Genomic DNA, 288,358 nt, shown 5'->3' on the forward strand with positions numbered 1-288,358 from the left:
GACGGCTCCTCCAACCACAATGAAGGTTCCCGCCATTGTGGCTCTGGTGAATTGCCTTAGCTACTTTCTTCAGGAGGGCTGGTGGATTTAGTGGACTTTGGGAACAACAGGGGGGCTGGCAGATGTCTGTTGTTCCTGAAGTCCGATAAATTGGGGTCTGTAAAAATCGAAGGGTTACTGTACAACTAACTAGCTATGTACAGATATAAGAGAAAGGCCATTGGGAGGCCTGACCCCTGCTGCCATCCTGTGCCAGGCACTCTCAGTAATTCCCCAGGCTGCATCCCTCCAGGAGAGGAGGTGCACTGGGAGGGAAAGGAAGGGCAGTGGCTGGAGGGGATGGAGCTTGGGGAGATGGGGATGGACATGTACATCCCAGGCCACAGGGACTTCTGGGCTGGATTGCGGAAATGCCTGGGCCATAGATGTCTGTCAGGTGGAGAGTCTGATACCCCTGCACGAAAAAAAAAGCTTCTTTTCCCAGTGGCTGCCATTTTGTTCAGAGATGGGAGCAGGGCTTGTTTTTAATAAGATTATACAAGTCAAAACTGAAAGACATTGTCAACTAATCCATCTCTATGCATGTGCAGGAGATAATCCCTTCATAGGGGCATATCAGATGTTAAAAGGGTATGTTTTGTTCTTGCCAAAAATATGCCCTTTTCATTATTATTAAAAGACCGACCCTCTGGACTGACTCTAAACTAGGCAGGAAGCTTCTGAAAACAGCAACAGGACAGGCCATAGACTACAGAAAATAGTGCCCAGTGTACCAAACACTGTGATAAAACAGCAGTTGTAACATCACCCAGGCATTACATTCCCAGCATTCTTTTCAAGGGCACATGCCACTGGTGTGTAAAAGCCGGGTTGGAAAGCCAAGGTTCAGCAAGTTATAAATGTCTCAAGGGATTTTCAGCAGTGCTATATTTCAAGGATCATTTTAATCCCCCAAAGCCTCTAGTCTGTCTTACTCATTAATCTCCAGTGTGTTTCCGTGACCAAACATGAAGAGCGTACTCCTGGATATATGAAGGGCATGTTCCCCTTCAAAGATCTGGTACACTTTGAGACAACAGGCGGTAGCTGAAAGGAACAGAGCCCAGAGAATATTAGATGCGTGATGTATGCATGTGTATCATTATGATTCATTACTTTCAGCCAGATTCTGATACTCTGGCTCACGTCAAGTGGTATCCTATTCTGCACAGAGCTGATTCTCATTCTAATCCCATTGAAATCAAGTCAGGTGGCATGTGATGGGAGTGAGGGGATCAGCATTTCCCCACTCAATATTTTCATAAACTATTCTATTTGCAACTGCTCTGTTTTTCATATTTCTCCTGATTTGCTGTGGGTTTTCTGAACACCTGCACATACACTTCCTTTTAAATGAATTTCTAATTTACAGCCCGGTTTCCTCTGGAATTCTGTGGTCCACCTACTGCTTATCTCATGCTTTAGCAGGGAGGGTAATTAGCCAAGGGGACCATTTGCTCGGGATTGAGGCAGATTCTCTATCACTGGCAATTTTTACACCAAGATTGGATGTTTTCCTAAAAGATCTTCTAGTTCAAACAGAAATTATTTTGGGGGGGAGGCGTGAAATTCTGTAGTCTGTGCTGCACAGGAGGTGGCCTTGGAATCTACAGCTTGTCTAACCTGCCACTCAGAGCCATCCCTAGGCATACGCAGAGCATGCGGCTGTGTAAGGCAGCACTTTGCCCCCTATGCTGCACCTATGTATGCCTACAACAGCCAGAGGACAATGCTGCCTCAAGCAGGCCCAGTCCCCTGGCCCCCACTCCACCCTGCGTCCTGGCCCAATCCCAATCCCTGCTCTGCCTCCTGGCCTGCAGCTCTGTCTTGAGACTCTGCTCCCCCACCAGCCTCCCTGTCCTGCTCCTGCTACCAAATGCCTGAGCACAGCTCCCCCGCTGCAGAGTTGCTGCCCTGCTCCCCGGTGGCAGATGGGGAGTGCAGGTACTCAGGCTGCGTGAGGCATCTGAAAACATAAGGGCAGTCCTGCTGCCACTTTACTATCAGTGAATGCATTCTCTGCACAAGGCTTGCAATGCTCATCTCTGGTCAGTTTGTCGTCTTACTTAAATAGCACCCTGCTCTTTGAACTTTGCATGACTCCCTTGGGGATGAATTGTGAGGTTCCTGTCATCAGTTCCCATCCCACTCTTGCAAAATTCCATTTTTTAAGGGATGGGCCAATAAAACAGCTGATTAGCTGAGAGGATGATGATACACTTTTGTGCAAGGGACCAAAACACCATTCAGTTCATACTGATCTATTCAATGTGAACAAGAGCAGGTTAATAAAATGAATAATGGTGAAGAAATCTTGGAGGGGAATGAGGTAACAAAATCCATATATGACAAGCCAATACATTATTATAAGGACAAGACACCAGCGTTGTAAATCCAGGGCAGATTTTTACACGCATATAAACCCCTGTGTCAACGGGACTGAATAGGGTTGGTATTCAAAACTTCCCTAGCTGCCCCTGTGCCTAGGAGCCACAGGGGTGTGAGGGCTGCTTCCTCAGAACCATAGTAAATGCCACCAGGATCCTGAGCTCCAACCCCCTCTCCCAGCCTGATGTCCTCTCCTGAACCCCAAACCCCTCATCTGCGGCTCAACAATACAGCCAGCTCGCCCAGCTGAAACACCCCCACCACACACACACTCCAAACTCCACAGGCCCAGCCTGAAATCACCTCCTGCTCCCCAAGCCTCTCATTCCTCACCCCACCCCAGAGCCCACACCCCCAATTCAAGCCCTCACCTCTTCTGCCCCACTACTCCCTGCTTCAGCCTGGAGCCCCCTCTCACACCCTGAACACTTCTTTTCTGTTACCCGCCTCCCGAGCCTGCATTGTCAGTCCACAACCTTCATCTCACCCCCACCCCAGCCTCCTGTCCCAGCCCAGTGAAAGTGAGCAAATGCGGGGAAGAGCAAGTGACAGAGGGAGGGGGAATGGAGTGAGCAGGGGGAGGCGCTTTAGAGTAGGGGTGTGGCATGGGTGAGGTCTCAGGGAAGGGTTGGAACAGGAGTGATTGGTTTTGTGTGATCAGACACCTAGGGGTCCTAGTTTCTGCACCAGGGTGAACTTCAGAGATCTCCAGGAGTGATACAACAGATGTTATGGTCATCTGAGGTGTTTGAGCTGTTCGTCCCTGGTATAACTGGGATAGGCAGGGCCCTCTCAGTGAAGCGGCCTTGATCCAGAATTCACTTCTGCCTTTGGTCTGCCAGAGACTAGATTCTGGGACCTCCAGGGCTCATCTTTTTCCCCAGTTAGAGTGGGAATTTGAATAAAGGTGTCTGGAATGGAAGAAGAAGTTTGCTGTTGGGAATCTGAACTCTTTTTGGTCTCATTCAAGGCTCCAAACTGGGAGTCAGGAATTCTGTCCTCTCTGATCTGTTACAAATTTCCTGTATAACTGTAGACAGGCCACTTAGCCTCCCTCTGCCTCAGCTGCCACACTCATCACAGGGGAATAAGAATAGTTGACACCCCTTTGGAAAGGCATTAGAGACCACTGAATGAAAAGGACTGTGTGTGAATGCCAATTATTTAGGGCAAGGCAAATCACCTATGAGCAGACATTTACTTAGGGCCAAATACCCAGAACAGACATTCATAAACAGTTGCCTGAGGTACATCCTTCACATCAAATCGCAAGATTTTGTCACAAATGAGGGGCTTTGGAACAAGCCAAGAACCCCTTGATGTTCAAATCAAGAGAAGAAAGTGGGGATGGCTGGGCCACACTCTCAGAAAACCATCATCCAGCATAGCCCATCAAACTCTCCAGTGGAACCCACAAGGAAGATGCAAAAGAGGAAGACCTCAGACGACACGGAGAAGATCTACTGAGACTGAAGGACAACAACTGGGGTACTCCTGAAGTCAGCTAGAAGTTTTGTCCTGAGACAGAGTGAAGTTGGGGAAACTTGTAGATGACCTACATGCTCCAGTCGGAGTACAAAGATTTAAGTCAAGTTAAGTCAAGACATCCAGAGGAGTTCAGCATATTGCTGAATGCTGAGCACTTTGGAGAAACAGCACCACTGGGCGGATTTTCAAAGGCATGTAGGTGCTTCAGATAGGCATGGGATTTTCAAAAAGCACCCTATGCAGGTTAGGTACCTGATTTCCTAACTCTGTGAAACCCAAGCCCACTCCTATGTGACAATAAAAGTCGTAAGCAATCCAACTAATATTAAATAATAGTAAAACCTATTCACCTTCTTCTTATTTAATTACATATGTTTCTCTCTGGAGAAATACCTTATCTCTGCTATATTTTTTGGTAACTCTGTGCTGTATGCCATTACTGGAAGGATATACTGGTTGTCAACCTTCCTGTATAGGCTAAGGGAGAGATTGCTTTACACAATGTCTTTCATCTTCCTTAATATGCTCCACACTTCCCTAGCTCTCCTCTTGATTTCTTCCATCTGGCCAAAACTTTTATGTACCTCACCTGAAATTTAAAACCTTTCACAATACACTCTTCCATCTCCTTTTAGCCTCTACTCATGGTGGATGTGACTGAAAGGTCAGAAGTCTGAGGTCAGTGGTGACCTTGCTCCCAACTGGCAGTAGGTTAGAGACTTTGAACTTGGCATCCTAACAAATTGTTATTACTACATGCCAAAAAAAGTTATTCACAAGTCTGTGGGAGGGTAAGGGGTGAAAGAAGTAGGGGTGAGTTCTTTCAAAGAGTGGAATTATTCCACACAGTGTGACACAGAGACAGAAAAGTTTAACCCGGGAACCCCAGGGTAAAACCTTGACAGTTACTAATGTCTAGAATGAAACAAGAAATACTTTTAATTGAACCCTAACTGGCCCCGATGATGTGGATGGTGAATACCACTCTTACTTCGAAAGGCAAAGCAGCCAAGCTTAAGTGAAAACCAAGCTGGGCCTGGGTTTTCAGTCTGAAAGACTCACATTTTATGAATCCGAGGATAAATAAAGCCTGGCTGTGTGGAGCATCCACCATAAAAATCAGTTTTAATATAATTAAATGATTAGTCATAAGAACAGCCACACTGGGTCAGAACAAAGGTCCATCTAGCCCAGCAGTTCCCAACCTTTTCCAGATGGGAACCCATTCTGACAATTCAGGAAGACCGGGTGACCCAAGGAAATTAAAAAATGGTGGGGGGAGGGGACAGCGCCATAACTAGCTAATTTTGAGCCTGAGGCAAGAATTTAAAATTGCACCCCCTTGTGTTTATATAGTCATAGTAGTTATTTTATAGAAGAAGGGAAAATACAGTAATAATAATAAAATAATACTCCCTTTATTATAGTTAATTATTATTTTATTATGATAGTTGATCTAAGTTGCGGTGGTGGAAACACTGTCATCCCCAAACTGCTCCCCCGCAGCTCCCCCACCTTAAGCCCTTACACTCAGAGGCTAGAGGGACCTGAGGGAGAAACAAAGAAAAAAATTAAAATTGATGAATCAGCTCCATAGAACAGAAGGGGGGGGCAAAAGAAGGGAAGGCAGGTGCAGGGGGCTGAAAATTGCTGCCTGCCCTGAGCGAAGGCCAGGGTGGCTGACCTCTGCTCGGCTTGCCCACAGGCCAGGACTCTTGTTGCCTGCCCTGAGCAAGGGCCAGGACTGCTGGACTTGGTGCTCGGTTTGACTACAGGCCTGGGCCACAAGAAGCTGTTGTTGATGATCCCCTAGAGTACAACCTCACGGCGGTATAGTGAGGTAGAGTAGCACCTCACTGACCCAGAGGGTGAGAACCCCTCCCCGAACCCTGATGGGCTACAGTAATCATCGAGCGATCCCTCTCTTGTCACCCATTCCCAGCTTCTGACAAACAGCAGCTTGGGACACCATTCCTACCCATCCTGGCTAACAGCCATTGACGGACCTGTCCTCCATGAATTTATCGAGCTCTTTTTTGAACCCTGATCAAGTTCTGATCTTTACCACATCTTCAGGCAGGGAGTGTCACAGGTTGACTGTGCTTTAGTCGTTATCACTCTTTATTTTCCATGGATATTTAGGGCCAGAAGGGATCATTAGCTCCTCCACTCTGACCTCATGCATCGCACAAGCCATAGAATTTTGTGGTTCCTCCTGCACCAAGCCCATAACAGGTCTCTGACTAAAGCATATCCACCAGAAAAGCATCCAGTCTAGATAGGCAGACACCAAGAGACAGCGAATCCCCCACTTCCCTTGCTAGTCTGTTCCAATCTTTAATCACTGTTCCAATTTGCCTTATTTCTAATATGAATTCCTCGGGCTTTAGCTTCCGCTCATTGGTTCTTGATGTGCCCTCCTCTGTGAGATTAAAGGGGCCTTTGCACCCGGTGAAAGACCTTAGACACTGTAATCAAGTTACTTCCTAATCTTACTTTTGGTAAGCTAAACTGATTGAGCTCCACTGTAAGGCCTTTTTCCCCAGCTCTTGGATCATTTTTGGGCACTTCTCTTCACTTTCTGCCCTGAGTAACAGTCCAAAGCATGCTAGACATTCTATCAACAACCAGGCCCGTCATCTCCCCAACCTGCTGGCAGCCTCATTTTATATATGACGCAGCAGCTGCGTCTACACGTGCACGCTACTTCGAAGTAGCGGCACTAACTTCGAAATAGCGCCCGTCACGTCTACACGCGTCGGGCGCTATTTCGAAGTTGAAATCGACGTTAGGCGGCGAGACGTCGAAGTCGCTAACCCCATGAGGGGATGGGAATAGCGCCCTACTTCGACGTTCAACATCGAAGTAGGGACGTGTAGACGATCCACGTCCCGCAACATCGAAATAGCGGGGTCCTCCATGGCGGCCATCAGCTGGGGGGTTGAGAGATACTCTCTCTCCAGCCCTTGCGGGGCTCTGTGGTCACCGTGGGCAGCAGCCCTTAGCCCAGGGCTTCTGGCTGCTGCTGCTGCAGCTGGGGGTCCGTGCTGCATATACAGGGTCTGCAACTAGTTGTTGGCTCTGTGTATCTTGCACTGTTTAATGAAAGTGTGTCTGGGAGGGGCCCTTTAAGGGAGCGACTTGCTGTTGAGTCCGCCCCGTGACCCTGTCTGCAGCTGTGCCTGGCTCCCTTATTTCGATGTGTGCTACTTTAGCATGTAGACGTTCCCTCGCTGTGCCTATTTCGATGTTGGGCTGAGCAATGTCGAAGTTGAACATCGACGTTGCCAGCCCTGGAGGACGTGTAGACGTTATTCATCGAAATAGCCTATTTCGATGTCGCAACATCGAAATAAGCTATTTCGAAGTTGGGTGCACGTGTAGACGTAGCCAGCAAGTGCAAAGAATAGATGCTGGGGAGGGGGGAAGGGTAAGAGTTAGAACAATAAAAACATGCAGTTATTCAGTTCAGGCCTGTGCAGAGTTTGGTGGTTCAGTTAAATGCTTAAATACCAAGCCTGCTGATGAGGGGGGTGATGGTGGTAAAGGGGGCAGTTGTCCCTGGGCCCGGCCTTTCAAAAGGGCCTGGAGCTCTAGCTGCCACTGCTGCTACTTTGGCAGTGGTGGCTAGAGTCTGGGTCCCTTTGAAGTGCCACGGCAATTCTGCTGTGCCACTCTGCGCATCTTGGCTGGGGAGGGGAGTCGCAGCTGTAGGACCTGAGCAGGGCTAAGGGCTAACTGCCATAGGCCCCGCCTTTTCTGCCATTGGCCGCTCCCCTTCTGTGGGTGCCTGCAATGGTTGCCAGCCCTGCTGTTCAACGCCTTTGGTGCATTAGCTGATATCACGATGGACAATGTGACAGGTGTGAGTTTTAAGGGGGGCTTGGAATGAAATGGAGGAGCTTGACCAGTCTCAGTAGGAAAGGTGCATTCCACACAGGGGACAGAGTGGAAGAAAACAGGGCTTTTGTTCTGGCACCGTTTTTCCCCCTGCTGGGGTTCCTGCAGCTGGGACTGTGGGCCAGGGCTCCACACCCCAGCCAGCTCCCAGCTGCAGGGCTGCAGGTTCCCCCACCCCACCCCAGTCTGCCGCCAGGGATCCCGGGGCTGAGGCTGCTGGCAGGATTTGAGTTCTGGCGCCACATTTTTTTTAGAAGAAAAGTACTGGAAGAAAATATGGTGATGGGCGAGTGAAATTCTCATAGGCCTCTGACCATATCCTGGAAATGCCTCATTCTACAACATGAGGGATGCCACAGGGGCAGTGAGGCTCCTGCTCTGTGCAGTGACACAGATGGAAGGAATGCTTTCTGTTGTACTAGCGTGATGTAGCACTACACTGTGAATTAATGGGGGCAAGAGAAAGCAGCCCCGCTAGTCTGTATTCTCTCTTTTGAGCAGGTGAGCAGGGAGGGGGACTAGACAGAATATTTCCTCCAAATCCATTATCTGGGAGGCAATAATATATTACCAGAGGCAACTAGGGCCACTGTCCGCGTTCCTTCCCAGTTCCTGCCCTGTCCTGCCTACCCCCTCCTCCTCTTTTCCATGCCCTGCCCTCTCCCTGCCTCTGCTCCACCCCTCCTCTGCTTCACCCCACCCACCTCGTCCTGCAGAAGCACTGCACTGCTTCCGTGGAGTGCGGGGGCAGTTCCCCACTCCCAGAGTGGTGTGGCCCAAAAGCATTGGGAACTAGGAAGCTCGCACAGTTCTCAGCATGTACCATTCTGGTGAAAGGGTGGGACTGTCCCACACTTCCCAGAAGCAGTTTGGCAATGGGGGTGACTGCAGGGGGAGCACGCAATGCTGCGGGAGGGGGATGTGACCCCCTGTGTAGCCCTATTTGTCACCTCTGTTTATTACTGCCTACAATAGGTTATTGCCACTTGGGAGCAAGGAGGACACTGAGGCTGCCTGAGTTTTAGTGGCTTCTCTGGGCACCACCTCTTCTGTGGGATACGCCCTTGGGACAAAATCCAAACATAACAAATACTAATGTAACAATGGAGATGCATTGCAGGGTACCTGCGATGAGTCTGGTGGCTCCTCTAGAGAGAGAGAGCAGAATGTCAGTATTAGTCCAGATTTATTCCTCTTGTAAGGCCCCCACCGCCTGGTCCAGGGATTATTCAGCCACTAAATCTCCGCTTACCTCAGCTTTCATTGTACTTTTGAAGTTCCTCTTTAAAACAGGAAAATCGGCATCTGGTGGAAATATAAGCCAAGTACAACAATGGCTCAGGGTCTGATCCAAAGCCCACTGAAGACTGTGGGAATCTTTCAATTGACTTCAATGGGCTTTAGCTCAGGCCTCTCCTATGCAACTATTCTGGAGCCGCACCAAGAAGTAAAGTTACGACTAAACTCCAAGAAAACTCACTTTTGTGAAAAGGAAAGAGAGGGTCAGAAAAGAGAACTGCACAGAATCAACCTCTGTGTGCACAATGCTCAGACAGGACTCTTTTTTTTTCAGTAGATTATTATTTCTATTACATCAGCCCCCAGGAGCTCCAGGCACAGACCCTGACTCCATTATGCTAGGCACTGTACAAACACAGAATCAAAAAAAAGATCCCCACCCCCAATGAACTTACAATCTAAATATCAAGCAAGAGCTGTCAGATGCACAGAGACAGACAGGAGAGTACAAGGAACCAGTGAGGAACTCTTGGTGATAGATAGTGGTTACCTGAGTGGAGGTAACATATGCAAAGTTGTTGACCTGCCTGTGCTGTCTGGTTAACTTCCATCTGTGGCCCTAATAGCAAGTAACCCATAGAAAGAGTTCTGTGCTTTGTGAGCCCTGGTGAGCTTATTTTATGACTTTCTCTCATGCAAACCCCAGTTGATCTGAGTTGAACTGGACTAGGAGAAACAATGGTGGTGGAAGCAGCAAGTTCCCAGAGCTTCAGAGGGGTGCTAGAGCTTTTCTCCTGTCCAGAAAGACAAAAGGGTCTCCTTCAGCTCCAGTGCAAAGGAGTAAGGTGACACAACCCATGCTGGTTTGTTGGTGTGAGGGCACATTTCATCGCTGGTGTGAGGAGGGGAGAGCATCTTCAGCAGGGCTGCTGTTCCCCCTCCCATGCAAGATGGGGGGAGAATGCGTGGGCATGAATGGGGAGGGGGTGGCACCTTAACTCCTTGGACCAGCACATATGTTGACATTTTCTACACCAGGTATGGGTTGGTGCATATCACTTTCCCCCCTGGAGCAGGTGGGGAACCAAACTGTGACTCCAAGAAGCAGGGCCAAGCTCCCATTGAGGACTTGTGTATATCTCTTGCCTTTAACAAGACCCTATGGACTGGATTGGAGCTTCATCCATTTACGCCAGCTGAGAATACAGCCTACAGTATGGTTCCAAGTCAGTTTCCAGGGCAATGCTAATATGCACTATCCCTGTTCAGGGCTTGTGGTAAAACCACTCTCTGGGCCTACATGAGAAAGAGTTACTGCAACACTAGAAGGCTCTGGTTGGGCTGCATAGAGCAGCAGTAGTTAAGGGCAGTGCTCATGAGGTAGAGAGCTTGGATTCACTGGGGACACTGATGCAAAGCTTACATGCAGAGGTGGAAAAAGTACCCAAAAAGTTACTTGAGTAAAAGTGCAGCTGCTGTGGGGAAGAGATGTAAGTAAGTACAAATCACTGGTGTCCCTCTGGAAAACTACTTGAGTAAAACTGTACACCCACACATGCGCACACACATCACATCTTTATTGTAGTCAGGTACCCAGAAGTGAACACAGCTGCACTTTTACTCAAGTAACTTTTTGGGTACTTACCCCACCTCTGCTTATATGGACCATTCAGCCCTTGAAGTGTCTGGAAAATCATGGAGGATAATTTTGCAGAACTGGGCTTCCTAGGGAAATTTGAGTTCTTTAGTTATCTGCCCCTGAAAGTGCAATAATGAAAAGCATAAAGACAACAAAGAAGCCACCCAAATGTTGAAGGAGCAGCACCTGCTTGTGTTTGCAGTAGGAGAGCTCCTTCTTTTTGAAGAACAATGCAGGCCTATCCTAACCAAATGACATGGCAGTTTATCGGCATTGGCATAAGTCATACAAGTCAGCCTAGATGATGTAATGGTCCCTTTGGGCCTTAAAATCTATGAATCCATTTTTCACCATGCGTGGCATTTGTGGAGGGAACTTATATGCAAAGGTGAGGCCAAAAGGGATACATTACCCATGGCTCAATACCACCTTGTACACACAGATGTGGCAGTAGGGATGCTAACACAGCACCCAAAACTCTCACACCAGTACTTACAGCCCTGCCTCAGTAGGGGTGTTAGCTGGTAGTTAAGGGGCATGGCCAGTTGACTAATGCTCATGGTGTGGTCTGCAATCTTCATCAACAGGTTGCCCAGCGCCCCTCCACCAGCTATGAACACCTGCCTCTTCTGTGATAAGATCTGCAGCTCCAGAATTGGGCTGATCAGCCATCAACAGACTCACAAATAGAAGGGTGACATGAAGACGTCTTGCTCGTCATCAAGTGACTGCCCAGAGAGCGAGATCAACGGGGGTGATGCTGTCCCCTCTCAAAGGAGCAGCTAGATCCATCCTGTACTCTGCTGCAGAGATGCCACTTGAAAGTACACTCATCCCTCATTATAGGAGCACAACTGGTTCCCAACTTTCTGCTTGTAGGCAAAAAGGACACAAGATGCCCATTAAAATACAGGTAAAAGTCCCTGATTGGTTCCTAGTGCTCCTACCTCAGGGAACGAGTGGCAGCAAGTGGCACTGCTTTTGAAAGCTAAGTGAACCTTGGGTTTGTGGGGTGGGGATTGAGGAGGTGTCATGGCTCCTTCCCCACTCTAGCAAGATAAATGCAGAAGTGGGGGCCAGCAAAAGTACCTCCAAAACCTTATGTACCAGGTTTTGGTATAAACTTCCCCCCCAAAATCCTAAAAACCTTAGATTTTGGGGATAAAATTCGCTGCCACCACCCAAGTAATAATAAGGAAACCAGGGAGAGACTACTTGGGAAATCTCAGCCCCAAAAGTAAAATCCAGGCCACAAACATTAACCGATACCAGGTTAATAAAAAGAAAAAGAGAGAACTTTTATTATTGCAACAAGATTCGTGTTGCAAGCCTCATGACGAGATGGAAGAGTCACAAAGGCTGTGTCTACACGTGCCCCAAACTTCGAAATGGCCATGCAAATGGCCATTTCGAAGTTTACTAATGAAGTGCTGAAATGCATATTCAGCGCTTTATTAGCATGTGGGCGGCAGCGGCGCTTCGAAATTGACGAGCCTTGCAGCCGCGCGGCGCGTCCAGACGGGGCTCCTTTTCGAAAGGACGCCACCTTCTTCGAAGTCCCCTTATTCCCATGAGCTCATGGGAATAAGGGGACTTCGAAGTAGGCGGGGCCCTTTCGAAAAGGAGCCCAGTCTGGACGCGCTGCGCGGCGGCAAGGCTCGTCAATTTCGAAGCGCCGCTGCCGCCCGCGTGCTAATGAAGCGCTGAATATGCATTTCAGCACTTCATTAGTAAACTTCGAAATGGCCATTTGCATGGCCATTTCAAAGTTTGGGGCACGTGTAGACACAGCCAAAGTAAAGCACATGGGAAATCTCCACCATAGGCCTAGAACTTAGTTACAAGAAGAGTAAAAGAGCATTTCTAAAAAGTGCACAGACATCAGATCCCACTTCCCAAACCGTAAAACAACAAAGCCTAACGGATCTATCTAAACTTTACCCTACTTACAGAAGATTGGAGGGCCTGTTCTTGGGGGGAGATATTCTGTGTCTCTCTCCCTCATGGCTGGAAAGAAGAAAAAAGAACAGAGCACAGAAGCAGGAGGAGCCAAAATTCAATTCTTACCTACATTCCTATAGGCCAACCCCACCTGGCTAAGGAGGTTAACCCTTTTATTCCCAGTCTGCTGGCCAACCCTCATGATCAAGACAGGAGGGTTAAAGGCTGGGGGCAGTTTGGGGTCATGAGCAGGAGGGAGGGTTAAAACCTGGTGGTGGGTTGGGTCTGTGGGGCAGGCAGAGGGGTTAAGGCTGCTGCAGGTTGGGCCTGTGAGGCCAGCAGGGTTTCAGGCAGCAGCAGGTTGGAGCCACAGGGCAGGCGGGGGGGTTAAAACTGCAGCAGGTTTGGTCTGCTGGGCTGGTGGAGGGTTTAGGCTGCGGCAGGTGGGATCTGTGGAGTGTGGGGTAAGGCTCGTATTAGCTGGGCGGGGGGAAGTTCACTTGTCTAGTGAACAAAGGTAAGTATATGTGTCCCTTGGTTTAGCGAGTACTCTTAAGTGAAGTTCTCATTTAATAAGGGATGAGTGTAACTTACAGCCTTCCTGAGCCCATTCTGCTCCCATGCTATAATGCAACTTCCCCCAAAAACATCGTGTGGGGGATAAAGAGAATTAGTAAAGCAATTGCCTTTTTAGTCCTGGAATTTCAGACACTTACATAGCTGCATTGTGCAAACCTCAGATATAGACACAATTTACGCCACTGCAGCACTTTTGTGCCAGTGCAGCACTTTGACAGTAATGTAAACAATAGTCCCAGCAGGGATTTGCACCAGAACAAAACCCCTGTGCCTGCACTCCTAGTATAGACAAAGCCTCATCATATTCCTGTTCGCTCACAAACATGTATTTAATTAGGACCATGTTATATTGGCAAACATTTGCACAAAACTGCTCAGGAAATTTCATGATTTTATTAATTTGCAGAAAAGGGCACAGGAATAAATACTTTTTTGAACTCTTGGTCCTCCTCTATGTTTTCTCCCAAAGAGTGATTCCTTGGGTTTGCACCTTGGGATCCATTGGTCTCCATTCAGGCTATGTCTTTGACCAAAACAATATGCTGACATCAACTCTGTCAAATTACAGCTCAAATTTTACCAAAGGAAAATTGCTTTCAAAGTCATAGTAAATTCATTTAATTGGGTCCTATTATCGCTTCTCTGGAGCCGGCAAGTGTAATCCAGCGCTGAAGTAATTAATTGGGTGTGAAGTCGCTACTGTGCCAAAACTGACTTGTATAGAAAGAAACTCTCAGACTTCTTGGCTTGAGTGTTACCTGCTGTGTCTCAGCTTGGTTACTTGGCAGAGCAAAGCAAATCACCAGGCGTAGCTTTGCAGCCAAACGCTTACTTAAATGCCACACTTTTTTTAAAATGCGGGGGTTGCTTATTATAGGCTTATTGGCTCCCCCCCATTCCCCTGTGTTACAGTCTATTCTGCTTTTCAAGGGGGAAGCCCCTAAAGAGACCTAGCACTGCTGTAATTGACGACACTCGTTTTGTGGCTTTTCACTGTTTAATACTATTTTAGTTTAGGGGCACATTTTTCTCCCGGCCTTGCCTTTTAATAAAGCAATATTGCCCAAGGGTTGGAACAGGAGCCTGGGGGTGGCAGTGGATAGTCGTGAGGAAAGGGAGGGAGAAGGCTTTTAGTGGGAGCAAGTAGTGAAGTGGGGAAGGCAGGGGACCCCCGGGGGAGTAGAAGGGAGAACAGGCATGGAGACATGCCTTGGGATCGGCATGGAGACATCCCTTGGGATCAGCAGGGAGGGGAGGGGGCTAGCAGGAAGCAATGAATAGAGAATGGGGTGACTGATACTTTGCAGCAACAGTCAGAGCAAATGGGGAAACACCCCTACTGGTGATGCAGTGACTGGGGACAATGAGGTATAGCCAGCTAGCTTATAGGCTCCTATTAGTTTGATTAAAACATGCTTTTATATGTACTCATCCCAATATTAATAGCTCGTGCAGCAATGTTGTTTAGTTTATTTTAATTTTAATTAATCATTTGGTTGCTATCTGTTGTGTCTGTTTATTGTTTAAATACCATCATGCTGCTGAAATAAATAGATCATAAGTGCTGCTGAACAGTGTTGCGTGCGTAATCGCTGGGAATCCTGAAAACCATCTTGAGCCCAGGGCCGATCTCGCCCTGAATGAAAAGTTGACCAAGGGATGTCTTTAATCATTAAGGTAGACCAGCAGGCCTTCCAACCTGATAATTCCCTGTGGTTAACAGAAGAGACATATCTGGGGGTTGTAAAGTTCCTGGATTCTGGTCTCAGCTATGCTGTGTGATCTTTGCATGTTATCTGGGTTCCAGTTTGGCTTCTGCCAACATCCTGACGAAAGGGAACATGGCCTTAACAACCTTGCAGTGCTGTTTGCACATCTGCAAAGCCAGGAAAAGAGTTGCCTCCCTCCCAAGGGCATTGGGAGGTTTAATTAACATAAAGCGCTTTGAGAGGCTCTGAGAAACAGTGCTCTCTGGTGCAAAGCACTTATTAATATTCTCCTATCCTTTTTCCTGAGCTCTGTAAAACGTTAGCCTGCTTTGTTTTCTGTTCCTGCTCAGCAAGGCTTCCCCACTCCATCTGCTCCTTTATTATAAACTGTAGCCTTGGGATAAGAGAATTCGTGAAGGGCACCGAACCCCATTAGACGGGTGTCCTGGGAGGCCTAACGTTTGATGGAGCTGCACAGCTGAGCAAGGGCACACTCACTGATATGCAGAACACAGAGGGCAAGCACCACACAGCGCAAAGGAAGGTAAAGGACTGAATCCCAAAGCTATGCCTCAGTTCTTACTCTGTCCTTGCACCATTGTCGTAGAACCAGTGGTGACGGGTGAGGAGTGCTCCCTGGTGGTGCTGGCCACCTGCCCCCCAGCATCTGCCCTCTGCCCCAAGCCTCTTCCCTGGAAGCACCACACCACTTCCTCTGAGGGCAGGGTAGTCCTGCCCCTCCCCTGGAGTGGTGCAGCCCAAGAGCAACATGAGCTGTTCCACCTTGCACTGCTCGTGGGAGGCACCACTGCGGGGAAGGGACAGGACCGGCCCTGCACTCGCCGGCAGCAGTGTGGCACTGAGAGATTGCAGGGGCAGGTGCTGGGAGTGCATGTGACCCCTGTTGGACCCCCCTGCATAGAGCCATAGAAACAGGGCTGGACTGAACCTCGAGCAGTCACCAAGTCCAACCCCCTCCATTAACACAGAACCAACGATAACTAGACCATCCTGGACATGTGTTTGTCCAACCTGTTCTTAAAAACTCCCATTGATGGGGATTCCATAGCCCCTCTTGGAATCCTATTCCAGATCTTAACGACCCATAGGATTAGAAAGCTTTTTCTAATATCTAACTTAAATCTCCTGTACTGCAGATTACTCCCATTACTTCCTGCCCTATCTTAAAGAAATGTATATGGAGATACACATCTCATAGAACTGGAAGGGACCTTGGGAGGTCATCAAGTCCAGTCCCCTGCCCTCTTGGCAGGACCAAACAGCATCCCTGTCAGATTTTTTTTAATCTATTTGCCACAGACCCTTAAATGGCCTTATAAAGAATCAAACTCACAACACTGAGTTTAGCTGGGTGTGTCGCTACCTGTATGGGTGCTTGTAAAAGGGCAGTATTGAGTAAAGGGAACCCAGGCTGGTCGGTCTGGCAGGTTCAGTGGTACACCAGCACCAAATGACACCATAGGGAGAATCCATCACAGTGGGTCATTTTTAATTGGGGGAGCAAAAGATATAAAGTAGACTCTCCCCTCTGCTCAAGCTGGTTATAGCAGGGGCCAGGGGTCAGTGCTTGGGCTGTCTGGCAGCTCACGCCACAGGAAAGGGAGAAAAGTACTCCTTACCACCTTATGCATTCCTGAGGCTTGTCTCTCCTCTTTTTGCTTTTCTTTATCCCTCTGCTCCAGCTCCAGCTCCCCTCCCTTTACTGTTCCCCCCAAGCTTTCAGTCTCACCTCCCACCTTGCTCTCTCTCTGCTGCATCTGCTCTCCACCACATCCTTTCCCAGCCCCTTGGCTCCCCCTTGCTCCCCTCAAGTATGCACAGAGCCCAGTGATCACCTGTGGTAGCGGGAAGGTGAGCAGCCACCTGGACCTGGCTGTGTTAACAGAAGTGCTGATGGTGGGAGTGTACCTGAGCCTGCCCGAAGCCTCACTGCTAACAGAACTGCCCAGCCTTTCTGGGTCCCCGTTGCACTATTGTCCTTCTACGCCCAGAGTTGCATTTGCATTTCTTCAGCATGTGTCTGCTTTATGGCAACCTCCCTTGCCCTGCCTAGAGAATGCCTGCTGAGGTAACAGCCAGCTGGGTGGTGCTGAGAAGGGATGGGGGCCCTGCAGAGCTATCAGCTCTCCAGATACACAGGTCTGGACAGCAGCCAGTCCACAAGTTCCATGAACCTCGCAGGGCATCCAGGGAGGGCAAAAGTCCCTTGTGGCCTAATGCAATGATCTGGTGGAAGTGGTGCGGAAAACTTCACGGATTTTTCCTTCCCTTTTGGCCCCTGGTCAAGATTTTAACCTCAGGGATGGAGAGGCCAGTCCACTCACTGACCTCCCCACAATGAACGGCCACGGGAAGGGCTGCCTGGGAAAGATCCCAGCCCACAAGCCAGCCCAGAACTGGAAAACCTCATAAATCATTCAGAAGTGAAGAGTTATGAGTTTCCTAAGACAAACACCACTAATTGCACTGTGTTCTGATGGCAAGTGTGAGGCCATATAACTCATTGACACATGGGAGAGCTGCAAGGAGGCCTCCGTGAAGTGTGAGTGGGGACTAGCTCCTGCTGCTACAGTTAGGAAATGGGGGTATAGTAAAGTGTAGATCAGCATAACTCCCAGACAGCTGCAACACAGGGCTTGAGTCAGCAACTCCCTGCACTGGTGAGTAACATTTCTCACAGGAGAGGTCTCCATTGGCCTGATTTCCTCTCCCTTAGACCAGAAGTAAGGGAAGTGTAAGACGAGATTCTGTGAGTAGGTCCTGCCCTTTGCTCGTAGTTTGTCTGTGCTTTGGCTACTACTTAAGCCCAGGCCTCAGGCCTCATACTAGGCCTCTGACACAAGGGCTTATGTATCAAGCTCTATTCCTGCCATGGGGGGTTGTGAAGATGGAGGTTGCGCACTGCGTCGGAGGCTATATATGCCCCTAGAGAGGGGGTCAGCAACCTTTCCCAGGTGAAGGCCAAAATTTGACCTTTTGACCTCTATGTACAGTCTGAGTGCCAGAGATACTTGAAGTGGGTCTGTCCCACGAAAGCTCACCTAATAAACTATTTTGCTAGTCTTTAAAGTGCTACTTGACTGCTTTTTGTTTTTAAAGTCACTAATAGTTCTATTTATACCAGCTTCATTCACAAATAAATGAAGATGCAGAGCTTTAGTGCTTAGGTGGTGGTTGGTAGCATTGACTGGTCTTTTGTTTATCCACAGATGTCATGGCTTTGAGCAAGCATCTGGCTGCGTAGGTGGGGAGGGGCAGGGCTGAGCTCCCACCTCGCGTGCCAATGAAAATCTACTCATGTGCCATTCTTGGCACCCATGCGGGGGGTTGCTGACCCCCTCCTTTAGTTTGGTGCATGAAGATAAGCAAAGGCAGGTTTTAATGATGTTGCGAGGGCTCTCAACCCTCTGACTTCTGGACATAAACCATGTGCTACTTGTTGGGGTTAGGAAGAAGTGTTCCTTGTGTGCCAGGTATTCACTGAACGCCTGATAGAGGGTTTCTTGCACCTTCCCCTCTGAGGCACTTGGTATTGATCACTGTCAGAGGCAGGAATTAGATGGACCACTGGGCTGGGCTGATATGGCAATTCCTATGTAAAAAAGACTCAGAAAAGGGATTTGTGTGTGTCACAAGGGAATGGCATCCGTGCTCTGCAATCAGCACAGGCCACCAGTTGGTATGTAGTCAAGTTTAACATGTTGGTTCTAACCTATAACACTCAAAAGCTGTGTCTACACTTGCATTCCTCTTTTGAAAGAGGCATGCAAATGAAGGAAACTGAAATGCAAATGAGGCATTGATTTACATATTGGGTGCCTCATTTGCATATTCTTCTTTGGAAAGAGCTTCTTTCGAAAGAAAAGAAAGCAGTGTAGATGGGACTCTTTCAAAAGTAAACCCTGTCTTCAAAAGAACCCTTCTTCCTATTTTGTTTCAGGAAGAAGGGTTCTTCTGAAGATGGGGGTTATTTTGGAAAGAGACTCATCTACACTGTTTTTTTTTCTTTCAAAAGGAGTATATGCAAATGAGGCACCAGATATGTAAATCTTTGCCTCATTTGCATTTTCAAGTTCTTTCATTTCCATGCCTCTTTCAAAAGAGGAATGCAAGTATAGCCACAGCTTAAGGCTACATCTATACTACAGCAATCTTTCGAAAGAAGTTCTTCTGGAAGAGATTTTCCAGAAAAGTTCTTTTGAAAGAGCACGCCCACACACACAAAAAAAACAAATTGAAAGATTGATCTGCTCTTTCAATAGAGAGTATTCACACAGCCCCTGCTCTTTCAAAAGAACCAGCTGGGGAATCGCAAAATCCAGCACCACGAGGACTGCTCTTTCAAAAAAGGGTCGCCGGGGCATCTACACACATTTTTTTTTTCCAAAAGAATTTTTCAGAAAAAAGGCACTCTGCCTCATCTGGGAACGAAAGTGCGCCACTGGAAAAAGTGCTGCATTCTCTCAATTTCAGATCAAAAGAGCACGATTGTGTGTGGACGCTCTGTGGGTTCTTCTGCAAAAGGCACATATTTTTTGAAAGAACTTGCTAGTGTAGACACATCTTTCCCCTTATGGGATAGGATAACTGTTGCGATCAGCTATTTTTGCACTAGCATCTGCCTCCTCTAAACAGGAGTGTGTTGTGTTTTTCAGTCAGGGTGATTTCGACTCTCGAATTCACTCCTCTTCTTGATTTGTCAGAGCTCCGGTAACCGTCACAATGCACTGAGAGCCTTGTCTGTTTTCTGTGCCTGTTTGTAGGGTGGGATGTGGAGACTGTGATTTTTAGGGGCAACACAGAATGAGAGCCGTTTGCGTTGGTATATGCGGAAGTCTTTTTAAGGCCATTTTGATGTCTCAAGTGGTTTATTTGATCAGGTTTGTATGGTGCCCCCAGCTTTTGGCTCAGCTCTTTTATACAAAAAAATAAAGCAAATATTTAACTGTGGAGGTGATTTATTGTATTGTTAGAAATCATTTTCATTACAGTTTGAACCAATCTAATCCGGAACTCTCGTTCCACAACATTCGTAAACCAGCATGATTTTACTTAGCCAGACGCTTATTACAGGTGCAGCCAAATTGCCCATGGTCCCATAAAGCATCTTTATAGCCACCTGTCCTGGCTGTAATTTACCCTTAACTGTCTTCTAAGAGTCCAGTAAGCAGTGGAAGAGTTGGCAATGCCACTAGACTATATTGACCTCCTGTAGTCCAACAAATTCTCTTGTCTGGCACCTGTCAGATCACAAGGGTGCTGGACTGGAGAGGTTCAACCTGTAATTTGTTATGAAATGAATACAAAAACCTCATAATAGTGCCTATATCTCAAGCATGCATGTGCATACACATGTGATGAATATATCCTGGGCTAGCCTCCCTGCTCAGGGGTAAATTTCATACTTTACGAGTTCTACGCAGCACGTTCAGGAATTCCATCACCTACCATAGAAATAGCAACCACCTCTAGTTCAAAATGTGACAGCTGTTTAAGGGTACATGGCTTGAGCACACAATGCTCGAGAAGCAGGAGTGATGATCACTGTAAGGGAACTTGAGGGAGGCAGAATGGAGTTACTCAAATTGTAATTTACCCAGGGCTCTGAATTTAGTGCCCATCTCTGGCAAGTGCAACCGAACACTATCTGAAAGCAGGAGATAGCTCTTAGACCTTTTATTCCCACTCCTGGAAATGGGATGTGAGGAGCAGAGGCAGGAACAGAATACATGGCCCAACTTTGAAATTTCTCTTTCCGGTATTTGGAGTCTGCTATCTTCGATTCTGCTGCCACTCCTATTAAAACAAACAGCATCCTTGCTTTGCATTCCATGGGAAAACATAAAAGGCATTTTCCATCCCTGTATTGTTGAGAGTCATCTTTAAAAGAGAGAGAGAGACAGAGAGAGAGAGAGAGAATCTTTTCAAGGGGGATTTTCATATGTAACTGAGCTCTCTGTCCTTTTGTTTTTTTTTCTTATTCCTTTCCCCCACAAAATCCTGCTTATTTCCCTAGCCAAAAAAAATTTTAGGTCATATAGATGGCATACAGTATATAATGCAGCAGTTGCTCAACACATGGCAAAAGTTATCCAGATGGAGGACTGATACACATTCTAATCAGGAAGCAAATGAAAGGGTACCTGGAGATCAGCTGTGTTTTGATAGGGCTATTGCGCCACCTAATGGTCCCCAGGGTAAAAGAAAAGTTTTTAGTATGAGTTTATTCTAAATTTGTAACTATCTGATTTAATGCCCCTTGAAATCAATAGGAGGAAATCTTTAATACATAAACCACACTGAAAGTATTATTTTATAACTCACATGGCTAACAAAGAACTCCTTCCCTTCTATGCTGAGCTTTTAAAAGAACAATTTGTATAAGCAAGCAATTGGAAGCTCTGTTTAAAAATTCATGACATCATACTGCCCTGTGATTCTCGATCTCACTTAGTTCCAGAATAAACCCTTATGTATATAATATATCATGGATGAGACAAGACTTCTAGCATCTTTTATTAATGCAGTTAGAAGGCCAGATTCAGCTAAATGTACACTTATCCCTCGCTATACGAGCACAGTTGGTTCCCAGCTTTCTGCTTGTAGGCAAAAAGTCGTAAGAGGGGCACTAAATTACTATTAAAATACATGTAAAAGTCTCTGATTGGTTCCTAGTGCTCCTATCTCAGCAAAGGAGTGGCAGCATGTGGCGCTGCTTTTGAAAAGCAAGTGACCCTTGGGTTGGGGGGGAGTTGAGGAGGGTTAAAGGCTGGGGGCAGTTTGGGGCCATGAGCAGGAGGGAGGGTTAATACCTCGTAGCGGGTTGGGTCCATGGGGTGGACAGATGGGCGGGGAGCTTCAGGCTGCTGCAGGTTGGGTGGACAGGCCGGCGGAGGGGTCAGGCTGCGGCAGGTTGGGTCTGCAAGGCTGGCAGGGGTTCAGACTATGATGGTTTAGGTATGCAGGGCTGGCAGGGGGGTCAGGATGTGGCAGTTTGGGTGTGCTGGGCCAGTAGGGGCGGTGTCAGACTACTGTGGGTTGAGGCTGCGGGGAGCAGGGTTAGGCTCATATTAGCGGAGGGGGATTTCACTCCTGTAGTGAACAAAGGTAAGTAAGTATATGTGTCCCTCGTTTAAGTGAGTACTCGTAAGTAAATTACTTGTTTGACAAGGAATGAGTGTACTCATGTTGGACCTGACCCTACACTATTGCAAATTGACTTCAGTGAAGTCATTGACTTTAGTGAAGCTCATTTACACCAGCTGAACAGTTCCTTACTTTACAACTTGCCCCACTGTAACTGCTGAGAGTGAAGTACTACTCAGTGTGAGTAAAGGGAGCAGAATCTTCCCCCAAAATTTAGAGATATTGTAAATCACCCTGTGCAGCTGAAGATTGATCCCTCCAGCATATGCACCCGTTCTTTCTCCAGTCTAGTTTTAAATGCCCCAAGAACTGGGGCTTCCACCACATCCCTTTGGATTCTATGACACAGCCTTGGATAGCTCACCATTGGGAAGAATTTTCCTGATAATCAGCCTGTTTTCCCTTGCTTATTATCACCCACTTTTTCCTTTGCACAATCCTGGGTAATCCTATCCTTCCACAGGTTCACACTTATCTCCTGCCTGAAGAGCATTATTACTACAAATCCACCCTTGAGTTTGTTGAGCATACTATACATATTTGATTCTTTCTATCTTTCCTCTCAAGTCAGTGCTTTCAACCCTCTCATGCCACCTATTGATCTTCTTTGAATCTCTTGCTATTTGTCTACAGCCTTCAGATACGTAGGTGAACAAAACAGAATGCAGTGTTCTTAGGTGTAGATGCACCAAATTTTACAGGGAGAGACTGTCACTGATTTGTCTTTTGAAACACAACTAGCTACACCTGGATATAACAAGGCAAGAAGAGGAAGTTCATTAAATACAGAAGGAGCAAGAGGAAGACAAAGAAAACTGTAGGTCCTCTACTTAGCAGGGAACCAGAACAAATGGCTGAAACATCAAGAAGGGTGAGATGTTTAGTGCCTCTTTTGCGTCAGTCTTCACTAAAAAGGTTAATGATGACCAGATGCTCCACGCAGTTAATATAGCCAGACAGGGAGAAAGAAAGCCAGCCAAAACAGGGAAAGAACAGTTTAAAGTATGTGTAGATATGTTAGATGTATTCAGTCAGTGGGACCTGATGAAAATCATCCTAGTGTACTTAAAGAACTAACTGAAGCAATCTTGGAGCCATTCACAATTATGTTTGAGAATTCCTGAAGGGTGAGAGAGGGCTCAAGGGGCTGGAGAAGGGCAAACGTATATTTAACTATATTTTTAAAAGGGAGCAAGGAGGATCTAGGGAAATATAGGCCAGTTGGCGAAACTTCAATCCAGGGAAAAAGTACTGAAGCAAACGATTAAACAATCAATTTGTAAGTCCATCGAGGATAATGGGCTAATACAGACCAATCAGCGTGGCTTTGTTGAGAACAAAATCATGCCAAACCAATCAAATTTTCTCCTTTGATGGGTTTACTAACTTGATGAAGAAGGAGAAGGAGTAGACATGATAGAGTTTGATTTTTAGTAGGGCTTTTGACATAGTTCCCCATGAAGTTCTCATAAGCAAACTAGGGCAATGTGGTCTAGATTAATTTATTTGAAGTGGGTACACAACTGGTTGACAGGCCATACTCAAAGAGCAGTTATAGGAGGGCATAGCTAGTGGGGACCTGCAGGGTTCAGTCCTGGGTCCACTACAATTCAATATTCTCTTTCATGACTTCAGTAATGGAGTAGAGCAGGGATGGACACCCCCAGCCCGGGGTCTGGATCTGGACCCTGAGGCTCGGGGGCGCTCTCTACAGCACCTGTCATGTGGCAGGGTTGGGGACGCAGAGCCTTGAACCTTGCAGGCTGGATCAGGAAAGGTGGGGCCAGATCCAGCCCATGGGCTCTGCTGTGGGTGGGCAGGAAGCGGCACCACTGTCGCTTGCTGCTGTTCCCACAACCAAGAGAAGTGGAGGTAGCGGCAGTGGCTTTTGCAGCACTGCCTGGAGGTTTTGTCCCACGGCTCTGATTGGTCAGAGCAGTGGAGGGTGGTGCCTGGAAGCGGGGCTGGAGGGGGTACAGAGCCATGTGCATCCGGGGCTGCCGCCCAAGTGAGCTGTATCTCCAGAGCCCCTTGGCCACTCCTGTGCCCCCCCTCCTGGCTCCCATCCCACCCTCCTCATACACCCTCCCTGCCAGCCCAACTCTCTACCTCATCCTGCCCCCTCCTTCCCAAACCCCCACCCTGACCCCTCCCCGGCAGACCCTGCACCCCAAACCCTCCTGCACCCCTCCTGCCCAGACCCCCCGTCCTCAGCTCGCGCCTGTACCACACTGCTGCCAAGATCATCCACCCCGAGTCCACTTCTGCACCCTCCTCCCACCCAGACCCCACACACCATGCACATGGTGAGAGGCATATTGCCTCACGCCACCCGAGAAAGCCATTAAGAAAGTGCATTTTATTTTCTAAGAGCCGGCGTTCCTTCGCTGTCTGCTGGCAGCAGCTACTGGGATGTGATCAGACTACTGTATGGAAACCCAAGCTCAAGGACTGTAAACCAAATTTCATTGTGCTTTAAAAGGGGTTGGACCCCAGGATAAGAACTTTATTCACATGCTGTAATATTTAATGTCTTTAAAATGTGTAAATCCCATTGGTGTGGAATCATTCACACATGATCCAGTCCTGTGGCAATTCTTGTTTAGGTGTCACTCGAAAAGTGCTAAGTAAATGGTCAAAAAAATAAGGGGATAAGTTGATATTCCTAAATGGACTACAAACTGATGAGGGAGGGAGCAGGATGCAACAGAGCACTGTATGGATTGAAATGAGTAGTTTTAATCTCTCAAAAAACTGATTGTAAACTTTCTTGAATCAGGCAAGAGCTAATTAACTAACTAACCCTCACAGCCACTTTCCTCCTCAGCTCCCACTTTGGAAAACGCCTTCTGCGGCACATGCAAAGGTCACATGACCTTACATTGGAAGGACTGAGACCCAGCCACTAAAGCGTGGGTGAATCACAGATTGCGTGATCACGGCCAGCACAGCTGAGGTCATGCAAACTGCAAAGCGAGTGAAAGGCAGCAGGTTCTCGAAAAGCCAGAGACACCTGCTAAACCAAGAAAAAGAAAATCTCCTTTACCAGGTATGCTGGGAGAGCAGGGTCATTTTCTGTACTCAGTAGGTATTTTTCCACTTCCAGCGGTAATCTCACTATACGTACCATGTCCAGCAAGGAGTGTAATTGAATAAAGCTGTACAGTACAAAAGCCTTTGGGTTACTGCAGCTAATTATTTTTATGGGCACTTTTCCTGGAACAGGAGCTTCTGCACCTAATGGTTCGATTTCTCTTGGCAGATGTCCCTAGAGCTACAGAGCCAAGGGCTATCTCAGGAGAACCTCAGCCTAGCAGAGTCCAGCAGTGGAGGTGACAAATCCATTTGATGTTATATCACAGGCCAGGATGAAGTAGTTGAGTTCAGAGCAAGAGCAGAATCAGCTCTTCATGCAGATGGGACCGAGGAGGGACAAAGCAAGTGACTGAAGGCAAGAGATTCATGATAAAGCACAAATCTCATCCAATGGCTGAGATGGAGACGTGACAGGCAATTCTGCATCCTCTGATACCACCTCTTCCTCCTCTGCATTCTCCATCTCTAGGTGCCTATTCAAAATGATCTGCTATGATCAGTCAGCCATAACCTGAACTTCTGTGCAAAGCCCACCTAGTCAATGGAAAGGATGAATGAAGAAGATGACCTTTCTCAGTAATAGACAAAGGACTAACAATTAACCATAATTACTCTGGGCATCTCTTGCTCCTAGCTTCTCTCGCTGCCGCTGCCACCTACACGCCCCCTAAACTCCCACTAGAGCACCGCCTTTTGTTTTCTTCTGGCATCCTCACACTTTCTCAGTTCTGCTTTCTAAGCTTAACTGAACCCTCCTCTCCCCATTGGCCACATCCCTACTCCTGTTGAATCTCTAACGTCTTCCAGGATCCCTTTCGCTGATGCCATTTCCATCAAGTGCTAAGCACAGGGGTTGGCAACCAAAATAGCAAGAAGAGCCATTTTTTCAAATGTGGCAAGAACTCAACAATTCAAGAGCTGTGATGAATGGGAATACGAGACGGTCCTTAATAAATAAGGTCAAACCGTACCTTTTGTAGCCCCTGTTTTAAGAACAGGGCACACACACAATGATTTGCAGTTTGATACATGTTTACTGCAGGATATTCACAAGCATTTTTACACATTCTATTTCCCCACACTTTACATGTGTGTGTTTGTACCACTGTCTTCCTGACTTTCACTCCCGAACCCACTTAATTATGTCAATTGTACTTCACGTTTAATTCAGTTTTCTTTCTTAAAATGCGTGTGGCCCTTCACAGCAGGAATGCGCAAGCTTCCTTTTCCTTTTCAAAGTCAAAACTTTATTAGCAACACCATCAAAAGAGATCAAAACAATATCATATCCTGCAATGCTCTGCACATATTAAAGGAGGAGTTATCCAACATTTCAAGATCCCATGTTGTTTGCTATTCAGATAGGAGTTGTTCACTGATGGGCTTTTAGACATTCACCATTTTTTGAAAATAATTTTTTTTCTTTGCATTTATAGTGTCAGAAGCCATGAAGAAGTCCTTAAAGAGCTGCATGTGGCTACAGAGCCACAGGTTGCAGACCCCTGGCTAAGCACATCAAGATAATGGTCATGAAAAAATGCATGTCCTTCCTTCCTTTCACCTCTCACTGATAAGCCACAAACAGGCCTAAATCCTGAACACTCAGCATCACACAGATTGCTTCTACTAACAGAAATTACATGCATGCAGCACAAGTCTAACGAATGTCTCCTTAAAAGTCTTGCTACAATTCACCTGCAATTTACTGAGCATATTGTAGGATTCTCTGAGTGAAATACAGCAGCTTGCATAATGCAGCTGGTCAGATGACATGACCACAAATGTTTCTTCTGGTCATACATATTGTGAAGAAAGCTTTGAATAGCTCCTGTCGGACCACAGATGTTGCTGGACCAGAGAGCCCTAGGAGGCTGGTGGCTGGGAAAGAAGCCAGGAGGCCAGTCTGGCTATGAAGCCAGGAACCCAGCAGCTGGGAACAGCAGCGACCAGCAGCCTGGAGCTGTCCACAGAGCCCAGCAGCTGGAGGCAGCAGAGCCCCGGTGGGCCTAGGGCTGGCTGCAGAGCCCATCAGCCAGGACCAGGGAGCACAGTGGCCAGCGGCAGACCCGCATGGAGTCTGGTAACTGAGGGCTGGCTACAGATCCCTGCTGCTGGGGACAGTGGCGCACCATGAGCAGCAAAGCCCAGCAGGGTCTGCAAATGGACTCCAGAGAGCTTGAAGTCCAGCAGCAGAAGTGCTAGAACTGACTTCCCCTGGTCTGCCAAATTCCCTTCTTTGGACCTATCAGGCCCTGAGAATGCTGGACTAGGGAGATCCAACCTGGAGTATGGCTGACAGCAGAATTTGACTATGAGGTTGTTGGAAATAGTTCCCTTGCTGGAGACAGATCAATGCAAAGTATATAGCTAAGCTTAGGAGGATTCAATTTTTATCTGTAAATATTGGTAAATAACAATTTCACCACACACACACAAACCAACAGACAGAGATTTCTACTGATGATGATAAAAATTTACAGTTCAGCAAAGTAAGAAAAATGCTTCTTGGGAACTGATTAGAGTTTGGTTTAAGGATATTTCCTTTGTCTACTTTGACACTGACTTTCACAACTTGTGTTTTAATGGTTTTGAATCAAATCACCCATCATTGAATAAGCATGGCCTGACACCCTCACCTTAATAATTTCGCAGAACTGGAACAATTTAAATACATAAAAATAAAAAAATGCATAAAAATAAACATTGATGTTGTCCATTGATATTATAAAAATAAAAATCCAAATTTTGCCAAGCCTAGATGTAATTTTCCCACTGTGGTAAATGATCTGTTCCATGGTCCAGGCCCTCCCCTTTTCAAGAGATATCGCAAATACTCATGTAACTGGCAAATTCCACCCCCTCCCCACAACTTCAAGTATAGGAACTGAAAATGCTATGCACTTCTATAGCACCTTCTGATCCCAGTCCATCAGTGTTCTGCAGGAAGTCAGTGTCAGAGCTGAAAAAGAGCCCATGAATCCACAGGTAACACCTCCTCCCTTTTTCCCTGCCTAGCCATCCTGAGCAAGCTGTGTCCTTATGCAAATATTCTTACCATGTATTATCCCATCCAGTCTCTGTGATACCAACTCTGTCATAGTTATGTTTACTTACTAGCATTTCAAATTCTTCCAGCTTATTCCCTATACTTCTTGCATTTGTACACCAACTAAGATACTGATTTGATTTTGCCCCCCATCCCCTGTTCTGCCTTGTCCTACCTTTATCTCTTCTATTATAGCCCATGTCCCTCCTTTTTCTGACCCATCTCTCAGGTCTCCATGTTTTTCACTTACCTGTGGGATTTGGTCAGAGTGGATAGCATACCGATCCATGGGACATGATTCCTCCACATCTTTCTGGAAGTGTGATGCCCAGAACTGGACACAATATTCCAACTGAGGTCTAATAAGCACTGAGAAGAATGGAAGAATGACTTCTCCTGTCTTGCTCACAACATTCCTGATAATGCATCCCAGAATCACGTTTGCTTTTTTTGCAACAGCATCACACTGGTGCCTCGTATGTACCTTGTGGTCCTATGACCCCTAGATCCCTTTCCGCACTACTCCTTCCTAGACAGTCACTTCCCTTTCTGTATGTATGAAGCTGATTTGTTCCTTCCTAAGTGGAGTAGTTTGCATTTGTCCTTTTTAAACTTCATCATGTTTACCTCAGACCATTTCTCCAGTTTGTCCAGATCATTTTGAATTCTGACCCTATCCTCCAAGGCAGTTGCAACCCCTCCCAGCTTGGTATCAGCTGCAGACTTAATAAAGGTACTCTCTGTGCCAATGTCTAAGTTGTTGATGCAGATATTGAATAGAACTGGCCTAAAACAGATCACTGCAGAACCCCACTTGTTATGCCCTTCCAGCATCATGGTGAACTATTAATAACTCTCTGAGAATGCTTTTCCAGCCAGTTCCCACCCACCTTATAGCAGCCTCATCTAAGTTGTATTTGCCTAGTTTATTGATAAGAAGATCATGTGAAACTGTGTTGAATGCCTTAATAAAGTCTGTGTATACCATGTCCACCACTTCTCCCTTATCCATAAGGCTCGTTATTCTATCAAATAAAGCTATCAGATTGGTTTGGCATGATTTGTTCTTTGCAAATCCATGCTGGCTGTGACCTATCACCTTATTTTCTTGCAGATAAATTCTTTAATTACTTGCTACATTATCTTTCCTGTCACAGAAGTTAAACTGACTGGTCTGTAGTTTCCTGGGTTGTTCTTATTTCCCTTTTTATAGATGGGCACTATGTTTGCCCCTTTCCAGTCTCCTGGAATCTCTCCTGACTTCCAGAACTTTTCAAAGATGATAGCTAAAGGCTAACAAGATACCCCCTCTATCAGCTCCTGGAGTATTCTAGGATGCATTTCATCAGGCCCTGGTGACTCACAGCCATCTAACTTTTCTAACAAATTTTTAACTTTTTTTTTAAAATTTATCTTTTAAACTTACCGCCACCCCCATCCCACTAGCATTCACTGTGGTGGGCATGCCTTGATCAGACTTCTTGGTGAAGACTGAAACAGAGAATTCATTAAGCATCTCTTCCATTTTCAAGTTTCCTGATACTGTTTCTCCCTCTTCACTGAGCAGTGGGCCTACCCTGTCCTTGGTCTCCCTCTTGCTTCTAATACATTTATAGAATGTCTTCTGGTTACCCTTTATGTCACTAGCTAGTTTGAGCTTGTTTTGTGTGTTTGCCTTTCTAATCTTGCCCCTGCGTACCTGTGTTGTTTGCTTATATTCCTCCTTTGTAATTTGTCGTAATTTCCACTTTTTATGGGACTCGTTTTTTGATTTTCAGATTATGCGAGATCTCCCAGCTAAGCTGAGGCATTACATTTTCTGTCTTTCCTATCTAACAGTATAGCTTGCTTTGGGGCTCTTAATGATGTCCCTTTGAAAAACCGCCAACTCTTTTCAGTTGTTTTTTCCTCTTAGTCTTGTTTCCCATGGGACCGTACCTTCCAGCTCTCTGAGTTTACCAAAATCTGCCTTCCCGAAATCCATAGTTTCTCTTTTGCTGTTCTCCGTTTCACCATTCCTTAGAATCATGAACTCTACGATTTCATCAAAACAAAGCAGCAGAAATGTAACACTTTAAAGACTAACAAAATGATTTATTCTGTGATGAGCTTTTGTGGGACAGACCCACTTCTGTCCCACAAAAGCTCATCACCAAATAAATCATTTCATTACTCTTTAAAGAGCTACATTTCTGCTGCTTTGTTTTATCGGAGTACAGAGTAACACAGCTACCTCTCTGTTTCTGAGTTCAAGGTCACTTTCTCCCAGGCTGCCTTCCACTTTCAAATTTTTAACCAGTTTCTCCCTATTTGTTAAAATCAAATCTAGAACTCCTTCCCCCAGGAGCTTTTTCCACCTTCTGATATTAGAAAAAAAAATGTTTTCTATGCAGCCCAAAAACTTACTGCAGAATCTCTGACTCACTGTATTAGTTTCACAACAAATGTCTGGAGGGTTCCAAAATCCATCAGTCAGATATTGTGTGTTTCCAGTTGGGACAGAACACTACAAGGCAACATCCAAAGGGATGCAAGAGGTTGGAAAGTGGCAGCTGTTGTTCAAGGGAGTGGGCTCTCAAGGTCTCAACCTCAAGGTGTTAAAATCAACGTTTTGGAGATGGAAGATTGTGCGCTACTCCCCATTCCTCCCCAGTGCAGCAAATTACAGCCCTGTAAACAGGCTCCAATGCTGCGAGCTGCTCCCCTTGGAGAGGAGGTTTGCAGTGCTGGAAGAGCTAAGAACACAATTCTAAAGAAGTGACTGATCAGTGGGCAGAGAGCTAATTGCTCTGTCTCTAGCCAGATGCAGCTAAGAAGGAGCTGAGGGTATTTCACTTGTGCAGCAGTGCTTAGCTTTCAGGCGCACCACGACGGGAAAAGTGCAGGCACAGGACAAATAGTCACTGGGACTACACATCTCTGACCAGAAGCAGGGGGTTGCACATATACCTAGAGTAGAGCACCCATAAAAGTACTCAAGCTTTTGGTAACAGCAACACGTTAGTTACAACAGCTAATGTCAGTAGCAAGAATAAATGCATTGCAATTGCACATTCACATTGCTTTGTGTCATACCACAACCTTTGTGCAACACCCTTGAGAATTTGGCATTTGGGGGCTAAAAGTACTCAAAGAAGCAAGGTCCCTTGCAATTCAGGTGTTAGCCGGTGGCCAGGTAATGTACGGTGAGGTACCAACTATGCCCTTGTTATCATCCAAGTTTAAAACTACAAGAGCAGAGAGCTCGTCGCTGCAAGCAGCCAAGACAGGCTGACGGACTCCCCTGGGTCCTAAGCAACCCAGTTTTTTACTGTTAGAGCAGGCAGCTCCTAGCACTCTTACCTATGGCCAGGCTGTTGTAACCAAATGGTTAAAGTTCTTTTGTTGTGCCGGCTGTGTTGCAGTGACAAAAGGGTTAACAAAATAGTTAGGCTTGAATCTTAACTAGTTACAAGTTTATTAAGCTACAGTTATAAGCGTGTGGTTACAAAAGGTTATTGTTTACTTCTTATATGCTAGCAAAGTACAGGTGTTAACAAGTTACGTTACAATCCAATACAAAGATATCTGTTACCATCTAACACAATGATATCTTGATACTAGTTACAGAGCTCTAATTCTTTAGCTGTGCACAAAAAAAAGTCAGAGACCTAGCATGGGTGTATCTTACCCTCTCTGCGTCTCCTCGATACCAGCGTAGCCAAGCCGGATCGGTCACTCAATTCCGACGGAAAGACGAATACGAGGTTGGGCGTCCCCAGCTGTGGACCTCGGGAGGCAATCACCTGACCCGACCAGCAGGTAGTTGGTCGAATGCACTCAAAGTTAGAGTTCTGCTGGACCCATCTTTTATACCCCCTTTTGGGTTACATATTCTCTTTCTTATCTATGGTGCCACATCATACTGGTCTGTCTTTGTGACTCCAGTTTGTTACAAGGGCATTTCTACTTAGTTTGCACTTGTAAGACAAGAGATAAACAATTTAGGAGTACAGGACATTCTTTTGTGCGGGCGGGGCACGTCCCCTTCTGGGTGATTGTGTGTGCATCATATTGATCAATGCCAGCTGGGGTGATTTCTTGAGGGTTCACCCCCCTCTCTCATGTTGACAGTCTGGCCTGTTAGCCTTCTAGCTGTACTTTCTGCTTCTCAGGGTCACGATAAGCTAGCATATCTGGGCCTCAATGAGGGCATCAAAGACTGTGCTGTCAGCAGCCATTTCCGTGCCCTGTGTGCTCCTCAGTGGGGGGGGGCAACGAGCAAGCTGGCTTGTAAGGGGGAGACTCTGTCTGGCTACATTCCACCCCCTGATGCACCACACTACATCCCAGAACGCAAGGTGGCGGTGATGCCAGCACCTTTTGCCCTCCTTGGGGGAAGTCTAAAAGTGCCCAATGATCCGATCAGTATGTGGGGAATCGCGGAATTGGCTAGGATCACGTGTCAGCTCCATGTATCGGATTTGCATAGAGGAGATAGCTATATTAATTAGTCTCCTGACGATGCACAGTGTTATACAAAACACAACTACTATGATAAGAACAATCAAAATAGTGGTTACAATAGAATGCAGGAATGGAGAGAGAGAAAATCCTAACTGTTGGACTAACCACTCCAGCCATGAGGTTTTTCCAGTCTCAGCTGTAGCATGCAGGACTTGAACTGCATCTTTGATAGCAGAGACATCTTGCTCGATTTGTCCTGAGTGATTAACATAAAAGCAGCAGGACTGATTTATTACAGCACAGACACCTCCTTGTTGGGCTAGAATGGCATCTAGAGCAATTCTATTTTGTAGAGCAAAGCGAGCTACGGATTGGAGTTGGTTATTTAAAAGATTTAAGGCATCTGCAGTATGATTAAGAGCTATTTCTAGTTGGCCTGAGATGTTAACTAAGGCTCGCTCAAGTTCAGCAACTCCCAACCAGGGAAAAAGTGCACGGGTAAATCTGTGGAAGCCTGTGGGTCGCTCAATGAGGGGGTTACGAGTGAACTTTCTTTTGGATCGATGCAAGAAGCTTCCCAGGTTGGTTATGCCGGGAGCGGTGATGTGAGGGTATACAGTTAATCCCCCGGGTACTATGTGCCCAAGTGAGCATCGTCCAGTCCAGTTTGTTGGTAAGTATTTATAAGCTTTTTCCCCACAGATGAAAAACAATCCAGGCTCTTTACTGAGGATGGGAGAAAAGGGTCCCTTATACCATCCTTCGTTTGGATCGAGCCTGGGGGCATGGTATGGGACACAATAGTGATCACTGGTAATAGAACAGTATAGAGTAACCAGTAGGTCTTGCAAAATTTGGTCTGGCTTGAAAAGGTTATCTTTAGCACACTGATTTGATAACAGAGTGTTGGAATTTACAAGGGTGGGGTCATATATGTATCCTGTGTGAGGGAGGATAAAAAGGGATTTGTTATACCAAGCTTGGCTTTCAGGGTATTCATTAAACTTTAGAGGGACAATTGCAGCATCCTTAACACCAAACAAAACTTTGTGACCTAGGGAGGCATTAATGACATTTCCCCAACAGTTTAACTGCAGTCCCTTTTCTTGTTGTGAGTGAACATCCCAGATCCCTAACTTCCTGTTGAATGAGACCAGGTGGGTGCACTGGTGGTCACCCAGGCTTCCCATCTGAGCCTCAGCATTTCCCCTGCTTTCAAAACAAATGGGATACATTGCTTTAGATGACCCCATTACATATTCCAGTGGTTGCCCCCACATAGTACGCTGCCATTGTTTTGGCTCCCCCCCAGAGTTAGTGTGAGGCTTGCCTCCGGACCATTCCGGTCCCCACCGGAAGATGTCGCTCTTATTCCACCAGTCATTTAGGCCAAGGGGCACAAACTCAATTCCAGGTCCAGTGGGGGAGTTGAGTAGTGTGCACATCCAGCAGTCGGTTGCTTTGGCGATGGAGGCGATAGCTTGAACGGCACCCCGGAGTGGGTGGTCGGGTATGGCGATGGCAGCTGGAGCTAGGAGGATGATGATGAGTTGAAGGAGCGCATCCCTTGTCAGTCGGGGCTTTCCTAGATAGCTCATTTTAAAACTGAATACAATAATCAAAGAAGCTATAACAGCAAGCAGTAAATATATACAGAGTTCATAGTGCAGCTTGGCGTCTGGGCCAATCTCGGGAGGCGTCCATTCCACTGAGGAGTTGTTTGGAGCCATGGGGCTGTTTCTGGAACAAATCACAAGGTCAGCCGGTCTTGGATACAATCCAAGCCTCAGTGATAGTTAGTGGTGCCTGGTCAGGGCCAGCAGTAATCCAAACTCCCTTCCCTTTGTATGAGTGCAGTACATGAGTCTGTGTTCCCAGGCTAGGGTGTCTAATTACAACAGTATCTCCAGGATTATATTTGGAGTCCTTGAGCGGTGCAGCTGAAGCTGAGAAATTTCTCCCAGTAGGGAAAAATCCTCTGCTGATTGGACTGCCCGTAGGGGTCTGTCGGTTGTTCAGTCTCTGTACAACCTCATCCAGCCTGTTTCCCCAAGTGCCATCCGTGGGCTTCAGGTGGTTTTTTAACAGCCCATTCCAGCGCTCGACTATGCCGTTGGACTGGGGTCGATAAGGGAGGTGGTAAGTCCACTGAATTCCATGCTTAACAGCCCACTCTTGTACTGCTTTGTTTTTAAAGTGTGAGCCATTGTCAGATTGGATCTCTTGGGGTGTAGGGACTATTGCTATTACACGATTCAGTCCCGTGATGGTGGAAAGTCCTGTTGCCCCCTTGGTGGGGTATGCAAACCCTATTCCTGAGACAACCTCCACTCCAGTTAAAATATATTTCCACCGTTGTCTGGTAGTAGGGAGTGGGCCAATGTAATCAACCTGCCAGGTTGCCCATAGTGTTTTTCCATCTTTTAGTCTGGCAAATCGCTGCCCTTCTGCTACATGTTTTCGGGTTTCTGCACAGATAGTACAGGCTTGCACCAGGTCTCTAGCCTGTCGGTGGGTGATGGGCCACCCCCTGATATGTGCTTGCCGCGTTAACTCCTCACTTCCAGTGTGCCCTAAAGTATCATGCAGCCATAGGTACAAACGTTCCCAATCTACTTGGGCAGCAGAGATCTGGGCTGCTGCATCTGCCAGGTTATTTAGCTGTGCAGCTGGAGTATTACTCTTTTGATGGGCTGACACATGGCCTATGCTTAAGGCATTTTGGGTTGCATGATGGTATATCCATTTCCAGTATTTTAATCCCCATACAGGCTTTCCTCCAATTTCCCAGTTGTTATTTTTCCAGTTAGTTATCCACTGAGTAGCCCCTGCCCATATTGCGTAGGAATCGGTGTATACAACATTGGCTCCTGCCTTACAGGCTAGTACAATAGCAGCTAGTTCAGCTAGTTGGGCTGATCCCTCTATGTCTGCAGTTAGGGGTGCAGCTGATGCATCCGCTGGGACCGCTGCAGCTTTTCCCTTCCATTTCCCTTTTACCAGCTTTGCACTGCCATCTGTAAACCATACTCCCTCAGATTGAGATGGGTTAAACGGAGGAGCATCCTTAATAGGAGATGGTTGTGGGGGTAGATGGTATTCGGTAGGCATTCCCACTTTCCACAGGGACTCCTTAACCATAGTGGGATTCTGCGCAGTGTCTGCCCCACTGACCCTGTGATGTATGTAGAGTGCCCACCTTTGTACAGTCATCTTTTGGGCTACCCCAGGTGGTAACTCTTTTCCCTCCAATATAGGCTTAATGATCGGGAGAGGAGTGTGGAGTGTTACAGATTGGCCTTGGGTTAACTCCTCTGTCTCCCTTAGAGCTGTGAAAGCTGACAGGAGTACCTTTTCGTAAGGGGTATAATTGGTCTGTGACCCTTGCCATGACTTTGAGCCAAATTGAATAGGACGGCGAGGTACAGTTTCACTCTCCTGCCATAGGGCATAGGAGGACCCAGTATTCCCCACGGTGAGGTACAAGTGGAAGGGGGCATTGGGGTGGATTGGACCCAGAGCTTGATAGGTATGAATCTCACCTATTAGCTGTCTGAGGGCCTCCTCATGCACAGGGGTCCATTCCCATGTGGCACTCTTTTTAAGCAGGTTGTAAAGGGGTCGGGCTATGATAGCAAAACCCGGTACATGCTTTCTCCAGAATCCCAAAACCCCTAACATTTGTCTCAGTTGGGCTTTATCTTCTGGGGACGATGCCTGACTTAATTCATTTACAGTTTCATCAGGTATCGACCTTCGTCCTCCCATCCAGATGGTACCCAGGAATTTTACCTCATGAGAGGGACCTTGGCATTTATCAGGTGGTAGATCTAAGCCAAGACCTTCCAGGGCTGCCTTTACCTCAGTTACGGCTTCCTGTACCTCCTCAGAGGTATCCCCTCCTATTAAGATGTCATCAATGTACTGTAGGATCTGGGTGTTAGAAGGCAGGTTTAGGCCGTCTAAAACCTTTGCTAGTGCGGCATGGCAGATGGTGGGTGAGTGCGTATAGCCTTGGGGCATGCGAGTGAATGTATATTGGACCCCTTTCCAGGTAAAAGCGAACTTTTCCTGATCCTGAGGTTGCAAGGGAACCATGAAAAACATATCCTTTATATCCAATACAGCTAACCACTCCTTATTCCAAGTCTGTATGGTGTTTACAATGTCAATAATGTTGGGGACTGCTGCTGTAAGGGGCCCTGTGTTGCTATTAAGCTTTCGGTAATCTATGGTGAGCCTCCATTTTCCATTGGGCTTTTTCACAGGCCGGACAGGTGAGTTATATGGAGAATTGGTACGGATTAGAATACCCCGTTTCTCCAGGTCCTTTACAAGTTCAGAAATCGGGCCTATAGCTTCTGCTGGGACATTGTACTGTTTCACGTTGGTTAAGGTCGAGGGTGGGAGAGCAGGAGCACTACTGAGCAGGTTGATTGTATATCTGGAGGCATCTTCTTCTTCCAGAACAGTGGTATGGGGCTTAAAGCCTGCTCCAAAAGCCCATTTCTCCCCATTTATTATTCCCTCTTTTCCTTTCAGAATGTCCATGCCCAGTATGTTAGCATTACCGAGGATTATCTCGTGCTTTCGGGGCTGTCTGTAAGGTTGAAAAGGGATGTCTAATTTAACTTTGACCAGAGGGTATGTAATAATTGTGCCATTAACTCCTGTGACCAGTACTTGTTTTCGGCCAGTAGGTGGTGGACCGGGAAAGCTTTCTCGCTTAATCATGGATACTTGGGCTCCAGTGTCCACTAGAAAGGATGTTACATGCCTGTCATTTACTAGTACTTGAATCCGGGGGTCATTTGCTGACTCATTCTCCCCTTTTAACTGATTTACTTGGAGGGGAGACTGACCCCCGCCACCTAGTTTCCCTGATCGAGATCGACTGGGGACGGCAGCTCGCGTAGTTGCTGCCGTAGTGGTGTGTAAAGGGTGTCTGGGAGAGGAGGAGCATCAGGAGTTACTGCTGTTTCCTCCTCTCTGGCCTTTCCAAAGGCAGCTAGGAGTTTTAGCTTTTCAGTCGGCAGCCCATGAATTACATCTTTGGGATAGCCTAAGGCCAGGCACTGTTTCCATAGCTTTGCTCGGAGCTCTTTCTCCTCTGGAGTTGTTTCACGTTTGGGCTTGAAGCCCCCCCGTTTCTTGGATTGGGAGCTTTCTTGTCTACCCTTTTGCTCCTCTTTTAACTGTCGCACTTTAGCTTTGTTTAGTGGGGTTTTACTTTCCCCAAACTCTCTGAAATATTGTATTAGGCGACGAAGCAAATCTTGAAAGGTGAGGTCAGTATTACTTTGTACCTCCATTCGGAGGGACAATGCCATTGCCTTATGGGCACTGGCAGCTCCCTTTAACAAAGGTCTCAGATCATTTACTCGGGCCAACTGTTCCCACGGGCTTCTTTCGTCCCTATTTTCACTCTGGTGCAAGTGGCTGAGCAAACTAATGGTGGCTATAGTTTGCAGGGCTTCCTTAGCTTCCTCTGCATTAGCCCATGGTATAACTGTGGGTTCATCTCGGTCTGCTGGATGTATTTCTGCAGCCCACCTAGTGACTAGGGTCCATAGTGTTCTGGGGCTTTCCTGTTCAGGGCAGCTGAGGGATATTTCTGCCCCCAAATTAAGCTGGTCACATTCACGGGCGACAAGGCGTATATGCCCCGCTCCGGAATTCCATAGGCGTACTAGCCATTCTATTATCCCCTCTCCTGGCTTTTTAGAAAAATCTTGCTGGATTTCTTTTAATTCAGAGGGCTTGTACATTCGGGAGGTGATTTTTCGTGACACTGGGGTTTTCTTTCTACCTTTCCCTGATTTCTTGTCCCTTTTCTTGCCCGAGGACCTACCATTTACATCACCTGCATCACTAGATTCTTCTTCCTCCTCCTCTTCTGACTTTTGGTAGGTGATAAGTGGCCGCATCCGGACTGGGGGTACCTCCTCGTCGGAGGAGAGGGAGGACCCATCAGGAGAGGAGTCCCAAATATCCCCGTCCCATTCCTCAGGGTCTAACCACAGAGCGGTCTCTACCTTAGCTTGATTAATGCTCCGTGGCTTGGCTTCTAGCTTCTTCCTTCGCTCCACACCTTCCTTTTCAATCAGGGGCAGCAGCCTTCGTTGAAGGTGCTCTATATCTGTATTTAGTGTACGCACTCGAGTGTCTAAATTCTGGCATTCTTTGTGCAACGTGTCCCTTTCTGCTTGTACTTTAAGGAGCTCAGCTTCTAAGTTCTGGTAGCTCTTACTGGCTGCCTGCCATATGTTAGTTAAAAGCCAGATGTAAGCACCTTTGCCTTTCCCTCTTTTCATTTTACAGGCAGTTCTCCAGTTACAATAGTGTTGCCAAATGTCCTTCGGGTTTCCCCAATCCTTTTCTATCACATCTTTACTCCACTGTGGGTTACCCCATCCTTCCTGAGCTAGATTCTTTTCTATGTCAAGGAAATCTGAGTTGTTTATCATGACTGGTTTCATTTTGTCACTGTGGTACAGCCTATGTCACAATCCTGCCGACTACGCCAATTCTGTTAGCCGGTGGCCAGGTAATGTACGGTGAGGTACCAACTATGCCCTTGTTATCATCCAAGTTTAAAACTACAAGAGCAGAGAGCTCGTCGCTGCAAGCAGCCAAGACAGGCTGACGGACTCCCCTGGGTCCTAAGCAACCCAGTTTTTTACTGTTAGAGCAGGCAGCTCCTAGCACTCTTACCTATGGCCAGGCTGTTGTAACCAAATGGTTAAAGTTCTTTTGTTGTGCCGGCTGTGTTGCAGTGACAAAAGGGTTAACAAAATAGTTAGGCTTGAATCTTAACTAGTTACAAGTTTATTAAGCTACAGTTATAAGCGTGTGGTTACAAAAGGTTATTGTTTACTTCTTATATGCTAGCAAAGTACAGGTGTTAACAAGTTACGTTACAGTCCAATACAAAGATATCTGTTACCATCTAACACAATGATATCTTGATACTAGTTACAGAGCTCTAATTCTTTAGCTGTGCACAAAAAAAAGTCAGAGACCTAGCATGGGTGTATCTTACCCTCTCTGCGTCTCCTCGATACCAGCGTAGCCAAGCCGGATCGGTCACTCAATTCCGACGGAAAGACGAATATGAGGTTGGGCGTCCCCAGCTGTGGACCTCGGGAGGCAATCACCTGACCCGACCAGCAGGTAGTTGGTCGAATGCACTCAAAGTTAGAGTTCTGCTGGACCCATCTTTTATACCCCCTTTTGGGTTACATATTCTCTTTCTTATCTATGGTGCCACATCATACTGGTCTGTCTTTGTGACTCCAGTTTGTTACAAGGGCATTTCTACTTAGTTTGCACTTGTAAGACAAGAGATAAACAATTTAGGAGTACAGGACATTCTTTTGTGCGGGCGGGGCACGTCCCCTTCTGGGTGATTGTGTGTGCATCATATTGATCAATGCCAGCTGGGGTGATTTCTTGAGGGTTCACCCCCCTCTCTCATGTTGACAGTCTGGCCTGTTAGCCTTCTAGCTGTACTTTCTGCTTCTCAGGGTCACGATAAGCTAGCATATCTGGGCCTCAATGAGGGCATCAAAGACTGTGCTGTCAGCAGCCATTTCCGTGCCCTGTGTGCTCCTCAGTGGGGGGGGGCAACGAGCAAGCTGGCTTGTAAGGGGGAGACTCTGTCTGGCTACATCAGGACAGCACAAATGCTTGCCTAGTTTTAAGCATGCGCTTAAAGCATGTGTTTAAGTGCTGACCTGAACTTGTCTGACCTTTAGTTCCTGAATCAGGGCCTATGAAGACAAGTAGCACACCTGGGGGAGGGATGAAGGACAGAGTCAAGTATACACCACTTTCAAATGTATGTGGCCATTTGCAGTTCTTTTTTATGCCCCTAAGTAGGTAAAGAGATAAGAATTCCAAGGGACAAGTTGTTTTCATAAACAAGTCTTAGAAATATGAGCAATAAGGACTGTGGAAGTCCTGGACTCCAATACAGTTTGTCCTAGTTAGGTCCCTGACTCTAACCATTGTCAGTTTGGGTTTTAGCAGATCTAGCAAGAACATTTTTCAGTCACAGGATTCAAGCCTTATTGCTGTTTACTGAGGCCCCACCTACCTTTTGCAGGACTTCCTTTCTGATAGTGGCCAGCAAGATACTGAGCTATCTAATGGAAAGCGGACAAGACTTTCAATCTCTCACTGTTATCAGAGAATGGCCTGTTAAAATACAGACTCTCTAGTACTTGGTTCAATGCTCTGGCTCTGAGATATGCCCCAGAATGTTTTTGGAATATCCTTACGGATTGACAGCTGCCTCTGACTGTGGTGGGAACACAAAGAAGGGGCATGGCAAGTCATTATCAGCACCCTTTTGGAAGCAGCCAAATTATGCTCTGCATGGTTTGACTTTTGTAGGCAGTAAGGACAAATGTGTCATCCCCAGGCTTATTGTGAGGAAGAAATAAAAGGAATCACTGAAAGGTGAGCTTGTGAAGTTTCTCTCTTAGGCCAGTGGTGTCCAAAACAAAATTTAGCAACCGCCATATGCCTTCCCTTATGCCCCCCTGCAGCTGGGCATCACACCTCAGTCAGGCACACTTGCCCCAGCCAGGCACCCTCCCCGCAACATGACATGCACACCCCTCCCTCCTCAGGCAAACTGCCTATGTCTCACTGGAGCTATGCTGTGCAAGTTGCCCTGCGTCCCTGGCCCAAGCCGCTGTAAGCTACCCCAGTCCCACTGCCGCAAGCCGCACCCTGCTGAGCCCCGTGTCAAACCCTGCTGCCCCAAACTGCATGAGCTGCCCTCAGCCCAGCTGCCCCAAGCTGACCCCACCACCCCAAGCCGCAGGAGGAGCCGCCTCCACCAGCACATGCTTGTCCCACCAAGTGGTGGGGTGTATGTGTGGTGGGGCAAAGGCCGCTCCACATGTGCGACTCTAGTGAGCCGCTTTGCCACACCACGCTGTCCAGTTCGCCACGTGTGGCGAATGGACAGTGTATTGGACACCGCGGTTTTAGGCTATGTCTAGACTGTGGTTGCTATTTCAGGACACAAATGTATCCCAAAATAGCAACCCCCTCATCTAAACACTGTGCTTGAAAGAGCAGGGAGTGCAGTATTTCGTTCCTGCTACCTTTCATCGTGAGAGGGGTAGTGGGAAGTTCGAAACAGGCACTTATTTCAAAACAGCACCAACCTTGAAATAATTAACGGCAGAATAACTTCTGCAATTTGCAGTGTGAAAATTGTGTATGTTATTTCACATTACAGCTACAGTGTAGCTGTAGCCTTAGTTGTAGTGGCATCTATCTCAAACACCAATTAGCTCACCCTCATTAACATTACTGTAGGGTCTAACCCTGCATTCCACACCTAAATTCCCTTTGGGGTCACTAGGAGCTGTGGGATCATCCCCTTCAAAAAAATGGGTGCTTATCGGTAACTGCCTCTATAAAATCCTCCAGATCCACTGACCATACAACAATGAACAGTTTCCACAGGTCTGTGGAAACTGACTCACCAACTTCCTGCTGTAGAAGAAACAAGGAAGAGAAGATGGCAATGGTTGGACACACCCTCAGAAAAACCAACCACCCGCATTGCAAGGCAAGCTTTAAGTTGGAACCCACAAGGAAGAAGGACAAGAAGGCACCCAAGAAACACCTGGGGTGGAGACCTGAAGGCAGACACTAAAAAGATGGGATGCACCTGGTCAGAACTGGAAAAGATCGCCCAGGACAGGGGACACTGGCAAATGGTTGTCAATGGCCTAGGCTCCCAGATGTAGGAGTGGAAAAGGCTTACTACTACTACTACTCAGTCTCCACTTCCTGTGCCATGAAACAAAGACACTATTTAGCGTTAATGGAGGTAGCGGCTAAAAGTTACTTTTGTTTCTTTGAGATCCAGGGAGTTTAATAGCTTGAAACATAATGTACTACCACGGCACTTCAGGAAAACATTCCTGGGTATGCTATAATCTGTATTACCATTCAGGTGAAGCAAAACTGAGCTGCATGACTTCCAGTGCTTACAGCTGTGAAGTCAGCACACAACAGTAAAAACTCTGTCTCCTGTCCCCCAGAATGAATGAGCTCATTAAGTGGGAGTTAGCTGTCTACTTTAGAGAATTCTTGTCATGAAAATTCCAACAGCATCACGTATCAGTTACTTGGAACAAATGGTGCTGTTTGCACAGGGCAATGAATTGGCCGAAGACCTGCTATATTGCTGACATTGATAAAGATGAGATTTGGGTTCCTCCCATCATTAGCTTATTCACTGTGGCCTCCCTCCTACCCAATATGTTTTGTGTGTCATTGCTTCCCCCCAGAATGGTGCTAGTTTCCCTCTAGATGCTCAGACTGGGCACCTTTAGCTACCCAAGATGTCCCAGAATATGCTGAAGCTCCTGAACTGCTGATTTAAAGGAACCCCTACAATAGTGCAAAGTAAGCTGGGGTGCATCTTGTACATAAATAGGTCTACTGCCCCAAAACAAGTAGAGACACACCCTTTTGGAGTGGGGAACTGGCTGATCTAAAACTACACAGCTGGTGATAAGTGATTTGGGACTGCAGTTTTGATGAATGACCAAAAGGATGCATAGGAAAAACAATCTATTGTGGTATGTTGAATCACAGTCATTCTTACATAGTAGGAATGTATCACTGAAGAAAACTACTACAAGCCACAAGCACAAGCAGGCTTCCTCACAGCTTGCCTTCCAGCTTTGTCTCTCTTGTTCACCGGGGAACACTACTTAGCAAATAGAGACATCCAGCAGCAAAATGATTTACTGCCAATAAGCACATTAAATAACATTTAATCTCAATGGACAGTTCTGCTATCACAAGCTTTTCAGTATATACTAAAAATACTATATGGAAACCCCGAGTGATATTTTAACTGAATTGTTGCAAAATGTAATATTAGAATGGTACATTTTTGTTCTCACATACCCTGATGATGGAGATAAAAAACACCACCTAGATCTTCTTTCCAAGATCTCATTCTGTGGCGTATGTAGCTGTCTGTGTTATGCCTGGTTCTGGTTATGCTTTTGGATATGCATGATGGTTCATAAATGCAACTCTTGTTGGGTTGATTGATTGTACAGCCGAGAAGAGCATTTTTTCCATCTGTTTCTCACAAATATGTTTTCTATTACAAGCTTTTCACAATTGGCATTGATGGCACTGAATTTTTGTCAGCAAGACTCAAGTTACCCATTATGCTGAATTATCTGTATGCAGCTAGCTCTGTTCATTTCTGTGCTTTACTGGGTACAAACCATTTACTATTTGGCTTTGGCAGCTATTAAAAAAGAATCTTAAGAACTCAATGAAACAACTACAAAATGTAACTTCATAGGGAGCCAAGTTCTATTGTCAATTACACTGGGGTAAATCCTGTAAGGGTGCCGTGGAGTTACACTAATGCTAGTGACAGCGAAATCTGGCCCAAGATGTTTAAAACTGCAAAACTCTTCCTTCCAAGTCTGCCCTAGGTAGGGCTTTCCTATTACTACTATGACTAGAAAATAGAAAAGAAAAGCTGTGTTTGTGTCTTGTGAACTAAGGGCCAGATCCTCAGCTGGTGTAAACTGGCATGACTCCCTTGAAGTCAGTGGAGCTATGCCAGTTCATGGCAACTGAGGATTTGGCCCACAGTGGCACAGTTGCTACATCAGTGCAAAAGTGGCTTAGGCAAGAAAAAAATTAGAGTCAGTTAATAAGTCCTGACTAGTAAACATGGAAATACACATCTCATAGAGCTGGAAGGGACCTTGAGAGGTCATTGAGCCCAGTCCCCTGTTCTTGGCAGGACCAAGCACCCTACCTGACAGATTTTTTTTTAAACCTATTGGCCCCAGATAAAGGGACTGAGCTCAGAACCTGGAATTTTAACAGGCCAACACTCAAACCACTGAGCTATCCCTCCCTGAGCAGCTATAACTGCTGTAAAATATTAGAAAGAAAAAGGATATGATCCAGAATTGAGACAAAATTGGTTTTAAAATCCTTTTTATAGTTCTTAAAGATATCCCGTGTATTTTAGTAGCATTTTGCCTCGCTCCAACTGATATTAAGTGGCAAGAAAAATAAAATTTCTTTACAGGTGACATCTATGGCACTAAACCAATTTGTTTAGCTAATAATGGGGGGGAAAACAACTTAATGATTTGACACCATTAAGCTGCGCACCTACGGAGCACTGAGTTCCTCTTCCTGTTATCCTCATCCTCCTTCCCTTCCTTTTGTTATATATCTGTGGATGAGAATCATTAAGCGTATGGAAAAACTCTCAGATGACTGAAAATGTTGAGACATTTTACTTTAACAAGAAGATGCATGAGAGAACGAGAATAGCATACAAAACCATGACTGAATCTGGAGAGGGTAGATTGGGCCCTGAACAATTTAAAATTAGCACTTTAATTAGGCCAAAAAGTCGATTGAAGATCTGCAATTCCAGCTACAACTGTGGGAATTGACGTATCATAGATTGATTTTTTCTGGCCATCCCCACAGTGGGAGGCTGATTGGAGAAACTCTCCCTTTCTGCTCACTGCTGGAATTAACTAGCCTTTTAATACTCCTTGCATGGATGAGGCAATAATCAGCATTTAAACATATTTATAGATTTCAGAGAAGGAAAGTCAGGAAGATGTCCTGCTGTGATATGGTGATGCAAAACCACCATCACCTATTCACACATCAAAGGGGTCACAGTCAGAGCACACCTTAATGTTGTCTCCACACTGCAGCATTCTGTCCTTTGTACAGCAACAGCAAAAGGGTTTGGATGGATGCCCCAGCAATATACTTGTCCTTGGCTGGGCTACTCCAGAGAATCTGAAATAGAGAAATCCTGCAGTCTTACTCAAACAAAACAAGTATGAGCTAGGAAGCCTTTGTTCAGGTGATCTAGGTCTATGTCCATACTAGACATAGAAGTTGACCACCAATATGCAATTTTAGCTATGCCAACTGCATAGCTAAAAATTGATTTATCCACAGTCAACTTCTGTCTATATGGTGGAAGTTCAATGGAGCGTTTCTCCTATTGACCTTCCTTATTCCTTGCCTCTCGTGAGGAGTGCAGGGGTTGATGTCGACTCCTGGGAGCATCATTTCCTGTATGTGCAAAATGAAACCCTGGAAAATCGACCCTCAGCAGGTCAATCTTCCACTGTAGCGTGGCCCTAGCTTACGAGTGGCTTTGTGTATTCTGAATGCAGCCTCTGTCGAGCAAAATACTGCCCTCCCACCTGATAATATTTCAGCTTGAAGACACTGGAGGAAGAATTTTCTGCTAAGAAAGTCACAAGAAAGGTTTCCCTCTCTTCCACCTGATGAGTGGTGGAGAGGTAGCATGGCAGATGGAGAGGAGGAGGGAACAGCAGAAAGCCAGGAAGAAGCAAACCAACTAAAGCCTGGAAATAGCGATGGACCTGAGTTACAAAGTGTGGAAATGAGCTTGAAAATCAGGATGCCCACAGAGAGGGGCTTGTTTGAGTTTATCATAGGGAGGAAGAACAGCCACCAAGTTAAGCTCTTGATCCAAGCTCCCTCAGAGTATGATGTGCTCAGATCTGAGCCTTTGGTTGAGGTCTATTTCTAACCAGGCAAATTAATAGTGAAGTGACAGACTAACCTGGCTACCCCTCTGAGATTATTTCTAACTGTAACCATCAGTCTGGAGAGAAGAGTACTGTACATTTTATACTTTTTCAGATCTATCTTTGGATAATAATGTGTTTTAAGGACTTGATTTAATGAGTTACTGAGCATCATTGGCCCACCTCATGCAGTGCTTGTCACTAAAATCTTTACTTCAGTTGGACTTCAGGCATTTCAATGCCTCACAGGATCAGGCCCTAAACACAGATGTCTTATGGCCACCTCAGTCAGTGTTCCAACATATTATCCCTTCTCCCACAGGTTACTGCCTGTGTTCCTGTCGGATGGACACGTGAGATGTCCAGAAACTCTTGGCCAAAGTGTGGGAGACTCCCAGGTTTACAAGGTTGGATTTGAATCTATTATTTCAATGTATTAGCATTGTTTTTATAATCAAGTATTGTCATTATGAAAACTCAATAAAGAAGCTAGACAGGTGGACTCTTTCTGAGGCTCACAGTGTTTGAGTGCCATCTGGAATGCTGTTCTATAAGCAACCCCTGAATCCAGGCAGACCCCTCTTTCTAACTAAAGGGTAAAACCTGAGGGCTGAAGCATGAGCCCACCTACCCACAATGACTGATTCTTATTACACCAAAAATCATCATCTTGCTGTTACCCTCTGTTGCCTCCATTTGGTGCTTCTCTTCATGTACTTAGACTGTAAGCTGTTTGGGCACAGGGATCATCTCTTTGCTGTGGTTGCATGCAGAACTTTGCAGAACAGATCCGTGCTCCCTGATGGAAACCGCTACCAAAGACACAAAACAGTAAATTACAACATCGAGCTAAAACAAGGAGATATTTGCCAATGTTTCTTTAAACTCAGCAAACATACAAGTTTAAGGAAAAGAGTCCCATTAAGCCACTCATAATGTACTGAGTCTCAAAAGTTTTCAAGTGGTTTTCAAGGACTTTAAAGAGGGTTACAAGGAGGAGACAGAAAAATTGTTTTCCTTGGCCTCTGAGGATAGGACAAGGAGCGATGGGCTTCAACTGCAGCAACGGAGGTTTAGGTTGGACATTAGGAAAAACTTCCTAACTGTCAGGGTGGTTAAACACTGGAATAAATTATCTAGGGAAGTTGTAGAATCTCCATCACTGGAGATTTTTAAGAGCAAGTTAGATAGACATGTATTGGGGATGGTCTAGATGGTGCTTGGACCTGCTGAGAGGGCAGGAGACTGGACTCGGTGACCTCTGGAGGTCCTTCGAGTTCTTTTGTTCTATGATTCTATGATTTTAAGTGTAGCCATTTTAGTCTGTAACTTCACAAACCACAAGCAGTCCTGTGGCATTTGAGAGACTAACAAATTTTATCCATGAAAGCTCATGACCTAATAAATTTGGTAATCTCTAAAGTGCCACAGGACTGCTTGTTATAATTTATTGATTTAGGCCTGGACTATCAGATCTGAGTGCCTGAAGTTATGCAGCCTAACCCATACATCCCTAATGTTCTGAGTATCTCCAAAAACAAGGCCTCTTAGGTGTGTAAATATGAATTCAAATGCATAACATTTGGCACCTAAATGTGAAGCAGGGGCATTAATTTATTATTATTATTGTTATTATTATTATTATTATTATTATTATTATTATGCTTCTTTTTAATTGATCAAAGGCACCTCATTATAAAAGCATCCAGGCATACTTGGCTAAACATTTTGTCACTTTAGTGATATTTTCAAAATGATTGGGGGACCAATGTTCAGGAGCTGCTGAGCAGTCAACTGCTGAAAATCAGATTCCTTTCAGGCATCGAATTTAGCAGCTTAAAATGGATGACCCATAATCACTAGTCACTTTTGAAAATCTTGATGTTTAAATTGAGGCAAATTAATCTGTGACCAAAGCTTGGCTTCTTGACTTATTTAAGAGAGAAGCAACTTAACTTCTGTTGTGTTTGAAAATAATATAAAGGAAAGGAAGGGATCATTCAAGAAAGGGTAACAACTTTATGAATCTTATTGACAGAGCATTCTTTTTTGTCACATCTGAAGCTGCCAAATATGAAGTAACCATTAACTGTTTTCTATAGAAGCCGCGTCGGTGACTTGGAAAGCACAGGATAAGGAAATATTTTCTCCGTGACATACTGTAGGCTAGCCACATTCAACGTTCTTGCTAAGCAGATGGGATTGATAAGTGATGTCGGCATTCTGTGACTCTTTCTGGAACATTGTTGTCAAAGATGAATTGGAAACAGTCACAGAGAGACAAACACCAATATGCCAGAATAATTGTAATGATGCTGAAGAGAATCCTGCACAACTTGATTGGAAGTCTGAGTCCTTTAGAATAGAGATACTAATTCAGTTTGAGAAGCCTGCTGGGAATAATCAATTTTATGTCTAGCTCCTACTGGCTTTTCCAATTCCAACATGGATAATGCATATAAAAATAAAAAGAGTATTTGTATACCTTCTATACACAGTTCTATGCAACAAAATATTGTTACCAAAATAACCCAGGGTTGTTACCACCAAACCAGGATGCAATCCAGAAACGTTAGATACTTTGTATACGCATCAAAATGGTTGTCTATATTCAGATGCAAATATTTCAATTGTCCTCTTTGATGGAGTTTGGCCCCACAATGGGTTCTGTTCTTGGATTTAACAAGGATGAGTGTTACGCCATATTCTCAAATAGCTCCATTCTATATATTTTCTTTTTTCAATTTAAAATGCTCCTGTAGGATTGTGTTTTGAAGCCTACATTCCTGCTATGCCAAGACTTTTGGTGTAAATGTTCCCATTAGCTCTCCTTTCAATATCCCTGAACCCAAGCATTTCAAAATGGTAGTTAAGAGGTACCCCAGGAAAGCTCTTGCAAGATTTCCCCAAAAATGTGCAAAGACTCAGGTGAGGGAACATGTCCCCCCTCTCCTTTCACACCAAGGCTTTAACAAGTCCAGTTGGTTAGCAGCAGTATTCCATCTAATCTTTTCCACCCATGAGTGGATTTTCCCCATCCACATGCAGAATAACATATATCTAGAGAGAGATACACAGCTCACAGAGCTGGAAGGGACCTTAGGAGACTGATGTGTGCAGCCCCCTGCCTCAGGACCAAGCACTATCTCTTTAAAAAAAGATAGAATCTATTTGCTCTAGATGGCTCCCTCAAGGAGTGAGCTCACAACCCTGGATTTAAGGAGGCTGCTGCTGCTCAAACCACCAAGATATCCCTCTGCTAATGCATTTTTGTGTCTGACTGTACACCAGCAAGAGAAACAAAAACCTAGCTGTGACTGCTCTGCTAACCAGCTGAGCAACATCTGAAACTCTCCTAAGTGGCCACACAAGCGCACAACTTACAGGGAACACTAGCCAGCAGGCGAGGTGTAAATAAGCTCAAACTCAATAAATATGGCAACCTATAAAGTGGTTTACTAATTCTTTCACTGTAGAGGACATACTCTTTCTTACTAAACCAAGCTGGGTTTGATGACCTCTCCAGGTCCCTTCTAGTTCTAGTATTTTGCGGTTCTATTCCATGCTGCAGCTAGTTGCAATTTGGAAAAAGGTTTTGATGGTGAAATTATTCCAGGTGACATAGGTAGATTTAGGTGTAGCTTCACCACAACAACTTTTTCACAACTACGCTAATTCTGCACTGCTTGCGTGTATAAATTGTGATATATAGGAGAGGAGTTTAACAATCAGGAGCCAGACCCTCAGTCAGTGTAAGTAGCAGCGGCTCCACTGAAGTCGATGGCCCTGCACATATTTACATCTAGGCCTGTATGTCTTCCCCAGCATTTTGTACAGAAAGCATAATAGACAAACATGTAGGGAGAAAAAAGGTCCTAATGCTTCATCTTTCCTCTTCTCCCTTCCTGAATCCTGACACAACTACAGCATTGGAACACCAGAGGGCTACGTCTACACCAGCCCCCTCCTTTTGGAAGGGGCATGGCAATGAGCGAGTTGGGAGGATGCTAAGGAGGTGCGTCCATGAATATACAGCACCTCATTAGCATAATGGCAGCTGCACACAATTCAAAAGTGCCGCTTTCGAATTGTGCGCCACCTGTGTAGACGGGAGCCTTTCAGAAGTTGGTTTTAGGAAGAAGGGGCTTTCGAAGTCCAGGGAGTCCTTTCAAAAGGCCCCCATCTACACAGGCGGCGTGCGATTCGAAAGCAGCACTTTTCAATTATGCACGGCTGCCATTATGCTAATGAGGCACTGCATATTCATGGCAGTGCCTCATTAGCATCTTCCCAACTCACTCTTTACCATGCCCCTTTTGAAAGGAGGGGGCTGGTGTAGACACAGCCTGGGAGTTTTCAGGGTAAACTTGGTGGAGATTGGCACTAGCTACTGTATTCAGCAATGTCTCCCTCCACACTAGAAAAGTTTACGCTGGAATTTCCCATGGCTGTTCCCATTGTCATGAGCCATTTTAAATGGCTGCATTTACTAGTTCCTTGCCTGCCATTATATTTGAGAAGGAAAAGGGGTAAGAATGGTACAAGAGAAGTGGAGGTCTACGGATCATGCTACTAGGACTAAGGGGACTCAGAGCACTAGTGGGTCTTCTATGGCAGTCCGTAGTAAATAATGAACTGTTTCTGGGTCAAGCCCCATGCCTCCAGTGAGGGAGAATCTGTGCCTCTTTCTGAATAACTCTTAATTCTAACACCTCCCAACCTATTCTAGTGCTTAGCTATGTAAATTACTCCTAATAGCTAACCTAAATCTCCTTTGCTGTCAAGTAAACCTTTTATTTGTTGTCCTCCTTCACTGAACACACAAACAGTAATCACTAGCCTCTCTGCAAGAGCTTTAACCCATCTGAAGACTTATCAGGATAGTACCAATCTTCTTTTCTATGGAATACGCATGTCCAGATTTTCTTAGCATTGTTCACAAGTCAGGTTTTGTAAAGCTTTTATTACTTTTATTGCTCTAGTCTGGGCTTTCTCCGGTCTGTCATCATTCTTAAAGCCTGACTCCCAAAACTGGACGCAGTGCTTCAGCTGAGGACTCACCAGCGCTGAGGGAGCACAACAATTACCTCCTATACCTACCTTTGTCATTCCTACTATTGCACCCCAGAATATTAGCCTGTTTTTTTCTTTTTTGCAAATGCTATCATAGAGTTGGCCCACATTCAATTTTCAGCCGTTCTATTGCCGAGCCAATTGTTCACCATTTTGTAGTTATGCATTTGATTTTTTTCCATCCTAAGTGTAGCTTACACTTCATTGAATTTCAACTCGTTGATTTCAGACCAGTTAGCTCCTTTATCAAGAAATAATTGTTCCCTTTGAAGCTCAAGTGTTGTGCCAAGTGCCGGACAGGGAGGAGGCTGTCTTGAGAACAACATGAAACACTTGACAACCTTCTGCTGGCCCAGGTAATGAGAACCAATCTCTTCAGAGACACATCCCAGAAAGGGCTTGTCTGCACTGCTAGAAAAGCTCCGTTTTTACCTCAGGGTAAGTGAAGACGAGGCATTTTTGTTTTAGTGAGGTGAACTCACCAAGGATATTTCTAGTCCTCCACCTGGAGTTGATCTTGGCAAGCGTACCTCATAAAACTAAAATGCTTTGTCTTCTCTGTGTTTTTATCTCATGATAGCTCACACATGTTAGCTATGATTAGGTTCAGGAGCATTATCTCATACATAATTGGAGATAGTTTATACGGAAAAGAAACAAAACCACAAGAAAAATCATCAAAAACCAAAATGGAACAGAAAAGTTGTACGCCTAATATAACACCAGCCACTTTGCTTTAATGTTGCCAAATGTTTGTATAATGTATGGTACAGTTTGGGCACTGTTACAAAATAAGGGTAAGACCCTTCAAGCACAGTTAGTGATGTACAATTCTTGGTCATTAGAGTTTCTAAAACACTGAGGCTTTCATTTAAATAGCTGACCAACATAACATTAATCTACATATTCAGACCTCTAAACGAGCCAAAAAAGCATAAATGAATTGAATTAGTAAATGATAATAAAGTAATACAACAAATTAGCATCAAATATACATATTATGTACAATGACAGTTAGCTTCTTTTTAACATATGTTTGATGGAAGCTTGGAAAACAAATTACTGGTGGGTTTATAGAAGACTGAAGTTCCCTAATTAAGTGTGCTGTGTTGCAGTCTCTTGTTCAGAATCTTAAACAGAGGATAACCTTATATAGTTCCTCAGGGTTCAGCTATAGCATCTGGAAAGTCCTTTGCAGAATTAAGCAAGCTCAGGAATGCCAGGACATTTGCACACACAGATCATTAGAAAGTAATCCTCAAATGTATTTTATATCTTGCAAGACAAAGCTTCACCTGTGCTGGAAAAAGAACTATCCACCTGCATTACATTACTGGTGAGCAGAATGCTGCTGTCACGTTCATTTCTACAGAATTGATGCAGCTCCTTCTTCTTCTCTTTAAAAGAGAAAGGAAGAAAAGAAGGAAAGACAAAGAAATTGGTAAGTCCATGATGACCCTTGCCTGCTCTACCACAAAGTTCTCTCTCACAGAGTTAAAAGAAACAGTAAACATTTCCTTCCACCAGAGCAAGGCACATTGTTGTAAACATTGTGTCAAGCAAATAAAAATTCAGAACCCAACAAACTTTATTACAGACAAAAGAACACTTTAATAAGATTAAAAAGGCTGAAGTGTTTTTGCATGCTAAGAAAACAGGCTAGATTTTGTTAGAGTTAAGCAGCTGAACAATTCCCATGTTCTCTGCCAGAAAGCCATAGGAATAGCTACTCACTGTTACTATATCATTACTCGGGTTATAATCAAGTATCTCTAAACAATGTAGTAAGCTGCTTTTTAGTGCACTTCCTCAAGACATTGGCATATTTAGTGTATCTGCAGTGGGACAGCTCTGAGTGTAGCTAGAAAAATCTCAGACCCATTTTATTTGAGCTAGGACAATCCTTAAAAGCAATAAGATATTCTTAAAAACAAACTGGTAATGTCTGTAAATTAAAATGCTAGCAGAGTTATGCTTAGCTCAGGGAAAATGTCACGATCCTGGGATAGGGCAACAATGCAGTGTGCTGTGGATGAAGAATAGGTTTGTCCGAAGAGAACCATGGCGTGACCCTTTTTGTCTTCGTGCTGTTTCTTTCACTTCAGCCCCTGGCTACACAGCAGCAGTGACTGTGGGAGCCATGCTCCTGTTGCAGGAGTCTGTTCCCTGCATAGCCAGCCCTGCTCACCTTAGTCTTGTGTGTGAAGAAGAAGGCTGGAAAATCACCCAGTGGCTTGCCACTGACCCTCACTAGTGAGGCTGAATATGCAAATTCGATGCCCTCAGCTCTGGCTTAAACAAAGACTGTGAATGGCTGGCTAAATACAGAAGCAGCTTCTCCTCCCTTGGTGTTCACACTTCCAGATCAACTGCTGATAGTAAGCCTCACCCTTGCTGACTGAGCTAACCTTGTTATCCCCACCCTTGCTCTGGCTTATTTATACCTTGGCTCTGCAGATTTCCAAAACCAGCATCTGAAGAAGTGAGTCTGCTATTTCGAAGTTGAAATCAACGTAAGGCAGCAAGACGTCGAAGTCGCTATCCCCAACAGGAGTTGGGAATAGCGCCCTACTTTGACGTTGAACATCGAAGTAGGGCACATGTAGACGATCCGCGTGCCGCAACATCGAAATAGCGGGGTCCGCCATGGCGGCCATCAGCTGAGGGGTTGAGAGACGTTCTCTCCAGCCCCTGAGCTCTATGGTTGCCGTGTGCAGCAGCCCCTTAAAGCTCCCCGCCCCCTGAGTTCCTGTGCAGGAAGCTGAGAGCGCGTGCAGGCAGCAGCACTGCCACATGCTCAGCCTGCACGACCGCAGTAGTCGCAGCCCAACACCCTGCGGTGATGGCAGCCAGCCAGCCCCCCAAGCACCCCCAGGGCACCCCCCCCCAAGGGGACCCAGGGCTCCCAGGCTGGTAGCCAGTTGGGGAAGAGGCAGTGGGGCCCCTCCTGGATGGAGGCCGAGATCCGGGACCTGCTGGGGCTCTGGGGCGAGGGGGAGGTGCTACAGGTAATGGGGAGCAAGAGGCGGAACGCGGATGCATTCGCTCGGCTGGCCGAGGGCCTGGCTGCCCGAGGTCACCCTGCCCACACTCCTGACCACGTCAGGTCAAGGAGCTGCGGCAGGGTTACGCCCGGGCCCAGGATGCAGCCAGCCAATCTGGTGCCGCCCCCGCCACTTGCCCCTTTCACAGGGAGCTCAGGGCCATCCTGGGCCCCTGGTTCACCTCCTCCCCCCCGGCCACTCTTGACACCTCAGCCGACGAGCCCCAGCAGGCCCCGGAGATGGAGTCCACCCCGGAGGCAAGCCCTGCACCCCAGGGGCCCCCCCAGGAGCCCACCCCTGGGACGCCGGAGGAGGAGGAGGGGGACTCCTCCAGCGATGGGGGGCTCTGCATTGCCCTCCCATCCCACAGCTCCAGCAGGGCATCCGTCCAATGGGTGTCCCCCGACCGTGGGAGTGGACCGTCAGGTATGTACCCCCCCGGTGCACACCCCCGGGGTTAAGGGGCAGGGACAACAGACATGACCAGGGCCCTCCACATGCCCAGATGACCATGGCCCCAAGGACAGCAGTGGCATGTCCCTCAGAAGAGTGCATCAGCCCCTGCCCCCCAACAGGACAGTGCCATGCCCCATCCCTGGGGATGGCGGGAGCGGAACCTAGGGTCCCCCGGTGGGGGGAGACACCTATCATCATCATCAGCATCTCCGGGGGACGGGGATGGGGAACCAGCAGCAGAGGGGTTGGGGGACAAGGGCCACGGGTCAGGGCCCACACTAACGGCTGTCTCCACTCTTCTTCCTCCCTCTGTTCTGCAGCTGTACCATCGGAGGGCCCGGAGAGCGCAGGCGAGGTGTCCGTGGTCCCAGACAGCCCACCGGGGCCATCCCAGCAGGCCAGCCCCTCGGCGGAGCACTGACCAGCCCCAGGACGAGCCTGACAGCGGCAGAGCCATATGCGGGCATCCACAGACCCCCAGCTGCTCGCCACCCTCCGGCGTCAGCTGGAGGTGTCGGAGCGGCACCTGCGGGTGGAGGAGCAGTGGCTAGAGCTCCAGGAGCGAGCGCTGGCCTGGCGCCAGCAGGCTTGGGGGGCCTTCATGAGCACCTTCGATCGCATTGTGCAACACCTGGCCCCTCCTGACGCGCCGCCCGCCACGCCACCCACCGCTCCACCTGCCGTCCCTCCACCGTCTGCCACCCTGGGGCCTGCCGCCGAGGGGGACCATGGGCCTGCGGACACCGGCCAGCCGTATTTGCCGGTTCTTCTGGCCCCCACCCAGACTCGACCAGGGCTCTGGCTGAGACAAGGGTCATGCCCCCCAACACCGGGCGCTGGACATTAGGGTGCGGGGCCGAGGACATGCCCCCCCTTTGTACATATTCCCCCACTTGTAAATGGTTTTTGTTGGACCCCTGTTTTAGTAGCTGCCCCCCCATGTAAATAGTTCTCCCCTTTTCTTCTGTGTTAATAATAAGAGGTTGCACTGTTTTGTTTGAAACAACATTTCCATTTATTTCAAAGAACAGTGTGGGGGTGTGTGCTCTCGGGTGCTCTGTGGTGTGGGCGTGGGGGCAGGGAGTGTTGTGGAGGATGGGGGGGTGCAGTGGGTGGCTCGCCCGCAGCTGGCCCTGCCAGCGTTCACCCCGCAGCCTGGTCAAAATGGGCCCGCAGGGCCTCCCGGACCCGGATCCCCTCAGGGTCGACCTGGCGACTGGGGTCAGTGGGTGGCTGCACGTCGGCCCTGCCAGCCTCCACAGCCCAGCCCTGGAAGAAGGCCTCTCCCTTGCTCTCCACCAGGTTGTGGAGTGCGCTGCACGCGCCCACAACCTGGGGGATGTTGGTGAGGCCTGCATCCAGGTGGGTGAGGAGACACCTCCAGTGCCCTTTGAGGCGGCCGAAAATGCGCTCGACCACCTAGCGCGCATGGTTCAAGCGCATGTTGAACTGCTTCTGGCTGGCTGTGACATGGCCCGTGTAGGGGTGCATGAGCCAGGGCCGGAGGGGGTACACCGCGTTTGCGACGATGCAGAGGGGCATGGTGGTGTCCCCCACAGGGATCTCCCGCTGGGGGATGTAGGTCCCTGCCTCCAGCCAGCGGCACAAGCCCGAATTTCTGAACACCCAGGCGTCATGGGTGCTGCCAGGCCAGCCAACATAAATGTCCAGGAAGCGGCCCCGGCTGTCCACCAAGGCCTGGAGGACCATGGAATGGTAGCCCTTCCTATTGAGGAAGCGTCCTCTGCTGTGCTCGGGGGCACGGATAGGGATATGGGTCCCATCCAGAGCCCCAAAGCAATTTGGGAAGCCCAGGCTGGCAAACCCCGCAATGGCAGCATCCGGGTCCCCAAGCCGCACGAGCCTGTGGAGGAGCAGAGCATTGATTGCGTGGACGACCTGCAGGGGAAGGACATGAGAGATCACCGGTGAGGGGTGTGCAGGGTGTGTCTGGCCTTCCACCCCCGGGCTCCCGCCCCCCCCCCGGGTCCTCTTACCTCCATGAGGACAGCCCCAACGGTGGCCTTGCCCACGCCGAACTGCTGCCCTACGGATCGGTAGCTGTCTGGAGTGGCCAGCTTCCAGAGAGCGATGCCGACCCGTTTCTCAACGGTGAGGGCACGTCGCATGGAGGTGTCCTGGTGCCGTAAGGCAGGGGTGAGCCACTGGCAGAGCTCCAGGAATGTCTGCCAGCTCATCCGGAAATTCTGGAGCCAGCGGTCATTGTCCCACTCGCCGAGCACCAGCCACTCCCACCAGTCCGTGCTCATGGGGTATCTCCACAGCCGGCGGCGTGTGCGGCGGGGGTGGGGGGCGGAGCTGGGAGGGCAGCAAGGTCTGGGGCAGCTCCTCTTCCACAAATAAAAGATGGTCAGCTGCCTCCTGCATGGCACTAAGCAGAGCAAGCACTGCTCCTCCAGGGGCGGGTGTGTGGACCTCTGGCTGCTGCTGCTGCTGCTGCTGAGGGTCCATGCTGCTTCCACAGGGTGTGCGTGCTTGTGGCTCTGCAGACCGTATGCTGTGCAGGCTGAGTGTGTCTGGGAGGGGCCTTTTAAGGGAGCGGCTAGCTGTTGCCCTGGAAGTGCTAGTCCACCCTGTGACCCTGTCTGCAGCTGTTCCTGGCACCCTTATTTCGATGTGGGCCGCTCTGGTGTGTAGACGCTCCCCTGCAGTGCCTACTTCGATGTAGTGCTGCCCAACATCGACGTTAAACATCGACGGCACCAGCCCCGGAGGACGTGTAGATGCTATTCATCGAAATAGCTTATTTCGATTTCGCTACATCAAAATAAGCTATTTTGATGTAGTATCCCCGTGTAGACGTAGCTAGTGTGTGACTGCAAAAAGCAAAAGTATGCCACAGGATGGGGAATAGAGGACAAAGAACATGGATTGCAGAATGTGATTGTGCAGTTACTCAGCTTTAGGCATGTGAACCTCTTGAATGTAGAGGTACAGTTACCATGTGAAGAGCAGAACATTTTTTCATGGCATCTCTCTGGATTCCAAATATTAAAGAACACATATTAAAGGATTACTGGGGCAAGGGGAACTACAAAGTCATGATTGTTACAGCCACTCTATTATTACAATAATAAGAAAGGTCCAGTCATTAGGGTGCTCACCTGGGATGAGAATTCAGTTCTCTGCCCCATCATAGAGTTCTTGTGGGTCTGGACAAGTCACTTGAAGGCTCAGGTCTTCAAAAATTACTCAGGCTCCTCACATCTACTGAAAGAGCTAAGGGCAAGTCTACACCAGGGAAATAAGTTGATTTCAGATAGGCAATGCTGACTCTGGCAATTGCGTAGCTAGAGTTGACGTATTGGAAATTGACTTACTTGATTATCATAAGGAAGGTCGATGGCAGCGTTTCTCCCATCAACTTCCCTTACTCCACACAATAGTCAACTGCTGACCCTAGAGAAATCAATTCTGTGCATCTTTACTGGATGTGCAAAATCGGCTCCAGAAGATTGACGCTGACCGGGTCAATCTTCCTGGAAGTATAGACCTGCCCTTAGACACCTTGGGCCTTAGTCTCTTTGGCTAAGTCTAAACAGCAGCATTGTTAGGTTTTCTGGAATAGCTTACTTCAAAATAGTGCATCTACACACAAAAGAGGTATCAAAATAGTGCTCAGCTCTTTTGAAATAACACTGCTGTGTGGACATAGCCCCAGGCCCCCTATTTCGAAACAGGAGGCCCCTATTTTGAAATAGCCCCTAGTCCCTAGGGGCCACGTCTACATGGGCCCCTCCCTTTTGGAAGAGGCATGTTAATGAGGCACTTCAGAAAAGGTTAATGAGGCGCTTACATGCATATTCAGTACCTCATTAGCACAATGGTGGCCAGTTGCCCTTCAAAAGTGCTGCTTTCGAAATGCAGACTGGCTGTACTGATGTGGGCGCTTGGAAATAAGAGCCATACTTCGAAATTCCCTTATTCCCAAAACAATTGAGAATAAGGGAATTTTGAAGTGTGGGGTTTATTTCAAAGTGCCTGCATCTACATAGCCAGTCTGCGTTTTGAAAGCAGCACTTTTTAAGTACAACTGGTCATTATGCTAATGAGTTGCTGAATATGCACTGTTCCAAGTGCCTCATTAACATGCCCCTTCCGAAAGCAAGGGGCATGTGTAGACACAGCCCATGCGTATACAGCCTGTATTCCGAAATATCTATTTCAGAATAGGCACTATTCCTCATACAATGAGGTTCACCAAATTCAAAATAAGCCATCTGCTACTTCAAAATTACTTTGAAATAGTGGTTGCCTTGTGTAGATGCTAGCAGTTTTGTTGGAATAGCATCCATTATTCTGAAATAACTTTGCTGTGTAGACACACCCTTTGTGCCCCACTTTGCCATTTCTACATTGGAGAGATCATCACTATCGTATGCCAGAGGGGTGTTTAGAGAATAAATACATCAAAGATTGGGAGGTACTCAGATACTACAGTGATGCTGGCTATAGACAAAGTGTAGAAATGTATGCAGGGCTAGTGGCCTTAATTTCTGAGGTCCTGCTTACTGAGGTGATTGTTACCAGGAAGGTGACTGGTTAAGAGAGAAACAGTAGAGTGCAAAATGCCAGTGCCTCAAAGGGAGGACTGTGAATCTCAGGATAAAAATCTTTTCATGACTTTAAGAAAGCAGACTGTAATTTCATCAGAGAACACTGGCCTGCCAGCTGCTAATGGGAGAATAGCTGAACCTGCTACTAAATACACCTTGATTGATGTGAGGACCAGACTTTTCTGCCTAAGGTGGAACAAATAATCCATAGACTGAAGGGAAGAGAGTCAGAGAGGTCTCACTGGGATGCCTATACAGTAAAATGTTCTCCTGCACTTGTACAACTGGCAAGTTATGTGTCTGGCACTATGGCCTGGCTGGGGCTGGCTGCCCTGCTGGAGCCAGCATCCCTGCCAGCAGGAGCAGGTCCAGTGCTCAAATAACCAGATTTGATTTTCTGGCACTCCCTGTTCCCTGGGGATGCTGGATAATCAAGCTTGTACTCTGTGCGTGCGTGCGTGCACATAAATACTGTATACATGTGAATATATATAAAATACTGTGAGTGAATATATAAAATATTTCCATTTGGTGAGGTAGAAACCATCTACTAGGGCTACATAGTATCTAGCAAGATCTGTCAAAATTGACCTGAACAGGCTCGCCCCTCTGACTTTGGACATGCAATGTCCATGCAGTTAGGTGAAGGGAGCTGAGGCTTGCCTGGAGTAACAAACTGAGGTCTTGAGATTTCAGATCTGGACCAAGTAAGAGCAGAAGTGGGATTACTACTCATAGATACAGAATGTACTGAACCATGGTTGCCAAGGGCAACTCAGGGCTATAAGAATAACAGACCTTATCCCATTTCATCTTCAGTACTTTGAGAACCAGAGGAAACGATGGGGAAAAACAGAGTAGGAGTACTGTCCAAGGGATCAGGACGTTATCGTAGAGGAAGCCTGGGCTACGCCTTCTCAGTGAGCAAAACTGATAGGATTTCCTGTTCTGTAAACAGCTCCATCTGGAGAGACAACTAGAGTGTGGGTTGCTCATGGCCATAGGCTACAGGAGGCACAAGTAACGAAGCCCAGGGACTGAGATATACTCAGTCCCAGAGCTAAAAGGAGCCCCTTAATGACAAAGGAAAAGGGTACTAATAATCTACACAAAAAGTATTTACAGTATAAACATGAAAACAGGGATCTCAAACTCACCCACACTGTGCTCTTGCAACCTACCTCCCACACCCAGCCTGTTCCTGCATCCTTCCAACCTCCCCACCCATTCCTGCACCCTCTCTCCCTCCCATAAACACTACCCCTCACTTCTGACCCCATCCCAGAGGCTAGGGAGTACCCCCTAGCCTCTGGGGCTGGTGTGTGAAGGGAACGAGGGGAGTATCTCTTTTGGTTCTCAGTCTGGATGCACAACAGAGGGTTTTGTTTTTTGGCTTCTCACTTGTGTGGCCTGACTGATTTTTCTGTGGGTCAGTGGCCCCAACCCAAAAAAAATTCCCCATTCCTACTTAAAAGTTTATTATAGAATCATAGAAGAGTAGGACTGGAAGGGACCTTGAGAGGCCATCGAGTCCAGCCCCCTACCCTCATGGCAGGACCAAGCACTTTCTAGACCATCCCTGAAAGCCATCTATCTAACCTCCTAATCCATCATCTCCAGTGATGAGATATTATGCAGCAAGAGAAATAAGTGAAGCTATAAAACCTCTTTCCCTCAAATTTTCTTGCTTTCCATTAGTTTTATCATAAAACTTTTCTCCCCCTTTCTGGTGGATATCTTTATTATATTCAACTCAGACAACAGTATCATCAGCTTGTATTTCCTCAAGGGAAAAAATATAGGTACAGGCCAGTCTTTAATACTCTTGCTTACCCCAGAGTACCTTAGGATATGTCTACACTGCAATTAAAAATCTATGAGTGCCCTGTCCATCTGATTCAAACTAACAGGCTGTTGAATTGCTGTGCAAACATTCAGGCTCTGACAGCAGCCTAGACCCAAACATCGAAACCTCTGTTAAACAGCTCTTTGCCCGAGCTCTGCAAGCCCAAGTCAGCCGGCACAAACCAGCCACAAGCAACTAACTGTGGTGTAGACTTTTCTGGTGTTCTAAGGCTATCTCAGTGAAGTCAGTGGGACTCGTTGGATAAAGTATTTATAACTGTTTGATTATGGATATCACAACCCAATCCGCAGAATTCTACTGTGTATAGATCTCTTGCATCTCTCAAACCCTTCTTAAGTGAAAAATTAAGACCTGAATCCAATAAGCCAATTCTGTGTATGCAGACACATGAGCTTACACTTCTGTGGGTTCTGTGTGGCTGTAAAGATCTGCTCATGATAATCAGTTTGCAAGAACTTACCCTATGCTGTTGAGTCCCCCGCTGGGCCGCAGGAAGATAATCTTCAGGATAGTGGGGGTGAAATAGTCCTGACCCTCTACTAAAAAGGAATGCCCTTCACTGTTCTGAAATTAACTGGCTTGAATCTGTGCAAAGTATTTTCTGTCCAATCTCATACTAAGTAGAATTCTCCATAGCTCAAGAAGTATGTCTCAAAATCACATACACCTGCACAGCAAGTCCTAAGAGAGTGAGACCTGTGGTCCAGCACTCCCCTCCCCCATGGCTGCTACTAATACTAAAGGACAGAAGAAATAGGAATCACTAGGGTTTTCCTCCTCAGTCTTCCTAGATGAGTTTTACAATTACTGGCCTCATCCGTGGAATTGCATTTTAAAACAAATCTGCTGCAGGCTGAAGAAAAAAGGGAGATGTGACACCAAACTCATGGAATTTACCACAAAAAGTCTAATTCAAAAGCTATATGAGACCCTTATAGTGATACAATTAATACAAGTATAAAACCAAAAATATTTAATTAGGATACATGTGTATGCATGAGTGTATTATACTTTTTTCAACTTTATATTATAATCATGTAATTAAAAAGATTGTATATATGACAGAAAAAACATTCAGGTTTCGTTTATTGTAGTTTGGGATCACAGTTTTTTTTTTAAGTTAGTAATTGCTTCTTGAAACAGATCCAATAAACATATATATTTTCATGTTTATTAAAGTCAAAGCTACATTAAGTGGTTCTGGGCTTCTGTTCCTTTGCAGCCATGCTCTGGCAGCCAAACAAGAAAGGAAAGGTTTTCTATAGTCATTGACAAAAGATAAGTTCCAGGACTTAAAATCTCCATGTTATTTTTTGAAGAACCAAAAAGTGAATTGTAATGGATTTCTTTGTTATGGTGAATTTTTGATACAGGCATAGAAAAAGGAAATAAAAGCAGGATATTCCAGAGAACTGTCGTCATTAACAGAAGTCAACCAGCTAGGATTAGCTAAATTAGAATCAACTAGTCAGTTATGAAATTCATCCTCTCTTGCAGTGAAAGCAATCAAAGCAACTGTATTTAAATTGGTTTCAATGGGAAGGTCATTTGACTACTCAGAAAAAAATATCAGATTTACTGTGGAAAGGTACATTTTCTTGAAGCAGGAGGAGTCTGCAGAATTGCACAACTCCACAGATCCCAAGGTCCATGGAAAAAGGAGGGCACAACCCTTGTCCATTACTTTCCCCCTCTGATACTTCAAGCCAGAAAGTGCTAGCATCCTTTATGTTGACTTGCTGCACTGACACAGTCAGAAAGGTTCCTGGATTTGAGATGCTAGAGTGGCAGTGAATTGAGGTCTTGGTGTAGCAGCAGGTCCAGAGAAGCCAAGCTGGTCTTTTACTCCCAGATCAGAGCAGTGTCTCCACCTGACATTGGCAAGTGCAATGCCCTTCAAAACGGAGAGCAAGGGCATTGGCATTGATTTGATGAATTAAAGTTTCCTATTACAATGACTAAAATGTGAAAATGCTACTTGCATATTTCTTCACTCTGAATGTTTTACAAACTCAATGTAGACTGTATTATACTTTCTCCTGTACAGTTAGTTTTCCCTGTTTGTGGGCATCTTTTCTACTGCAATTTGGGTGAGAGTTTTTTTATTTCTTTAAAAAATAAAGTGTAAACATAAGAGAACTGAGGTGTATTAACTAAAGTTACATTAATAATTTTAAAAGACTACATATCCCATTCAAATAATATATTTTTATACTGAAGAATGTTGTATTTAAAACTATGCTACAAGAAGTGTTTTTAAAAAACCTTTTACACCATATAGTTTACCATATAAATGAAAGGTTATATTACATGTATCATTACAAAATCAGATATGGAAATATTCTCCCATCTAACATTTTAACGTAATGCCACTGGCTGGAATTATATAAACAGTGTAATACACACTCTCCACAGGAAGCATTGCTTCATTAATAAATATCAATACTTAAAAAAAAAAGCAAATTCACATTTTATTTTAGACTGAAATAAAACTATACAAAATTGTTTTCTTTATGCCAAAAATAAACAGCAATATATTCCATGTCTCTTCCCCACAAACAACAAACATTTTTATTTTTTCTAGCTTATGTTTCAAAATGAAGATGGCGGCAATATACTATTTTGTGTAACTGTGATGACAAAACCAAACAGGTTTAGATGCTTATGGAATAATTTCTACAGTCAGTATATTTCAGGATTTAAGATTTAATATTCAATTAATGCCTGTTAAAAGCTTAACAGGAAAAAAATTGTGTGGCTTACACAAAGGAATGTAAACAATACAACCAGGTGATTAAGAAAGGCTAGATCTTCCATTGAAAACTTAAAAGTACCTTCGCACTCACACATTCACTTTATGTGGTAAGCACAGTCCACAGTGCAATGGCTGTGACACAAGAATTCACTCTCCACTAAATTATTCAAATATACCATATATTATAACAATATATGATATACCATATAATATACCAATTATTCAAATATCTCCCTATTTTTAAAAACAAACTGTTTCCAAGTAAACCAAAACCCCAGTAACTGTTAAGCAACGCACTTCGTTCTACCTTATTTTCCTGCACTTTGTGTATAAGTATAAAACAACCCCATAGGATCCACAGTGAACATAAATTACTTTTCCAAAATGACACAACAAAATAAATGAGCACCTTAGTCATGTCAATCAGACGAAGAGTTTGAGTACTGTTCATTTTCAATTGTGTTTCTGTTCACATAATAGTACTTTATTGTGGATCAGGAGACTGTTCAAATTGAGACCTAAAATGGAAATACAATTGCAATGATTATGTTACATACATTTTATAGTTTTTCCACTTGATGTTATAGCCTGACGAGAAAAACTGTTTCAACAAACTGATTAGAGATTATTTTCTAAGCATCTTCTGTTACTTCTGAATTGTTTGAGGGAAGAAAGTCTTCTTGAAATTCTACTTTGTCTGGATAGAGTTTGATGTAAGTGTCCACCATTAAATCCAAATCATGTTTTATATCAAAGTTTATATTAAGCAAAGCTAAGTTGCTTGACCTCTGTTCTGTCGAGGTGTTCTTCAAGTATGCCTTCAAGCGCTTCCGTCCTACTTCATATTTCTCATTCTCCACTTTCATCACCGGAAGGATGCACAAAACTTTAAGCAATGCATACACATTAGGGAAGAACTTTATGTCAGGCAAATGAAGTGCCTCATAAATAGTAGCTGGAAGCTCAATATCTTTTCCTCTATGCTTCCATTTGATTCTCCAACAATGAAGTTCTGCACTGAGCGTATCTGGATTAGGTAGGTCATTTTTGTACATATCAGCATGATTTTCCTCAGATGTATTAAATTTGAGTTGCCCCATGACTGAGGGCACTAAAGATAAACATTTAAGGGCTCTCAGATGTTGTTCTGAGAATATATCTTTTAATTCCTGAATAATGTGCTCTACAGTTGGAACACTAAGTGCCTCTTTGTAGTAATTTTCTGATGTTATATCGGAGTCCAGGTTACCTTGCTGTGCCCTGCGAAATTTCCCAGGGAGTTTAATTTGTACATCCAGCTTCGTGGCCAAATTTGTTGCCTCTTCAAACCAAAATTCATGATAAACTTCAATATTCTCCATTACTTCATTCAGTGAATGCAACACGGCTGTTAAGCTGCTGGCTGCAAAGAACACATCTGATGTCTGGCCTTGGAGATTTTTTCCAAAGGCTCTTGTAAAAGACAAAATGTTTTTCAGAACTACAATAGTGACGATGAAGTCAAAATCTGTTAGTGCACTTGAAAGTACAAATGCTCGACCAACAACAAAGTTACTCCATCTGAGAGACACATCACTGCTTATGCCATCCAAGCACAGTACCAGCGCTTGCATTAGGTCCACTAAAATCTCAAAAGTATCGTGTCTACCTGTCCATTGAGAACGGCAGATCCCCTTCAGTTCATTACTCTTTTCCTCATTGTTCTGAAAAAGAACAGAGATTATATTGTCCAGTTCTATTAGCAATTGTGGTGACTGATTAAAAAATGAACAAACTTCCTCTATTGTCCCTAGAGCAATAGAAACACCAACAACAGGGACAGATTTTGCCAACCATACATTTAGAGCACAAGAGGAACAGAGTGTATAAACAGCTTGTGGATACTTTTCCAAGAGTCTTGTAGCTACAATTTTCATTTTTGAAGCAAATCCACTGGAAACAATATACGCTTGACCTCGACAGTACTCCATATTTAGACCCCATTTTTCAGTAATTGTTGTATGGAACTTAACAGCTAAAATTTCAGCATCTGCCTCATAAGGCAAAAATCCTACAAATTCTTCTCTCAGATTGTGGGACTCATCAACAAACCTCACCAACACTGGTAAGTGTTCCTCACCTGCTATATCTACTACTTCATCAGTGACAATGGAAAAGAAGTGGGAGTCTCTTACTTCTCTGAGTGTCTCTTCTCTTACACAGCTCTCACAGATCTCAAGCATCTGTTTCTGTTGAGTTTTAGAACAATACTCCAAATTTACTGCAGCCATCTCAAATCGTTTTCTTAGAATCTCATCTCCAGCATTTATTCTGCATTCTAAAAGTGCTTGAAAGTTATCTGGAGTGAAGATGCCTTCTGGAAGTTCGTCACCATTATGGCCATCCAAAGGAATATTTTGTTTGCCCATGAGGATCAAAATTTCAAATAAAGATTTAAGGTAATCTTTGTTTTCTCTTTCTTCTAGTGTTAAAGGAACAGCTTCCTCTTCTTGCTCTTCTCCTCCTTCCTCTGAAAGAGTATTCTGAGCACTGCTCTCATTCAACTCTTGATTTGCTTGTTCCTGTTCAAAGGCTTCATCAACTACAAAATAAAAGACGTTACACACCTAAGACTTCTTCACATTGGAACGTCTGATGCATTTCCTTTCTCCATTACAACTATATTTACATAATCGCTGAATGGAAAATCCATAGTGTTTACAATTTAATTAACAGTGTCTGTGAGAGGCACTATTTATAATACTTTAGTTTTGTCCAACAACATTTTAACTATCCTTACTATGCAAAATTAACAATAAATTATTTCATACTACCTTATTTGCCTAAAGTGCAATACCTAGACCTCTATATCAGATTCCCAAACTGTGGTTCACAAGCTCCATACTGGTGATCTGTGGACAGCTTCCTGTAAAGATATGCACATGGGCAGCTGCGTGCACACACACAAAAATGAAGGGCCACCAACCTAATTAGTTGAGTTGTACGGCCCAGATCTACTGCTCAGGTGCCTGGAGAAGATGTACATGTAAGGTGAGTCTGTGGCCTGAGAGTGAACAGCGGGTAGGCTGGGCGGGTAGTGAGGTAAGAAGGGAGTGTGGAGGACTTTGGGATGTGGCGGGCTGTAGCAGGGAGAGAAAGAGGTATCCTTCCACAGTTCCAGGGTTTTGGCTGCTGTGAAGAGATGGCCCTCCTACCTAGCCTCACCTCTCTGGTGGGAGAGAGATCCTTACTGGTGTTAAAGTATGAATTGTGTGCTTATATTTGTAGAAATAATAAAGTGTTAATTAGGAAGAGGTTTTTTTATATAATGCTTTACCCAAACACTTTACAACAGTTAGCTAATGCTAAAAACAGCATTTGGAAAAAAATCACTCAGGCTGCGTCTACACTACAGCTCTCTTTTGAAAGGACGGCTTTCAAAATGGAATGTCGAAAGCCATCCTTTTCAAAGGGAGCATCCACACAGGCAAATGGGCACTGAAGGTTCAATCTCCTCTTTCAAAAGTCCCTGAGGGTAATTTTTTGAAAGAGAGCGTCCACATGACCCAGGGCACTCTTTTGAAAGTACAGCAGCAGGAAGTGCCACAGGTGGGGTCACCGCCCACTAGCCCTTTAAAGGGGCCCCCCACCCCAAGCCTTGGACTGCACACATCAAGGGCCAGCAACCTGTCCCCAGGCATGCAAGGAAAGCAAGCTGAGGAGGCAACCCGGGCCCCCATGGACCCTGAGCAGCCCCCTCCCCCCATTGAGGCTGCGGCCGATGCACTAGCCACAGTCCTGGCTGCCGTGCACCAGTGGCTCCGGGTGGCCACCCAGGTAGCCACCCTCCTGAAGGCTGCCCTCAGGGTGCAATGTCCCCAACCGGTCACCTGGGTCATCTGCTGCTTGTGGAGCTTCCCCACAAGCAGCGACTGGTAGGACCGGCTGGTGCTGGAGGACTGGGATGATGACTGGTGGCTACAGAACGTCAAGATGACCAAGGGAATATTCATGGAGCTGTGCAACTGGCTCGTCCCAGTCCCCCCAGCACTGCAACACCCGCAGGAGGCCAGCGCTCCCCTGCAGAAAAGGGTGGCCATCGCCCTGTGGAAACTGGCCACCCTGCACAGTCACCAGTTTGGGGTGGGCAGGGCCACTGTTGGGGCTGTCCTCAATGAGGTAAGCAATGGCCAGGTCACACCCACATGGCATGCGGGGAGCAGGGGCCTGGGGGTGCCCCAGCAAGGAGCACCATTTGGGACCGGTGGGGCATCCCCCGCTGGGGACAGGGGTGGGGACTGGTGGGGTATCCCCCGGTGGGGACGGGTGTGCACATTGTACCCCAGGCCACATTCATGAGCGCCCCCCCCTCTTCACTGCCCTGCAGGTCGTCTGGGCCATCAACAAGGTGCTCCTGAGGCAGCTAATCCATGTCAGAGACCTGGATGACACCATGAGGGGCCTCCAGGAGCTGGGCTTCCTGAACTGCTTCAGGGCCATGGACAGTATGCACATTGCCATCAGGATCCTGGAGCACAGTCGCAGGGCCTATATAAACTGCACGGACTATCACTTCATGGTCCTGCAGGTGCTTGTTGATGCCAACAGCTGGTTCCAGGACATCTGTGTGGGCTGGTACAACCATGCCTATGATGCCAGTGTGTTCCAGACTTTGGGGCTAGGACACAGCATGGCCGAGGGGACTGTCATCCCCCAGTGGGAGCTACCCGTCAGGGACACCACAATGCCACCCTGTATGCCCAGATGTGACCCACCCCCTGCAGGCCTGGTTCATGAGGTCAGACACAGGGCACACCCAGCCAAGTCAGGACCTTTTTAACAAGTGGTTGAACCAGGCCTGCAATACTGTTCATGGGAGTTCTGCCACCTCAAGGGGCACTTTAGTGTCTCCATGTGAGGCTGGAGGTGGGCCTGGCCAATGTCCCACCAGTGGTCGGGGCCTGCTGTACCCTGCACAACCTTGTCAAGGACAAGCACTAGCCATCTGTGCTGGGGTGGGCCGCCACAGTGGGACACGAGTACGAGCAGCCCCATTCCACCAGGCCTAGCAGGACAGGTGCGAATCCGGGAAGCCCTGTGCCAGGCCTTCGAACGGGGGCCACAGTGACCCACCCCCACCCTGTACACATGCCACCACCCAGCGCGCACACACATAGGGTCATAATTCAAAATGATCTGGATAAATTGGAGAAATGTTCTGAGGTAAACAGGATGAAGTTTAATAAGGACAAATGCAAAGTGCTCCACTTCGGAAGGATGTTTCACACATACAGAATGGGGAGAGACTGTCTACGAATGACTACAGCAGAAAGGGATCAAGGGGTTATAGTGGACCACAAGCTAAATATCAGTCAACAGTGTGATGCTGTTGCAAAAAAAGCAAACGTGATTCTGGGATGCATTAACAGGTGTGTTGTGAACAAGACACGAGAAGTCATTCTTCCTTTCTACTCTGAGCTGGTTAGACCTCAGCTGGAGTATTGTGTCCAGTTCAAGCAAGATGTGGAGCAATTAGAGAGGGTCCAGAAAAGAGTGACAAGAATGATTAAAGGTCTAGAGAATGTGACCTATGAAGAAAGGCTGAAAGAACTGAGCTTGTTTAGTTTGGAAAAGAGAAGATTGAGGGGAGACATGATAGCAGTTTTCAGGTATCTAAAAGGGTGTCATAAGGAGGAGGCAGAAAACTTGTTTGTTTTGGCCTCTGAGGATAGAGCAAGAGGCAATGGACTTAAACTGCGGCAAGGGAGGTTTAGGTTGGACATTAGGAAAAAGTTCCTAACTGTCAGGGTGGTCAAACAGTGGAATAAATTGCCAAGGGAGGTTGTGGAATCTCCATTGCTGGAAATATTTAAGAACAGGTTAGATAGATGTCTATCAGGGATGGTTTAGACAGTACTTGGTCCTGCCATTGGGGCAGGGGGCTGGACTCGATGGCCTCTCGAGGTGCCTTCCAGTCCTAGTATTCTATGATTCTATGATACACAAACACCACCACCACCCTGCATACACCCTCCACCCCCCGCCCCACATGCACAGGGGACATGGTGTACAACACAAAAATAAACTCTTTACTGAATGTAACTATCCACCGTGTTTGAGTCAAGTATTCACAGGGCTTGGGGGGGAGAGACTATTTACAGGGGCAGAGTGGCCCCAGGTGCGCTTCCTGGGAGCCCCAGGGGGCCTCCGTGGTGGGGGGTGGCGTTAGCCCTGCAGGGGGCTCAACAGGCAGGATCCCCATTGCCCACATCCTCCCCTTCCTCTCCATGTCCAGGGGGCCCCATTGAGGCCAGGCAGGGGCTTGCAGCATGGGTGGGTAGCGGTGTGGCTGGGGCAAGGCCCCTGTGGGCTCTCCGGGGTTGGAACAGGGGGAGTGGGGGCCACAGCCTCCTCCTGGCTGGCCCTGGCCAGCAACATGCAGGCCAGCTGAATGAGGTCGGCCAGGGGCAGGTGGGTTGGGACCAGGGCAGCAAGGTCGGGCATTTGTGGGGGTGTTCACTGCAGTGGGTGAGTGAGGTTGGAGTGGACCAAGGGGCGGGGGAGGCTGACTGGGGGACTAGAGGGGTCGGAGCGGGGAGGAGGTGGGAGAGCAGGTGTGTAATGGGCGGATGAGGGACAGTGGGGTGGGAGTAGGTGGCGATGGGGCGCCAGTTGGGGCCAGGTGGCCGACCACGGCCAGGGTCAGGATGTTGAGGTTGGCTGCCACTTAGTCCCAGGCCTGCTGCTCCAAGGCCAGCCACTCCCGCAGCACACCAGTTAAGATAATGCAGTGCTGCAGTGTGGGCAGCGTCCCCTGCCTCCTCTTCCCCTCCCTGGCAGTGCAGGCGGATGGCCCGGCAGCGGGCCCATGCAGGGACAGCACAGGGTCCAGGCCACTCCCCCTTGCCCTCAGTGGTTGGGCTGGTCTGGCTGCTGGAAATGTAGAGACAGAAAGGGAGAAGGGAGGAGGCCATTCATCCCAGGCACATAGTTTTGTGCCCCCTGCCCAGGAGCCCCATGATGGTCCTGTCCTGGGATTCCCTGCATGGGTGCCCAGGGCATGGGCTCCCCTCCCCACTGCCCTCCTGGTCTATCCACGGCTGGATGCATCGGCCATCTGTCTGTGTCTGTGTCCCCACCGCTGCCCCCAATCCCCCCGGGCTAGGGAATGCAGCCATCTGGGATCCACAGGCCCCGGCCATGTGGGAGGGATGCGGCCACCCCAAGCAGGACAGGATGCCCCATCCCCAGTCCCTGGGGTGGCTGGTGTGCCCGCCACCTACCTGTGGATCCCTCTGGGAAGTCAGGTGAGGCATGGGCAGATGAGGCCTGGTTGGACAGCCTGGACGGGATGTCGATGACGAGGACCCCTTGTTTGAGCCCTCGTCATCGCTGATGGTGTCCAGACTCCGTGAGTGGCTGGTGCCGGTCACAGGTCTGTGACAGTCCTCCCTCTCAGTCCCCATCTCGGGCTCCTGCTGTCCCAGGTCCGCAGTGTCCAGCAGCATGGCTGGGGGTATGGCCTCCTTGGGCCCAAGGGGGTGGTCTAGGTCCTTGTAGTAGGGGCAGCTGGTGGGCGCTGCCCCTGACTGCCCAGCCGTGTCCCAGGCCCCCCAGTAGCCCTGGTGCAGTTCCTTCACCTTGGACTTCACCTGGTCTGGGGTCTATGTGGGGTGACCCCAGCCGGTGAGGCCCTTGGCGGGGCACTGAAACGCTGCTGAGTTCCTGCACCAGACCCCTGTCTGGCGCAGGACCTCCTCGTCTGCCCAGAAGGCAAGGAAGTCCTGCAGCTCGGCGTCCATCCAGGAGGGGGCTGGCTCCCCTCCTGGGATGGCTCCCTGGTGTCCTTGGGGGGTCCCTGAGGTGGGCAGGGGTCGGAGGCGCTGGCCATGGTGCCGGGGAGGACGATGCTGGGCTGGCTGCAGAGTCGTCGCTGGGAGTGTACTGTGCAGATTCCTGCCTGAGGGTTTCTGGGAGCCTGCTTCCTTAAACGCTGCCGAATGCTGTAGCCATAGAGCTCTGCTAGTGCTGTGAGTGGCACCGCTGCCTGCCAGCTGATCACTGCCATGGAGGACTCCCTCCTTCGGAAGAGTGGGCTGCGGAGCATCTATACTTGCTCTCTTTCGAAATAATCTTTCAAAGGAGGGAGCTCTTCCCACCTCAGGCATGGAGGACCAACTTTAAAGGAACTCCTCTGTTCTTTTGAAATTACTTTTGAAAGAGCGTGGTGTGTGTGTGCAGACGTTCTGCGGGTTCTTTCGAAAGACCACGGTCTTCCAACCTGGATTTCGAATGCACGTGCTAGTGTAGATGCACCCTAAGTGGTCTGCCAAGACTCTCAGCAATTTTCAAAAGGTCAACAAAAAAAATTTAAGAACTATTGGTCTATATATCACTAAGAAATCAAATATAAATATATGTGCACTTACTCTTTTGCTGCTTCAATGTCCTAATTTCATCTTCACTCTTGGGGAACAAAAACAAAAAAGTTATAATACTGTCTAGTATATTGTCACACATTGCTGAACAACTTCAAGACCAACTACAGTGAAGTCTTTCAAATCCAGCATTCTATCATCTGAAACTCTCAAATAACCTGTATTTTAACTATCAGTAATTTGTAGTTAAGTTTTACCTTGCGTACAGTATAGTGAGAGTAAATACAAATAAATACAGCAAATACAGTATAAGTTTACAGTGTACAGTACTACTGTTATTGGTAAATAAAGTACTCTGCATACATTCTTGTTTTATTTTTCTTACCATCTTGTTTTTCTTTAGTGTTACATATTGCTAGGTATACCTCTCTATTATCCAGAATGCTTGAACATCTGGCAATCTCTCAGTCCAAAGGCTGCCAGAAAAGAGCTTACTGTATTAAAACTGTATATGAAGGTGTTTTCAGAACCCTAATACTTATTAGATAGTTGCAGTGCATTAAGAAGAATCTGAACATTTTCAGATATTTCTCAGCAAGGTGACAGAAATAATGTCAAGTCTATATGAAAATAATGAAACAGCACCCCAAAGTAACTGGGACAGAGACCCATCCTTACGAACACTGTACAGTTTTAATTGTGAAAGAAATGGATAATTTTATGAAAGAATTCTATTCTGGCAGGAGAAGTACTAAGTAAATTAACATAATTTTATCAGTTCTAATTGCTAGGATTTGATTATTCATTATGTGAGTTTATTAAAACAAAGGGTTTTTTTTTAAAGAAATCAGCTGCAATGCTTGCATATATTGCTACAATTAAGAAATGTTGTAGATCTTAATGTCCATTATACAAAAATGTAGACCATACATAAATGGTCAACAAGATGGCTGTGAAATATACAACAGAGCCACTGGCAATCTGTTATTTCAACAGAAGCTGGTTAGTTCTGGTTTCAAATACTTAGGAAGATGGTTATCATCGTTCAATATTAAACTTAAAAATTCCACCAGGTTCAAAACATTAGACACTACAACAGTGATCATGCAAATCCACCTACAGCAAGATTTTCAGTGTAAAAATCTATGAAGTGTACTCATGATCTGTAGCAAGTCTCTTTTATACCAGTGCTGAGCTTCACTTTGTTCGACAAATTTAGTTTCCTTAGATTTTCCTCATTTCTATAGCAGGTTATAGAAGCATAATATTTAAATTTTCCAATCAGACCTACTATGACAGGTTTCGGTAACAACACCTCAGAAGGATAACCAAGTGCAGGGTGTTACTCTTACTTGGGCTGCTCTACACAAATTTTATTTGCACTTGCTTGCTTTTATTATTCTAGTACATGAATGTTATATTTAAACATACCAACTCTTTTATTCTCTTTCTGTGCCTGCTGTGTGGATTATTCAAGTGACTTGTAAGATCAAATATAGTTGGCACAGCATTATCTCGTAAAACTGTTCTATAAGGGCTCTGTAAAGAGAAAAACATCTAGATTAGAAATTTCCTTGAAAAACATTCTGTTTCGGTACAAAAGTAATTGAAAATAATTTCAAAGATGAGTCTTACTTTTTACCATTTATATTTGGAAGTCTACTATTCTGACTGTTACTTGGGCATTAAACTATGCTGACCTGTTTCCAGATATTTTCACTTTGATTGTTCATGATGCTGTAGCAGAACAAAGAAAGTGGTACTCATAAGTACCACTTATTATACAAGGATCTCTTAAATCTATTTTATCTTTAGATCAAACCATTCTTCCCCATACAATGTTTTTAACTATTGCACATTTAAAAGCATTTATTCTGACTGAAAGCCCTCCCCCAACTCCCAATTATTAGGAAACCATTTTATGTTTCTATCTGCTTCAATCATGTTTGTTCCTTCATTATTTTTTTCATGAGAACAATGAAAGAGAAATTCTCTCTTTGTGTAAAATTTCATCTACTCCTGAATTTCAAATTAGCACGTTCACTTGGGTCATACCTGCTTTAAAATATCAAAACAAAAAAGGAGTCATGGAGCACTTTAAAGACTAACAAAATAATTATTTTTTAAATTAGTTACTATTTTGTTAGTCTTTAAAGTGCTCCATGACTGTTTTTTTGTTTTGATAGAATACAGAAAAACATGGTTCTCTCTCTGTTACTGCTTTAAAATATGAGATGAATAACTGTGATTTTAATTGAAGAATAAACAATAGCAGAAGTCCACCACACAAATGTCTGAGAACCTCTGCTCACATATCCTATATAGAATATTATTTCTTAGCTTTGCATAAGGCATCAGATATTCTTTAAGTAGAGTATTCTATATAGTGAAAATGACAAGTTATCAAAGCCATACGTTCTCAAGCATGTATTACAGCTCTAAAAAAAAAAATCACCTCAATCCAAACTAAACTTCATAAAATTCCATTTTTGACTACAAATTAGTCTCTACAAAAGTTTTTTTTTTTTTTTTGGGGGGGGGGCATGTCACCGGCCACTTTGACTCCCAGATTTCAAACACTGTTATGCATATTTTTATATTAAGTAATATTATGTGACTGAAAGCCATTTAAAACACAAGACTTGTGCACAACAAATATCAAGAAATATAATTCTGCCCACAAATTTAAATTTACTGCAAAACCCAGGATTGTGTTTCCTTTGTCACGAGAACAGTTAAGATGTCACTCCATTAGCTGAAAATACTACATAAAATTAGGAGAGAAACTCAATTTTATTTTAAACAATTATCTTTAATAAGACATGAGTCTCTATTAAAAAGTAGAAAAGGGTGTCTTAATACTAACGTTAATGTTTTGAAGCAGGAAAATGAACTTAGTTACATTTTACACACATGAAAAAAATGTTTAGTTGTCTTTACTTACGCTTCTACATATCATAGAGGTCTCAAAGTGTTTGGCACATAATCTGTAATGTTTGTTCAACTGGTCTGGAGTTTTATCTTCTAAATCTGCCCTCCGACAGTTCTCCACCCACCTCTGACATCTGCATGTAAAACAAAACATCAGCCATTTTAGTAGTATAAAATTGAACAAAAAAGACTCCTATAATTCCAAAGACTTAATCGCCATAAACATCTTTTTTTTTTTAACATTAAAGTTTGAAATTAGCTTTTAAATTCATTTTCAGATTGGGTTTGGGGGGGTATCAGTCTAATTACAAGGGGGAGGGGACAGACAGATTGTTTTCCTGTTTGAATCATTTAAAATTTTACTTGTCCTCCTTTTACTCACTGTTAAATGCCACATCAGAAGCATATATCAATCTTTTCCTCTTAGCAATATTTTTCTAACTATGCCTCAGAAAGCACAATGGCCTGTTGTTGTTCCTGGATGCTGCTGACAGACTGATTCCAGAAGAAAAACATACCTTCCTCCTTTAGCATATCGGACAAGTTTTAAAAGTAGTTTGTTTGTTTTACACAAAACATAATTTTGAATATTTTTCTTGTTAGTGATCTCCTTGGTCAAAGCTATATAATTTACAACAGATCTTTGCATTTTAAAATAAAAAAAAGTTAGTTTTCTAAAATAGAACATAGAGAATCCAGAGAGCCAGCTCAGTTTGAAATAAATCTTCAATAGACATACATTATATGCACTATAAAAGGTTTGGCTTTGTGCCATCTCAAGAACGCTTGCTTAATTTTCTGTCACATATCAGAACTTGGAAGAAGTCATGCTCTTAATAAGATCCCTTTTAAACCTAGAAGACAGTATGTTCTTGTCCATAAAACATGTTAAGGAACAAATTATATGAATTTATGGAAACAAAAAGCAGTTCAAATTCGGCACATTAACACATGGTTTAAATCGTGATGGGAACTTTCTGAGTCACTACAGGGGCTTGTCTGCATACTTGGCTCAATCTAATTCTTGACCTACCCCTCCACTCTCCGATTTGCTCACGTTGATTATCTTTTTCTGATTTGTCCTCCTTGCTTACGGTTTTTCATTCTCTGTGCCTTAAATATTGAGTCTGTTCTGGTCTGGCTATGGTCTGAAGAAGTGGGTCTGTCCCACGAAAGCTCACCTAATAAACTGTTTTGCTAGTCTTTAAAGTGCTACTTGACTGCTTTTTGTTTTGATAGTGTATAGACTAGCACGGCTTCCTCTCTGTTACTATGAATTTATTAGTTGGCTTTCCATTTATCCCAATGGAAATATTTAATCAAGTCTTTGCCAAGGATTTTTTGAGCCAGCACATGCACAATACAGACTGCACAATTACTATAATGAAGCTCAACTGCTATTTCACTTGTGCATGTCCCTCACAAAAATGTCATTGATCAACAAGTTTCTGGCAAATATTATATCGTATTATTTAAAAAAAAAAGTCCAACAAATAGAATTCTCTGGAATGAATGAATATTATCTATCAATAAATATTTATTGGTATTATAACATTTTCACCACATGACACCACAAAACCTGATCATCAATACCAGGCAACTTGACTGAAACTACAGTAAAGAACAGAATTTCCAGACACAATTTGTGGGAGAGGCGTTAATGCAGCTTTTCGTTCAGAGAAATCATGCCTTAGTAATCTAGTAGAATTCTCTGAGGGTGTCTATGATACCCTGGTCTATGTGATTATAGTTGTGGTCAAGTTTCCCATGGTCATTTTTCCCTAAATGTCTTCTAAGAGTATGCAGTAGAAGTGCTGGCAATGCTGTTAGACAATGTTGACCTCCCATGATCTGGCAAATTCGCTTGTTTGGCACCTGTGAGGTCCTGAGGGTGCTAGATGAGAGAGCTTCAACCTGTACTCAAGACAATTAAGTCCAAAGCAGACTATGAAGAGTTACAAAGGGACCTCACAAAACTGTATAAGTAACAAAATGGCAAATAAAATTCGATGTTAATAAATACAAAGTAATGCACATTGGAAAACATAATCCCAAATATATATATAAAAAGATGGGGTCTAAATCAGGTATTACCAGTCAAGAAAGAACTTTAAATTCATGGGGACAATTCTCTGAAAACATCCACTTAACATAAAGCAGCAATCACAAAAGCTAAATGTTGGGCATCAAGAAAATAAAATATAATAAGACAAGGTACATGCACATCCAGTGGTGTCAAGGGCCTGGGAGCGACAGGGAGAGGCAGCTCTCTGCCCCCAGAAAAGGCATTGCCAAGGGCAGAAGAGGCAGAGCTTGGGACATTCACCTGGACTGCACGACACACTCCCTTTGAGTTGCCCAGAGATTGGCACACAGTGCTCAGCCGCATTTCAAAGCGGCCCAGAGCTTCAGCTGCAGTAGTAGCTGGAGCTCCAGGCCCCTTTGAAATGCCAGGCCCATGAGCAGCGGACCCCTATATGCCCCTTTGTTGGTAGGCCTGCCCACACCTCGAACAGTGTGCTGGTCTTTTTTGCTTCATCTCAAAACGATGTTTGGATGTATTGTAACAGTACAGAGAAGGGCAACAAAAATGATGAGGGGTATGGAACAGTTTCCATGTCAGTAGAGATTGGCAAGACTGGGACTCTTAGCTCAGAAAAAGATATTATGGTGTTGTTTGCTCCTTCTTGTAACACAAGAAATAGCGGCAACCAAATAAAAAATAGTAGGCAGCAGATTTAACACAAACAAAAAGAAGTATTTTGTACACTGTCAACCTGTGGAACTCTTTATGAGAGGATGCTGTGAAAGCATGAAGCTGGGAATGGATCACTTGACGATTACTTGTTCTATTCATTCCCACTGAAACACCTAGCACTGACCACTGTCAGAAAAAAGAATACTGGGTTAAACGGACCAATGGTCTGACCCAGCATAGCCATTTTTATGTTTAGTCTTTGAGATATAGTATGATGCTTGAAAACTCACACAACACTAACACAATAGTAATGTCTAGGTTATTATCATAATCAAGTAATTGGCTGCTCTACATTCACAGAATCACAGGGCTGGAAGGGACCTCAGGAGGTCATCTAGTCCAGCCCCCTGCTTCAAGCAGGATCAACCCCCACTAAGTCATCCCAGCCAGGACCTTGTCCAGCTGGGACTTAAAAACCTCAAGGGATGGAGACTCCACCACCTCTCTAGGCAACGCATTCCAATGCTTCACCACCCGCCTAGTGAAGTAGTTTTTCCTAATATCTAACCTACACCTTTCCCTCTTCAACCTCTGACCACTACTCCTTGTTCTGCCATCTGACACCACTGAGAACAGTTTCTCACCCTCCTTTTTAGAGCTCCCCTTCAGGAAGCTGAAGGCTGCTATTAAATCACCTCTAAGTCTTCTGTTCTGAAAACTAAACAAGCTCAAATCCCTCAGCCTATCCTCATAGGTCTTGTGCTCCAGACCCTTAATCATTTTTGTTGCCCTTTGCTGAACCTGCTCCAGCAAATCCACATCCTTTTCATACTGGAGGGCCCAAAACTGGACACAATATTCCAGATGTGGCCTCACCAGTGCCGAATAAAGAGGAATAACTACTTCTCTAGATCTGCTCGAAATGTTCCTCCTAAGGCACCCTAGTATGCCATTAGCCTTCTTGGCTACAAGGGCACACTGTTTACTCATATCCAGCCTTTCATCCACCATAACCCCTAGGTCCCTTTCCATCGTACTGCTGCTGAGCCAGTCGGTCCCCAGCCTGTAACAATGTTTGGGATTCTTCCGCCCCAGGGGCAGGACTCGACACTTCTCCTTATTGAACCGCATCAGATTTCTTTTGGCCCAGTCCTCCAATTTATCCAAGTCCCTCTGGATTCTCTCTGTACCCTCCAACGTATCTACCTCTCCCCCTAGTTTTGCGTCATCTGCAAACTAGCTGAGGGTGCAACCCAGTCCCTCATCCAGGTCATTAATAAAGATGTTGAATAGCACTGGCCTCAGAACCGAGCCTTGCGGCACTCTGCTTGAAACAGACCGCCATCCAGATATTGAGCCACTGACCACTACCCGTTGGGCCTGACCATCAAGTCAGCTTTCTATCCATCGTATAGTCCAAGGATCCAATCCATATTTCCTTAACTTATGGACAAGAATGTTGTGGAAGACCGTATCAAAAGCCTTGCTGAAGTCAAGGTATATCACATCCACTGACTTCCCCATGTCCACAGAGCTTGTTACCACGTCATAGAAGCTAATCAGACTGGTCAGGCAGGACTTGCCCCTGGTGAATCCATGTTGGCTACTTTTGATCACTTTCCCCTCTTCCAAGTGCTCCAAAATGGACTCCTTGAGGATTTCGTCCATTATTTTCCCAGGGACTGAGGTAAGGCTGACCGGTCTATAGTTCCCTGGACTGTTCTTCTTTCCTTTTTTAAAGATGGGCACTATGTTTGCCTTCTTCCAGTCATCTGGTATCTCCCCCAGTCTCCAAGAGTCTTCAAGGATAACGGCCAAAGGTTCAGCAATGACCTCTCCCAATTCCCTCAGTACCCTGGCGTGCATTAAATCCAGACCCATGGACTTGTGCACATCTAGTTTGTCTAGATAGCTCAGAAGTTGTTCCTTCCCCACAGATGGCTGCCCTCCACCTTCCCATACTGCATCGTCTAGGACTGTCATGGGGAAGTTGACTTTGTTCGTGAAGACTGAGGCAAAAAAAGCATTGAGTACTTCAGCTTTTCCTGCATCATCTGTCACTAGGTTACTTCCCTCATCCAGTAATGGCCCCACACCTTCTCTGATAACCTGTTTATTGTTCACATGCCTGTAGAAACCGTTCTTGTTACTCTTCACATCCCTTGCCAGCTGCAGTTCCAATTGCGCTTTCGCTTTCCTGATTACCACCCGGCATTCTCCAGCCTTATGTTTATACTCCTCCTTAGTCAACTGTCCACCTTTCCATTTCTTGTATGCATCCTTTTTGAATTTAAGATGACTAAGGATTTCCCTGTTAAGCCAAGCTGGTTGCCTACCATGTTTGCATTGCTTACTATGCAGTGGGATTGTTTGTTCCTGTGCCTTCAGTAAGACTTCTTTAAAATACTTCTAGTTCTCTTCAACTCTTTTCCCTTTCATCTTCGTTTCCCCAGGGATCCTGCTCATCCGGTCTCTTAGGGTGTCAAAGCCTGCTCTTCTGAAATCAAGGGTCTGTATGTTACTGCTCACCTTTCTTACTTTTGTCTGGATCATTAAATCTATGATCTCATGGTCGCTGCAGCCCAGGTTCCCTCCCACTTCTATTTCTTATACTAGTTCTTCCCTGTTTGTGAGCAGCAGGTCAAGTTGCGCATGGCCCCTGGTCGGTTCCTTCAGCACTTGTACCAAGAAGTTATCCCCAACATTCTCCAAAAACCTCCTGGATTGTCTGTGTGCTAATGTATTTGTCTCCCAACAAACGTCCAGATGATTAAAGTCTCCCATGAGAACCAGGGCCTGTGATTTGGAAGCTTCACTAAGCTGCCTGAAGAAAGCCTCATCTATCTCCTCTCCCTGATCTGGCGGTCTGTAACAGACACGAACTACAACATCACCTCTGTTACTGCCACCTCTAAGCTTAACCCAAAGACACTCAACTGGATTTTCTCCTTCCTCGTACTGGAGCTCTGAGCAATCATGCTGCTCCCTCACATAGAGCGCAACTGCTCCTCCTTTTCTCCCATCTGTCCTTCCTAAACAATTTATAACCTTCCATGACCGTGCTCCAGTTATGCGAATCGTCCCATCAAGTCTCCGTTATTCCAAGCACCTCATGCTCATGTGACTGTGGCAGGGCCTCTAATTCTTCCTGTTTGTTCCCCAGGCTTCACCAGCTCCTCCTTAATGTATGTCCCACTATAAACAAAATCAAAGAGGATCAGAGAGGACTAGTACGTAATTACAGCATTATGACTAGCATCAGAGGGGTGGCCAAGTTAGGCTGTATCTTCAAAAACAACAAGAAGTCCAGTGGCACCTTATACATTCTGTCCTGTATTCAGTCAGAAGAATAATATACGTATAGTGCAGTACTTTTAGTTCAAATCCAAGAGAGTATTTATGCTTTAAACCTATGCCATGCACAGAAAACTCCTTAGTCTCAAGCAAAACAGGCTAGTTCTAACCAACCAACACAGTAAAACTGCAGCAGCAGGAGCCTGGGACTCACACCAAATAAATTCACACCATATCTGTGACAGTATACCTCCCAAACAGTAAAGTACTTATTTTAGAAGACCAGAAAAATGTTGTATAAATAAGCTGCTTACTGAAAGTATTAATACACCATAGTGTAAACATGGCAAAACCAAACATTTTAGGTGATGCCAGAAAATGCAAAGCTTTCAAAGAAAGTAATGCGTAACTTAGTACAGAACTCCTTAAGTCAAATGGAACCAGACAATTCATGAAGCAAACAAACATAGATGGTTACTGGTACAACTGCAATCATGTAGCATTTGTTTTGTAATTAATTCTTTGGCAAAGAACAAGACCACACTTCTCACAAAAGTCTGCACAGCTGTTTTGATTACCACTCTTTTTCAGCGCTATGATTTGAAAACCTTGTTTTCAGTCATGCATATTTTAAAGCAGGCGTGTTCAACCCGTGGCCCTGGACAGCTAGTAATGCAGCCCCACAAGATCGTTAACTTTTATTATGTGATTTATATACATTAACTATATTATATATTTTATATGCGGCCCAAGACAATTCCTCTTCACTCAATGTGGCCCAGGCAAGCCAAAAGGTAGGACACCCATGTTTTAAAGGACTGTTTTTAAATAACAGATGACATTTCACAGAACAGTAAAAGACCATTTTATTTAGGAAATGTGCTACTGACAAACAAAGTATAAATTACTTCTCTACAGGGTGGAGAAAAATCAATGTTAAAAATCAGATTTAAAACCATTTTAAAAAAATGCTTTAATATTAAATTTGAAAATGTATCCAACTAATGACAACCTATAGTACTCTATTAAAACTGTTTAAATTAAACAAAAATAATGTTAAGTTATGCACGTTCACTGCCAAAGTTTTTAAGAAAGGCAAACCACTAGCTGAGTATGTGATACCAAAGTTCGTTGAAGAACTAAATCAGGTTTTCAGAACAGTCTCTTCCACTGATACAGAAATATATTTTCTTCATTTCAGTTCAGACAACTAATTAAATTCAATAATTAGGTCAAAGTTAAGAAAGTGATAAGGAAATTAAAGATCAGGAAAACCTGGTTTCCCCATTCGTCCAAATGAGAACTGGTTGTGAAAGAATGAAAGCTACTAGTTCAAAAATATTAAAGGATATGACCAGAAACAATCCATTAATTTTATTGCCTACTTTCTTTTGTAAGCAGATAATCCTAAACACGTTTTGAAAAAATGGAATAAAAAATATCCAGCACATCTCAGGTAGTTTTCCATTAACCAAACACAGTTTTCAAATACTTTTTTGTGCATTTGCAACTGAATTCTAATTTCAACCAAATGGAGTTTGACACAAATTGTGAATAAAAAGAATCTAGCAAATATTCTCCCCTATCACCACCCACTTCACCCCCGCACCCTACACTGGACCTCTGACTGCCTCACCTCCCACCCAGCTCTCTCCCACACACACCTGAATTCCCATCTCTGCCTGCCTCACTCCTGGCCCTGCCCTGGTTCCAAGCTCTTACCCACATCTTTCTGCCACATGGCCTCATTTCTGCCCACCTTACACCCACCCCTGCCCTGTGTGCCCCGCTCTGCTCACCTCACCCATAACCTTCCTGCTCCATAGCCACATCTCTGTCCACCTCACACCCCAACCCTGCCCTGGTTCTGAGCTCTGTCAAACTCACCCATATCTCCTACCCTTCCCCATAGCCCCATCTCTGCCTGCTTCACTGCACAGCCCTGCCCACCTCACCTACATCTTCCCTGCCCCCCCCAGTCCCATCTCTGCCCAGCTTACACCTGCCCTCACCCTGTATCCCCCCCACTGCATAGTTCCAGCTCTACCTGTCTCACCCCCGCAAGCCCTGCCAACCTTACCCACTTCTCCCCCCAGCCTCATAGCCCCATCTCCATCTGCCTCAGCCCCCTGCTCTGTATCCCCTAGCTCTGCCCATGTCACCCACAGTCCCATCTCTGTCCACCTCACCCCACCCAGTCCTGCCCTGGTTCCCAGCTCTGTCAACCTTACCCACATCTCCCCTGGTCCCATAGCCCCACCTCTCCCCCAGCACTGTACCCGCTCTCTGCCCACCTCACCCACATCCTCCCTGCCCCATAGCCCCATCTCTGCCTGCCTCACCCTGTATCTCCAGCTCTGCCTGCCTCATCCTCATCCTCTCTGCCCTCACCCCACCTCACTTCCATTCCTGCCCTATACCCCAGCTCTGCCCACCTTACCCATACCTTGCCCACCACAACTGTCTGCCTCAACTCCCCAAATCTGCCCTGATTCCCAGCTCTGCCCACCTTACCCACATCTCATCCCCTGCCCCACAGCACCATCTCTGCATGCCTCACCCCCCAGCCCTGTATCCCCAGCTCTGCCCGCCTCATCCACATCTTCCCTGCCCCACAGTCCCATCTCTACACACCTTACATCTGCCCCGCCCTGTATCCCCAGCTCTGCCAATCTTACCCACATCTTCTTCATCCCTGCCTCATAGCCCCAGCTCTGCCTGCCTCACCCACATCTTCTCTGCCCCTGCCCCATAGCCCCATCTCTGCCCCCCTCACCCTTGAGTCCTGTACCCCCATCTCTGCCCACCTCAGCCCCCGGCCCTGCCGTGGTTCGCACTTCTGCCAACCTTACCCACATCTTCTCCGCCCCTGCCCCATAGCCCCAGCCCTGCCCACCTCACCCGCTGGCCCTGCCCTGGTTCCCAGCTCTGGCTGCATCACCCACATCTTCTCTGCCCCTGCCCCACAGCCCCATCTCTACCCACCTTACACCTGTCCCGCACTGTATCCCCAACTTTGCCAGCCTCACCCATATCTTCCATACCCACAGCCCCATCTCTGCCTGCCTGACCCATATCTTCCCCATTCCATAGCCTCATCTCGGCCCGCCTCACCCGCATCTTCTCCGCCCCTGCCCCATAGCCCCACCTCTGCCCGCCTCACCCCCCAGTCCTGCCAACTTACCCACATCTCCCCACCCCAGCCCCAGCCGTGCCCGCCTCAGTCCCTAGCCCTGCCCTGGTTCCCAGCTGTGCCCGCCTCACCCCGCCCCCGCCTTATGCTGTAGCCCCAGCTCTGCCCCCGCGCCGGCCCCACGCAGGCTGCCCTAGCCCGCGCGCTGTCAGATCCGCACTCCGGCCCGCCCCCCACCCGGGCCGTTTCTGCGCAGCCGCCAAGCCACAAGCCAGACGCTCGCCCAGAGCCCCGCCCCCCGGGAGCGGCGCGCGCGGCCTCCTCAGGCTCACTGAGGCGAGGGGTCCGACTCCGGCGCCAGCCAGTCCTGGCCGCGCAGCCTTTGGCGGCAGGGCTCGGCCACCCCCAGGCGAGGAGCGCCCCGGGACGGGAGAGAGGGAGGCGGGCAGGCAGCTGAGCCGGGCGCGCTCCGGGGGTCTCGTCCCGGCCGCGGGGGCTGCTGCGCGGCTCTCACCTGACCGGGTCCCGGGGGAAGCGGAAGAAGGCCAGGTCGGACTGGGTGCTCTTGCGGGTGCAGTTGGGGGCCGCACAGAAGTTCGGCATGGTCCCCGGGGCGGGGTCTCTGTCCCTTTAAATCCGCGCTCCCTCCGGGCCGGAGGGCGGGGGGAGGGGAAGCGGCTCTACACTGCTGTGAGCGGCCGGGAGGATTCACCGCCACCCTCCTCCGGGACAGAGCCGCCTCCTTCCCACAAGGCACCGCGCCCGACCGCGGCGTGGCACGCACGCGCCGCAAGCCGCACGAGGGACCTGGAGGCGATGCGAAGTGCGCATGCGCTTCCCTCAGAGACTTTGAGTTGGGAGCGGGCTCGTGTTCCAGTCGGTAGCACGCTGGGCTTTGGTGAGCTGAGCACAATTGCTGGCGCATGCGTATTAGACACTGGTGCCACTAAAACGCTGACTTGGGTAACGGAGAAAAGAGAGGCTGCTAAAGCGGCGCAGGCTCTGGGGAGCGGCTGACTGGCACAGTCAGGGGTCGATGGGCGGAGACTGCAGAATGAAGGCAAGCCTATGGGGGGCCGAGGACCATACTGGAGGCAGAGGAACTGTAACTGCAGCTGCCACAGATGGTCGCCTTTGGTACCCTGGGGCACTAACCCTCAGTTCTCTTTTGCACCCACCAGCTCCTGTTGTAAGCGCCACTTGTGTGTTTTACTACCTTGACTTGGACAGGTAACGCACTCAGTTTAAACTTGGAGCATTCCCTAGAGGCAGGTAGGAAGTAACCCCAGGCGTTATATGTTTATCATTATAATGTGTAAAATGCCTTGCTTTTTTCTGTTAAAATCGCCCCCCCCAAAAAAAAAATCGAGATAAATTATTCCCATGCTATGTCTTAAGTGTGATGTCTCATTTTGGTGGCTTGTTCAAGGGAGGAAATTCCAAAGCAGTGAAAAAACAGCTGCTGTTCCTGGAAAGATGCACTGTTGGGCTATTTGCAAGAGTGAGTGGAGATGATCAGGTGAGAGAGATCACCCTCAGCTAATAGAATCTCAGGCTATTAAAGATAATTACCATTCCCTTGAACTGCAAAATATCTCTCTACTCAGGACTTGTGGATTTCTAAAATTCTTACAAATGTCATTTAATATAGTAATGTAAGTTTTAGTATTATACTGTGTTAAGTGACAATATTAATTAAACCTTTTAATCTCTGAATTTAGGTCATTCTATACTTCCACCCTGGTACAATACCAAAAAGAAGGCTTATGCATATGTGGAACTAAAATTTGCACCTCTGTCATAACATTGATAGACATTTATTTTATTTCATAGTCTCAAAGTTGTATTGTAAATCCACCTTGTAATGAAAATATATTGTGGGCATATTTTGTCAGCAATTATTTATTTACAACTTAATATTAGTTTTACAAATTGGCTTAAATGTCAGAGGCCATACCTTCATAGCTTTGTCTCTGCTCCAGCCAATTCACACTGCACTGATGGCACGAAGTAGCCAGAAATCTTGTGTACAGCCAAATTCATATTACCCGCACAAGACAGTTTTAATGATATGTTTCCAGCTGTTATAATACTTCTTGTGCCAGTCTTCGTCGACAGTGCATGACTGTCATTCTAAAACTCAACACAGGCAAAAGCAGACAGAGGCCCAGACTTGTGAGCAGAAGCCACCCTTGTTTCCTATTTCATGTTTTGAGCTACAAAGCTCAGCTCAGCCACAGCCCAGGAAATATTTTTAAGTTTTAGTGAGGAGCAGCTATCCTAAAGCTTTAATCTTATGAAGTCCTAGAATTTTTATTTACTAGACCTAGAGTAAAAAATGGCTCTTCATTTTCAGTTAACTCAACTTGAGTAGATATATTTTTGCTGAAAAGTAAGATACCTCCAACAAAGGATGTCATTCGGAAAGAATTTTTCAGAGGGCAGGGATGTGGGAAAACAGGTTTATATGGAATTTTCAAAGGGCTAGATCTAAAAGGACTTAAGTAACAGAGAGGAAGCAGTGCTAGTCTATACACTATTAAAACAAAAAGCAGTCAAGTAGCACTTTAAAGACTAGCAAAATAGTTAATTAGGTGAACTTTCATGGGACAGACCCACTTCTTCAGACCATAAGCAGACCAGAACAGACTCAATATTTAAGGCACAGAGAATGAAAAAGTTTCCTGGACACTACAGTACTCATCAAGGATGGCCTGATCTGTACCACACTGTACCGCAAACCTACTGATCGCTATACTTATCTACACCCTTCTAGTTTCCATCCTGCACAAGTGACTAGATCCATTGTTTACAGTCAAGCTCTTAGGTACAATCGCATTTGCTCTGATCCAACTGACAGAAACCAAAAACTACAAGAACTTTACCAAATATTCATAAACCTGAATTACCCACCAGGAGAAGTAAGAAAACAAATCGACAGGGCCAGACGAATACCCAGAGACCAGCTACTCCAAGATCGGCCCAAAAAAGCCAAGAACAGAACACCACTGGTCATCACCTACAGCCCCCAACTCAGACCACTGCAACGAATTACTAAAGACCTACAACCTATCCTTAATCAGGGTGCCACACTTCAGAAGGCCCTGGGTGACATGCCTGTTCTCTCCTACAGACAACCTCCCAACCTCATGAGGATCCTCACGAACAGCCACAGTCTATACCCCAGGAACACCAGTCCTGGAACCTTTCCCTGCAACAAAGCCCCCTGCCAGCTTTGTCCACATATCTTCTCTGGAAATACCATCACTGGACCTAACCAGGTTACTCACAGAATCACAGGCACTTTCTCATGCTCCTCTACTAACATGATATATGCCACCATGTGCCAACAATGCACAGATGCTTTGTATATTGGACAGACTTCTAACTCCCTTAGACAAAGGGTCAATGGGCACAAAACAGACATCAAAACACTCCAGATCCATGAACCAGTTAGTCAGCATTTTAATGGAATGGGGCATTCTGTCAATGACCTAAAGGTATGTGAGTTACTGAAGAAGAATTATTGCAATGTTCTGGAAAGGGAAGCAGCCGAGCTGGCTTCTATATTCAAATTCGGCACATTAACACATGGTTTAAATTGTGATGGGAACTTTGAGTCACTAGAGGGGCTCGTCTGCATACTTGGCTCAATCTAATTCTTGACCTTCCCCCACCCCACTCTCTGATTTGCTCACCTTGATTATCTTTTTCTGATTTGTCCTCCTTGCTTACTGTTTTTCGTTCTCTGTGTCTTAAATATTGAGTCTGTTCTGGTCTGGCTATGGTCTGAAGAAGTGGGTCTGTCCCACAAAAGCTCACCTAATAAACTATTTTGCTAGTCTTTAAAGTGCTACTTGACTGCTTTTTGTTTTAAAAGGACTTAAGTGCTTCAATACTTAGTGTCCTGCAGTGAATTTTTAGGCAGTTAGAAAGTCATAGGAGGAAAACTTTAACCCACATAATCTGAGTTAGGTGACTAGGTTCACAGTGAGGAAAGGCAGGCACAAACCATGCAAGCCAAATTCCTGACTCCTGGTCAACATACCTCTCAGGCCTGATGTTAGTCCTTCCCCTGCTCCTGTTCCATTATAGCTAAGGGGGAGAGGCCATGTACCCCTCCTGGTGCCACTTGGGGCCTGGCACACAATGAGGACTCTTGGCTTCACACCGGCTCTGGAGAAGGTCAGTGAGGTATGCTTCAGAAAGGGTTCACGAGGGATGCTCAGCAGGGCTGTGTGAAAATCAAGGAGCTCAGACTGGTGTACCAAAAGACCAAAGAAGCCAATGGTTAGTCTAGGTCATCTTTCCAAGTATGCACTTTTATGAGCACCTGGATCTTATTCTGGGGAGAGACCCAGCCACCTTCTCCCCAAAATGTCTGGACTCCTCAATAAATGGTGCTCAGCAGACCTCTGGCAAGGAGGATGAAGCAGAGTCTGAGGTGGTGTATGAGGAAGAGGTGGATGACAGCAGACTGCAGTCCAGCAGAGAAAAGCAGCACAAAAATTCCCTTGGCCATTTTTATTCAGTGGGAAGCAGGAAGTGAGGGAAATGCACTCTGGGATGATGACATCAGATACCCATAACCACTTTTTTTCCCCACAAGACACTGGCACAGAAACCCAAAATGCAATGGGGCTGCAGAAACTGTGGGATAGATGGCCACAATATACTGCTGCCCCAGTCAAACTTAGGCAATTTGATGGGGACACACTAAGTCAACTTTGTGGACAAGGGTGGATATTCAGCTTTATAAAATAGAGCATTAAAACATTGACTTTAATAAATTTGACTTTATTGCCAAGTATAGACATATCCAGAGTCCCACTGTTAACTCATATTTAGTTTGTGGTCCACTAAAACCCTTACATCCCTTTCTGCAGCCCTCTTTTCTGTGTGCATTTCAGCAGTGCATGTATAGCCAAACTTCATAACATCAGCTACAATGATAGCACATACGATCCAACAGAGTATTAATATTTTACAGAACAAGATGTGTAAAATGATTCCTCACAAGTCATTCTTTGTACACAACACAAAATTACGTGACAGTGGTGAATATGGGGGTGCCAGCATGTCACAGAGGGAAGCAGTAGATGGCTTTGGTAAGGCTTTTGATACACTCACAAAATAAAGTCTCATAAAGTAGGGAAATACATAGATGAAGCCATTATAAGGTTGGTACATAAACGGTTTGAAAACTATTCCCAGAGAATAGTTATCAGTGGTTCAGAGTCAAGCTGGAAGGGCACAGCAAGTGATGTTTCGATTGGGATGAATTATGAGTTCAGTTGTTTTCAATATCTTAAAGAATTTGGATAATGACAGAGTAGATCTACAAAATCTGAAGGTGATACCAAGTTAGGAAGGGATGCAAGTGCTTTGCAGGATATGATTAAAATTCAAAGTGATCTGGACAAACTGAAGAAATGGTGTGAAGTGAATAGCATGAAATTCAGTAAAGACAAATTCAAAGTACTCCACTTAGGAAGGAACAATCAGTTGCACACATAAAATGGGAAATGACTGGCTAGGAAGGTCTACTGCAGAGAGAGATCTACAGGTAATAGTCAATCATTAGCTAAATGTGAGTCAACAGTACAACATTTTTGCAAAAAATCCACCATAAACCTCTTTTGGGGATGTATTAACAGGAGTGTTTATAAGAAGGACATGAAAAGTAATCTCTGATCTACTCTATGCTGATTAGGTCTCAACTGGTGTATCGTGTTCATTTCTGCCAGCAGCACTGTATGCTGTACATAATACTATTCACCCATTTTCTATTCATCTTAATCTCTTCTGTTTCTTTGACACATTTAATCCAATCAAAAGTGGCCTAACAGCTACAAATGGGCTGCAGTCCACATGTTAGAGGTGGTATTTGGTAAACACTGATCAGAGAAATCTCTTAGAGCTGGGTTCAATAAGCAAGAATCAGCATCAGTCTGAATACAGGAGGCAAAAGTCTGGTTGGAAACAGGGACTAGAAATCATGAGGCGAGTTCTCATCTAGCACCAAGCCACAGACCTAAAGTCTGAATGGTTACCCAGACAACTTCCTGAGGAAGCTCTCCAAGCTTCAATAGGGCGCTTGGCCAATCAAGACGGCTGTAGGGCACTGTCACTCTGGCTCTCATGACTGAGACTTCCTGTGGTGATGTCTCTCCACAGGACTTCCTGGGCAGGACTCCGCATTGCTTTCCAGGGCACTGTGGGAACATTAGCTGTCATGGGCTCTACAGACATGAGCTGTACTATGTAGCTCTTTTACAGTGCACAGTTCTGGCCTCTGAGTCAGAAAAAGGCAGTGAACATGATTAGGGGTATGGAATAATTTCCATATGAGGTGAGACTAAAAAGATGGACTACACGATTGAGAAAAGTGACAATTTATGGGGGACATAATAGAGGTTTATAGAATCATGAATAGTCTGGAGAAAGTTAATAGGGATGTGTTATTTACCCTTTCACAAAACACAGGTGGTATTAGGGTCACCTGAGGAAATTAACAGACAGCAGTTTAAAAACAATCATGAGGAAGTACTTCACACAATGCACAGTCAACCTGTCGAACTTGTTGCCTGGGAACACTGCGAAGGACAGAAGTATAAATAAAAAGAATTAGATAAGTTCATATCTATTATTAGCTAAAATGATCAGGGACACAACCTATGCTCTTGGTGTACCAAAACCTTCAAATGACAGATACTGGGACTGGATTACAGGAAGAATGGATTACTCAAAATTTCTTTATTCTTTTCCTTCCTCAGAAGTATTTGGCACCATCTACTGTTGGAAGCAGTGGTGTCAGGGTAACCATGGGTGGACTAGACTTCACTGCCCTTCTCTAGGGCCTTTAAAAAAAACAAACAAACCCACAGCCATACAGTACTGGAGACCCAGAGTTCCATCTGTAAGGAATTTCAGCAAGGACTGCCCAGTGTCAGCCTCCCTATATTGAAGTTCCAGAAGAATCTAAAGAAATGAATTTAACAAAATAACTTTATAAAATCTTATGAAGAAACAATCTAATTCTTACAACAGAACACAGCTATTTTATAATGTAGAGATAGTGTCCATAGTTACAGTCAACATAATTGAAAAAAAAAAAAACAACCTAAAAGTAAAATTGAATAGTTCAGTCCACACAAATTCAGTAAAAAAAGACAGAGATCCCAAAAGCTTATATTTAGTTCACCAAAGCCTCAGTTTGTACCTCTGATCATCAAATCTGCACCATATGCTGAGTCTGAACCATCTCTCCACTTGCTTGTAGGGCATCCTCAGCAGACGTCCAGGCAGCCTCTTCCTCTGCTGTGGATTGCTGCTAGGCAGCCAGCTCACTGACTATAAGGGTGTGTCGACACGGGCACAAATCTTCGAAATAGCCATGCTAATGGCCATTTTGAAGATTACTAATGAGGCGCTGAATTGAATATTCAGTGTCTCATTAGCATTAGGACACTTCTGGCCACGGTGCTTCGAAAGTGCTGCTTTCGAAAGCGCGTGGCTCGGCGCAACTACACGGGGGTCCTTTTTGAAAGGACCCCACACCTTTCAAAATCCCCTTATTCTGATCACTGATTGGAATAAGGGGATTTCGAAAGGTGCAGGGTCCTTAAAAAAGGAGCCTGTGTAGCTGCGCCGAGCCATGCGCTTTTGAAGCGCCGTGGCCGGAAGCGTCCTAATGCTAATGAGGCGCTGACTATTCAGTTCAGTGCCTCATTAGTAATCTTCGAAATATGGCCATTTTGAAGATTTGTGCCTGTGTAGACACAGCCTAAGAGTCAGTTAACTTACATGAGTGAACATCAAAACAAAAAAGCATTGAAGTAGCACTTTAAAGACTAACAAAATATGAGTGAACAGGCGTAAATAAACCCTATTACAAAAAAATAAAGCAGACTAAAAGTAGAAGGGATTCTTTCCCCATTGCTATATTTACAGAGAAGCTGAAGAATCATACCGAGAAAAATAACTAAAACAGTTTGACTAAAATCAAAACAACATTCAGACAATCAACACGAAAAAGGTATTTTCCCTTCCAGGTTCCCCTTGCTCCCAAGTAGCATTGCCCATGATCCCTGTCAGAGGGTTAACAACAGGCTGCAGAGTGAAGAACAGTCTGATCCCTACTTTGGCTCATTTTCCCACCTCACACAGGCCTTAGACAAGCTTCTACCCTGCCTGCTTTCTTTTGAAATCTGCCCCAAACTATTGGCGCGAACTCCAGAAACTTCTGGGTGGACTGGTAAATCTGCCCAGCAACAGCAACCCTTACCTCCCTGCACAGGGGTCTCTTAAAGAGATAGTTCCCTACTAGGCGCCTGGGTTACATCAGCAGCTGTCATGGGCCCCAGGGCAAGGTGGGAGAGGGGGGCAACTCTGCACCCCTGGAAAGGGAAGGCCAAAAGCAGTCAACTGTCAGTGCTGCCCAGAGCATGGTGCCTTACTCCCTGCCCCCTGTTCCCTCACAGATATGTGCAGTGGCATTTCAAAGGGGACTGGAGCTCCAGCTGTCACTGCTCCAGACCCCTTTGAAATGCTGACTCCCAGGGCTCTCCCCACCACTCCATGGGTGGGCCTGGCTGGAAGACAGGATACTGGCTAGACAGACTACTGATTTTGCGATAGCCTCAGACTTTCTCTGTAGCAGGGAAGAAGTGCAGCAGCAGGAGGCTGGCAAAGCCTTTCTCAGCTGCTAAAGCCATGGAGCGTCCTGCTGTCTCGCAGGTGATGGAACCTTTTGCTGAAGCAGAGAACGGCTACATCAGGTGGCAGACAGCAGGACAAGTCACAGTTAAAAACAACACTATATAATGGAAGGTATGGCTTGGATGAGTAGGATATAGGCTTGCATCTATGTCCACACCTATCAGGCATCTCGGTACTAAACTACACCTCATCTTGGATACTGCTACTTAAACCTGTGCTCTGGCACTACCCAAGTACACACCACACCAAAGACATGCAATGTAGACGTACGATAAGGCTCTGGTCCTACCACCATTCAAGTCAAGGCAAAGCTCCTAATAATTTTAATAATGCAGGAGGACCTTAAATGAGGACTAAGGCTCTCATCATGCATGAAGTTAAATATACACATATATTCAGGACTGAGAAGCTCATCAAGATGTAGTTGTTTTCAATGCATCTCCTTCTATTCAGTGGAAAGGTAGATCAATTTTTAAAGTCTTGATTGTTTTCAAAACCTGTCAAGGTGATCAGAAACATTTCATTTCACCCCGCTTGGAAAAAAATATGAAAATATCTTTTGTAACAGGCCTGGGCCAAATTGTTCTCCTATGTATTACTGTGATGGCTTTCAGATGTGAATTTCTTGAACAGATGGAGCGTTCAGGATGTACAGAGCCCATTAAAGAAATTGGTTTCCAGTAATGAGGTTTTATCGTATATGCATGCTGTATACTAAATGAGGAAAGAAAGTTTATAAACCCTCTAAGTACCTCTAGTACAATTGTTCTTGTATTTTAACAATTAACATTTTGAGACTTACTCAAAGTATAGTGTTGTTCAAAAATGCTTTTCCAGATGTGTTCACATTCCATTTATGTTTAGCAGGGACCATTTCAGTCTTGTTGCTGTATGTATAATACTATCTCTTTATCCTTTTAAATACCTCTTGTTAATGAAATGGTATGTGTGCAGTTCTTAATTATGGTACAATTTTGAGTTTTGTAACATGTTTAAGGTCAGCATTATTTTGCTTTCCGGGTCTCTCTTCCACTGAATAATGGTTGCAAGATAATACTTTAAATCAGTGTTTCCCAAACTGTGTTCCGTGGAACAGTGGTGTTCTGCACAATGTGAATAGGCATTCCATGAAAAATTTTTGATGCTAGCGATATTTTTCCTTCTAAAATATTAAATATGAAATTATACTTGTATCAAAAATACTAAAGTATTTAACTAGTATTTAGATTGAGGGTATATTAATATTAATAACACATTCATAATAGTATAGTTGTTATTGTATGACTCATGCCAAAACAATCAGAGTCGATCTGGATTGTTTTGGCATGCATTGTGTGCAAAGAAATCACATGTATGATACAAGGACCCAACTCTCTAGCATCGTTGCTAATATTAAGCAGATTTTTGATCAAAAGATGCAAAAAGACTCTTCTCACTAAAAAAAAACCTATCAAATGTTTATTTTTATTTTTTCTGTAGTTTTCTGTAAAAATAAATTTATAAAAACACAAAATTTAAAATTTTTTTCATACTTAATCTGTTGTCTATACTTTTTCATAAAAAGTGTTTTTTTAAGCTTTAAGGAAGGACATTACTTTTTCTGAACAATGTTGTCCTTTCTATTTTTATACAAAAGAACAACATGAACCATCCTTCTTTTGGCTGTTATATTATGTTTTGTTTTACATTTGTTTTTAGTTTTTATACTTAATTATACAGTCGCTAACTGTATTCCTATCAGCAGGACATTATAGTTGTTCATTCAGATGACTTTCTCATTATTTTTTGTCCTTTGCAATATAAAAAACATAAAGCCCCCCCAACTCCCTGAAATCAACTTTTGAGCATTACATGTTGCAATTTTTCAGTATGAAAGCCTGCATCCGTCACCCCCGACCAGCATGTGTGTGTTCTTTCAATGTATGCCAAACCCAGAAGTGTTCCATGGCCAAATTAGTTTGGGAAATGCTGCTTTAAATGCATTTTATGGGGAATGATCTGACTGACCTTATCTTTCAGTGAAATCTAACCTTTTTAAATTATACTGTTTAAGTACAATAAATTATGCAGGATTGCTGCTACTAAAATGGAAAGAGTATTTGCAAGAGGAAACGAAATCATAAAGCTTTTAGTGGCTTTATTGCTAAGCATTATCTATCTCCCAACACATACAGGGAGAAATTGTCATCAGTGTGCTAGGAGAAAAAGGGGAGCAACATAACGTGTAAAGGACTTTGCGTCCAGAACTGTAGCCGTTTTGAAATGTGCTGAAATGTATGGTGGCAGACAAAAATCAACAGATCATGATGACTGTTGGTTGCCTGTTATTCTGGTGACACCATGAAAGCAAAAGCAACATATATAAATGTGTGAGAGTTAAACTTCCAGTCCTGTTGCACAGATAAACTCATAAAGTTAGAGCTGGAAGAGACCTTAAGAGGTCATCAAGTCTTGCCTCTGCCATGAGATAGGACCAACTCAACCGAGAGCATCCCTGACAAACGTTTCTCCAGCCTGTACTTAAAAACGTGCAGTGATAGGTATTCCACAGCCTCTCTCGGATGTCTCTTCCAGATCTTAACCCTTATAGTTAGAATTTTTTTCATAATATCTAACCAAGATCTTCCATGTGCAGACTACATCCATTACTTCTTGTTCTGCTGTCCATGGCCATAGAGAACAATTGATCACCATCTTCTTTATAGTGGCGCTTAACATATTTGTAAGACTTAACAGGTCTTCTCTTTAGTCTCTTTTTCTTAAGATTAAACATTAAACAAGATTTTATAGCCTTTCCTTTGTTATTTTCTGTTGCTGTCATCTGGACTCTCTTCAGTTGGTTTAAATCTTTCGTGAAGTATGGGGCCCAGAACTGGATGTAGCTCCAGTGGAGGCCTCACTAGTGCTCAGCAGAGTGGGAGAATTACTTCCTGTGTTATATACACAGCACTCCTATAATGCACCACATGATTTTATCCTTTTTTTGTAACTGCATATTTTTATGTATTATCTTACATCATCAGCAGAAGGTAGCAGCAGCAGCTTCAGAGCGATCATATTTCAGTATCTCTCATTTTATAAAACAAATTTTGGGGAGAAAATGCCAAATGCATTTTTTTTAAAAAAGTATCATGGAAAAACCCCACCAGCATTCAATGAACTACAAAAAGGTTGTCTTCCACCAGATATTGCAAAGGAAGTTTTGCCCATTTTTTCCAAATTGTTCTACTGACATCACAAATGAGGGTTGGCAGTATCTGGCCCAGAGTTTGCCAGCAAAAGGTAGTGTTGGCAAAAGGAAGTGCAGTTTATTCTTTCTTGCACTATCTTTGCTGAATCTAACTGAATTTGTGCTGACAAATTCTTCTTTCAGATAATGTGCAGAAGTGGCTCTTCTTGCTTTGGCTCTTGAAAAGAGATCCTTAACATGAAACAGAAAGTCAAAGTCTTTTGTTAGACCTTGTTGTTGTCCAACATACCTATCTAGATAGATAGATATGTTAAGAATCCAAGAAGTTCATAAATTTTCAGAGAACAATGTGAAATAGCAAGTTAGGAAATGGTAATCAATAATCATAGGGCTGTAAGAATCATGAAAAACTCTCTATTACAGTTCCCTGCACACAAGGCAGGACAAAGTATTATCTAAGCCAAAGGGGGCAAACTATGGCCCACTAGCCACATCCAGCCTGTCAGACCCTTTTGGCTGCCCCCCCCCCAACTCTGTCAGGGGAGTGGGGTCAGGACAGCTGTGATGCAAGGAGCCAGCAAACTCCCAGGTAGCATGGTGAGCAGAGGCAGCTGGTGATCTAGCCACCCAGGGAGGCTAGCCCAAGTCCCTTCACATTCCTTGCAATCTCAGCTCCCCCACTTCCTGCATATGTTGGTTGCCACGCTGCCAGCCCTGATACTCCAAGCAATATGGCTCCAACACCGGACGGGTAGAGTGGCTGCAGTGCTCTGGGTAGTGTAGTCAGGGCATGGGGAGTTAGAAAGGTTGGATGGGGCAAGGGTCCCAGGAGAGTAGTCAAGGGCCAAGCAGTCAAAGGGATTGGATAGGAGACAGAGAGTCACAGAGGGGCAGTCAGGGTGGTGACAGGGACTGGGCCACACCTGGTTGTTTGGGGAGCCACAGCTTCGGACAGCCTTCTGTAACCAGACCTCCACACAAACTCTGTACCTGATCTGGCACTCAGGACAAAAAGTTTACCTACTTCTGATCTAGACTGTCTCTGAGGGAGTTAGTCTAACCTGCTCTTCAGTATCTCCAATGGTGTAGATTCCACAACATCCCTCGGAAATTTACTCCAGTGCTTACCTACCCCAATAATTGGGAATTTTTTTTTCCTAAAGTTCAACCTAAATCACCTTTGCTACAATTTAAGGCCCTTGCTTTTGTTCTGTCCTCAGAGGTTGAAGAAAACAATGTTTCCTCCTCCTTGTTACAAGCTTTTGTGCATTTGAACACTGTTATCATGTTCCCTCCCCTTAGTCTTCTCCAGACTAAACAAACATATTTTTCAATCTTCCCTTTAGATCACGTTTTCTAAACCTTTAATACTTTTCCTTCCTCTTCTCCATTTTGTGCACATCTTTCCTGAAATGTTGCACCCAAAATGGACACAATAATCCAGTTGAGGGCTAATCACCATAGTGGAAGAATTACTTCTTTGTCTTACTCATAACACTTCTGCTAATACATCCCATAATAATTTTTGCAACAGCATTACACTGTTTACTCATATCTATCTTTTGATATACTATGAAATAATGGCCTCTGTAGGGAAGATCCAAGCACCTGTGCTACCTGAGAAAATAACTACGGACTGAACTAGAAATTGAAAAAACAAAACAAAGCACATTCTCACTTTGTCTTTACCTTGAAAAATTTCCAATTGTTTCTTACATTCTGAAAGCCAAATATGAAATCAGCCTTATTTATTTTCTTGCTGTAAAATGCAAGCACAACTCAGTTACAGTCACGCTTTCTGCAGACTTTTTCTTTTCTACTTATTTTTTCGGTGGGTCTGCAACATATTTTTCTATAAACAATGCACATCTTTTGGCCTTACCAGCTGAAAATCTTTCCTTGCAATACTGTGAAGTATGTCAAGTGACCCTGTAGCTGCTTCTCCAGGTGGTCAGCCCATAGAAGTTACAAAACCAAGAAACAGTTATTCTTAAAATATGTGTAGTTAACTCTTGGCATTTGCACCTGCTGCAGCTATGGTACAGCGGCATAGAATGCTGTTTTGAGGAAAAGAAATAGCCAAGGAGACGAGTTTGGAATCTGCCCCAAGGGCGTATTTGAAAACTGGTTAAAGAAAAAGTGAAAAGAGAGTGCACTAGGGTGAAAAGCCTCTGCGTAATCCTCAGTTATATGCAGAATATATAGTAGCATAAAGCACCTGAAAATTTGAGACACCACTGGGTCTTAATGTCCATCCACTTACTTTTTCCTACCCCTGTTCTGTGACGTCGTTTCCTCTGGAGAGGAGCTAGTGAGCTGAAAACTGAAAAAGTATGCCAGAGCTATTAACAGAGCATTGAACGTGTGAAAAGAGCATGTAACAGGCATTTGCAAACCACAGGTAGATGTTGCGGTTCTCAATTTACAACAACAGTAGCTTAGTTAATATTTGCTTTAAGACTATTTCATTAGTGCATTGCTGACGATTATAAAAACACACCTCTAAGCAATCATAACCCTCTCCCGGCGCTGCCCTCGGGCATTGGGGCCACAGTTGAATAGTATTGTGTAGGGCCTCATAAAGTCCTGAGAAGAGCACTGGGCAGCTGTCTCCTGCAAATGAAACCCCCTTAACCCCACCGTACAGCCAATCTTCCCGGCCGGAGCTCCCCCCACGTCCCAGCCTGGGGAAAGTGAAAGAGAAGGGCAGGGCTTGGGGAGAGGAATGGGGAGGGGGTGTTGTTAGCTACTCTACTATTAGAGACTTGGTAAAGCCAGTCCCAGCACACTGCCAGGCCACGCCCGCCCCAAACAGCCACCGGGGCCAAGCACACAGTCTCTCCTCCCCATCATGCACAGGTGTTTGCCTAGCTCTGGAGTACGTTGCACCGCGGGACCAAGTCTGTCCTCTTTAGCTCACCATTCTATGTCGCACCAAATGACTACAACTCCCAGGAGAACCCCGAGCGACGCCCACCCACAACTACGTTGGAAGCGGGTTCGCTTGATGCTCTGAACCGCTCCTTCTCTCGCGCACCAGCCGGCTGTACGTCGTGACGTCTGAAGGGAAGAACTACATTTCCCAGAGTGCCCCACGCGCTCGCGCATGCGAGCTGATGTTTTACCGCCATCTTGGTTGGCTGGATTGCTGCCTGCCGCCGCCGCTGCTAAACAAACCCGAAGCTGCCCGGGCTTTGCCGCTGAGGAGCTTTTAGATGTTCCTAGAACGGCCGGGCAGGTGGGTCCTTACGCGGGAGCCTGGGCGGGACCGGGACCGGGACTCCCCCTGCGTGGGCTTGCCTAGCGCCGTATCCACGTCAGTGAGCGGCGCAGGAGCGGACTGCTCCCGCTTCCCGTTGTCCGGCAGGCGGAGCGTCCTCTGCCTGGGATGAGCCAGCACGGAGCTACCTCGCCGGAGCGGTAGGCTTCCGCCTGGCTCAGGGAGCGGGGAGCCGCGTCCCGCCCTACACACGACGCCCCGGCTTAGGGAAGACGGAGCTCTGCCCTCCTCCTCACAACGCCCCTCCCCCGAGCGACAGAAGAGGGAGCTGCGCGCCCCCCACCCCCCCGAGCACCCCTTCCCCGGCCGAGGGAGGAGCTGCGCGCCCCCCACCCGAGCACCCCTTCCCCGGCCGAGGGAGGCGCTGTGTCTCCCTCCTCCTCTCCCCAGACCTAGGAGGGAGCTTGCCCACCCCCCCAGCACCTCTCCCTCAGCTGAAGGAGGAGGAAGGAGCTGTGCCCCACACACGCACGCAGAGCGCCCCTGCCCGGACCGAGGGAGGAGGGACCTGTGACTCCTCCTCCCCCCCCCCCCCCCCCCGTGCACACACGCACAGCGCCCCTGCCCAGACCGAGGGGAGGATTATGTGAGGACTTCCTCCCCACACACACAGCGCCCCTGCCCGGACCGAGGGGAGGATTATGTGAGGACTTCCTCCCCACACACACAGCGCCCCTGCCCGGGCCGAGGGGAGGATTATGTAAAGACTTCCCCCACACATACACAGCGCCCCTGCCCAGACCGAGGGCGGAGGGACTTGTGACTCCCCTCCCCTCCCCCTACTCCGCACTCACTCACTCACAGCGTTCTTGCCCAGCCGGAGGGAGGAGGGAGCTGTGCCCTCCCCTACTTCTCCCCCAGCGGAGGGCAGTGGGAGCTGTCCCCTATGCCACACACAACAGCTTCCGCTGAGGGAGGAGAGAGCAGCAGTACGCCCCACACAAAGAGCCACCCCCAGCCTGGCTGAGATAAGAGGGGACGAAAGCACATATCCCCCCACCCTGCCTGAGGGAGCTGTGTGCTGCACTTCTCCTCAGGGAGCTGCTCTTCCCCTCTCAGGCTGCCCTCCTCATGGGCTGAGGAAAGAGGGAGCAGCTCTATCAGACTGGGGGTAGGAGAAGCCTTTTCCTGGCCCTTCCCCCAGTATAGGGAGGTCAGCGGAGGTTTTTCACTTCTACCTTGGGGTGGGGTGTGGTGGGTGTAACAAAGGCCCCATGTTTTCCTGGCCCATCATGTCTTGTTTGGGATGTGAGCTCACAAAGCCCTTTCTGTTACAAGACATTGATAATAGGCACAATGAATTTGGTAGTGGGTAGGCGTATTCTGGTTCTGCTGTCAGAGCTTCCTGTGGTGCTCTGGGATACCCGTTCAATGTTTATATAGTGCTGTATGATGCTATGAATGCTTTGTTTGCTAAACACAACACTTCTCATTGCTCTGTGGTGATTCAGTCTAACGGCCCGCGTGTGGAACAAGTGGTGTCACTGTCTTGCACAAGTCTATTAATCTGTCTGCCTCTGGCTAGTAATTTTTTTAGAGAGTGAACAAAATCATTCTGATGTGTGGTTTTTATCACTGTCAATAAATGGCTGGCCATGTTAGATACGGTGCCTATAGTGTGCCTGAATAAGTAAATATTTTCTGGTCTGAAACATAACAGATGAATGCTAGGGCAGTTGCTTGGGTTGTATAGTCATTGTAGCTAGAACAAACACATCCTATGTGCTTTGTGTATAAGGAGAGAGAGGGGACAGCTCTGTATGTAAGAGAGAGCGTGGCATGGCAGAAGTTCTGAGAAAGATATAGGCAGATTACAGGCTAGGGTAAATCCTCAGGTGTGTCTATACTACAGAGACCATACTAACATAGCTACTTCATGCTGTCATAGCCCCACAGAGTAAATGCAGTCTGCACTGACTGACAATGTTTTTCTGTCAGTGTAGGAACATTACTACCCTGAACATTAGATACCTTAGTGGAAGCACTTTGACATCAGCATGGTTGGTATTACGTTGGCATTGGTACAGTGTTTAGCGAAGTGGTTTATTCACACCTCTGACTGATTCAGCTATTCCAGTGTAACTTCAAAGTATAGACCAGTGTTTCCCAATTTTATTTGACCACAGAACCCTTTTAAACTTGAAAGAGTTTTGCAAAACTCCATTTCCAGGCTTCATGCCCCTCAGTCCCCAAACCAACCCCACATCTCCAGGCTTTACCCACCTCAGCCCCCAGATCTGCCCCTTATCACCAAGCTTTACCCCCCATCCCTCAAACCCACCTCCTGTCCACAGACTTAACCCACCTCAGCCCCAAACCAACCCCTGGGACTAATCCATCCATGGTGTTGGCTGGGGAGCCTGCACTGGGTGGCTATATGCACCCAGTGGAAAGAAAGCTGGTGGAGGTGTCCCACTAAGGCGAGTGGCTGCTCAGGTAGCATGATGCGTGAGGGGCTCCCTGCCCTGCTGCTGCTGAAATAATGGAACTAAATTCAGTTGGTTAAATGTCTGGGTCCCTCCCGCTGCCCTGTCAGCTATTGTAACAGAATTTTCTCATGGAACCCTTACTTTCACTTCACAGAACCTGTCATGGCTTCTTTCCCATTCTAGCAAGATAAATGCAGAAGTGAGGGCCAGCAAAAGTACCTCCAAAACCTTATGTACCAGGTTTTGGTATAAACTTCCCCCCAAAAATTCTAAAAACCTTAGCTTTTGGGGATAAAATTCTCTGCCACCACCCAAGTAATAATAAGGAAACCAGGGAGAGACATGCCCTTCCCTGAGGCAGCACAGAAACAAAAGAAAAAAAAAACAAAGGGAAAAGAGAAAAAATTCAAAGCTAAAATTTAATTTTTACCTACATTCCTATAGGCCAACCTCACCTGGCTAAAAATGTTAACCCTTTTACTCCCAGGCTGCTGGCTAACCCTCATAATTATAACAGAACCCCATCTGGGAAACACTGGTGTTGACCATGCTAGTGGCAGAATTCCATTATAATGAAATGTGAAGCCTTTTGCAGGAGTTCAGGTAGAAGATGGCTCATGGAAATGAAAATGATCTTGATTAGTGCAAAACCTCCTCAGAGCATCACCAGGTTGCCAGATGTAGAGCATGGATTTGAATTTAAAGTATTTATATTTTTTCAGGCAGGCTGAGCTCTGTGGGAGCACAAAGAGAGGGAGAGAATGCCTGTTGTGTGGCCAACTCTTCTGGATCTCAGCAGGGATGAATGCAAGAGGATTCTTCGCAAACTGGGTACAGTAAGAAGCAACTTCGTATGTCTGCCCCACTGGCTGTTGGGTCCTTCATAGATTGCTAGAACAGGAAGGGTCCTTGAGGGGCCATCAAGTCCAGCCCTCTGCACTTACGGCAGTACCAAGCACTACCTAGATCATTCCTGGGAAATGTGTGTCTAACCTGCTCTTAAAAATCTCCAGTGATGGAGATTCCACAACCACTCCAGGCAATTTATTCCGGTGCTTAAACTCCCTGACAGGATGTTTTTCCTAATGTCCAAACTAACCCACCCTTACTGCAATTTAAGTCTATTGCTTCTTGTCCTATCACCAGAGGTTAAGGAGAATAATTTTTCTCCCTCCTCAAAACATCCTTTTATGTACTTGAAAGCTGTTATGCGTCCTCTGTCTTTTCTTTTCCAAACCAAACAACCCCAATTCTTTCAGTCTTCTCTCATAGGTCATGTATTCTAGACCTTTGATCATTTTTCTTGGACTTTGGACCTTCTCCAACTTCTCCATCTTCCCTGAGACATGCTCAGAACTGTGCATAGTGTTCCAGTTGATGCTTAATTTGCACAGAGTACAGTGGAAGAATTACTTCTGGTGTTGTTTTTGCAACAATGTTAATACATCCCAAAATGATGGGTTTTTTGTTTGCAACAGTATTGCACAGTTGACTCATATTTAGCTTGTGGTGCACTGTGACACCTAGATACCTTTGTGCAGTTCTCCTTACCTTTTCCAGTTTCGTATGTGTAAAACTGATCCTTCCCAAATGGAATGTGTTTAATTTGCTCTTACTGAATTTAATCCTGTTTTCTTTAGACCATTTCTCCAGTTTGTCTGGGTAATTTTGAATTATAATTCTGTCCTTTGTGTATCGATGTTCAGTGTCTTCATTAAATGCTTTGATATGTTTGCTGTCAACTTACAATATAGAGAAAGTGGTGAATAAGTGTCAGTGTTTTCACAGGTCTTTGATAGTTGGGGATGCTCATTATGGATTCAAAGAATAGAGCTGGCTGTAAATCTAATTTTACAGCATCTTTTTGGCTGAAGGAAACTTCCATTGGATACAGTAGTCAGTCTTTTTCCTTACTTACCTACACTGCAGATTGTTTTCAGTCACATTAATGTGTAATAGGATACTTTTAAATCAAAAGTGAATGCAGACTTACCAGTTACTATCTCCGCGTGATAAATCCAAAAATGCAGGTAGGATGTAGAGCAAACATGAAAGTAAAACATGTCTTTCCATACTACACGTTTAGTTGTCACAGTGCCTTGAATTTCATCTGCAAACCTACTGAAATGCAGATACTTAATAAAATAAATTTCCACAATACAATGTCGTTTCCAGTCTTCAATTACAGGAAGACAGGAACTGGCTGGGAGATGTGAAAACAATCTCCTCCATTGATTTAATGGTCATAGCAATAGGATCTTACTGAATTGCTGTAGCCAAGAGAGCTCTGGATGCTTTGCCCAAATGAAAATTTGTAATTGTAAGAGTGTTTCTGGGTGCTTCCTCCATAACATGCATATTTAATAAGGCAATACTTTATTATTGAACGAAGAAAAATCTTGAGTTTTCTTTTCAGACTTTCATTCAAGTAACAAAGTTTAGTGCTTGAACAAAGTCGAAAAGTCAAGGGATTCCATATTTGAGACTTGGCTTCTGTCTTTGTGACCTTGAGCAAATCACCTAACTTCTCTGGTCTTTTTTTAACCCATCTATTTGAAAAAAAAAAAAATGCAATACTGTATTATTTTGTGCAGAGGCATGAAGGTTGGTGTTTGTACAGTGCTTGTGGTCCTCAGATGATCATGATAAAGCTATTACCTGAGAGAAATGGGTTAACACTATTTTCTCTCATCTTGCTTAATTATCTTGGGGGGGGAGTTATTTTTTAAAGAGGCAACATGTTTAAGTATAGAATCTCAACCATTATTTTTATTTAAAAATTTATTGCTTGTACTATTGTCATACCCAGAGGCCCTATGTGAGTTTGCAATCTAGCATACAGGCAGACACAGAGACTTATGCTATGACTTATGCTATCTGAAAGAACTTTTTCCAAATAGAGAAGATAGATAAGGAAGGGGAATTGGAGGCAGAGAGAGGTGAAGTGACTTTCCCTGTAGCAAGGTCACAAAACAGGTCATTGGTAGAACAAGCCTCAGATACTGTAAATTAAATTAAATACAATAGCAGACTTTAGAAAAATGTGCCACTAATTAAATCATATCTTAGTGTGACATCTAACTCTGTTCTAAAGAATTTAGGTAAAGAAGCATGAAGTCCAGGATGCATTGGCAGCCTTAAATATGTCCATTTAACTGGGATTTCCTGTATGCTGAACAGAGACTGCATCAGTTACAATTTGCATTACTTAGGGATAGGAGTGAAGAAGATAGTTCCATCTGTCCTGTGAGCTTCACTGTCTGCCAAGATGTAAAACATACATTTCAAGGTCTTAGTATAGTGGCTTTTTATAAAAAAACAAAATAAAGTCAATCTTTACCCAGTGATGTCAGTTAAATAACTTCACAGATCTAAGCACAGAAATATCTCTCATATTACTGCAGGTACCTTAACAAATATTGATTTAAGAATCAGCCATTGAATTGTTATATAAAACGCTTCATCATCTAAGCCTTAAATATGTACGCAGTTACCTGCCCAGTAACCTGGATTGGGAGTGGTGGCTTGTTTGACAGCTATTATCTGAGCTTGTTTATGCTCTTGTCAGTCTTTTTTGTTGCTTTTGCCTCTATTAGTACTTATATTTCATGTTAACTAGGATTTTATTTTTGTAGATCAGTATAGCTATATGTCATGTGGAAAGACAGGCAATGATGTAGGTGCTTTTTAAAAAATCAAAGGATTTGGATTGCTTATTTAAAATAAGTCAGTCACACTTCTTTGTGAAATTTTCAGTAACTAGAACAATAGGCATTTATAAATTGGACCGACAGTTTATATGGCAAGTTCCAGATCAGTTCATATTAAAGTAGCAGATGTAAGAATTCATGAGGTAAAACCAGGATTTTTTAATATGAATGATAAGCTTTCATAATATTTTGAATTTAATGATGCAACACCAGTTATGAAAGATGTGCCTCATGATGTTAGGCTTATATATTTTGACTGAGTTGTGTTTCCATGTTCTGTTCTTCAGAGCTTTTGGTAAGCTTCTATAAGGTAAAGAATACTTTTCCATTGTTAAATCAGTTTATTTTCTTTGATGTACTGCACATTAGAGAGCTGAGTGCTTCTTGTTGCTTCAGGTTGTTAGCATTCTTTTCTGCTTTAAACAGTTATGGAAATTAGGCAAGATACATTGATTATAAAATTTATATGATAGGCTAAAAATCTGTCATCACCTCATTTAAAAAGTGGTGTTAGAAAGAAAATCAGTTTTTCTTTTCATGGAAGTAATTATGGCATTTTTATTTAAAGCTAATTATTAAAGATCTTATACATATTTTATTTACTCCTGAAAAACTCACAGTACTTTTTAAAAATAGTGACTGTGTGTGGAACTCCTTCTGGTGTCAGGAGTTCTGTTGTGCTTATGGCTTTCAAAGCTGAGCTTTTGTGGCAGCTGATCAGTCTTATATCTTGCAGTCTAGACAATATGCTGTGAAATCACAAGAAGATATGTTGTGAATAACAACTGTACACAGGAGAGTAACTTACTGAAATCGTTCTACATCATCGGCCTCATGGAGAACACTGAATTTTTGAAGGAGTAACAAAACGCTTTTTAAAAAGAAAATCCACTGTATTTAAAACAATTTTGTTTTTCCTTTTAGCTGTTAATTGTGAAGAGTTAATTATAATTCTGTCTTTTCTTAGAACTGGAAGCATATGCTGGAGTTATCAGTGCCTTGCGTGCACAGGGGGACCTTACCAAGGAAAAGAAAGACCTTCTTGGAGAACTCTCCAAAGTGCTTAGGTAAACCTCATACTGTTTATGACATCTGTGGTGAGTGTATAAATCAGAAAATTGACTTCATACTCAATATAGTGAGAATTCCATATGAATTTTTTTCATCATTCCTGGTCAAATTTGCTTATCATGCAAATGAATTTTTTTCTCACTTCCATCTTTCCAAGATTGCAACCCAGAATTGGAAGTCTGGCCACGCAGCCACTAATGTACTCTCTAGTAACTGGTGAAATCCTTTCTAATCTTTAGGTCAGAATTATTTCTTTTACCTTGTGAATAACAAAACGCTTTATTTTCATTGTTACGGGGAAGCAAAGCAAGTGGCAATCTCTGAAATGTAAATAAGATCTCTTCCTCCACCAGAATGGAGCTATTTGTAACATTTTCATTTTAGCTAGAAGGAGCAGATAAATTTTCTCTGCGTATCTAAAATACATTGGCTGCTTTCTTTTTTTGACAGCATTTCAACTGAGCGCCATCGTGCTGAAGTTCGGAGAGCTGTAAATGATGAACGGCTAACAACTATCGCACATAAGTAAGCTAGTAGTCATGCAGCACGTGACCTCTATAAAGTAGCAAATAGTCTTTCCATTGGGCAGTGCGTCATCTTTTAAACCTAATACTAATAAGTAAGACCAAGTGGGGTGGCCTCTGTTAAGACAAATGCGTGGGCTGGGTCATTTATGTTGCAGTCTTATTTGGGCTGTTGTGATGGGGCTTAGAATGTTTTTAATTAAGTAGAATATCTGCCTTAGAAACAGTAGTTTCTATAGCACACCTAGTTTTATGGTGGTTTCATTAAATTATAATGCTTCTGGTATTTTTAGTTAGTTCAAGGAATATAATATGCACTAATTTGTAAGACTGCTTTTTTAGTTGTGATGTCCTGTACATATTCTAGCCTGTCACTTGAAGATAAATCTTGTCATCTGGTAGCTGTTCTCTGTTGAAAAAGCGTGTTTAGTCAATGTGCTGGATAAGAGAACACTTTCACATAATGTGCATTTCTGTTTAGTATGTCTGGACCAAACAGCTCTTCAGAGTGGTCTATAGAAGGTCGTCGACTTGTGCCGCTGATGCCACGTCTGGTTCCCCAAACAGCCTTTACTGTAACAGCTAATGCTGTTGCCAATGCAGCCATTCAGCACAATGCATCTCTTCCAGTTCCTGCAGAAACTGGGAACAAAGAAGGTGAGGGAATCCTAGTATCTTACTGCAAATGGTGAAGATGTGAGAGGAATAATTTCACATTTTGAAGGGACGTCCAAAGCTCTAAAGAGCAAAGGCTTTATTTTAAAAAACAAAAACACAAGCAAAAAACTATCTGTTCCTTAACTTTCCTACAAATATTAATAGAAATATTTTAAATAAAATCTCATTGGCTTTGAAGCCTATTTTGCAATTAAATGTAATATTATGCTAGTGCATTAGAATGTAGACTATGACATTGACTGAAAGCACAAAGGAACTTGACTGGTTTACTGTCTGTGCCAAGGAGAAGGCAAAAAATGTAAGTTGCATACATTCTAAGTGTTCAAAGATGTAAAATGTGGCAGTTGCACAAATTTAATTACAAAACATGAAATAATTTTTAAAAGGTTATCACAGGTCTCTTTAAGGCACAGGGATATACAGGAAGGTGACTTTGTAAAAATGACATGGATATCCATTCTTCTTTTTCACTCCAGATCAAATGTACTGAATTGACAGATCAAAAATTCCCCCCTCACATCCCCTACAAATGACATCTAGCCTGCAGAGTTTTATTTTACTGTGTTTAGGAGTTTGGTTGCAATATATTTACACAGTTACAGAAAACCTAACACTACTCAAGTAATTTTTTTCTGATAGATTTGCAAAATGTTATACTACCTGTTTTCTCTTACTACTAATTGTAAACATCAATGTTACAACAGTTAAAAAAGGAGAACCATTTTAAAAGACATTAATATGTCTTAATTTAAAATGTGGTTTCAGATTGATTCTGGGATTGACATGCCACTGAACGCAGTCCAGTAACCATTTTATATGTATATCCCTGATCTATACTAGAGACCTAAGTATATCAAAACAAAGTTTTAATTAAAATCCGGAACATGTACCAGATAAACTGTAATATAAAACATACAGTCAGTAGAGAACAAAATAGCACCCATGATGTTTGGAAGATCTGATTAAAATGTTTTAAAATCTGCTTTGAAAGCAGATAATTTAGCAGTTCTTCCTGCAGGACTGCAGAAGCAAACATGTGGATAGTGAGCCAATAAGCAATAGACATTAATTTCTCTTTAAAGCTGTCAGGATAGTGTTAGGATAATGGAATTCTTTAGTTATGTGGAAGGTGTCTTTTCTCCTCTTTAGTGGTGGTTTGCTATTCCTACACAAGTACCACTTCAACCCCAACATCTACCCCTGTTCCAAGTGGCAGTGTAGCAACAGTGAAGTCCCCCAGACCTGCCAGTCCAGCCTCCAATGTAGTCGTCTTGCCAAGTGGAAGTACTGTTTACGTCAAAAGTAAGTGATTCTAGTAACTTTGATCAACAAAACAGAAAGGAATGGGGTAATCGTGTGGTTAAAGTAAAGGACTCTATATCTGGGTTCCAGACCCAGCTCTGCTAAAACTTGCTGTGACTTTGGATAAGTCGCTTTAGCATCTTCGTTCCTTAATGTACTTATCAGTAAAGAGGAACTAATGCTTTTCTTCCTCATAAAGGTATGTTGAGGCCAAATTCATTGACTGAAAAATACTCTTCAGATATTTTGGTATTGGGGATTACAGCAGCTCAAAGTCTGGAAAATAAAACCAACAAATTACCATGACGTAGTGGATCATTTGTCCATCCAGTTTTGCCTCTGATGTGGTAACACCTAGTGCGTGGGAGGAAAGTTTCCTTCTACCTCTTTCCCAAAATATACATCTAGCCAACAGTGTGGTCATTTATCATTTGTGGGAATGGGAGGAAAGAGAAATCCTTTTTCCCCTTCTCAGATGAGCAGGAAAATTTCTGTGAATATCGTTTTCCTACAGTCATTCAAGCACCCTAAAGTAGCTAATGGTACATGCCTTAAGATAAAGGGCCAGATCCTGGCTAAGGATTTGCTGTATGGATGTTACCAAAAAGATATAAATTTAAAAATAATGTATTTTTTCCTGTTTTCTGTGCAGAAGTTGAACTTTTAAACTATTCAAGGGCTTGTTTACACTACCACCTTCCTTTGAAGAAAGGATGGTAATTAGGGTGTTGGGAGTTTACTAATGAAGTGCTGCCGTGCATAGGCAGCACTTCATTAAGCAAATCCCCTCCCCCCACCGCAGCAACTCTGAAGTTTTAAACTTCGAAGTACTGGCATGCGTCTAGCCACAGCGCATCTACCGATACTTGGAAGTGCTGGGGCAACTTCGAAGTCCTCTTATTCCTGAAGGAAGGTGGTAATGTAGACACAGCCCAAATAACCTCACCCAGGAATTCTGTTGTAACTTATTTGCACAGGCTTGCATAGTACTATTTAATATTTAGTTTACTATTCCTATTATTGGGGTGTATAGAAATTGATGCCTTTAAATAATTAGAAATAAGTTTAGATTTACTTTTAGAGAAAAATGTATATATCTAAAATTAGATTTGAAATTGATAATCTGTGTTAAATGTGTTATAAGCTAGTGAAATTTAAATAAAAATAAGGTGAATCACTGAGCATTCCTCAGATTTTTATGCAGCTTTTTTTTAAGTACATACAGAATCAGAGAGATCAACTTTTGAGGTCAACTCAGCTTTATAAATGTCAATGTCATATCCTGAATTATCTGTTGTTTTCAGCTTTTGTAGTAGAGTGTAGAGTATCAGTTTACATTTTCTAGCTGTGCTTTTGCCTTAACTAAACTGAAACCAGAAATAATTAACAGGTGCAGAGAGAATATTTTCTTCATTTTGACTAATTCATTCAAAATTGAGAAACTGATTTGGAGATGAAAAAGGAGGAAAGCTCGTCTAAGAATAAAAGCCATGGGGAGATAATGAGATCAACTAATTCTAAATACTGGAAGGATATGAGGTCAGATTTTCACCTGAAGGTGCAGAAATAGCTGCTGATATTTTTCTGAAATCACCTTAGAAAGGCATCTACATATCTTTGCAGTATTTGGCTTACGGTAACCAGAAAAAGCCCATCAAGTCACTAAATACAGTTAATGCTTCCTTGGCTTAATAAATCAGACCTAAATGCCAAACGTGTTTTGGTAAACTGTTTTCTTATGTATCCAGATCATTTAAGGTATTTTATTTAAGAAACAATTTAAAAATTATGCTTGTATACAGTTTTATTTGAATTTGAAATTCCATCCAACTGCAGCTTGACACAAACGCCAGGTAAAAATTACTGCCTAATAAATAAGTGCATCAATTCACCATTTTTTTTTTTTTTTTAACATTTGAAAAATAAGGATTTGAATAACTGTTGATATCCGAGTGCTCAAATAAATGTACCATTATGGTGTATCCTCCTGGTCAGCAAAAGGGAAAGACCAAATTTAAGCTAAAGGTATTTATTTGGTGGAAAATCAACATGTTTTAATGGTTATCAACCCATGAGAATAAACCTTTTTAAAGGAAAATAATTAAAATACAAATGCAAATTTATTTCTTAAATCAAAGTTTCCTATTTTTAGTGTAAATCACTGGAATTTAAATCATTGTCCTACCTACTGTAGAACGTTACGTTGTTTTAAGTGTAAGATTTAGAAAAATGATGTTCTGATAGCATTTTTTGAAGCTTTAGATTTCAGTTGTTTGAACTATCATATAGTAATGACTATGACTGGCCAAAAAAACCCCCTCCATACCCTAAATCACCCAGTCTCTCATTTTTTTGCAATTTTATTTTATACACTTAGGATATGTCTAAACTACGAGAATAATTCGCATTTAAGGCTGTTAGCTCAATATTACCATGTGACTGTCTTCACTGTAAATACCATTAGCTTGATTTAGGGAGCACTAATATTGATATGATATAATGTCGATACCTGCTGGGTGTAGCATCGAGTTTGAATTGAAAGTTCAAGTAAAGGCCAGTGTGGAAGCGCCACATCTTAAAATCCAACTTAGCCTTCAGAGGCGCCACGTGTGTAACCTGCCATGCCCCAGAGTGCTCTGCTTTAGCTGCTGCTCTCCGGTTGCACAGGAATTGCATAACAGGAAGACTGTGAATTTCAAATCAGGACCAGGAAGTCTGTGGCTGTTGGGTCATGTTTGTATGAGAGCCTGAGAAATGTCTTTCTATCTTTGCTATTAGGAGTGTAAACACATCTACCCATTACAAATAGGCCCAGCATAGAGTTTGTGGTTCTGTCTCTACACTTGGTATTTTTTTCTGTACTGCCTGGCATCAGCCACTGCCCCACCACACCACATGGCATCAAGGCTGTTGGGGAGGTTGTGCTTGCATAAGAGGCCAAGAAACTTCTTCTCAGCGGTTTGCATTTGTGCGTGGCCCATCTTCCCTCCCTCACAGGTGCCACACAGTCAGGGTCTTTCCCTGACCCAAATAAAAGGACATGCCTGCTGTTCGATGCTTACCATGCTGCCAGGCAGTACCATGTCTTGGCTTGCACGCAATTAGGGCTGCAAGGGTGGAAAAGAATTTCGGGAGCTTGCTGCTGCCAGGGGGAAGTCTCCCTCCAGTGGCTAAGATTTTCAGGGCCTTTCTGCTGCACGGGAGGGACTACTTCAAATGGCTCCCCACTGAAACCCCCCACACACTCCAACAAGGACCTGGGGGGCCAGCTGCCACTGGGGGGAAGTCTCCCCCTGGTGGCGAAGATTTTTGGGGCGTTGCTGCCGTTCCCAACATTGGCAATTACTGTGTAGTGACGAGGGAAGACAAAAATCTTTTTTTCCTCACCTTTTCTATCCTCTTTCTTCTAACTTTACACCACTTCACGCAGGAAAGAATGGGTGGAGGGCCAGTTGAGAATACAGACTGTGCACAGAAGCTGTATAATGAACTGGGAAGCCAAATGCCCTCCCCTCAGCAACTCTTTTGTTCAAAAACTTTGCCATCAACTCTTTCTTCATGCTTTTCTTTGCCCTGTATCATTTTCTAGGATCAGATGCCATAAAGGGGAGGGGGAACAGTCAGTGGATGGCCAGTTGAGAAGACACACACTTGCTGATTTTTATAAAATCCTTGATAATTCACTTACAGAAGAAAGAGATTTCTGTTAACTTTGCTGTCTTTTTAGATGCTCTACTTTTCCTTCTTTATGACTGGAAAACTGGACATTTGCTTACCATGGGAGGGGAATGAGGATAATACAATGTGGGCAGATAATATCAAATGCCAGCAAACATACCCAGATTGTTATGGGGATGAGGGTGATGTGGGATATGTTCCCACAGTGCACCGCGGCAACAGTTGATGTTTGCCATTTGAGAGTGGCAGCAATAAGTCGACTTTGTGAGGAGCACATGGGGAGGGGAGAATAGTTAAATTCTATGTTGTAAAATCCAGCGTTACAAAATCGATATTAATAAATTTGAATTTACTGCATAGTGCAGATGTGACCTAAACCTTTACTTGATATGTAATTATTTATTACATTATTTTATTTTCCAAGAGCAGTAGCTGTGACACACAGCATTCAAGTACACTCATCTCTCGTTTAACGAGTACTTTACTTACAAGTACTCATTAAAATGAGGGAGACAAATATCTAACAGTGTTCACTGATGAGTGAACTTCCCCTGCTAATACAAGCCAGCCACTGGTGGGGCTGTGAGACCAGCAACCCCACGGCTGGATCTGCTGCAGCCGGTGGGGAGGGTGGGATGGGGTGGCGAGTCTGGCAGCCCGGCGGGGAGGCGGAGAGTCCTGCAGTGGGGGCAGCTAGTCTGGCAGGCCCACAACTGCCTTCGCTCCAGCCGCGGGGTCCCTGGCAGGGAGACCTGTGCCTGGAGCCGAGTGGGCCGTGGGGTCCCTGGCCAGGCGTGGGGAGACCCGCAGCCCCACACCTGGAGCTGAGCCGGTTGTGGAGTCCCTGGCCAGAGGGCAGGGAGACCCACAGCCCCGCAGCTGGGTCAGCTTCAGTTACGGGGTCCCTGGCTGGGGCGCAGGGAGACCTGCAGCTGCACAGGGCCCACTCCCAACACTCCCCCATGGCAACTCCCAGCGCAGCCCCTCTGCCCAGTCCCAATATTCGCCCCAGCCCACAGCTCCCCTTGCAACCCCTCAGCCCACTCCAAACACCCACCCATCCTGTTCCAAAACCGCCGGCCCCCCTCACTCTTCCAGGTACCCCTGCTGCAGCCAGGAGGAACAAGCCGCTACCTCCTCCACCTGAGCCACCTGCAGGTTTTAACCCTCCCTCCAGCTAATGGCCCCAAACTGCCCCAAACCTTTAACCCCCTCCCAACCCCAGGTTCACTTACTTTTCAAAAGCACCACCACCTGCTGCCACTCTGAGCACCTGGAACCCATCAGAGACTTTTACACGTATTTTAATGGGAATTTAGTGTCCCTTTTATGAATTTTCACTTATGAGCAAAAAGTTAGGAACCAATTGTGCTCATACAGCAAGGGATGAATGTAAAACTGATTTACACATAGGCAATGTTACCTTCAGGTCAAAGCCAACAGTCTGGATATTTGGCACTACCGCTAACTTCGTGCATGACCTGGGGCTAGTCACAGTCTGATTGGGCCATTGACTTTTATGTAACATCACTTCCTTGTTTTAAAATATAGGTTAGTGCTTTGAGAGTTGAACCTAACAATAATGATTTTTTATTTTTATTTGAAAAGCTTTGTTGGAGTGCAAATTATTACAGAATCAAAGACAGCAAGAATATGGTTCTCATAGAACCTGTAATAAAGCAGAGCAAAAATATTGCATACACCCACCCTTATTTTCGACACATCTGTTACTTCATAGTAAATTTTCTTGTGTGGTGTGGAAGTGGAAAATATAAAAGTAATTTTGGGCAATCCTCTAAAAAAGTTATGGCTGCCACCAAAATAATACTGTTTACTTTAACTCCTAAGCTTAAGCTATGTACAATCTTAAGTTTTGGGGAATCCCGTATCCTCAAATGAGCAGTATAATTTATATACTTATTCGTTACCATCCTCATGGATATGAGGATACTTAATTCATTACAGTCATACCCCGACATACACCCATGCGTGTTATGAGAATTCAAGTTTATGAGGAGTTTGTTTTAAAACCCCTACCTTGTCTTAGGAGGCATTTCCTCGAATTTACGAGGAACAATTTCAATTTCGTGTGCCTCAGCGGGATGCGGGTGCCCTGCAGCGGGAGAGAGGCTGCGGCTCCAGGCAACGGCTGCCCACAGCAGCATCCTGCCCGGCGCGTCTCTCTGCAGTGCCCAGCGGCAGTTTCCTGGAGCCCCTGGCCCAGCGTTTACCTGTGGCTGGTCTGGGTCTCCGCCTCAGCTCTGCAGGAGCGGTGCGCCTGGCCCAGCCGGTGGCCGTGTGCTCCCAGGTGCTCCTGTGAGACATGGCTGTTGGGCGCGCAGCCCATCCTGGCCCTGCCGCTCGCTCCCTGGGCGGCTAGGGGGCCACTGCTGCCTACCCTGCGCAGCTGGGCCTTGGGTGCTGCTTGCTGCCTGTGGCGTTCCTTTGCATTTAGCGCCTCAGCTGCTACTGGCGGGGCCTCTCCGCTGCGCAGCCCTGCACGAGCGAGGCATCTCCCCTTGCCAACTGGGGGGCTCCTGTGCCTGCCTAGCTCCCTGCGTGGCCAGCCCCTGACACTGCCCCCTCCCCACTTAACTTAAGCTGCACTTAGGCCGGGCTGCCTCCCCGTGCCCTGCTCTGCCCTGCCCGCCCCCTTCCACCAGCCCCGCTTCTGCAGCCACAAGCAGCTACCCAGCTTTGCACCCTCCTCCCAGGCGCTCTTTGATTTCCATTCTCCTGTCTCTGCAGGTAAACAGACATATTGTAGAGTAATTAATGAAGGGAAAATGCCTTGTTAGGTTGTGTTATGATAACTAATGTTAACTATTGAAGTAATTGTGTTCATTTTAATGGGATTTGGTGGTGTTTTAGCATAAATGGGTGTAAATTTTGGGGCTCAGGACTGCATAAACCTTTTTCTCATTGAAATTAATGGTAATTACATTTTCGACTTAAAAGAATTTGCCCTAAGAGGAGTTTTTCAGGAACAAATTGCCCTTGTAAGGTGGGGGAACACTGCATATATTTCCACAGAGCCACATAAACACACTTTCCATTTTATGAGTGGGGAAACAGACAGGGAGATTGACTTGCTTGAGGACACAACGTGAATTGTTGGCAGATCAATATTAAAATTCAGGTCTAATTTGTAAGCACACACACAGTCCACTCACATGCAGTGTGACTGAATCCATAATTTGTATATCACTAATTCTATCCACAGATTTAGGTATAATATAAATTAAAGTTTGTGGGTTTTTTTATAGTCATTGAAATTTCCATAAGAAAATAATATTTTAGCCCACTAGCAGCCTTTGCTGCCACTGCAAATTCATTTTCACAAGCAGCTTTCTCTCTTTCCCTGTATGTACTTTCCTGCCTTTTGTGGCCCGAAACATACCTACAGATGGTCTGGATACATAGATGGAGCAAATACCATCTTCTGACATGTAAATAGCATCTTTCCTTGTAAAGATTATGCTTCATAATCCATGTAAAGTCCTATTTCTTTGCCTTTGGAACACCTACATTCAGTTTCTGAATATTGTCTTCTATTAGAGAGTCATAGTTTGTTCTGGCTTGCCTGAAAGCTTGTATTTTACCACATGAGATTTTTGTTGTCTATTTAATTTTTCTTTAGCAAGATGAGGGCTTAAGAATGAGCATCTGCAGCTATCTCGTACAAAGATGAACTGCAAGCATTTTTAGCATGCTTTTCAACTTATCACCTTTGACTAACGTAATTGCCCATAACCATGGTATCATCCCTGTTTGAAGCACCGAAGCATAGTCAAAGATGGCTACAATAAACATGCATCTATATAATGTCTGACATTCTGTGACTTTTTGGGCCAGTTGAAGTAAGAGAAACTTGGGCAAGGTCTAGTGTTTTATGAAACTAATGTCATACTGCCAGTGTGTACCAGGACCAACAGGCCATCTTCTAGAAAGCCGGTGTGGTTCAGTAGAGTTCCTTACAGCCACTATGTTTGCTGCAGCTGAGGTGGGTGATTGGGGAGGTGAAGGAACTTTTTTTGAGGCAAAAAGTGTCATTTTCAGGATTGCATGTTGGAAAAAATTTTTCACTTTTTGATGTATACTGAGTAAATGTGCCAAAAGAGCCACTACAGGTTGAACCTCTCTAATCTGGTAGAACCTGACTGGTGCTGGACAAGAAAATTTACCAGACCACAGGAGGTCCGTATTGTCTAGCAGCATTGTCAACACTTTCACTTTACTGGGCTGTTAGAAGACATTAGAAGTAAGTTACAGCTAAAAACAGCACAGAATATTGAGAGCCAGGACTGGTGGCTGGAAACAAACTTTATGGGACTACGGGAAACTTGGTCATACCCATAATAAGTGGTCATTCAGTTAACTAAAACCATACCAACTACGAATGTTGCTGGATGAGAGTGTTCAGGTTTAGAGAGGTTCAACCTGCATTTCAAACTGCTTAAAGCACAAGCAGCAGCAATGTATTGTAAGATAAATAGATTTCAGAAGCTGTTTGAAGGAGGAAGGGATGCTGCTGCATGCCTACTGGCTTTCATGAAAGAAGGCACAAAGTGTAAGGGGGGCATGGAAACTTTAGTTACATGCATATAGTTACCATGGATAAAAACTGCTAGAAAAGCTGAATGTGGAGTTCTAAATGGGGATGCATTTGAAAAATGTATTCCCATTCCTGTCACGTATGTGTGGTCTCATTAGTGTAACTTCTGCCATTTTTACAGAGATGATCAAAACCCCACACTGGCAGATGCATTCTTTTAATTTCTTAACCAAGATTAAACTGCGAGGTGACTCAATACCTTTGGGCTGTGGCCACACTAGCAGCAGCTCATTTTGAAACAATTTTCAAAATGAGGGGCAATTTCAAAACGAGCAGGAGAGCGACTACACAGCAATTGCTCATTTCAAGAGTAATTTTGAAATTAAAAGGCATTCATTTTGTAATGGTTATTCCACTCCCGTTTTGGGAATAACGCCTCCTTTGGATTTTAATTTCGAAATTAAATGTGTGTAGCTGCTCCCTTGCTGCCCCTCCCACCAGCAGCCAGAGCTCTATGGCTGTCAGCTGCAAGTGTCTTAAAGCTGCAGGGACACACAAACCCGGTGCAGGAAGCTGTGTGTGTGCTGGGCAGCCATAGGAGCACAAAGTGGCCAGACTACACTCCCTTGCACCCCCAGAAAGCGACACCCCACTGTGGTTGGACCGATGGCCAGCAGCCAAGACCCCCCAGGATCCCCGTGGAGCCAAGGGCTCCAGGCGGCGGGGCTCCCGGGGCTCTGGGCAGCCCTCAAAGAGGAGGGGGACCCTCTGGCTGGAAGCTGAAGTTCGGGACCTGCTGTCTGTCTGAGGGGAGGAGGACATCCTTCTCAGGATGGAGGGGTGGAAGAGAAATGCAGACACCTTCACCCACCTCGCCAGCAACCTCGCTGCAAGGGGCCACCCCCTCCAAACCCCTGACCAGATCCGCTCCAAAGTGAAGAAGCTGCGGCAGGGCTATGCCCGAGCGAGGGACTCAGCGAGGCAGTCAGGGGCAGCGCCTGCCACTACTTCAGGGATCTCCACCAGCTGCTGGGACCCAGGGAGGCTACACCACTTGAGGAGACCCTGGACACGGCAGAGCGAGAGGGCCATCGTAAGGAGCCCCAGCCAGGATCCTCAATATCTGCCCCCCGTGAGCAGGACCCAAAGTACCTGCTGGCACCAGGGACAGTGACAGCAAGGGACCACTGTGCATGGCCGAGGCTTCTGAGGGCCCTAGCCCGGCTGTTTCCACCCGGGCCTCCCCTGAACTACCCGAGGAACCCTCAGGTAGGACCGGATGTGGGGTGCCCTGGTCATGCAGGGGAGGGGGCAGTCCCCGACGCAGCCAGTACAGGTCTGGGCACACGGCCAGGGACCCGGGGATGGCTGTCATGGCTGCCAGGTGGGGCTCACATGGGGCCATGGGCTGCCATGAGGGTCAGAAGTCCAGGAGGGCTGGGGCAGCCACTCAGTAGTTCTGCGTTGACAGACCCCACAGATGACAGGCTGCCCTAGAGCCCCTCACCACAAGCAGGGTGGGATGGCGGTGGGGACAAGGCCACTGGCCCATTGTACCCAGGCTCATGAGTGACAGGGCACCACCCTCTCACCTTATGTCTTCACAGCCTCGGCATCTGCCAGCCACCCCAGCCCCCTGGACGTGCCCAGGAACCCCGCAACAGCAGAGGAGGGCGAAGGGGCAACATCTCCCTGGACCAGGCGCCATAGTGGGAGGAGCCGTCGCCACAGCTGGGCAGATTATCTGGCGGCAGTCCACGCGGCTGCATGGCGGGAGCACAACCACTCGCTGCGGGAATGGCTTTCCATGGAGCAGGTGGCCTGGGACCTGGTGGCCGGGTATCTCAACACCCCAACCCAGGTCGAAGCCAACCGCCTAGGCCAGCCACCCACCCCATGGATGGCCTTTCCCACAGCACCCCCCTCTGCCCCATCCCCCCCTCCTCCCTGCCACCCCCTCTTCCTCAGCTCCTCGCTGCTCCCCAGCCCCCCCATACCCCTCCCCCCCCCCCCCCCCCCCCCCGCCCGGCCCTTGCAGTTCTGCTCCCAGCCAAGTGGTGGGAGCTGGCACACTGGCTGTGGCCAGGCAAGCCCTGCCCGTTGGTGGCTCCCCCTACCACGAGTCCGAGCCCCTAGATACTCTGGTCCAGCCCTACCTCCCTGTTCCACCTGCCCCACCCCAGCCCCGCCGTGGTCCCTGGACCCTGGGCAGTCGTGGCTCCAGGGGCCATTGTGACTCCTGATCAGCCACTCCAATGGAGGATTGAGGCCCCCTGCCTCCCCATGTATATAGTTCACCTCCCCCAACCCAGTAAGTAGTCACACATTCTTTATGTTCCAAGCATAGCAGTTGAATTATTTAACGGTGTATGTGTCCTGCCTCGGGTGGGAATGGGAAGGGGCGTTCTGGTGGGGCAGGGGTGAGAAGGGTGGGGGAGTGGGGGTTGCGTGGAGTGAAGTGGCCAGGTCATGGGGGTCCCCAGGCAAAGGTCTCCCGGACGGTCTCCCATATGTGCACCCCGTCCCAGTGCACCTGGCGACACAGGACTGCACCTGGCTGCTCATAGTGCGGCATGGCCTTGTCTGCCCAGTGTGCCACAAAGAGCTCCTGCTTGCTCTCCACAAGGTTGTGCAGTGCACAGCAGGCACCCACGACTGTGGGCACACTGGGCAGGCCTACTTCCAGGCACATCAAGAGGCACCTGAAACGTGCCTTCAGACGGCCGAATGCCCGCTCCATGATGTTTCTGGCATGGTTGAGGCCGGCATTCAAGAGGTCCTGGCTCTCGTTGGTGTGTCCCATGTAGGGGCGCATTAGCCGGGCCTGGAGTGGGTAGGCAGCATTGTTGATGACGCATGGTCATGTCTCCCACTGGAAGCTTCTGTGGGGGGATGTGGTGCCCTCTGCCATCCTGTGACCGAGCCACAAGTTCCGCAGGATGCGGGCATCATGGGCCCTGCCCGGCCAGCCCACACAGGTGTCAGTGAAACATCCTCGGGCATCCGCGAGGGCCTGGAGGACGACGGAGTGGTAGCCCTTTTAGTTGATGTACCGTCCCCGGCTGTGTGGTGGGGCCCAGATGGTCATGTGGGTGTTGTCCAATGCGTTGATGCAGTTGGGGAATCCCAGCTGTTGGAAGCTGGCCATGGCAGCATCCGTGTCCCCCAGGCAGATAAGGCGGCGCAGGAGGGTCCTGTTGATGGCGGCGACAACCTGTAAGTGTGTGGTAGCATATGGGGGCTCTGCTCCCTGGGACCCCCCTTCCCAGGGCCCCACCATGGGTGTGTGGCCCAGGGTGCCTTACCTCAAGGAGGACGACCCTGACGGTGGCCTTCCCCACCCCGAATTGGTGGCTGACTGAGCAGTTGCTGTCTGGGGTGGCCAGCTTCCACACAGCGATGGCCACTCGTTTCTCCAGGGGGAGCACGGGCCGCATGCGGGTGTCCTGGAGGCGAAGTGCTGGTGCCAGCCAATGGCACAGCTCCATGAAGATGGCCCAGGTCATCCGGAAGTTGCTGACCCACTGGTGGTTGTCCCACTCTCCTAGGATGATGTCATCCCACCATTCCCTGCTGGTGGGGTACTGCCAGAGGTGACAGCGGGGCTGGAACAGGGTGCTCCGGATGCAGCGTGCGGGGAGCTTGCAGGACGACGACCATATGTCGGGCAGCACGTAGCCTCATATGGCATGCTGTTAGGATGTCCATCAGTCTGGCCACAATGTCCAAGGTGTCCCCGTCAGTGAAGTGCTGCAGGTCCATGGCAGACAGTGGTGTGGTGGCTAACCAAGGCTCTGCAGAGTGCTGTGCTGGAGGTTGCGTGATGCAAGCAGCCAGGGTCCTCGGCGTGTGCATGGGGGATGTGTTTGGGAGGAGCCCTTTAAGGGGTTGGGTTGCCCGTGCTCTAGGAAGGGCTTGTCGGCCATTTGACCCTGCCCTCGCCATTTCCTGCCCTGTTCTTTTAAAGAGAAATTTAGTATTATGAGAAGGAAGGAAGGAGGGAATTTAGATCCTCTGTTTCTGTGGGAAGGAATTGAAACCTCTGGTTCTGTTCTCAGGTTTCATCGACTTGCTGTGATCTTCAAAAGGTTTTATATTCTCTGTCTTTTTTCACCCCCCATTAGAAAACAGGTGTAAGATTTAACACACTTTGTTATAAAATAGTGAGAAATGGTCAGATGAAAAGTGCTATGTAATTGAAAAATCTTGTTCTTCCAGGTGTCAGCTGCTCAGATGATGATGAAAAGCCACGTAAAAGACGACGAACTAACTCCTCTAGCTCCTCCCCTGTTCTCCTGAAAGAAGTCCCAAAAGCTGTCACTCCTGTCACTAAAACTATTACGGTACCTGTGAGTGGCAGCCCGAAGATGAGTAATATCATGCAGAGCATTGCCAACTCCTTGCCGCCACACATGTCTCCTGTGAAAATAACGTTCACTAAACCCTCAACACAGACAACAAACACAACAACACAGAAGGTACGTGGAAGAATTTGCCAAGCATTATGTAACACTGTCTATGAGCAAGACATCTTTCGCTTTTTCCTCTTTACAAAGTGTCGAGTTGTATTTTAAGGAATGTGTTTTGGGTAAGGTAATCCCTCTTTTTAAAACAAAACCCCGTGTGTGAATCTAGTGCACCTTTGGGTGAAGTGATCTGGATTGACAGCCCTGGAAACTGAAGCCCTCTTTTTATCCACAGAACAGGTACAGCACAGGCAGTGGGTGTTCAAGCTTCACTCACACTGCCCCACCTGAAGGGATCACTTCTAGGGATGAGAGGGAATTTAGTCTCCAGGCTCATTTAATTATTGGCCTCTCTGGTGAGACTGCCAACAAGGTTGCCGGTTAGTACATTTTGTGGTGTTGGGTTTTGTAAAATGGGTACTAGTCCACTGAGAACGGGATCCCATAGGTCAATAAGCTACCATCAGGTGGTAACAGTTTTGGTCAAGGTAATCTTTATTTCTTTTTTCCTTAATTAAAATTATTCTATTTTTATAATAGTAAGACTTTAGAAAACTGGGTTCTGTCATTGCATGGTCCACTCTACCATGTATAGGAAATTTGCCTCTAGGAGACATGAAATGTCTCTTCGGCTCCAGGAGGACTTGTTGCTTGATCTAAACAGAGATTGTGGGGATGTTATTTTTCCATTCATTTTAGCATGCAATTTTTCATTCCCTTTACATAGTATTGTGGCAGCTGAGATCAATTAAGGTATTCAAGCTTGCAGTGCTTAAGCTTGACCACGATGGGGATGGGGGCAAGCTTTCCCCTAATGTTTTTTAATTGGTAGGTGCATTTGTTAATTTCCAGATCAAGCTGCAAAACTAACTTGTTCTCTCAGGCTTTTGGGGAGGGTTTTCGATTTTTGTCTGGTCCTAAATAAAATTTTATTTTTGATTTTTGTGGGTTCAGGGTATTGGCTGGATAGATTGTCATTAACTAAATTAAATAAATCCTTTTTAAATTTAAAGAGGATTATAACAATAGCAGAAACACCACTAGTCAAATTCATCTTTGGTGTATCTATTGAGTTCAGTAGACTTACATGAGAGATTAATTAGACATTGACACATAGATTTAGACTGGCCTCTAGAAAACATTTTTCAAATAATGACAGATTCTTGACTTTCCATGTCCTGATTTCGGATACTTAGTTCCATGGATTGGCTGGCTATGTTTTGATGTGCAGATAATGGATTTATTCCTGACTTGTTTTTAATGTTTGTTCATTTGTGTAAAGTAGAGGATTTAACACTTCTACAGATGAGCACAGAGTTTTGTGTCTGAGTGTTTCATTGTCTGTTATAAATATAATTTGTTTGAAAAGTGTGAGGCTGGCTGTATTAATCTACATTCTACATTTATGCTATCTTTATTATGCATACTACTTATACAGCTTGTTCCTTTTTCAGAGCAAGTGTTTTGAAGGCTAAATAAATAAAGTTTTTTAGGCTGTACTTTAGTATCTATATTCAAAATGAAATTGAAAAACATAGATTATAGAGGAGGATATAGTAGTTCAAAATGAAATAGACCTGCAAATACAAGGTAGGGGTCCAAGATGGAAAATTAAACTATTATAGTCTGATAATTCACTGACATTTAGCCAAAAGGTATATTCTGAATAGAACACTAGTTATCTTTTTGAAAATGGAAATGCTGTTAATTTTATCTTTTCAAGGCTATAGGCCTGTGTAAATGGATTCAAATTTCTATCTGTGAAGGTGGATATCTGTGCATAGAAATCGATATCTGCTGATCCTGGGAATCACATTGGTCAAAGAAGAAGAATATAGTGTTGCTGCTCTCAGGACCAGAGCAGGTATGCTGCAGTACAGCCCTCCAGTTTCTCCCGCAGTTGCTGCTCCGTGGGATAGAGTGGCTGTACTGCTCCCAGTTCAGCCCCCAGCTGCACCTCTTGTCTGGAGTTGTACAGCTTTGCTGGGGGTGGCACTGGGTGTGGTACAGTCACATATCTGGGAGCAGCTGGTTGATAGGGTTGCTGCTGTTCCCATGAGTAGAGCCCTGTAGATCAGCAGATACCAATTTCTGTCCCTGGGTAGAAATATTTATCCGTGCTGTGTTCCACTCAGGCTTCGCAGAAGTGTGCAAACAAAAATGGTATTTGTAACTTGTTCTTAAAAAACAAAGCAAAATGATACATTTTATCTACAGGTGAAATCTTGCTCACTTCCCATGCTAAATCACAATGTCAGGATCTAAACTTTTTCTCATAGGAAGTGTAGTAGTTTTTGTATATTTCATAATTTGTTATTGTGGTGCTCTTTTACGCTTAGTTTGAATATCATGTTTTACAATCAAAATGATAATGCTAGTTTGCTAATTTTAAAGGATTATTAAGGTTTGGCATTATGCTTTAATTTAATGTGCAGTTCTTTAAACAGTAAGTGAGGTTGAATGTGGTTCTTGAATTTTCATATCAGTTTTCAGTATTGTAGTGATATTTTGGTAGGTTGTTAGAAAATTCATAGATATCGGTGATAGATGTCAATGCTTTTCAATTTTCCTATTGTATAAAGCTTTGTACAAAGAAGGATAGATGGGTAATGTGTCCTGCTAATCAAGTTGAGTGACAACTGATACCCTCACATTTTTTTAAGGGCCTTTTTATAAAGTCATTAGAGGACCATACGTTTGGAATTTCTCAAAACTGCCAATACCAGTAGAACCTCTCGTCTCCGGTGCCAGATGAGAGAATTTGTTGGACCATGGGAGGTCAATATTGTCTAGTACATTACCCACATTTTCACTGCTTACTGAGCTCTTAGAAGATATTTTAGGGGTAAATTAGAGATAAATTACAGCATGGAACACTCAGAACCAGGATTAGTGACTGTAAACATACTTTATGGAAACAAAACAAAAAAAAAGCAGTCATGTAGCACTTTAAAGACTAACAAAATAAATTATTATGTGATGTGCTTTTGTGAGGCAGACCCACTTCTTTGGATCTGGAGATAATGCTGTACTGGAAGTGGCATGACAGTTTTATAACACAGAGATACAGAAAACTGAAATAAAAATGGACAAATCAGATACATATGGCAGAAGAGGGAGGGAGAAGTGGTGGGGAGAAGGGTAGAGAAGTACTAACTGTAAGTGTCCTACCTGAGATCACTACGAATATCAAAGATGGGGAAGATGTCTTTGTAATGCATAAAGTCATTGCTATCTCTGTTAATGCCAAGTCTCAGTGTATCGAATTTGAGCATGAATTGCAGTTCACTTGTTTCCCTTTGTAATCTGCTGTTAAAGTCTCTTTGTTGTAGGATGCACATTCTCAAGTCTTTAACAGTATGGCCCGTCCATTAAAATGCTCACTGTGACAGCTTTATGTGTATTCAGACTCCTAATGTCTTCTTTGTGTCCATTCATTCTTTGGCAGATTGTCCAGTCTGTCCAATATACATAGCAGAGGGGCATTGCTAGCATATGATGGCATATATAACATTGGTTGAGCTACAGGAGCCTCTAATCCTGTAATTAGAGTGGTTAGGTCCAGTGATTGTGTCTCCAGAATAAATACGTGGACAAAGTTGGTAAGAGGATTTGTTATAAGGAAAAGTTCCAGGATTAGTATTACCGTGGTATGGCTTGTGGTTGCCCATGAGAATTTTCCTGAGGTTAGATAGTTGTCTATAGGAGAGGACAGACCTCTCACCCAGAGGGGAGAGAGGTTTGAACCAGGATGGGAATTTTCTGGGTCATTATTGGGGCTCATTTGCATACTTCATCATCATCATCATCAATAACCATGGGCTCAGCACCCGTTGGTGTCTGATGCCTCTCTCACTATTTCTTTCCATCTTTCCCTATCCAGTGCAGAGTGGCTTAGTTTCTGTAGACTAGCTCCGCACCAATCTACTACATCATCTATCCATTCTCTGTGGGGTCTGCCTCTCCTATTCCAACCGTCTGTTATGCTGAATACTAGGGTCTTGATTTTTCGTTCGTCGTTCATTCTGCAAATATGTCCAAATAGTTGTAGCTTGCGTTTTATAACCTTCTGCAGCAGGTTCTCTTTCGGCTGTATCTTCCTGTATAATTCCTCATTGGTGACCTGCGTCCATCATATTCTCAGAATCTTCCTATAACAACTCCTTTCGAACACCAATATTCTTCTTTTCGAATCTTTTGTAATCACCCATGTCTCACATCCGTACAACATGCTGCTGAATACATACGTTTTCAAGAGGCCCAGCTTCGTTCTTAAGCTAATTGCTTTGCTTTTCCAGATCTTATCCATCGCCTTCAAACTTGCTCCTGCTTTTGCTATTCTAGTTGCTATTTCCTCCTTACAGTCTAGATCATATGTTATGTTGCTCCCCAGATATGTGAACTTCTCTACATTTTCTAGTTCAATACGATCCACACTGATCTTCCTTCCTATTTGCTTATCTCCAAATACCATTGTTTTTTATTGATGTTCGTAATCAGTCCATACCACTTCCCTTCTTCGTTTAACACCTGCACCATTTTCGCTAGCTTCTCCTCATCTTCCTCAATGATAACTATATCATCCGCGAACCTCAAGTTGTTAATTCTTTTCCCATGCACAGATATCCCTTCGACCTCTTCCTTGATCTTGTCCATCACACTCTCCAGATGTGCGATGAAGATACTTGGCAATATTGGATCTCCTTGTCCTGTACTTCTACTTGTTATAAACCAACTTCCCAACTCCCCACGTTTTCACTGCTGCCTCCGCATTATAGAATCATAGAACACTAGGACTGGAAGGGGCCTCGAGAGGCCATCGAGTCCAGTCCCCTGCCCCGACGGCAGGACCAACCACTATCTACACCATCCCTGATAGACATCTATCTAATCTGTTCTTAAATATCTCCAGCGAGGGAGATTCCACAAGCTCCCTTTGCAACTTATTCCAGTACTTGACCACCCTGACAGTTAGGAACTTTTTCCTAATGTCCAACCTAAACTTCCCTTGCTGCAGCTTAAGTCCATTGCCTCTTGTTCTCTCCTCAGAGGCCAAGAAGAACAAGTTTTCTCCCTCCTCCTTATGACACCCTTTAAGATATCTGAAAACCGCTATCATGTCCCCCCTCAATCTTCTTTTTTCCAAGCTAAACAAGCCCAGTTCTTTCAGCCTTTCTTCATAAGTCATGTTCTCCAGACCTTTTATCATTCTAGTTGCTCTTCTCTGGACCTTCTCTAACTTCTCCACATCTTTCTTGAATTGGGGTGCCCAGAACTGGACAACAATATTCCAGCTGAGGCCTAACCAGCACAGAGTAGAGCAGTAGAATGATTTCTCGTATCTTGTTCACAACACACCTGCTAATGCATCCCAGAATCATGTTTGCTTTTTTTGCAACAGCATCACACTGTTGACTCATATTTAACTTGTGATCTACTAGAACCCCTAGATCCCTAGGTATCATTGATATCTTTCAACAACCGTATCAGTCTATCATCCACTCCATATGACTCCAACGCCGCTTAAGTCACTTTCTGATCTATACTGTCAAAAGTCTTTTGAAAATAGATGAATCAAGTGTATATGTTTTTGTTCTTTCATTGAGCTTTCTCCGCTATCAGTCTTAGTGCCACTATCTGCTGTATGGTACTTCTATCTTTCTGAACCCTGCTTGCTCGTTTGCTGTATGTTCTATCTGCGATCTTAATCTCTCAGTCAGTATCATCATCAACACCTTACCTATGTGACTTGTTAGGACAGTCGTTCTGTAGTTCTTGCACTCCAGCGTGCTTCCTTTCTTGGATATTGTCACTAGCACAGATCTTGTCCATTCCTTAAGTGGCTTCGCTTCTTTCCATGCTATATTACATAGTCAGTAACTGACTCATGCTTTCTCCACCATATTTGATCATCTCTCCCATGATCTTATCATTTCCAGGGTTCTTGTTGTTCTTTAGTTGTTTCACTGCTTTTTCTACTTCCTCCTTTGAAATATCGGTCTCACTTTCGATGCTTGGGGGAGATATCTCTTTCAATTCTTCAGTCAGTCTCTCTGAGACACTCGGGTCCAGCAGTGCTTTGTATAGATCAGTGCAGTATCTCATCCATCGCTCCACAATCTTCTCCCTGTTCATGAGCACTTCTTCGTTCTCATCTCACCACACCAAAGGCTTTTATGTAAATTAGGCGGTCATGGGATAGGAGGAAAGATCCTTTCATGGATCGGGAATTGGTTAAAAGACAGAAAACAAAGGGTGGGAATAAATGGTAAATTTTCACAATGGAGGAGGGTAACTAGTGGTGTTCCCCAGGGGTCAGTCCTGGGACCGATCCTGTTCAACTTGTTCATCAATGATCTAGAAAATGAGGTAAGCAGTGAGGTGGCAAAGTTTGCAGATGACACCAAGTTGTTCAGGACAGTCAAAACCAAAAGGGATTGTGAAGAACTACAAAAAGATCTCAGCAAACTGAGTGATTGGGCAGCAAAATGGCAAATGAAATTTAATGTGGGTAAGTGTAAGGTAATGCACATTGGAAAAAATAACCCAAATTACACGTACAACATGATGGGGTCAAATTTAGCTACGACAGATCAGGAAAGGGATCTTGGAGTTATAGTGGCTAGTTCTCTGAAGACATCCACGCAGTGTGCAGCGGCAGTTAGTAAAGCAAATAGGATGTTAGGAATTATTAAAAAAGGGATCGATAATAAGACAAAAGATATCATACTTCCCCTATATAAAACTATGGTATGCCCACATCTTGAGTACTGCGTGCAGATGTGGTCTCCTCACCTCAAAAAAGATATATTGGCATTAGAAAAGGTTCAGAAAAGGGCGACTAAGATGATTAGGGGCTTAGAACGGGTCCCATGTGGGGAGAGGCTAGAGAGACTGGGACTTTTCAGTTTGGAAAAGAGGCGATTGAGGGGCGATATGATAGAGGTATATAAAATCATGAATGGTGTGGAGAAAGTGAATATAGAAAACTTATTTACCTTTTCCCATAATACAAGAACTAGGGGACACCAAATGAAATTGATGGGTAGTAGGTTCAAAACTAATAAAAGGAAATTTTTCTTCACACAGCGCACAGTCAACCTGTGGAACTCCTTGCCCGAGGAGGCTGTGAAGGCCAGGACTCTATTAGGGTTTAAGAAAGAGCTTGATAAATTTTTGCAGGTTAGGTCCATAGATGGCTATTAGCCAGGGATAAAGTATGGTGCCCTAGCCTTCAGAACAAGGGCAGGAGATGGATGGCAGGAGATAAATCACTTGATCATTGTCTTCTGTTCTCCTTCTCTGGGGCACCTGGCATTGGCCACCGTCGGCAGATGGGATGCTGGGCTGGATGGACCTTTGGTCTGACTCAGTATGGCCATTCTTATGTTCTTATCTTTGATCGCCATGTGTTTCGGTTGCCATTTCCTGTTAATATTCCTAATTGTCTTATACACCTGACTGGTCTTACATTCACTGTAATACCTCTCAATATCTTCACGTTGCTCCTGTAACCATTTCTCCTTATCCTTTCTGTCTGCTTTGCTTGCCTCATTGTATTTCATCCTATATTGCTGTTCTACCATCTCAGAAACATCTCTTCTGATCTTCAGTGCTCTTTTCTCTTGAACCAACTTCAGTGTCTTCTGGGTAATCCACTTCTTATTGATCTTTTCTTCTGGAACAGTCTGCTCAATTACCTCTTCTATAGCGATGGCTAGCCTTGCGACTCTCTTATCTAGGTCTTTCTCTGTGGCGATATTCTTAATCTTCTCTTTGAGCGCTGTTCTGTATGCATTCCCTGTTTCTTCCTCACATAGCCTCACCACATCTCTTCTTTTCTTAAACTGTGTCTTACATTTTCTTTTGAGGTTTATTTTGATGTTTGCGATCGCTAGACCGTGGTCTGAGACTATATCACCTCCTTGGAAAGTTCAGCACTGCTGCATTGATGTTATCCATCTTCTTATCAAAATCATATCTATCATGATCTTGGACTTCCCGTCATTCGATCGCCATGTCCACTTCCTACAGTCCTTTTGTTGGAATCTCGTGTTACAAATCACCATCTCATGCTCTGTAGCAAACTCTAACAGTTTCTCACCTCATACATTTCTTTCTCCATATCCGAACCTTCCCACGACTCTCTCCCAACCTTCGCATTCCAGTCTCCTCCAATGATCAACACATCTTTCTTCGGTATCTCCTCCACTGTCTTTGTGAAGTCTTTATAAAGTAGCTCAATCTCTTCCTCCATACTGTCTGATGTGGGTGCATACACCTGAATGACGGAGATGTTGAACAGTTTTGCTTCGAATCGCATGACCATCATTCTTGCACTCACCGGTTTGTATCCTTATAATGCTCTTCTAGCTGTTTTGCTAAGAAGGAATCCAGCTCCTGCTTCATGCTTCGTTTCATTTCCTGACCAAATGACTTCGCAACCGCATATCTCTCCTGATTCTGTCCAATGCATCTCTGCCAGTCCAAGTATATCACATCGATATCTCTCCATTTCCTTCGGAAGCAGCTCTAATTTTCCAGTTGCCCACAGTGTTCGGATGTTCCAATGGGTAGCATATGTGTTAGGTGTAATTTTCTTTCAGAGCCAACTTATTGACCCAACCCCGATCGCTCGATTGGTATCGCAGGTCTTGTTTATCCAGGCGACGTCCGAGCTGGCATCTTTTAACATTTGGTTGTACTGTCATCAGATTTCATTCGTATTGTTGTTTGACCAACAATCTGATCAACCCTCCTCCTTCATCCAGGCCTGGGACTGGCATGGAGCTCTCAGTGGCTTTGTGGCGGAGTTATTTGCATACTTGGCTTAATCTAATTCTCTCTCTCTGTCTCTCTCACACACACACCCACCCACCCACCCTTCTGCTCCTCTACTCTCTGATTTGCTCACCTTGATAATTTCTTTTCTGATTTGTCCACCTTGATTACTATTTTTGGTTCTCTGTGCCTTAAATATTGAGTCTATTCTGGTGTGGCTATGGTCTGAAGAAGTGGTTCTGTCCCATGAAAGCTCACCTAATAAATTATTTTGTTAGTCTTTCAAGTGCTACTTGAGTGCTTTTTTGTTTTGATAGCTTCACTATATATTTAATAAATGTCTTTAACAAATTACAAAAATATTTCTGTTAAAAATCTGAATAACTTCCTGTTGATCTGCTTATCAGATAACCTTTTACCAGTTGAAGGATGCTATACAATTGCTGTACTTTTACCATATTTATTTTGTCTTTACATATGTGAGAAAGTAGTACCTAAAGGTGTAATAGTTCAAACCCCCATTCCTTAATATTGTACTTCAAAAAATATTCTGCTTTCTTGTGTCCAATTGTGTAGGACAGATGAGTGTTCTGTAGGATTTTATGTGGCATAAACAGTATGTACATATGCTCAATTTATTTGTTTCCATATGTAATATAGCATGTTGTATGTTGTATATTCACGTACACCATAACATCAAAACACTATGCATATATGTTTTATGATCTGTATACAGACACAAAACAATCAGTTTCTCAAACCAGGCAGTTGTATGAAAGTAAAACCTTCTTGAAAGTTTAAAATGAAGTCGAGGCATTTCAGCAATCAGTCCAGTGCTGTTGTAATTCACTAAGCCTGGCATTTTATATCTGCGGACAATTGATGTCTTGAGAGAAAGAAATGTCCATTCCATCTTTAAAACACCCATAGATAATCATGTACATTGCTTCTGATCCCTAAAATGGGTTGTTCGCCGATAAAGTGTGTGGGGGGCGGGGGCGGGGCAGAATTTATTGCATTGATGGGAAATGTAGTAATAGTCTGAAAAATAGTTTTTGATCCGTATTGCTAAATGAGCAACTCTTGGCAAATAATCTATTTAACTATTAAATAATTAACACCTCTTGTTGCCATTTCTTGGGATACATGCAAGGTTCAGCAGAGTGATGATTAAAACCCCCCTGAAATTCCAGACATGGAGCAGTTTTGGGTGATGGTGACAGACTTTGTGCCTCTTGAGATGAGCTGAGACCGTTAACACCTGTCTTCGAGAACAACAAGAAGTCTTGTGGCACCTTTATAGACTAACAGATATTTTGGAGCATAAGCTTTTGTGGGCAAAGACCCACTTCATCAGATGCATGAGTGGGGAGGTGGTTTCAGAGGGGTATTTAAAGAGTGGGGTCCCAGTAAGAGGGAGGGCCAGAGCTGACAAAGTCTATTCAGCAAGGTGGAAATAGCCCAGTATCAACAGTACTTATCAAAAGAGGAAAAAACAAGTCAGATCAGACAAGGATGTGAGCCTTTGTCAGAGTCTAATGGGGAGATAGACTGCCTTTGTAAGGTGCGAGCCACTCCCAGTCTCTGTTTAATCCATGGTTAATGGAGTCAAATTTGTAAATAAATTGCAGCTCAGAGATTTCTCTCTCATTTGATTTTTCAAAATTTTTTGTTTCAGGCCTGTCACCCTTAAATCTGCCACTGAGTGTCCCTGGAGATTGAAGTGTCAGAGGGGTAGCCGTGTTAGTGTCAGGGAGTGTTCCCCCACAGGCTTCTGTACATTACTGTTCCTGATGTCTAATTTATGTCCATTTATTCTTTTACAGAGAGGCTGTCCAGTTTGACCCATGTAAATTGCAGTGGGGCATGGGCTCATGTCCCCCTGTCTGATCTGACTTGTTTTTTTCCTCTTTTGATAAGTAGTGTTGATTCTGGGCCATTTCCACCTTGCTGCATAGACCTTGTCAGCTGTGGCCCTCCCTCTTACTGGTACCCCACCCTTGAAATACTCCTTGGAAACCACCCCCCCAACTCATGCATCTGATGAAGCGGGTCTTTGCCCACAAAGGCTTATGCTCCAAAATATCTGTTAGTCTATAAGGTGCCACAAGACTTCTTGTTGTTCTCGAAGCTACAGACTAACACGGCTACCTCTCTGATACTTAACACCTGTCTTGTTTCAGTTCATCAGTAATGTCACTACTTTAGTTCACATACAGACTGTTTTCATCATAACCAAAACTTACCTGTGTTAATTGGAAATCACAGTCCCTTCAGAAATTACCAGATTAGCTGTCCCATCCCCCCACCTACCCAAGGGAAACATTTTATTTGTTTAAATCTGCAAATGAACACTATTAAATTAAGTTCACTAAAAGTAAATACAATTGTATGTGAGTAGTGTATTGCAAAAATTCTGTACAACTTCTAAACACAAGTGAGTGATGAATTTTTGTTGTTTTCAGGTTATCATAGTAACCACCTCTCCAAGTTCAACGTTTGTACCTAACATTCTCTCCAAGTCTCACAACTACGCAGCAGTCACTAAACTTGTCCCAACATCTGTCATTGCCTCCACAACTCAGAAGCAACCAGTGGTTATTACAGCTTCTCAGTCCTCTGTGGTCAGTAGCAGCAGTAGCAGCAGCAGTTGTTCCACTCCCTCTTCCACTCCAAATACCATTGCTGTGACTGCTGTGGTGTCGTCGACACCATCTGTGGTTATGTCAACAGTAGCACAAGGTAGGACAGTTATATTTATCAAACCTGAAATAGTAGCTCCTGTTTTGGGAGGGTGGCTGTAACACACCAGGGTACGATTCAGATTGTGGCTAGCAGTGTCACTCATGCCCTGATGTGGAATGACTTTCATAATGCTTTACTAATGTAGCCTTCAGCCTGGACTTCTCACAAACATCTACCAGAATGAAGGTCACTCTCAGCTACATCTGTGTTTACTGCATCCAGCGAGCGACACCTGGGTTCTTAACAGCCTTAGTTACACTGCATGGTGACCCCATCACAGTCCCAATCTTAGGCATTACTCCAGGTCTACTGGAAAATGTACGTTCACATTAAGTCTGTTATTTTTTAATACAAATAAAATATACAGTTAAGTTTAAACACCCTAGATCATATAAAACAATTTCATTAAATACAAAGAGATTGTATTTGAGTACAGGTAGTAAGACATGAAAGTCAGAAATGGATGCAAGTGCCTAATTTAACAAACTGTGTTAAATTCAAAACAATTTTCTCACCACATTCTTTTGTCTTATTTGACTAAACTCTTTAGGTCAGGGTTCCATGATTGATTCTTTTGTCACTTCAGGTGCCATGAATGTTATAGGAAAGAGATGTTTTTGCGGGGCGGGGGGGAGAGTATCCTTCTTTTTTATAGTTTGTCACCTTCTTGGCAAAAAAAAAAAAAAAAAAATCCATCTGAGTACCAGGAAACAAAGTTTAAGGGGAATGATGTACCCAGCTTCTTTTTCCTCACCTATTTGATCTTTTGCTTTCCTTCCTGCTTGATGATTCTGTTTACTTCTTAAATTGTAATTGAGCAGAGCACCCATTGTTTGAGACACTTAGTACATAAACTTTATAAAGTGCATGGAACATGGAAAACAACTTGTATGCATCAAATTCCCAATCCAGCTGATCTGCTGTATTCAGTAACCAAATCCTTAATTCAGCTTTCTTCTCTTCCTCCTCAACAGTTAATATATCCAAATCGCATAATACCAAAGAGAATCTTGCTAAAATGGTAGTTTCCACTATGAGTGTGATTTAATTGCAGTATTAAAAAGTTTTAAACCATAAGCTAGTTTTGAAGTTACAATTTAACCTCTCCCTAACCGTCCCAGCTATGAAAAGTAACTAACTTTCTTGGTGGTGATCTTTTGGGGAAATTTATTTTTGTTTAGACAAGCTCACAAAATGAAACCCAAAAATAAATATAATACCACTTGGCATATTTAGTTTTCAGATCATTTTTGAGTGTTTAATCTTCATAACCATTTCTGTGAGGAGAAGAATCATTTATAAATTTCTTTCGGAAACTGACTTTCCAGTCGAGAATGGGTTACCCAAGGTCAGAGACAATCTGTTGGAGCCAGGATTAGAAATTAGGAGTAGCTGGCTTCTAGGACTAATTAAATATTCTAGAGCACACTGGCTGTCCAAAAAATATATTTTATAGGCCCATTTTCTCTCTTTTTTGGAATCTAACAAATAATGCTGCTGCTTCCCTGTGTTTCCTACCCTGTTTGTTTTTTTTTTTTTCAATATATTATCACAGACTTTTATTTTGGAATAGGATTATTTGATATACATTCTTATGTAGTTTGTCTACATTCTTAATTTTGGTCAGAGTAGTACAGATGATAGTGACGCAAATCAGTATTTCATTACAATATTTATGAGGAATCCTTTGTGCTATTATTTTAACTTCTTGAAGCAGGAAGGTAATTTTCACGCTCCACTTCCTGTATGCTGCAGTAAAAACTGTCTTTGTGGCCTCCCAAAGAGCTAGCAAAATGTGTTGTCTATGAGAGATGGTCTTTAAAATTACTGATTGAACCAGATTCTACAGGAAAAGTTGTGGAAGGAAGGAAAGGAAATACTTTAAAGTGTTTAAAATTCGAAGGCAGGGCTTTTATTGCAGGCTTTGTTTTAATCACTATTACAGTACAGGATTTTTATACCTTGATAAGTAAACTTGGGTTTGCTTACCTTTCTCACACCTGCTCCTGATTTCCAAGTTATGTATTGCACATATGTTGTGAAATAGAGGGCATTAGCTGGTTAGCCTTCCTAAGAACTAGCGACATGTACTATCAAACATTTTGTGTTAGTGCTAATGCTCTTGATGTCCCTATATTTTGTTACAACTGCTTTCAGTTTTTATTGTGCAATAAATTTTTTATTGCAATTTAAAGAAGATCAGTCTTGAAATGGGTTATTTTAATTATGGTACAGAACGCACAGAGTAGACTGTAAGCTCTTTGAAGCACAGTCTCTACATTATTTATTTCAGTGGCTCTCAAACCTTTTCAAACTAATACACCCCTTTCAGGAGTCTTGGTCCATCACGCATACCCAAGTTGCGCTTCACTTAAAAACTACTTGCTTACAAAATCATCCACGCAAATACAAAAACATCACAGCCACACTATTACTGAAATATTGCTGATGTTCTCATTTTTGCATATAATTATGAAATAAATGTTATTGTTACATTTCAGTGCACAGTATTTAGTTCAGTATAAAGAATTTATCCATATGAAATTCTAGTTTGTACTCAGTATGCTAGTGCTTTTTATGTAACCTGTTGTAAAACAAGGCAAATAGCTAGATGAGTTGATGTCGTCCCCCACCACCCCAGCCCGAAAACCTCTGCATACCCCCCAAGGTTAAATGAATGCTTGTTGAGAACCACTGAGCTGTCTTATCCTGTTTTGCGGATGTGTTGGTAACGTATGTAAAGACTTTTTGTCTTGGAATTCAAGCACTTTTAGAGATGATATTGCATTATTGTAGGTCCTATGCATGCTTACATGTGCTTTTCATGGTAGGAAAGGCTATGAAAACATGGCTTTATTTCATAAAGAACAGAAATTTGTCCACTTGTCTCATTTTTAAATCCATATTTTTGGTCTTTCACAGGTGTGTCCACGTCGGCAATTAAAGTTGCATCTACCAGACTTCCTTCTCCAAAAAGCTTGGTGGGGGCCCCAACCCAGATTCTAACACAATTTCCCAAACATCAGCAGCAGACCCCGAAACAGCAGTTGCATCAAATACAACAGACCCAACAGCAGCTGTCACAATCATCTCCTGTAGCACATCAGCAGCAACCACAACAGTGTCAGTTGCCAGCTGGCATCAAGCCCACTATTCAGATCAAACAAGAATCAGGTAGCTGGAATTAATCTTGTGTGGTGATGATAATCAGTGAAGTCTGAATACCATACAGGAACTAAGGGCTAAATTCTGCCAGTGCACATTTCAGGGCAGTTCTCCTTCACTTAAGTGGGAGGCAGCTTAGGGCAAAATTTGGCTTTGAAACTAGAAAAGTAGTTAACAGAGGCTATATAGGTAATAATAATTTTAGTTTACATTTGTGGAAAAGTACTACTTTGCTTTTCTTTTTCCATGGTAGAAAAGAGAATATATCTGATAGGAAGAAAAACTTTCTACTTAACTTTAGAGATTGTAAAGATATTAGCATGCCCTTGCACAAGTAATTTGGATGGCGTCCTGTGCCAGTTTTTCTGAAGATTTAAACGTTTGAGCAATTAAACAACATTTCAGTGGTATCTCCAAACTAAAAGTAATCCATCCACCCATCTCTTACTGCTATTGCTGGGTTCAAAAATCAAAAAAGCTACATTGACTTTTGTCACAACAAAAGCAGTACTTACAACTGAAAGTTGGATTGGATTCTATTTCTAACACTGATTCATTTGATATAATCATTTCTTTTTCTAGATCTGATTAATTCCGTTGTCCTTGAGCAAGTCACTTGGTCTCTTTGTGTCATGTTGATCTGTTTATTTATGAAATAATTTACTAATACCTACCTCATGGGGTGTTGAGAAGTAACGTTTCTAAAGCTCATAAAACTTTAAGGAAAAGTGCTATAAAAGTGCAAAGTATTATTCCATCCTTATTTGTTTTATATTAATGCCTGTGAAATCAGCACTCTAATAAGGGAATGTACTTTTTCAGTTCTAGATATTGTAGGTCACAGTAAGTAAAAAGAAAAGAAGTGAGTATAGGGTGGTGGTGGGAATCTATGATAAAATCTCCCATGGATTATGAGACACTTACATAAAACTCCATTAATTAACACTATAAAATGTCTCTCTCCCCCCCTACAGTCATTGCACACCTTCTTGGTAGTCTGTCGTGTCTGACGATGATGTCTTGAGCTTGCACAGGCTCATCGGTTGTGGACTTGCATGTGGCTGAGGAACCCAAGCCTTGAAGAGCATGGTCATTCATAGTAGGGGCAAGGGAATTGTCCTGGCTCTGTAGGTGTGGCTGCTGCTGTTGCTTTCCTCCTCTCATGAGCATCAATCAGGCGTATGCACTGCTGCTCTTCGGAGTTGTCATAAATGTGTTGTATGAAGCGTGCCATGCAGTTCAGTCTTCTGCATTTTGCTCTAGCTGCTTTGGCTTTAATCCAGCGTGAGCAATGGTGGCCTTCATGCAGTCTTTATATCTCTTGTGAGGCCTACCTTGATTCCATTTGCTCTGGGAGAGTTCACCTTGGAGTTGCTTAGGGATTCTTGGCTCCTCCATTTATATGACGTGCCCTGTCCAGCGAAGCTGGGCTTTCAGAATCGTGGCTTCCATGCTTATAGTTCCTGCTCTGTCAAAGTCTCCAGGTTCGTGACTCTGTCCTGCCATTGAATTTGTAATATTGACCTCAGGCTGTATGTATGGAAGCGCTCCAGCAGTTTCATGTGTTTTCTGTGCAAGGTCCAGGTATCACCTCCATACAGAAGACTGGTCAGGACTACAGCCCTGTACACTTTCAGTTTAGTGGACATTTGGATATTATGCTGATTCAGCACTGATGTTCTCAGATGTCCTAGTGCCTGGTTGGCCTTGCAGATCCTGGCGTTGATTTCTTTGTCAAGGGAGCCATCATTGTTTATCACGCTGCTGAGGTACTTGAACTCGTCCACTGTCTTTTAACTCTGTTCCTTCAATAAAGATGCAAGGAGGGAGAGCAGCAGATCCTGGAACAGGCTGAAACAGTACCTTGATCTTTCCAAGGCCGATGGCCGAGCCAAAGAGGCGAGTGACTCCAGCAAACTTGTTGTCGATTAGCTGGAGATCAGATTCTTTGTGTGCCATAAGTGCACAGTCATCAACAAAAAAGGCTTAAAGGACGCGCCTCTCAAGCATCTTGGTTTTAGCATTCAAACGATGGTCAAAAAGTGACCCATCAAGCCTATACTTTATGTAGACTCCATGGTCCAGGTCCCTAACTGCGTGGTTGAGTATGCAGATGAAAAAAAGGTTGAATAGCACTGGGACCTGCCCTCACCTTTGCTTCATGCCATTGGATATCTCAAATGGATCTGAAGACTCACCATTCGAAAGAACGAGGTCTGTCATGTCACTGTCGAACAGCGCATGAGGTTGAATTTTCTCAGGCAGCTGAATTTTGACAGGATAATTCACAGGGCTTCTCTGTTGACAGTGTCACACGCCTTGGTCAGGTCTATAAAGATGGTGTATAGGTCCAGGTTCTGCTCTATGTACTTTTGCTGGACCTGACAGACAGCAAAGATCATGTCAATGGTCCTGTGGCCTGGGCGGAAACCCCACTGTGCCTCTGGTAGGTTCTCCTCTGAGATGCTGGTGATCAGACAGTTGAGGATTACTCAAGCCAAGATCTTTCCAGCAGTAGAGAGAAGGCTGATGCCCCAGTAGTTTCCACAGTCAGCTTTGTTGCCCTTGTTCTTGAAGAGCAAGAAGATTGTGGCATCCCTTATGTCTCTGGCCATGTCGTCATCTTCCTGGATGCTGGTCACAGTGGTGTGAAAGGCTTCAAGTGAAACTGGTCCTGCTGCCTTGAAAATTTCAGCAGGGGATACGGTCCATCCCAGGGGCTTTGCTAGAGCTGGACTGGCTGATTGCCTTTTGGACCTCATACATTGTAGGGGGCAGGTCAAGACTGTCCATCATGTGTTTCTGAGGGATCTGGTCTAGTGCCGCAGGGTCGACAGTGGAGGGCCTGTTGAAAAGATTGCTGAAATGTTGTCTCCGCATATTGTTGTTGCTGCTCTTCTCCCTCAGAAGGGTCATGCCATCTGCAGACAGGAGAGGTGTAGTACTTGGCTTTGAGGGTCCATTGGCTTTGAGGGTCCATAAGCTTTGATAGCACCGAAGAACGTTCTGGAGTTCTTGGTGTCAGCGTAGTGTTGGACTTTATCAGCTTTTCTCTCCCACAACTCATCTTGCATTTTGCGAAGTGCAGTCTGCCCCTCTCTCTGAAGGTGCTTGAAACAGTCATGTTTGGAGATTGAGGACTGATCGTTTTGCCATACCAGAAATGTGTGCTGTTTTTTTTTTTTCTCTGAGCTCTTCATGACGGTCTCGTCATTTTCATCAAACCAGTCTTGGTGAGCTCTCTTTAGTCCTAGTGTCGACTTGGCTGGCTCCGTCACCAGAGTTTTGAACTGGTCCCACTTTTTTGTTGGGTCTCCAGTCAGAGGTCCATGGGACATCAGCATCTCATCAAGGCAAGCTGGGAATTGCTAATGATGACCAATATGTTGCAGCTTCCTGATGCTGGAGGAGGTTCTGACAACCTTGAGCTTCTTGCAGTGCAATGGTGTGGTGTGCAGCATAAGGACAGATCTGACGAGTCTATGAGCAGTCCAGCACTCAGCTCCGTGCGTGGCCCTGGTGATCTTAACATCTTGAATGTCCTGCCTGTGACTGATGACATAGTCAATCAGGTGCCCCTGGTTTGATCTTGGGTGCGTCCATGTGGTCTTGTATTTATCAATCTGCCTGAAGAGAGTGTTGGTAATTTTCACAAGCACACAAGCTCAGTAGAAAAAGGCCATTGGCATTCATGTTACTAACGCCGTGATGCCCCAGCACCCCTTTTCATTTCCTACAGTCCTTGCTGACTCTGGCATTGAAGTCACCCAACAGGAGAAACTTATCACTAGGAGGAGTTGCTTTCACAAGACAGTCAGGATCCTGATAGAAACTCCTGTTTTGCTTCATCGCTGCTGATCAAAGTGGGTGTGTAAGCGCTGATGACTGTAATGTGGCTAGAGGGGGGAAGTGGAGCATTGCACACCACTTGATGGATAACTATCATTTTTGTGCCTCCTCCACACAATGAACTTGTACAGGAGTAGCATGTATAAAAGTTCACATTTAAAATAGCTGCGTTTTCTGCTTCATTCTTCACATTGTACCAAGTTTTTAAACTTTAATTGGTTATCACCTTATAATATCACTCACTTGAAGTCACCTTTAACTTACTTTCTAATACTTAGTTGCTCTTGACAGCAAAGGTCAGATAAGTAACTGAAATTTTGCTTTGTATCTCATTTCCCCCCTGGATTAACATAAGGAGAATCAAATAACTCAGCCAACAACACAGTACACTTACTTAGCACAGAGTAGAACTCAAGATCCACTTGGTTTCAACATACTCTTGGTCTGACTTCTAGATCATGGTTATGCGAAACCTTTGGTTGCAACCTGGAAGTGAAAAAAGGGTGATGCCAAACAAGTTAGGAGTGGGGAAGAGAACACACATCCTCCTGGACAATAGAGTCCGTTAGACGGGAAGAGGAATGACTTGTTTCCTTCATCACTCTGTCCCTTGTCAGTCCCTGTCACATCACAGTTCCATTGCATTTCCAAGGCAGCACTAGTTCAAGAGATAAGCTCAGAGGAGGAAGGAGAAGCATCCTTGGATGTAGCTCCAGAATCCAGTGTCACTATCACGCCCTTGCTCCCAACAATACTCTGATATTATATATTTTGATTATCAAGATGAAATTTTACAATTCTTTAATAAAATATATGATAATGAAGAGAATTAGTATCCAGATATTTGTCAGTTTTTTAGATATTTCTCTGGTTTTGGACCAACTTGATATTGATTAACATAGTGGGTCCAGTGGAGATCTATTTTGTCACAAACCAAAGATGGCTAAAGTATTCTACACTAGATCCCATAACTCAGTGGTGTCACAATTACCAATGGTGATCAGAGTAGTTAAGAAATGGTAACAGGCACATGAAAGGTGAAGGTGGTGTTTATCTTGGTACTAGCAAAAAATCTAAATTTTTTTTTAAGATCAGGAATATATTGGCTTGAAAATAAAAGCCTTGCATAGCTACTTGCCCATTAGGTTTGGTCTGGGGAAGCATTTCAGCAAGTAACTTTTTGTGCCTGTGTGTTAACAGTGACCTTTCTCCTTTCCTAGGTGTTAAAATAATCACTCAACAGGTGCAGCCCAGTAAAATCCTACCCAAACCAGTTACAGCGACTTTGCCCAGCAGTAGCAATTCACCTATTATGGTGGTTAGCAGTAATGGGACTATCATGACAACTAAACTGGTCACTACTCCCACTGGTAAGTTATTGTTCTTAGATGGGAAGGGAGGGTAAACCCAGCAATACTGATGATAAACCCTGTTTTGCAAGTTTAAATAACATTTTATTCATTGCTTATATAAAAAAGGGGTTTAACAGCAAAGTCATAAACTTTTTCATAGTCACATAGTAGGTTAGGGCTTTTATCCTTGTCGTGGACTGAAATGCTGTACTTTAAACGCTCAAGTTTACCATAGAGTGGTCTTTTATCTCTCTTGTACTCTCTTTGACTTGGTACACATAATTATTCCTTTCCCACTGGTTGAAAGAAAAGGTCACAAACAGATGATGATGATACTTTGCACTGTAGCACCTTGTAGTAGAGGATGTCAAACCAATGAATTAAGCCTTTCAGCATCCCTTAAAGGTATGTAAATATAATTATTCCTCTATTATGGATGGGGGATTTGCGAGACAGTTGACTTGCTCGGGGCCTCTCAGTAAGTGGATAGGGGAATCAGGAATACCACCCAGATCCCTGAACTCTATCTTGTGTGTTTGTTGATGTCGAAAGGAAGTGTTTACTGGTAATGTTACAGACTGATATATTTGGGTAGTGTTGGATATATAAAGATTATTTTGTGACAAGGTTGAATCTCTTTTTAAGGTTTGGTCAAAATTCATTTCTTAGCTGTGTGTCATACATGTTGGAATTGGTCGTATACAGCTGTGCTTAACTCTTTTTTTTTTTTGTCCACCTTTTCAATTCACCTTTAAACTCTTTACTCAGGTAAAACATTAGACTAATATATTTTACGCGATGAAAGGGGGTGTTCAGACAATAAACTTTACTACTTTTTCATGTTTATGAGCCTTGAATAAGGCTATTTGCTTCCTCGCTTCGGTTTTGAATAGGTTTCCCAATTACATTTAGCTATTTTGTTGCTAAAGAGTTACACGAAGAAAAGATCTGCAATGCTTAGTGTGCAATCTGTGCAGAACAACTAGAGTATAGAGTTACCCTTCCTGAACTAATATTGGTTAACAATAGCAGTTGAGAGGACTGAACATGGGACTGTTGGGAATGGAGTTCATATTTTCTCTCTCACTAACGCACCCTGTGACTTTGGGCAAGTTCCTTAACCCTTCTGGGCTGTGTATTGCTCCTGTTGACATTAATAGGGGAAGGCTATACCTAGTGTCTGTCTTGTTTGGTTGGGTATTGAGAAGATTAGCTTGAATGTATGTGTATTTCTAAAATGTAAAGTTGTATTTATTATTGTAGCTGTCCTTGTATTACAGAGAGTAATAGTATAATTTTGTTCAAGTGAAATTTAGACTGCACATCAGTTCTGTTAAGCCATTTCTATTGGTACATGTGCTCTCTCCCCAATCTTCTTAAAGGGGAAGAAATCAGTTGTATTAAATTCTATCTAATGTCACACTTTGGCCCACAATAAAATGGACAAACATTGAGAGAGAATCTAAACACCTTGTGAGCAACAGAGCCATGAATGAAAAAAAGAAATCATAGATGAACAGCAAATCCATTACCAGCTAGAGTAGTTTTAATTTGAAATGATAGACAAAACATTTGAGAGTGCATTATGAAAACTAGCTGAAGAATCTTAAAATAGCACTGTATTGAGTCAAAGGCTGAATGGGGATATGGGTGCAGTCTGTGAATATGTCGGAAGGTAACAGCATGGAAGGAGAAGAGCTGTTGAAGCTAAAGGACAGTAATGTCACAAGAACAACTGAATATAAACTGACCATGAATAAATTTATACTGAAAATTAGAAGATGATTTCTAACTATCAGAAGAGTGAGATTCTGGACAGTATCTCCCAATAGCAGTAGTGGGAGTTGGGGGACGACTATCTCTAGTTTAGAAATGGAGCTTGATAAATACATAAACAGGATTTTATAATCGAGTTTGCCTGTAGTGGCAACGGACTGAACTTGATGACACAGGAGTCATCCCCTTCTTCCTCTATGCTAAAATTCTTGTAATGAAACTAAATACTACCTTGATCTAAATAATCTTTTGCAATTTGCAATACTCAATGTTTCATATTTTAATTGCAATCCTGTTTTTATTGTTTCCCTTTGAAATAGGGACACAAGCAACGTATACTCGTCCAACAGTAAGCCCCTCTATAGGGGCTCGGATGGCTGGAACTCCAGGCGCTGCCACTTACGTGAAAACAACCAGTGGCAGCATAATTACGGTAGTACCGAAATCGCTAGCTACGCTGGGAGGCAAGATTATAAGCAGTAATATTGTTTCTGGTAGGTGTATTGATATCAAGTCTTTTCTGAGATACAAATCTTTTAGACACACTCAAATACTTTAGGCCTCAAGTTTGATTTATCTGAGTGCACAGACAAAGTTTTGTTACATGTTTGAAAATATTTTTGATTTTTAGAACCAATTATTGGAAAAGAGGTATTCTCATTTATACATGTCAGAAATGGCTGATTAATAAGAGAAGAATGAGAAAGGAAGGGAAGCTGTTGAAGAATGGAAGGAGATGTGTCATAGGTTAGGGCAGGAGTGCGCAAATTTTTTACATCAGGCCCCACTTTTTGGCCCTGCAGTTAGCCAGGCTACCCTCCAACTTGTGGGATGACCATGGGAAGGGATGCAGGGGGAGGGGCACTCGGGGAGGGGACAGGATGCTCCAAGGGGTGCCCCGTGATGGGAGAGATGATTGGCAGGAGGACCCCAGGAGAGTACTAAGGAGGGACTCCACCAAGCTGGGAACTTGCTGACTGCCCCCCACCACTTGACTTAGGACTCCTGCGCATTCTGATTGTCCCAGTGGCAGGAGGGGCATTACTTTGGTGACAGCAGTGGCAGAGGCTGCAAAGGAGAAAACAGAAGGCTGGAGATGCAGCGGAAGCTGCGGGTGGGTGGGGGAGCCAATTGTACTGCAACCCCCTTACAAACTCTTGTGCCCCTTCTGGGGGGTTGTAGCCCCCCACTTTATGCACCCCTGAGTTAAGGCTCACCTTAGATTTAGACAGGAAGCAAATTCTTATCTTAATGTCAGAGGAGCCTGAGAAAGATTAAGAAATCTGGATAAGTGGATGATTGAAGTCAGAGAGGGTTAATCAGTTTCTTTGGAAATGAGGGTTGAATATTGGTATTGCGGGTTGAGTATTGGTAAGATTTCTAGATCTAATGGAGGTTTCATTGAATGGCATATGCGTGACTGCCTTTAGACACCAATCTATGTGCTTGAGCTTAGTAGTTGGTCTTTATTTCAAGGGAGCATAGTTTGAGGTGCGTAAAACAATGCAGTTTTTGAGTAGGGCATTTAAGTAATATTTCCAAGCAGTGGAGTGTTCATAAGGGGTTTAAATAGGTTCATAAAAATTTAAAATTGAAAGAATTTTTCTTAAAATTGGTATGAAAATTAAATGGATTTGTAAATCTGAAATGTGTTATGAAGTAACTGTCAGACATCAGTGGTGAGCTGAAGTTGATCAGGATTCTTTGCTGTCACTGTAGCAGGTACGTGCAATGTTTTTACTGATAGTTGGAACTATTTTTAGGGAAAAAACATAAGTGGTAGTTAACTGAACAGAAAAGTAATTATTGAAATGGGCAGGTTGAGACCACTGATGACTTTATATGTTCTGTTATTCATTGTGAGGATCTGTTCAGAAAGGCCATTGTAAATAGGCAAGAAACCATACAGGGCAAAAATGTTGTCTGAACTCAGGGCTTCAAAAGGAAAGAGGGCTTTTTAAAATAATGCTGTAAAAGAAACCAAAAGATTGTCTTAGCAACGAAGGGTCCTATGGCACCTTATAGACTAACAGTAAATTTTTGAGCATGAGCTTTCATTAGCACAGACTCACTTCATCAGATGCTGGTCTTGGAAATCTGCAGGGCCAGGTATACATAAGCCAGAGCAAGGGTGGGGATAACAAGGTTAGCTCAGTCAGCAAGGGTGAGGCTTACTACCAGCAGTTGATCTGAAGGTGTAAACACCAAGGGAGGGGAAGCTGCTTTTGTATTTAGCCTGCCATTCACAGTCTTTGTTTAAGCCTGAGCTGAGGGCATCGAATTTGCAGATGAATTGTAGCTCAGAAATTTCTCTTTGGAGTCTGGTCCTGAAATTTCTTTGCTGTAGGATAGCTACTTTTAAGTCTGCTACTGTGTGGCCTGGGAGATTGAAGTGCTCTCATACGGGTTTTTGTATATTGCCATTTCTGATATCGGATTTATGTATGTTTATTCTTTTACGTAGAGACTGTCCAGGCCACCCCTCTGATACAAAACATTGTCTTGTAATTCAAGTAACAGAATTCTGTATTCCTACACATTAGCTACAGTAAAATCTGACATCTCTTTATGAAAGAGAAAAATTATGTGTGTTCAGCATCTGAACAATTTTCTGTCAAATGGAAGGCCTCCCTTTCACTAAGATATAAACTCAGGATATTTCTCTTGCAAAACCCAGTACAGATTGAAAACTGTAGATCAAGCAATTCCATCTTTATTTCTATTTGAAGTAATTTATTTGATAGGCAACTTCTTTTTAGTATAGGGATGCCCAAAATTGGCAATACTGAGAGCCAGAACTAATGTGTATATGTACTGAATATGTCAAAGATGAGTGCATACAATCATAATATTTGAACTTGCACTTTCTAGGAATTTACCTTTCAGAAATTGTCCTTTGGCTTATATCAACTGTAAAAACTGTTCACCATTGTGCTCCCTGTACAGGATCTGCAGTTGTTGTTGTGCACCAAGCATGTTTGGCTTCAAGCTAGTTGTTAAATGCCCTCTTTTCCAAAAATCAGGGGGGTTTAGGACTTTCTCTTTGTACCCCAGTAATAAATAATGAGTACCTATGTAATGTGCTATAGTGTGCTTTAACATAGTAGCACTGTATAGTATCACCTTTCCTGTTCTTGATCACAGTGGACTGGATTATGAACAGGAGCACAGATAGCCATCAACAGAGGATTCAGTGGACGCTTTTCAAACATCTAGAGGACATTGATTTTCTGATGATTTTTACACTGACACGAAAGCATGGAAGAAAAGATTGCAACACTGGATAAAACTGCCTCAGTGACTGGACTGAGCACTAACAAGAGAAAAGACCAAGATAATGAGGATCAACCAGTCCAACAATACCACCATCACACTGGGAAGGGATGACCTGGAAGATGTGGAGCAGTTTACCTACCTGGGGAATATTAAGGGCAGAGACAGAGGAAAATACAAGGGTATCAGTGCCAGGACAGGGCAAGCAGCAGCTGCATTCAAGACTCTGTTTCATATGGAGTTCACAAATGATATCTGTGAAGACGAAACTGTGGATCTTCAACACAAATGTGAAGAGTGTGCTCCTGTATAAGAAGATGAGACCTAGCATACTAAAAAGTCTTCAGATCAAGAGCTATAAACATTCATAAACAGATGCCTGAGTATATCCTTTGCATCAAATGGCAAGACTTTGTCAGAAATGAGAAGCTTTGGAAGAGAGCAGGAAAAGAACCACTTGACATTCAAATCAGAGGAGAGTGGGGATGGCTAGGCCATATTCTCAGAAAACCATCATCTAGCATAGTCTGTCAAGCTCTGACATGGAACCCTCAGGGAAAGCGCAAAAGAGGAAGACCTCGAACAAAGTGGAGAAGATCTACTAAGACTGAAGGACAACAACTGGGTTACTCCTGAAGTCGGAGAGAAGTTTTGTCCCAAGACAGAGTGCAGTGGAGGAGACTTGTAGGTGACCTGTGCTCCACTCAGAGTACAAGGGTTTAAGTCACTGTATTAAAGCACATTAGGAAGCCTGTAGCCGACGAGGCTGCACCCAGAAGGCGAGTGCTATATTCGCTTTATTGAAAGCGCATGACACTCGCGGCGGGAGCCCCGGAGACACCGCAGTCACCAGTGGGGGACGACCCGAGGTGCCAGAGCTTCACTCGGGGAGAGGCTCTGTAACAAGCGTTCTAACACTAGCTGATAAAGCTGAGCTCATTGCCTAAAATTCCCTATGCGTTCCTTATCACTATCTCTAGTGACCTACTGCCAGCGTAGCCTTGGAGTCTTGGCACGCAAGCCTTGTTTCGCAGGTGTTGCAGGGCAGGATGAGTTGTTTTGCAGCGTGTAGCCTTGAAGTATTGGCAGCATGCTTCTGTATAGGATTCCTCTAAGGGGTTCACAGAGGGGTCGGACTGCTCTCATGAGACTGTCACAAACTCTTCTCGCACTCTACACTCCTCCCCGCGACCTCTTTGTGAACGCCGAGGCTAGTAGGAATCGAGTGAGGTGGTTGATACTCTTCTGGCAACACAGTGTTCACCTGTGGAACAGACTTGACAACAGCATATGAGAGCAGTGAAAGCAAAGTTACACAAAAGGGTATAGTTTTGCAAGAGAGTAGGAGTAGCACTGACACCTATAAAGCATGTGTCCATGAGCTGTCCCATGGCCATACTGTGGGGCAGACAAAAGGCAGATGCGTTGATGCAGTTTGTGCCAACGTTACCCATACATTGGAGCTGTCACTGCTACGTGGGCCCCACTCTGAGGCCGTTGCTACAGCAGTCCAGAGGTACCAGCGCCACAGCCAGGCCATGGTTACAGGGTCCGTAGCGTCGGTCTGCGGGAAGAAACAGATAGAGGATAGTCCTCACCTTCAGGGAGGACCACAGCCATGCCCGAGCCTTCTGCTAAGATTATAACTGCTTGTATAGCCCCAGAGGGCGCACCACGGCACCAGGCGCTAATCAAAGGTGCACTGGTTGCTGGTGCGGGGGTACACTCTATGTGTGCCGTTGTGGGCGTCACAGGGACCAGCTCAACTAGGGGTTGCCCCACTTCCCAGAAAACTGGCTGGTCGGTGTGGTTGTAACACTGTAGTTCAGCCAGTGGTGGGCCAGGAACTGACCAGTAAGTTGGGACCCAGCTCAACCCAGGTACTCGGGTATTAACAGCAAAGAGGATCTTGGGGGTACACTCAAGTACGTCTGCTCCCGCCCAGGGTTCTGCAGCGGTCAGGGGTGCTACAGTTTCTGGAGTCCCAGCAAGGAGCACCACCTGGTGTCCTTCCACTTGCACCTGGCCCAGGAGTGAGGCCTGCCTGACACGGACTACAACTTCTTGCTCGGGGCAAGACGCAGGCGCTCATAGGGCATAGTGGGTCCAACAGCCCGGTTGTTAAGAAGGAAAACAGCATGGTGCCCCACCTCCTCCCACCCTTTCAGGGTGTTCGTGGATGGTAGTTTGCGGATTTGCTCCTTCAGGAGTCCGTTCATCCGCTCAATTAGCCCACTTGCGGTGGAGGTATAGGGCATGTGGAATGTCCAGGTTACCCGTAGGTCAGCTGCCCAGTCACGGACGTGTTGGGCGGTGAAGTGCGTGCCCTGATCACTCTGAATTGCTAGTGGGACACCATACCGTTCACTGAGCTGGGTGAGTGCTGTGATCGTAGCAGCAGCATCTGGATGCTTGCAGGGATGTACAAACAGCAGGCCACTATAGGTGTCCACAGCGGTCAGCGCATAGAGCCATGAGCGCAATGGAGATAGCGGTCCGACGTAATCAGTTTGCCACTCACTTCAGGGCAGGTGCCCGCGGTGTACGCTTCCTGTGGCTAGCGCTAGCACTACTGGGGCCAGTTTGGTGCAGACGGTGCATTTCAGTTGGGCCACCCGATACGCTACCAGGGGGAGGTTCTCACCCTTGGTTAAGCCGTATTGGCAGGCTGCGTGAGCACCTCAGTGCCCTGAATCCACATCTAAGGCCATGGCGCCTTCTGTGATCGTGTGTCCTGCCATCTGATCCACAGCTGTGTTGAGTTGCACCTCCCAAGTCGTCTGTTTGGTATGGGCGTCAACATGCCGCACTGCCAGGGGCTGCTGCCAAGCAAAAGCTAAGAGTTGTTGCCATAAGTCGGTGCCCCAGGGGGGCAATCCGCTGTCTTCCACTTCTTGGCTTCCCGCGTTGTTACCCAGGTGCGCAGACCCTTGTAGACTACCCAGCTGTCAGTATAGATAAAGGCCTCTGCTTGCCCAGCTTCCACCCCCAGCGTCACTGCCCGCAACTCCGCCCATTGGCTCGAGTTACCTGTTCCCCAGGCAAAGGCGATTTTATCCCTGTAGGGGGCGTAGGCGACTGCTCACCACTGTCTCTGTCCTGTTGCAGTGTACATAGCAGACCCATCGGTTACCCAGATGCTTTCTCTCCTCTTCTCAGGCACAGTATCCAACGGAGGTGCCTCCACCACTGGTGAGAGGGCTACTGGTGGGTCGATGGTGGGTAGCTCATCCGCTAGCTGGGGATCATGCTGAAAAGTAATGGTTCCCAGGAGAAGGGCGTGTGGAACAGTAAGCATGGGAGCTCCCAAGTGCATGTGCTGCTGTAAGCAGTGTTTCCACTTGAAGTGGGTAGCTGCTTGGGCCACGCCTGTATGTGCACGCTCAGAGCTATCCGTGACCCACCCCATCAAGGGGATCAGGGTCTGTACAGTAACAGGGGCAACACCCGTGACCCGCTCAGTGTCCTGCAAAGCCAACACCACTGCTAGGATCTCCTTTTCCAGAGGTTGTACCCACCTTCGGCTCCGCGGAGGGTTCGTGACCAGAAGCCGATGGGTTCTTTTCGCTGGATTCCTACCTGCTGCCACAGACCCCAGGATGCCACATCGCCGATGGTTGTTACCTCCAGTTCAAACGGTTGGCCCTGCAGCGGTGCAGTGAGGCGGGCGTGTGCCACCACCGCCTCTTTGCAGAGGTCGAAAGCTCATTGGTGCTTCTCTGTCCAGTTCCAATGGGTGGCTTTGCGCACAAGCTCCTGTAAAGGACGCATAAGAAAAGCAAGGTGTGGAATAAAAGCACACCCGAAACCGAGAAGGCCCAGAAAGGTTTGCAACTGCTGTTTAGACGAGGGTGTGGGGAACGCCTGGATGGTATGCCGCACTTTCGGCGGAATGCATTTGTCTGTACCCATCCACAGTACACCCAAATAAACCACACTGATGGCTGGCCCCTGCACTTTCTTGGGGTTAATAGCCCACCCCCGTTCTTGCAAACCTGTTACAAGGGTGTCTAGGGCAGCTTGAACAGTCGGTTCATCTGGTCCTAAGATCATAATGTCGTCGATGTAGTGGTAGCAGGCCGTCTGGTCAGGGAGGTCCAGACGCTCCTGATCGGCCTGCACTAGCTGATGGCAGATCGTCGGGGAGTGCTTAAAGCCCTGTGGTAACACAGTAAACGTGTACTGCTTTGTTAGCCACGTGAAGGAAAACTGCTCCTGACTCCCGGGATGAATGTCAATAGAGAAAAATGCATTGGCCAGGTCTATGACTGCATGCCACGGCAAGGCTGCCCCGGTGATGCGCTCCAGGATGGTAACCATGTCCGGAACTATGGCCGTTAGCTCTGGGGTTACCTTATTGAGGTCTCGATAGTCCACTGTCATGCACCACGATCCATCTGGCTTCTTCACTGGCCAGATGGGGCTGTTGAAGCTGCTCAGCGTGGGGCGAATAATCTCCGCCTGTAGCAATGCAGCAATAGTGTCACTGATCTCACGCTCTCCACCAGGAATGCGGTACTGCTTGACTGACACCGGGTCTGGGGAACCAGCAGGCGCACTGGGTCCCATTTGGGATGTCCCCGCAGTAGGGGCTCCATAGTTCTGATCACCCGGATGTATCAGGGGTGCCCAAAGGCAAACAGCCCATACTGCGTATCCACACACCGGCCACGCAAGACATCCATTCCAATGATGTATTCACCTAAAGGTGCAGCCAGCACAGTTGCCCGAAAGGGAGGGGCTTTCCCCAGCGTGAGGGTGACCTTCACCGAATAGGTGGTGGTCTCCGCTCCTCCGAGGCCCTGCACAACCACCGCGTGACCCGCAGTCTGGGTAGAATTCAGAGTGGTCACCTCGGCTCCATTGTCTAACAGAGCTAGCACATGCTGCTCCCCTCCCCGGGGCCACTTGACGGTTAACAAGACGAATGGGTGCCAGTCCCCTGCTACTTGTTGCACCACCACAGCCCGTACCACAGGGGACCCGCCTCCCCGTCACTTCCTAGGGGGAAGGGTCCAGTCGACCGGGGCGCTGGCCTTGGTCCTCCCCCCAGCTCCTGTACCTTTTTGTGGTGCCTGAGTCTCTCCAGCCCTCTTGGAGGCACCCACATGCTCACTCCGCTGGGTAGGCGGCAGTTGTAACCAACACTTGTACAAGGCTGGTGTTGGCAAACCATTGATCTCCTCACGGGGCACTCCTGCCATCAGCAAGTCCGTCCACATGGTTCTCCAGGTCAACCTAGGGTCCCCTTTTTCCTGTCCAGGGGCTCCTGCCCGACCACCTTTTCCTTTTGTGGCACGGACCGCTTTCGCGCCTATGACAGCCTCTAACTGCATCAACGTTCCAACCAACTCGCCTACATTCCCGCCCGCTGCCATGACCATGGCCAAAAGGGAGGCCCTCAACTTGAGAGGGGCAAGGCGTAACAGAGCGGCCTTGATGGATTTCTGGACCGCTATATCGTCTGGTCCCTTGTCAATGAAAGCCACAGCCCACGCCATGCCCAGCTGCCGCAGCGCACTCACCCCTTCTGCGATCGTACGCCAGGGCCTCACCAAGGCTTCTAGCTCCCCCGGGGAGGGGTAGACCTGGTCCACTGCCGCAGTCAACCAGCGGTACAGGGACGGCGCTTGCACGGCGTGTCCCTGTACATCATTCAGACCTTGCATAGTCTTCAGTGCCTGTCTGACCTGTGAATCCTGGGACAACACGCCCATCTGGTGGAGTTCCGCAAGCAGCAGCAACACAGTGTTGCCCGCGTTGTCCCATACACGCACTAACCAGGCCAACGGGCCTTCCCCTGGCTCCTACTTAAAACTCTTCACCATCTCCTGCAACTCACTTGTCTTAAACATTTGCCAGAACTTGGGTCGCAGTTGCCCCCCTTCTGCCCTCAACTCCCGAATGGGGTGTGCCTGTCTCTGGTTGATTTGCACAGTCTCCCTGTTCACCACCTCCTCCTCCTCAGACGAGGAAGAGCTCCAAATGTTACCATCCCAGGTCTCAGGGTCCCAAGTGATTAGTGCAAGGACCACGTGTACTTGGGCCGTCGACACCGGTACTTTCCGTAATTTCACGCGCCAGCGATTCGCAACTCTCGCTGCCAACACCTCACAACGATGGGTTAACTCTTGCGTCCTTTTGAACTGTGAGGTAACCACCTCCTGCGTTATTGCCCGCACATCTGCCAAATCGCAACATTCCTGCTCCTTCCCCGCCAGCGCCTTCTGCAGGCGGAGAAGCTCATCATCCAGGGCCCGGAGGGCGGTTAGGAAAAGCCATGCTACCTCTCCCACCGCCCTTTTCTCCATCCCCGGCTGGTGGCTCAGCCGCAGCTGACGCAACGTCCCTTCTACCTGTACCGGTGTCACGCCTGCCGCCTCCTGCAACTCCGGCCAGTCTGCCGGGGCTGCCCAACAGGCCACCATCTGTGTTACTGGCCCCCATCGCTCTGTCGAGGGCCATCCTGGTATGCGCTGCAGGGACAGTGCTGGCTTCCCTGCCTCCCCCGCTTTCAACCAAAAAGGCATCGTACCTGGAGAACCCTGCTCGCTGCACCAATTGTAGCCAACCAGGCTGGGGTTCCCCAGAAACGAGGCTGCACCCAGAAGGCGAGTGCTATATTTGGTTTATTGAAAGCGCGTGACACCCACGGCGGGAGCCCCGGAGATGCCACAGTCACCCATGGGGGAAGACCTGATGCACCAGAGCTTCACTCGGGGAGAGGCTCTGTAACAGGCGTTCTAACACTAGCTGATAAAGCTGAACTCGTTAACATAAGATTGCCTAAAATTGCCCATGCATTCCTTATCACTATCTCTAGTGACCTACTGCCAGCGTAGCCTTGGAGTCTTGGCACACAAGCCTTGTTTCGCAGGTGTTGCAGGGCAGGATGAGTTGTTTTGCAGTGTGTAGCCTTGAAGTATTGGCAGCATGCTTCTGTATAGGATTCCTCTAAGGGGTTCACAGAGGGGTCAGACTGCTCTCATGAGACCGTCACAAACTCTTCTTGCACCCTACAAAGCCTGTAGTGCACACCAGCAGGGTTTACAAAGGCCCACATCATGCACAACATATCATGCTTTCGAAGTCACATCCGTTGTCTATATTACTGTTTCATACAGACAAGCCCTTCCATAAAAGTAACTATTTCTGGTGTTTTTCCAATGTTTATTTCATAAACACTTTTGCCTTTTTCTTTTTATCATGTGTGTTTTATTGATGATTACTGGTTAAAACCAAAAATCAGAAACTGTAACTTCCTTATGCTGCGCTCAATGCATTTTTATAAAGATTCTAGAGTTATAGGTAATGTATATGTAAAAACGGCACCATCACTTTTAATTCTGGCCTTTCTTCTTCCCACTTGCTTTAAGGAACTACAACCAAAATTACAACGATTCCAATGACGTCCAAGCCCAATGTGATTGTTGTGCAAAAGACTACTGGAAAAGGGACAACTATTCAAGGGCTTCCAGGCAAAAATGTTGTTACAACATTGTTAAATGCTGGGGTAAGCAAGACTTTTAAGTTTGGAATTGATAGCCCAAGTAAGTGTGTGTATTGCCTTTGATAAACTTAGTTTCATACAGTGATCTTACCTATAAGAACTCTCAATAGCTGTCTGGCAGATGCAGTATGGGCCTAAGACAGGGATGATTAAGGAGCAAGTATGCACTTTGGAATTAAATAGTGAACTGGAGGTTCAGTACGGACTGGTAAAATTGGGTTGAAAGTCTCATATTTCCTTTTTTGTTAGAAAATATCTGATTAGCTGTACTGAATATCCCATTGAGTTATTGAAGAAACAAATGTCTCAAATTTTAAACTCCAGATTTAGGTTTTTTTAAAATTCATTTAAAAATTAGCGTTAAAGTTTTAATATATTTGAAATATTTCCAGTTTTAACTATCTAAGATGTTGCTGCAAACTCAAGATTTAAGAGTTTCTCTTAGTATGCCTTTAAGCATCTTATATAACTACTTTGCTAGAGTATTTTTTTTTTCCTTACGGTCACACACTTGTATAGTCTTTTCATCATCAGCTTCTTCACTATAGTAAGGTTAAACAAGTAGATGTTTTTGTGCTTGGAGGTTTGAATTTACAGGTTGAACCTCTGTAATCTGGAACTCTCATATCCAGCAAACTCTGTAATCTGGCATGATTTTAGTTAGCCGGACGACCACTTATCATGGGTGTGGCCATGTTTCCTGTGGTCCCATAAACTTTGTTTCCAGATGTGTGACCTCCTGTGGTCTGACACATTCTCTGTCCTGGCACTGGTCAGGTCCTGAGGGTGCCAGATTAGAGAGGTTCAGCCTGTACTTGTTAAATGCACCTGCTCCTTGAAATCAGTCCGAAAATGGGAGAAATTGGTTGATGTCACATAATAGCCACTATACTGCTTCTTAAATGAACTTTATATATGTTTAGGTAAGAGGATCTTCTGTATCACTGATGAAATTGTATTATAAGTTAACAAGTACATTTTGCCTCTTTTTCAGGGGGAGAAAACTATTCAAGCAGTGCCAGCAGGAGCAAAACCTGCCATCATTACTGCAACTAGACCTATCACAAAAATGATTGTCACACAGCCAAAAGGAATAGGATCTGCTGTCCAACCAGCCACCAAAATCATTCCAACCAAAATTGTTTATGGGCAACAAGGGAAAACACAGGTACAGTGAGGACTGTTTCTATCTCATGGAACATGCTTTGATTTCTGTAAAAAGAGAAACAAGTTGTCAAGGTGTTGATGGGCCTTTATACTTCAGAGCCTTTGAAGTCGGGGAGATTTGGTTGTAGTAAGCAACAAGATGACCTGTGGCACCTTATAGACTAGCAGATATTTTGGAGCATAATCTGACGAAAGCAACGAGGGGTCCTGTGGCACCTTATAGACTAACAGAAATGTATGAGCATAAGCTTTCATGGGCAAAGACCCACTTCGTCAGATGCAGATCACCTGCATCTGATGAAGTGGGTCTTTGCCCATGAGAGCTTATGCTCATACATTTCTGTTAGTCTATAAGGTGCCACAGGACCCCTCGTTGCTTTTGCCCATCCAGACTAACACGGCTACCCCTCTGAATCTGACGAAGTGGGTCTTTGCCCACGAAAGCTTATGCTCATACGTTTCTGTTAGTCTATAAGGTGCCACAGGTCATCTTGTTGCTTTTGAAGGTACAGACTAACTTGGCTACACCTCTGATACTTGCTTGTAGTAATATGCATATCATGCACTTCATGAAGCAGGTCTCTACCTGAAGCCTATTGTAGATTGGCATTTAGGTGCTCCCATAGCCCTCAGTTTAGATAGGCTCTTAAGCATGTTACGTGTCTGGGGAAGAAGGCCCGTTCTCACATGTGAGGACAGAGCCTGCATTTGTAAAAACTCAAGCAGAATATTTTAAGACTGAATCATTCAGGAAGACTTTTATACAGTTGAGCAAGCATTCTGTGCAATAAAGGTCCTGAAAAGCAGATAAGGCATGAAACTATGAGGAGGAGAGAGTATTATAGGTATGGAAGGCAAGGTTATATCATGTGAGGAGAAATTGAAAGGACCGAGATATAGTTACATGGCAAAAATATATAGAGAAACCAGTCGGGCATGATTCTTTGTTCTGTTTTATGATAGAATTGGATGATGAAGTTAACTAAAAATAACACATCTTTGGAAAAAGAATACCTAATTCTTCAGGGGGCTGATAGTAGCTTATCTTCAGGGATACAGTTTTGAGCTAAAGGCTAAATAAAATACATAGCAGGGCTTGGGCCCGTGAAAGATGGGTGGAATCTCTCCATAATCTGTCAACTCGAGGGAGTAGGAAAAAGCGGAGTGAGGTGTCCCCCATGGAGTGACTTTGAAGCTTCTGGCACCAAAAGGTTAAGAGAATAGTTAGACTATTAATTTGTTCTGATACCAAAATTCTTATCATCTTTTTGTCTGCCGGAACCTGTTCAAAACAATCTGTTCGAGGAAGGAGTGTATTGGGGGTATTGTCACAGTATATAAAATTGTGTTATACTTATTTGTTGTTTTTGTGTGTGAATTGAGTACTCAGAAAATCAGTGGCTTAATATCAATAAGCAGTGTCCTTGCAAGCTTCCATTCTTTTAATGAACCTTAATCCTGACTCCTGCTCTTCTAGTTCTCATGCCATTGAATATAGATTGGCAACTGTAGAGCATAGACATTTAATATGGTGACTAGGCTTCTCAACTTTTAAGCGTATACTCTAATTTTAGGCGTAAACTTTAGAATGCAGAGTTAAGTCTGGTATATTAGCTCTTGCACCCTGTGCTATTGAATTTTGGGCATTCTGTGTGAAGTCGAAACAGAATTTAATCGTGTATCAATAAATGAAAGAAGGATGTAGTTGAACACAGGCTTTCAGAATCTTTTGAATGTATCTGAATTGATCAGGACTAGAGAAGCCTGTTGTATATCTACATAAATTAGTGCCCAATCTTATAAATCACTTACTTATTAAGCATATGATTAAGTACTTTCCTGGATTCGTTCCTTGCAGCATAATAATCAGTAGCTTGTGCCCTTAAGAACAGGCCCAAAGTTACATGATCTTTATAGTTCTTAATAATCACAGATGCTAACTGGTTATATAGGAACCTGCCATGCTTCTGCGTGGAGAGTAGTGTACAAAAATGAATTATGTAGGGGTTGTATGTGCTGCCTTAGTTACATATCAGAAAACTCTGTGCAGCTAGTGGGTTTGGTACTTTCTTGAGTACTCTTACTGTAAATCCTGATTCCCCCCCGCCCCCCCTTAGGTTCTCATAAAACCAAAGCCAGTGACATTTCAAGCTACGGTTGTGAGTGAGCAGACCAGGCAGTTGGTAACTGAAACATTGCAGCAGGCATCCAGAGTGACAGAGGCAGGAAACTCTTCTCTCCCAGAAGTGAAAGAAGAACCACAGAGCTACACTGATAGCAGCTCCTCTTCTACAGAGTCCTCCCAGAGCTCCCAGGGTAAATATAATTTCTTGGCTAAGTAATAGGTTTTTATTCCTTACCTCAAAAAATACAAGCTATTTTTATTTAATCTGTTGTATCTCTTTATTGTAGGGGTTTTTTTTGTTTTGTTTTTTGGGTTTTTTTTAAATGCATGGCTGTATGGTCTGGTTAGGTTGACTGGAGATCAAATCTCCTGAGAACTGCTTCCAGATACTGACTTTTTGTGAATCCTTCCTCAGTTTTCCCATCTGAAAAATGAGGGTATTACCTGCTTGTGAGGATTTTCTGGTATAACTTCTGAAAGCACTTTGAAGTTTACTTTTTAAAAAAATCGTGTTATTTAGGACTTCCTTTAATTCCTGTCTAACCTGGGCAGTGGCATGCATTGTAACATTAGATTTGTGTGCACATTGAGACCATATATACAAATATTTTTAAACATGTTCTTTAGACAAAGGCAAAATGGTCAGTTTTTATCTGCAAATACCTATTTTCCCCCCATATATTTAGCTCTCTTCCTCCACTATCCCTTCAATGTAACTTTTTCAAACTTGAATAGTAACAAAGAGGAAGCCGTGCTAGTCTATACACTATCAAAACAAAAAGCAGTCAAGTAGCACTTTAAAGACTAGCAAAATGGTTTATTAGGTGAGCTTTCGTGGGACAGACCCACTTCTTCAGGCCATAGCCAGACCAGAACAGACTCAATATTTAAGGCACAGAGAACCAAAAACAGTAAGCAAGGAGGACAAATCAGAAAAAGATAATCAAGGTGAGCAAATCAGAGAGTGGAGGGGTGGGGGGGAAGGTCAAGAATTAGATTGAACCAAGTATGCAGACGAGCCTCTATAGTGACTCAGAAAGTTCCCATCACGATTTAAACCATGTGTTAATGTGCCGAATTTGAATATAAAAGCCAGCTTGGCTGTTTCTCTTTTCAAAATGGTGCGATAATTCCTTTTCAGTAACACACATACCTTTTGGTCATTGACAGAATGCCCCATTCCATTAAAATGTTGACTAACTGGTTTGTGGATCTGGAGTGTTTTGATGTCTGTTTTGTGCCCATTGACCCTTTGTCTAAGGGAGTTAGTCTGTCCAATATACAAAGCATCTGGGCATTGTTGGCACATGATGGCATATATGATGTTAGTAGAGGAGCATAAGAAAGTGCCCGTGATTCTGAGAGTAACCTGGTTAGGTCCAGTGATGGTATTTCCAGAGAAGATATGTGGACAAAGCTGGCAGCGGGCTTTGTTGCAGGGAAAGATTCCAGGACTGGTGTTCCTGGGATATAGACTGTGGCTGTTGGAGAGGATCCTCATGAGGTTGGGACATTGTCTGTAGGAGAGAACACGCATGTCACCCAGGGCCTTCTGGAGTCTGCATACTTGGCTCAATCTAATTCTTGACCTTCCCCCCCGCACCCCTCCACTCTCTGATTTGCTCACCTTGATTATCTTTTTCTGATTTGTCCTCCTTGCTTACTGTTTTTGGTTCTCTGTGCCTTAAATATTGAGTCTGTTCTGGCCTGGCTATGGTCTGAAGAAGTGGGTCTGTCCCACGAAAGCTCACCTAATAAACCATTTTGCTAGTCTTTAAAGTGCTACTTGACTGCTTTTTTTTTTCAAACTTGTTCTTCTTTGAGTAGTATGGCTGTGGGTTTTTAACTTCAGGGACACCTGTATCCTGTGCCTTAGATTGGAGATTTTTGGTGGTAGACCCAACCATTTGTCCCACACTTGTTTATTCTCCAAGCTGAGGCTGCAAAGGCAAACTGTCCTCAGTTCCTTCCCAACTACAATCAACATAAGGTGGTGTTTACCTATTCTTGTTCTCTCTAGTACTCAGCAGCTAACTAGTTAGCATATTATCTGTGACCTTTTAGTGGTTTTAGTGGTTGGAATAGGTGTTCCTCTGCTTCTTGCTTTGAAAAAAACTACACACATGCACCCATATGCACTCTTGTTAATGGAGTGAGCTTTATGACTAACTTCATAGCCAGTGGTGGAGGAACCTATGTATGTAGACCTCCTGTTGTACTACTATTGCCATGTCCGCATCAAGATCTTGGTCAGCAGAGATTAACCTCAGTTTCTGCTTTGAGTGATTGCTCGTGTGTATTCCAGTTTGAGTGTGCGCTGAATGCATGCCCAGTTGCTGGAACCTTTTTGCCCTAGCTGGTAGCCCTAGGGTTGGTGTGGCACCGTATGGCCGCCCATATATGCACTGCCCGCTCTACCCCCCGCTCAGTTCCTTCTCACCACGCTGTTGGTTGCTGGAGCTCCCTCACTGTTGAGAGTTCACTGGTAGCGTTTGTTGTTTTAATTAGTTGTAAATAGTTTAAATGGTTATCTTCATAGGTAAATAGTTCCTCTTAATACCTAGTGACCCAAGGTGGGTCTTTAACCCCCTCAGCACCAGGGGGTGCCTGGCTCCCTGGGGTTTAAAAACTGTTCAAAATGTGGCAAACGTATGCCCAAAAACGACCCACATAGGGCGTGTTTGAGTTGCCTCAGTGAGACTCACCTCTGGGAGCACTGCTCTGTTTGCAAGGCCTTCAAGCCCAGGACTTTAAAAGATAGAGCTCGACGGCTGAAAGTTCTTTTAATGTAATCAGCCTTGCACCCGGACCTTTCCCCGGTGGGAGCTCAGAGTGCCGCATCATCGGTGCAGAGCGCTCCGGCACCGTCCGTGCCATCAGAAAGTTCTCAGCTCCTAGTGCATCCCGGCACCATAAGAGCCAGTCCCCTGTGCCTTGTAAAAAGAGATGATGGGACCGGGGTCGATCCCAAGAGAGGAGAAGGCGAAGACAAGCTTTGGGGGAGTCCGCCAGATTGCATTGTGACCGGGGTCATGAAGTGCGGACATCAACTCCAGTGCAGGGCGGGAGCCCGTGGTCTCCCAGGCTGCCCTCGATGCCAGAGGCCTTTAGCACTGCGCAAGGTCTCCTGCAAATTATGGTGCTGCAACAGACGCTGCACTGGGAGCCTTCATCGCCTCTACTCCAGGCGCCTAGTCAGGCTCTAGGGATGCTGGCAAGGTTCCTGATGTCAGTGAGACCCCAACAAATGGTCACCTCCCTCAGTGCCGTGCAGGTGGTGCAGAGTGCGCAGGAACTGGCGGGAGTTATGGGACCCTCGGCATCACCTTGGTCATCAGCATCAGGGTCCGCGTCGGAGTCGGACTCATTTTACTCCAGTTCGGCTCAGAGCGGGAGTACGAGGTCATCTCGACACAGCGGGCACTGACACCACTCCCAAGGCCCCTTTGAAGGAGAGTGGCAAAGGCCCCTCCCCCAGGGGCACTGCAGTGGCCTTTCTGGACCCCATGGGCGAGGCACAGGAGCGGGATGCAGGACTCCCGTTCAGGGTGCCTGGCACCCCTCAGGTGCCGAGATCAGCACCGACCACTGCTCTGGGAGCCCCGCTGAGAGAGCAAGCGGAGTCATCGGCACCGGTGCAGTTGGAGGCTGTGAACATTAGGAAGAGGCAGGGGGTTCGGGGGCCCTCCCCAAAAACCAAGATGCCAAAAGACTAGACCTGTACAGTAGGAAAGTTTACTCTGCAGGTGGCTTACAGTTGACAATTGCTAACCAGCAGGCCATGGTTAGCCGGTATGCATACAATATGGCCAGCTCCATGGACAGTTTCACTGAACTGCTCCCACCAGATGCCAAATTGGAATTTACGGCTCTGGTAGCAAAGCAGAGACTCATATCTGAAGCTGCACTGCAGGCCGCCCTAGATGCAGCCGATGTGGCCACCAGGGTCATGGCCTCATGTATAGCCATGAGAAGCGGGGCAGGGCATCAGGTCTTGGGACTCTCACAGGAGGTGCAGCAGTCCATTCAGGACCTCCCTTTTGAGGGCCCCCTCCCTATTCTCAGAAAAAACTGACAAGAGACTTTATAGCAAGAAGGACTCATGGACCACTCTATGCTCACTGGGTCTATACACACCAGTGACCCAGAGAAGGCATTTTACCCCGAGGCCCCAGTTCAGACAGTTCCCACAACAACAAAGGGATGGGAACAGGAGAAGGGGCCGTCATAATAGGAGGCATCAGGGTTGACAGACACAGGGCCAGGGCCTCCCTAAACCTCCCACCGGGATCTAAACACCAATTTTGCTGGAGCAATCGGGAACGACACACCGGCCACCCCCACAGTTCCAGCTCCGTGCTTATTTTCATTCCACCTATCCCTGTTCTACCATGCATGGTGCAGCATAACTTCAGACCAGGGGGTCCTCCGCATGGTAGAAAAGGGATATGCCATCCAATTTTCTTCTTACCCCCCATCAGACCAGGGGGTCCTCCGCATGGTAGAAAAGGGATATGCCATCCAATTTTCTTCTTACCCCCCGTCACAACCCCCTTCCCCATCCCTCTTCAGGGATCCCTCTCACGAGATAGTTCTCAGACAGGAGGTAGGAAGCCTCTTCCAAAAAGGGGGCTATAGAGGAAGTTCCCCAATAATTCCGGGGACAGGGATTTTATTCCTGCTATTTCCTAATTCCGAAAGTGAAAGGGGGGTACAGCCAATCTTGGACCTGTGAAAACTGAGCAAATTTGTAAAAAAACGTTTTGTATGATATCCCTGGGCATAATTATCCCAATACTGGAACGAGGGGACTGGTTTGCCACTCTCAAAGTACAAGACGCATATTTCCATATAGCAATTTATCCACCTCACAGGAGGCTTCTCCGTTTTGTGCTAGGGAAGGACCATTATCAGTTCACAGTTCCTTCCATTCAGATTTTCCTCAGCCCCGAGAGTCTTTACGAAATATATGTCAGTAGTGGCAGCCGCCTTACGCAGGTAGGGAGTACATCTGTTCCCCTACCTAGACTACTGGCTGATCAGACATCAGTCACAGAGACAGGTGTCAAGATATGTAAAGCTGATAAGGAAAACATTTGACATGTTAGGCTTCCTAGTAAAAGAAGCGAAGTCTGTGCTAGCCCCAACATAAGCTGGTCAGTGACCACTTCAGTGGAGTGGGCCATTCTGTTAAAGACCTGAGAATTTGTGTCCTAGAGCATAAAGAATTTAAAAACAGATTAGAGAGAGAAATTTGTGAAATGAAGTTCATATTCAAATTTGACACATTAACACGTGGTATGAAAAGAGACATCAGTTACTTCTTGCATTACAAGGACTGCTTCCCTTCCTTTGATGCTTGTAATTATCTCAGACAGGACAATTAGCATCCACCCCCCCGACCCCCTTCAATCCTATTTGATTTGTCAGTTTTTGTTGCAATTTTTTTTTTTTGGGTCCTCTGGGCTGTCTCTACACTAGCTCCCAACTTAGAAGGGGGCACGGTAAGTAGGGTGTTGGGAGATTATTAATGAAGTGCTGTAGTGCATATGCAGCACTTCATTAAGTTTAATTCTCCCCCATGACAACTTTGAAGTGCCGGCTTGCATATAGCCACAGCTAATCCGCAGGTACTTTGAAGCACCCAGCTACTTCAAATTCACTTTACTTCTCAAAATTTTGAGAAGTGAACGGACTTAGAAGTAGCCCGGGCACTTCAAAGTACCCACAGGTTAGCTGCAACTACATGCAAGCCAGCACTTCGAAGTTGCCGCTGGGGAGAATTAGCTTAATTAGCTTACCATGCCCCCTTCGAAGTTGGGAGCTAGTGTAGACACAACCCTGTACTTACAAATGTCAGTCTGTATTGGAAATCAGATTGATCTGATGAAGAGGGTCTGTCACAAGAAAGCTCATTGCCAAATAAATCATTTTGTTAGTCTTTTAAACGCTGCGCTTCTGCTGTTTTGTTGTGTTGGAGTACAAACTAACATGGATACCTCTCTCTTAGTATACCCTTTGGAGGTTTTGGAGTCCCACCATAAACTCCTTCATATCTTACATACCTCAGTATCTGTGAAGACTTCTATTCCGGTCAAAGAAGCTTTTACGGACCTTCCTAAAACTGGCAAACCCCAGCTACTGTACTTCGTCTATGCAGAAGTGTGGATTATACATATTATTGCCCTGCCAGACAATCAGAGCTGCAATTTTTTTACTCATACTGAATTCCCTGGTAATCAAAGCTGTTAATGAGTATGGCAGACAGCACAGCTCAAAGTCTATCCCATATAGCAAAGACCACTGGAGGTCAGATTTTTTGGTCACAAATCTCACATTTCAGCTACTTTTCAGAGTAGTGAACTATTAGGTGCTCATGACCCCTATGCCTATTAGAATTACCACAAATTTAATTCCTTTATTAAATATCTTCTAGAGAAATTTTATGACCAATTTAAGGCGATGTACAGGAGGGTTTTCTCCTGACAAAGACATTGCTCCAGGCCTCCTTGGATCTGCAGGTACAGCAGCCCAGTATATGTGCACTGCACTGGTCACAAGAAGAAAGTCTTTGCTACGGTTGTCAGACTTTCCAAGAAAAACTCAGAGCACTATCAAGACCTCCCTTTTTATGGTCACAAGTTCTTTGCAGACTCAATGGATACTTCTCTCAGCACTTCAGAGGATACGAGAGTCATGCTGCAATCCGTAAGTCTTTATAAGCATGTAAATAAGAAGTGATTAATAGATCTGAGATGGTTCTGAGAGCACTCCTAGCCTTGTATTCAGTGTTCTGTAGAGCATCTGAGTCAAGATGCTCTAAAAGAAGCCTCCTTTGGCTACAGCTACATCTTTTCAGCCACCTGCAGCCTCCAAGCAACAGGTTTGATGTCTCAGTTCAGTGTCTCAACCATCCACAACAAGTCATTATGGTTGCAGCATTCTGTCTCCTTTTGGATGTCACAGCTCCCATTTTTAAGCTGCATGGGAGGGTACAAATTGGACAAATGGGTTTTGGAAGCCACGGCATCTGGTTATACTGTTTGTTTCAAATGTACCCCTCACACTAATTTTCCTTCCACTCCTTTTCAGGGACCTTTCTCATGATAAGTTACTGGTGCAAGAGGTTGCCACATTTCTGTGTGGTAGCAATAGAATCGGTACCTGTACAACAAAGGGGAAGGAGATTCTGTTCAAAGTACTTCTGATTCCCAGAAAGAAAGGAGAGTGGAGACCAGTTTTAGATTTCAAGTCTCTAAACCAGTATGTAAAACAGCAGAGATTCAGGATGATAACTGTTTCAACAGTGATTCTTGCCTTAGAATTAGGAGATAACATGAACCAATCAGTCTGCAAGATTCATATGTAGCTATTTACCCTTCACATAAAATGCTCTTTGCTTTCTCATAGAGTGCTACAAATACTGGGTGCTCACTTTCAGCCTGTCTTCTTCCCCAAAGGCATTTTCCAAAATTGTGGAATTTGCTGCTACTTGCCTATGTCATTTGGTATAGTGGTTTTCCTCTATTTGGATGTTTGTTTGATCATGGGTAGATTGTATCATGAAGTGTTGGTAGTATTCATCTAGACATTATAGGAGCTTCCCTGGACGCACTAACAGGCAGCGTGTTTCCTTTCCATCAGATTTCCTCACATTCATTAATCTCGTTTCAAGGATTCAGAGCTGTTCAGAGCCGTTGAGTAATAGTAAAAATTGTCTTCAAGTGCTGGGATGCATTTCAGCTTGCATCTTCCTAGACTGGGCATGCCGGGTTACATCTTGTGGCTGCAAATGGTTTTACAAACCAGGAGAGCACAGCCCAAACAGATTGGTGTCTGTTTCCAAATGGTTTCTACAGTCACTCAACTGGTGGAAGAACCTGATGAAAATCTGTGCAGATGTGACCTTCCAGAATCCCCCTCCTGGAGGGGGATAACATGAGAAACTTTTTTTGGGGGTTGGGGGCACATCTAAAACCATACAAGATCAGGGAAAATGGCTAGTAAAAGAGTAGCTTCTTCATCTCAGTGATTTGGAATTGAGACTAGTCCAAAATGTTTGCATACACTTTTTTTAACCTCTGAACAGATCGATGTCGATGAAGATAGTGACAGAGTTGCATGCATGAATTTATATCAACCCCCAGAGAGGAACAGAGACCCTTCCACATCTTTTTGTGCCCAAGCAATAAAGTTCTGAAATAGGTGCATAGCAAAACCAATAATCCATAGCTTCAGACCTGTCAGATTTTAGAGTATCAGACATCCTCACCAGCAATTTCTTTCTAAATTATGAGTGGGTATGGAACTGTCAGGTCTGTCTCAAGGTATTCTTAGCTTGGGGATTCCCAGTGGTCAATTGAAAATCCATCATTTGTTGGTTCAAAGGTGGTCTTGATCCCCAATTCCTAGAATATGCTTTTCTCATCTCATATGTAGATGCCTATGCCATTACTATTAAAAGTTCTTGACAAGATCAAGCCAAAGTCATATTCATTACACCAGTCTGGCTAAGACAAGTTTGGTATCCCTGTCTAATCAAACTCGCCTCTCACCCTCCGTGGCAACTTCTGATCACTTCTCACCTACAGACTAAGAATGCTGCTTTGACACTTGCACCTCAGATCACAGATTCTGAGTCTCCTAGCATCCTTCCTCAATAGTTCTCAGTAATAGGAGGAGTCTGTTCCTCAAAGGAACAACATTTTAGAAAACCCTATAGGAAAACTTACCTCCAGAAATGGATACTATGTTGTCTTTGTAACAGTGTTCAGATTTCATTCTTTTCCCAATGATACTGGATTACCTGTTGAAATTTCAAATATTGGGTCTTTTTTTGAACTCCATTACGATGCCCTTAGTGGCAATAACCGCTTTTTACACACGCATATAGAGGTTTTTGCTTATGCTATTAATCAGGGAGAAATTATCACTACCGCTTTGACTGATTGCTCATGTCAATTCCAATTTGGGTGTGCGCGGGAAGCTTTTTGCCCTGGTTAGTAGCCATAGGCTTGGTGCAGTGCCCCCTGGAGTGGTGCCAATACAGCGACCAATATATTCACTGCCTGACACTCTCCCAATCCAATCAGTTCCTTCTTGCAACACTGCTGGTCATTGGAATTCTTACTCTCTCTTCTCAGTTCTTTAGCTAGTAGCCTATTATAGTGTAAACAGTTCTTGAAGAAGTGTAAATAGTTTTAGTACTTGATAGTTTGTCTTAGGCTGGGTCTACACTACAGAGGTTTTCAACAGAAGGAGCCTTCATTTTGTCAACATAACTCAAGGAGCATCTACACGCTTAAAGCTTTCTGGCGACAAAGTCTCAACAGAACTCTGCATTTTCCTCGATAGTATTATCCCTCAAAAATTCATGGCATAACAATCTCTGGACAGAGTAATGTCGACAGAAGTGCAGCGTAGACACTTCTGTCAATAGAGAGGACTTCCGGCTGCCAGGCAGCCCTCTTTGCAGAGCTGCCATTCCGCTTTCTGGCCAGAAGGCAGTGCAGTCTGGCAGTTCTCAGTCGACAGAGCAAGTTGTGTGTAGGTGCAATCTGTTGACAGAGGTTCTGTCGAGATTTCATTGTCGACAGCAACTTCTGTCGACAGATGCTCCTAGTGTAGACATAGCCTTAGTGTGTTAACTTATAGCTGAAATGGGGCTTTCCGTCCCCCTCGGTGCTGGGGAATGCCTGGCTCTCCAGGCTTTAAGACATGGAGTTGCCTGTATCTGCTTTGTCAGTGTCGACCTAGGCATCATCATCGACATCATCGTAAAGAGACTGGACCCCTTCAGTGCCAGCGCCATCTGTAATTGTACCTCTGGTGTTGATAGGGCAGGTGCTAGCCCAGGCACTGGCACCAGCTCAAGTACAGGGGAGCAGTAACACCGCCATTTGTGCCACCTGTGGCGGGGTTTTCTGGCCAGCCAGTGCCTATGCCAGCTCAGCCTACAGTGCCCCCCAATTTGCCCATCATTTCCATCATTGGGGGGCCAAGTGCCTGAACAGTTCTCTACTGCCCTTCTCCTCCAAATGGAGGCGCAAGGACTATCATCTGCTTCCTCCCTGGATGAGGAGGTGGTGAGCTCATCAGCCTCACCTGGTATTGGAGGATGGCAGGGCTTTTCAACAGTTCCTGAGGAGAGTGGCCCAAAATTTAGGGGTGCAAGCAGAGGAGGTCCGGGATGAAATGGATGCTGTCACAGACATTTTGTCCTCTGCAGGCCCCGCCAGGGTGGCTTCGCCGATAATCAAAACAATTGTCACTACAGCAAAAACGGTTTGGCAGACCACTGCTTCTGCCCTTCCTACGGCTTGTAGGAATGAGCGATGGTACTTTGTGCCATCCCAGGGCAATGAACATTTGTTCATGCACCCTCCCACCTCATTGCCTGATAGTGGATGCTGGTAACCATAGAGAGCGCCAAGGGTTCCAGGGCGGGTCCCTCCCCCAAAAATAGAAAGGTTTAGAAAGAATCAGGCCCCAAGTTTGGTCACCACTGCCCCCATGTCTTCACCGAAGGTGGTCTCCGTGTTTCATGTTAACCAAGACATTTCCCTATCAGTATTTTACCGAAAGCCCCATGCCTCCCTGAAGGAGCAATGTTTACATGTCTTGGATGTTAGAAGGGTGCTTGCCTTCTATATGGGTAGAACTAGGCTCTTTAGAAGAACGCAGCAACTCTTTGTGGCAGTTGCTGATAGGATAAAGGGCCTTCTGGTCTCTTCCCAGTGGATTTCCTTCTGGATAGTGACATGCATCAAGAAGTGTTACAGACTTTCAGGGGTTCCTCCCCCCTCCAGTTAGGGCACACTTCATAAGAGCGCAGGTGTTGTTTGTGGCATATTTGGCACAGGTGCTTGTCCAGGACATCTGTGGGGCGGTCACCTGGTCCTCAGTTCATATGTTTACAGCACATTACGTTTTGGCGCAGCATGCATGGGAAGATTCTGTGGTGGGCAGGGCTGTCCTGCAGTGTGTTTGGGGCTCTGACCCCACCTCTTAGGCATTGGCTTGTATTCACCCAACTTGGAATGGACATAAACAATCACTAGAAGAAGAAAAGACAGTTACCTGTTCTCTTACTGTGTTCTTTGAGATGTGTTGCTCATGTCCATTTCAAAACCCTCTCGCCCTCCCCACTGTCGGAGTAGCTGGCAAGAAGGAACTGAGTGGTGGAGGGGGCTGCATATATTGGTTGCCATATCAGCACCATTCCAGAGAGCGCTGCACCAACCCTATGGCTACTGTCTAGGGCAAAAAGCTTCCGGCGACTGGGCGTGTGCCTGCGCACACCCAACTTGAAATGGATGTGAGCAGCACATCTCGAAGAACACCAGTTACAGAACAGGTAACTGTCTTTTTCGTTAGAGTTTTTAACTAAGGTATCCTTAGAATTCTGTATTAAATCGTTCATTTTGTGTTGTCCCTAAACCACTTTGGATTAATCAAGAAGACATCTGCCATACTGTTAGGAGAGGAGGGCATTAGCTTTTTACCTAGATATGATCAAATCTTTTAGAAGATCTCCTGAACTATTTGTGTCCATCGCAGAGAAAAACAAGAGTTTGGTAATTTCAAAGCAAGTTATCAAAGTGTATCTCTGGATGTATTAAGCTTGTTACAGTTGAACTCATGTTCAGCTGATAACAATACTGATAGTGCTGCTGTAGAATGTCTCATCTGCATCTGTAGCTTAACTTATGGCTGTACCAATTGTATATCTTGGTAGAGCAGCAGGTTAGTTCTCTGTTCATCTATGTAATCGTTATGCCGTGGTGCTTGCTGCAAGGTCAGATTCTGCTGTCAGCTATGCAGTTTTGTCTCTGTCTGTTATTGGACTCTGTTTTGCCCCTCCCACCTCCAAAGGGAATACTTCCTAGGGATCACCTGAAGGCAAACATCTCCACGGATGCTACTCAAAGAAGGAGAGGTTACTCGTGTTGTGCAGTAATTGTAATTCTTTGAGATGGATCCCTCTGTGGGAGTTCCACTGTCTGCCCTCCTCCTCCACTTCAGAATCTGCTTTGTGGGCCTTGTTGGTGGAAAAGTAATTGAGTGGTTCACCATATAACCTCAGCACAGGGCACCAGGACGTGTGGGGCACATACACAGGCCAAACAGGCACTGCTTCACAAATCTCCGATCAAAGGCATAGGATACATAGGCATCTGAAGTGAAAACCCTAAAGAGGTTATGGGGAGCACATGGCCAAGGTACTCCAGTTACTGCACAAGGTGAGAAACCTCTGATTCCACATAGATAGTGTTTCTTGAGAACTCCGGATTTTCAAGGAACTTATTGTGATCAAAGTTGGAGGAATTGAAGCTCGTTTTGTTCAGTATTTGAATACTAAATACATTGAATATATGAACAGTTGAAATATTCAAAAAAAAGTCAGCTTGAGGCAGACACATGGAAAAACTTCAGATTGAATGATTAAAGTATGTTAAAGTTTTATAAGAAACTGAAAATATTTTACAGTGGAAAGTATTAGTCCACCGTAACAATGGGTGTTTCTACTAGATCCACCTGTAATGAATGCTGAATAAAAATGTTGCATATGGTTGGTTTGATTTATCTAATTTTGTGTAACAGATTCACAGCCAGTTGTTCACGTGATTGCATCTAGAAGTCAGGATTGGTCAGAACATGAAATTGCTGTAGACACCAGTCCTACAATAATTTATCAAGATGTATCCAATGAATCACAATCAGCTACTTCTACAATAAAAGCGCTTCTGGAACTCCAGCAGACAACAGGTGTGTGTGATTTTGGGATTACTTTGAATCATGTTAGTAAATTGCATTGTTTGTTAAAATACTATTTTTTGCATTTCTGAAGATGAAATTTCTGTGGTTTTGCTCTTGCAAATGTTCAGTTTGGAAGTACACTCATCCCTCGTTTAACGAGCGCTTGACTTATGGGTACTCATTAAAACAAAGGAGACACATACCTACCAATGTTCACTAGATGAGTGAACTTCCCCCACTAATATGAGGCAGCTGCTGGCTGGGTTTGTGAGAATAGCAGCCCTGTGGCTGGCTCTACTCGAGCCACTGGGTTCCCGGTGGGGGGCGGAGAGACCGGCAGCCCTGTGGCTGGCTCTGCTCCAGTGGCTGGGTCCCTGGTGGGGAGAGGGAGGTGAGTCTGGCAGCCCTGCAGGGACCCCAGTGGTGGTGGGGGAGGGAGGGGGGCAGTGAGTCCCGCAGCCCCCTCAGCTGGCTGCATTCCAGCCACTGTATCCCCAGCAGGGGGCGGAGAGACCAGCAGCCCTGTGGCTGGTTGTGCTCCAGCTGCGGGGTCAGTGGTTGGGGGAGAGGGAGGTGGCGAGCACGACAGCCCTTGCAGGGTCCCCAGCAGGGGGCTGGAGCAGAGAGATTGGCAGCCCCGTGGCTGTCTCCGCTCAAGCCGCAGGGTCCCTGGTGCAGGGATGGGGGGAAGTGGCGGCGGAGAGAGGGGCCAGTGGCTACATTCCAGCCACGGAGTCCCTGGCTGGGACGTGCGGAGACCCACAGCCCTGTGCCTGGAGCCGAGCCAGCCGCGGGGTACCCTGGCCAGGGGGTGGGAAGACCTGTAGCCCACCCCGCCCAGTCCCAACATTCCCACCGCTCGCCACACAACACCCACCCCGCCCACTCCCAACACCCACCCCATCCTGTTCCGTTCCAAACCCCCTGGCCCCCTGCACATACACCCCGCACCCACCACCCCTCGGTACCTCTGGTGCAGCCAGGAGAGGAGCAAGCCGCTACCACTTCCACCTGAGCCACCTAGAGGTTTTAAATCATCCTTCTTCCCGCTCATGGCCCCAAACTGTCCCCAGCCTTTAACCCTCTCCCAACCCCAGGTTGACTTACTTTTCAAAAACAGTGCCACCTGCTGCCACTCTGAGCCCTTGCAACCAATCAGAGTCTTTTACAAGTATTTTAACAGGAATTTAGAATCCCTCTTAAGAGTTTTTGCCTATGAGCAAAATGTTAGGAACCAATTGTGCTCGTATAGTGAGGGATGAGTGTACAGTCTGTCTTTGTGTCCCATGTTCTTGGGACAGTTTCTGCATTTATAGCAAATTGATTTTAATCTTTTAATGTATTTAATTTCAATTGGAGTCTGTTTTACTAAAAGGTGCACTCTTCCCCACGTATCTTTAAGCAGTGAAGGAGAAGTTAGAATCAAAACCAAGACAACCTACCATTGACCTGAGCCAAATGGCAGTTCCTATTCAGATGACCCAGGAGAAGAGGCATTCTCCAGAAAGCCCTTCTATTGCTGTGGTAGAGTCCGAATTAGTTGCTGAATATATTACAACTGGTAAGTGGCTACCAAACTATACTGTGAATACTGGAACTAGGGTGGCAGTTTTCAGTGGAAAGCTTTCTTGTTGTTTTTGTTGTTACCTGGTGTGGGGAGAGGTCAATATTTTCTTACTTCCTTTCCTCATATTTTTATAGAGCAGGGGTCTCAAACTCCTGGTCCATGGTCCATCCCCAGCCAGAACAATTATACAATGTGGCCTGGGAGTACCAGGAAACCAAAGGATCTTTCCTCTCCTTTGTCCCTCTCCACCCTCAGGGATTTCTGGGGGGAAGGGAGCTGGTACCATACAGCAGCAGCAGGCAGATCCCCCATACTCCCTTGGTAGTGGAGGTCATGGGGAAGCAGAGTGATTGTGCTATTGTTCTTACTGGGGGTGGCCTGCAGGCTGGGAGTTTGATACCCCTCCTGTAGAGGGAAATTCATTCATTCTGCTTCTACTTTTCTGTGGTAAACCAAAGAATGTGTATCTATCTGTTTCTGGTGTCAAATGAAGCAAAAGGTCATTGTTTCAGGTTAGATCATTTTGAAACATGCTCTGATCTGGTGGTGAAAGGGGAAAGTGCTCGCTTGGGGAAAACGCATGGGAGGAAAAGTAAAAATGAAGTTCAGGGTTCATTATGTGATGTGTGTGTTATGAAAGGGTAAAAGAGTACTTGCAGAATAGTTCACCCCACTTTGTAGAATTCAGTTTATGCAACAGGACTGAGTGAGTAGCCTTTCTTGGCCAGGTGGGCATTTTCTGTTGTTATTGCAATCCTCATAATCTAATGGACAAGTATATTTTGTGTTTGGGCTGATAAACTTTTTTATATCTGTTTTACAGTCCCAAATATATGTTTCAAACTAGTACATCACACTTACTGTTAGGATTCAGCTCTCAGTAACATTAACTGATCTGCTCTTGTTTAAACACCTTTAGTTCTTATGCTACCTCAGTCCTCCCGTGGTGTTCTCTGTACATCTCATTATACTACATCTCACACAAAGGGGAACATTCTTGTCTGCCCCTAGACATTTGCACCATTTAATAACTTCAGTGTGAAGAGGTTAACAGATTTAACTTCGTAAATTCAGCCCTTGAATTAATACATGCTTGCATTTTATATTTTCCAAATAGGTGTTCTTTTCCTTTAATTGAAAAAAGACAGTGTGGTAAAAGTATCTGTTTGAAAAGCTTGTTTATATTAAAATATATTTAAAATTTGATTTAAGTGGTTTTTGTGTGCATTAAAGTCTAATCTGGTATTTTCATTTTTCATTTGACACTCCCTTCTTTCCCTTTTATCCCGTCAGGGCTGTTCCCCATTCTGCACTTAACACCTTACCAATTAAAGGCTTTACTTTAAAAATCTCACCAATATCCCTGACCCTGGAGAGTGCTGCCACCACCAAAGTAGAACCAAAAAAAAAAAAAAACCTTCAACCCAGGAAAACACACTTGGGAATGTCTCTCTGTGGAATAAATCCCAGCTTCTGTCCCTCCTCTAAGAGAGAGCTTGGGAACAAAGAGCTGTAATTTGATAGCTAGCCTTTCAGCTTAAGACATACACAGATACTTCTCTAGGACAGGAATTGAAACATTTGCTAAAAAAGGTAATTTACTCACAAAATAAGAGAAAATAAATCATACTGGTTACAGCACAGAGAATTTCTTCCCTGGGATACAGCTTAAAAATACAGATTACAAGGGAAGAAATCATTAACCAAAGCCACTGAAGAGAGAGAATCCACACTACGTTCAAAATAACCACAACCTGATTACATCCGACTACACATTTCCCTTCTACTTAGATGTCTATGGCTGATTTTGAGATGGCCAGGATATTTACTGGATTCCATCTGACTGCATAGGAGTAATCATCTTTGTCCCTCCTGCATCAGCCACACAGACAAAAGACTCCTTGAACTGCAGTTGTTCTCAGTTCAAAAAAGTCTCTCTCCCTTTGGTTTACCTGATCACCCCCTGCTGAGAGTTGTCTCTGTAAGAGTTAACCCTTTCCCCGCATTCATTCATGACATCCCCTTGTATCAGATTTAAGTTAGTTGTGACTTTATATGTACGTGTGTATGCACACACTTCTTACTGTATCTGGCTTCAATTCTGAGTGTGAGTGTCTAACTCCAATGGATCCCTGGTGGGAAAGCATTGACTTAATATTAAAATGTAATTTGAATAACAAGAAGTATAGCTATTTAGTAACAAGCACATATGATAACATTATTAAACTGATCACCAGTTACTTGAAGTTCAGTCATATCCCTTGACATCACATACACTGTGCAGTGTCCCTTGTATTCAGGTCTCCCAATTTAGATTTCTCCAAGATCTACTGGAAGAGTCATGTTAAACTGTATATATAAAATCAGTACGTCTAAAAATGCTTATTCAGTATTTCTGTATTTTAAATCCTCTTAATCAATAAATCAAAGATAACAGACAACAATAGTGAAAGCTTCCCGGCATTTATAATAATCATTAATGGAAAACTAGTTTTTGGTTTGTGAGTGGGTGGGTTTAAACAAGGTGGTTTGCAGGATTACAGGAAATGCGCATGGTAGGGTCATTCGCTTTTCCCACCAATTAAATGCAACCAACCCTGGGTTGGAAAGCAGCAGCCTTTGTAACAGCCTACAGTTACTTCACCATTTGCTTCCCACCTGAGTTTAATGAGCAGTCAATGAATGTGTATATAAAACAAAGTATTATGCACTTAACAATATAATAGGTGGATTTTCTGCTAAAATGATTAGCAGTGAAATAATGTACTATATGGACATTTAAATGTTGTGAATTATACAGGCATCTAGAGCAAAGGTTTAGGCACATTTCATAAATTTAAATAATTATTGGGCTGGGCTTCTGCATTAACACCCATTGACTCGAATGCAGTAGTTTACACCTTTTAGTATTATTTTTTCTCTGTCTGCAGACTCAGGAAGACAGCTCTGTATTGGTTCACATTCGGAAGAATTTCTACACAACCATATAGGTTAGAAACTTTATTTTTAAATTCTGTAGAAGCTGTTGGGGATAGCCAGTAATAGTCAGTACAGCATGCAAGGCACTGCTAACCTTACCCATCTCCGAGGAATGGCAGGTTGTTTTCATCTTCGTCCAGACTTTAGCATCCCTTCTAACTCCAAATATGGACTTGTAGTCATAAGTTACATCTGGATATAATCGTATTCCTCTGAGCCATCCAGTACCATAACCATATTTTCTTAATACATGACACATTTAGGAATAAGTTATTAAAGCCAATATCTACACAATGCTATGAGTTGATATAAGCTAATTTGGGTTCTCCATTGAAGCTGTTTTATGCTTTTGATTGCCTTGTTAGATAATAGAATAAATCATCTGAATTTAGGGCTACTTCACTGTGCCCACCCATCTGGCTAGTCATGGAGCCAAAACTATAGCTCCAAAGTTGATGTAGTTCTCGTCTGATAAGTGACTCTGGAAACAGCATGATGGGTTGATATTTTTCTCATTGACTTCTGAGCAAATATGCTCGACTTCTTCAAGTAAACATTTTGTAATCACATTAAAATGTCCAGAGTTAGTAGAGTTTGAAAGCCCCAAATTCTGTCATCTCACATATGATCAGTAGTTGTCTGTAATCAATCTTGGCATTTTCAGTTATGGCTGTGCAACCACATGGTGTCAGCAGAGCGCAAAAATGTAACAACTTAATTGGGATTCCAGAATGGTTCAGACTGGTGATGCATGAAAGAAATCCAGCTTGAGATTCTGAGCACAAATTCAGTTCATGGAACTCACATTTTGCGGGGGTGGGCATGAGGGACATTTTTAAATGTAGCACACACTTGCTCAAAAACTAGTGAGACAAACACCAGATTTTGTGATGCCATATTTAAGACGATTCTCAGAGTAGAGCTACACTTCTTAAGATTGAAGCTAGCATACAGTAAAGGACATATTTCATACTCGGGTCTTTATTTCATCCATATTTGCTTCCACTTGAAGGTAAAACAACAAAGTAGATAGCAGCAGCTAGTATGGTTAGTTCTAGGGAAGTACCAATGACCTTTTTATTTTCAGTCAGTCATCGGTCACAGCCCCACCAGCAGTCATCACAACCCCAGAGGACTCTACTGCAGCATGTGGCTCAGTCGCAGACAGCAACGCAGACATCTGTTGTGGTGAAATCTATCCCTGCATCTTCAACAGGCGCAATTACCCATATCATGCAGCAGGTTGTACCCTTTTCTTTTCCAAACAGTCTGTAAGCATAAGTAGGCTGTGTGAATCATGTAGGACCAGCTTTTGATTTGACCGTATGTCTTGTTGATTGGTGTCAGTTGTAACTCAGTCATGGGGATAGAATTTGGCCCACTGTGAATTGCTGTTCCTTGAGTGTGGGTCTTGAAAAAAAAAGACCAAATATCTTCTATAGTTGATTGTGATGTTGCTGTAGCTGTGTTGGTCCTGCAATATGGGGAAAGAGAGAAGAGGTTGTATCTTTCCTTTTGAAAGCTTGTATCTTTCACCCACAGAAGTTGGTGCAGTAAGATAATATGTTGTCTGTCAGAGAACAGAGTGGAGAAATCGTTTGCTTTTGTCCATTTTGAAAAGAATATGCTGCCTACTTGAGCTCTTCCCATTTCTATGGGGTCCATTTGACAGCAATGAAGGACATCTCAGTAAAAAGCAAAGGAAGAAGTCTGTGGTTCTTGTTTAAATAATTCGGTTTTAGTATCTAATTTAAGAATTAGCATTTCTGCTGTCTGTCAGCATTAACAAAAATAAAGCTACTCTTAAGTTTGTGAGGTCCCTTGGATAAAGGTACACCAATCATTCTTTAGATCTGTAAAGCCCTCTACATTGAACATCTGTAAAGGTAAATTTTGGCTGAATGTGGCTACTTAATTATTATTTAGAGTGGTTGATATACATTGTGGTGTACGAAACATGTAATAAGATGGTGTTCTTGTCCTCAATTAACTTAGTTCATCTCAAATGTGATCTGCAGGACAGTAGTTTTGGTGTGTGTAAAGGTATAGACATGGCACTGATGAGGAAATCAATGCAGGAAGAACTGGGTCTGGGGAAAAAAAGGAAAAGATTATGCTTGGGAAACTGGGCAAGTTCCAGATGTGAAAAATTGTATATAAAAAGTAAGCAAAAAGTATCAGAAGAGACAATGGTTATGTCAACATTAGAAGCATCTGTCTACAGAAGTTACGGTCAGAAGAGATGTTCAAACAAAACTTCTGTGGACAGATCATGTCTATTCATAAAAGCAGATGGATGTTTTGATCTGCTCTGTTGACAGAAGGGCCCCCTGGAACGTCTACACACCTTTTTTGTCAACAGTTTGTCAACAAAACACATTTTGTGTGTAGATGCTCCACAAGTTTTATTCACAAAACTCCAGTTTTGTCTACAAAACTCTCTAGTGTAGAAGTAGCCAATGTGTTAGGAAACAGGAATCAATATGTTTTGATTCCTAGCTTAACAAGAACTTATCAGTTCACCAACGTAAGGTCTCTGTTGTACCAGCCAATCTTTCTTTTTCTCATTCAGCCATAATGGCATTTGAGGTGATCTGAATCTTAATCTTCAAGTGTAAGAGCACCCTAAGTTCCATTGAGGGGAAGACCAGCTGCAACTAAAAGGCAGGTAGTGGTTGACACAACAGGGCCTAGCTTGTTATGGTATGGAAGTGGGCCCTTGGTGCAATGGTCTTTGGGAACTCTGCAGATTAGAGTATTTCTGCTTTTATATGCAAGTTGGGTACCTGAAATCCTGTGATTGTATTCTGCTTTTAAAACAGTCCAATTGAAATATTATGTATGTCACTAAATGTGTGTATTCTGAAGTAAATTAAATGATTTCTCATTACTTTTTCATTTGTAACTTTCTTTTTTTATTAAGGCTTTAAGCAGCCACACTGCATTTACCAAACACAGTGAACAACTTGGAACTGAAGAAGGAGAAGTAGAAGAGATGGATACCCTAGATCCTCAGACTGGTCTGTTTTACAGATCTGCCCTGACGCAGTCGCAGGCACAAAAACAGCAGAAACTGAATCAACCACAGCTGGAACAGACTCAACTGCAAGTGAAAACTCTGCAGTGCTTCCAGACTAAACAAAAGCAGACAATCCACCTGCAGGCTGATTCCATCCAGCACAAGCTCCCACAAATGCCCCAGCTGTCTATCCGGCATCAAAAGCTAACTCCACTTCAGCAGGAGCAAGCACAGACCAAACCAGATGCGCAGCATACCCCACACCACGTGATGGCCAAAGAAAGGCAACTCCCTACCTTAGTGGCACAGCCACAGCAAACTGTAGTTCAGGTGCTTGCAGTAAAAACCACGCAACAGCTGCCCAAACTGCAACAGGCACCAACGGCACAAAAAATCTACGTGCAACCCCAACCCCCCCAGAGTCAAATGCAGCTACCTGCCTCTTCAGAGAAACAGCCAGCAAGCCAGGTAACGGAATATTGATAGCATGCAAAATAAAACGTCGCTGTTCAAGGAAAATCCAAACACCAACCCAGTTGCTGTAGCCGTGTTTTCTCCTGGCAAGAGAGAACTCCTCATTATGCTGGTATTAATTTCCCCATCAGAAGGTTGACACTAGGAAAGAGAAGCACATGTTATAATATAGGGAAAAAAATCTGTAGAGCTCACAAATCAGTTTTGTTGGACAGATTTTTTTTTTTTGTGAATTTCTGCAACCAAGAGTGCATGGAATTTGCCCCTAATTTCTTTTGTTTTTTTGGGTATAACATATTATTGATTTCCAATTCCATAACTTTTAGGAAAAATTTCTGTGGAAATAAAGATGAATTCACTGCAGTCTCCCAAGGATCTCCATTGTACATCTTCCTTTGTAGTTTACATCACCATCACCCTTCAGTTAAATAATTTTACCTAGAGGAGCAATTTCACTTTCCTTGGGAGGGAAAGATGTGAAGACTGAGGAAAATGAAATACTACATATATATTTTAACTAACTGCAAAGACCCACTACTCCCCAGCCCTTTGAAGCATATATAAAATAATAAGAAGGGATTAGTATACATCATGTGGGGGTGTAAATCCCAAAGGAAAATGAGGCTGCTGTGATATTCTGCTAGAAACCTTATCTTTAACAGTCCAAAAGCTACCTTCCCCAGGCTTCAGTTAAATGTTCTATCACTGCTGATTCCTTTGTTAAAACTCTGAGCTTCAACTGTCTTCCTAATAGCAAGTTTGTTGTTTGTGCCGTATTGTCCAGATAAATATTGATTAGGTTTAAATAAAAAAAAAAAAAAACCTGTAACATGCGCAACAAAAATTTGATTTTCAGGTGCAGCAGCCAATTATAACTCAAGGATCCACTGTTACAAAGATAACTTTTGAGGGGCAACAGCCTCCTACTGTTTCAAAGGTAGCAGGTGGCAATTCTGTGTCCAAACTGGCATTGCCAGTTACAAGCCTATTTCCCATGCAGGCATCTGTGAAGACAGCAGTAGCAGACATTTTGAAAATGTCTATGATGGAAGCTCAGATTGACACAAACATAGAACAAATGATAGTGGATTCCCCAAACAAGGTCATGTCCACTAGTAAACGTGCTAGTGAAGCAGAATCGTCACCTTGTACCCAGGTGCCAAACGTGACTGCAGTAGGGATAACGGCAACTTCCATCTCCCAGCAACTGAAATGCAAAGAGTCCTTTTCAAGTCCTCCTGCTGCTGATCCTGCTTTAACAGAGAGGAAAATGGATGCACAAGGAGTGCCTTCAACAAACCAGTTTATACACATTCAGGATGTATCCCAAAAGAGAGCTGAAGAGATTTCATCTGAAATTATTATCCAGGTAAGAGAAGAACACAGCAAATAAAGGTAAAAAATAAAGCAGATATTTCTAAGTTTATATATCTCTATAGCCTCAATAGCAACTTAACAATGTTCATGTATTTTCTCTTTCTTTCTTTGGTACTCTTCTAGTCCAAAACAGGATGTGATTTAAGAATATAAAAGTGTTTAGGCAATAAGTTAAATACTATGTCTCACACATTCCTACTGTCTGTCTCCTGAGCATTTTAAGTGCTCTGCATTGCTTTTCCATTAAAGAAAGAAACCAAATTTACAAGATATTCCAAATCACCGTCTAACCGAAATGCCTGACCATGCAACTTTTGCTGTTACATGGAGGTATAATCTGTGCCATGTCTTTTAACAGAGTCTAACATTAGTGTAGAACTCTCTTTGGTATAAAGGAGATATAGTAGAATCTCACTAATTCAAACTGACTGGTAGATCTTTTGCAAATTAATAAATACTGACCTAATTTATCAAACACTTAAGTACATTATTAACTTCATGCACTTGAGTAAGTCTTAATAATATGACATCAGCAGGACTACCTACATTTTTAAATAGATGATTGTTTTAATGAAACGGCACCTGAGTGAACACATGTGAAAATGGTCATTTATTTGAATTTAGTTTTATTTTGACACTTCATAATATATTTCTGTATTCCATAGTGCAAATGATCAAAGCATTGAAATCTGAAATCTCGCAGCATCCTGAATACACATGAGTACAAGTACATTAAAAGGTTGCCACAAGGAGGGAGGGAATAATTGTTCTCCTTAACCTCTGATGATAAGACCAGAAGCAATGGGCTTAAATAGTGGCAAGAACAATTTACGTTGGACATTAGGAAAAACTTCTTATCTGTCAAAGCAGTTCAGCACTGTATGAAATTGCTTAAGGAAATTGTGGAATCTCCATCACTGGAGATTTTAAGAATAGGTTAGACAAACACCTCTTGGGGATAATACCTAGTCCTGCCAGGAGTGCAAGGGACTAGAATGTATGACCACAAGAGGTCCCTTCCAGTCCTCTTATGACTGAATCATTACAGAGGAGTGGACAGAGTGCCATTGTGTTTTTAGGTAGTGTTTGAATTAGCGCCTTCATTATAAATAGCTGTTTTGGTGGAAAATGTGTAATTGTGATGTAAACAAATACTTTAACTTTGATTGATTTATCAAACGTTACAAATGTTTTGAATTTTGTGCAATATTTTCTGCATAACTAAGTAGTTTTTCTAAGAATACTCAGGATTTTGTATCTCCTGAAGTGAGGACTGAGATTGATTATTTTGCTGTATTGTATCTGTATATCTTTTATATATATATAAAATATAGCATTTAGTTATATGTGAGCCATTTCAAAATCAAAATACTTGATTATCAATTTTAATTAAAATGTAGCTGTATTTTCCATACAATCAAGAAATTTAGAAACAAAGAACAATTTAGTCATATATTGTTTTCGTTTGTCAATGCAGTACTTTTACCAGTCTAAATCTATTATTCTTCCTTTGTATTAGTCCAACTAATTTCAGGTACCCATTGTGCAGTGTGTTGTACATACAACAGCCATGGAAGTCTCAAATCCAAAATACTAGTCTAAGTAGACAAAACATGCAAAGGGTGCTAGTGTGTTATCCCTATTTTGCAGAAGGGACAGGTAGCAAAGATATTAAGTGACTTTTCAAAGGTTACACAGGATGTTTAGCAGAGTTGTCAGTTGAACCAGATCTTTTACATCCCAGCCAAGTGTTTCTGGGAGCCTTACAGCTTTCTTAATAGGGATTCTTCTCTTTCATTTAATCATACAAATCCTTGACTCAAAACTGCGTATTAAAACTTAATTTTTTCTTTTCTTTAGACTATCCCTCAATACTCCATCCCTTGTCACTCCAGCTCCAATGTGGTAGTGGAACCCAGTGGTCTCCTGGAGCTCAATAACTTTACTAGTCAACGTCTTGATGATGAGGAGACAGCAATGGAACAAGATGTGGACAGCAGTACTGAGGAAGGCACTGAACCGAGCCCCTCTCAAAGTTCAGCTGAACAATCCTAATGCATTGGGACATTGGAGTGCACTTTAAATTTATCTTGGAAATTGCATATCCAAGATACCCTTGGATTTGTGATGTGTTAGAGCACTTTGCCTATTAGAGTTGTTCATTGGACCCTTGAAGCATCAGTGTGTTTTAACAAGACAGTATTGCAGAAACCACATCGTAAAATTGTTTCTAAAAAGATGTACTTACTGAGATATGGTAAACCTGTGACAATGGAATGTATGTCTCTTTAAAAAAAAGGCAAGTCTACAGTGAAAGAAAAGATTGAGTAGAAGTTCATGCTATGAAACTCTTGACCAGATACTGAAAGTTGTCAGTAAAAAGGGACCTTTTACTTTACTGTGTCTTTCTTTTTGTAGCTATTGAGCAAAACACCATCACAGAGAGAATGTTTAGTAAATATTTGTATTTTTAATAGCATGTGAAAGAAAAAAGTGTGTCTGAGTTTGCTGGAAATGCCCTAGGAATTTCTGAACTGGTTAGCTTTCTTACACTTGAACTTGATTAATGTTCAGATTTTTAAAAAGCCCAAATATAGTTTATTTTTAAATTGCTTGTTGGTGAGTGTTTGGAAATAAGCAAAATCACTAACAGGTGACATGGTTTGGTGGGTTTGTTTTCTTATGTTGCGAGAAATATTCTAATTTGCAAAACATTTCCTTTGGTTCCACAAGCACATGAAATGCCACTTTAGTCTAATTAATTTCTGTTTATATAAATGCAATGATTTAAAACCAGGGCATGTTGCTTAACTAGTTCCTGTTAGAGACAGATGCTGTGGGATGGTATATGTGTTTTCTGGCTTAAAACAAATTTTCAGAGTTAGGGAACATTTAGTTGATCTCATAACTTTAGCCTGTTGTATTCAGATGCAAGCTGAGACTTTTTGGGGGGGAAAGCTGTATTTTACTCTTACGTGTTGTTTTTAAACTTACCATTTTGGGAGTTTAAAGGCTTAAATTGATAAGTTGTATATTTCAGAGGTAATCCTCGGCCTTATTACTTGTTCAAGCAATATGTTTGGTTTTTATGATCATTACAAGCCACACAGAGAGATTTGGGCGCAGATGAGAAGACAGGAGACAGTTTTAATACATTCTGGTAATGAAGACAATACTTTTCCTTTTTAAAAAAAATGTATATAGAAAAGTTTTTAACCATTTTGTATAGATTTCATTATAAACAACTAAACATTTTAAGACTTCGACATTTCATTCAATTGTACATACATCTATCAGCATTACTGCCCACTTTTGGTGCTGAAGTACTATTGTAAGTATGTCATCCAAAGTATAATAGAGGTTTTGCATCAATCTTTTTTAAGATGTGATTTTACTGTTGATATTGTAGTTTTTTAAATTCCAACTGAAAAAACACTCAGTCTAAAATACAAAACCTAAAAGATGATCGTTATTTGTCCTGTACGTCTGTGTATGTAACAATGCTACAGTATCCTGTAGATGGTGCTGTTGGTTCTCCTTTTAGTCTGTTAGTAGTTACTTCATTTATAAAGTCCTTGTGACTTTCATTTTCATGTTCTGTTTTGTCTGTTAATTATAAGCCTAAATACCATATCTTTTAAAATGGCAAAGAGAAGTGTTTAACCTTAATAGTATGGGAAATCTGTACATAGTTGTGTAATAATTGGGTTATCTTCTCTGTGTCAGCTGTATGTTACAACTTTTATTACCATAACAAGCACTTGTTTCCTTCGCTTTGTTTTAATATAAGAATCCCTCAGTTTGGCAAGGAGAGAATACATGAAATGGAAAATACCTTCTTTTTTCTAGTTAAAAATTAATAGCGAAATATTGCCAATCTTTTTAGATGGTTTTTCAGTTTTAATAGCTGTGCTTTTGTTTCTAGCACAGTGGTATCTAAATTACGGTTACTGCCCCCAAAGACAGTTTTTCCTTCCCTGTAACTGCAAGATGACAAAAAAAGCTTATTAGCCGTAGGTTTCATGGTAGTGGGTTCAGGCAAGCTGTCTTTTTTCTAGTCACCTGTCATTGCAGGAGTTGGTATGAGCCTGTTCTGTATAGTTAAAAATGGTTATAAAATTCTTTGCAAATGAAATAAAACCCTGTGGCAGGGGTCAGCAACCTTTCTGAGGCAGAGTGCTGAAATTTGACCTTTTGACCTCAGTGTATGTTCTGAGTGCCAGTGATACTTTTAAAGTCACTAATTGTCCTGCTTATAACAGCTTCATTAATAAGCAAATTACCTGCAGAGCTTTACCATTTAGGTGATTGTTGGTAGAATTACCTGGTCTTTTGTTAATCTACAAGTGGCAAGGCTTTGCACAAACTGTCAGCTGCATGGGGGAGGAGAGGCAGGGCTGAGCTCCCACCTCACATGCCAATGAAAATCACTTGCATGCCACTATTGGCACAAGTGCCAGGGGTTGCTGACCCCTGCCCTGCGGCTAGTGCCACACTGTTTTCACTTGTGGTCTTTGTAGTACATTGGATGTCCCTGTCATAGGCATCAGTGGAACGAGTAGACAGCCCCATATTTCCATTGCTGCACTATAAGAAGTTTACAACTTCACCATAAAGCAGGGTCCACACTTAAATTTGTTATCTCTATGTCACATTAGGTGGCTGCACCCACTTCTATAAACAGATTTTTAAAATAAATCAGATAAAGTGCTAAATTTATCTTAAAACCCATAGCATGTTACACAGTTTAAGTTCTGGTTCAGTTTTGGTTTCTACAGAAAGTTTGTTTATATTGTAATGCTCTTATTTTAAGGTTGTTGCAAAGAATTTTAGAGAGCCCCATGAAACTATAAGGGGGGTTGCATCTATAGTGAAATCAGGGCTTTTTTTTCTCAGCAGAAAGCAGTGGAACTGTGTTCTGCCACCTTTTTTCCCCTGATACCTCCATTTTTAAAAGGTGGCTGGGCAGCTTTGAACCATACGTGGCTCTTTAAGCAGCCATTGGCAGCTCCTGCCACTGCCTCTCTGGCTCCCTGCCTGCCAATGAAAGAGCAGGACCCAATTTAAATTGATTTAACAGCCAGCGCTGCCCATTAAACATATTAACTTGACCCCTGCTCTTTCAGCGTGGCAGGTCAGGGAGCTGACCATGCTATGCTGTATGTGGGGGAGCTGTGTGGAAGGGAACATAGCAACCAGCAAAGCAGCAGGAGCAGGTGGCACTCCTTTTGAAAAGTAAGTGAATCCTGGGTTGTGGGGAGCTAAGGCTGCAGTGGGTTGGAGCTGCAGCAGTGGGGGTTAAAGCCTGCTGGGGGGGAGGCAAGGGGGTTAAAGGCTGTGCTGGGTTGGGGCTGTGGGGATGGTTAAATGCTGTGGTGGGTTGGGGCTGTGGGTGGAAATGAGGGGTTAAAGCTTGGCTGTGGGGAGGTGGAGGCGGCTTAAGGTTGCAGCGGGGTGGGGCAGGATGGGGGTGGTTCAACCCTGACTGCAAGGAGGCGGTGGGGGGTTAAGGCTGGCAACAGGCTTGGGCCGTGTGAGGGACGGGGGGGTAAAGGCTGTGGTGGGTTGGGACCTTCTTCGGGAGTTGGGCAGGGGATTAAAGTCGCTGCGGTTTGGGGCCGTGGTGGGGGATGGGTAGATTTTAAGGCTGCAGTGGGTTGGGGGTGAGAGGGCTAAGCATGGTGGTGGGTTGGGGATGCTGAGGGGTGGGTTTAAGTGGGATTGAGGGGGCAGAGTTCCAGCACCTTTTTTAATTGAAAAAAAGCACCAAGTGAAATTGTATTTTGCACTTACAGTGTCCTTTGCTTTCATTAGCCTTTACAAACAAAAAGGCACACAGAACTTCTATTATGAAAAGTAGATATTTTATAGACTGGTAAACTGAAGCACAGGTTAAGTGCCTTGCCCACAGGTATACACAAAATCTGACTCTCTTTCCTAATCCTTTCCAAAATCAGTTGTGAATTGAGTTCTTAACTTGTTTGGTTCATGGTCCTTGGTGAATATGCTGAAATTGATAATTGGTTTTATTAGTGAGAAATCTCCAAGGTAACATGCTCTAATTCTGCAGCTGAAGTCCAGCTAAAAGTAGAATGTCATCCATTAAATTTACTTGGCTTTCTTGGTTACTCCACATCCTTACCGTAGCTCTACCAAACAAAACGTGTGCTTTTTGAGTTACCTCATCCAGCAGTCTGTTGCTACCTGTCAAAGGTAAATGCTTCAAATTATTTTTAGTTCACTCTTGCCAGATAAACTGCATCTTCCTTAAATGGAAGAAAAATTTGACTTCCTGCCCCTGTTTTGCAATGGAATGGCTCAAAACTAAGCTGTGTAGAATTGCTTATTTTTATTTATATTAATAATTGGAGTGTTGTAATAAGAGGAATGAAAAATTCTTACCAACTAATTTACTTTTTGATAGCAGCATCTACAGTTCTGCTACATGGGGGCTGTTTGCCTCCATTCTTCAGTTCTCAGAATTGGTTCAAAGTTGAAGTACAGTGTGCGCTGCCAGATTAATCATTCCAAAACTCTGTAAAATTCATAGACGAATATTAGTAACAATAACTTACCAACTATGGTGTGGTATTAACAATGCATATAACTGCCTACATAGTAATAATTCATATAAAATGCCCGCCCCCTGGGTCACAAGCTATCCAGGAATTGTAGGAGATGCTGCTAAATTATTGGGCAAGAAATTTTCCATTCTGCAGCCTGGTGTTTCCCACAATTCTGCTATGCATGGGAAGTAGTGAGCAGTGAACAGTAGTGGGATGGGATAAAGATAAATTAGAACAGAATGAGATAAGACAGGCACCCCTTGCCCCGCAAAAAGATAAGTCTGTTACTGGGCCACCACTTGCAGTACTGTCCTGCCAAAGGAGGCCTGAGCAGAAAACATACTTTTCACTTTATAGTGCCTTAAAAGATCACTGTATAGCTGTTCAGTGAAAGAACATGTTCATTCAGCTCACAAGATTACCATGTCTCTTGTGGAGTGTGACTTAATTTCTTCTGCAGCAGAAATGTCTGATGCCTTGTAGGCCTCAAGAGTGCACAGTATGATCCATCTAGTGAGGGATAACTTAAAGGATCTGGGTCCTTGACACATTGGATGGAAGGAGACAGTGCTTTATTGTTGGTTCTGTGTACTTGATGTAATTCTTCAGTACTCTCCTGATGTCTCAAGTTTGCCACAGCTTCTTGGTCAGCTGCTGCAGTGTTGAGCAGAATGAAGACCACCTGTGAGGTTTAGAAAGGATATTTCATTTTGGGGAGAAAAGATTCTTGAGTTCTCAGCACCACTTTAGTGTGTAACATCCAGTAATGTCCATGCACCAGTGCAGCGTCGGTGTTGACACTTGGGAAAACCTTGCCCAAAACCATCCCCAGTGGAAAACAATTTGAGAGGTCCCACTGCAATGCAGACAAGGAGAGGTGGAGAAGAAGAAAAGAGCATTAAAAACTGCCCTGCGCCCTTCCAACAGCTACTAACACCTGCCTCTTCTGTGATAAGATCTGCGGCTCCAGAACTGGGCTGATCCTGTCACCCTCCTATTTGTGAGTCCATTGATGGCTGAAGATGTCTTACTCGTTATCGAGTGACCACCAAGCAGTCTGCCAGCTCAGAAACTTGCCTAGGAGATGGAATGGCAACTATACAACCAGTTTTGATGGAGAAAAGAATGCTAATCTTGAAGTCAGAGGCTCAAAAGGGTTAAGTGGTCGGGGCATTTAAGGTTAATGGTAGATTTCAGTTGGGGAAGATTAATCTGATGGCAAGTTTGAGTTCTGAGAAATATGGATACCTGGAGACTTGCTGCTTAGGAGGCTGAGTGTGCTGTCAACAAAATGCTAATAGCCACTGATACTTGGCATGCTATGGTGCTGGATTAAAGCTAATTCCCACCTTTGAAAAAGCCCAGGATAACTGGAATCCCCGAGTGTCTTGGGTCTGTGTGCCCCTGACACCAGATGCTGAACTTGGCCCAGGTGGAGGAGTGGGCATTTAAGATGAGAGATTCCTGGGTGAGAGCAAAGTTCCAATCACCCTGGAAGACAGGTTAAGTGCTACTGGTGCTTTTGTTTCAAAAGCTAGGCTATTCAATGAAGATGGTCCAGGTCAGAAAATACACATTGGAAGAGGAATTCTGTTATTGCTGGTAGTCGTGACAGTGGCTCCCCTTTCAGTTCTATCAAATCAGCACATCAGGGTTGTTTTGGTCAGTACAAAGATCGCATTGTTGTCTTGGCTTGTTGTTCCCACTTTATCTTTTGGATCATTTGGTCTGAAATGAGAAAGGCATCTGTTCCTACAATGTTCCTAAGAACTCACAGTAGGCTTCCTTAAAAAAAGAACTATGACACCTTACAGGCTAATGGATTTTTGGAGCATAAGCTTTCATGGGCAAAGATCCACTTTGCCCGTGCAAGTTTATGCTCCAAAAAATCTGTTAGTCATAAGATGTCACAGGACTTCGTTTTTGCAGATACTAACATGACTTACCCCTCTTATTAGTATGGGGAGAAGGCCTGTAAAATAAGAGCCTGGAACTTATTTGATGTGAATATCAGTGGTGTTGCTTGGCTTCTGAGCCGGTTGCTATAGACATAGCTGAAATTTACATCCATTAAGGCAAGTGTTCCCAAACTTTGTGCAGTTGGGACCTGTTATTTTTTAAGTGCCTCCTTTTTTGCAACCCAAAAATAAACACACACGAATAAATTTTCATGTTTATTATTTATTCATAATAATAATAGTACATAATATAAATCTTGATATAAAATATTTGTGCTTAACTTATTGTAATTACTTAATTACATGGGAAAATATGAAATATGCCAAATTAATAGGATTGTGTGCCATAATTTGTATATTTTCTAATGACCGGTATTTTTTTCCCAAGGCCCAGTACTGGGCTGCGGACCACACTTTGGGAAAATCTACATTTAGGCATCAGCCATGAATACTGTTGCTTGGAAAGTTGTCATAAGAATGGAACTGAAGCCAAGGTGATCTCTGTACTCCATAGGTTCTCCAGCCATGTTACTGTAGGTCTCACAAACCTGTAGCTGAGAGAGAGATGCTGAAGTACCTTCAAAGCCCTTTTGTTAGGATAGCTTCTACCTTCCTGTCTGATCCTTAGAGAGAATTCCTTCTGATGGGATAGTCTGATGACCTTTCTCAATATTATCATTGATATTTGCAGAGCAGCAACTTCCTCATCAGTCCGTTCGTTTACTAAGCACTGTGCCGTAGAGCAACAGTCAACTTCAGACATTTACTTTGAGCTCAGAGTTATCCTCCATAAGTGGTGTAAGTCTGAAGCTTCTCTCTGCCCCTAAGGGGCACACTGCTTAACAGTCAAGTGATGCCAACAGGGACATCCATCTCAAAAGAAACTCAGTTACTGTGCACAGAGAGTAACCTCATCTCCCCCATGGAGGACTTACATACAATACGGAAGCTTAATACAATAAGGTCTTCTGAAGATATTGCAGGAAATTTCTATTTCTATCACATCTATGACTACTGCGTTACTCAAAAACTAGGTAAGTAGGCTTGAATTAAAAATCACACTCCTGCCACCCTGAAAATAGCTGCAAATAACAAATATAATGAAGATGGGAGCACAGTGAGCTGCCACGTTGCTGCTGCTGTGAAGGCAGAAGATTTGGTGACGATCGAGAGGGCCTGTGGCCGTTTTTGAACAACTAAGGAATGGTCCATGTTTAGCATATTTGTGAGAGATGCTGGACTACAGAAACTCGTTCAACAGGACTCGATGGTGAGTTGCAGCTAGAGTGAAGCATACAAGTTTGTAATCGTGGGCTATGTGGATTCAGCATCTTATAGAAAGTGAAGCACAGACTGTCATAGTCACCAAGGTATTTAATTAGCAAGAAAACATTTCAGGGAAATCTAGTGGACCGTGCAGCGGGAGAAACCCTTAAAATGCATAAATGTGGCAGAGACATGAAGAATTTCAAGCCACAGAAATGTTGAAGCTACAAAAGCCTGCATTACCTCTTACCTTTTTTTAAGAAAGTAACAAACATGCATAAGTCAAGTTAAAAATATTTTAATGGATCGCAAAGTGGGAGGTGGGAGTGGGAGGGAGGGGAAGGGAATGAAGCAAAGGTTTATCGGAAAAAGAAGAGCTGAAATGGTTAGTTACCTGAAGTTGGTAAATCTACTGGGAGAGAAAAAGATGGCAAATTACCAAATGAGGGAAAATAAATGAAAATGGACTAGGAGAGATACTGAATTTGTTTATCTCATTGTATCTTTCTGTTCTGATGCACATACATTGAATACAGTACCCATGGGGCATGGTGTAGTGGCTGATTCAGAGGACAGCTAAATCAGTACCCACAGCAGTAAATCAGCAGCGAGTGTCAGTTTCAGCAGGTCTGCTGAGACGCACCAGCTGGCTGCAAGAGCAGATGCCTCTCCATGGGTAGCATCCAAATGGGACTGAAAAGATTCTGAAAGTCACAATTACAGGATAATACTTAAATGATGGAAAATAGTATCGGTTTGGCTGTAAACCAGGCGTCTCTCTCTCATGGCCCAGGAGCCGTCTGTGGCCAGAGCAGTTCCACAATCCAGTGTACACATGGCTGCTGGTACGTGAGTCCCTGTGGCCTGGAGGACTACCAGGGGGCCTAGTGTGGGGTGGCAGTAGAGGACCAGTCTCCCACACACTGCAGTGGCGTGAGCTGTGGGGAAGTGGAGCAATGCAGCAGCCTCTGCCGTCTCTGAGGCCAGGCCAGTTGTCTCCACTTCACCACAGTGCTAGGCGCTGGGGGCACTCGAGCCCCAGCGCAGGCTGGCTTGGGAGTTGGAGCAGAGCAGAATGCTGTGTAGCTCCACTTCCCCCAGCTTCCACTGCCATGGTAAGTGTGGGGGGGGGGGCTCCAACCCCTGCTACCAGCCCCAACGCACCCAGGGCCCTGCGGGCTGCCCTGAGCTGGGGGACCATCCTGCCACAGCAGGGCCTGGGGCAGTTGTGCTGAACCATCCTATGGACAGGACAGATCTGCACACTCCTCCCCCAGGCCACAGGGATGTGCTGTCTGTGGCTCAGAGCTAGCAGCCGGTTGCCACTCTAGCCCTGCTGTGCTGCTGGTGGTGAAGCTAAAAGCTGGTGGGGGAGTGGGTAAATTGCTCAGGGGAGCAGGGGATGCACAGTGGGGATGAGCAGGCAGGATGGGCTGGGAGATGTGTGTGTTTGGGGAGGAGGGAAGGAACATGGAGCAAACCCCCCCCCCCCTTTTTGGAGCCCAAATGGTGGGGTGGGGGCAGGCAGGCAGAAGCCCATTAGGAGGACCGGAGGAGTGGTAAAAAGGTAAATTAAGTTTGAGACCCCTGCTCTAAATCATTGTTAAAGCATTTACTGCAGCAGTGGGAGCTGCAGGAAAATGGTGCTATGCCTCGGGCTGCTCTGCCCCCATCTTCCAAGCCAGCCCATGCTCGGGCTGGGGCACTCTGCTTCCCACTGCTGAGGTGAAGTAGAAGGACTGGGCAGGCCTTGGAGATGGCGGCAGAGCAGAGGCTCCGCTGCCTCACAGCTTTTACCTCTGCAGTGTGTGTGGGGGGGGGCGGGTAGGGGGACACAACCCAACCCAACCCCTCAGAGCAGTTCGGTATTGGCCTTGTAGTCTCCCTGCCCAGAATACAATCCTGTAATGGGTGGCTTTGTTGGGAACCTCTCTGCATTTTCATCCTCTTACTCATCTGTAGTCAGCCTCTTTGTAACGGCTTGCAGGCTGCTTTCCCTGGAGGCAGTCATTAGGCTGCAGTCCACACACCCAATGGTCCTCATTGTGTGGTCTACCCCTGTTTTTGGTGAGTGTAGCTGCTGCTTTGCTTTGTGCCAAACACCTGCTCAGAGCAGACTCCGACCGCAGGCTAATCCATTGTGTCTGAACACCTTGGCTGCACAAGCTTTATTAGATAACAGCCCCTCTAGGAAGAGCTTTGGCAGCGTCTGCTGTGTGCACATTTCAGGCCCCTTTCTAGTTTTTGTCTGGGTTTAGTGTCCTTTGTCTCCAGTCAGCTACTTCACAGAATCACTGCAGACCTGCAGCGGATGGTGTCAGTTTCTGCTACTAATGGCCAATTGCCTTGCCAGGCTCTCCTTGCCACGCCTCTTTCCACTCAGGCTGCTGTCAACTGCTGCAGAATTCCCAGGGAAAGAATTGCTGTCTAGGGTAGACCCAGCTTGCAAGCAGCACCTTGACCACTCACCGGGGGCGGAAAACCCCTGTAATGGTCTTGCCCTAGATACTCCAACGGCATCACTCACCGGCACCCGGAGGATTTGGTACCACCGTAGTCTTGGTTGCAATTTATCTTCCTTGTTGGGGTTGGAGGTGAAGTCCTATTCTTCCCAACAGCACGACTGCTTATGCTACTCTGTAGTCTTCCTATTCTGCCAGGACACCGAGTGCTGTAGTGCCTCTGAATGCTTGGCCTGTTGGACCTTAGGGGCTGGCACCTGTGTAGTGGTCTTTGTGGAACCCATGGGACTTTCTCCCGGACAGGGCACTGTCTCAAAGCATTCATACTCGGGAGCCCCAGAGAGTAGAGTGCCTCCGGTACCAAGCTGTGAGACGACAGACCCAGACTCCAGGGCTGAGCCCAGTGAAGAGTACTGCTGACTCTCAGGAGAGTGTCTCACAATTCTTAGCTGAGACAGACATAAGAGCAGAGTATCTATTGGCTTTACCTGCCACCACCACCTCTTTACCAGGTAAGCTACAGGTGGCTATGAGGGTATCCCCTCGCTCAACCCCAGGAGTGACCCCACAGGCTTCCCAGGATTTATTGAAACAGTTGGCCTCAAACTTGGGCTTCCAAGCTGAGGAGGTCAAATAGACATCTCCTGACTTACTGGATATCTTATCAGTGGCAGCTCCCTAACATCGTTCTTCCCCTTAACGAGGGTAATCATGGAGCCAGTTGAGGTGCTCTGGCAGACCTACATCTCACTCCCACCTATTGCAAAATGTACCGAACAGAAATTTCATGTCTGCAAAGGGATGTGGATTTCTTTTCTCTCACCCTCCACCGCGGTTTGTAGTGGTCTCAGCTGAGAATGAAAGGGACCGTCAAGGTCAAGAGGCAAAGGATCCCAAAAAGCTAGACTTGTTTGGCAGGAAAGCCTACTCCACACACAGATTGTAACTCTGCGTAATAAACTAGCAAGCTTTGCTAAGTTGCTGTGATTTTAACCCATGAGAGGTCATGCTTCCTCAAGATGTCAGGCAGACATGCTCTTCATTTGTTGAATAAGAGAAGACAGCGGCTCAGGATTCTCTACAGGCAGCCTTGGGTGTGGGGTGTTCTGCAGCCAGATCAAGGGTAACAGCCATCACCATGCACAGGAGCTTGTGGTTACAGTCTTCAGGGTTTCTGCAAGAGGGTGTAGCAAGCTCTCCAGGACCTCCCAGTCCTAAACAGACATCAAGTTGCATGGCCTTAAGCACTATGAGGCAGCCTTGAAGTCCCTCGGACTTATATGGCTGCAGCACTCAGAAGGCATTATGGGCCCCATTACAGGCTCAGCTGCCCAGAGATAAGGAATAAGGGATTCAGTTACAGATTGATGGCTCCAAGTAGGATGACGGTGGACGTGGAGCCATCTGCGTATTGCCACTCAGGCACTTCAGAGTACTTCTTTTGAGAAGACATTCGCAGACAACTTGTCAATCCTTTCATTTCATGAGCCACTGTTGTCAAACAGGCTGCCCCATTTCTTCAGCACTTGGAACCACATTACCTTGGATCACTGGGCCCTGAACTTGGAATTTGGGCATACCTCCAGTTTTTGTCGACTCCAACTTCCCCTTCTCTTTCCAAGTCTCTCTTCATGGACCTCTCTCATAAAAAGTTATTGGAGCAAAAAGTCCAACCCCTGCCACCACTTGGGAGTGGTGAAAAAGGTTCTGTACCATATAAGAGGAAGAGGGTTCTATTCTCATTACTTCCTAATCCTAAAAGCCATAGCTGGTCTCAGACCAATCCTCAACCTGTAGCAGCTCAACAACTATTTCAAGAAGTTAAAGTTCTGCATGGTCATCTTGGTCTCCATCATTCCTTCTCTGGATCCAGGGGATGGGTATGCTACAATCAACTTAAAAGATGCCTACTTCCATTTATCAGTTTTGAAGATCACAGAAAGTTCAGAAGATTTGTGCTGAACCAGAGCTATTCTACTTTACAGTTCTTACATTTGGGCTATCAGCCATCCTCAATGGGCATTCACCATGTGTATGGCTGTAGTAGCAGCCCTTCCTCAGAAATAAGGGAGTTTGTTTTCCCATATCAGTAACTAGTTCATCAAGGGTCAGTCTAGATAGCAGATTTCTCCCATGTCCACCTCGTGCAATTGAACTTCCAGGCTTTAAGTCTCTCAATAATTGACCAGAAGTTTACTCTTACCCCTGTACAAAGAATAGAGTTCATCACGGCAGTTTTTGACTCTGTACAGGCAAAGGCCATGCTTCCAGGGGATCATTTCCATGAAATTTCAACTTTGATAAGCTCCCTCCAAGCACATCCAGTCACAACAGTCCAGGTTTACATGAACCTCCTGTGTTGCATGGCACCAAGCAGATGTGTGATATGACACACAAGGCTATGTCTCAAACCTGCCCAGATTTGGTAGCCTATAATATACTCTCCTTCCAGACATCCTCCAGACATGGTGCTCAATGTTCCAACTCAAGTCTAACTCAGTAGCTTGGCAGAAGGATCTATGTGGGAGTAACCTTTGAGAGGTCCCAGACATCCATATATCTGGTCTCTGTATTTGTGGCCTCAGCTGGGGAGCCCACTTGGGGCATCTTGAGACTCAAGAGGACCTTTTCACTCCATACCAATATCAGAGAACTCACAGCAATCTGCCTGGCTTGTTAAGCATTCTTGGCCCACATCATAAACATGACCGTCTTGGTCCTCATGAACGGTACAACAGCCATGTACTACATCAACAAGCAGGGCATGGTGTGCTCTTCCAATGTTGGAATGTAGTACGTCTGGGGGAATTCTGCTTTGCTCTGCCTAAAGCATCTTACCTACTGGGTGCACAGAACCAGTTCACAGCTCACCAACTCACCCCAAGCCACCCCTTCACTCAGACATCACAAGGGGCATCTCGCAAAATTGGGGGACTCCCCATATAGACCTGTTTGGCACCTGTGACTACAGGACATGCCAACAATTTTGCTTCCTAGGGATCCATAGTCCTGGGTATCTTATTGTTAGCATAGGCTACTTACTTGTATTATGCCTTTTTCCCTCATTACATTAATTCACAAGGATCTGTTGAAAATTTAAGCAGAACTCAGCATGGGACATCCTCACAGCATGGCCCACATAGCAGTGGTCCACTGCTTTCACAAGCCTTTCGGTGGAACTTCCAGTTCTGCTCCCACTGCACCTGGACCTAATCAAGCAGGACCACAGCAGCTCTGTCCAAATCTCACCTCTTTTCATCTGGCAGCCCCAAAGTGCTAGGCTGAACCCTGAAGAGCAAGTTTGCTCCAAGAAGGTTGGTACAGTTCTACTGAACAGTAGAAAACCTGCCACTAGAGCAACATATCCAATGAAATGGAAAGAATTCTCCATGTGGTCTTTGCAATGCCTAGTCCCAACTATGCAGTCTTGGTGGCAGCTTGTTTTGGAATATCTTCTACTCGTAAAAGGAGCAAGCCCTGTTACTGTTTACTGTCCAGGTCCATCTGGTGTTCATTTCACTATTTCATCCTAAGATTGACAGTAGCTTTATTTTTCTCACAGGAAACACTAATTCCTTTTCTCAAAATGCTTGGAGAGGCTATTTCCTCAGATCAAGGAACTGATTCCCCCTGGGACCTAAAACTTGTCCTGTTGAAGCTGGTAGGCCTGCCCTTCGGGTGACTAGCAACCTGTGCATTGTTGCACCTGTCCCGGAAGACAGCTTTTTGGTGGCATTTATGTTGGATAGGAAAGCTTCAGAGATGTAAGCGTTCTTCTCCAAGCCCCCAGACGCATTCTTTCTCATAGATAAAATGCAGTTACGCTCACATCCAAAGATTCTCTTGAAAGTGGTTTCTGAATTCTACTGCAACCGATGTATTTTTCTACAAGTGTTCTATCCTTAGCCACATGCAAATAAGGAAGAACAACGTCTGCACTCCTTGGAAGTCAGTCGGGCCCTGGCATTTTATATTCAGAGGACAAAACCATTCCACAGGTTACTGTAGCTGGTTGTAGTAATTGCTGAGAGAATGAAGAGGTTCCTTATCTTACCCAAAAGGGTTTCATCTTGAACCACATTGTGGATTCAGATTGGGTTGTGATCTCATTTCCTCCCCCCTCACCACGCCGCTGAACCTGATGGCACATTCCACTAGGTCTCAGCCCTCTTTGTTGGCTTTCGCAGCTTTGGTTCCTATTTGAGATATCTGTAAGCCAGTAACCTTGACTTTGGTGGGCATGTTCTCAGTGTACTTTGCCATCACCCAGAAAGCCAGAGATTATGCCTACTTTGTCCGTGCAGCGTTGAAGTCAAGCTTGTTGCTTGGGAGTCACCTATATTGGAATGGGCATGTACAAGCACTGGAAGTAAAAATGGTTACAGGTTAAGCCTCTCATCTGGCATTCTTGGAACCTCACTGGTGCCACATGAGACAATTTGCTGGATGGGAGGTCAACATTTTCCAGCACGCTGCCAACACTTCCTCTGCGTACTGAGTTCTCACAAGAAATGTAGGGGTGAATTACAGCTAAACAACAGCACAGAACACTGCGAGCCAGAGCTGGTGGTTGTAAACATACTTAATGGAACCATGGGAAACTTGGCCACACTCATGATAAGTGGTCATCCGGCTAACTAAAATCATGCTGGATTACAGAGTTTGCTGGATGAGAGAGTTCCAGATTAGAGAGGTTCAGTCTGTACTAACTTTCTATAACTACTGTTCTTCCAGATGTGTTGCACCTGTCCATTGCAAGACCTGCCCACTGACCCCTTCTCCTGGATCGGTAAGAAGAAACTCAAAGGGTATGGGCTTGGCAGGGCCCCTTATACTTGCACTATGAGAGCGTGGGGCCAGGGGATAGTAGAGCCAACCTGATGGTTACAACTCAGGGAAACATTTCCAGCAACTTTGCTAACGGCATGCATGCACTTGCATTGGAATGGACATAACCAATGCATCTGGGAGAACTACAGTTACGCAAAATTAGAAACCATTTTTTAATTTGTCTTGCCGGATGGGTGTATCTACTCTCCAACTGACAGGTGAACTCTCTTCTGTGCCATATCCCTTTGCCTGGACATGTAACTTGTGCCTTGCTAGCCCCTCTCAAATGCGACCAGGTGGTTCTACAACTGGAGGAGATATGTGGTTAGGTGTTGATAGATGCTTGGCTGCACGTGGGTGTTCCCTCTGCATGCTCCCCAAGTCCTGCAGAGAGAGCTGGCCTGGCAGACCTCAGCGAACCGCCCAATGACCACAGGATCTGTTAAGAGATGAAGGCACCTCTACAGTTTTAGTGTTGATGAAGCAAGGTACTAATATCCCACAGTCTCTACTGGACTACTAATGCATGTATGCCCCTAAAAATGGGCGCCTTTTCCTTTTCCCCGCTAGGCTAGACAAACATACTTCCTCTGCTATACATCTTTCTACCCCATTACAGTGCTGTTCCTCTGACACAGTTACTGTAGTTATTGCCACGAACATGGCTAGTTTTCACACGTCACACTGGTACCTGTTGGTTTTATTAAAATGTTTCTTATGTACAGTTACGCTGACCTTATATTTCAGGAGAGGTCAGTGTGTTCCTGTTATCCCTGGGGAATGTTTTTGTACCATCCTTGATATTAGCATGTTCTGGTTCCACTTGATACTGGGTTGTGTTTGCATGAGTACTCTGTGAGTAGCACATCTTAGGCATTTGTATTTTTGCAATATTAACCCTGTTCTTGTCATGTTCTGTGAGCAACACCTGCAGTAATTACACAATGACTTTCAGAGTAGAATATGGGGGCATGGTAAGATGAGAGGACACCCCTCTTTGTATAAGTCCCCTATGGGATCCCTCTAGCTGGTTGTATTGGTCATAGGGATGTTTGGAAGCTTCTGGATGGCCCAAGATATTGGGTGGTGAAGATGCATAATCCCCTAGGATATATGGGGACAATGAGTCTTTCAGCTGGGTCTCCTGGCCTCCATTGTGTGCTTTGTTCCAGCTCGTACCTGTTTGCTGTTTGACGAAGAGCCTTCCATCAGTAGAAATAGCTTTGCCATCTTTGTGCAGAGAAAAACTGGCCTGCACCACACAGTGAGTCCCACTGAGCCGTTGCTTCTGCTCCTGCTTCTCGTGGTTACTCTAAAAGCATGGTATGGTGATCCATTACTGAGGCCTTCCAAGGTATTGGAGGAGCTGTCGGTGAGGATTCAGGGGAGGCACTTGAGATGTGTTGTTTAGATCACAATGAAAAGGTAGCAGGTATTTCTCCTAGAGATTTTTGAAGTGTATATGTGAAACCTACATTAATAGCATCACTTACTATTAATGGTGCTGCTGTGTTAGCTCTTCTTGCCCCAGAACTTGTTGTTTGAGTGATTGCTCATGTGCATTCCAAGTTGGGTGTGCGCTGGGGCATGTCCAGTTACCAGAAGCTTTTTTTGCCCTAGCTGGTAGCCATAGGGTTGGCGTGGTGCCCCGTGGAGTCCCACCTACATAGTGACCAATATATGCACCGGCTGACCCGCTCCCCACTCAGTTCCTTCTCACCACGCTGTCGGTTGCTGGACCGCTCTCTACTCTTCTCTCTTAGTTTGGCTGGTAGCCATTTCCTGTAAATTTATCAGTAACAGATAGTGTAAACAGTTATAAGTAGTTTTAGATAGTCTCTATCATCTGTAAATAGTTATCACTTGGTAGTTAGAGAACTGGGGTGGGACTCTAACCCCTCTCATCTCTAAGGTGCCAGGAAATGCCTGGCTTTCCAGGTTTCAAAATGCGGCAGATGAATGCCCAGAAGTGACCCGCACAGGACTTAAGTTGCCTCGGTGAGGCACACCTTTGTGAACATTGCTCCATCTGCAAGACCTTCAAGCCTAGGACTCCAAAAGACAGAGCACAATGTTTAGAAGTCCTACTAATAGAGGTGGCCTTGTGCCTGGACATTTCCTCTGTGGGAGCTCACAGTGGTGCATCCTTGCTGCAGAGTGCTCCTGCACTGTTGGTGCCATCAGAAAGCGCCAGCGTTGGGATAAGGCGCCGGTCCCTAGTGCTACAAGGTGACACAGAAGTCAGTCCCCGGTGACTTGCAAGAAAAAGAGTCATGAAAGGGGCCAGTCCCAGAGAGGGTAAAGTGCTGAGAACCCTCCAAGGCATCTGTCAGATCACACCATGAGTTGGGTCCTGAAGTGCAGGCATTGACACCAGGCGCGAGGCAGGAGGCTGTGATAGATCTGTGATAGGGTCTGTGATAGATCACAGTGCTGAGACCGAGACCAACACCACACCGGGAGTCTGCATCTCTACTGGAGGGACCATCCCAGACACAAGCGCCAAAGCAGTGCACCAGGCAAGCGCCATCTTTTATACCACCGTCGACATTCCTGGCACCGGACCAGCTTCCACAAGGCAGATGACCGACAATGACCCTGCTTAGCATGCCCTACCATGCTGTGCAAGGTCAACTGGAGTCTGTGCAAGTCCTGGTCCCATGGCACTGCCCTGGTCATCGGCGTCGGAATTGGCATCCAAGTCCGACTCATATTACTCCAGCTTGGCTAGGAGTGCAAGAGTGTGAGGATGTCGCACTGCAGCAAGCGCAGACACCAGAGCCGTCACTCTGCAGATAAGGGTTGGCAGCCAGCATCCCAAGGTGCACCCCAGTAACCTTTTTGGACCCCGTGGGTGTTCCATGAGATGCAGGGGCAAGACGTGGGACTCCTGCGCAGGGCACCTGGCACTCCCTGTGTGCCGTGGGCATCACCGTCGGCATCACTGGGTGCGCCTCCACTGGAACAGTAGCACGGGCTGACTGCATCACAGGCCCCTTCGATGAGGTTGGCACTGTTGTTGGCAATGTCACAGACGGCACCGGCCTAACTCTGGGCACCACCCATGCAGGCACCAGGCACGGTGCTTGGTGAAACATAACTTTGGACCAGTGGGTCCTGTGCACGGTGGAAAGGGGATATGCTATCCAGTTTTCCTCAGACCCCCCTTCCCATTCACCTTCCCCCATCTGTCTTCAGGGATCTCTCTCACGAGACTCTGCTCAGGCAGGAGATACAGTCCCACTTCAACATGGGGCTATAGAGGAGGTTCCCCATCTGTTTTGGGGACAGGGGTTTTATTCCTGTTATTTCCTAATGGCAAAAGTGGGCTAAGGCCCATTTTGGACCTGCAAAACCTAAAAAAATTCGTAAAAAAGATAAGGTTTTGTATGATATCCCTGGGCCTAATCATTCCAATGCTGGAATGGGGGAATTGGGAATTGGTTTGCCGCTCTGGACTTACAGGATGCATCTTTCCACATAGCAATTTACCCGCCCCACAGGAGGTTCCTGTGTTTTGTGGTGGGAAGGGACCATTATCTGTCCACAGTCCTTCCATTTGGCCTGTTCTTGGCCCCAAGGGTCTTCACCAAATGGATGGCAGTAGTGGTAGCCTTCCTATGCAGGTGTGGGGTACATATCTTTCCATCCACTTGGATAATTGCCTGGTCAGGGGTCACTCGCAATGCCAGATACCACAGCACGTACGACTGATATGAGAAAAGTCCGACAGTCTCAGCCTAATGGTCAACAAGGCAAAGTCACTGTTTACCCCCTCCCAAGTAATGGAGTTCATGGGGGCCCTCCAGGATACAGGGCAAGCCAGTGCCTTCCTGCCACAAAGCCGGCTTCAGGCCATGGCATCTCTTATCCACAAGGCGATCAGGTTTCCCACCGTGACAGTCAGAGGCTGCTTCAGGTTGCTGGCTCACATAGCAGCACGCATGTTTGTAGTTCAGCACGCCAGACTGTGACTGCGTCCCTTCCAGCTTTGGCTCACCTCAGTGTACTGCCTGTCAGAGACAACATAGACCTACTGGGGATGGTCCCACCACAGGTTCTGCTAACCCTGCACTGGTGGCTGGATGCCCAATTGGTCTGCATGGGAGTTCTCTTCAATTCCCCACAATCCTCCCACTCCTTAGTCACAGATGCCTCCGACTTGGCCGGGGGGGACGTGTCTGGGAGAGCCCTGCCCCTCCTCCCCCGTGCAGCATAGGAGGGGGCAGGAGCAAGGGGTGTGGCTGAAGCCCCCCACTGTGGCATGGGACTGAGACCAGAACCTTGCTGTGGGGCCGGGACCAGAGTACTTACTGTGGAACACCTGCCATGGCTCGGGACCAGAGCCCCAGCCACAGCTCAAGGCCAGGGCTGGGGCCCCTGCCACAGTGTGGGTCAGAGCCAGTGGCTCCCCCTGCCAGAGTGAGGGGGTGGGTCAAGCCGCTGCCTGAGCCCCAGCCACAGGGTTCTTGCTGGGCAGCAGTGGTAGCCAGGCTGCCCCATGCAAAGCCTGCAGGTGCAAGGGCCCAGGGGCACCCAGGCGGATCTCTTCTGCCTGCTGCACTAAATGGCAAAGCTCTGCAGTGTTGTTTATTTATTAATGAAGTTGTAAGTGGGACTATCAGTGACTTGAAAAAGTATCACCAGCACTCAGACCGTACACAGCTCGAAAGGTCAAATTTTGGCACTCCGTCTTGGAAGGGTTGCTGGACCCTCTGCTCTAATGCATTTTAGTTGAGCTCAGTTCCCTGACCGCTGCCTCATTCCCTCAGTGCATCTGTTAGGGGTGGGCTAAGGGGCTCTTGTTCCTGGCTCCAAGCTCCTGGGCCATGCCAGGTGTGACCTGCTCGAGGGACAGTGTGAGGTGTGGAGTTTGGCTAGGGCAGTAAAACTGCCAAAATCTAGTGGAGGTGCCAAAAGGCTCAGGGAGAGTACAAACCTCTCATGGATGAGAAAGGCAAAAAGCTCCCCTGGGGCTCAGCATGTTTAGATTAACACTGTTCATTTGTTCTCCTGTAAACCCTCATTCATAAAAGGTTCTTTCCCATTGCAGTGTCTCTTGCATTAAATCTTTTCCAGATCATGGAAAAAAACCACCATGAATTACCCACAGATGGGGAGTCATCCCTGTCCCCTACTGCAGTGAAAAGCAAGAAGTGGTGTACAACAGGAGAGAGGCTGGCAGCTTGCCAGAAGGGTGATGGCCAAAACTTAATTTGTATGTAGGTTTGTATAAACTTCTGCACCGTTCTGATTTCTAATAACACGTACCCTATTTATTTCCTTAATTTTGCCAGTTGTGGTGTTCATTTTTGTGATGTGGACACCTGTCTGTATTTAGAACTAGACAGAAACCATCAATTCAAACCACTGGTTCCTTTCTTCTCAGAATCCTAGGTTAGCCTTCTGAGTTGGGAGTTAGATCACTTCTAATCATTATGGAAAACAAAACTCAGTCACATTCTCTGCACATGAAAGAAGTAGGTGGTTTGAGTCCAGTTGCTAATAGACTGGTAGATATACAAACAGCTGAATTGGCCATAGATACTTACACACTTTCTACTGTCTACAGATGGCCCCTTCAGCTCGAGACTGATGTACCTTGTGGGGAGAGGCTTGCATTTCTGCTGCCTGTGTGGTCACCCTAGGACTACAAGATTTCACCTTCCGGTGCTGTTCATCTGGTGTTGCTCTGAAATTTACATTTGAAAAACGTTGCTCAGTTCAGCTGGTTTCTTTTCTGACTTCCATTTGGGGGCCTGGCCCCACAGCCGCTCTCGCTAGGGCTTTGGGAGAAATGCAGTGGGAAGGTGTGAGCCACACTTTGCAGCCATGCTATTCAGCAGCAGAAACCCTGGTCAGAGCAAGAGAGAGGATCGATATCAAAGTTTTCTTGCTGATTCCTTTGGACCCAAAAAGTTTGCATGACGGCTAAGAGAGCAGCCATAGAAACAGCCGCAGCAGCAGCTCTGGGAATGGAGTCTCCCTCTTGCCTCTGGCAGTAAGTGAATACAAATGTCATTTACCTGTCCCTATGATAAACATTTTAAATATATGGAGATAAACACATCTCCTAGAACTGGAAGGGACCTCAAGAGGTCGAGTCCAGTCCCCTGCCCTCTTGGCAGGACCAGTCACCATCCCTGATAGATTTTTTTTAAAATCTCTGCCCAGATCCCCAAATGGTCTTAAGGATGGAACTCTCAACCCTGGGTTTACAAGGCCAATGCTCAAACCACACATTGTCCTACATCTGGTCTGTGAGGAGGCTTTTCCCCATATTTCCCCACTCCTTTTCTGCTCCTCATGCTCATGCCATGTTCATCGCCACAGGGCAAGGCTGAGGAGAGAGACTTCTAAATATGGTTTAGCAGAATTTTTCACCTGTATCCTCTGTTGGAAATGGGGGTGAGCTGTACTTACAGATTGTGACTTAACCTCTGACCACTCTACAGGGAAGGAAGTAGTGTCTCCTCCTCCCCTCGCCATAAGCCAGAGTTTTCACTCCACGTCTCCAAAAGTGGGGCAGGAGAGGTTCATCCCAGAGGTATTAGTGAACTGATCACACAGTTTCTTCTGCCTGTTCTTGCTGGTGGTCTATGCAGAACTAGTCTAAGTAGACCAAGCTGAGCATGAACAGTTTGTGTATCTCCTGAGCCTGGGGCAGCCCTGTGACCAGAGCCGGCTCAGCAGACAAGATCTCCATTACCCTCACCTGGGTCTGAACCCAGCTCTGTCAAACAAAACCATTGAGGCTCAGTGACCAACACTGGGGAGTGCCCCAACAGGTGACTTTGTAGCTTCTGTGTGTCTGCTCTAGCCAGGAGCAGATGACTCCATGCCAAGCAGAAGGGTTGCCCTCTGGGCTGTTCTCTAAGGGTATGTCTACACAGCAGCCTTATTTCAAAATATTCTGGCAGAGCTTATTTTGAAATAACACTGCTACACACACAAATGCATTTTGAAATAGCACTTTGTTATCTTGAAATACAGCATCTACACACAGAGCCTATTTCAACATAGAGCCACTGTATGCATTATGGCTTTTTTCAAAATAGGCTGTAGTCCATGTCTTAACAGCACCTATTTAGGAACATTAGGAGCTATCTAAAAAGCTAAACATACATACATCTATGGGTCTGGGCCTAATTCATCTGAGGGTTCTGAGGGAGTTGGCTTATGTCACTGATGAGACCTTGGCCATTATCTTTGAAAAGTCGCGGAGACCAGGAGAGATCCCAGATGACTGGAAAAAGGCAAATGTAGTGCCCATCTTTAAAAAGGGGAAGAAGGATGGTCCAGGGAACTATAGGCTGGTCAGTCTAACATCAGTCCCTGGAAAAATCATGGAGTGGCTCCTCAAGGAAGTCATTTTGAGGCACTTGGAGGAGGGGAAAGTGATCAGGAGTAGTCAGCATGGATTCATGAAGGGCAAGTCATGCCTGACCATTCAGATTAGTTTCTACGATGAGATAACAGGCTCTGTGGATAGGGGAAAATCAATGGATGCGATTTATCTTGACTTTAGCAAAGCTTTTGGTACAGTCTCCCACAATATTCTTGTCAGCAAGTTAAAGGAATGTGGATTGGATAAATGGATGGTAAGATGGATAGAAAGCTGGCTAGAAGGTCAGGCCCAGTGGGTAGTGATCAACAGCTTGATTGTCGGGATGGTGGTCGGTTTCTAGTGGAGTGCCCCAAGGTTCAGTTCTGGGTCCTGTTCTGTTCAACATATTTATCAAGGACCTGGATGAGGGGTTGGATTGTACCTTCAGCAAGTTTGCGGATGACACCAAGCTAGGGGGAGAGGTAGATAGGCTGGAGGGTAGGGATAGGGTCCAGAGTGACTTAGACAAATTGAAAGACTGGGCTGCAAGAAATCTGATGAGGTTCAATAAGGACAAGTGCAGAGTCCTGCACTTGGGCCGGAAGAATCCTAAGCATTGTTACAGGCTGGGGTCCGACTGGCTTTGTAGTAGTTCTGCAGAAAAGGACCTGGGACTTGTAGTGGACAAGAAGCTGGACATGAGTCAGCAGTGTGCCATTGTAGCCAAGAAGGCTAATGGCATATTCGGTTGCATCAAGAGGAGCATTGCCAGTAGATCCACAGAAGTGATTCCTCTTTATTTGGCTTTGGTGAGGCTGCATCTGGAGTACTGTGTCCAGTTCTGGGCCCCAATTATAGGAAGGATGTGCATACACTGGATAGGGTCCAGCAGAGGGCAACCAAAATAATTAGGGGGCTGGAGCACATGACTTATGAGGAAAGGTTGAGGGAATTGGGTCTATTTAGTCTGCAGAAGAGAAGACTGAGGGGGGACTTGATAACGGCTTTCAACTTACTGAAGGGAGGTTGCAAAGAGGCCGGAGAGAGGCTGTTCACAGTGGTCATGGATGGCAGAACACAGAACAATGGTCTCAAGTTGTGGTTGGCAGTGTCCAGGCTGAACATTAAGAAAAACATTTTCACTAGGAGGGTGGTGAAGCATTGGAATGGTCTATCCAGGGAAGCAGTGGAGTCTCCATCCCTGGAGGTGTTTAAGTCTCACCTTGACAAAGCCCTGGCTGGGCTGATCTGATGGGTTTGGTCCTGCCTAGGGGAGGGGGCTGGACTTGATGGCTTTTTTAGGTCTCTTCCAGCTCTATTGTTCATAGTCATAGAACATAAGAACAGCCATTCTGGGTCTGACCAAAGGTCCATTTTGCCCAGTATCCTGTCTGCTGACAGTGGCCAATGCCAGGTGCCCCAGAGGGAGTGAACTGAACAAGTAACAAACTCTTTCCTGCCATCCATGTCCAGCCTGTGACAAACAAAGGCTAGGGACACCATTCCTTACCCATCCTGGCTAACAGCCATTAATGGACCTAACCTCCACGAATTTATCTAGCTCTTTTCTAAGCCTTGTTACAGGCTGTTAGTTGATGGTCAGGTGAGATGCCACTATGCCCTTGTATTAATATGAGATTTCAACTGCCAGGGCAGAGCTCACTAGTGACCAGGTTGAGAGCCGCTGAAAAACAGCTAGGTTCTTTGTTTTGTGTTTGGGTTTGCACAGTAACAGGAGGAGTCAGGTTACCACTTCATCAATTAACTTGTTAGGTAAATAAACAAAGTAAGCTCTTACTGTTACAATGTTGCTTTATTTGTTTACCTAGCGAGTTAAGCTCTTGTGGTTAAAATTGTTACAAGGTTTATACTTTGATTACAGATAGCTAGCATGCACTCTAATTCATAGATCTATACTTGTTAAATGCGCACAAAAAGAAATAAAAAGTAAAATACCTAGCAGGTGTTATTCTTACCCCTGCCTATGCCTTGGCCATGTAGGTATAAGACTGGCTTGACTAACCCTCCCCACCTGTTGAAAGAGAGAGCTGGATACTAGGGTGTTTGTGAAACCCCACACTAGAGATATCAAGAGCTGAAATCACAGAGTGGCAGCTGAGGCCACGCAGAACTGAAATCGCAGCGTTCTGCCTCAGGGTGATCCCAAGCAGTGGGGTTGGGAGTGACGACGGTGACTGGCGGGCGGCCGGTAGGAGGAGCGGCGGATGATGGTGACTGGCGGGCGGCCGGTAGGAGGAGCGGCGGATGATGGTGACTGGTGGGCGGGCGGCCGGTAGGAGGAGCGGCGGACGAGGGCGGGCGGCCGGTAGGAGGAGTGGCGGACGATGGCGGGCGGCCAGTAGGAGCGGCGGCGGACCGGTGGGCGGCTGGTAGGAGCAAGGGGAGGCTGCAGACAAGTGGACAGCTAGTACTGCCCTGGTGATGTATCTGTGGGCTTTGGGTTTGGGACTGCACCGCAGAAGGTACACCCTGTAACTGTGTGTGGGGTAAAGGGCCAAGAGCCCCAGCAAGAGACTTGGTTCTACTGCATATGGAGATGGTATCTTGGTAAAGGGGTTTGTCTCTTCTTTGCTTAGATATACTGCATCTGTCACTGTAACCTTGGGGTAGGTTACAGTCATTAAACAAGCGATTTCTATCTCAGACTCTGTGCTTGTGAGGTGGGGAGAACCCCTTTACAGGCACCAGCATGGGGGTGAAATTGTCCCAGGCCACTGGGTGGGGGTTCAAGCCAGTTGGTTGTATTGAGCTTTCGTGGGACAGACCCACTTCTTCAGACCATAGCCAGACCAGAACAGACCTTCTCTGTGCCTTAAATATTGGGTCTGTTCTGGTCTGGCTATGGTCTGAAGAAGTGGGTCTGTCCCACGAAAGCTCACCTAATAAACCATTTTGCTAGTCTTTAAAGTGCTACTTTACTGCTTTTTGTTTTGATAGTGTATAGACTAGCATGGCTTCCTCTTTGTTACATATTTTACTGATATTGCAGAAAAATAGAGGGAAAGAACTTTGTTATAGGTACCCTATGTGAAGTGAAATCGAAATCATTTGAAGATCTTTCAGCAATTTTCCAAGCTCCTCCTCCTTACACAGAAAATACAAGCAGTCCACACAGATGTTACTCATGAGCAGTAACTGGCAAACCATTAAATACCAGGCCAGAACAGAACCTACCACATCCTCTTGTAAACAAGTTTCCATGTGAAGAACAATAAAATGTGACTATTGGTCTGTTTTGTTACAACTTGGGCAAAAAGCGACGTGTGACCATTTTCAATCTCTTGCAAAAGAAAGCGTCTTGGCATCCTCAAATAATTACAAAATACTCCTAAGCGTATTTATGTTGCTGTGCTTTGAACTTACATATATTCATCTGTTCTTTCTCTGACTTAGCAAAAATAGAAGAATGGAACATCTTTTTAAAGCTGAATTTGTAGCTAAATTATACATTTTATATGACTTGTAGTACATCTCAGAAGCCTAACAAACTGTACAGAGGAAGGATGACCCACCATCGCATACTACCCCTACTTTCTTGTTTTGGTGCCCATTACCAAAGCAGAGTTCCTTCCAGGAGTAAACAAACAATTCCTCCACCCCCTTCCCTTCCTTCCTTGTTTTTGAGAGACAGGCTTAGTTTTTATGCAAACTTTAACTCTTTAATAGCACAGAGGAAAAGTTTGCAACAGTTTAATACAAGAGTTCAATAATTATTTCAAGACAGGCATGCAGAAAACAGAATGCACTGAAAAACCCACTATTGAAGATTCCTTGGTGGGTTTTTGCTTGCCAGTTTTTCATGATTGTGCAATTTGACTTTTTGTGCAAGTGACTTGGCTTAGGAGCTGATAGAACCTTGGTGTAGGGGAATAAAATACTCTTTCAAAAGTCTGGGGATAGCACGGGAAAATGCAGAGACCCATGTGAGAGTGGAACTAGCAAAGACTGGCTGAGCAAACTCTTTATTCACTCAATTTTTATTCACCAGGGATGTATTAGAATTTAATTACTCAAACTGAATTTGGTTAGGGTATAGTCTGTAGAAGTATTAGATAATAGTCTGTATAAGTAGTAGTATAACAACAAGTTCTGCATGCTTCAGTTTCACCCTGCCAGCCACCCTTCATGATTAGCAGGAATAGCTTGTGCCCTGGATAGGTATGCATCAATTAGTAAGTGCATACCCCAGTCTTGAGGTAGGAAGAGACCATAAATACTTAGTCATTTCTTTTCTCTTCGGACAAGATTTTATTACAATGTTTGCTATAGGGTCTTGCTTCTTGTCTGCATTGTAAATTAAGATGTGTAAGACTCTTCTGTAATCTCTTTGGTAGCCACATAAGCCTTTCTAAAATGTAATCTGCTTGGAAATGCTCTGTAAGATGGTGTGGTGTGAGCGAAGAATGTGTGCATTAAGGATAAGTGTGAAATCTATCACAAAAGGTTCAGATGGTTAAGAAAAGTGAAGAACAATCAGAAAACATCCATGGTGTCCGATGCAAAATGGATAAGCAGAATTGGTAACCCTGAAGCTTAGGTAAGCACGCACCCTGCACCCCAATCCCCTCCATCCCACAGGATGAGAGAACAGATTCCACCAAACTCAGCATGGGCCAACTCCCAGAGACAGTCATCTGAAATGTTGATGAAAAAGAACACCGGAAAAAACCTTAGGTTAAACACTTATAAAGCAACAATTGATTGCAGTATGACACGGGAGTCATCGATTTGAATGGCAAAGATGGGGTGTTTGACATGGAACTCCAGGTTCCATCCTGCAAAGCTTTGGCACATTGAATCATGACCAATGAAATCCAGCTTCTCCACTTGGGTTCAGTTTAACTGGCTGTTAGATTGGTCTGAGCTACAGACCCATAACTACTGCAACATCAGTGAGAGTGATGTGTGTGAATAAGTGTTGCTTTTCACATTTTTTTTCAATAAATGCACTGTATTGCCTTTTCACATGATCCCTTGTGCTTCTCATAATCCCAATAAGGACACCATTTCTCTAATGAAGAATGTAACTGGACTTTTGTGGAATGAAACTGAGCAAAAGAAAATTTATTAGCTGAATACCAAGAAGTATTTTCAAAGAATGAAATCTAAAATTCAACTGGTCAGATGTAGCTGACCAGGTGTGTCTTTGCCTGCAAAAGCTTATGCTCCAAAAATCTTAGTCAATAAGGTACAACAGGATTTTTTGTTTTTACCATCAGTGTATTTTTCCAAAAACTTGCAGCACACTGGCAAGTTGTTCATGGAACTCATGTTCCACAGAACATAGTTTAAGAAGCATTGCTTTACAGAACAAGCAGCAGACTTGCTATGGGCCTTATGGGATATCTTTGATGACTAGAACTCTTGACATTTACAACCCTACTGGGAGAGAGAGCAAGGTAGAAGACTCTTCTGGAGAATCAAATGCCTGCTGGAAGCAAGAAGAGTGGGGAGGAAGGGTATTTTGTGACTCAGACAAAGATGAAGTGCAGCTCTTGCTTTGTTTTCCTGTAGTGGTTAGACTTGGTATGGAAATTTATGAGTAACTACTGTCTTTCAGCTTGGAAGACTTTGTTCTTTTGTCCAAGCAGTAACAGTGAAATTTTAGAACCACAGGTCCTGGGTTCAACTTCAGCAGACGATCCATTCCTGGGTAGCATTGCACAAGTATTAAACCTGCCCATTTCCAAACCAGGGAGACCCTCCAGAGTTTGGGCATTGTTAGGAGAGAACACCTTAAAGGATGGAGCTGTTCTTATGATATAGTGTGTAGGAATATGGTAGTATTTCTTTAAATAGTTTGAGAACCCCTTAGTGGGGCTCCCTTGTCTTCAATTGTGCGGACCACCACAACCTAAAAGAGCAGTAGTGTAGTATATAGATAAGTGTGTGTATGTGTGTACACATACTTATTAGAAGCAGAAGTACAGGAAGGGGTGAAGAACTCTTCAAGCTGAAGGTCAGTGTTTCCATAAGAACAAATGGATATAAAATTACGAACAAATTCAGACTAGAAAACAGCACAGTTTCTCACTGTCAAAGGACTGACAGGTGTCCAGCAGGAGCTGTATGGACAAACAACTTAAGTACTATTTTTAAGCAAGAGTTGGACATATTTGAATGTGGTTGTATGACAGGGTTGCTCACGATCATAAGGAGCAGAAACCAGCAACCTTGGGGCTCACGTCCAGCTTGTTGAATGTTCCTAAAAGCTTATAAGCGTCAGTGTTTCAGTGGGCCATCTGCAGGGATCAGGAAGGTACGTTTTACTCTCAGTGCATTTGGGTTTTGTTTTCATCTTATTCCTCTGAAACATCCGGGATGGCCACACCTGAAGATGGGACACTGGATGGGGAGGATCAGGGCTCTCAGATAGCAACTATTCTCTCTCTCTCTGTGATCATTGGCTGGCTAATTCTCATTTGCATGCTCAGTCTAATGAATCACCATATGTGAGATCAGAAAGGAATTCCCCCCAGGTCAGAATGGCACTAACCTTTGGGAGTTTTCACTGTACTCTGTAAGGTCTGAGGATGCTTGGTCATTTGCCAGGGTTATCTGGGTATATCTCACTCATTTCCTTGTCCCTGTAGGGAGCCTTGGATACTGGTGTGTCTTGGTCTCTCTTATTCTCTGCCTGGGGCACATGTTGGTCTAGTTTCTTGTATGCTGTCATACTTCAGTTTCATTTCAGGTTTTGGTTTTGTGTGTAGGTGTCGGGCTGTGCTGGTGGCCTGTGGTCAGCAGGTCAGACTAAAGGGTCAGGTGGTCCTGTCTGGCGTTAACTCCATTTCTCTATATAGTTGGTAAACACAATAGTTTGGAACCCAGCTCTGTCTGTGTGGTTTCCTCTTATTCTTAATTTTTATGCTGAGAGCAAAGGCACAAGACATACGGAATCAAGCAAAATATGCATGTGTTAAATGGATAAACTAATATAATCTACTTCCTGTTAGTGTCTGGAGGCCAGGAATTCCCATCCCTCCTACACCTCTTTATCTCTCCAACTGAAAAGGCACCTTAACAATCAACTTTGGCAACTATTTCGCTTCTGGTCAGTATAGCACAAACATACCTCAAGCCACCCCATCACCTTTCCAGATGCCAAAAGCTCCGTTTGTTCCAGCTTTCAAAACCTTAAGCTTTCCTTTTTCATTGCCCTATAAAATTCTGTAGTACATTGAAAATTATTTAGGTGCAGAGTAAAGGTATACAACCTCTTTTGATAAAAGTGGCTAGTCAAAATTTGGGGCCCAGTTAATATCAGAAATTGATGATGGAATCTGGTGTTTTCTTTATGTAATCTCAAAGGAAGGGTGTGTGCACATTCTTCAATTTCAATAGAATTTAACCTAGTCCAGAATTAAACTGTTTAACTCTGATCACCACCATGTGACACTAAGGCCGTGTCTACATATTCAGCGCCTCATTAGCATGCGGGCGGCCGAGGCACTTCGAAATTGACGTGGCTTGCCCCAACGGGGCTCCTTTTTGAAAGGACCCCGCCTACTTCGAAGTCTCCTTATTCCCATCTGCTCACAGGAATAAGGGGACTTCGAAGTAGGCGGGGTCCTTTCGAGAAGGAGCCCCGTCGGGACCAGCCACGGCTGCCCGCATGCTAATGAGGCGCTGAATATGTATTTCAGCACTTCATTAGTAAACTTTGAAATGGCCATTTACATGGCCATTTTGAAGTTTGGGGTTAGTGTAGACATAGCCTAAATGAAGTAACACAAGGAATACTGTGGTAATTGTTAATTTTTGTGTTTAAATCAATAAAATCTCCATATGCATGTTATCTGAAGCTGAGGCAGAATTTTCAGCCTCAAGATTTGCAGCACCTTGCCAAAGCTTTTATGATTAAACTGTAACATACAAAGAACCTTGTATGTAGTCAGTCCTTTTCTCCATTACTGTAAGGTGGAACGCCAAGTCCAAGTGTTGAGCAAAGCAGAAGATTAAGAAGTCTGTGTGCTAAAATATGCAGATATGAGTCTCAAATCAGCAGGTCTGTGTTTTTATAATTGTATACAGGGTACTGAGAAGATTCTCAAGGGCCTGGAGAACAAAGAAATGTGAGCCACTAAACACCAAAAGACACCCTGGCCATTACAATACTGCCAGTTTTTGTCTGCTCTGTGCTCAGGATTGTTCTTCTTAAGGGTGCCAGACTAGAGAGGTTCAACCTGTGGTGGCAACAGTAGATACAGCAGCTGCCCATTCAGGAGACCTTGATGTTACTCCTAAAGAAACTCCACTGGCACAATTTGGCGACAGCAGCATTTAGCCAGGTTTATTCCCCTCCAGGTACAATCCGAGCACCCTGGCTCCATAGTTACAGGTATGCTGACACATGAAGGCCCTATAGCCAGGAGTGGCTCAGTCAGCAGTGACAGTCTCTGCCATCCCTAGAGCCGCTACCACCTCCAGAGCTCTGACTAACAGCTAGTCTGTCACTGAGCATCCGATATCTCTTCTAGAATCTTGTCAGCCTAGGCCCGCCAAGCCTCCAGGACTGGCCTGGAGACTCCAGGAATTGATCTTTAATTAAAGATATCGTGATGAAATCTCCAGGAATACAGCCAACCAAAACTGGCTGCCTTATCTCGGCCTGCCTGTAATTTCCTTGGTAAATGGCAGCTTTCAATTGACCAGTGATTAGCATCTTCCAGAACATTCTCTCATGTCCCTGTAATTCAGAAGTTCTCAAACTAGAGGTTGGTACCCCACAGAGGGTCACAAGGTGACTACACGGGGGGGTCATGAGCTTGTCAGCTACCACCCCAAAACCCTACCTTGCCTTCATCATTTAGAATGGAGGTAAAACAATGTTTATATATTTCATGTAGATGGCGGGGGGGTTGTACTCTGAGGCTTGCAATGTGAAAGGGGTCATCGGTACAAAACTTAGAGCACCTTGATCTTACTCCTAAAGAGAGACTACAGGCACAGCTGATGCCAATGGCACTTGTCCAGGTTTACTCCTAGGGTGCAGTTACACTACAGCGCTCTGTCGACAGACGTCACTGTCAGGTGAGATTTCCCGACAAAACATCTGTTGACAGAGTGTGGCCACACACTAAAGCCAATCAGGAGAGCGCTCCGCTCTGGCAGGAGAGCAGCTGGACTGCCCAGATCCTCTCTAGACAAAACAGGCACCCAGAAGCACAGTGGATAAGGCTGCCCATTGTTGCGGATGCCCTGTCTGGCAAGAGAAAGCACCCCGGAGCATCCACATAGCTTCTTTGTTGACATAATCTGGCAACGGCAGTGTTCTGTCTCAAAGTTTTGAGGCAGAACGCTGCCAGCAAAAGTGCTGTTTTGTCGAGATACTGTTGACAAATCCCATTTTGTGTGTGCACGCTCCATCAGTTTTGTTGACAAAACCTGCTAGTGTAACTGTAGGCCTGAACTTGCTCTGACTTAGTCTGTTGCTGACTGTCACCCCCTTCCAGAGCATTTCCCTTAGTTCTATGACATCCCAGACTAAGTGGAGTCTGTTGATGACCTGCATTCAGGGTCTTGGTTCTGTGTGTCAGAAAGTCATTCCCTAATATTCCTCCAGTTGCCTGGTGCTGTTCCATATCAACAAGCTCTTCACAGTTCTCCAAAGTTTAAGGGTGATGGACAGGCCATTTTCTCTATGCTCAGAGTCACAGGCCAACTATACTTGCCAACTTGCTTAAACCACTGTCTTACAGGATACATACCTGCAGATTCCTTACATTACAGCTGAGTAAATTAAATAGCTAAACCAGCTCTATGGGCTACCGTTGCTGTCCCAGCTCACCATTTGTAAATTCTACCTCAGGAAGTCTTCATTTCAGTGCTGCTCTCTGCTTTCTAACTTACTGTATTTGTCAAGAGGCCAGCTCTTTGTATGTATTACAGAGGTTAATTCTTTCATTAACTTCTGAGGCAGAACAGACCTCTCCACTTCCTGTAGCTGCGTCTCTAACTGACCACACTGCTGTTGCCTTTAATCTCTTCCCACCAGAGCAGCTGGCTATTGGTCATTTGCATGGTGGGAGGATGGATTTATTTCACGAAACAATCCAGTTCAGATGACAATTGTTTTGTCTGTGTTTACCACAATAAATCTTAGAAAAATGACAATGAAATAAAACCCTGGCATAGGCCAATGTTTGGATATGACTGGGGAAACCAACCCCACTGCAACCAAGTGTTGCTTTATAGGTTGGCCATAAAATACACTGGATTAGGAAAGCTCTCTTAATATTTAGCCACTGCAGTAATCAAGCAGTTAAAATGGTTAACTGGTTAAGCATTGTAACACCCCTAATTAATGGGCTTCCAAATCACTCAAAACTGAAGCATAATGAATTCAACAGGGGACACAAGCTACACAATGACATTTCTATACACTTTGGAGGAAGAATACATGATGTCTGTGTCCCACTGGACTGGACGTATGTGGTTTTTGTAACAGAATTTTCCACCACGGATGGTTTCTTTGCAAATGTACCAAAAGGCTCTTCTGTTGGACCAGGACTTTATCAGGACCACAGGTAAGCAACACGTGCCAGCACTGCGTCCCCCAGGAATGTCTGTACCATCATCTCACAAGGGTCATTGAGCCCCTGTCAGTTCTCTCTCTGATCCCTAGGAGCCAGCAGGGAAGTTGTGTTATTAAAATGAGTTACATGGTGAATAGAAAAATCTTAGCTTGAAATGCACTTGCTGCAGGTGACCCAACAGGCCAGTCAGCTAACAGGGCTGTGAGAGTAACAGAAAATAGGTTTTCAGGGCAAATTTCTGGCTCGAGATGGTCGACATATGGAAACTGGCAAATTGCCATTCTGCAGTAGTTACAGTAACTCTTTGTGCAAGCAATTTTATGGCAGAATAAGGGTGATTTTTTTTTCCAGTTTAGTATAATCTGCTTTAGGAGTGGATTAAAATAAACCACAAATAAGCAATTCTGGAAAGTGTGCATGGAGGAAGGTATTCTAGAATTGCTCTTTCTCTTTAAATGCACATTATATCTTACTCCACCAAAACTTCCCAGTGTAGACGTCTTATCTCTCCAATATCCTGAGACCAGGATGGCTGTATCAACACAATGCACAACAATGATATAATGCCCTAACACACTGCTATTAAAGCCCATGTGTCACTCTCCTGTTTAGAGATGGGCCGTTATTTTAAAGTGAGCTTTACACTGGGTACATCTTAAATGTCTCTTGTGTCATGCATTTTAATGGCTAAAACATCATTTAAAAAAAAAACTCTGCAGAAAATTAACAGAGAGGTAGCTGTGTTAGTTGGAGTTCTAACAAAACAAAACCAGTAGTCATGTAGTACTTTAAAGACTAACAAAATGATTTTAGTCTTTAAAGTACTACATGACTGATGGTTTGTTTTGCAGAAAAGCTGCTTCATTACACAAGTTAAATTCAGTTGCACTTTCTTTACATGCTTTACACTTTCATGACAGCATTTGATGAAGCGGGTCTTTGCCCACAAAAGCTTATGCTCCAAAAGATCTGTTAGTCTGTAAGGTGCCACAGGACTTCTTGTTGTTTTTTCTTTACAATGAGAATTACATTTCTCACTGTGAAACATATAAACACATTTTAAACTTAAGATAATACTTTTAAGCAGTTTAGGTTATTTTTGATGCCACTTTTCACTTAAAATGCTCGGTCCTTTGGTAGGAACTGAAACTGGAGCAGTATCAGCTGGAATCATTGAAGCTAGTTTGTGTACATTGAGTTATTTTGTCCTTCAGTCATGGCTGTATGTGCCTTCTGCATATTGGAGTGTAGGGGCCTGCTGTGGAAATAGGTGCACAGTCTGTGGTGGTTGTACTCTGACTTGAACCATTTTCCTTAATTTGTAGGAGTGTTTTAATGTAATGCCAAAGTTTGCAGAACTTTGTGTCTTTTTTATGAGAGTCCTATGCTAATTACACAGGTTTCACTCCATCCCTGCCTTCAGATTTCTGGGGAAATTTGAGGTTCTTTTTTATTATAGCCTTCGCCCATGTAGAGCTAATTGGCGATGCAGGTTAGTTGGGTACATGTGACTAAGTACAGAGCCACAGAAGGAGGGTTTTTATCGAATATGATGGTATCACACATGTTTAATGACCCATTTTGATTTGCTGTGTAGGCTGATACTGTCTCTTCATCTCCTTTTCTTTAGTTTGAAAACATTTCCAGTTTCCAGGTAACTCATGAGTCACCTAGAAAGTTTGTTTCTCAGTGAGACTTTAATTTTAATTGCCTTTGTCCCTGCCTGATTTGAAAGCCTGAGCCCATACTTCTGTGACTGTCAAAGAAAAGTGGCAGGATGCCAATTTCTAAATTTACAGCTTTTTGCTTCTATGGCCTCTTAAGTACTTGGTTAACTTAAGTAGATCTCACTTAAATTTTTGATTAGATAAGGGCGCAACTCACTGGTTTGAATTCAGCCCAAGTAGGTAATAAGCAAATATGACTTTTCTGATGGTTTTTTGGTGACCTGTGTGAAACGAGGTGGCCTCAGGACAGTTCCTACTGCATAGGCGTCTATATGACAAACAAGTGGCATGAACATAGGGAAATCGCTTGTCCGTTTTTATACTGGACAATGCTCTTTTTGGCTGATTTATCCCTCATCTGGTACTCACACAAAACCAGATGGGGTTTGGTCCAATATTCAAAGGGGCAGTGCTCCTTTTGTTATAAAAAGAGAGGTGCTGGTACTCATTTTCATAAATATAAAATGCCTCTCCCACCCCACCCCTCCTCCCTTCTTCTTGTGCCCCTTCCCTTCTCTATTAAATCTGTGACAAAACTAATTTTAAAAAGCTGATGATTACAAACCCATAATCAGAATCCAAACGCTGCAGCCGCAGCCTCTCTCCCTGGGACTCTGCTGCTGTGGGCAAGGGGAGGGTCCGGTTCCCAGCCCCTCTCTGTCATGGGGGCTCTGGATCCCAGCCCCAGGGCAGCTTCCTGGCCCCTGCTGCCATGTGGGACAAGTAGGGTCCCTGGCTCCCAACCCTGTGGGTCGACTGGGGGCTCCAGTTCCTGGCCTCAGCTCTGAAAAAAGGGTCCCAGTACTCTGTACTGGCACGTACGTGCCACTGGCTGGGGAGATTGTTTTGGACAGTGTGCAGGTCCCCCACACCAGCATGACCTCATGTACACACACAGCATGGTCTGTCTGGTGGGGACAGGGAGGGATGTTCTTGAACCTGGCATCCACCTGCATGATGTGACCTGACATGCGCAGCATACGAGGTCACACTGAGGGGAGAGGGGTCTCATGCTCGTAATTCCCCCATTCAGCAGGACCTTGTATTCATAATGCATCCAAGGTCTTGCTGGCAACCCGGGCCCACATGGGCAGGCGCAGGCCCGCATCTGATGAAGTGGGTCTTTGCCCATGAAAGCTTATGCTTATACATTTGTTAGTCTATAAGGTGCCACAGGACCCCTTGTTGCTTTTGCAAAATATGTTGGTGTCCTGCTGAGCTCTTTTCCAGGATCCCTATTAAATCCATTCCTACGTTTACAAATAGGGTTCCAGTATTACAAGGGCCTTAGGGGCTGTCCTTGGGCTTGTCCATTGATGACGTTCTGGGTATAAAGTGCAAAAGTCCCACTCTTCTCGTGGCTGATGAACCAATAAAACCTTATGGTCACTCTTTCAGGCATCTTTTCCCATTGGAGGTGTCTTCCACAAGGGTTTGTGTTTAATCTGGTCCATATCTCCCTTGGGAGCCACCTGGGGATGAGTTGCAACCTGATCTCCCCCATCTCAGCAGGTTTCAACACTGATATGTTTTTCCCCTTGTAGTTTTAAGTGTGGCCAGTAAAAAAATATCAGCCATACCAGGTCAAGTTTCCCGTCTTCCACTAGTGGTGAGTGCCAGATGCCCCAGAAAGAATGGACAGAACAGGTAACCCTGTTGCCCCATCCCAGCTTCTGGCAAATAGAGGCTAGGGACACTATTCCTGCTCATCCTGTGTAATGCCCACAGATGGCCTTATCCTCCATGAATTTATCTAGCCCTTTTTTTGAACCCTGGTACAGTTTTGGCCTTCACAACATCCCCTGGCAGAGAGTTCCACAGGCTTGTTTGAAGAAATACTTCCTTTTGTTTGGCTTAAACTTGCTGCCTATTAATTTCATTTGGTGATCCCTAGTTCTTGTGTTAAGAGGAGTAAATAACACTTTCTTTTACTTTCTCCAAACCTCTACCATACCCTCTTCAGTTGTTTCTTTTCCAAGCCGAAAAGTCCAAATCTTTTAATCTGTCATCATACAGAAGCAGTTCCATGTCCTTAGTCATTTTTGCTGCCCTTTTCTGAAACTTCTCCAGTTCCAATAGGGCTTTTTGAGATGGGGTTGACCACATCTGCATGCCGAGGCATTGGTTTAGTAGCAGTGGTTCCTTTCCTTTATTGTTGACCGGAGTGTCAACTTGTAGGCTTGGCTCAGTGTCAGATTGTTCTGTTGTTCTTCAGTGTAATCAGCTTGGCTTGTGAGCAAGTCAGTGTCAGGGAGTGTAGCGTGTATGTTGTTGGTGCAAGTCCCCATGGGGTGTAGAGTAGGACCATTAACTGAAGACACAGATGTTCTTTCCCATGAATCATCATCAGTGAGACTGGTATCCTTAACTGGGGAAACTATATATATTAATTCCTGGATATTGTCTTTCCTCATCTGACCACCTGCTGTTTTCTCCTGCTGCATCCACAGACTCAGGTCGGGGGCCATCAGACCACCCAGTTCTCCACCAGCCAGTAGCTAGCCATGGCAACACGTTGGTTGCTAAGGTAGTTTTAGACTCAGTATCTGCTCCCATTTTTGTTGTAGGGGGAGGTTTGGAGCTGGGCTGGCATTAGCTGCTCCCACCAGCATGTTAGATGTCAGATTTTGAGCTTGCAGCACCACTGTACCCTTGTACCAGCTGTTGCTGCCCTTCCCTGTGCGACTTCCACAGCTGTGGCTGCAGAGCCTCTTTCTGTTGTTGTGTTGTCAGTTGTAGCAGTGAGTTTGTTGCTGCTGCTGTTCTTATTGTTTCTCCCACCACCCTTTTTAGAAACTTGTTGATAACCACCTAAATAATCCTCTTCGCTTTTTTTCAATACCTCAGGCTTAGTCCCAAAAACACACTACTTGTGTTCTTCCCAAATTTTGATAGCAAGCTGGCCTAGTAGTCAGACCGCTGTTTTCAGTCTGTTTGTCCTGGAGTGGGTCCCGCCAGGTTGTATACTGCTCCATGTATTGTTCTGATTTACTATGGGGCCTGTCAACACCATGCCAGACACCATCTGTTGGTTGGTTTGGCAGAAAGGCCACAGTTGGGATATACTACAAATAAGGTTTTCACAATTTGTTTAAATGAGAACAAGGGGGCTAGTTTCAAATTTCAGAGCAAACCTTGGCCTAAATTGACACATCTGCTTTTGAACCTAGTCAGCCAAGGTTCACTGAAAACTGGGCCCATGTTCAGTCACATATTGTAGTTCACAAATCTCTAATCACACCTTCCAGATAGTAATTTCTCCCTTTTTTGGTTTTGTTGTGAACATTTTGAGGTGAGGTCCCAGAGAAATGGAGAAGCGCAAACACTCTTTCTACAAAGTGGAACAATGAGGACTTGGGGGATTATAGATCATCTAATTTAGGGAACAAATTATTGAACCATTGTAAGCCGCTGGAAGAGAATAGGGTTATATGCAATTAACTGCATGGATTTGCAAAGGGCAAATCATGCCAAACTAATCTATTGACTGGATTACTGGCCTAGTGAATAGGAAGCGAGCTGTAGGCATGATGTATCTTAATTTTTAGTAAGGCTTTTGATACAGTTCCACATGAATATAAGATCACACGAACATAAGAATGGGCCATACTGGAAGAAACCAAAGGTCCAGCTGGCCCAGGATGCTGTTTTCTGACGGTGGCCAATGCCAGGTGTCCCAGAGGGAATGAATAGAACAGGTCATTATCAAGTGATCTATCCCCTGTCACCCACTCTCAGCTTCTGAGGTTAGGGACACCACTCCTGCCCAGTGTTTTTATAAGCAAACTAGGGAAATGTGGGCTAGATAAAAATGAGTGTAAAGGAAGTGAAGAAATGGTTGAAAGATTGTACTCAGAGTAGTTGTAAACGGTTTACTGTTAAACTGGAGGAATGTATTTACTGGCCTCGCCCAAGGATATGTCCTAGGTCCACTACTAATCAATATTTAAATGAGTGAATTCAATAATGTAGTGGAGAATATGCTTTTAAAATTTGTCGGTGAGACCAGACTGGGAGGGTTTGCTTTAAAAAAGTAAGAAAAGTGTCAACAACCAGGAGAGTTCAGAAGAAAGCAACTTAAATGGTAAAAGATTTAGAGAAACCCGACCACTGAGGAAAAGTTAGAAACCAGGCATGTTTGGTCTGGGGAAAAGGTGACAGAAAGTATGTCTGTTGGTTGGTAGTCCATCGCTGATGATTATATTGTCACGGTTCTCATCTATGGCTAGACATGTGGTTCCGAAGGCTGAACCCTGATGCAGAGAGTCCGCCGCACTGAGGGCATGGGAAGTTTACATGTCTGATGTTGGTGATTCAGGGGCCAGAAAAAGTGGGTACCCTCCAGGTCCGAAAGTAAGGACCAGCTGGACCTATGTGCAGACAAGGCCGTGATGTTGGACCCCACAACAAAGTGCTGCAATGCACTGGGGTATGCCCACCTTGCCACAGCCCTGGTGGACCAAAATGATCCCATCCACACCCTCAAGCATGTAAAGGTAAAGGAGCCCTGCCAGGGCTATGCATAGGGCCAGGAGGCCTGGTGGTGGTCAAGGGCAGGGATGGCCACCTGTCCCCATTATGAGGAGTTACACCAGTTCCTGAGGGGGTGAAGACAGCATGCCCAGTGGTGTGGCCCTCGATACTTGGGACGAAGCCCAACTCCCTGCCCCACCCAACTACAGGGGGAGCAGGAGCTGGAGTAGGCAGGAACTGCCCTGGAGCCACCCCAGGACAAGCTGGAGTTGGACTTGGACTCAAGCTGGCTATTGCCCTGGATTTTGGCCCCTTGAGCACAGCAACATACAGGGCATCACCGGACCTGTTTCCAGACCTGTCTGGTGAGTACCTCATGGGCCCACAAGCCAGGGCAGCGGGGGAGTGGGGAAGGGGTGTGCTGTCAGCCTTGGCAGGCCAGCTTGGGTGGAACCACATGCTGCAGGCCCAGCATGTGCAACCATATGCATGGCCACATGTCCCACCTGAAGATAGCGTGTTGTCCCTGGGCATGGGTGCTGGCCTGCTGGCGCCACCCCTATGGATAACAGCCTGTCCCCAGACACCACACAGAGGGGTGCACCCCTGGTACCCAGGTATACCTGCAGGCAACTAGCAGCACCCTCCCCAGTGGACTGCACCCCACCCCCACAGGCCACAAGGGCCAGTGAACACTGTCAGGGGACTGGTGCCAGACAGCCCCGGAGCACCATCCGAAAGGCCACCAACAACACTGGCATGGGGCCAGCCCTGCATTTGCAGGGCCTGCCACAGGTCAGACGATGACACCCTCCGGGGAAACACAACTGCCTTGTGGTGTCAAAATGAACTGTTGGCACGACGGGTGTAGGATGAGGAGGCGTGGTGGGCATTTGATCAGGGGTGGTGGGCATGGTCCTGGGATGAACTGATGGCTCACCTGGCTGCCAGCGCTGGTGCCAAGAGGGCCCTGTTGGCCCAGCCACCTGGGGTTGCGGGCTGTCCATTCCTTCCAGACTCCCTGCCCCCCGCTGGTACTCCTCCAGGCAGTGTTCGACCTGCTGGGGAGGATCATGGCCATGGTCACCCCTCCTGCTGCCCACCATGCTTTCCCCCACCTGCCTAATAATCTGGGGGACAGGGGACATCCCTAGGGCACTAGGTTCAGGCTCCCAATGGCAGGGTGGGGGTGCGGGGCTGCCAGACTAGGTGAGCAATGGCTGTGCCAATGGCAAGGAGCAGCCGCTGCAGCTCTGCCTGGGTCCGGGGCATGGCCAGAGAGGCTGGTCTGGCTTCATGGCTGGGTGAACGGCATGGCGTTTCCTGCACAGGCTGTGCTGTCCCACATGGATGCTTGGGTGGCCCTGTAAAGGTGCACCTACCCGGCAGCTGTGGAGGGGCTTGCCGACCAAGTGACCCCATCTGTGGGCTTCCAGGGCCGTTCTGCTGGGAGAGCAACTGGGGCAGTCTGGCTGCACTCTGTCGACAGAGCGGAGTGAAACACAGATCCTCTTTCGTGTGTGGATGTGATCTGTCGACAGAAGTTTTGCCGGAAGATATCTTCCAACAGCAACTCCTGTCGACAGATCACTCTAGCGTAGATGTAGGCATGTCGTTTTGCCCTCTGATAGGGTCCTGGTACTGTCCTGAATATTCATTCAAATACATCTTCCCACGCACAGATCTTCTTTCCTCACCCAGGTAATTCTCCAGGTACAATTACTCGATAGCAATGATGGCAGCCTACGCTATTGAGTGGGCCATGTGAGTGGCCCTCCTTCATCTCAGTGGGTCACAAGATTGTTGTAACCAAGATGGCCTCCTGAGATAGGGTACTTTTTGGTAACTGCCTGCGTACTTAGGATTTGCAGGGAGCGCCAGTTAAACTACATCAGTGCTTTGACTGGCATCAGAAGAAGCACATGGCTCTTACAGTCCATATGTGCAATCAGTAAGCACATCGCGTCACACGCCTTTGCTTTACACGTCTGACACTTTAACAATACTGATCAGAAACCAGCAGAATGTGGCCACTCTGCACCTGGGCAGTGGTAAACAAAATGTCTCATAGGCCACACATAGAATCCTGAGGGACCACACGTGTCCCATGGGCCACAGGTTGCCCACCACCACTTTGTAGGCTAACATATTCTGACACTGACTCTCTCTTTCTCAAAGATATTACTTTTGTCCTAGATCAGGGTTTCCCAAACTTAGAACTTTGCAGGACTCTAGCCTGATCAGTGTATCCCCTCTCCCAGTGCCATCCCCGTGCTCATCTCCTGCTTTTTAATCATTTGTTTTCTGCTGTGTACCCCTTGAAATCCTTTCACGTACCACACTGTGGGAAACACTGTTATTTCCATATTCTGCGGTACACCTTGTGGTTACCAGTACGTTCCAGAATGATGGTAAACCCATTCAGTTCTCTGTTCAGTTCTCCATTCAGTTCCCCAGTCAAAAAGGGTAGCCAGTAGGTTATTTATCGACGCCAAAGGTTACAAACACTCATGCTCACTTGATCTAGCTAAGGCGGGATATTCATTGCATTACCGCCAAGTATAATGATGTAATGTGCACTGGGATTGTGCAGTAGAAAACATAAAGCAAGACAATATACTCAATCAAACCAATGAGGAAAACAGATGATATAAGAGAGCAAGTGCAGGCTAGCCTGGCGGGCTCCAGTTTCTGTGATTTTTGCATCTGTTTGGTTGGTGCAGATAGGCCATAGTTTTACACTGGTTTTACAGCACTGTAACCAACTAGTTCAGCTGACAAAACAAAAAAGCAGTCCTGTAGCACCTTAAAGACTACGTGCAGATGAGTTATTCCATATTGGCGCAGGTGCAAGTGAAAGGAGAATCAGACCCTAGGGCAGGGGTGGTCAACCAGGTAAAGACAAAGACCCAAAATAGCTGTGAATGGAGTGCAAAGAGCCAAGTGTTATATAGTTATTTTTTCTTATCCATAGATCTAGCTTTAGGTAGATAAAAATATATAATACGTGGCCCAGTACTCTCCCCCTCCCTCAGAGCCAGGCACCTCCAACCTCCTGCTGTAACCCAACCTGCCTCCCTTTTCCCAGAGCCAGGCACCCCTCAGCCCCCGCACTCTAACCCAATGTCCTCTCCCAGAGCCAGGAACCCCCACCCCCCAGTATAACCCAAACTCCCTCCCTTCTCCCCACCCCTCCCCACTCTAACCCAATGTCCTCCCTCTTCCCCCAGAGCCAGGCACCTCCAGCCCCCTCCCACTCTAACCCAATGCCCTTCCCCAAAGCCAGGCAGCCCCAACTTCCCCACTGTAACCCAATGACTTCCCCTCCCCCAGAGCCAGGCACCTCCAGCCCCCTCCTGCTCTAACCCAATGCCTGGATCTCACTGGAGCCACCTGCTGCTGCCGCAAGCACACACATTGCCCTCCAGGCACTGGGGCGTGTGTGCAGAGCGGTGGTGAGCAGTCCGGATGCGCGACTCCCAGTAGGAGCCACACTTTGCTGAGCCAGAGAGTCATGTGCGGTTCGACAGCTGCGGGTTGGTTGCCTCTGCCCGAGGGATATCACCCTGCTGAAGTCTAGTCCGTTCTGCTTTAGAGGTGGGAGAAGGGAGGGGGATCCGTGCACTCTTGGAAGAATCAGACTTTATCTAGCCCTGTCAAATTAACTCCCTCACAACCTCCACCTTTAGCCAGGCTGTGTCATTCCAGCACACACACAGTGAAAGGAAGCTGGCGAGGGGACTTTAAGAGTGTCAGGTACAATCAGCAGGACTGATTGCCATCACAGGCCCGGGGACAAAGCCAGGGAGGGGAAGGATGGACTCTTCCCCTGGAAGGGGCGGGACCAAGCTGAGAAGGGGCAGGGCCAAGCACTGGCCCCTCCTCCTCTCCCGCAGAGCTGTGCTGACTGCTGGGGCAGCACTTCAGGCACTTCAAAGGGGCTCAGAGCTCTAGCCTTCGCCTCTGCCAAGGTAGAAGTGGTGGAGGCCGGAGCTCCAGGCCTCTCAGGAATACTGGGCCCTGGAGAACCCCCCCTTTGGTCTCCCCCAGGTCAGCGGGCCTGGATACAATGGATAGAGAACATGGAAGGGGCAAAAAGGGGCAGGATTCAGAACAGGGGCTCCACAATTGTTCAGCCGTTGGAAGATCTACACTCTGTCAGACATAAGAAGCTCAATTCTATTTGGTGGGGGGCGGGTTGGAACAATTTGTATGAGCGTGTGTGAGCCATTGAACCAAGCTGTAAATCTACATGATGGAAGCCACGTCAAACCAGACGGTGCTGCGGCACCCCTAGTTCCAGCTTCTATGATCTAATTTATTCAGGAGAAGTTAGGAGTGATTGGTTTGTGATCTATAAATACCCGCCTGGGAAGAAAATGTCTCTAAACGTGGAGGGCTGCGTAACTGGTTAGATGAAAGTGTAATAACTGGAAGCAGAAGACACGTTCAGATGAAATACGTTTTCATAAAAAGACAGGTTGGAACAATTTGTTCCCAGCTGGGCGAGACTTCATGGAGTCCAGAGGTAAGATTTCATCTTTCTTGAAACCAAGCACTAGCCCAGTACGAAATGATGGGCTTGATTCCGGAATTACACTGGGTAATGGTTTATGGCCCATCTTAAGCAGAAGGTAAACATGACGGTCCCTATTGGCCTTCACAGGAGAAAGCTGTGCAGAGTGCTGGTCTGGACTTTGTAATAGCCCTATATTTGATAGGGCTCCATGTCACTTGAGGGAAGAAATCATGTGTGGCATTAATCAAACATAGAAACAGCTATACTGCATCAAACCAAAGGCTAATCTAGCTCAGTACTGTGTCCTCCAATAGTGGCCAATACCAGGTGCAACAGAGGGAATGAACAGAACAGGTAATCGTTGAGTCACTGATTTCTAGCCTCTGACAAACAGAGGCTAGGGACAGTATTCCTACCCCTTTGCAGTTACAGAGCAGGAGTACAAGAGTAGGGACATCTGATTATAATGGTTTCTCACATCAAATCCGAGAACTGTCGCCTTTCATCCAAATGACCACCATTTCCCATTGAATATAATAGACCTGAATAGTCTCAGGGGGTAGCTGTGTTCGTCTGAAGAGGTCTTATCCACAAAAGCCCATTACCTAATAAATAAATCTGTTAGTCTTTAAGGTGCAATAGGACTGAAGTTACAGGTTGTCCATAGTCAAGCTGGCTTATGTTTTCCAGTAGCAGCCAGATGTGAGGTGAGGTGCCCTTAGTAAAGCTAGAGAGGTAGCCGTGTTAGTCTGTATCTTGGAGGAGAGCAAGACGTCCTGTGGCACCTTATAGACTAACAGATATTTTGGAGCACAAGCTTTCATGGGCAAAGACCCGCTTCATCAGTGGGGCTTTCCGCACAAAAGCTTATACTCCAAAATGTCTGTTTGTCTACAAGGTGCCACAGGACTTCTTGTTGTTCCCTTAGTAAAGACATTGGTGATCTTCTATGAAGACTGAGATATGGTTTGCAGGTGAGACTGGGCCTAACGGGGGTAGTAAGAGAGTGAGTGACTGTGGGGAAGACAGACTGCAAGGGAAGGGCAGCCCTGGAGTTTGAAAGAGAGTGGGGGGCAGAGAAGGGAAGCAGCTAGATAAAGTAGCTCCATGCCCAGGGAGCAGCTTGGATTCAGACTCCTCCTTGTTACTTGTGTCTGGTTCGTCCTCCTCTATCAATGCCAGGTCACACCGTGCCATTCTACTGTGTTGTGAGTATGTTCTTTCCATGTCTGGCTGAAGAGTTTTGTCCGGGGATGGGCCCAGCACGGATCCCCAGCCACCACCAACGGCTTCTGGGCCAACTGGAACCGCTCCTTAGGCACATTGCACTTGTGGGAGCTGCAGGTGGGGCCAAGCAACAGTTTGATCAGATCTGTCAATGTGCAAACTTGGGCATAAAGCCTGCGCTGCCTAATGAGAGACAGTGCTAGGGGGAGCCCCTGGGATCAATGTGTGACTCCTGAGGGCAAATCCCAGCCTGCCCCAGCCCCTCCCTTTTATAAAATTCTCTGTGTTGTGTAAGAGTTGTCACCTCCCTGCACCTAGTCTGTCACCTCACCTTCCCCTCCATTCAGCTCTTGCTCAGCTGCCTGGATTGCACTCCAGGGCCCTCTGCTTGCATTTGCTGAGCTGTAATGACTCACAGCCACCACCAGGAGGTGCTCTCCTGCTTGCTCCATACTGGTGGTCTTCCCCAGATGCAGGAATGGGATCTTGCTGTGGCTGCCCTTGTCACAGCCTTTGCTCTAGGCTTTTCTAGGGCCACCATCCACTGGGTGAAGCCCACTTGAAGGGGCGGCTAAGTAACTGCCTGCTTATAAAAGAAGAGAAGCTGCTTGTTTCTCCTTTGCCCTGCAAAATTGTGTATCTCCCAGGGACATCAAGAGGATGCTCGGAGGTGGTGCTAGCTCACTGGGGGACCCACACAGGAATATTTTCCCCCACAATCTGATAGGAGGCCTCCTGAGCTGCTTGGGACCCTAAATAATTGTTTAGTGTGCTTATCCCTACTGCTGGCAGTGACAATGCTACACCACACGTGGCTGGGGGCGGTGGGTAGGCTACATGTAGCTGCACGCTACAGTGAAAAGCAGGCAGGGTCTACACCATGACTAGGTTTGCCAGGTGCCTGGTTTTCAACCAGAACAGCTGGTTGAAAAGGGACCCTGATGGCTTCAGTCAGCACTGGCGTTTAAGCCATTAGACATCTGGTTGGTGCAGGACCAGCCGGCTCCCTGCTACCTGGTTCTACTTGGCTTCTGGAAGCAGTAGCAGGTCCCTTGGCTCTGGGAGCCAGGAGGTTTCTGCACACGGCCCCTGCCCCAAGCACCAGCTACACAGCTCCCATTGGCCAGGAACTGCAGCCAGTGAGACTTTCAGGGGCAGCACCTGCACACACAGGCAGTGCATGTGCCTGAGGGTTGCTAGGCCCTGCCTACAGCTAGGAGCTGGAGGGACAGGTTGCCACAGCCCAAGAGCAGCAAGACATAAGTGCTGCCCGGATCCTGTACCCCTTTCTTTGCCCCAGCCCTAAGCCCCTTTCCACACCCAAAGTGTCTGCCAGAGCCAGCACCTTCACCTCCTTCTGTGCTTCTATCCTATCCTGGAGCCACCTGCACCCCAAACCCCTCACTGCTGGCTCCCCTCTGAAGTCCACACTACAGCCCTCAGCCCGCTGGGCCCTAACTCCCTGCCTCACCCTGCAGCCCCTTCCTCCACCTTGAACCCCACATTTCTGGACCCCACGGCTGCGTCTACACGTGCACGCTACTTCGAAGTAGCGGCACCAACTTCGACGTTAGGCGGCGAGACATCGAAGTCGCTAACCTCATGAGGAGATAGGAATAGCTCCCTACTTCGACGTTCAACGTCGAAGTAGGGACCGTGTAGACGATCCGCGTCCCGCAACGTCGAAATTGCCGGGTCCTCCATGGCGGCCATCAGCTGGGGGGTTGAGAGATGCTCTCTCTCCAGCCCCTGCGGGGCTCTATGGTCACCGTGGGCAGCAGCCCTTAGCCCAGGGCTTCTGGCTGCTTCTGCGGCAGCTGGGGATCTATGCTGCAGGCACAGGGTCTGCAACCAGTTGTCAGCTCTGTGTATCTTGTGTTGTTTAGTGCAACTGTGTCTGGGAGGGGCCATTTAAGGGAGCGGCTGGCTGTTGAGTCCGCCCTGTGACCCTGTCTGCAGCTGTGCCTGGCATCCTTATTTCGATGTGTGCTACTTTGACGTGTAGACGTTCCCTCGCTGCACCTATTTCGATGTTGGGCTGAGCAACGTCGAAGTTGAACATCGACGTTGCCGGCCCTGGAGGACGTGTAGACGTTATTCATCGAAATAGACTATTTCGATGTCGCAACATCGAAATAAGCTATTTCGATGTTGGCTGCACGTGTAGACGTAGCCCACATGCCCATCCCAGAGCCCATACACCTTCTCACACCCCAATGCCCTGCCTCAGCCCAAAGCCCTTTCTCACACTGAACCCCTCAGCACCAGCCCAGACCCTCCTGTATCCCTCATCCCTCACCTCCACCAAGTCCGTACCATCAGCCAGACCCCTCACCTACTCCTGCACCCCAGCCACATGCCCCAGACCATAGCCCAGACCCCAATGAGTAACTGCAATAAGGAAAGTCACCGGCCCTGAGGCAGCTGTGGGATATTACCTTGCTAAGAATAGCAGTGTAAGACAGGATGTGCTTGAGCGTGTAGGCAGTCAGGTAGGGTACGTCCATAAAGATTCAGGTGTGCCTCCATGTTATCCACCTTCAGTAGTGCCTCATCAGCTACGCTGATGCTTAGACACATGCTGGGGTATATGCAGTGCAGGTACTCTACATACCACCGTAAGGGGCATGCAATTTAGACCCAGGGGACTCGTGTGTTTGGGAGAGAGAAGGGAGGGAGAGAGAAAATATGGGTTCAGGGCAGCAGGAGTGAGAGTGAAAGGAGTTCAGGGCGCTGGGGGGGGCAGGTGGCAGCTGAGAAGAGGGGGTGGAATGTGGGAGCTGTAGGAAGAGGATGGGTGCAAGAAAATGTGGAGGGGCTGGTGGGTGATTCAATTACTGGGGAGTGAGGGGTGCAGCCAATCAGAGACCAAGTGTTTGGGGTTATCGCCTGGGAGGGGAAACACAGGGTGTGGAAGTAGGGGGCAGGGAGAGCGAGGAGGGAAGACCCAGCGAGGGAGTGGGGGAGGGTGGAAGGAAGGAAACATGGCCTGATAAGGTTGAGGATTGGAGAGGGAGAGGGAATAAGCCAAGGTAAGAGGAGTCTTGCCCCAGCAGCCCAAGAGCGGGAGTGTTCGTGCACTTACGGTAGAATTGTGGAGCCGGAAATGATCACTCCCAAAGCATCCCCAATTATCCTATCTCATATATAATTATTTTAACCCATGTTGTTATTTTCAGAGGTCTCATTTTTGAATGCTGTGTGAGCAAGGCGGGGGGGCGAATCCTGTGTATCCTTCCCCTCAGTTATTCCCAGAAACAATCCCATTTGAACTCCAGTGCAGTGATTGGAGGACAGCGCTGTGAGTGATTCCCCAGGATTTACACAGCTGCTGTGGGCCTGAAGCAAAGGCAGCACGGCTTAGAGCTCAGCTGATCAGACTCTCTGTGTGCACAGGGATCTACTAAGAAGCACCCTGCATCGCCCTTGGAGAGCTGACGGAGATTTTTCTGAAGCAGAGGAGAGGCAGCCAGACCTGCCTAAGCAACCGTGCAGATGATTTGAATTTTCTATCTTGTAAAACACCTAGACCCCACTCTCAATCCCAGGGCCTCTCCTCTTCTTATGAATTCCCCTTTGCAGGGAATTTCTGCCTTCACTCTTGGGAATCTGCACTCCCAGGGAGCAAATGATCTGTTTCCCCTACGCAATGTGGTAGCAAATTGGAGAGGCCTCAGTTTCACTCTGTTCTTCTTGCACTCTGAAAAAATCCAGCCTCTTAGGGAATGGTTTGAATCATAGAATCCTAGGGCCTCAGGAGGCCATCTTGTCCAGCCCCCTGCCTAAAGCAGGATCAACCCCAACTAAATCATCCCAGCCAGGACTATGTCAAGCCGGGACTTAAAAACCTCCACCACCTCCCTCGGTAACACATTCCAGTGCTTTACCACCCTCCTGTTGAAATAGCCTTTCCTAATATCCACCCTACACCTCTCCATCTGTACCTTCAGACCACTGGTCCTGTTCTACCATTTGTCACCTTTGGGAACAGACTCTCTCCATCCTCTTCAGAGCACCTTTCAGGAAGTTGAAGGCTGCTATCAACTTGCCTCTCAGTCTTCTCTTCTGCAAACTGAATAAGCCCAAATCTTTCAGCGTCTCCCCATAGGTCATGTGCTTCAGCCCCTTAATCATTTTCACTGCCCTCTGATGAACCTGCTCCAATGCGTGCACATGCTTTCTATTCTGGGGGAACCAGAACTGGATGCAGTACTCTAGATGTGACCTCACCAGTGCTGAGTAGAGGGAAATAATAACGTCTCTACATCTGCTGGAAATGATTCTCCTAATGCACCTCAATTTGCCATTAGCCTTTTTGGCACCAAAGACACACTGTTGACTCGTATCCAGCCTCTCACCCACTATAATTCCCAGGTCCTTTTCTGCTGCGCTGCTACTTAGCCATTGGGTCCCCAGCCTGTAACAGTGCTTGGGATTCTTCCATCCCAAGTGCAGGACTCTGCACTTCTCCTTGTTGAACTTCATCAAATTTCTTTTGGCCCAGTCCTCCACTTTGTCTAGGTCACTCTGGACCCTGTCTCTACCCTCCAGTGTATCTACCTGATCCCCTAGGTTAGTGTCATCTGCACATTTGCTGAGGGTGCAACCCACCCCCTCATCCAGGTCATTAATAAAGATGTTGGACACCACTGGCCCTAGAACCAATCCTTGGGGCGCCCCAATTGCAACTGACTGCCAACCAGACACTGAGGCATTGACCACTACCCGTCCATCAAGCCAGCTCTCTATCCATCTTACTATCCATGCATCCAGTCCGTATTTCCTTAATTCATGGACAAGAATGTCATGGGAGACTGTATCAAAAGGTTTGCTGAAGTCAAGGTATATCACAGCCATTGACTTCCCCATGTCTGAAGAGCCAATTACCTTATCATTAACACTAACCAGATTCATCAGGCATAACTTGCCCTTAGTGAATCCATGTTGAATACTCTTGATTGCTTTCCCCTCTTTCAAGTGCTCCAAAATGGATTCCCTGAAGATCCCCTCCATGATTTTTCCAGGGACTGCGGTAAGGCTGACCTGTCTATAGTTTCCTGGGTTGTCCTCCTTTCCTTGTTTAAAGATGGGCAATACATTTGCCTCTTTCCAGTCATCCAGGATCTCTCCTGATCTCCGTGGGTTTTCAAAGATAATAGCCAAAGGCTCTGCAATGACATCTGCCAATTCCTTCAGTACCCTTGGGTGTATTAAATCCAAACCCTTGCCAATGAGGCTATAAAACCATGGCATTGGTCCTGAACTATCTCAGAGTTACATTCAATCAGGAAGGGGTTTGTTTGGGTGTCGTTAGCCTAAATTTCCTCTCTCACACTATGATGCACCAAGCTCTGTGCAGTTTGCATTCCTGGGCCCTGCCCAGTCACCCGTGGGGGTAGGAGTGAGAGAGTTCTTTCCATGTGCTGTTTGAGGAATGTGTATGCATATGAGAACTTAATATGGTTCCCCATCTCATTACAAAGAACACACAGCTGGGGCTGTAGGAAACACTTTTCTTTTTCTTTTCAGAAGCAAATGCTGCAGAAAAAACAACTTTAATCATATGAATTAAATGTCAGCCTGAACATTTTAAAGGACTGAACATTTCTCACCATGAAAACCTTTTCCTCAAATGCAGTACATAAAGCAAATTTTCTGAATGCAGCTTTTTATTCATCTGAAATACTTAGCCCATATGGGGCATCAGAAAATGGAGCTGCATTAGTTTATATTCTTGGCACTTTCTGTTCTGGGTGTTAACTGAACTACCAATTTTGCCACAATGTAATGCTTCAGATGAAACTGAAGACTTAATTCACCATGGGCCTGTACCTTGTGCAGTAATTTGCTACCATTCTAATCTGGCATTATTTTGTCACAATGTTACACTGGGGTAATTTTTACCAGTTGTGGATTTGTGTGTATGTGTGATCAAGGAGCAGGGCTGTAGTGAGTGTGACTTCAAGTGTCTCAGAACTGAGAACTCAATCCTAGTGAACGTAGTCCAGGACCCCAGTGCTTGTGTCAGTACTGGAATGACAGTGTGGTGTGAATTTTGGAGAAAAAATGAGTGAAACCAAAGCCCCACCTGGTTGGAAATGTTTTTCTTTGTACAGGTTCAACCTCCCTGATCTGGTACCATTGGGACCTGAGCGGTCCTGGAGCAGTCATTTTGCCAGACTGGGGTGGTATATTCTGCCCTGCCCTGCTGGCATTCCAGCCCCGCTGCACTGGGGCTCCCCTCCTTACTAGCACCTGACTCCCCTCCCCACTCCCCCGCAGGCTCCCCAGCTCCCAGCAGCTCCTCCCTAGCTGTAGCTTCCCTGAGGACAGCTTCCTGCCACACCCCAGGAATTAGCTGCCACTCCCAGGCCAATGCCTTTGTATCAAGCCCCTGCCACAGCTCTCCAGGCTCGCTTCCTCCGTTACCAGCCACTGCTCCCAGCCCAGGGCGAGGATCTCTCACTGCAGCTCCCTGGTGGCTGCTGCTGGCGTCCCCTCATCTTGCCACCAGACCAGCTGTGGCTACCTTGCCTGGGCTCCTGCCGCTGGTCTGGCTGGCCTCTCCTACTCCCCGCCCCAGGACTCTCTGGTCTTGCAAGATCCGAGGGCCTGCTGAATGACCGATGTTGCCAGGGGAGAGCGTGCTGGATTTGGCAATTTAAGCCTGCATTTTTCAGCCTGTTGTGGTTTGGAGGAAAGTGGTTTTGAGAGACAGAAGTAACAGAATTTTTCACCACTAAAAACAAGCAGTCCTATAGCACCTTACAGACTCACACATTTATTTGAGGTAGTCAGATTTTCAGAAGTAGTAGATCTTACCCATGAAAGCTCATTAACTAATAAATAAATTCGCTAATCTTTAAGGTGCTACAGGCTTGTGTGTTTTTTGTGAAGCTACAGACTAACACAGCTACCCTGGAGACTATTTCATCACTGACAGGTTTATGAGGAAATTTATAAAGAGTCTCTTCTGTTGAACCAGGAGTTTCAGGCACAAGGATAAGTATAGCGTGTGCTAGCATTTATTCCCCAGGAACATCTGTAACAGTCTCCTCGACGTGTCATGGGGCCTATGTCAGCGAATAGTCTTTCTTTCTTTTCTTAAACTCCTCCCTCCATTGGTGGGAAAAGAAAGCGTAGCTGCACCAGCAAGTGCTGTTGAGCTTGAGACTTTCAGAGAGCATTTATGATTCTAAGGACTGGGAGGAGGTAGAACAGCAAAATAAACTGGATTTCAAGAAGGCAGACGTTAGCAAACTTGGAGTTAGTAGGTAAGGTTCCATGGGAAGCAAGTTTAAGATGTAAAACAATTGAAGAGCATTGACAATTTTTCTGAGTTATTAGTAAGCATGCAAGAGCAAACTATTCCACTGTGTATGAAAGACAGAGAGTGTGGCAAGAGACTGCCCTGGCTTCAGCAGGAGCTTTTCAATGATCTAAAACTCAAAAAGGAGTCCTACAAAAAGTGGAAACTAGCTCACGTTACAAGGACAAATAAACATAAGTAAGAGCCAGATTAGAAAGGCCCAGGCAGAAAGTGAGATCAAACTAGCTAGAGACATGAAGAGGTTGTGGAATATCTGTCACTGGAGATTTTTTAAGAACAGGTTAGACAAATACCTGTCAGGGATGCTCTAGATGTTGTTTGACCCTGCCACGAGTAAGGGGGACTGGACTTGATGACTCCTCCCATTTCTATCATTCTATAAGTATGAGGGTTTTGGCTCCATACTTGTTCCCCAGTTTCCATTGAAAGCTGACAGACAGGGAGCTTTCACAGTCCCAAGCACAGGGAGGGCACCAGTGTTTCCTCAAATCTTTTCCATCCATGGGAAGAGTAAATTGTGATGTGCTCTGAAGTATGTGAGAAGGTGCACCACCAGGAGAAACAAAAAACCTAACTAAAGGCGTTCTGCTAATCAGCTGGGCAGCATCTCCTTCTCTCCTGAGCGGCCACACAAGCGTCCAGCTTACAGGGGACACTGGAGTGCACACTCCTTGTACAGTTCATGACAATCCGGGCCTGACTCACAGGCCACAGAATTTAACCCCCTTTCTTTTTTCTCAAAAGGAGAGTGACACTGTCAGTTTAAACAATCTGAGATGGACAAAGGACCTGTGCTAGGATTCTGTGAAACTGAAGTGAGGGACGGGGAGGGCAGGGTTCTGAGCCTGCAGGCTACAAGGCATAAGCAGTAAGATTGGGTCAACCTGCTTCTCCCCACTGTTCAATGACTGAGCCAAACAGCCTCCATGAGGCGTCTCTTTTATTGTTTGAAATGTACTCTAGGGGATGCAGGAGATGTCTTGTGGCTGGACTGAGCTTTGGGGCAATAGCTGAAATCATGGAGAGCTGGAAGCACTGAGCTTTGCCCAGAGTCATATCCACAAGTAGCAAGCAGCTGCCCCATGGGAGCAGCAGGGTAGCCAGCAGGGTGGGCTGTGGGGAGCAGTAGGGTGGCTGATGGGGCAGCTGGTGGGAGCAGCATTGTTATGGTGGTGCAACAAGCATCCAGCAGGGCAGCAATGGAGAGCAGTGAGCAGGTGTATGGCAAGAGATCAGTGGAGTGAGTATGATTCTGCTTTACCTCTCCTGCTTAGGATGGGAGGAAAACCCTGCAGATGCAACCCTGAACTCCGGGTCTGCCCTGACCAAGGGTCTGCCCTGACCAAGAGCAGTGACTGTGAGCGGGGTGCAGAGAGAGGTTGTGCACATGAAGGGGACATTTGGGTTGCTGGACTGAAGAGCCTGAGAGTAACAGGACACTCCCCAACCTACGTGGGGTGGGACTTTTACTCATGGTTTATGTTTCTGAACCCTGATTGGGTTGTTCTTCCCAGGTTAATGCCAAGTTAAAAGTTTCTTTTTTATGCTCAGACTCTGTGCTTGTGAGTGGGGGGAGAACTTCTCAGGGAGCTCAAGCTAGTTCTATGTCAGATGGATGGGGTGGACCCCCTAGATATTGAACGTGGCCCTGGCTGCTGCTGGCTGTACCTGGCAGAAGGGTTACACATGAAAAGATATAGTTCTAAACTGAGGTACTAGGTTCTTTCAGCAAGCATGAAGAATGAGAAAGTACATTACATCTTACCCATAAGAGAATAATACCATAGACCCCGTCATGCTGAAATAAACACACACAAACCCAGGTGGTGGAGACAAGTTTTCAAATATATTTCTGTCTACTCTGGCTATGCTTACTGTACAGTGTGCCTGGCAGGTTTACTGAATGGGAGCTCCCCTCAATGAGCCCGATTACCAAAGCCACGGTCTATTTGTAAGAAGCACCATCATCCTCTAGTTGGGAGTGGAGACCTGAATTGTTCACCCACTATCTACCAGAGAATCTGTACAGAGTCAGTATTTTAACCTTGGAGGAACCATTGACTATAATTTCTCTGACCCTCTGCTTTTTTTCAAAATGGGAGGCCAAGGGGGAAGTGAGTGAAAAATATGAGCAATCTCAAATCTTAATCTGGTGACCCTAACTCAGTACTGAACTAACTGTCCATATGACACATGTGGTAGACGAATAAAATACTGCAACTTCACCTTCTTCGGGCTTCTTCTCTCAAAACAGCATTTGTGTGCAATGCCAGGAAGGAGCATTTAGAATTTGCCCAATGTCAAGGTGTGGACACACCTTGTTCCCTTTGTGGGGTGAATCAGGGCTGCAGCCAGCACCAATATAGACACCCTTGGGTTCCAGGCAATGCAGCTTGCTCATCGAAGTCAAGCCTGTCCTTGGGTTCAGGGCAATATGGCATAATGGCCAGATCCAGGGGGCCGTTGATCTGACCTTGTATGGCTATTCTCATGAGCTGCGTCTACACGTGCACGCTACTTCAAAGTAGCGGCACCAACTTTGAAATAGCGCCCGTCGCGTCTACACGCGTCGGGCGCTATCTCGAAGTTAACTTCGACGTTAGGCGGCGAGACGTCGAAGTCGCTAACCTCATGAGGAGATAGGAATAGCGCCCTACTTCGACGTTCAACGTCAAAGTACGGACCGTGTAGACGATCCGCGTCCCGCAACGTCGAAATTGCTGGGTCCTCCATGGTGGCCATCAGCTGGGGGGTTGAGAGATGCTCTCTCTCCAGCCCCTGCGGGGCTCTATGGTCACCGTGGGCAGCAGCCCTTAGCCCAGGGCTTCTGGCTGCTTCTGCGGCAGCTGGGGATCTATGCTGCAGGCACAGGGTCTGCAACCAGTTGTCAGCTCTGTGTATCTTGTGTTGTTTAGTGCAACTGTGTCTGGGAGGGGCCCTTTAAGGGAGCGGCTTGCTGTTGAGTCTGCCCTGTGACCCTGTCTGCAGCTGTGCCTGGCATCCCTATTTCGATGTGTGCTACTTTGACATGTAGACGTTCCCTCGCTGCACCTATTTCGATGTTGGGCTGAGCAACGTCGAAGTTGAACATCGACGTTGCCGGCCCTGGAGGACGTGTAGATGTTATTCATCGAAATAGCCTATTTCGATGTCGCAACATTGAAATAAGCTATTTCGATGTCGGCTGCACGTGTAGACGTAGCCATGGTCTCACATTTAAGTCCCTGAATGAAAGAGGCCTGATTTTCAGAACTGCTAAGGCTGTGCAGCTGCCACTGACTAAAATGGGAATGAGGTTTGCTCAGCACCTCTGAAAATCCAGTCACTGTTATTTTGGTATATATTGCTCAGAGCTCCAGTATGAGGAAGGAGAAAATCCAGTTGAGTGTCTTTGGGTTAAGCTTAGAGGTGGCAGTAACAGAGGTGATGTTGTAGTTGGTGTCTGTTACAGACCGCCAGATCAGGGAGATGAGATATAGATGAGGCTTTCTTCAGGCAGCTAAGTGAAGCTTCCAAATCACAGGCCCTGGTTCTCATTGGGAGACTTTAATCATCTGGACATTTGTTGGGAGACCAATACATCAGCACACAGACAATCCAGGAAGTTTTTGCAGAATGTTGGGGATAACTTCTTGGTACAAGTGCTGAAGGAACCGACCAGGGGCCGTGGGCAACTTGACCTGCTGCTCACAAATAGGGAAGAACTAGTAGAAGAAATGAAGTGGGAGGGAACCTGGGCTGCAGCGACCATGAGATCATAGATTTCATGATCCAGACAAAAGTGAGAAAGGTGAGCAGTCACATACAGACCCTTGATTTCAGAAGAGCAGACTTTGACTCCCTGACAGAATGGATGAGCAGGATCCCTTGGGAAACGAAGATGAAGGGGAAAAGGGTTGAAGAGAACTGGCAGTATTTTAAACACACAATAAGAGATCCAGAAGTGTGCCACCTCACCAGCACTAAACAACAATAAAAACAGTGCTTAAAGGCAAAGGGGCATTAGGAAAATAGAAAGGAACATAAACTCTAGCAAGTCAATTATATAAGTATAATAAGGCAGGAAAAAAGAATTTGAAGAGGAACTTGCAAAGACACAGAATCTAACCCCAATGAGGTAGCTTGCCATACCATCAATGCGGTCAATGAATAAATGAGGTGCTCAATGGAGCATTCAAGGAAGACAAGGGCATTGCAGAGAAACTGAATTAATTCCTTACATTGGTCTTCACATTCAGATGATCTAGGGGGTTCCCACATCTGATCCTTTCTTTTTTGGTGATAATTCTAAGGAACTGTCTTAGGCTCAGTCTACACTGGTACTTTCCTGCACTATAACTTTCTGGCTCGGAGGAAAACACACATACACAGCCAAAGTACGTGGCAATGTTTTAAACTTTTAAGCGTAGACAAGGCCTTAGATTGAGGTGTCAGTAGAGAAGGTTTTAGAACACATTGCTAAATTAAACAGTAATAAGTCACCAAGTCCAAATGGCATTTACCCAAGAGTTCTGAGTGAACTCAGATTTGAAATTGCAGAGCTATTAATTGTGGTATGTAACCTATCCTTTAAATCAGCTTCTGTGCCTAATGACTGGAGGACAACGAACGGGAAGCCAAGTTTTTTTAAAGGTACCAGAGATAAACCTGTCAATTACAGGTCCATAAGCCTAACTTTAGTACAGACCTATTGGTTGAAACTATAGTTAAAAAGCAGAATTATCAAACACACAGATGAACATGCTTGGTTGGGGAAGATGTTAAATATGATAAAGGTACTATATAAATCCATGATCTGCCCATGCCTTGAATGCTGTGTGTAGTTCTGGTTGCCCCATCTCAAATATATAATAAGAATTTGAGAATGTACTGAGAAGGGCAACAAAAATATTAAGAACAGCTTCCGCATTATTATTAAGAACAGCTTCCACATTAGGATAGATTAAATAGACTGGGACTTTGCATCCTGGAGAAGAGATGAGTAAAGTATGATACAGGGCTATACAATCATGAATGGTTCAGAGAAAGTGAATAAGGAGGTTTTATTTATTTCTTCACACAGCCCACGAACTGGGTGTCACCCAATGACATTAGTAGGCAGCATGTTTAAAACAGAAGGAAGTACTTCCCACAGTACACAGTCAGGCAGTGGAACTTGTTGGCAGGGGGTGTTATGAAGGCCAAAGAATAAGTGATTTCAAAAAAAGAATTAGGGAAGTTCATGTGGGGGATGGCAGAGGTAAGTCTTCCAACATCCCTTAGCTAAGATGGGAAGGGTTGCAGCTGCACACCCTGGGTGTCCATAGTCTCTCTGATTGACAGAGCTGGGAGTGGATGACAGGGGATGGCTTGCTTGATGATCATCTTGTTTTTTGCATCCCCTTGGAAGTGCTTGTTATTGGCCCCTTTGAAAGACAGGGTAGTGGGCTACATGTGCCATTGACCTAATCCAATATGGCTGTTCCTATGATCCTATATTCTTATGATCTTACTAACATAGCCCCAACATACAGGAAAGGGACCTCTCAGAACAAATCAAGGGAACCTGCAGAATATGTTATAATAAAGAAAACTGGGTAATTGTCAAGGGGGCATGTGCTTATAATCCAATCATAGAATCAGAGGACTGGAAGGGACCTTGACAGGTCATCTGGTCTGGTCCCCTGCCCTCATGGCAGGACCAAGCATTAGCATGGCCATTCCTGGTGGGCGTTTGTCTAATTATGTTCTATAATTGATAAGGGATATTTGCGATAGCAGATGTTTTCTGTGATTTGGAAATAATGACCCATTGAAGATGTTTTCAACATAGTAGGAAGCGCTTATTAAAACAGGAGTTCTTCATCACAGCAGTTAAATGAGAAATTCCTTCAGCTTATCAATCATGTAAACTCAGAGATGCTTGAGGAAATTCCATAAATATTTAGGTGACTTAAGAAAACCCTAAAAGAAATTCCATAATTAAATAAAAGGAGATATCAAAATCAGTACATGTCCTAGGAAATTAATTCTTTCCTCCAAAAAAGGAAGTTCTTTGTTTCACACCCTATTAAATAAGAGGCTTGAGGAGCTTGACAGGGAAAAAATATTGCCAGCATTCCTACCAGCTACAGAGAGAGGACTATAAGGCTGTGTCTACACCACTCCCCACATTCTGGAAGGGGCATGGTAATAAGCAGAGTGGAAGGTGCAAATGAGGTGTGAGATATTTTAACCTATGCCTTATTTGCATAATCCCATGAGATCTCACTTCCGGAAGATCCCCTTCTGGAAGCAAAAGCTGCCATGTAGATGGTACTACTTCAGAAGGAAACGGAAGTCCTTCTGAAGAAAATGCCCTTCCAGAAGACCCTTCTTCTGCAAACGAGGATCTTCTGGAAGCAAGATCTCATGGGAATATACAAATGAAGCAGGAGATATTTTGATCCATGCCTCATTTGCATCCTCCACTCTGCTCAGTACCATGCCCCTTCTGGAAGTGTGGGCAGGCGCAGTGTAGACATGGCCTAAGGGTATGTCTACACAGCAGTGTTACAGCGAAATAAGCTATTCTGGAAGAGATTTTTCCAGACTCATTTGTTTCAAAATAATGCTGCTACACACAAAATGCATTTTGAAATAGCCCTCAGCTGCTTTGAAAAAGAGCAGGTACACACAATACAGCCTATTCCAAAATATTCAATAGAACTTCTAGTGGGGCAAAGTGTTGCTTAGTGTGACTAAGGATATCAAAATCTGGCCCATAGGCAGACGTGGTTTAAGAAGCAAACGATCTAGAGCCAACAACTTCTGAGTTGCAGTGTGGTCACCAGCAATGAATCCTTCTGGAGATGTAGCCCATGCACTTGAACTTTCTCTCTGGATTCTTGCACTGTGGGGCAGCTCTTACTATGGTACTGATCCAAGCCCACTGAAATCACTGAAAACTCTCATTGATTCAGTGAACTCTGGCTCAGGCCCTAGATCATGCTATACAAAATATTTCCATCCAGATTATTTCACCTTATAAACTTTAACAGGCTGATAATTGCTTGTCCCATGGTCCTTCTTCCATTGCAACAGCAGAGGAAACTTGCTATGTGGCTAAACAGTTTCTAAAAGTCTCAACCTACCACCTTTCCCCACACCACTAAAACGCACATCAGAGAAAGGCTTAAGAGACAACAGCAGAAGAGGTGGTCGGTTCACTCAATGTCTTCTGCTCCGTCACAGCCCTACCCAGAGGGTATAAACATTTTATTTTCCAGAGTGGTGGCCAGGGCATAATTTATAACTACTGGGGACTGACTCACAAATATAATGAATTGTTAAAAGATGTTTAGAATAGAAAACAAAAAGTTGGCAACTTCTGGGGCAAATGGAATATCTCTGCAGGCTGATTAAATACAAAAATATGATGACCATTAATTGCATTACTCAGAGTGGTATGGGATTTTGGAATGACCAAGCTGTACATTTCACTGCATTAAATGGGACAGGGGAGGGAGATGGAGGAAGTTTCAGTTAATCAGGATAGCAAAGCAAAGTTTCTGGAGTATCATAGGTTTGTCTTTGTACAGTGGCTATCATAGACTATTAAATAAATAAGCATGTAATATATTTTCCCTGTCCCTAATCCACTTTAGTCATAATCCCACTGAATACTTCTGTGACGTAAGGTTCATTCTGCTACTTGTTTGTTAAATGATCCTTATTCACCAGTGTTACTTCAGATTCACTCAGTGCAACTTTTTTCAGGATGAATGGCCTGACACCACTCACTGTTCCCTGAGGGCAGTAAGGACAGCCACTACCATTAAGGACAACTAACCTACACTGGCCTGTTGTATGTATAGCTGAAATAGATGAGCATCTTCTTTCCCTTTTTCGATTGGGTTCCATTAATTTGTTGAGGTGTTCAATGTATTTGCTCTCAAATGGCTCAGAGTTTTCTTTGCACCAATGTTGTTAATGAACAGTGTTCTATTTGGAAAATAATTCATCTATATTAGCTCATAGCATATGCTGCAGAGTGCCTAGCAGCTCCCGGGGTCACTGAACTATTTGCTCCCAGTTACCCCAGGCAACTTGTTTCTGGTCCCCTGTGCATCGCTAAAACTCCCCAACAGACAGCATGCTGGACTGGCAGGTTGCATGTGGGGATACCAGCCCCTGCTGTACCACACTGTCAATCAACAGAAGCATTTCTAGTGAGGACATGCAGTGACAACACAAGGAGGCAAATGTACATGCACACAAGCCATATGCTAATTGCCATGTCTCTGTGCTGACATAACTTGCGTCGACCAGCGTTTATAGCATATATGTAACCTTATTTTTTTGTCCCTTTTACAATGAAAAACTCATGGGCTTTATTACTGGAACACTAAGTATATTTCACACTAAGTAAATGCTAGGTCTGCTGTGAAAGTTTGCTTGTGTGACCAAATCAATACATCTGTTTGTTTCCTACCAGCACCTTCAACTGAATCCTAATTGAGTTATATAACTGTAACCACCCACAGGTGGACTTGAACCTTGGATTTCTAGAGTTGAGTGACAAAGATACTACACTTTGAGCTGAAAGCTCATAGCCTCTCAGTCAAAGCTGTAGAAGTGACTCAATGTCTCTTTGTAAATGGTCTAGGTGCTGCAACATGGACCAGTCAACCACACTCTGTGTGTGTGTGTGTGTGTGTGTTACATAACATTTTATGAAAAATATTTCCCTTAGTGAACAGTGTGTCCAGTGTTCAGTAAAAGAAGTGTCTATTAGTGGTTTGACAGCCAGGCCTGCATGAGAGATCTTGTGAAAACTGTGATGTCTTAACCTGTAGGTTTAACATTAGCCTGTGTACAATGACAAGAGGTAAGAGGCTGTAGTCTTCAGACAAGCATTTTCATTTCTTTGTCAAAAAAAGCTTCTAAGTGCTAAGGGTGTATATAACTTACTGCTCACCACATGAGGTCTTCTCCACTTCCTCACAAGAGGCCCATCTGTCTCCCTGAAAACAGAGGTTTAGCGTATGGGGCTCCTTTGTGGATGGTGCAAATTCTCCCATGCAGAGCATGGAACAGTAGTGGATTGCTCTGGCTGTACTCTTGCTTGTCTGGGGACGTGGAGAATGGCCTTGAAACTTCCTTTTCAATGGTAGAGTCCTACAGAATTAGACTCCACAGTCGCTGGGGGTACAGCCTCAACAACGGCTGCCCCATCTCTTGCACTGCAGAACTGCACTGCTCCTGCTGTAAGCAAGGCCTCCGTGGCTGCAGAGCAACTGGCAGGATGTACCCTACAGTCATTGCACTACTGCTTTTTAGCTCACTGTTTTGAGAGACCTTTATCAAAACATGTGCTGCAATTTTGCCCTTTCTGTTGAACTTTACTGCCTTCTGATTGACAGTTTAGGGGATTTACTGCCCCTGCAATGGTTTCTGTGCTGCTCGTGAGGATGCAGTTAGAATTAGTCAATGGAAGGTGCATTGAGTGCTTCAATGTGACACAAAACGTTTAGAATTCCAATGTCTGCAGCTGGTGCTGTTCTGCACTGAAAGCTAATGAGCGGGATCCTCTGCTGGCACAAATGAGCATAGCTCCCCTGAAGTCACAGGCCATGTGCTGATTCCCAGCAAGTGAGAATCTTATCCCATATAGACAAGAAAACAAAAAAGAAAAAGCCTACTTTGTTAATACCCAGGCTGTTTTGCACTTGTGTAAGATTATCCATTGATCTCAAAATCCTGCTGAGGCATTCCTTAGGTCTTAAAATAAAGCTGGGGCAAAGGGAGGGGATATATAGGCTTCACTTGACCTAACATTGAAATGCTGCGAGCTCTTCTGTTGCACAGCAAGACTCTGCAACAGATTTGAACAGAGTGGGAGGATAAATAGTACATCCAGCTGATTCTCTGTGAGGCAGGCTATAACGGGCAGAGGGGAGATTTGAACAAACATACAGGTTCTCAGCCTGACAATCAAAGTCATGGGACCTTCAGTGACCACAAAGGATCAGCATTTTGGTTTTATGTCTCATCGGCAGGGGCAGAACAGTGCACACTGGCATCTTGCTATGGGATTGATTCAGTGTAGACTCTGGGTGTAGTCCTGTTAGCTGCCCAGTGAACTCAGTTACTGGCAAAGGGCACTGAAACGGTCATGCTGGATTAAATCTGTACAGGGAAAAGTTTTATTGACTAGATAACAAACACAACTTGTATCTGGGTTCTAAATAGAGGTTGAACCTCTCTAGTCTGGTACTCTCTGGTCCAGCAACTTCCATGGTCTGGCATGATTTTCGTTAGCCTGATGCCCACTTAGCATGGGTGTGGCCAAGTTTCCCATAATCCCATAAAGTTTAGGGTAGGTGTCAGATTAGAGAGAGTCAACCTTTTATCAACTCAGCCTAACTCCAGTTAGCTGCGAGAGCTAACAAACTTACAGCACAAGATGGGACAGTATATTGGTAGCCTAGCTTGACCCAGTTCTCTCAGAGTGTACAGCCCTGTATTGTAATGTCAGAGTTTGCTTGCCGACCCTCCTGTCTTAGGTGGCTTTGCTAATTACACAGACTAGGTTTTGGTCAATATGTCCCTGCTTTCAGATTTGCAGGGGAAATCCAACGCTCCTTTTCGAAAAAGCCTTCACCAACGTAGTGCTAATTTGAGATGAATGCTGCTAGCGTATTACTTATCTGTGGCTGGTTATAGAGCTACCGTGGTATGTTTTCCTCATATGTTAAGACGTCACACATTTTAAATGACAGGTCTGCGTAGGCTGATTCCATTTCTTCACCTCCTTTTTCTACTTTGAAAATATTTCCTGTTTCCAGGTGACTCACCTAGCCAGCCTTGGTTTCACAGTGCAGCTTGCGATTTAATGGTCTCTGTTGCAGCCTGATGTGAAGAGCTTCAGAGCATCCCTCGAAGCCTGTGCCAAATCTGGAGCTGGGTTTTCTTATTCACCCCTGGGGAGCTGAAAAGAAATATTTTTATTGTGGCATCACAGTCATTTATTTTGACAGTTACAAAAATATGAGTTTGAGGAGCATAGTAAGGATCATCAAAGCTTGCCACTTTGCAGGCCATATAAGCGTGTGTGTAACTTTAAGCAGGGGACAAGTTCCTTCTGAAGTTTTGCTTCATCAGGAGCTGAGTCACTGATTCTAATCCTGCTTGAATTGGTAGCAAGCAAATATGGCTGCTGTTCTGTTGGCTTTTTGGCAACCAGCATAGGCATGAGAAGCAGGGGTGCTGCAGCACCCCTGGGTTTTGAGCCTCTCATCCCTGAGCCCCTGCCACCTGGGGTCCCAGCCACTGGGCCTGCTGCCGCATGTTGGCTTCACTGCCAGTCTTGTGTCATGCTTAACTGCTGACCAGTGGAAATGTTTGTTGGCTGCTGATTTTGCCCCCTATGTCCAAGGGCTTCACCTCCAGGCCACACATGCAGGATTCCCCCAGCCACTGAGTCTGGGATCTTGGCTACCAGTACTGAATGCAGGGTCCCAGCTGCTGGCCCCAGCCTTAGGGAGCAGTGAGGGGTGTGAACAGGGGAAGGGGAGCTCAGTACTCCCTGCCAAACACTGTTCCAACATCATCTGTAGTCAGCATAAAATAAGGGGGTTTAGAACATTTCCTAGTGAATAAGTGACTACATCACAAAGGAAACCCAACACGAAATCAGGCCTCTCCCTCAAAAAGCATCCATTGCTGGTCAAAGTGATGGAAAGGTCCAAGACAGACTAGTCAGGCACATTGAACAGCCTCATCCCAGTCCACAGAGTTTATTCACTTAAGTCGTCACTGGTGTGGGAAATAATTCAGCACTCAGTATTGCTCACACGGTCTTAAAATTGCTCCTATCCACGCTGAGTTGAAACATGCTATGAATACAATTTCTCCGGTAAGGTGATGTGAGGATTAACCTGAGAACTCAAAGCAAAGAGCCCAAACTATTGATGCACCTGATTTCAACCCTAAGCCTGCCCAGGCTCTCTGAAAACTGGGTCCAGGGTCGTTTCTTCACCTTGCTCACAAACCTCTCCGTGAATCTTGCCGGTTGTCCTCCTTTGGGGTTGTGAATGTTTAACATACTTGTGGTTTGCTCACACAGGTCTGAGTCTTACCTCCTGCTAGATTTACTCCATTGTAATTGCATTTCTGGAAGCGAAAGTCAAATCACATCCATAGCCCTGACCTGTAGCCTAACCCAGGCGTAGCAACCAAAAGAGCAAGAAGTGCCCTTTTTTTTAACTCCAAATTCAGTAAACAACTCAGTAATTCAAGAGCCACAGTTTATGTGACTATGACATAGTCCTTAATAAATAACATCAAACCATACTTTTTGTAAGCCCTATTTTAAGATCAGTACACACACATATCCCACAATGGACTGCACATATTAAAGGGGGAGTTAGCCAACATTTTGAAATCCCATATTGTTTGCTATTTAAATAGGAGTTGTTCATTGTTGGGCTTTTAGATATTCACCGAAATATTGAAAATAATCAGGACTTTTTTTTTTAACTTTGTAAGTCTAGCATACAGAGCCACGAAGAAATCCCTAGAGCCTCTTGTGGCTCCGGAGCTGCAGGTTGCAGACACCTGGCCTAAACAGTTCTATTCTGTTCAGTATACTGCTCCTTGTGGTAGTACCTGAGGGCCTTCTAACAGGGTACCCGGTGGGAAGGGCAAGGGGCAGTTGCCCCAAGGCCTGTTTGAGACGGTCCCAAACTCAATGGTGTTGTGACCTGGTATGCAGGGCAGCAGAGCCAGTCAGATTTGGCCTGGCTGCCCCTCCAATATGTGAAAGGCGCTGTGACCCCATATGGCAGATTGCAATGATGGGAGTGGAACCCAGTGGGACTGGAACCCAGGCCCAGTCTGTAGAGAAAGCAGCCACTGCTGCTGGGTGAGTTGAGAGGCAGGCTAGTTCTCCAAGTGGTCCCTTCCCCCTGCACACACCATGTGCCTCCCTCATTCTCTCATCCTTTCCTGAGGGGAAGTGGTTTGGTACGGTATGGTTTTGTTGGGGCTGTCTTTATTTAAATACACACATTGCTCTGCATTTATATGAGAGAAGGCAGGTCAAAGAAATAGGCCCTGCACTTCCAATGGAAGGAGTTGAGGTTTGTAATGGTCCTTCACTCTTCATGAGTTGCTGACCATGGTCTTTATCCCCAAAGTTTTCATTGATCTTTTAGATGTTCTGGACAGGACCTTGTCAATACAGACTAAGACCTGAAATGTGTCTCTGCTTTTCTAAAGATAGCCAGTGTCGGAAGCCAGCGCAAGGGAGGATGTGCTTGCAGTAGCTTGTGTTGGTGAGGAGACGGGCTTGAGCATTTTGCAGCAATCAGAGTTTCCTCAGAGGCTCCTGAGGCCTGGAGATTTCCATTGACTTCAGCCAGCTTTGGCTCAGGCTCATAATGTACTGTCACGGGCTGTGACAAGTTCTGTGGTGCTTCTGTACAAACAACTGTCTCACCAAATAGATATGCTGTATTTTGTTTAAGGAAGGAGCCAATTATGCAGCTGGATTGCAGGCGTATGGGAAGGAGACAATATGAGCTGATTTCTGCATTAAGCCCCAGTACATTCTTGTTTTCCTTTCCTTTGGAGTTTAATTTTAAAAATACTCTGTTAGGTTTGGTGCCAAATACCAATTCATTGCTTATTTGTGAAACCTTCACAGCTGGGGATTTTCCATGGGACATTTTGTTTGGAAAAAATGATGCAAATTGCAAACCACATCTTAAAATATCTTAAAATAACTGAGCCTGGGAAAACATGTCCCCACGTTGAAGATAATATGGATGCTTGGAGCCTTAACAGGTATAAGCCAGAAATTCATATTTGAAGCGAAAGCTACTGCTATTTTTAAAGGCAATGGCTAGAAAAGATCCCTAGTGTGCAATACAGGATAGTAAAATAGAAGAACTATGCCTGAAACAATTATTTTGAATTTATTGATTATAAGCATCTAGTCTGGAGTATTTATTTATATACAAATGGCAGATAAAATGTTTCTGATGAGATTTTCATAGCAGACTGATAAATTAACTACCCTTTCTAAGCCTTAACTCTCTTGTCCAGCAACATCAGTAGTTCGGCATGATTTTAGCTAGCTGGATGGCCACTTATCAGAAGTGCAGCCAAGTTTCCCATGGTCCCGTAAAATTTGTTTACACCCACCAGTCCTCGATCTCAGTGTTCTGTGCAGTTATTTAGCCCTATAATTTATTCTTAAATGTCTTCTAAGAGACAAGTAAGCAGTGGAAGTGTTGATAACACTGCTAGACAATATTGACCTCCTGTGGTTGGCAAATTCTCTCGTCTAGCACTGGTCAGGTCCCAAGGGTGCCGGATTAGAGAGGTTCAACATGTACATTATAATGAACTAATTGCTGAATGAGAAGGACTATCCCTCCTTACATACTGATTATACAATTATAATAAAAAAGCTATACAATTATAATAAAAATATAGATTTTCATCCTTGTTTCGTGAAGGATTGCACAGGGCCTTACATGTGATAGAGTAGTAATTAATTTGTTGCAGTAAGATATAGGGACATACACATCTCATAGAGCTGAAAGGGACCTTGAGAGGTTATTGAGTCCAGTACCTGCCCTTTTGGCTGAACCAAGCACCTTTTTTTTTTAAAAAAAAACAAAACAAAACTGTGCTCTAGATCCTTAAATGGCACCCTAAAGGATTAAACTCACAACATGAGGCTTGGAAGCCCAATGGTCAAACCACTGAGCTATCCTGCCCTCCTTTCTATGGTGTTTAATGGAGAGTAAGTCATCAGTCATGTAATACTGGCCAGCTATGGGTCAGACCCCAGACACTTGAATTAAATGGACCAGTGGTTTGCTCGCAGAGGACAACAGGAAGACAATTATCTTTCATTGGACCAATGCTTCCAGGTGAGAGAGGCAAGCTTTTGAGGTTTCATAAAGCATTTTTTTCACGTCTGGGAAACTGAACTCCACTAAAAATTGAAGTGCCCTGTCCAGCAACAGAACAGGTGGAGTGTGGGTAATAGTAGAGCAAGTTTCCCCGTCTCATCCGGCCACAGTGCCTCAGTTTATGAGTGATGGAACCACTTCCATGAGCAAGAGAGCACAATTTCTGGGCCCAACACAAGTCATAGCTTCTTTGATGACATAGTTAAATGCAAATTAAGGCCACGTAGGGGTGGCCATTTTGTTATGTGAACACCTGTTGACTAAAAAGTGAGAGCTTGTTGACTTGGCAGGGGTCAGGGATGAAACAGATCACCTGAATTCAGCAGCACCAACAGCAAGGTGGGAGGGGGATCCGGCTCCATGCTTTGGAAGGGGTGTGGCCAAGGGCAGAAAGGGTGGGGCCTTTGGCGTCTGTCCCTCAGGGCCACCCGCACCCCCTCACAGGTGCGTGCAGTGACACAGCAGCACCGTCACAGCATTTCAAAGGGGGCCAGAGCTCCTGTCACTGCTGCCGTGGCTCTGGGTCCCTTTGAGGCCCCAGGCCTGGGGGACAACTGCCCTCTTTGCCTCCCCTCTCAGCGGGCCTGCCCGAGTCAGTAGATGTGACTGAAAACCTCAAAAGAAACAGGTTTCCTCATGAGATTTCCACTACTTCCTGCTTCCACTTGGTAAACAGTCTGGCGGTATTTTCTCTCTTCCCATTTGTATGCTGGACACAGAGTGCAGAGCAATTTCAAAATAAAGCAGAAGCAAGTGTTTTCTACATGTTTCAGACCTTCAGAGCCCTTCGCTGCAGTGTGGTTTGCAGGTTTGCGAAGTACTTTACCCTTACGTGCTTGGTACAGGCTGCATAATTGCCCCCAGGGAGACTCAAACCTGGGACTTCTGGAGTTTAGTGACAGCACCTCTACAGCTTGAGCTAAAGGTCAGCTGCCACTCAGCTTAGGCTGGAAAGGATGCTTATTCTTTCTTTGTGACGTGGTCTAGGTGCCACTACATGGGACAAGTATCAGAGAGGTAGCTGTGTTAGTCTGAAGCTTTGAGAGCAACAAGAAGTCTTGTGGCACCTTATAGACTAACAGATATTTTGGAGCATAAGCTTTTGTGGGCAAAGACCCACTTCATCAGATGCACAAGTTGAGGGTGGGACGGTGAACCACCCACAGGTGTGTGGGTTTCATATGCTTCAGAGAGGGAGAGAGAGGGAGGGTATTGTCTCTTATCATCAGCAATGTGGCTAGTGTACACTGCTCAGGACTGAGAATCAGGGTCACTTGTGTTCTCACTCTGCCTGAGGTTCCTGCTGTAAAGAGTTAAGCTTAATTAGGAATTTGCCACACCTGCTGTAGGACACTATGGCTGTGTCTACCCTAGGAACTAACTTCAAATTTAGGCACTACTTTGATGCAGCCAGCAGAGAGTCTACACACCTTTTCCCTTACTTCAAAGTAGGAAGACCAACTTCAAAGTCCTTACTCCATTCCCAGGAATGGAGTAGTACCCTCCTTTGAAGTATAACTTTGACGTAGGGGTGTGTAGATGCTCAACTTTGAAGTTGCTTACTTTGAAGTTATTTTTGTAGTGTAGACACAGCCTATGTAGAGTTTAATTTCCTTTTGTTTCACACATATAAGCCGTGTCTACACGTGCACGCTACTTCGAAGTAGCGGCACTAACTTCGAAATAGCGCCTGTTACGGCTACACGTGTTGGGCGCTATTTCGATGTTAACATCGATGTTAGGCGGCGAGACGTCGAAGCCGCTAACCCCATGAGGGGATGGGAATAGCGCCCTACTTCGACGTTCAACGTCAAAGTAGGGACCGTGTAGTCGTTGCGCGTCCCGCAACATCGAAATTGCGGGGTCCTCCATGGCGGCCATCAGCTGAGGGGTTGAGAGACGCTCTCTCCAGCCCCTCAGCTCAATGGTGGCCGTGTGGAGCGGCCCCTTAAAGGTCCCCACCCCCTCCCTTCCTGTGCAGGAAGCTGAGAGAACATGCAGGTGGCAGCCCAGACACGCAGCCAGCCTGCATGTCTCTGAGCGCCACAGACATGCACCCCAACTGTGATGGCCGCATGGCAGCCCCCCCAGCGCCCCCAGGGGATGCCCCCCCAAGGGAAGCCAGGGCAGCCAGGGCTCCCAGGCTGGCAGCCAAGCCGGGAAGCAGCAGCGGGGCCCCTCCTGGATGGAGGCCGAGCTTCGTGACCTGCTGGAGCTCTGGAGCAAGGAGGAGGTGCTCCAGGTAATGGGGAGCAAGAGGTGGAACGCAGATGCGTTCGCTCGGCTGGCCGAGGGCCTGGCCGCCCGGGGTCACCCAGCCTGCACTCCGGATCATGTACGCAGTAAAGTGAAGGAGCTGCGGCAGGGTTACGCCCAGGCCCGGGATGCGGCCGGCCGATCTGGGGCTGCCCCCGTCACTTGCCCCTTTTACAGGGAGCTCAGGGACATCCTGGGCCCCCGGCACACCTCCTCCCCTCCGGCCATGCTTGATACCTCGGCTGAGGAGCCCCAGCAGGCCCCAGAGCCGGAGTCTGCCCTGGAGGTGAGCCCCGCACCCCGGGGCCCCCCCCTGGAGCCCACCCCCGGGGCACCGGAGCAGGAGGAGGAGGAGCAGGAGGGGGACTCCTCCTGTACTGACACTGGCCTGCACATCCTCCTGCCATCCCAGAGCAGCAGCCGGGCGTCCACCCCCCAGGTGTCCCCCGACCGTGGGAGTGGACCTACAGGTATCTACCCCCCCCGGTGTATACCCCCGGAGTTGATGGGCGGGGGTAGATAGACATGTGGCCAGGGCCCTCCACATGCCCAGATGGCCATGGCCCCAAGGACAGCAGTGCCATGTCCCTCACAGGAGTGCATCAGCCCCTGCCCGCCCCCCCCCCAGCACGACAGTGCCATGCCCCATCCCCGGGGCTGGGGGGAGAGGAACCTCTAGGGTCCCCCGGGAGGAGGGGGTGGGACACCCCACAGCAGCAGCAGCAGCCGCAGCAGCAGAAGCATGTGATGGAGTGGGGGGAGTGCAAATGCGAGTCTCAGGCTAGATATGAACAACCAGCTGAATAGCTCCCAGTGGCTAAGGATGATCCTGGGGCTACAACTGGCAGGTTACACCTCTGCCCTGGACAAAGAGGAGGGAGGAGCTGAGCTGGCTTTGAATCGGGGGCTGCAGTTAGAGGCTAGGGGAAGGGAGAGCTGGAAGGCAGCCAGCCTGAGGAGGGCGAAAGCTACACCCCAGAGGGGCACCCCTTGGGGTCTTCTCCCCAGGACGGGTTGGAAGGACTGTCTCTGACTGCTGTACTGCCACTTCTGAGAGAAACTGAGCATCTGTTGCCTAAGAAACCTCTCCTGTCAGAGACCCTGCTGAGTGAAGTGAGAGACACTCCCGCCGGGGGACGGGGTGCAGTGCAGGGGGACCCTTGAACCCCACCACAGCAGCATCTCCCGGGGATGGGGATGGGGAACCTGCAGCACAGGGGTTGGGGGGACAAGGGCCACGGCTCGGGGCCCACACTAACGCCTGTCTCCACTCTTCTTCCCCCCCTCCTGTGTTCCGCAGCTGCACCATCAGAAGGACTGGAGAGCGCCGGCGAGGCGTCAGTGGTCCCGGAATCCCCTCCGGGGCCATCGCTTCAGGCCAGCCCCTCGGCGGAGGACCGACCAGCCCCATGGTGGGCAAGACGGCGGACCCAGCACCAGCCGCCGGCGACGGACCCCCAGCTGCTGGCCCTCCACCGCTGGCAGGTGGAGGTCGCGGAGCAGCGCCTGCGGGTGGAGCAACGCCGCCTCCACCTCCAGAAGCGGGCGCTGGCCTGGCGCCAAGAGGCATGGGGGGCCTACATGGAGACATTCAACCGCATAGCAGACTACCTGGCCCCCCATGCCGCACCGGCTGCCGCTGCGCCCGCCCTGACTGCTCCACCCGCCGCGCCACCAGCTGCTCCGCTCGTCACTGCGCCGTCCGCCGTCGCCCCGCCACCCGCCACTGAGGGCCGTTCCGCCGAGGGAGACCTGGGGCCAGCTGACACTCGCCAGACGTATCTGCCGGTCTGCCCGGCCCCCAGCCAGCCCCGGACAGGGCTGCGGCCGAAGCGGGGCTCCCGGCCGCCCACCCCCAGTGCCAGACTATAGGGGCATGGGGCCCAGGATGTGCCCCCCCCCTTGTATATAGTTGGTATTTATTTATTTGTGCCCCCCGTTTGCCAAGTCCCCCCCCCATGTAAATAGTTCTCCCCTTTCTTGTTATCCCTGTTTTTTTTGTTAATATATACGTAGACTTTTCATATTTAAGTTAGTTAGAAGTTCCTGTATATAGTTTGTATTAGTTAGTTATAGAACAGAGTTGAAAGTAAACCAGTTAGATTTCACAAACAAGTGTCTGCTTTTATTTGTGCAGGAAAAGTAGCTGGGGTGTGTGCTGTTGGGTGCTCCGTGGTGTGGGTGTAGGGGCAGGGAGTGTTGTGGAGGATGGTGGGGGGGCGCAGTGGGGGGCCTGGCAGCGTTCACCCCACGGCCTCATAGAAGTGGGCCTGCAGGGCCTCCCAGACCCGGGTCCCCTCGGGGTCCACCTGGCAACTGGGGGCAGCGGGTGACTGCATGTCGGCCCTGCCGGCCTCCGCAGCCCAGCCCTGAAAAAAGGCCTCCCCCTTGCTCTCCACCCACAATCTGGGGGATGTTGGTGGGGCCCGCATCCAGGCGGGTGAGGAGACATCTCCAGCGCCCTTTGAGGCGGCCAAATGAGCGCTCCACCACCTGGCACGCATGGTTCAGGCGCTGGTTGAAGCGCTCCTGGCTGGCAGAGAGATGGCCCATGTACGGGAGCATGAGCCAGGGCCGGAGGGGGTATGCCGCCTGCGATGACGCAGAGGGGCATGGTGGTGTCCCCCACAGCGGGATGTAGGTCCCTGCCTCCAGCCGGCGGCACAGGCCCAAGTTCCAGAAAACCCGGGCGTCGTGGGTGCTGCAAGGCCAGCCCACATATATGTCCAGGAAGTGGCCCCGGCTGTCCACCAAGGCCTGGAGGACCACTGAGTGGTAGCCCTTCCGGTTTATGTAGCGTCCTCCACTGTGCACTGGGGCGCGGATGGGGATGTGAGTCCCATCCAGAGCCCCGAAGCAACTGGGGAAGCCCAGGGTGGCAAAGCCCGCGATGGTGGCATCCAGGTCCCCCAGCCTCACGAGCCTGTGGAGGAGCAGGGTGTTGATGGCGCGCACGACCTGCAGGGGAAGCACATGGGAGAGCACCAATGAGGGGTGAGCAGGGTGTGTGTGGCCCTCCCCTGCCCGGGCCCCCCTGCCCTGCCAGGGATGCCTCCCCCACCTCCCCCCGTGGGTCCTCTTACCTCCATGAGGACAGCCCCGACGGTGGCCTTGCCAACGCCAAACTGCTGTCCCATGGATCGGTAGCTGTCTGGAGTGGCCAGCTTCCAGACAGCGATGCCGACCCGTTTCTCCACAGGGAGGGCACGCCGCATGGCAGTGTCCTGGTGCCTGAGTGCGGGGGTGAGCCACTGCCATAGCTCCATAAATGTCTGCCGGCTCATTCTAAAGTTCCTGAGCCAGCGGTCGTCATCCCACTCCCCAAGCACCAGCCGCTTCCACCAGTCGGTGCTGGTGGGGTAGCTCCACAGCCGCTGGCATGTGAGGCTGGGGGGGGGTCGGGGTGCTGCAGGGTTGGGGGTTGAGTCCTCCTCCCCTGCGGGCCACTCCTCCTCCTGTGTGGCAAGGAGGTGCTCAGCTGCCTCCCTCATGGCATGGAGCAGGGCGAGCCCTGCTCCTGCAGGGGCGGCTGGGTGGACCTCTGGCTGCTGCTGCTGCTGCTGCTGGGGGTCCATGACTGCGTTGCCCGAGGTCTGCGTGCCTATGGCTCTGCAGACCGCATGCTGTGCAGGCTGAGTGTGCCTGGGAGGGGCCCTTTAAGGGAGCGGCTAGGTGTTGCCCCGGAAGCGCTAGCCCACCCTGTGACCCTGTCTGCAGCTGTGCCTGGCACCCCTATTTCGATGTGTGCTACTTTGGCGTGTAGACGTTCCCTCGCAGCGCCTACTTCGATGTGGTGCTGCGCAACGTCGATGTTGAACATCGACGTTGCCAGCCCTGGAGGACGTGTAGACGTTATTCATCGAAATAGGCTACTTCGACGTAGGCTTCACGTGTAGACGTAGCTATAGACAAAAACAAGGAGCAGGGACTGAGTGAGTTAACACAGCAAGAGCAGATATTGCAGTGGCACTGATATGATTTTGCTTTATTACTTGCCTTTCATTATATAAATGGAACCCTAAAACCAAAGTCAGTCCTCACTGAAATGGGGCAATATTGGCTTGCTGTTTGAGGAAGTCTCTTACTTTCTTTGCCTCAGTTTCCCCATCTTTAAAAATACCTTCCTGGAGTGCTGTGAAAAGTAAATAGATGGTGTCCAGGTGGATAATTTTTTTTAAATGTTTTTTAAAAATGCAAATGAATTTTTTTTTAAAAAAAACTATTTAAAATTAAATTTGAAATGACAACCCTAAATTATAATCCAATAAAATCAATTAAATTTAAATACAAAAATCATATTATGGAGTATGTAATAAAAATAAAGTTGCTCCCAACTTGCAGCAAAATATAAAATAATGTATAAAAATATATAAAAATAAAGATAAAAATAAACTTGCTGCCAAGTTTTAAAAAGAGTTAGAGCTCTGTACTGATGGCCATCCTTGCTGAAGCACCTGGAACCAGAGTTAGTTGAAACAGTGAACCAACTTTTCACAGTAGTAGCATCTTCCGCAGCTGCAGAGACAATTCATTTTTGTTTAGGATTAATTCAGCTCATTCAGTTCAATGATCGGGGCAGTTTGCTTCCCTCTTCCGATCTGTGAGTAAAGCATTGGAGTGAGAGGAAGAGATCTGCTGGTTCTTCTCTGAGTGATTGCACATGTGCATTCTGCTCTTGGTGTCTGTGCTCCTAATTCACAGCGGTCTGATTTTTTCTCCCTGTCAAGTGCAGGTGGCTCAAGCTTCCCCTCCTGCAGGTATAAAGCACTGAGCCATGTATAGTTCCCTTTAATACCTTCCTAGCGGTCACCATAGGCATTGTAAGTATACGTATGCATGCACATGCAGTTAAACTAGTCTTTAGTATTGTTAGGATGGTCAGAAAGTTTCACCTGAAAATACTTTATATAATTTCACCTCTATAGAAGTTTTTCACTCCTGTTGTTTTCCCTGTTTGCATTTTTTTTTTTTTGTTCAGAGTACTGGGGTAGGCCCATGGGAATGTGGCTGGGACAATTGAGCCATGTCCTGTATAAGTTGCCATTCTGGAACTCTTGGGGTTTCCCCAGTTTCCTGAGCATCTCCACACTGTGCATATCTCTTGCCTTCATCTTAAAGGGCTGAGTTTATGCACCATGCAGCTCCATTGCTGGAGTCTGGCACTGGGCCTGATCCTGAGCATCAAGAGACTACTGTGAAGTCTTGGCTTCCCCTTCATGCTCTTCAGATGAGGCCATTTCATCCGGCACAACTTCTTCTCCTCCTGATGATTTAGAAGTTCCTCAGATGTTGTTAAAGAGTGGCTGCAGGCTTAGCTGTGCAGAATAAAGACGTCTGGAAGTCCTCATATTGCCTGGTTGATATTATCTCATTGATGGCTTCCTCCAGGGTTGCTCAACCAACTAAGGAGGCAAGACTAGAGCTGAGGGAGGCTAAAGGTCTAAAAGGGAGAGTAGACTTCTTCAGCAGAAATATTTATTCAGCAAGAGGTTGGCCCCTGTGTAGCACTAATTAACAGGCTTTGTTGGGGTGATACCATTTTATATTGTGGAGTTCCATGGAAAAATTCAAGGGGCTGCTTTCCGAGCATGCTAGGTAGCAGTTTGCCTCTCTGGTCAGTGAAGGTGGACTGGTTGTTAGAATATCACTGAAGTAAGGATGGATACATCAGACTTAGCATCTGGAACTGTGGCTTCCTCAGTGGCCATGTGTAGGCCATCCAGGGTGCAGACTGCTGGTCTTCCATATGAAGCCCAGAGTATTGTCCAGGAGTTGCCATTCTAGGGCTTTTGTCTATTCCTGGACCAGACAGGCAGCAAGCACCTCAGGGTCTCTAGATTCACTCCACAGAGCTTAGATCTGTTGGGAAGCACTGTTGGCCACAGCAGACACACTGATGTTCTGCTCCTTCCTTGGCAGTACTCACGGAAAAGGTGGTCCAGGGAATAGGGGCATAGACCTCCCACTTCTACAGCCTTTGCTCCAGCTCCAAGCCTCTCATGATACATAGGACCTGCAAGGCAGGTATTTTGATGGGTCAGTCAAGCTCAACATACCAGTCTCTATCTCTCTAGGCCCAACTGCTTCACCTTTGCAAACTAAATACCCTACCTCCACAGTACCTGCACCTGGATTACTTTGGACCAGTTGTTTTGAGCACTGTGGAAGTTGGATGTAGTGTCCAGTTTGCTTCTATTCCTCCTTTCCATCCTTCCTCACAATCCCTAGCACCACTCTGTTGAGAAACTCTTCATACAGGAAATTCAATTGGTTCCTCACTTAGGAGCTGTGCAGGAGACTCCATGTGGGCTCTGAGGATGGGGTTTTGTTACCAACATTTCTTAATCCCAAAAGTAAAGGGGTGTGTAGCTCAGACTAATTTTAGACCTGTGTCATCTCAACAAATTTTTAATTATGACAAAGTTTTGCATGGTCATCCTACCTTCTGTGATTCTTTCCCTTGGTCCTGGGGACTGGCATGCTGACCTCAGCTGAAACAATGCCCACTTCTTATATTCTGACTACTTATAGCTGAAATATCTGGGTTAGTTCCAACAGCGAATATCTACTGCTATTTGAGGGTTCTATCCTAAAGTGGCCAATGACTTTAGTTTCTCTAATGACATGTCCCTCTGGTGTTCAAAGGGCTTAGTCATATTGTTCCCTCAGATGTAAGACCCCATTTCCCCATGGTATCTAAACTTTGTAGTTACAAGACTCATACTTTCCCCATTTGAACTCTTGGCTACCTGCTTAATGCTGCCTGTATCAGTGAAGATGGCCCTTTTGTGGGCCATTACCTTGGCCAGAAAAGTAGGGGAGTGGTAAGCATTAACGCTGGATGCTCCACATATAGCAGGGGCCTCAAACTTGTGGCCATGTAGAGGCCCCAGCATATAGGCAATATGGCCTGGGGGACCTGGCAGCCCAGAGAGGGCATGCTGATACCTGTCCCTCACGCCTTGCCCCTTCCTGCCATCTCCCCGCCCTCTTCCTCCATTGCATCCTGACCTCTGAGGACTACTAAGGGGGCCTGACACAGGGTGGCAGCACTGGGTGGGTCCCCAACACTCCCTTTGGTGACAGGAGCTGTGGAGAAGTAGAGTGGGTGCATGTGTCAAGTGTACTTCACTTCCCCAGAGCTCCTGCCACTGCGGGGAGTGTGGGGGCACCTGACTGCTGCTGCCAGCAATGCGAGGCTTCCCAGTAAGCCCCAGTCTGCATCCCTCAGGGGATGGGGTGCAATGAGGGGAGCAGGCAGGACAGGGGCAGAGAAGAACAGAGCTTTGGGGGTGGGGATGGACATCCCCCTACCTGGGCCACCAGGTCCAGATTGCCAATATGTTCTGACCTGGAGACAGGCCATGAGTTTGAAGCCCCTGATATATGGTGGGTGAGTTCCCCTTTCCGCATCAACCAGTCAATTTAATTGCCTGTATTATACCAAAAACCACATCTGCCCAGAGAGAAAGAGCCTTTGCATACCATGGCTGTGAGAAGGGCCTTGGAGTTTTACCTGGACACAAACAGCCACTCTCACAAACTCTCCCAGCGATTCACGGCAGTGGCAGACAGAGTAAGAGATCAGTGAGTCTGCCCCGCACCCCCAAGAGAGTTTCTTCCTGCACTATATCCTGCATACACACTTGCTCTGACTTTGCTTATGTTGCTTCACCTGGCAGAATGTTCATTTGACTAGGCTGTGATTGGCCATTGCAACCTTTCTGGAATAATGTGCAGCTTGGTAGCACAGCTATCTGGTCCTTGACGAATACATGTGCCTCTCTGGTGTGCTCAAATCTCCAGAGATGATGCTAGAGCGGGATGAGTTGTTCTCCAATCTTCATTGGATTAGACTCCGGTCCTGCCTCCTACTTTACGGCTTACAAGTCACCAAGAGCAGAATGCACATGTGCCATTGCTCAAAGAAGAAAACATGGTTACTAATGTGTATAGTCATTATTATTCTTTGAGATGGATTGAACCTCCATTCCATGACCTGCTCTCCTACAACTCTTCACCGGAGTCATGGCAAGACAGAGCTGAGGGGCATGCATGTATCATGAGAAGCTCCAAACGGATATGCTGATACCTCGGTGCTCATTTGAACATTTAAATGTGAATTTAGGCAGTTTTGGAAACTCAGTGTGTGTTAGTGCTGTTAGTTAGTTAGTGCTGTTATAGGTAATGTATTCAATGTGTGTTTTTTTCTACAGGGATTTTCTGGGCTCTGTTAAAGGAGCAAACTGCCTTCTTCCTCAGATCCACCAAAGAGTTTGCAGGGTTCAAGGCAGCATGCTGACAATGAGGTCTAGCTGGTAGGAGTGCGGGGTCCTGAAGGCACCTTGCTGGCCTTGTTCTCAGGCTGGACCTCTTCCTCCTCACAGGTAAGGCATATTCGCCCATCTGTTAAATCTTACAAGTGTTCCAAATTCTGCTTTCAGTTACATTCCTGTAAAGTCAGGGGTAACTCTAATGAAGATCACATGTGGAGTCAGCCTGGATTTATATGGTATTATTGCAGGACGGACAGGACCCACTGTCTTTAACTAGGCAAGGCCATGCTTCTCATTTAGCTGGTCATAAATTTTGAGGAAGCCTTGGAAATTATTACTTAAATGGTGCTGAGAAATGGTGACAGTCAGATATTACTTCTGTTTTTCATGCTCCAGGAATTTCCCCTCATGCAGTGCTAGATGCATGACTAAGAATTTTCTCCAAATTCATCCATGCTGTAATGGAGTAAAGGAAAACAAGCCGGCCTCCATGGTACACAAAATAGTTTGCATAATTTTTTCCTACAACATGAAGATGAACAAATTATAATGGGAAAAAAAGCAAGATCTATGTAAGTAAATACAGATATTTATTTATATAAAAATCAAACCCACCCAAATATCTCCAGGCACAGAATTACTAACTTCCTGCTGAGCCACTAGCATGGGTGTGGAAACACCATCCACTGCTGTTGTATATCTGGGAGCCAGATGACTGTAAATCTTTTCTCCTGAATGGAGATTTGAATACAGGGAGGCTTGGAGTCTTTTGAAGGAGTCAGAGAATTTAAAGCTGGAAAAGATGTGTTCCTTCCCCTGACCAGAGCAGGCATTAACTAGTGCAGCTGTATATCTTAGGAAATGGGGCTTTCATCTTTGCAAATTGTTCTGCAGCCTAATGAATTTTACCCTTATGAATTCTTCACAGATGTTCAACCTATAATTTTCTTTTTAAAATGGTATTGTATTTATATCTGAGTCGCTCCTGAAGACTGCACATAAGGTGAGGGCCCGAGGATATTGTGCAAACACAGAAGAGCCAGCTCAGGTAATGGCTTGGGTCCTTTCTTAACTCAACTCCCAACACCACACACATATCATCAGCTTGAGTTAAGGGGTACATTCAGCTCAAGCTCGCTAGCTCATGGGGTGTGGGGGGTTAAAGGTCAAGAGCTGCTGAAGCTTGACCTAGTCATGAGGTGGGGATGCCACAGGTCAGCCTGCAATAACTCATCATCATCTAATATAATCACTCTGCCCGGCTAATCAAATCCTCCTGGGTAAGTGGAATGTCACTGTAAGATTTGGTTGCTCTCACAGGTGCTGAGCTAACTCAAGGGCAAGGACCGGCCAGGTGTGCAGGCAGCAGCAAGAGGAAGCCAGCAGAGGCCATCCCATAGGGTAAGGGAAGGTATGTTAGAGTCGGGGATAAAGGTAGTGTGTGTCCCCCACAGTCCTTTCTACTGCCCCTCCAACCAAAGAGACACCTCCCCCACAACAATAGGGCTTGCAGCCTGTTCTTGGTTCCCCACAGCTTGGGAAAACTGGGACCCTCACCCCCAGGGCTTGCAGGCTTCTTTCCAGCTTCCCCCAGTGTGTGGCAGCCAGGAAGCATCCCGCCTGCAGGGTGGTAGCTCCCCCAGGGCAAACACCCCTGAAGCTTGGGAGCTCCCCTGCAGGATGGCAGCCCCAGTTCCCAGCACCCCACAGTGTGGAACAGCCAGGGTGCCCTTCAGTGTGGGCAGCTGTGGAAGAGCCCTCCCCACTCCTCCCTGGGACAGCAGTCCCATTGTGCCCCATTGCTTGGAGCAGCCCCCTGCAGCCAGCCTACTTCTCAGCTGGGCTGCATTCTTGGTGCTCCATGGCTGGGCAACAACCCCCACAGCCAGGGAGGACTCCCCACAGGCTTCAGCCTTCATCCAGGGGGACTCTGCCCCCACAGAGAAGCTGCAGCACCTATTGCCCAAGGCCACCATGGCAAAGCAGGTGCCCCCTTTCCAGTGCCCCACTGTGGGGCAATAGCTGAGAGTGGGAGAGCTTAATTCTGCATTCCCCCTGGGCTCCCTATGGAGAAGCCTCAGGAGCCCACAGGGCAGAGTCAGGGCCCAATCAACCTCCTGAGGGCCTGGAGCCCAAACATCTATATGGGTCTTTGTGGGGCAATGGAGCGTGGCATGGGATGGAGAGGCCAGCCCTGCTACAGAGCAGTAACCATCTACTGTTTTTTAATATTTATTTATTAAATTAGCATTATTATTATTATTATTTAATAATTTTTAAAATAGTTTTAACAATTATTTAATATTTTAATAATTATTAAATATATATTATTTAATTATTATAAATAATAATAATTATTATGTATTTATTATTTAATCCATTTTTAATTTTTTTACCTATGATTAGCTATAAAACATAGACTGTCTTTTAATTGGGGCTCAGTAAAGAATGTTATTTAGAATGTTTCCCTGGCCTAGCTCTGACTGATTTCCATTGAACTCGCTGACGTCTGAGCAACTTACCGGGTGTCCTGTATTTGGCATAGGGAAATATGGTCACCCTCCTGACACACCAGCATAGCTCAGTCAAGCCCTCTCACTGCCAAGGATGATGTGAGGGGAAGTAGAGAAAATTGTATGGGGCCCCCAAGAGTAGGGCAGCCCCCACGCATCCATAACATGAAGGGAAATGGAAAGCAGTGGGGCGCCAATGAGCCAGGCCCAAGTGTCTTTTGATAGGGCTCTGGGACCAATTAGCCCCAGCCCTGCCTTGCTGGTGGGTAGACGTCATGCCCGTCCCGTGGGAGCAGCCAGGAGCGATTTCACTGTGGAAGGGAGTATGGCCCAGGGAATGTCTCTTCCCCGGCAGCTGGGACTCGGCGGTGCTGGTTCTAGCCCCAGCTCTCTTTGTGGGCGCGTTGTGAGACATTAGGGAAGTCAGTTCTCCCACCTGTGACTCAGAAGTGGTGAAGACAAACTCCTTTGCAGTCAGCTTGACAGGCTGCTGAGCCCCTGGCTCTGTGCCCCTGGAAGGATGGAGCTGGACTGGGGCTAGCTTTCCTTTGGCAGTCTCAGTGCTGCCTACAGCATGCCATGCCTACACTAGGCAGTGTGCCATGTGGGGCTCCAGCAACGATTTAAAGGTCCCATGCACTGGCCAGGAGCCCCAGGGCTGGGGCTACACAAGCCCTTTCCTTTCCGAAGGGTCAGGTTAATGAGCGGGTTCGAAAGATGCTAATGAGGCGCTGCCATGAATTTGCAGCACCTCATTAGCATAATGGCAGCCATAGCGATTCGAAAGTGCGGCTTTTCGAATCATGCACCGCCCGTGAGCTGTGTCTACATGTGCACAGAGCATCGAACTAAGCGGCCCTTTTTCGAAAGAGCGGGAGGAGCGTCCACACGTGTAAAACCGTCTTGCAAAAGGAAATCGAAAGCACAGGGTGCAGATGTCGAAATCTGAACCCCGATCCCAGATCAGGAAGATCAGCCCCTTTGGAAATACTAAATCGAAAGTGTACAGATGCAGACGCTCCGCAGTCTGCTTTTTCGAAATACGGGTCCGCCATGGCACCAGTCAGCTGGAGCGTGGGGCTGCTCCGGCCGGCAGCAGCGGGGCTCTATGGTCCCTGCGTTTGGCTGCCTTAGAGCTGCACGCATGCAGGAAATCTGTGGCAGGAAGCTGAGAGCGTGCTAGGAGCAGCCTCTGCACATGCTCCAGCCCCATGCTCCAGTGCCGCAGCATGGCCAGCAGCCAGCCTCCCCCCGCGAGCCCCATGGCCTCCCATCCGAGCCCCTGCAGGGCTCCCAGGGGCAGAAAAAAGAAGGGCCCCTCCTGGTCCCGGGCCACACCCCCGCCACCTGCCACATGGGATGCAGCACCCCGCAGTGGCCCACCAGCAATGCCCAGCACCTGCCTTCACTGGACAGCGCTGCCAGCCGCACAGGGGCAGCGGCTGGTCAGTGCCGGACAGCACCTGGGGCCTGCACACTGCAGGCTGGGAAGGTCCACCTGCATGAGCGACCCCTGGATGCACCCCCAGGCCGGGAGACCCAGCTCCTTGGGGGGGTCAATGTCCTTTGGGGGTCGGGGGCCCCATGGGGTGGGCTCGGGTGGGTGGGCCACAGCCAGGTCCCCTCATTCCGGGGCACATTATTGACATGCTGTCCTCTTCTCCACACAGCCGCACCATTTGTGGGCCAGGAGAGCCCTGCGCCGTCCCTCATCCCCGAGAGCCCCCCCCCCCCCCGCAGCCCTTGGAGGTGCCCTGACGCCACCCCACACGGCGCACTCTTGGGGCTGTGGCCAGAGGGCCCCTCCACTGGGCTGAGGAGGACCCAGCCAGCCAGTGCCAGGCCGAACAGCACCTGTGGCTCACCCAGGCCAAGATGGAGTGGCAGAGGGCAGCCTGGGAGAGGCTGCTGACCACACTCCAGGGCATTGGCCACACCCTCTGGGACCATGCGGCCACCATTGCCCCCCTCCTGGCCCCCCCGGCATCTCCCCCCGCTGAGTCTCTCCCCCCTGCCCCTGCTGAGCCTGTCCCCCCACCCCCACTGAGCCTGCACCCTCCGCCCCCACCAGGCCCACTCTCTGGCATTACCTGCTGGTGCTACCTGCACCCTCTCCTCCCTGCCAGGGACCCCGCACCCAGGGAGGCAGGGGCACCAGGCCATGGGACCCGGTCCACAGCGTTTCCTGCTTCCCTTCTTTCGAAAGAGGGCTTGGAGCCGTGTGGACCCTCTCTTTTGAAAGACCTGTGGTGGTACTTCGAAAGAGCAGCTCAAAATGCCGATCCGATAATGGCGGTGGGTGCTCCCTTTTGACGGCCGCTATTTCGACCGCTGAACTTTGATTTTCGCCCTTTCGAAAGGGCGCTCACATGTAGACCCCGCTGTGGAGACGGGACCTTCTGAAAGGACCCCCCAGTTTTCGAAAGCCCCTTCTTCCTAATACCAGATAGGAAGAAAGGCTTTGGAAAACTGGGGGGTCCCTTCAGAAGGTCCCCGTCTCCACGGGCGGCGCGCGATTCAAAAAGCCGCACTTTCGAATCGCCATGACTGCCATTATGCAAATGAGGCATTGCATATTCATGGCAGTGCGTCATTAGCATCTTTCGAACCCATTCATCAACATGCCTCTTCTGAAAGGAAGGGGCTCATGTAGACACAGGGCAGGTCTTTGTGAATCATCAGGCCCTGGGGGTAACTTCCCCCTTTGCTCCCCTGCCCGTCAGTGGACATGCTCTTGCGTAAGGTGCTTTGAGACGTGAAGGAAAGCACTCTAGCAGGACTATGTGATGTTACTGTGATTGCCTGTATTGACGGTACAAGCAGGGAAAGTAATCATTGGGCCCTGTGACCCATCGCTTAGCCGCACTTAACTACTCAGTCAGTTTTCAAAACCACTAGCCAGGCCAGTGTCAGCCCAGCTTGCAGTCAAGTGCAATTAAAATACCAACAACATAAGTATAAATTAGCAACATATGTATCCTGAGCTGAGGTTTTTCTGCCAATCCCAGTGTCAGGGTGACCCATGCTTACTCAGGGGACAGGTATTTCTCTGTTTTTCCCCCCTGGTATGTTCTGATTCATGTACCCCCAGTAGCTTATATCTGCAGTAGTCACATGCCACACTCAACAAGAGAGAGCCTGAAGTTATGCAGTTTGGGGAGTGATTTGTCGATGTGTGGCCGGAATCATTTGCATTTGCAGCGCTCTTGTACGTGTACATGCAAAGAAATCTGCATGCATGAGGAGGCCTGCAATCAGCACTGCTGTAAAACCATGGGCATAATTAAGCAGTATAATCACCGATTTCCTGGCTGAGCCCTGAGAAAGCCCTTATCACGTATAGCTGAGATGCTATGCAATATAGCAGAGGCTCATCTAGGCCCTTTTAACTAATCATTAAAGGGGCATTTGACGATTACACCATCAACTGCAATTCACAGAGATGAGTGTAAGATTCCTGTGTCTTTCTACAGCTCTGTTGTAGTTATTTAACCCACTTGAAATATTTGTTCTTGAGACTCTAAATGACACAGAAAAACATAATGAGTAGACACATATAAGAATGATTAAGATTTCGGCTGCTGTGTCTCTGGGGAATCACTTACGTGTGCTGCATTGTTGCATGCTACTCTTTAAATGCACCTCTAAATGCCCTTTCTAGAGTTTTCACAGATGATTGTGAGAGAGAGCAAAAAAGCGAGCCCCAGAATAGCCAGTAGCCCAGTGTTTATGGCTCTGGTTTCAACAAAAAATTCCTAACTAGATCTACTGCTCCCACAATCAGGACCAGATTCCCAAGACCACCAGGACCCAGCAGCTCCCAATGCGGCAGCTAATAGCAGTTTTGTATAAAGCACTTAGTACACAGAAGGTTTCTGAAATCCATCACTTATTTAGATGCATGTGTAGGAGGCAGATTCCCTTCAGAATCTGGACGGCTCAGTTATGCACAGGGAATGCTGCTGAAAATCTGGTCTTATATTTCTTCTTAGAATAATGTCGTTAATAGCATCTTCCTTAAGAAAGCATGGCTTATGCTAATGCTTGTGTGAAAAATGGCCAATCGAATGCGTGACCTGGAGCCACTCAATAGCTTACGGGAGGAAATGTAAGTCTGTGGAATTGTTTCTTTGCCAATTTTAGCAATTTAGGAAGGCCAGCATCCGTATGTCTTTCTGCTTCTTTGTATTGCACATTTTGATAGTTGCACCTGGATAAACATTTGACTGGTATTCTGGTCAGCATCTGGGCCATGGCTAACGTTGTCCTTGTTGCAATGCTATGAATGTTGGGTTGGACTGCAAAGACCAGCAGGTTTTCATATTTTTGACTTACAAATTAATTTCTTTGGGTAGCCGTCCCGTCATTTACTCAAGATGCCAAATTTATCCAAATGGTTATGTTGGAGGTTGGTGGGGTTTTCAGAAAGTAGCTTGAAACCTGACTGCAAATGCAGACATGTGCTCAGTGGTATCACTGTTCAAACAGGAGACATGGAGTACTGAATGTGAAGGTTAACGAGAGGTTAACCCCATGTTGGGAAAGGTTTAGCACACTTCTGTTGTTCTTTATTCACACAATGAAGACAACAACATTGATGATAATATTTCAATATTCTTGCTTTGGTGTTAACTTCGTAACCCAACACCAGTCGAAGCTCTGAACAACATAGGTTTACAGGCTGGATATCGTAACAGAATAGGTGTGGTCATTTGAATACAGTGTGCTCCTGAAATCTCATCCTCTCCCTAAATAGTTGTCAAACAAGAAGTCATTCAGACCCTGCTTACATAAGCACATTGCCAAAGTTAAGCACCTGCTCTTCTGAATAGGGTAGATTTACACATTTATTAAATGCTTTGCTGAACTAAAGAAAAGCATGAATTGATTGTGCTCATGTGACTAATAATTCGATTGAAGTATAGCACTTTGTCTGCTTATGGAAGTTCAAGCCTACATGAATATTTAATGTGGTGTATTTTGCTGTGAGTCCGTCATTACTGCTTTTTAAAGTGGACAAATGAAAATGTTCTCCAAATGTCTGCAATTTGAATGACTACAGTTATGAATCTTAAGCATGATATACGCCCATACAACCATCTAAGACTTCTCCATTTCACACTTTTTGCTCATTTTCTCCAAAGATATTCTTTACAAATCTCATAGTTTATTTGATACCCTTGAAACTTTCTGGAGGACAGAACAGCATCTACAATTTTGCTGATGATTGATGTGAATAGGCATGTCATATTTGCTGAGATGTTAAATTTTTTGAAAACAATTTTAAAAAAGTCAGTATTGTTTATTTGGGTGTGTGCTTTAAAAAGCGACCTCTTCACAAGTTTTTATATGGGCCTTTTTAGTTTAAAGATGGCTTATTAATTCCCCACTTCCCAACTGTGCAGGAACTCAAGGGAACACAAATTATGAATTTGAGTGCGAGGGAAAATCTGGGAAAATTCAATTTCATTATTATTTTTTGCTGTTAGTCAAGGCCAATTCCTGTTGTTTTTTAAACTGGCATTATTTGACCTCAAGGCGTCTCATGAGAATTTTTTTAATGAAATGGGTGTTGCAGCAAGATCAGCACATCTACTACATAGTTGAGAGAGCTTTTGAGTTTGTGTCTCTTTGCTCAAGAACTCCTCCTAAGCATGTTCAGGACAAGAGTGTATGTAGACCTTCACTCCCTTGTCTGGGTAGTGCAGACATTGGATGTGTGTGGCTCTGTCTAAGTTACAAGCTATGCAGATAAGGAAGACAAGCATTTACCTGCTTCAGGTACTCTTTCTTATCTGGATCTTTATTAACCAAAATTCTCGGTTGAGCAGAAAATTTCATGAATGGCAGTATATATTTTATTCTTTATTAACTGGAAAAAACATGAAAATTATCTGGAACGCCTTTCCGATTGTAGCTTTGAGTGTATAAAGGTTAGCTTATGGGGTGATATATAACACATTTAACTAGCAGCAAGAGAAAATGTCATGTATAGTTCATATAGAGGTCACCATAGGGAGATCAAAGGAATCTTTGTTCATCTGGGATTGGTCACGGATGCTGTGTTTGAAAGTAGACTAAAGATATGTGTACCTTTAGTTAGTGTTTAACATCCTATGTTTTCAGTTTCCCATGTTACAAAAGCTTTAAAAGCCCACAACGTGTAATGTGTGAAAATTTCTGACCAATAGGCATACCTCTCTATTAACCAGAAAGTTTGATTCACCAGAAATCCCCCATTCCACAATGTTTCTGGATAACGAATAGTGCGCTGTAAAAGGATTGCTAGTGTGCAATTGTAAATGGTGGTACTGAACGCTACTGAGACTCCTAAGAACCACTGACAGAGTCTTTTGTTTTGGTGTGGAAAAGCCTGTGTGCGTGTTCACACGGGAGCTGTACAGGACACTGTGCAACTTTGGCTTGCAGAGGGCATTGTGAAAAATGTGTCGCACGATTCCCTATGACAGACGGAATGAGCAGAACGGTTGGAGCAGAAGTTTGTGTGATCTGAGCATGTCCCGCTGCCGAATCCTGAGTGAGAGGGCAAACCGTGCTGACTTTCGTTTCGCAGCTTGGCCACGCTGCTCTGGCAGTCACACCACAGAGCTGCTGGAGGAGCAGAGATTCTGGAAGCAGCGCTATGGCCCGGAACACCCTGTTTCCCCTTTCTGTGCTGCTCAGGGGCATCCGAGTGAAGCTGTGGCTCAGCTGCTTTGTATTAGTTGTTTTACAGCTCAGCACAGAAGCTTCAATCAGAGCAGGGCCTCACTGTGCTGGGCACTGGGCCTGCCCGTAATCAAACACAGCCCCTAGGCTGATGTGTGTACAGCCTAACTCAAAGGTGATGCAGAGAGACTGTGCAAGAAAGGGGGAGGAGTGTGCTGGGTACAAGAATCTGTGTTTGTGCAAAACAGCTGCATGTCCAATGTACAGGTTCAGTCTTTTATTCCTTACTTACAGGAGATACCGGGACACCCTGCTGGCCACCAGCTGAGTTGTTATTGGTTAGCAGGTTAGCATAGGCACCCTGATAGACGTCGGGATGGAGAAAGGGTTTGAAGACAGCCTGGGAAGTGGCTTTGTGGATTACTTGGGGAATGTGCTCCCCAGGTAGTGCCAGCATGGAAGACATGGCTCAGGTGCTGTTGGAAAGGCCTATTATTGTTTGTAGAGGGCCTCTCCCTGTAGCAGCCGCGAAATGATTACGGTTGCCAGGGAATGCCCTGTCAAAAAAAGGGCTGCTAAATATCTGGCTGGTGGGGCAGCATGGATCAGGCAGGTTCCCTGCCCAATGTGGCATGGAGTGGCTCCCAGAAGCAGCTGGTATGTCCAGCTCCTAGGTGCAGGGCCTGACCTGCAGGCTCCATGCTCTGCCTTGGCTCTGAGCACCACCTCTTCAGCTCCCATAGGTTGGAAACCCTTCCTTTCCTGCACCCTGAACCCTTAGTATCTGGCCTCACCCCAGAATCTGCATTCCCCCACTGAAGAACTCCCCCGTCTCACCCCACAAACCCCTGCTCCAGTCTGGTGAAAGTGAGAGAGGGTCGGGGCAAGCAGGTGATGGAGGAAGAGGAGCCAGTGAGTGAGACAGTGGCAACTGGTGAAGGGGTTTCCAGGGCTCTAGGGCCGCACCACACCAGGGAAGAGTGCAGCGCTGAAGATGAGTGTTGGGGGGGCATATTCTGAGAAGCGCATGTGGCTCCCTGTTCACCTCTCATACACTGTCCCTCGAGTGCAGCCTCAGAGAAGGAGCAGAGCCTCAGGCAAGGGACAGGTCAGGTGGTGGGGAAAGGGTGTTGGATTTTGTGCGGTTAGAATGTTGGCAACCCTGGTAATGGTACAGCTCCTTTATCCTGCAGGATGCCGTGAAACTTTATGGGCAGAGAGAGAGAAATTCCCCTAGCAGTGAAATGCAGCTGTGGCTGGAGCAGAATGCAATCATGGTGAGCAGCAACCCTCCCTAGCAGTTTGGGGATAGACAGTGATAAGAAATTTTTAGCCAATTTGGACAAGAGGGAATTATCAGAGAGGTAGCCGAGTTAGTCTGTATCTTCAAAAACAACAAGAAGTCCTGTGGCATGTTATAGACTGACAGATATTTTGGAGCATAAGCTTTCGTTGGCAAAGACCCTCTTCGTCAGACGCATCTGATGAAGCAGGCCTTTGCCCACGAAGGCTTATGCTCCAAGACATCTTTTGATCTATAAGGTGCCGCAGGACTCCTTGTTGTTTTTGAAGAGAGGGAATGTACTTTCGTCAATGCATGGTTTGCCATCTGGGAAGTGGGCCAGAACACAACTGGAAAGTCATGTGAAAGGTGAGATGTTAAATTACCCCAAGAGGTCAGGAACTCAGTTACATCCCTGCGGAGGTCTCTTCCAACAGACAGTACCTCTTGGTACCACTAAATCCTCAATGCTGCAACTTGTTTCAACTTGGGTTTTCCCATTGAATTACCTTGCAACATCACTCCTGACCCATTTGTGTGATCTGTTGCTAACACAGCCCAAGATGCACACCCGCAGTTTGCTTATGGCTTCTTTTGGCTCTAACATAATGTACATAGGTGATGCATAGGTTTACAGAGGGCCACATGCACCCCCCATGGGCACATGGCCAGTGCGCCCCCCTGGAGTCCCCTCACCAGTTGCCTCTGATAATGCATCTCAGTTATCCTGCATTTCATCTGTCAAGCACACTTCTATAGACAGTGAAAACATTGCACAAAGACAGTCGTATATTCTCCACGAAAGCACTGAAAGCTCCAAAGTTGACTTATTCCTCAGGCCTGAGCTAGTTCCATTATGTTCCAACAGCATAAAATCCCTGCCTAGGCAAAGTGACAGTTCATCCCTCACTCACAGAAAAGTTGATTTGAATGGATTTATTGCTGCATCTAAAATTCACCTCACAAGCTGCGTAATGGAGGCTCAAAGAAGATATTTCACACAGATTCATGGAAGGGTAGGATTTAAGGATTTGAGTATGAATCTGCTTTCTGTACAACACAGCATCCAGCTGAAGAAGGAATTTTTTCCTTGTGTTTCAGGAACTGATTGAGTATGAAAAATAATCTAACGTTAGTTTTTCACGAAAAAGAATGTGTTACATGGGAAGCTTTGTCTTGTGTGTGAGGCACTGGATTGAAATTTGAGATAAAGTCCATTCCCAGCTCTGCACACACTCTTTGTAAAGGAATAAGCAGTTCCCACAGATCCCCTCGCATCTAAACTTCCCCCAGCTGGGGTGGCACTTTAACAGCCCTGGGCAAGAAGAAGCCAGCAGACACTAACAAAACACTATGCTTCCTTTTTAATACAGTTTCAGGCCTGGAGCAATTACAGTTCATAACCAATGTTCCCTCTACATTATTTTATCCACGTGCAGAATAAATTTTATGTGCACTGAGGCTTGCGTGAACATGCACCCCTAAGAGAAACAACCCATCCCCCTGTCCCCCAGTTGTGGGAGCTCTGCTAATCAGCTGGGCACCATTTGAATCTCTCCTAAGTGGCTGCACACACACACACACACACACAGCTTACATGGAACAGTGTTCGTAAGGTCTTCATTGCAGGAGCCTGGTTCAGGTCCCAGATTCCTCCTCTGGGACTCACCTGCTGCCTTTAGAGCTGACTGGGAGCCGGTCTGTCCAATCAGGCCATGGCAGGGCTGGGGTGGGGTTGGTCCCTGGAGTGAAGGGCCCAGGATGATTGGGAAACAGCAGGGTGGTGGGGGGCAGGCCCCAGAGTGGAGTGTTGGTCCCATAATGAGGGACTGGAGGGCAACTGAAGGATAGAGTGGGAGGTTGGTCCCCAGAGCAGAGGGCTGGAGAGAGATGGGCCTTGGGAAGCTAAGAAAATCAGACAAGTCATTGTGGGCAGGTGGGCCAGCTGGCCTGCTCCTCAAACATCATGCACTGTCAGGCTCCCTCCTGCGGTGCTGGGAATCAGCTCCTCCTCAGCTGATGCTCCTCCCACCCTCTAAGCGGGGAAAGCCTGTGACTTTACTGCAGTAACCAAACTGTGGGGTCCAGTCAGCTGTACTGACTGGACACCCGCACAGGTCCTCTTTCAACCAGACTTTCCAGTCACAAACCAGACACCTGGCAACCCTGTGCCTAACCTCGGCACCATTCATTGTACGCCCTATTAAGCAACAAGCTCATGTTGTCAGGGAGATGGTCTGGGTGACACAGCCCTTTTTTCATCTTTGCCGCTTCTGTTGGAAGTGAAATGTCTTTCCCCTGTGGAGGAGTGGAGTTTAAACCCTGAGTCTGCCCCTGGTGTGTGAGCTTGTCACTGCTGGGAGATCCCCTGGGAGATGTAGCCAACACATGCAGGAGGAAATACCTCCTCTTGCTCCTGAGCAAAGACCTTGCTCAACACAGCAGCAATAGTTCTTAGCTCTAAAGCACCCTGGTCTTGTCCTGCTCAGCCAGAGACTGAAGGACCATGGGGTGGCTCTGGAGCTGACTGGGACAGCAGGAGAAAGATTGGGGTAAAAGGAGCCCCCAAGCACTTCCTGTGCCTCATCTGCACAAAAAGATTTACATTTAGAGAGCCTGGTTCTGAACCTATTTTTTATACTATGGCTCTCACAGGGGGTTTAATTGAAATCGATGGAGTTGCGCTGAGATGAGCAGAGAATCAAAATGGCCTTTGTGTTTGCCTATACTGTGATGAAAGACTGAGGCTCGGCCATGGCTGGCCCAGCTCAGCTGATGTGAGTTCACAGGCTTGGGCTGTGAGGCTATAAAATTGCAGTGTAGACATTTGGGCTTGGGCAGGAAGGAGCCTGGGCTCTGTGAATCTGTAAGAAGGACCCCTGCCTGAGCCGGAACCTCTCCGCTGCATTATTTAGCCCTACAGCCCAAGCCCTGGGAGACCACATCAGCTGACCTGGACTCTGAGGCTCAGTGCTGTGGCTGTTTTATTGCAGTGTAGACCTACTCTTGGTGTCCGTTCTAACTGAAGCAGTGCCTCAAGAACTTTGCGGAACACATCGTCCATACCAGCAAATCAACCAACCAGGCTGAGTCTGGAAAACCTTCACTTGAAATATTAGTCACCAGCTCGGTAGAATCAAAAGCTGACAAGTCTGCAGCCACCCTCACCAGAGCTAGTTCATATTTGAGTAGCTCCATATGGTGAAACTTTGAATCAGAAAAGCAGGGAAGCCAAGAAACGGGATGAGGCATGCAGCCACAGGCGGGATAAAAGGGAGACTGTTTCCAATATGTCACCAGTCAGAAATCTCCAGGGTTATAGAGATAATGCCTAATGATGAGACAGAGAGAGAGGTTGAAACAGAAGTAGTTTCATATTCTGATGTGCATATTTTATGAGAGTGCATTGAAGGGATCACTGAATAGGCATTTCCTGGCCAGATTGTCATTGTTAACTAAATCAAAACCAAGAGTAAATTATTATTAGCAGATTTACCCAGTATTGCTTGGGTCCTTCACTCAGTTAAGGTTCTTTTTAAATAAAAGGAAAATGTACATGCTTCATTTAAATTATTGTACTTTTCAAAAATACAATATTATTTTTAGGAAGTTAATTTTTACTTTGGATTCCCTTTAAAGAGGGACTGATAAAATGTATTGGTTTAAATTTTTTAGTCTTTTTTTACAAATGGGAATTCCATCTAGTGAATTTGCTTTCTTCATCGGTGTAAACTCTCATAAATCACTGTGTTTTAACAAAAATGCCTACAGTTAATTTGGCTTCCAATAACATTGATTTAGCTGTGCCAAAACAGAACACCACTCCAAATTTCTCCTTTTATCTCTTTTCTGTAACGTTTATTGACAAGCAATCCTGTTCCAGGTTTATCCTATTTTTCTGGCTCATCTCAGTTCAGTCTCTTTCAACATTCAGTGTTGAGGATTGTACTTGATTTGGTGATTCTGTCACTTTTTTCTGTTTCATTTTTATGAGAAGAAACCCCATTCCAGACGAATCCTATTTTCCCTAGAACAACCAAACCATGATGTTGCTTTAAGATGTGATAAGAGGAAGCCATATACTGAATTTTGTGGTCCTAGCTCTCACTGTTTGGGAGGAGTTCTTGAACAAACAGACTAGCTCTCTAAAATATATAATAGATGTACTACATAACCACCACCATGGATGTGCATAGCACTTTTAGCTTGCAGCTACAGAAAGGAGGATGGTCTTGTGAATAAGGTACTGGGCTGGAACTCCGGAAATAGAGGTTAAATTCCAGGTTCTGCCACATACCCACCATGTGACAAGTGTCTTAATCTCAGTATTAGTTCATCATCTGTAAATGCAGATGATAACTCTTCCCTTGCCCACTTTGTCTATTAAATTATAATCTCTTCAGGCCAGTGTGACTCTCTCTCTTTTATAGTTCCCGCTCCTATGGTAGTCATTGGCAAAATTCTCACTAGCTGGCTTCTCCACCTCCATTGTTTTCAGCTGAGTTACTCCTCATGAGGGAACAATCCATCTACCACTGAGGTCTTCCAGTGACTTCCATAAGCTTTTTACCATGTCTTTGCCCCAGTGTGAGTGAGCTGAGAATCTGACCTGTAGATTTCATTGTGACTTTGATCTTGCTCTTGGTGCATAAAGGCAGCTTTAATCTTCTAGTTCAGTATGAACACATGTCTCTGCACGTAGGGTTAACAAGAAACATATATTCTATTGTTTTCCCACTATTGTCTGTAGTACCCCCTTTAATGCTCGTTATGTCTGGCAACCTGTGAAGGGTCCATCAAACACTTTTACTAGCCCACTGTGTGTAATGTAAAACAAAAAAATCACTTGGCTACTTCATACAATAAGGTGACTCATAAAGCTATGTAAGAAACATTGGTTTCAAAAGTAATATGAAGGGAGGAAGAGAAATTAAGAAGCATACTGAAGAACTCAATATTAAGAACAAAGGTTAAAGGCCATCTGTACACAGGGCATTTTCTTTTAATGAAAAGATGCATGTCCCAGAAAGTATTAAAACAAATCAAGAAGCCTTTAACTAGATTCAGTTATTAAACTTCACAAGAAATGTGTAACCATTGTACACAGACAGGGTGGAGGAGGGCTGATGGGAGCTGGGATTAGGAGTTTGGACAAAGAGAGTGAAACTTCTAGAGTCTTTAATGTTGCACATCCCAATTTACAAGACAGAGCACGAGGCGGTAAAGTTAGAGGTGACTTTGGTAGATAATGGAGCAGATTCAGGCCAGGCTCAGGACTCTGCGACAATGGACCTCCTACCACACACACATGCACAGAAAGAGAGAGAGACAGAGTCATAGTTGACAAAATGTGGTTGTCAGTGCCTCTGGCATCCAACAACACTCAGGATGGCATGAAAAGCGTTCTGGTTGAGAAGGAGACTTGGACTTAGGATGAACTGACTTGCAGTCCCCTTGACAGCCTCTGCTAGCCAGGCTCCTTTGAAACATCCGTGTGAAATTAAATCTTCTCCCCTTGGCAGGAATCTAAAGGGAGGACAGGGTGGCTACGTCTACACGTGCAGCCAACATCGAAATAGTCTATTTCGATGAATAACGTCTACACGTCCTCCAGGGCTGGCAACGTCGATGTTCAACTTCGACGTTGCTCAGCCCAACATCGAAATAGGCGCAGCGAGGAAACGTCTACACGTCAAAGTAGCACACATCGAAATAGGGATGCCAGGCACAGCTGCAGACAGGGTCACAGGGCGGACTCAACAGCCAGCCGCTCCCTTAAAGGGCCCCTCCCAGACACAGTTGCACTAAACAACACAAGATACACAGAGCTGACAACTGGTTGCAGACCCTGTGCCTGCAGCATAGATCCCCAGCTGCCGCAGAAGCAGCCAGAAGCCCTGGGCTAAGGGCTGCTGCTCACGGTGACCATAGAGCCCCGCAGGGGCTGGAGAGAGAGCATCTCTCAACCCCCCAGCTGATGGCCGCCATGGAGGACCCAGCAATTTCGACGTTGCGGGACGCGGATCGTCTACACAGTCCCTACTTCGACGTTGAACGTCGAAGTAGGGAGCTATTCCTATCTCCTCATGAGGTTAGCGACTTCGACGTCTCGCCGCCTAACGTCGAAGTTGGTGCCGCTACTTCGAAGTAGCGTGCACGTGTAGACGCAGCCGGTGTGTCCTGCTATGTGGAAGTGCCCAGCAAGTCATGAGATGCTTGTAGAACAACCATCACTATCTTGGGTAACTGTTAAGAGACAAACTGGAGCCAGAAGACAGAGACAGAGCAGGAAGCATCTGGTACTTTTTAATGACACACAATGCAAGTAACTCTGTTCTGTTTGTCCAGATTAAGCGGCTTGTTCAGAGGCATCAGAAGAAACCTCTTACCCTTTATGACTTCATCTGTGAAGTAAGACCCTTCAGGGTGAATCACAAAGAAACATCTTATTCAGCAGTGGCTGGGTGGGTGGAGGAGAGGAGGAGTCGATCATTTGAATTGCATCTGTGGGAAGAGGTAAATTGTAAACCATTTCCTAAAGTGTAGAAATCAACACATTGTGTGGCTTGGTCACAGTGGCCAGGAATCTCCTCTTCTCCAGTGATGTAAACAGAGACGAGCACAACAGCCTTCCTGCTAGTTAGCTGTTGGGGGGAAGCGGGGGTATTTTTTAAAGGACGTTAAATTAGGCCACACTGATGATAAACACCCATAAAAATTTAAGATAACCAAATCCCAGCAACCCTTTCAAACCTCGCCTTGGTTTTGTGTTGTTCAGAGGCACAGCTGGAAAGAGTTTTGCTACGAGAAACTAACTGTGGTATGCCGGGTTTGGGGTCAGCTAATTTTTATCCCAATCTTCCCATCAAGTAATGGGAAATAAATGGGAGCGGGCTGGGATGGAATGTAAACATGAGAAACGTGATTTGCTCAATGCTGGGTTAATGCAGGGAAGGCATTGAAGATCTAGGTAGATAACTTTGCACAGTGAGCTTCTTTATCTTGGTTCTTTTCTTTCCTCTCCCATAGAAACTTTCCTTACTCACAAGGGAGCAAATGAAAGCTTTTCCTAAGTAAGTTAATGAGGCTCTTTCACATATTTACATTTCTGTTGAAAGAGCCCATGTTGCAGTAACTTTTCCTTGACCCTGGACTGTACCACCATAGGAATAGGTTTTGATTGAGGTCCCTTCCAGCCCTATAATTCTAATAGGAACAATGCTTCACTATTACATGGGGATATGTTCATTAATGTCTGTGAGGCACTCAGATACTACAGTGAAGCACATCAGGGAATGGCCTATAAATAAATCCATTGTGTGTTTATTTTTATCTATTGTGTATTTGTATTTATGGACACCTGTGTCAATGTAGTTTTTCTGGTATGGTTTCATGTTCTTTATCCTCAGGCCTGTAGAGCTCATTGCCTCTGTTGGATTACATTTGAAAACTTCTCTAAAAACAACTTTAACCTCCCCCACCAAAATAATAGTGCAGCAAGGGTAATAGATAATATGTAGTACTTGTATGGTTCTTTACATCTTCAAAGTGCTTTAGGAATTTCCTCCAGGAAGATGATTTTTCCCCTGTGATGTTCAGATTCCCAGGCTTATTGCTTCTATTTTGGAGAACTGTTTATTTTGATAGTGTGGATTTTCGGAAAGAATAGCCTTATGCACTTTTAGCACATCCCAGGCATAACTGCATTGAAAACAGCATCTTTTAAATGATTGCTTTATATCTGTAATGCTACTGGGCTTCGATCTTCGCACAGATTGACTAGAAGTGCCCAGTAAATGGTTGAATCAATAAAGCCCTACTTTGTAATATGCATAATGAAGTTGAGAGTGCATAGGGGAGATGCAATTTAGTTTCATATTCTGTTCTGAGGCCATATCTGGAAATGATGCATAGTAATTTCTTATAGGTTGTACTGTTATAAAGTGCCATCCATTCAAGGATCTCAAAGCACTCTTTAAATAGTAATGAACTTAGCCACACAGAGACCCCTGTATAGTACTGATTACCACCATCACTGTGCTATGGAGATGGAGAAACCGAAGCACAGAAAGCTGACAGAACTGATCTTGCTCACATTGAAGTAAATAGCAAAACTCCCACTGGCTTGAGGATTGGTCATGAAATTACTTGCCCCAGACAGATTAGCACAGATACTGCACTAGTAAAGTCAAAGGCCATGCATATGGGGCCATGCCCGTGGGGAGTCGCGGAAGTGTTTGACAAACCGACATCACACAACTCAGACCAGATTCACTGGAACACTTTGCTGAGGTGCTAGGCCTGGGGGGTTGGTAATGTAAGCAAAGGAAGCCATTGCTTTCCCCAAACTGCCCACGCGTCCCAGCTGCCTGGAAACACTGGGGCTTCTCTGGGGCTGCCTGGCTCCCTTGCTGTTGGGGAGGGCTGGGGCTGTGGTGGGGCAGCCTGGCTTCTTGGCCCCAGGGAGGGCTGGAGATGTACTGCGGCAGCCCCAGCCCAGGTGGCGAGGAAGGATAGGACTGAGGTCAGGTGGAGCTTGGTTCCATGGGAGGGGAAGAAGATTGCTGAAGGGATGGGGCCTCAGGCAGAAGAAAGAGTGGGGCCTTGGATGGAAGGGGCGGGGCTGCGGTTTACCTTCCCCACCTGGGCCTTCAACAGCTGCCCATGGAGCCAGGGCCTTTCACCTGCATGTGACCTCAGTTCCAAGTTACCCTGGGTGGCTCCCCATGAAACACGTGCCTCTCCATAGCGTTCAGTGGGAAATGCAGCAAGTTTAGCTTTGATTTTGCACCCTGACCTCAAACCTAAACTCAGGATAAAATCTGATATTTAAGAAGGCAGCTTGGTTCAAGATCAAAGCTTAAGGCCACGTTCTCTGTCTCTCTGTCTCTCTCTCTCTTCTGAGAAATGAAGTCTCCTACCTGTGCACAGTTCGTGGCTCCCAGTCCCCCAGTGAAAACATGAGACTCTGCTGTTTCCCATTTAATGAACGGTCCCCTGGACATGGAAGCCGAAGGGCCAGCAGGAATGGCCTCGCCAGAGTCTACCACATGCACTTGGTGTCATGCAGAACAACTACAGTCAGTGCCAACAGCTCAGCTGGGAGAAATAAACACTTAAGGTTGTTTAATGAAAAACTCTTTGTAATGATCTATTCTGACACGTATATTATGATATATATTTGCCAGGTATCTTAGCAACAGGGGGCCCCTTCTCCTGCTAAAGCTATGTGGCTGTGGGCTGTCTGCCATGGGTGGGGGGTTCAGGATTGGGTGCAGGAGGTGCCTCAGGTGACTCAGCACACCTCTCTGGCAGTGGCTTTGGGTCAAGGGGAGAGGTAAAGGGGCCTCTGTGTGCTGCTACCCAGAGGCACCACCCCTCCAAGTCCCACAAAATGGAAGCTGCAGAGTCATTGCTTGAGGCGGGGGCAGCACATGGAGATGCCTCTGTCCTGGGCACTGCAGGGACAGTACTGTCCACTTCCGGGAGCAGCGTGGGGGGGGGGGGGCGGGACGCTTACTTTGGGCCAACTGTGCTGGAGTGGTGGTTGGGGGGCCCCAGCCCTTTTAAATTACCCAGGCCCCTGAGCAATTGTTCCCTTTCCACCCCTCCCACCGCCATCAATGGGCCTGATGTGTCATTGCTGATTTATGCCGAGGATGTGACCCTTGGAATTGTGCCATCATCTTCAATGGGAGCAGGGCCAGAATTGGGTTTTGCAAGAACAGGCAGCATCAAAGGCCTGTCATTTCTAGGAAATAACAGAAAAGAGCGAACCAGTCCCTGAAGAATTCCTGTTCCTTCTGACCAGGAAATGCGCAAACCACCACCCAGGGATGGCCAGTAGCAATGTTCTTTATATAGCAAGGTCTCCCTTTGCCTGTCAGGGACACGTGGTTGTTGCCTTCAGATTCAAATTGCCATGATCAGAGCAGAGGAAGCAAGTTGTATGCACTTTGAAAATTATCTCGCTAGTCCGTGCCAGTCTAAACCAATGGACCGAGACTGGCTGCACGTGGGAGTGAACCTGCAGCCTGAAGAGCTAATGCCATGTGCCTCTATAGCCTGAACTAAAATTCAGCTATCAGAGAGGTAGCCGTGTTAGTCTGTAGCTTCGAGAACAACAAGAAGTCTTGTGGCACAAGACTTCTTGTTCTCTAAAATTCATCTGGCTCTCAGCTAAGGCTGTGGAGCAGATTTCACTCTCCCTTGTCAGTGGTCTCAGTGTCTCTGGGTTGCACAACCAAAAGTGGTAGGCAAACACATCAGCATGTTTCAAAGGTCTTCTGCAGTGTCCAATGCAGTAGTACCCCCATTTTATACACAGGGATTAAGCGATTTGCCCAAGGTCACACAAGAAGGTTATAAGAATGGAGCCTGGATTTCCTGAGTCCTTGACTGATGCCTTAATCACAGGATCCTCTTTCTGCATGTGTGGAATATACAAGCACCCTCAGATAGTTCTAAATCTCAGAGGTTTTCTTGCAGGAAGCCTTGAATAAATTGATCCTTGTACATCTAACCTCTTCCACTGCAATCTTACCAATGTGAGAGTGGAAACTATGCCTTATCGCTGGTTTAAAAAACAAATCTCCAGAATAAGCTGTGTGTCATTTTCAGATCCATACAGGCAAAACTCTAGATCGTGAACCTTATAACTAGAGACCAAGAAACAATCAAGAAGGTGTTGAGTAGTGGACTCAGGCTCCAGAGGTGGATGCTTTGGGAGGGGCTGGTTTCCTTTCTCCCAGCCTGGTGATTCACAATCTGCATTCCTTATGTTTTCCTGATTGGACCCAGATGTTTGTCATTGGGAGATGAGTAATGTCATCTGTGTGATGAGGTTCATAATGGAGAAACTGCTGCTCACCCTTGTGGCCACTACCAAAAAAGCGAAAGGATTCTTGGAGCATGTGCGCATCTTTGGAGAGTGACTTTTTGGGAGACGTGAGTAAACGTGATGTGGTCTGCTTGGTTTCTTGCTGTTTGTTTCCTAGACACCCATTTCTTCCTTCGGGAGAACATTCTATTTAATAAGACGTTTTGCCTCTTCCTGATAGTGTTCCATATTGTTCTTGTCTTCACCTAAGCCATCTGGGACTCAGAATAGATCCTGTGAAGTGCTGAACCCAGGGGTGATCCTGAGTACCCTGAACATGCCTTTGCTTCTCTTCTCCACAGAACTGGATGCCAGCCTGAGTGACTCATCACTTTATCTTTCAGAAGGAGATAAAGGGAGTATCCTGCTGTTTACTCTGAGGGTCTTTGATCTGAGGCCTTATCTCAACACAAAAGTTGTGGGGCTTTCACTATATCAGTAGAGCTAAGCCATACAGACTCCTTAGTAGGGGTGGTCAAAACCAGACAGTCTATTCCAATAAGAGAAGGAGAATAATCTATACTGTATAAAGCACCTTTATATCTGTATAATGGTGTCAACAATAGTAGTCTTTTTGTTTTAGCTATATTGGCAAAAAGCGTACTCCTCGCCAAAATAATTATACCAGTTGAACCTCTTTAATCCGGAACTCTCTCATCTGGCAATCTCTGTAATCCAGCATGGTTTTAGACAGTTGACCACTTCTCATGGGTGTGGTGAGGTTTCCCGTGGTCCCATAAAGTTGTTTACAGCCACCAGTCCTGGCATTCAGTGTTCTGTGCTGTAATTTACCCCTAAATGTCTTTAAGAGCCCAGTAAGCAGTGGAAGTATTGGTAATGCGCTACACAATATTGACCTCCTGTAATCTGGCAGAATCTCTCGTTTGGTGCCGGTCAGGTCCCGAGAGCATAGGATGAGAGAGATTTAACCTGTACTGATACCAAATCTGTGTAGTAGACCAGAACTGTAAAACTTAAAACTTTTTTTTCCCCAGCTGGACATTAAGGGTCTGATCCAATTCATATTGATGTGAATTGGTCCTTTTCCATTTATTTCAGTGGGTGCAAATGGGGTCAGTTTTCATGAGAGACATAACAAAGCAAAGATCCCCTTCCCCTGGGTATTGCATGTACTGTGCTCTCACCAACAGGACAACCAGTTAAAAATTCAAAAAGCGGCATATGCATATTTTTATGAGGACAAGTGTGACTCAGGATTACTGGGGGGGGTGATGTTTGTGAATATGTAGACAGCCTCTGGGGATCAGAGCAAACATTTGTGAATTTTTTTTTTAATGAGTTTCATCACAAAGGCTTTATATCTGGAAATTCTTAGCTGGGAATGAGATGCCTTTTGAACAGTTTATGGACTCCATCTGCCATTTATCATTTTATTTTATATTTTGTTAAGCAGGCCTGACCTCCTGTTCAGGGAGACAGAAAAAATGACAGTAAATCTCTGATGCACTCTCCTAAAGAATGTCTCTACTAGTGAAGTCTACAGAAATTCCAAACATTTTAATGAAGTTAAAGGGAAAAATGAATAATGCTCAGTTAGCTGAGCCAGAAGCATTGGATGGGTCGGTTTAAAATATCTCTAAATCAGTGAACGAAGACTGGGACTGCATTCCCAAATTAAAGTGGTATCCAGGGCACCCTGCTGATTCTAAGAAACAATGTAAACATCCACATATGAATGCTGCCTGCCACCAATTGTGTTAAGCAAGGTCAGGAAACGGAACGATAGAAAGCTGCTAGTAAGGGAACCCCACCAGTGCTAATCAGAATCCGTTCACTCCCAAAATCTGCTGGATACAATTATTCAGGTTTCCTGTGCCATTCGTTCTGAGCCCAGTACTGTAGCCTTTCTTAAGGCAGAATGCCCACGGACTTTGGTCAGTAACAGGTTTGGAAAGCCACAAAGGAGATAGATGTCACCTTTGTTTTCCCACCTCACCTCCAATCCTGCAGCAAGTCCAACTTTGGCCACCCGGGACAATGTTCCCTCCAATTTTTTCCAGCTGTGCGCAGAATAAATTTTGTTATGTGCACTGAGGCATGCGTGAGTGTGCACCACCAGGAGAAACAAAAACCTGCCTGTGCGCATTTGAATCTCTCATGAGCAGCTGCTCAAGCACCCCACTTCCAGGGAACACTGTCCCTGGAGAAACCAGAAGCATATCCCTGGAGAAGTGAGGGTCTTGCAAAGAAATGTTTGTGAGGCTTACAAACACACATGGGAAAAAAAGTGAAAAAATTATTGCTATGCAGCGCTTCCCAGTTAATACAGGTTCAAACTATCTTATCTGGCAACATCCTGCATCTGGCAATATTATATATGTTGGTGGTGGCAGGGACCCCCCCCCGGCAGCCTGCTCTGGGGAGCCCCACGGGCAGCCCCAGGGCAGGGAGCTAGGTCAGGGAGAACGACTACTGTGACCCCAACTGAGGTTGGGGAGCCCTGCTGTGGGGAGCCCAGCCCCAGCTGGGAGTCTCACCAGGAACTGTGTGGTAGGGAGCCTGGCTCTGGCAGAAAGTCCCGCTAGCAGCCCTGCAGCCTTGGGGACGCTGGCTAGGGCCAGAGGAGCCCCACAGTGGGGAACCGACTTGGGCATGGAGCCCTGCCAACAGCCCCATAGCAGTGGGGAACCTGGGCAGTGGAGGGGAGCCCACCAGCCCTGTGGGGGAGCCCAGAAGCTCTCGGGGGAGCCCTGCAGGAGTGGAGCCCCGCTCCAGGCAACCTGTGGGCCTGACCTCCCCTTGTCCGGCAAATCCTCTTATTTAGGTGCCAGACAAGGGAGGTACAACCTGTATATTATCTGTCTGCCTGTGTGGGTAGTGTCCACAATGGAGGCGGGTAACTAGTGGTGTTCCCCAAGGGTCAGTCCTGGGACCAATCCTGTTCAACTTGTTCATCAATGATCTAGAGAAAGGGGTAAGCAGTGAGGTGGCAAAGTTTGCAGATGATACTAAGCTGTTCGGGATAGTCAAAACCAAAGTAGATTGTGAAGAACTTCAAAAAGATCTCAGCAAACTGAGTGCTTGGGCAGCAAAATGGCAAATGAAAGTTAATGTGGGTAAGTGTAAGGTAATACACATTGGGAAAAATAACCCCAATTATACATACAATGTGATGGGGGCAAATTAAGATACAACAGATTAGGAAAGGGATCTTGGAATTATAGTGGATAGTTCTCTGAAAACATCCACGCAGTGTGCAGCAGCAGTCAGTAAAGCAAATAGGATGTTAGGAATTATTAAGAAAGGGATAGAGAATAAGAAGAAGATCATCATACTTCCCCTATATAAAACTATGGTACGCCCACATCTTGAGTACTGCGTGCAGATGTGGTCTCCTCACCTCAAAAAAGATATACTGGCGTTAGAAAAAGTTCAGAAAAGGGCAACTAAAATGATTAAGGGTTTGGAAAGGGTCCCATATGAGGAAAGGCTAGAGAGACTGGGACTTTTCAGTCTAGAAAAGAGGAGACAGAGGGGTGATATGATAGAGGTATGTAAAATCATGAATGGTGTGGAGAAAGTGAATATCGAAAAGTTATTTACTTGTTCCCATAATATAAGAACTAGAGGACACCAAATGAAATTAATGGGTAGTAGGTTCAAAACTAATAAAAGAAAATTTTTCTTCACATAGCGCACAGTCAGCCTGTGGAACTCCTTGCCAGAGGAGGCTGTGAAGGCCAGCACTCTAACAGAGTTTAAAATAGAGCTTGATAAATTTTTGGAGGTTAGGTCCATAAATGGCTATTAGCCAAGGGTAAGGTATGGTGCCCCTAGCCTTTAGTCAAAGACTGGAGACAGATGGCAGGAGACAAATCGCTTGATCATTGTCTTCGGTTCACCTCCTCTGGGGCACCTGGTGCTGGCTACTGTCGGCAGAGAGGATACTGGGCTGGATGGACCTTTGGTTTGACCCATTATGGCCATTCTTATGTTCTTATGTCCCTCCACATTATCTTTTTCTCTTGACCAACCATCCATTCTCTCTACCCACCTCTCTTTCTCTCCTCGTCTTGAGTCTAAGTGTAGCTTACAAATTACAGCTGGGCAGCGGTGCCGGTGGATTAAATGGGAAATGACACATTTGTACAAAATTCAAAGAGATGTTTAGCTAAGGAGCATTGTATGTATACACACATGTGCAATATCAATGCCTGACAGTCCTGGATTTAGTAGTATTAGTATTATAGGAGCGCTCAGAGTGGCTGAACAGTACTCAGGTTCCACTGTGCCAGGCATTGTACAAACACCTGGGAAGAGATGGTCCCGACAGCCCCAAAGACCTGATGGTCTAAAACTCTCCTTTGGCATCAGGATCTATTACCAGAGAGAGAGAGAGAGGGGCCAAGGGTAACAGTTCACATCAACCATACCACTGGGGCTTCTTTACCTGCACATCTACTAATATAATATATGCCATCATGTGCCAGCAATGCCCCACTGCAATTTACATTGGCCAAACTGGACAGTCTCTATGTAAAAGAATAAATGGACATAAATCAGACATCAGGAACGGTAATGTATAGAAGCCGGTGGGTGAACACTTCAATGTCTCTGGACACTCAGTAGCAGATTTAAGGGTGGCAGTCCTGAAACAAGGAAATTTCAAAAATCAAAAGGAGAGAGAAATCTCTGAGCTGCAATTCATTTGCAAATTTGACTCCATTAACCAAGGATTAAACAGAGACTGGGAGTGGTTCACACCTTACAAAAGGAGCTTCTCTGCCCCAGGTGTTAACATCTCAACATTAGACAAACAATAGGCCATATCCCCCTGTCTCAGCTGACCTGTTTTTTCCTCTCTTCATACATACTACTGATAATGGGCCTTTCCCACCCTGACTGAATAGACCTCCTCAGCTCTGGCCCTCCCTTTTACTGGGACCCCACTCTTTAAATACCCCTCTGAAGCCCCCCGCCCCACTCATGCATCTGAAGAAGCGGGTCTTTGCCCACAAAAGCTTATGCTCCAAGATATCTGTTAGTCTATAAGGTGCCACAAGATTTCCTGTAGTTCACATCACTCTCCCCTTTCTAGCTCCTGTCCACCTCTGTGATTCCCTCCTCTGCTGTTTCTCATCCCAAAAGAAAGCTGGGGCTTGGATAACCCCACAATGGTATCAGAACAGAGACAAGAGGTACACGTAGGAGCTCATGCTAGGAGAGACGTTCTGAAAAGCGTTCTAATGTCCTGGACAGATAAATCAGAAGCATATGTATTTCCACCTAGCCAAAAGTCAAGTTAAATCTGTTTACCAAGCACACTGGATGTTCTTGTCTTGGCAGGGAAGTCAGTCATGAACCTTTACCATGTGGAAAGGAACAGCTGCTTCAGTGTTTGCCTTGAAAACTCCCCTGGGGAATATTGTCATTACCAGTCATGCAGCTGCGAAGTGATACCAACCTCTAGCCAGCTAGGAGATAAATCTAAGAGTAAGTCTACATTACATAGGGTTGATCTTCCAGGGTTCGAATTCGTGTGCCTAGTTGGGACATGCAAAACCAAACTATCTGGAGTTGGCAGTTGACCCCTGTACTCCTCAATATCATGAGAAGAAAGGGACCTGGGTGGGAGAGTTTCTCCCATTGACCTTCCTCTGTGAGGATGGCCAGGTAAGTCGATTGTAGATATGTCGATTCTAGCTACGCAGTCTCTCCCAGCTTTTGGCCCAAATGCTAATGCACTAGGATGTACGTGCATATCAGTGGAGGATATTAGTACAGCTGATGTAATGAACTATGGGTCAAAGCTAAAGACAGTACGGTACTGTCAAAAGTGAGGGAGAAAACGCGTATGTGGGTGGTTTTTCACACATGCTTCCCTTTTGTTTCAATTAGTCTGGGACAAAAGTGTCGTTATGGCCCAGTTAGATTTTGATCCTTTGAATGTTGTGTCCAAGGCCTGTATGCACATGAAGCTTTGTCTCTTTACCTGACTAAGTGCTGGGTTGCTCAGGCCAGGTCTACACTAAAGGCAAAGATCAAATTAAGGTATGCAACTCCAGCTATGTAATTAACTTTAATTCGAGCTTTTGCACTGTCTCCACTGCAGGGAGCAAATGCAAGAGGCAAGACTACTAGCACAGATGGCTGCACCCTGTGATTTCGATCTAGTGCATCCCTACCAGGCATGCTAACCCAAATGCCAGAAGATCGACTGCAGCAGCTTCAATCTTCCCTGCAGTGAAGACATACGTTAATTATGTTTTACTGACTGGGTTGAAGGACAGCAACCAGGACAGCAGAAAGGGTTAAGCCATCAGTGACTAACATTACTTACCTAGGATGAATCACAATGTATACAAGAGACCAGAGATGTGCACAACCCCAAGCCAAGAGGAGTTGCCAGGTTAGTCTGTATCTTCACAAATGACAAGCAATCCTGTAGCACTTTAGGGTATGTCTGCACAGAAAAGTTATTTCAAAATAGCTGTTGCTTTGTTTTGAAATTGATAAACCTTATTGTGCGAGGAATAGCATCTATTTCGAAATAGCTGGTTCAAAATAGGTGCTGTGTAGACAGGGAATAGAGCCTATTTCAAAATAAGCCACAGTGCAGCCAATGGCTCTATTTCAAAATAGACTCTACGGCCATGTCTACACCGCCACCTCCTTTTCAGAAGAAGCATGGTAATGAGCAAAGGGGAATATTCAAATGAGACATGGATTTAAATATCTCATGCTTCATTTGCATATTCCTGCGAGATTTTGCTTTTGGAAGAGCTCATTTGGAAGCTACAGAGCTGTGTAAACAGGGCCCTTCCAGAAGGAACCGCCCCCACTTCCGAAAGCCTCCTTATTCCTGAGTTAATATTTTAATTAAATGTAATTTAAAAAAAAATTGTCTGACCTTTCCATAATTTCCTGCAGGTGGTTTTTAAATCAATAAATATTAGGGCTGTCAATCATATTTAACTCAAACAATTAACTTAAAACAAATTAGGTTGATTAAAAAGCAATCATGATTAAATGCAGTTTTAATCTCACTGTTAAACTACAACAGAATACCAATTGACATTTGTTTCGGATGCTTTTCTACATTTTTAAATATGTTGATTTCAATTACAACACAAAATGCAAATTGCTCAGTGCTCACTTTATGATATTTTTGATTACGAATAGCTGCATTGTACAGAAGAGAAAAGAAATAGTTTTTCAATTCATATCACACAAATACTGTAGTTCAATCTCTTTATTATGAATGTGCCACTTGAAGATGCAGAGTTTAGCTGCACTCAAAAATAAAGCTATTGAAAACTTTAGAGCCTACAAGTCT

At 45.7% G+C, this 288,358-nt stretch overlaps 3 protein-coding genes and 1 long non-coding RNA gene across 13 annotated transcripts; 2 read left to right on the top strand and 2 right to left on the bottom strand.

Moving 5' to 3' along the window:
• Window positions 1–32,613: 32,613 nt before the first annotated feature.
• Window positions 32,614–40,526, bottom strand: LOC142004826 (endogenous retroviral envelope protein HEMO-like). The gene is made up of 2 exons (XM_074982544.1): window positions 39,720–40,526; window positions 32,614–34,417 (listed from the first exon to the last, which is right to left on the bottom strand). The coding sequence occupies exon 2, from the start codon at window positions 34,405–34,407 to the stop codon at window positions 32,614–32,616; it is 1,794 nt and encodes a 597-aa protein (XP_074838645.1). The 5' UTR covers window positions 34,408–34,417; window positions 39,720–40,526.
• On the top strand, window positions 34,311–58,705 carry LOC142004936 (uncharacterized). 4 transcript variants are annotated; one of them, XR_012643045.1, is made up of 4 exons: window positions 34,407–34,816; window positions 46,610–46,694; window positions 51,590–51,716; window positions 52,644–58,705. It is a non-coding gene; the product is annotated as an uncharacterized LOC142004936 (long non-coding RNA). The 4 variants fall into 4 exon arrangements; XR_012643059.1 differs by lacking the exon at window positions 51,590–51,716 and having other exon boundaries at window positions 52,644–54,830; window positions 55,181–58,705; XR_012643052.1 differs by lacking the exon at window positions 51,590–51,716 and having other exon boundaries at window positions 52,644–52,801; window positions 53,466–58,705.
• A 270-nt stretch (window positions 58,706–58,975) lies between these two features.
• THAP12 (THAP domain containing 12) lies at window positions 58,976–85,888 on the bottom strand. Its single transcript, XM_074982442.1, has 5 exons — window positions 84,987–85,888; window positions 75,361–75,481; window positions 73,848–73,955; window positions 72,468–72,504; window positions 58,976–66,640 (listed from the first exon to the last, which is right to left on the bottom strand). Exons 1-5 carry the CDS (start codon window positions 85,073–85,075, stop codon window positions 64,692–64,694), a joined length of 2,304 nt encoding a protein of 767 aa, XP_074838543.1. The 5' UTR covers window positions 85,076–85,888; the 3' UTR covers window positions 58,976–64,691.
• Window positions 84,777–183,460, top strand: EMSY (EMSY transcriptional repressor, BRCA2 interacting). Of its 7 annotated transcripts, XM_074981996.1 has the most exons (22): window positions 84,777–85,021; window positions 85,654–85,744; window positions 102,815–102,923; window positions 106,770–106,869; window positions 107,324–107,398; window positions 107,879–108,054; window positions 109,225–109,377; window positions 121,829–122,088; window positions 133,323–133,599; window positions 136,525–136,776; window positions 141,837–141,986; window positions 144,065–144,238; window positions 154,394–154,530; window positions 155,522–155,695; window positions 157,812–158,010; window positions 170,423–170,587; window positions 171,981–172,139; window positions 175,076–175,135; window positions 176,212–176,366; window positions 178,048–178,611; window positions 179,474–179,986; window positions 181,855–183,460. In XM_074981996.1, exons 3-22 carry the CDS (start codon window positions 102,854–102,856, stop codon window positions 182,047–182,049), a joined length of 4,008 nt encoding a protein of 1,335 aa, XP_074838097.1. In that variant the 5' UTR covers window positions 84,777–85,021; window positions 85,654–85,744; window positions 102,815–102,853; the 3' UTR covers window positions 182,050–183,460. The 7 variants fall into 7 exon arrangements, with proteins under 7 accessions (XP_074838097.1, XP_074838014.1, XP_074838174.1 ...); XM_074981913.1 differs by lacking the exons at window positions 84,777–85,021; window positions 85,654–85,744 and adding an exon at window positions 99,411–99,621; XM_074982073.1 differs by lacking the exons at window positions 84,777–85,021; window positions 85,654–85,744 and adding an exon at window positions 99,411–99,621 and having other exon boundaries at window positions 102,819–102,923.
• Window positions 183,461–288,358: the final 104,898 nt, after the last annotated feature.

This window comes from Carettochelys insculpta, chromosome 1 (genome assembly GCF_033958435.1).
Source record: "Carettochelys insculpta isolate YL-2023 chromosome 1, ASM3395843v1, whole genome shotgun sequence".
In the NCBI taxonomy this organism is placed as follows: domain Eukaryota; kingdom Metazoa; phylum Chordata; order Testudines; family Carettochelyidae; genus Carettochelys; species Carettochelys insculpta.

Bases quoted from the DNA above. Each gene is read 5' to 3' on its own strand.
- LOC142004826 (XM_074982544.1), bottom strand. From the start codon at position 34,407: ATGGCTCCAAACAACTCCTCAGTGGAATGGACGCCTCCCGAGATTGGC.
- THAP12 (XM_074982442.1), bottom strand. From the start codon at position 85,075: ATGCCGAACTTCTGTGCGGCCCCCAACTGCACCCGCAAGAGCACCCAG. The intron at 75,482-84,986 runs GTGAGAGCCGCG...TTTTACATGCAG, and splicing joins TTCCCCCGGGACCCGGTCAG to ATGTCAGAGGTGGGTGGAGA. The intron at 73,956-75,360 runs GTAAGTAAAGAC...TTCTCTTTACAG, and splicing joins CCTCTATGATATGTAGAAGC to AGCCCTTATAGAACAGTTTT.
- EMSY (XM_074981996.1), top strand. From the start codon at position 102,854: ATGCCTGTTGTGTGGCCAACTCTTCTGGATCTCAGCAGGGATGAATGC. The intron at 102,924-106,769 runs GTACAGTAAGAA...GTCTTTTCTTAG, and splicing joins GAGGATTCTTCGCAAACTGG to AACTGGAAGCATATGCTGGA. The intron at 154,531-155,521 runs GTAAGCAAGACT...CCTCTTTTTCAG, and splicing joins CAACATTGTTAAATGCTGGG to GGGGAGAAAACTATTCAAGC.